The sequence below is a fragment of the Pipra filicauda genome, unplaced genomic scaffold (genome assembly GCF_003945595.2).
Source record: "Pipra filicauda isolate LSUMZ 115617 unplaced genomic scaffold, ASM394559v2 scaffold581_size553298_pilon, whole genome shotgun sequence".
Classification (NCBI taxonomy): Eukaryota; Metazoa; Chordata; class Aves; order Passeriformes; family Pipridae; genus Pipra; species Pipra filicauda.
In genome coordinates, this window is record NW_024104733.1 from 299,131 (window position 1) to 553,278 (window position 254,148).

At 46.5% G+C, this 254,148-nt stretch overlaps 5 protein-coding genes, 1 long non-coding RNA gene and 1 other non-coding gene across 12 annotated transcripts in view; 5 read left to right on the forward strand and 2 right to left on the reverse strand.

Annotated features, from left to right (window-relative positions):
* Window positions 1-8,125, reverse strand: part of PSMA3 (proteasome 20S subunit alpha 3) — a 9,167-nt gene extending 1,042 nt beyond the window's left edge. Inside the window, exons 1-8 of the mRNA XM_027718189.2 lie at window positions 8,061-8,125; window positions 7,063-7,145; window positions 5,924-6,047; window positions 5,092-5,193; window positions 4,898-4,971; window positions 4,290-4,362; window positions 3,261-3,326; window positions 648-694 (exon numbers count right to left, since the gene is read on the reverse strand). Of these exons, the coding sequence (XP_027573990.1) occupies window positions 648-694; window positions 3,261-3,326; window positions 4,290-4,362; window positions 4,898-4,971; window positions 5,092-5,193; window positions 5,924-6,047; window positions 7,063-7,145; window positions 8,061-8,081 (590 nt within the window). The 5' untranslated portion in view covers window positions 8,082-8,125. The remainder of the gene's footprint in view (window positions 1-647; window positions 695-3,260; window positions 3,327-4,289; window positions 4,363-4,897; window positions 4,972-5,091; window positions 5,194-5,923; window positions 6,048-7,062; window positions 7,146-8,060) is intronic.
* A 97-nt stretch (window positions 8,126-8,222) lies between these two features.
* TRNAK-CUU lies at window positions 8,223-8,295 on the forward strand. The gene has a single exon. It is a non-coding gene; the product is annotated as a tRNA-Lys (tRNA).
* LOC113986463 lies at window positions 8,284-12,471 on the forward strand. 2 transcript variants are annotated; one of them, XR_005565924.1, is made up of 3 exons: window positions 8,284-8,736; window positions 9,788-9,890; window positions 10,140-12,471. It is a non-coding gene; the product is annotated as an uncharacterized LOC113986463 (long non-coding RNA). The 2 variants fall into 2 exon arrangements; XR_003540200.2 differs by having other exon boundaries at window positions 8,284-8,575.
* On the reverse strand, window positions 11,330-22,810 carry ACTR10 (actin related protein 10). The gene is made up of 13 exons (XM_027718188.2): window positions 22,646-22,810; window positions 20,662-20,734; window positions 20,028-20,110; window positions 18,918-19,026; window positions 17,301-17,408; window positions 16,906-16,973; window positions 16,531-16,610; window positions 15,946-15,981; window positions 14,574-14,653; window positions 14,408-14,481; window positions 13,640-13,721; window positions 12,816-13,017; window positions 11,330-11,931 (listed from the first exon to the last, which is right to left on the reverse strand). The coding sequence occupies exons 1-13, from the start codon at window positions 22,720-22,722 to the stop codon at window positions 11,750-11,752; spliced, it is 1,254 nt and encodes a 417-aa protein (XP_027573989.1). The 5' UTR covers window positions 22,723-22,810; the 3' UTR covers window positions 11,330-11,749.
* An 11,772-nt stretch (window positions 22,811-34,582) lies between these two features.
* Window positions 34,583-95,914, forward strand: ARMH4 (armadillo like helical domain containing 4). Of its 2 annotated transcripts, none has more exons than XM_027718191.2 (8): window positions 34,583-34,685; window positions 40,654-42,049; window positions 43,737-43,949; window positions 45,130-45,348; window positions 59,186-59,440; window positions 90,667-90,698; window positions 94,811-94,945; window positions 95,140-95,914. In XM_027718191.2, the coding sequence occupies exons 2-8, from the start codon at window positions 40,711-40,713 to the stop codon at window positions 95,206-95,208; spliced, it is 2,262 nt and encodes a 753-aa protein (XP_027573992.1). In that variant the 5' UTR covers window positions 34,583-34,685; window positions 40,654-40,710; the 3' UTR covers window positions 95,209-95,914. The 2 variants fall into 2 exon arrangements, with proteins under 2 accessions (XP_027573992.1, XP_027573993.1); XM_027718192.2 differs by having other exon boundaries at window positions 34,604-34,685; window positions 95,143-95,914.
* Window positions 95,915-124,971: 29,057 nt separating this feature from the next.
* Window positions 124,972-242,995, forward strand: SLC35F4 (solute carrier family 35 member F4). Of its 4 annotated transcripts, none has more exons than XM_027718193.2 (8): window positions 124,972-125,115; window positions 220,205-220,393; window positions 224,451-224,748; window positions 232,398-232,617; window positions 238,201-238,326; window positions 239,037-239,229; window positions 240,885-240,974; window positions 242,542-242,995. In XM_027718193.2, exons 1-8 carry the CDS (start codon window positions 125,013-125,015, stop codon window positions 242,781-242,783), a joined length of 1,461 nt encoding a protein of 486 aa, XP_027573994.1. In that variant the 5' UTR covers window positions 124,972-125,012; the 3' UTR covers window positions 242,784-242,995. The 4 variants fall into 4 exon arrangements, with proteins under 4 accessions (XP_027573994.1, XP_027573996.1, XP_027573995.2 ...); XM_027718194.2 differs by lacking the exon at window positions 124,972-125,115 and adding an exon at window positions 206,896-207,132; XM_027718195.2 differs by lacking the exon at window positions 220,205-220,393.
* Window positions 242,996-245,321: 2,326 nt separating this feature from the next.
* LOC113986466 lies at window positions 245,322-253,954 on the forward strand. Its single transcript, XM_027718200.2, has 24 exons — window positions 245,322-245,605; window positions 245,658-245,852; window positions 246,096-246,160; window positions 246,275-246,949; window positions 247,132-247,268; window positions 247,545-247,692; window positions 247,919-248,106; window positions 248,195-248,332; window positions 248,604-248,718; window positions 248,890-249,027; window positions 249,284-249,460; window positions 249,615-249,752; window positions 250,099-250,247; window positions 250,525-250,672; window positions 250,894-251,081; window positions 251,170-251,307; window positions 251,434-251,548; window positions 251,720-251,857; window positions 252,113-252,289; window positions 252,427-252,582; window positions 252,740-252,841; window positions 252,967-253,069; window positions 253,320-253,364; window positions 253,676-253,954. The coding sequence occupies exons 2-24, from the start codon at window positions 245,747-245,749 to the stop codon at window positions 253,765-253,767; spliced, it is 3,576 nt and encodes a 1,191-aa protein (XP_027574001.2). The 5' UTR covers window positions 245,322-245,605; window positions 245,658-245,746; the 3' UTR covers window positions 253,768-253,954.
* The last annotated feature ends 194 nt before the right edge of the window (window positions 253,955-254,148 follow it).

Sequence of the window (254,148 nt, forward strand, 5' to 3'; positions counted from 1 at the left end):
CAGGTTGAGATGTTCAAGTTGCCCTAACTGGAACAAATACTAAGATTTAAATACTGCAGAACCAAGGCTGCATCATCACTGCCTTCTGCCACATGAGTTATAACACAGCCTGGAGTGTCCTGCCTTTCCCTGTAAATCTTACTCCAGGTTCTTTCTAGCCAACACAAAAACCTTGGAGATACTGGAGGAAGGAAGGATACCTGCAGCACCACACTAAGTACTTCAAATTAAAGTCTAATAAAAGTACTGTGAAACAAATATAAAGACTAAAGTGAGTTCCGAGCTGAGGCAGAGTTAAAGGACAGAAGTATTTCCATGATTTGAAATTCCATGTCTAATTTGTGCCATTCTAGACCTGCTCTGAGGTCCTGGCAAGGTTGTAAGAAGAGAGATCCCACAAATTCCTTCCTCCAGCTGCTGCTGTGACAGCCTCAAACACAAACTCCAAAATCACCTCACGTGCTGCAACACCAATGAGAGAAGCGTAGTCACTGCTTTATAACCTAAGCAAGAGCCAGAAAATGCTGGAAACTGCAGTTTTGCAGCTGCAGATTATTAAATTTGTGACAGTTTTTTGTGACAGTTTGCTTCAGTTTGAAACCACAGCAGGCTCACCAGGATGGGTTTTTGTCAGGTTGGAGACTTACATTTTTGCCACCTCTTTAACAACATCACGGCAGGTCATTTCTTTCATCTGTGGACAAAAAAACCCACACAGGATAAGAGAATATAATGTTTTCCACTTCCACGAGGCCAGAATGGTGGCTGTGAATGTGTCTAATGAGCTTAGTGTTCATTAGAAAGTAACAGAAAGTAAAGACTAGGACCACATTTATTCCCTACAGTGGATCTTTCAGCCTGTCTGTGCAAGTCATTCTCACAGTGAGAAATTCTACAGCTGAAGGAATCTGAAAAAAAAACATTACTTGGAGACTTCCCCACTTTAAAGCATTCATTAGCTGGAAGCTTAGAAGCTACACAGGTGACCTTGGCACCCTAAAAGCTTCACTTCTGGTTGGATGCTTTATGATCAACTGATATAAAATCACCACATGTACAATATGGGGGAGGCACCATATTTTCACATGTAATATTCATATTCCTTCTAGGTAGTAGACTTAATACTTTTGGTCTTGCCAACATTCTGTGCAAGCAATTTTGACTTTTAATTAATGCTCCAAGAGGATAATATTGTTTAGCAACCAACTGCCTGCCTGAGCAAGGTATCAGCAACTCATTTTATATTTTCTCAGTTATATCACAGTTAATTAAAATAAAGTCTGGTGCAAATTTCCATGGCATAATAAACTTATGTTTTGTAGGTCAAATCTCTTGCCAGTCAACTCTTCTGGACTATGAAGCAGTAATATATTCTACTGTATTTCATTAGTGCAGTTTACCATCTCTTAGGATTCCCAAAATGTTTTCAAACCTGTAGTAGGGAAGCCAGTTTCGAGACACTGGTGAAGGAATTAAGATTACAACAGCCCTTGGTTCATGCTGAGTTGTCACAGCCCTTTCTGGAGTCAAGCTCACACCCTCAGAAGCCAGAGAAGAAGTGCCTGTGCCTCGTTAGACAGATGTGCCCTCACAGTCCCAGCTGGAGAACTTCCCTAACAGACAGAGACCCTTTGCCCCAGGCTTTGAATTTGTGACACTCAGTGGCATTTGTGACACTCAATCCATAACACAGCACTGGCTGCTGTGCAGAGATGTCACTTGTGTCACACAAACATTTACATTACTGGGTGTATTGATGCATATAAAGGTACCAATCAAATAGGAAACCCCAAAGGTCTGCCACTGTCATGTGTATTTACAAGAGAGAAAACTGAATTTAAATTTTCTCATCATCCTTTTCCCATCCCACTGCAGACACTAAAGGTAAACACTTTTATCATGGAAGTTAATGATGATCCATGTATCAAAAAGCTGTATGTAGCATCAGAGCTGCAGGAGATCAAGAGATTCAAGCAGTGTTCACACAACTCCCAAGTTTTGCCACAGCTGAAGATTACAGACATTCCCATAAAATGCAAGAGATGTGATGAATGCAGGGTTTTCTTCTTGTACCCTCAGCTACACGAGGGTTTCACATGCTGTGTCCCTCCCAGATACAGGATCTGCTCTCTGGTACCTGTAAGGCAGGTTTAGAGTTTTGACTCCCTGCTTGCCTCTGTCCACCTGGAGTCATCCCTTCCCCAGGGACCAATCCGAGCTGACAGGCTGCTCCAGGCTGGATCACCCCACAAAAGCTTTTGTACTTCTGTCTTTTCCCCATCTTAGCTTTACCAAATTCATCTTGTCAAAATTAGCTCTGACCTGGAAACCTGCCCAGTCTAGAGTTCCAGCAATTCACATTATTAACTATGTCAGTCAATAAAGCAGAAGTTTTTGAAAAATCTCAGCACTGCACAGAAAACTGAACTTCTTGGGTAGAAATTAATTTTTTTGGAGTACATTGTATGTTACCCAACATATCACTGTCTTTCTGCCAGTGTGCACACATGGAAATTAAAATTAGGATTTCCCAGATGCCACAATTTCAGTATCAGAATCAGATGATCATGCAGCCTTCTTACTTTTAATTTGCTATTCAAGCATCTGACCAGATTCAAAACTGACTGAATTCAGTCTAAGAATGTTCTAATTTTCCTGTAATTTTTCAATTGTGATGCTACAGCACCATAAACAGACTATTCTTAAAAGTATAATGATCAAATACACTCTGAACTTTTCCATGAACAGCTGGGATGTCCCTCTGCACACCAAAGTAGGATGCAAGCAAAGTATCACAGAAAAAGTACAGGAGACAGACCAGGAGATGGATTCCCATGTTGTCTCCAACTCCAAGCGTGTCAGATATTAAAAGAGGAAGATGGAAATGCTTCAGGATTCTTACATAATTAAAATCAGCTTAAGGCACACTTCAATACCTTTTGGTAGTGTGCTCTCCACAGACTAGTTTGTCCATAACAAGACCAACTTTTTTGAACTTGTTAAACAAAAGGATCATCTAAAACTTTTGGGAAAAAAGTTTGTACAGCACCCTGTACAATGCTGCCCTATGGTTTTCAATCAGAATGTAAAGCTTATTTACACCTTTGTACTCACTCACTCACTTTACTCACTGGCAAATGTAGAAGAAAATATTCCACCTGCTTCTCCTGTATTTTATACATTTTAGGCATCCAAAAAGAGAACATCATAAACTAGGAATACTTGTCTTGAAAAAGCACAACAAAACTGTAACACCATACCTGAAGTTTTTCTATCTCTGTTTTTGCAGCCTGCCTGGCTTTACCAATGGCACACCCCCAATAACCCTAAAAGAAAAAAAAATAAAATGTGCAAATTAATTAAATATTAAATTTTCTACAGCTCTTACTGTCCCTTAGCATATGACAACCCCACCCTGCTCACATAGTGAGAGGCCAATACACAGTACTGGTGGTGTTCTCTCAGGGCACATCCCCAAATTGTTGAGTAGAACCCAATTTCTAAATCAAGTGCTACCTCTGTTGATAGAAAAGAGAAGTGCTCAGTAGTTCCTGGACAGAAACTTATCTGCTCAAAATTTTATAACAGATATTTTTTATTGCTATTACAGTAAATAGAAGAACCAGCTAGAATTAGTTTGAAGAGAGAAGTTCTACAGGAACTACAGATCAAAAAAAAACCCAACCTGAACCCAACCTACTGTGAAAACATATTTGAAGTGTAAGCACATAAAAATTAAGCACTTCTGTTTCCTTCAACAGCCCTGGTATGGATATATTTTAAGAAAATTTTAAAAAATCAAACAGTATGAGTGTGTCTCTTCCACTGTGTGACACACAGCTGAAAATGCAGCACTAACAACAATTAACAACAATTTCTATTTTGATTTGACTTGCTGTTGGCAGCCAGGGCCAGAGGAACAGCCCTCTCTTACCTGGAGCACTCAGGGAATGGGGTATCACTACAATACTTGCCTGTCTGGGGCAGTGCATGGGAGTTTTCACTGGATATAGCCAGCTGGAACGAACTTCAAAATTCTGAGAGACAAGTCTTAAACTTGTTTCTCAGATTGTACTTCTAAGAAGCACACAGAGTGTGTGTTTAACAAGGACATGCAAATGAGCAAACCCCAGCTCTGGTCATTTGAAGCAGTGATTCACCAGTGATCTTCCCAGGCAAAAAGAGAAAAAAATCAACAGCCCTTCTGGACCAACACTTACTATTTTCCTAATTAGGAATTTTTTAAAGGGGAATTTATGCCAAGATGGAAATATTTGTGACACACTCACGTATGAAACTCCTGATGGATCAATCATGTACAGTTGTGCACCATCATCACTGTCATAGGAGCCCAACATGAAACTGGAGGAGAAAAGAGAAATTAAAAATATTTCTTCTGCCAACACACCCAGAACTACAGAGACCACACCAGCTCGGGTTTCCTACACTGCTCCTGGGGCAAAACTCCTGCTACGCTCCATTGAGCATCTGTTGAGTGTTCTCATGACAATGAGTTGTCAGAAACATTTTACTGACCAGTAACTTGACCTCTGTTTATCAGTCCCTTTGTACTAGAGCCACATAGTAATTGTAACCTGCTCTTTAGGTATCAGGACAAAACCAGGATGATTGCAGAGGAAAGTTCTGCTTTTGCCACTGTCACAGACTTAATAGCACAAACTCTTCAACTTTAAAACCCAGGAACAAACTGGCAATCTGCTACAGGAATCTGAATTCTTCACCTGAGGTTTTACACACACAGGACAAGAACGGAGAGGAGAATCTCTTTCTGAGGTGAATTATGGGTTACTAATTCCGAGTTTAAAAAAAGACCTTAGGCAATTCCAGCAATTGTGAACCAAAAGACAGTTCCAAAGTGTGTGTGTGACAGACTCACCTGCAGCCAAAGGGTCTGACAGCACTGTACAGGGTGTAGGCGTGCACATACATGGCCACTCTGTCCGCAAGGTGCTGCGTGGGAAAAGGGAAAACAAACACTGGAAACCCTGATTTACAGGAATCAAACCTCAAGTAATAACACTGAATTCTCTGTGTCGAGACTAAAAGCCAAAAAACCTGAGAATTCCTTACCTTCAGAGGAATATCATAGCCATAGTTGGATCTAAAGTTGGAAGCCTCTTCCCTGGCGATGTCTGCCAAGGAGCGGGCGTCTGCCAGCAGCCCTGCCACTGCCTGCAAGGAGAATTCATCAGCCAGGCCTGACACACCTTTAATTCCCACTGGAATTAATTACTAGCACTGAATTCAAAATTCATCTTCATCTGCCATCAAGCTCAAAACGTGTCAATGTGGTTATATATTAACACAGAACAGTTTTTTCTCTAGGAAAATCAATAGCCAAAGTTATCTTCATGTTAAGTGGTGTCATGATTTGCCATGGCTACACTAACCCAATCAATACTTCATATCATGTATATCCAACATGTTTCACATTTCTGTCACACAGTAACCACTACCTGACATCATCCTGTCATCACTATTATGGATTAGCCATCCATACACTGGTATTTAAAGAATTCAGGCAATTCCCACATGTTTGAGAATCCTGTATGCAGCACTTAACACACCTTATTTGTTAACTGAGTAGAAAAGTACCATTTTAACACTTGTGTTTATATTGTCATTCAACTGGAATGCTGAAAAGCATTTCAAAAAAAGTTAAAACAGCCTCAAAATATGTCAATCCTCTGTTACAAATCTGGCTTTTATTTATGCATGTTTGTGTGCAATCGAGAATAAATTACAGAAAACAGTAAAAAACCCACTGGCATTTTTTGCACACAGAAACATTATCATTACTTTATTAATCTACTTATTATTGATTCTCTGATTCATAGATTTCTCATTTTGAGGGGGGGGTCCCTTGGAATTTATGGAAACCCAAAATGAAATGGCCCCTTACCATCCCAACGTGTCGGTCGACATTGAAGAGACGTTTATTGGAACCCTCCTCATAAAGCTTGGACAGAACTAGTTTTTCTACTCCAAAGACAACACCATCTTTGCATCTTATCCCAATTGCTGTACTGGAAGACAAGATAAATGTCAGTTCCTCACAGAGAACCGCAGTGGAAAATAAATAACAGAGAATTAACAAGACACCACAAACAATCGCATGATTTCCACAGAAGTAAAGTTGTTACAACTCCACTTTAGAAGTGAAGACAACAAGGGGGGGGAAGAAGCCAACACTCACCAAACCTTTATTTTCTCAAACAAAGGAGGGAGCTGCCAAAAATTCCCAACCCAACATTTTTGGATAGAGTGGGGGAATTGTTTGGAGCAACAGTCAAGCCACTGCCACACTCTGCTGAGTGACACTGGAGTGAAATTCATGGACTGTTCACCCTCTCCTTTTGGCAAATTCCCTGTTGATCTAGGAGATGGGACAACTCTTTCTCTAACCCTCAAAAAGTGCCTCATCAGGCATAAACTACCAACCATGGCAACCACAAAACACCTGGCTAACCAAGGAACAGGTTGATCGGAACACGTTGCCCAGGGAAGCTGTGGCTGCCCCATCCTTGGAAGTGTTCAAGGCCGGGTTGGCCAGGGCTTGGAGCAACCTGGGACAGTGGAAGGTGTCCCTGCCCATGGCAGAGGGTTGGAATGAGATGATCTTTAAGGTCCCTTCCAAGCCAAACTATTCTGTGATTTATCCTTATCTGGAGCCTGTGGCTACGAGCAGACACCGGGGTGATCCAGCTGTGCCTTGCCAATCACTCATCTCACTGGGATTTTCCCTTCACAGCATTCCTCTGCACAAACTCCAGGGAAGACAGATATTCCCAGAGGAGCTGATGTAGCTTCAGCAGAACTTGGATGTCCTCCATTTCTTGAGGAATCCCTAGGAAGTTATTACACATGGAGGACCTGAGCATGTTTCAGTGCCTCAATTCACATCCGGAAAATGGGCTTTTAGATCAGAACTAATTTTAACATCATAATTCTACCTGCAACACCATTATGTTTCTGTAGTCCAACGACACTGCTTTAAAAGAGGCCAGCAAACAGAGAGAGGTGCAGATATTTGTATCTTACCTGCTGTTCTCCACTGCTTTCATAGCATATTCCACCTGAAACACTCTGCCATCTGGAGAAAATGTGGAAGCTGACAGGTCGTACTGGAGGAGAAAACACAATGCTCAGGGAAAAAAACCAAACACATCATACCCCAGTGTTTAAAGATCGAGTCTCCTTATTTAAAAATGCAGGGCTGTCACTGACAGCCTGTGCACTCCCAGGAGCAGGGTGGGACATACAGAAACAGGAGAAAACAGAGCCTAAAAGCCAGGAGAGGCCATTTCATCAGTGCTGGGTGAAACTGCAAATCCCATCAATCCAGATGCTGAACGGGTCTGAAATCACTGTGCATTACACAATCTATCAGACTTATGGGAACTTTCTGTCCGCCTTCACATTTCATAGAATCCCAGACTGGCTTGGGTTGGAAGACACCTTAAAGCCCACCTCATTCCACCTCTGCCATGGGCAGGGACACCTTCTACTACCCCAGGTTGCTCCAAGCTCTGTCCAGCCTGGCCTTGGATACTTCCAGGGATGGGGAAGCCGCAGTTTCTCTGGGCAAACCTGTGCCAGGGCCTTACCACCCTCACAGGGAAGAATTTCTTCCCAATATCCAGCCTAAATTCAATTTCCAATACCCAACCTCTTCCACTTTCCACCCATCACTCCTTGTGCTCTCACTACAACTCCCGACCAAGAGCCCCTCTCCGGCCTCCCCGCGGGCCCCCGTCTATTTTACAATTCCTGACAGCAGGAACACATTTGAAGTGCACAAACGCATATTATGCACAGAAGTATAATAAGTGTTTTATCCCCGCCCCGCCCCCGCCGCCGGTTCCCGGGGCCTCACGGGCCGCAGTGACTCAGCCCTCCCGCAGCGCCCCGCGGCCGCCCCCCTCGCCCTCACCCCGGCGCAGGGCGGCCCCGGGAGCGGTGGGGGCCGGTCCCGGCGGGCAGTGCAGCCGCGCTATCCCGGCGATCCCGCGCTCCCGGCGCGATCCCGGCGCACTCACCCCGGTGCCGATGGAGCTCATGGCGGCGCCGCTCCCAGCCCGGCCCGGCTCGCGCGCACCGCGCAGCAACGCGCACGCGCATTGGGCGCCGAGCGGCGGCCCCCGGGTGTGACGTCACGCGCCATGCGCTGAAGGGCCCTTCCTGTGTCGCACACTTCCAGTGCCCGGCTAGCTCAGTCGGTAGAGCATGGGACTCTTAATCCCAGGGTCGTGGGTTCGAGCCCCACGTTGGGCGCATTAATTTTGTGCCCTCTCCCACCGATTCCCTTTCGGAGCGCTCCCGGCGGGAAACCGCCCGCTTCACGTTGGGCGCAGCAGTTTTGTGCCCCTCACCCGTTTGGAGGCATCCCGGCGGGAAAACACCGCCCCACCATCCCTGAGGGGGATTCACCGCCCGCTCCGCCTTGGGCCCAGCGCTTTTGTGCCCCTCGCTCTTTAGGAGCGCTCCCGGCGGGAAAGTGCCGCCTCACCACCCTCTCCCAACATCCCTGAGGGGGATTCACAGCCTGCTCCAGGTTGGGAGCATTACTTTTGTTCCCCTCGTTCTTTTGGAGCGCTCCCGGCTGGAAAATACCGGCTCGCCACCCTCTCCCACCATCCCTGAGGGGGATTCACCGCCAGCGCTCCGGAGAACCGGGAGGCTCCTGAGGGAATCCCGCAAATACAGCCTGTGGAAGTGATTAATACACTGTTATCCCCGAGAAAATTAGTTTTTATAAGTGAGCTGGGTGCAGCAGTGACGCGTACATAGTAAAGTAGGAGCTGGGATAATCTTGGCACTGAACGCTGCATGCCTGCAAAAAATCGCTCTTTTTAATAAATGGTTTTGATGCAGGAATGACACGCACGTAATAAAGCAGGAGCTGTGCTAATCCTGGCACCGGCTACTAAACATTGCATCCCTGAAAAAAATTGCTTTATTTAATAAATGATCAGGATGCAGGAATCGGAGAAATTAATACGTTAATGAAGTAGGAGCCGTGGACGCCCTCGAGGGCAGGGAGGAATTACAGAGACACCTGGACAACCTGGAGAGCTGGGAAAGAAAAGGCCCAGGGAAATTTAATAAGAGCCAGGGTGGGATCCTCCGCCTGGAATGGGGTAACCCTGGTTACACACAAACCGGGGGAGGAGGAGCTAAAGAACAGCCACACGGAAAGGGATCTGGGGTTTTATAGTAGGAATAAATTCTCCCCTGTGAGGATGCTGAGGCCCTGGCACAGGTTGCCAGAGAAGCTGTGGCTGTCCCATCCCTGGAAGTGTTCAAGGCCAGGTTGGATGGGGCTTGGAGCAACCTGGGATAGTGGAAGGTGTCCCTGCCCATGGAAGGGGGATTGAAACTGGATGGCCTTTTAGGTCCCTTCCAAAACAAACCATTCTGGTACTCTGTGGTTTGGGTTGGTCCATCACTGGAACAGACTCTGCAGGGAAGTGCTCAGGACACCGAGCCTGTCAGAGCTCAAGGAGCTCTGGATGATGCTCTCAGCCACACGATTTAGTTTAAGTAGTCCTGCAGGGACCTGGACTTTTGGGGACTTATGACTCATGGTATTACGATCCTTATGGGGTCCCTTCCAACTTAAGATATTCCCTAATTCTATGAAAAGGGAGAGGAAGGGAACGAGGTAAAGCCCCTTCTCCCAAGGACCAGCTCCCACTGACACAGCACAGACACAGGCAGACATAACAGGCTCGCGAATATTATAAAATATTCTTCCTGTCAGCAGGACTCAGCTGGAGCTGTTTGCAGTTGGTTAACACCCATCTTATGGAATGGCATCCAGTCCAGAACCAGGAACTTTAGAGGAAAATCCTCCAGTTACTGCAGAGGTTTGTGTCTGCCACTGTCCTTCAGGATAAATCATGTGTGCTCACTGTGCATTTGCTGCAAAGATCCATGGATCTCTGCCGTGCCAGGGAGGGAAGAACTACAACAGTCAGGCTGTAAAAAACCAGCCAACCCCCTCTCTACACGATTACACATTTAGGGTGTGATCTCCAAGGGCTTCCCAGGGCAAGCCATTAATAGTCTTTCTCACCCCTCCCATGAACTAAGAATCGTGTTTATGTCCTTAACAGGTCCCAGGACTCTGCGCTTCAGCCCAGCAGTAACACAGGAGTCAGGAATTCTGGTCCTGCCAGAAACAGCAGCTGTTGGAGCTGTTCAGTGATGCAGAAACCCCACAGGAGAGGATTTGTGTGGGCAGAACGAAGACAAGGTCGCAGAACACGCCAGGAGAGTTCCAGGGTACATGTGCACAGCAGCACAGGAATATCCTGAAAAAGGCTAAGAATATCCTGAATTTCCTCAGCTGCAGTCTGCTGCAGTTCAGGAAAATGACATCATTGCACCACCACGACCACGGGCTCCATAGGAGTTTCATCCTTCCCTCTGAGAACCTTACGGACACGAGTAATCCCTCCCAGCTCCACAGGGCTTGTGCTGATGGAAAACTCTCCTCTCGGGAGCAAGCCTTGCTAAGCTCTGGCTCAGTTCTTATTGAGGTAAAACAGGACCAGGGTCACAGAGGTGCAGCCCAAATTATTCAAATTATAACAGAAAATGAGCAGCAGAGCCTGGGCCTGTGTGTTCTGTACACCTCAGGCTGGCTCTGCGTCTGGAACTGGGACAGCGCCCATTTATCCAGCCTGGAATTCCACGAGAACAGGGTCTCTAAAAAACCAACCTCATCCCAGGACTATAAAACAACTTCTCACAGCTACACCTGTTTTTCCATGCTTTCTCTGTAACAGCCATGCAGCTCATCCGAAGTGGGAAGAAGGCAATTCAAAAACACAGCTTCTGCCAGCACCTCTGGGGAGAAATCATTGGCAGCACTCCGAGACCTCTGTCACCAACCAGCAAAGTCTCACCTAACACAGACTCTAACACTTGAAACAGCAGTTCCTGGGTTTTGTGGCTTTTTTCATTTGAAAACCATTAAATTAAAAGGGAGCATCTCCTCCCATGTGCCAACTAACACCATGTGTTAAGGCAAAGCACGTATGAAACAGAACGGCAAGTGAGCCAGTGAGTCAACTTTGCCCTCACACCCCTGTTTACAATCAATTTGCAATAATTTATTACAGTTTATAATTCTGAAATCTTTCTTGGAGGAGAGATACCGGAAGAGTTTTCAGCTCAGCATTACATCAGAACTACAGGCACAAGAGTTCTCTGCTGAAACTCTCAAAACAGGATGGTGTCCAGGGGAAATAATGTCCCACCACCTTTGCTGAACAGCCCCAAACCATTTCCTCACAGGTGATTCGAGGGTGGAATATTTTAATGCAGGACTTGGCAGAAAAAAACCCTTCCATACATATTTTCCTTCCATGGATATTTCCCCTCCTTCTTCTAAGCATATTTTAAAATTAAAATCTCTCAAAACAAATTCTCTCAGCAGTGCCATTTACTATACAGATAAATAACAAACAACTCAGGAGGGTACAACTCATGACAGTGCAGAATTTCTTCAGAACAAGACAAAAAAACACAGGAGTTGCCAGAATGAAGTTCTTAAACTATAACTGGACATGTTTTTAAATAGTGTTAGTGCCTACACTCCCTGAAAACATCCAGGTTGCTGATATTTAATAGTGTTACACACAAAGTACTTCATAAAAAAACAAAACCCAATGCACATGTATCTGAAATGGTGCAGAATCCTTGTGCAACGTGCAGGTGCTTATTTCTCTGTAGAAAAAGCCCTTTTCATCAATGGTGGGGGTGCTTTTCCAACGTCAAACATCATTTCCAGAGGAGGATTGTTCAGGCAGCACCAGTCGGGAATGCGGCCTGTCTGGCTGTAATATTCCTTGGACACGGATCGGCTCCCAAGTATGTCCTGGAGTGCTCCAAAAATGGCTCCTGCATTATTGGGAAGGAAGAAAAAAACCTGCATTAATTTGATGTACTGAATTTCATTTTCTAATTCTTCCCATCCAGAATCTCAACTGGTTGGGCTTTTTCAGCTCTGTCCCACAAATTAAAGGCTTTCCTTTTTTCCTTTTCAGTAGCCCAGCTAATCCCAAACTGCTTCCATTTATGTCCCTTGAAAGTAACTGAAAACAAAGAATCATCTACTCTCTGCTGACAGCAAACCCGGCCTGGTTAACCAACTTCTTATGACAAAGCTTCCTAAAAGTTTTTATTTTAAGCACTTCAACCAAACCCCCTTTGTAAGGGGTTGTTCAAGGCAATTTCCTCTCCTCAAAAAGTTATCCCACAAGTTCACACAAGCTGTGAGAAGGTCCAGCCCGTGGCAGCTGACCAGAGCTGCCAGGGAAGAAAAGCATCAAGAACTTGGTGCCTAGAAACTGTCCTGGTTTGCTAATCCTAAAAATAAGAGGTTTGAAAACTAAAAGTTTATGGTGTTAGTTACTGGCACTTGTGACCAGCACAGGGAGTTGGCAGCCTTTCCATAGCTCCTCCAGCAGTGATTAACTTGATTTTTCCACAAGTAGGAATCTCTGCTCTGCCTCTTAGTATGGAGGTAGCTCTGTCCTGCACCTGAGCCAGCACCTCACCTTTCACCTGTTTCCAACTGCTCCTCACCTGTTTAAAAGCTCCCATAACCCTCAGTGCCCTCCAAATATCCCTGAGGGAGCTTTACTCCACACACTAACAATTCCCCAGAGCTCACTGCAGCTCGATGTCAACACTTCACCTCATTTGTCCTGCTGTTTGTTCATCACAAATCTCACTTGGAAGGTTTGTTTTCACCTTCTCCTCTCAGTTGTTCCCGTTCTTACCTCCCAGCCAGGCCACACAGTTGGGTTTGGCAGGTGGGGTGTGAATCCTGAAGGTTTTGGTGGCCAGTGCTTCCTTGTACTTGGGTTTCTCCACCAGGTACCTGATCTCTGCCATGAGCCTGTGGAGGAATCCCGGGAGCATCGCGGTGCCCCCGATCACCACCAGGTTCTCTGCCAGCTGCTTCCTGGTGTCTATGGGGCACTAATGCAAACAGGGAGACAAAAATAAACACCCCAAAAAAAATAATTTTAACTGGAATTGCCTGAAGTGCATTCAGAGGTCTGTTAGACATTCAGTCCATTTCCATGCCCTCCCAATTGCTGTTTTCCCATATTTAACTGGAACATAATCAACATAAGCCAGAGGGAAATGCCTGGAGGTGCAGAGGTGAGGGGTCCAGGCACAGACCTCCTTAAACAATTTGTTTGCATAAGGAATTCTAATTGAAGTGTTTGCCATGTCAGCCCAAGTCCTTGGCTCTCCAATAAATTATGTCTCAGCAAACTTTATTTAAGTGGCATCAATAACTACAGGGAGTCAACTTTAATTAACACACATCCATCACCACATAATGAAAATTTCCATTTACAGTGGTTTTCTAATGCATTTTTTTCCTAAATATAATAAGAACTGCAGTGTTTGTATATGCCAAGAAAATTTTCTGCAATAAATCCAATATGCTGCCTGTAATAAAGATGTCCAAATTAATTTTATTCCAGCTCAGGTAAACGAGCAGCCTGCAGGACTCAAAGTCTTGAGTCATTTATAACTGCAGGATCTCCAAGGCTGGAGGAATTCCATAAATTGTTTAATACAAAGATACCTGAACGAGGGAATCCAAGATCAAAGTGGCAACAGATGTCTCTTCATTATCCTGTTCAAACAGTATCTCCACCACGGAGTCCCTGTGGAACAGGCAGGAAAGTGAGTGTTAACGAGAGGCAAAACCACACTGTGAGCTGAACTCAGGAACAGCAGAGCTGAGATAACTTCAGACTTCCTGCTGCCAGCACATTGTCACCTCTGTCACACAGCCCATGCACTGGGCAGTGCCAAAGGGCAAAGGACAATCATGGAATCCTTAAGATTGGAAAAGACTCCACCACTTCCCTGGGCAGCCTTTCAATGAAGACATTTTCCCTCATCTCCAATCTAAACCTGTCCTGGTGCAACTTGAAGCTGTCTCCTCTCATCCTGTCACTTATTACTGGCAGAAGAGACCAACCCTCACCTGGCTCCACCCTCCTGTCAGGGAATTGTAGACAGTGAAAGGTCTCCCCTGAGCCTCCTTTTCTCCAGGCTAAAATTCCTCATTCATGTCTCTAAATCTGTCTCATCATCAGGCATTAATACCCATTTCTCCTCCCCAACCCCTCCAATCTCCTTGCTCTCACCTTCCTCTCCGAGCTCTGGAGAAGCCACCACCTCCCATGCTGGGCCTGGACTGTGCCCAGCACAAAGCCTTTATTTAACAGGCACTAAAAGCATATGCAAGTGTTTCATTAAAACTCAATTTTATGCAAACTAATGCGCTTTTAGAGTTGAGATATATCCTCATAGTGATCAATACTCTGTTTATGGCATTTCTCACCTGATGGGGCCAACCACATGGAGAATCTTTTCTCCATCCAAAGGATAGTCCACGTCTGGAGGCGGTGAAGGACGCTGGAAATAAAAACACAAGGGCAATATTTTAGAGGCCAAAAAAGGCTCCAGCCACCTCAAAAAGAGTAGGACGAGCTTCATTCTCCACTCACCTCAGCACTGCCATCAATGTTGAACTTGGCTGCCTGGATCTTCAGCCCCCGTTGGAGATCACTCACAAAGCAAGTACGGACTGCACAGAGGGAAAGGGCAAAGTGAGGCCGTGTTGGATCTTTTCATCACCAATAAAGACTAATTTTTTTCAATTTAGAAAACAACACACGATTCAGGCCCTTGCTGGTCCAAGCCATTACCAAACAAATGCAAAGAAAAGCAGTCTCTACACTTCAGCAGAGTTCAGATGGTGTCTGACCGTGAGTTTAAGTGAAGCTGACACCCAAACCACGCCGGGACAGGCAGGATTTCTTTCTCAGCCAAACCACGTAAGATTTAAAGTCAGAGGGATGTTCCTGATGGTGCCTTCAGCCACCACAAGGTGTCAGGGGTTGTACCCTGCTGTCAAACGCTCCACTGCAGGTCTTGCACCACCACTTCAAATGAGACCCTGCTCCTTTCCTGAACAAGCTGCAATCATGGAGTATTTTTCCTGGTGTAACTCCTCAGCACCCTAAGAATTCCAGAGGTTTTTTTTTTTTCCTCCAGGCAACACTGAAAGAGCACAATCTCATGGGTATCCCAGCTGTAACTGTTATTATATACTTATTCATTTGTATCTGGCACAGATAAGCATCTTCATAAACTGCTGTTCCAAAGAAACAACCCCCCGGTACACAGACAACCCTGATTCCATCCCTAGTGTGTTATATCTGCTTCCAAAAGACTGCCTAAAAACCTGGACTGGTCAGAAAACTGTCCTCAAGTCCAGGAATCAGAAAAGCAACTTCCATTTGACAAATTATTTTGCATTTGACCAATGGATTTCTTCCAAATTTGGTCCAAGATATATATCCTAATTGCTATTTTCTAGGTAAATATATATTTTTGTATCTGTTGCACATGAAACATTACACAGGAATTCATGCAAGTTCTGCCCAGAGAAAGACTCTGTTTTTTCTGATATAAATGTAGTCCTTGTCTCATCTTGCCTACCTGATTAACACACCAAAATGTCTTTTATACATCCTTTTTTTTAGTTAACTTTAAAGCAAACTGAGTCTTTCTAGTTAATCTACAAACAAATCTACACAACAGTGCAATCCTCTTTCTGTGCTCATCCACCAAATCCAACTCCAAATTACATCCCAACAACACACAGGCTGAACTGAAAGAGGAATTCAACACACAGTTTTGGTTTTGCTTTCAAAGAGTAAAAACGCCACAGGTTCTTCCAGTAGGTAAGAAATATGGCAAACACAGAAGGGAAATAATTTCCTAAATGTAAAATATTGCAATCTTATTATTATCATACTCTAATGCACAAGTTAATAAACCAGAGCTTCACAAAGCAAAAAAAAAAAATCTTACCTTTTATGTCCTCTACTATGTCTTCTGGAACTGAGCCTGAAATGAAAAAAAAAAAAATTAGATTGCAAGATTTTTTATTTTTAAATAGAAGGAGAATTAAACTAAGTTTGAATTACATTTAATACATTAAATTTTCACTTTCATAGAATCATAGAATCCCAGAATGGTTTGAGTTGGAAAGCACCTCAAAGATCACCTCATTCCAAGGACACCTTCCACTAGACCAGGGTGCTCCAAGCCCCACCCAGCCTGGCCTGGAACACCTCCAAGGATGGGGCAGCTTTTAAAGATTTCCAAGATTTTAAAGATTTCCAAGGAAGAAAGGATATTAAGAAGTGAAATAAGGTGTTTGTCTTGCCTCAAAACTACAAAATTACTACAGAACTTTATCTCAGCCCTTATCCAAAACTGCTGTTACGAGTGGTTTATCCTAAAGATAATATACCTGTTAAATACAAGGAAAGAATTCATCCATGTGGGTGACACAAGAGCCAGTGATTACTAAACTCATTTTATTCACTGTTAGTATCAATCCAGTTTCCCTGGTGCAAGTTCACAGCACATCTGCCACATCCCAGACCTTACCCATCACAGATGGAAGGCTCTGTCCTTTGGCTAATCCTGTATCCACTGTGCACTGCTCCAGCAACTGATACTCCAGCTCCCTAAAACATTGCACAAAGGTAGTTAAAGACAGCCAAGAACTCAGCCTGGTTCTCTGTACTACCCTTAACAGACAATATTTACCCCTTTCAGTCACATCCTTCTAAATACAAACTTCACAAGATGTGATTTCCACAGCTTTTACCACATCAATGAAAGCCAAACAGTGGTAACTCTGAAAACTGGACGATGTTACAGCAAGTTATGATTTAAAAACAAGAATCTCTGCTCATGAATCAAAGATGAACTTTCACAAATAAATAATTTGTGACCTGGAATGGATAATTGTGAACTTACTTGTGGATGGCCCTTCCTCCCAGGGGCAGGGAACCCCAGCAGCTCAGGATCGGAATTCCTTCATAGATCTACAGGAAGATCAGGAAATTCTCCTTTTTTCCTATTATGAGTTTTCAGTCTGCTGGAACTAAATGCTTTTCCCCTTGCATTAGCTGTTAGAAACACTTTCTAACTGCTTTTCTCCAAAACTAATTTCTAGTTTATAAAGGTTGAAGTCATGAACCCCCTTCCCCAGGTTTGAGGGAGCACAGATGCCCCACGTCAGCTGTGAAGGGATTCCCCAAGCTGTGACACCCTACAGCCAAAAGCCAGACTGGTTGAGCTGTTCCTATTAGTGAAGTCTATAAAAATCCCATCTTGTCACAACAGCCTTACTGCTGAAAATTCAAGGATACAGGCAGCACCAAGCTTTCTGCATATCCACAGTCCAGCACCATGGCAGAATTGATCCCAAGGGTCAGGAGAGACATCAGGTGACTCGGAGCAAACAAAACAGATGGAACCTACGTGGAAACCAAAAGGACAGTTGACAGGAGTGGGGAAAAAGAAACAAACCACTCAACTCATCTTAAGTCTTATATCAGGTTTCTTATTGTCATTGAAAAGACACCAATACACAGCTACTTGAGAAGTTGTATGAAGACTTGAAGATGTGAACAAAAATGCTAGAAGACCCTTAAAAGTGTGCCTTCTGATAACACACTGCTGCACACAAACTCACAGGAGGCTCCTTAAAACACTCTCCACAAAGCAATGTGGAAACTCAGGTTAAAATTACATAAGAATTACTTCCTTCTCCCAGAATTCCACAAATCAAGTTTCCTAGATAGCAACAATTCCTTCAATGGAACACCTTGAAGTGTGAATTAAATGAGAAATATCAATAAATCCGGCATTTATGGGCAACATTACTGACATTTAGCTCAGAGATGTAAGTTAGAATACTGAGCCTGTATTAATAAACCACTTTTATTCTTTGCACCAAATGGAAATAGAAACCAGAGAGAATTAACCTCCCATCAGTATTATTATACTGACTTCCTCACAAGTTACAAGGTGTTTCCATCAAAATATGACTCTGAAGTCATGAGTAATTTTTGCCAAACCATTTTGGATGGGATGTGCTTTACCTGAGACATATTTTACTCCTGTAAGGGAATTTGGAAAAAACCCTCAACCAAATCACTGAAATCTTTCAGCAATTTCAAGTCATCAGAAAATTTTATCAACAGTAAGAAAGAATTATGCAGAAATTTAGCATTAGTTGGAAAACTGTGCTGTGGAAGCACAGTGAAGAGGTACTGCAGACAAAGTTTCACTGCTTTTTATAGAAGAACCTTAACTTTTGTTCTGTCTGAATTGAAGAAGTATGGATGGGTTGGAAGGGACCTTAAAGATCATCCCATGGGCAGGGACACCTTCCACTATCCCAGGGTGCTCCGAGCCCCATCCAACCTGGTCTTGGACACTTCCAGGGATGGAGCACCCATAACTTCTTTTCTTCAACAAATTGTCTTTAAAAACATTCATTAGGCAGAGAAGTTAATTAATTTCAGGTAAGCTCTTATCTAAATGAGCACAGCCACAGCTCAGGTCATGTGCCAGGCAGAGCTATTGACTCTGGCAGAAACCAGGAGACTCGCTGACAGAGCACTAACAAGTGTTTAAATAGAAATCCTGGCTCCAGGCAGCGCTCAGTGGGGATTATTGGATCTGTCTGGGACAGTGGGATGGGAGCTCTATTATCCTATAAGCCAGAGAAACCTTTCAGAGTCTTGCTAATTGCTGCTGCTTTGTGGCCTCATGAAGAGCCAGAATGGAACAAAAATGGCCCTTAAACCAACTTCCAAGCTCTGTTTCCTCAGATGTTTCTTCTTTATGCCTCTCTCGCTCTTTTGGCACCATTTTCATTTCTTGGTCCACATCTGGCACTGACTGTAAGTACAGTTTCTACTGAGAAGTGCTACACTGAGCACGTGGGGCAAATTTACATATTTCTGGAAAACATGTACCTCAAAATGCTTGAACAGGACCCTTGTGAGGGTGTCTCTGAAGTGGGAAGGGCACAGGACCGATTCTATGATCACCACACGACGGTCTCGGGGATTCACCAGCAGGTGCCTAAAAAAGGGCAAGATGTGTGAACCAAAACTGGGCAGTTCAGGCACGTGTTATTAGACCTACCTTATATTTATATCCCATTTTCCCCCAAAAAAATCCTAAAAATTTGCATTTAGATAGCATTTCCTACAGAAGATCCCAGAGTCTTCTTCACAAATATAAAACCCCCAACGCTTTCCCAGAAAAAAGTTAAGAAAAGTGTGGTATGGAAAACAGAGCTTGTAGTTCTGAATATCCACTCTATACTTCTAAATCAGTATAAAGAAATGCAAAAATAAATCATTACTGGCTTGTTCAGTGTCACACAGCATCATAAAAGACAGAGAATGATGATACAGATTTTCTGATTTCCGTGGAAGAGAAAGGAATTGTCATGATTTCAATTACAAAGCAATGGCCAAAGACAAGAGAAGAAAAGAAAACCCAACCCACACCAGAAGATCTGAGGCCCAGAAATCAAATACTGGTTTCCCTGTGATGTTTTTTTTACTGTGTAAAAATAAGGATTGGAAGCAAAGAGGAAAGACTAAGTCCAACGCTGTTATTCACTAAGCGTCCTAAAAATACAATAAAAAGATGTATTGTTGAGGTAAAAATATTCCACAGATTAAGATTCCTCCTTCCAAAGCACTGTGGAGAGCTCTGCACTGGTACAGGATGAGCTCCAGCCTGACCAGAATCAATGCAACTTCCTGGGTAATGACTTCCCCTTATCGAGCCCTTTACAAAGGGCACAATTAAAGGGCAACTTATCAAATAATTTCTATTTCTAGAGAGCAACTGATGCTGCAGGACATGAGCTGGCTGTGATACAACCCAAATCTCAGCAGCACTGAGCTTCTCCTGCAAGAACAGAGCCAGGCAGCTACTTTTAAAGTCTTGTTTGTGTGGTTTTTTTTTTCCTTACCCATCAGAGCTCAGTGACCCTGCTCACAGCTCTCCAGGTGCTCAGAAAGGAGCTGCAGGAGGGCCTGAGGAACTGCCAGCCAGGGATCTCTCACCTGAAATACAGCATGTGGATGAATTCCTTCAGGTAGGAATACAGCTCTTCGGTGTTAATGTTGTACTGAACCACCCTGACAGGCTGGGAAGGGAAAACATCCACAGTCAGTGATTCCATGTAAATATATACAGGGTATGTGAAGAAACAGGACATATACAGAATATATTTTACCTGAACATATCTAATCTGGCACTATATATGCAGAAAAACTCACTCTTTGCTCTTTGTCCTTAAAGCACCTCAGAAACTCACCCTATAACTAAACTCCAGAGTTTATCAATGCTAATTTTGCATTATTATAATTATTTCTCACTATTACTATTACAGGCAATTTGACACTAGTTTTCCAAACCTCCACTCTCTACCAAAAGAAAGTATAAAAAGCTTAACTAGGCAAAGCAATTTCTCCAAAAATACCCCAAATTTAATCAGCATTGGCATCACATCACTTGTATCAAGTCACAAGCTTCTAATAGCAGCAGCTAAAATACTGAAAAATATAATAATATTCCAGAATATTTTATTCAGAGAATGAAAAAACCAGCTTGTGATGGACAGAAAAAGCACCTGCAAATCCCTTCTATCTCATAACACATCAAACACTATAAAGCAGTTGAGGTAACACATTTCACCTTTGAGACATCAGGTTTCTTTATCTCACTGGGGATGATGCATCTTGGTCCTGTTTCTCCTGCAAAGCCACACCTGAAAGAAAATGCAGAAAACTTTAATATTTGAAGCCACTGTTTAACACACTGGGCCTGGGAACCATCAGAGAGTGATTAATTAGGGCTGTTTCTGGGACTGCAGAGGGGTGTTTTGTACACAGATTTTCTATCTGGCCATTTACAGATGGATTAAAAGATAGAGAAAGATTCTATATCTTTTTTATTGACTCCCTTAATTTATCCCAACAAGATAAAAATAGCAGCAATCCCCAAACAAACTTTTCAGAAACCCACCTGCTCTTCCCAAAACACACAAGAACAATGGACTGAAGAAAGGAAATTAAAACCAAAAGAAATTAAATTTATTTTAATAAACTCAGTGCCTGAGATTTGTTTCACCCCTGTCAAACCTCAGAAGAAAACTACAGTAGAAAACCAAAAAGCTGCTGGACTTGGAGCACTTTTAATGCAGAAGGTCAATTAATGCTTGATTTTCATAGTTGGTAACTGTCAACGTGTTGGATCATCTCAGAAAAAAAAATTAAAATGGCCACAGTTCAGAATTTAATTATTTTCTTCAGTCTCTTAAAAAATTCCTGTGCATTCCCAGTGTGCACAGGTAGTTTTCCCTCCCTGTCATCCTGACAACTTTTGAATTTTTGGCTGATTTCAGCCTTATTTGGAAACGGGTAGAGACATCTCTCATACAATTAAGCTGTTATTTCTTTACAAGAATGAAAGCTGAAAACAGGTCCTAAAAAAAGAGAGGAAAAGCTTTCCCATGGGAGCATTTTATTGGATAAATAATGCCCAGGGGATAAACCTCATAAAACCATAAATTTGAGAAAAGCCTCTGATTGGCCACAGGGCACAAATCCACAAAAAGCCACACCTGGAATCACTTGTTTCCATCCTGTTAAATCCTCTCATTCCCAGGTAACAAAGCTGCTGCTGGCCTGCAACTACACTGTCACTTGAAAAAAACCCAAACAAATAATAAACCAGATTTGGACAAGAAACCCTGTCCCCTGTAATTCCAGCCTGTTTTGGCAACCAGGGAACTTCCCAGGGCTTCCAGCAGGGAAACATCCACATGGACACGGCCACAAGCCTTGGAAGAGTGCTCAGAGCTCAAGGGAGAATTATTCTTGTAAGATAATAATAATAATAATAATAATAATAATAATAATAATAATAATAATCAGCTCACTGACACCCAGAGAGCATTTCCAGATAGTTTTAACCCCAGATATGGTTTAACTTTCCTTAAACAGCCCCTTTGTCATGAGAGCCCCTTGGACACGAGGGGGGTTTGTAACACAGGGGGGTGTTTGGACACTTGGAGGGCAGAGGCAAAGCTGCGCTTTTGGGCCACGAGATGAATTTACTAAATAAACACCTGAGTGTTTCTGCCTCAACCGCAAGCTACACCTTTTTGTAACCTAAAACATCAGATTAAAAAACAAATCTGTTATTTTTGGCTTTGCACCACATTGGTCGACACAGAAAGGGAGTGAAGGGGAAAACCCCACATAACTATTCTTAGAATCCCAGAATGGTTTGGGTTGGAAGGGACCTTAAAAATCATCCCATTCCACCCACCTGCAATGGGCAGGGACACTTTCCACTAGCCCAGGTTGCTCCAAGTCCCGTCCAACCTGGTCTTGAACACTTGCAGCGATGGGGCAGCCCCAGCTTCTCTGGGCAACCTGTGCCAGGGCCTCACCACCCTCACAGCCAAGAATTTCTTCCCAATATCCCATCCAATCCTGCCGTCTGGCAGTGGGAAGCTATTCCCCCCGTCCTGTCACTCTATACCTTGTCCCAAGTCCCCCTCCACGCTCCCGGAGCCCCTTCAGGCACTTGGAAGTGGCTCCGAGCTCTGCCCACACCATTCCCTTCTCCAGACCGGACACCCCAAATCCCGGCAGTAGCGCGGGGCACTCACTTGGTGAAGGCCTGTCCCAGGTCGATCACCACGGCGGTTTTCTCCCCGCCGCTGCCGAGCCCCTCGTAGAGCGGCATCGCGGCCCTTCGCTCCCTCCTTCCTTCCCTTTTCCCTCCCTTTCCCTTCCCTCCCCTCCCGCTCCTCCTCCTTCCTCCGCCGCGGCTCCGCGGGGCCTCCCTGCTCCGCGGCGCGCCGGGCTGCCCTCGGCGCCTGCCCGCCGCGCCGCCGTCACGCTGCCGCCCCGCCGCCTCAGTGGGAGCCGCGCCGCCGCTCTCGCCCACCCCGCTGGGCTTCGAGAGTGTCCGGGAGCGCCGCGATGGCGGCGGCGGGGGCGGTGCGGGGCGAGTTCCCCTCAGCTCCGCGCCGGCGGCGGGAAGGACAGCGGGGCCGCGGAGGGGCCTGAGGGGCGGCGGGGCCGGGGGAGGGCGGGGCCGGGAGCTCGTGGGCGGGATCACTCTGTGGGCGTGGCCGTGTGAGGGCAGGGGGCGGGGCCAGTGTGGGGCGACCGCGATCCCGTGAAGGGACGCGGGGCTGGGGCTGCTTCTGCCCGAGGAAAATCGTAAAATAACAGGCTCATTTCGGTTGGAAAAGCCCTCCGAGATCACGGAGTCAAGCCGCTCCCCCAGCACTGCCAAGCCCGCCACTAACCCACGTCCCCAAGTGCCACATCCACACGGCTTTTAAAGCCCTCCGGGGATGGTGGCTCCAACTCTGCCCTGGGCAGCTGTGCCAGGGATGGACAACCCCTTCTGTGAAGAAATTATTCCTAATATCCAATCTAAATCTGCTCTGGCACAACCTGAGGCCATTTCCTCTCATCCTGTCCCTTGTTCCCAGGGAGCAGAGCCCGACCCCCACCTGGCTCCATCCTCCTGTCAGGGAGTTGGAGAGAGCCAGAAGGTCCCCCCTGAGCCTCCTTTTCTCCAGGCTGAGCCCCCCCGGCTCCCTCAGCTGCTCCTCATGGGACTTGTGCTCCAGACCTTCCCCAGCTCAGTTCCCTTCTTTGGACATGCTCCAGCCCCTCAATGTCTTGTCTTGAGAGACCCAAAACTGACCCCAGGATTTGAGGTGCAACCTCAGCAGTGCAGCACCGGTGGACAGTCACTGCCCTGGTCTTCCTGCCACACTATTGCTGACATAGAAAGAGCAGCACCGTGGGGCACTTCACTTTAAGCCACAGTGAAGTGCCTGTGATGTAGGGATTTGTTAATTCACATCACACAGCTGATTTATGAGGGGCTGGACATCACCTGTCCACACCATCCAACCCTGCATTAAACCATCTCGTGTCCTCCCAAAGCCCCCCCAAAAGCTTAAACCCACCACAGACCCTGCAGCACATCCTCTGTCTGCCACATTTAACGCAATAGTCATTTATACGAGGCTAAATACATAGGTACCTTCAGGGTACAGCATCCTTCCTCTTGAACAGAAATGAAAAGTCTCAGGAGCAAAAAAGCCCCCTCACTTCACTGCTGAGAGGTGGTGAGTGAAGGAGAGGAGCTCGAAATACAGTGAGGATAGAAATTATAAACTCCACCATGGCAACCTATGCAGGGCCAGGAGCTGGACTCGATGATCCTTGTGGATCCCTTTCAGCTCAGGACATTTATGTATCCATGCTTTCAAGACTGAGTCGCCTGTGACTGGTGATCAGAGAGGCAGAAGATCAGCTCTAGTGAGAGATTACTGATGGGACATGAGTGCTCAACATCTAATTTTAATCAGTTCAATTTTAGCCATTTTCGTGGAAGTGTTTAATTGTAGCAGTACAGCTGGGTTTTGCCTTCATCTGACTGCACTTTGAAGAAGGGGAATGTTTGGACTTTCAAAATCACAGAGCCATATGACAGGACACATTCTGTAAAGTTTGTGAGAATGCTGTATTATCTCAGATTCTCACAAAATAGCAGGTGTAGAAACCAAAATCCTATTCAGTTTTGGAGCAAAGAAAAAGCTGTGTTTGTACATGCCTACATATTACAACAAAATACTTTGACTTAGGGCTGAGATTTTAACCCCATCAAGGTTAGGAAATGTTAAGCTTTTCTAAACAATCTTTAGCTCTGCTACAGGTGGGATCAGTCACCACAAAAAAGTTATTCAAAGTGTCTGAAACAGCCTTGCTCAGGTGGTTGTGACATTTCTGGTCTGTAACAGCCTGTGACGAAAGCACCTTTGCGTGAGTTTGTGGGAATGGGTTCTGGAAGTACCTCAGGGTGTGGATGGAGATACAGTTACCTGAAAATAGACTGAAGAGAGGAGAATACATGCCAAAGGGGAGCAAGTCCCCCAGGAATTAATAAGCCCCACAGAACAGGGCTTTCTGCATCCAGAAAGGTGGTGGCTGCACCAAGACAAGAGGATTTTCCTTACACCTGATGAAACAAGGCACCCTTTCACAGAACCATGGAATCATTAAGGTTGGAAAAGACCTTTAAGATCATTGAGTCCAACCATCAGCGCAGCACCAGCACCATGTTCACCACTAAACCGTGTTCTCAAGTGCCACATCCACACTATTTGAACACTTCCAGGAATTGTGTCTCTACCACTTCCCTGGACAGCCTGTCCCAACTCCTGACCACCCTTCCTCTGAAATGATTTTCCCCAATATCCCATCTAAACCTCTCCTGGCACAATTTGAGGCTATTTCCTCTGGTCCTGTACTTGTTACCTGGGAGAAGAGACTGACTCCATCTCACTAGAATCTCCTTTCAGGTACTAGTAGAGGACAATGAGGTCCCCCCTTAGCCTCCTTTGAGACACCTGGTGAAAACCCACCTAAAAGCCACTGGCACATCAGTACAAGCTGTGTAAGTAGCTGGGATTGTCCTCCCAGCTGTTGCTCCAGCTGGAAAACTGAGAGGGAGCGTGTGTGTTTGAGTGAAGTGTGTGAAAAGTTATCCACTATTAATAATAGCAGCTGGACTCCATTAATAGTAAAAGGCTTAATCAATAAAAGGTGTTCTGATGAATATTGTTTGTGGTTTGTGAGTCCTTTGTGACTTGATGCCCTGGCTGGGAAAGGTGAGTCTCTAACAGATTTTGGTTGGTGTTAACGAAAATTTGGGATCACTTGAGAAAGAGGTTCCTAAGGTTGCCTTGCCCCATTCCCGAAAACCATCTCCTTTCCCCTACCAATCTTCCCCTTCTCCTTTCCCTGCAATAACCACACCTGTAAACCCAGCTGCTCTTCAGGCAGCTGTTGTGCATGTCCAGGAGTGTAACCGAGACTCTGCTCATGTCCCCAGAATATCTGTCCCCGGGTATTTATATCAGCCAAGTGCACGGGGCCCATTTCTTCCTCAGGGAAGCAAAATGAATATTGAAAAAGCTATTAACTGGTGAGCTGGGTCTAGACGTTTGCTCACTGCCAGCCAGGCCAGGCAGAGAGCCTGGGATTTTGTGCAGAGGAGGACAAGGGATGCTCGTGAAGGAAGAGGACTTCAAGGTGGGCTGTCGTGACACTGATGTGCCCTGTTGCCCCTGAACCCAACCTCCCTGAGCTGGGAGCTGCTGTAAGAGCTCGTGGATGCTGTGCTTTTCTCCCTGCAGCAGTGCTGTTTGTCCCACATCCACACTCCCCATTTACAATCCGTGAAGGTGGAGGTGTGTGGGAGAGGTGGATGATGAGTGGGAGTGATGTGAGACACCGAAAGCTGCCGCTGCCACCATCTGCTGTGTCTCCTGAACAAACCTCTGCACCAGCCCGTGGGCTGCATCAACTCTCCTTTCTCTGCTGCTCCTGTCACAGCCTTGTCACCTTCCCCCCTTCTGGTCCCCCTGAAGTCACCTGAGTCACAAAGAGGTAGTGCTGAGAAGAGAAGGTCTCTCTGTGTGTATGTGTGTGTGTGTGTGTGTGTGTGTGTGTGTGTGTGTGTGTGGAGCACAAGTGCAGACTGGGGGAGCTGAAGCAGATGGGGCATCCTGGAAAGGCTCTGTTGATGCAGGGTGTGAAGAAGGGGAACTCTGCAGGGAGAGACTCCTCACAAGTCCCTTACATCCCTCATAAAGCCTTCAGGTCTCTCCTTCAGGCACCATCCCAAGACTCCACATGAGCCCATGCGCTCTCCATACAACCCATCACCAGCTTCCCATCCTGTCATCTACTTTTCCTCATAGAAAAAAGCTGAGGAGCAAGGAAAAGGCTGTAGTGGTGATGTGAGATGCAGGAACAGCCACAGGACCAGCCCACAATCCGTGAGCTCTGGAGGAGGAGGGATCATTGCCAAGGTAGAAGCCAACACATGAAAGAATAAACAGACAAAACCCTGTAGCAATTAAACATTCTGACACAGAGCTCGGCTTGCCTTAACGTTTTGTGTGGTTTTATGTCTTTAATGGTTTTTTTAATTGTTTTTTATTGTTAGCATTTTGTGCCCTCCCAGAATATGGAAATGCAGCTGAACTTTAAAGCATGTGCACACAAGGATGCACGAAAATGTGTTTAAATGTCATTCCCACAACAGAGCCTTAACTCTGCCCTGTTTGAGCAATGCCCCAGTGCACCAAGAAAACAGGCTCAGCTGTAATTCCACCTGGCAGAGCTGGGAATTATAGTCAAGAAACTTTTTTCTGTTTGGGCCTTCTGTCAGGGAAATGATCCCAGAATTTCCAGGTTCTCCTGGGGAGATTCTGATTAGACACAAGAGGAAAATTTTTCACGATGGGAACAATCAGCCACTGGAATCATCTTCCCGGGGAAGTGGTGGATTCCTCAGTGAAGATTCAGCTGCACAGGATTCAGCTGCTGGGCTATCTTGTCTAGACTGTGATTTTGCCAAGAAAAGTTGGACCAGATAATCCTTGAGGTCCCTTCCCACCTGGTATTCCATGATTGTATGATGAGTTACTGCCTGGAGCGCTGTCTGCCCTCGCTGTCCAAGGACAGCAGGACGGAAGCCGTGAGGTTACTGTGCCTGGTGAGAACATGCTGTCACTGGAGTGTGAATTTTCCTTCTCTTAAATTCTGTAAAATCCTCTTGAATATCTCTCTGATAGGGGCCTTATAAAGACATAATATAGTATACCTAATGTTGCTGCTCTTGAAATACTTAAGGTATAAAAAGGGGAGTAATTTAGGTAATATACGGTTAATTTACAATCTAAGCATGATGTTTGCATCACTTGTTTTCATCTAAAAACCTCATCTGTTTATGATGCCTTCTCATGCCATAATTGCATATTTACAGCACTATGCTTATGTTTTAAATATAATTTTTAATGTAAAATCATTATTCAGATATGTTTTGCAGAAGTCACTGGCCTTACTTGAAACCCTTTCCTCCTCAATGTGTTATCCCTGGGTTAGGAACGATCAGAGTTCCCTGCTAATCACACCACTGTCTTCATAGTCCACTGGAAATCTCTTCTTAAATTACATTAATCAATCACATTTAACATGAGTTCTGAAATGCAAGCTGCAGCTTAAAAGTGGCTTAATTTAATGGATGGTCTTTTCAGAGCCTAGAAGTTATTGATAACAGGGGCCAGAGAGCCGGAGATGTGCCAGGGTTTCATAACAAAATCCATCCCCGCCGTGCTGGTTTAATCAAGGGAGCTGCTTGCATAATGTGAAAAGTGCTCGTGCTCTCCCAAATATGTGACTGTTGGAGAAACAGATGGTGATGCTCACCCAAAAGAATCAGGCTATAAATACATGCAGGATAACAATATAAATGGAGATAATTATTCACAGTCTAAGGAGACGGTGGGACAATTAAGCCAGCTTGTAAGCAGAAAGTCCAGACGAGTAAAAAGCAGGAACTCCCTAACACAGTAAGAAATTACTCCCTGAATGCAGCCAGCCAGGGAACTGCAACTTTTGGGAGCGGTGATACCTCTGACAGGCAAGGAAGAGGTTGCACAAGTACATAAAAATAAAAGAAATTAACAGTAGCCCATTGAAATCAGTGAAAACTCTCATATCGTAGAATCACAGAATGGTTTGGGTTGGAAGGCACCTTCAAGATCATCCAGTTCCAACCCCCTGCCATGGACAGGGACACCTTCCACTAGATGAGGTTGCTCAGAGCTCCATCTAGGGTGGCCCTGAACACTTCCAGGGATGGGGCATGCACAGCTTCTCTGGGCAGCCTGTTCCAGTGCCTCACCACCCTCACAGCCAAGAATTTCTTCCTAATATCTAATCTAAACCTACTCTCTGTCAGTTTGAAGCCATTGCCTCTTGTTCTGTCACTACATGCTCCTGTAAAAAGTCTCTCTCCATCTTTCCTGTAAGTTCCCTTCAGGTACTGGAAGGCTGCAATTAAGTCACCCCAAACCTTCTCTTCTCCAGGCTGAACAATCCCAGCTCTCTCAGCCCTTCCTCTGCTCCATCCCTCTAATCATCTTGGTGGCCTCCTCTGCGCTCGCTCCAACAAATTAAAATTTGTAGGACAGTTCCTTTTGGTTAATGCAGTTCTTTTTTTCTTTCCTTTTTCTTTTTCAGGACTCTGTTGGTATTCAAGCAAGCAAAAAGGAAAAAAAAAAAAAAAAAACCAACCCTTTCAGATCTCCTGCAGACACATCATTGTGACAGAGCAGCTCTGTGCTCTCCTCCACACGGAGCGGCGCCGGCGCCTCGAGGTGGCAGCTACAGAACCAGCCCCGAGGGTTAAAAGGGAACGTTTTTCATAAAGAAAATTACTTTTCTGTATGAGCACTGAAATACAGCAGCTCTCAGCTGAATTAATCCCCGAGGTGCACTTGCAAACACTGGAACCATAAAAGAATGTGTCCTGCAGCACAAACACTGCAGGCCCAAGCGGGGACGGCACGGAGGCAGCACGCCCAGATAATACTCTGTTCCCTTTAAACCCGAAATGCCTATCTGGACCCCTGCATAGGCTGGGATTTCAGCTGAACCCCTGCATATTTCAACAGCAGAGCATTATTATTTTTCCTTGGTCATAAAATAAACAGTCTTTTGTGTCCCTACATCGGCTGGCTTAGTCTGTGTACTCGCTTCTAAGCCTCCCTAATCTCTGTGTACAGGCTTGTTGAGGCACATATCCATTTTTTCCTCAGGAAAAATCAGGGAGTTGCATATTTAGGGCCAGCTTTAGACCTAATAAAAGAGCTTCTGAGTATTTCCTCACCTTTTTTTTTGGGAGCATGGATTCCAGGGGATCCAAGAAGAAAAGAGGAAGAAAGCCCAACTGCTTCGGGTTCTGTTCACAGCTGGGTCTGGTTCCTGCTGTAGGATTTCAGCTTAATTGATTTGACTATTTCCAACACAAAAATGTGTATTTCTGTGCTCATAATACACATAAATGTGTATTTCTGTGCTCCAAAGTCTTCTGGACTGACCTAAAAGTCCCTTCACAGGGGAATAATGAAAACGGTGGTGTCTGGAGGGAGAGCATCACTGTTTCACATCAGCACACTGCACACTTCCCACCCAGATGTCCCAATACCACTTGCATTGGGAAAAGACCCCAAATGTCCCTGCAGTGGGGTCTTTCAGCCCCTCTATTCCATTTTAGAAAGGACTGTACTGTGAGGGATGGAGTAGCAGTACTGTCACTGCACTTCTTTAAAACTTGTGGCTTTAGTTTAACTTCAAGTTTTGAGAAGGAAAAGAGAGCTGAAGTTCTCAAAGTCCCTGTATTAAGTGAACAACTCTATTTCAGATGATGCAGAAGCTGAGGGTTTAATGTCAGAACCGGGCTTAGGGTTATCTTGCTCTGGGGTTGTGGGTCAGGTGCTTTTTTTATTGTCAGCCTAATTTTGTAGTGGAATATGTAGGACAGGGGGGAAAAAATATCCAAGCACTACAGGGAGTTGATAGACGGTTCATGTTTTAGCTGAGACTCCAGTATGCATGGGGTTGGCTTCCTCAGCACTTTATCTCTGGGAAAATTGTAATATGTGGTGAACCTGGATATTAAAATGCATAGATTTTGCTGAAGGAGGGGTGCAGTGATTCAGTTTTGGAGGTGAGCACTGGTCCTCCTGGGCTGTATTCCCAGAGCAACTGCAACTGATTCCAGTGACCTTGGAGCAGTCAGCAGGAGCCTGGCTCTACCCTGGAGAGCGAATGTGTAAAAATGGCATTTCCTACTCAGCAGATCTGGTCTCTGTGTGCTCTCCAAGCCACATCTGCTGACTTTAGTGACAAAAATAAGTTTTTACTGCTTTCCTGCTCTGTGGGCACTTCAGAATCACGAGAGCTGGGGAAGCAGAAGCTGGATCCCGTGCCCCCTGGTAGGACTGATTACTGTGAATCCCTGGCAACAGTGAGGCTGTACTGGCATCTCTTGGCCTTGCCCAGCTTTCCTCTTAGTGCTAGCAGTGAGGAACTTGGAAGAAAGGAACCCGGGTTGATTCTCCTGATTGAGATTTAATTGTAGATGGAATTTATTGAGTTTGCAGTTGCAGGAAAAAGAAATCTGTTCATCCGTAACATGATTATATTTGAAATAAGTCATTGGCCACAAACTCCCTGATACCTTTTTTCAAAGTGGACTTGTTTTGAACAAATTTTCCTCTCGGTGCTGCTCTCACTTCCCCTGAATTAGCCTCAATGCTACTCCATTGCAGTGACTGCTCTTCAGTGGGAAGAGCAGGCCCCTTAAAACAGATGCTACCAGCTGGTGTAAAGGTGAATGGTGTGATGGGGATGTGCACTGATTGGTGTGCTGGATGTCCCAAATATTCACTTTGGGAAAGTTATCCAGCAGCAAAATTAACGGTAACTATTTTAAAATTGCCTTTACCTTCTGTGGCATGTCCTGACACACTTAGGAGAGCTGATACATCTCAGCACAGGTGCCAGGAGTAGCAGCATAAGATGCAACATTCTGATGCCAGGATGATTGTTTAGTTAAATTTATACAGACAAAATGTGCCTTCATATAAATTTTTATGTGACCCAGTCTCTTAATTAGGACGAACTTTTTGGTTTGTGCAATAAGGGTGTGACAGGAATATCACCTTTAAAGGAAAGCTGATGTATTATTACTTTGCACAACAGTCTCCTGTTATAATAATACACAGATTTTATAAGGGACTCTTACAAAAATTGGGTTATTTCCATTTTACAGAAGGGGAAGTAGAGGCAGAGTGTGGTGAAGCTCAGTTTTGAAAGTCTTCTAATGAGGCAGAGCTGGGAATGGGACATGATTCCGACTCTTTCCCAGCTACACTACCCGCATGGAAGAACAAACCAGCTTACATCTGAATTTAGTCCCTGAATTCACCTGAGGTGAGAGATCTTGAAGGACAAGACCAACAGAGGATTGCACAGAAATATCTCAAATCAGAGCCAGGGTAAGAAGGGAAAGGAATGGATGTTTCTTAACTTGCCGTGGGCCAGTTTTGCTTGGTTACTTATATGCTCTCTGGCCACAGATCTGAGTTAAAAATCAGTATTTCCAATTACTAAACCATAGAAAGGAATAACAAAAGAGTGCTCTCTGGCAATTTCTGATTTCTGCTTCTTCCATCACACCTCCTTTTTTAAGTCTGCAGATATTTTTGTTGATAACGCAGAAGCCTCTGATTTTGGCAGGTTATGCGGGGTAGAGAAACTTGCAGCGTACGGGGAATATGCAATTTTAGGCAGGGAAAAAACACAGATAACCAGCTATTTTGGTTACAGTGATTATCAGTGAGATATATAACCTTGAGAAGACACGATGCCAATCTGGGTTCAGAGTCAAGGGGGAAGTGAAAACCTCTCCAGTCTTTAAGTGCTCTGCACCCTTAGAGAACAGTAGAGCATCCCTTACACATGCTTTACATTTTAGATAACTTTTCTGTTAATTTTAAAGGTTAGATAGAAAAGGGGTTGAAAACAGTATCACGGAATCATGGACTGGTTTGGCTTGGAGGGGACCTTAGAGATCATCTCATTCCAAACCCCCTGCCATGGGCAGGGACATCTTCCACTAGAAAATCTGGATGCCAGGTCAACTGTTAGGGGTGAATGGTGGAGCTGCTGGAGCCAAGCCTCTGGCTCGAGCCTGGTGGACTCACTGCCCAGGGCTCTGGTTTCTGGTGGGAGATGTCTCTGTTGTCCTGCCCCTCTCCTTGCACATGGACGACTGAGCAGCTTGGGAATCAATCCCTGACTCGCCACAACGTCCAGCTGCATAAAAAATAAGCCCTCATTGATTTTGGTTTCCTGCACAATCTGGCTGCACCATTAACTTCAGAAGTGGCACCTCCATTCCCTCTGCTCAGCCAGAGCCCTTGGCCAAAATGAAACGGCCAGAACAGAAGATGAACCTGCTGAGAGTTTTAAGGGTCCCTAATTCAGGAGTCAAGGGTGTTCAAAATGGCCCCAAAAATGCAGCTCTTAGTTCTTCCTTCCCCCCTGCACCGTCTCCCTTAGAGGAGAGAGTAAACACCCTTTCTTTTCACATATTTGTATTTCATTTCAAAAGCTGGTGCAGCACTAAAAATATTGATTAATGAATAATTTCCTCAGATTTTACAACTCATAGAGGCAAAGCCAGAAGTGACTTTTCCCAACATTTTTTCTGACTATTTGCTCCATCAAACCTAACTCTGAAGTTCTTTCTTATGCCTTTTGCCAGTGATTGTCTTTACTGCTGATACAGGCACTTTGACACTTCATTTTCATCTCATGCAGAGCTTAGCAATATTACCCGGAAAAAAATTGCCCTGACCCGCAACAAATCTGTCTTTTGAAACTTTTAATATTGGATGCACAATGCTACAATCAAACGAATTGGGCTGGATCCAGTTTGGTTGAAATCCAGCAGAAAACACACTGTTTCTCTAAAATTGAAGAGGTAAAACCTTGGAGTGTGTTTAGCACAGAGAGCAAACCACTAATATAAAATGTTGTTTCTAGTAGCAGAGCAAACAGAAAAAATAATGAACAATTTCTTGATAAGAAAGATCTCATTTTCTTTGATCAATTATGTTGTTTGTTTAAAGAGCTGAGTGACACGTACCAGCAGGTTACATCTCCCTTTGTCTGGGGAAAAAAAAAAAAAAGGAGTTTATTTTGTAGCGTTTTATTTTAACTGGAGGATTCACTGATTTGCTTCCTGTGGCAGAGCACGTTCATAACAAAGCCAAGATTTCGAGTCACCTCTCCTATACCTTTCCTCTATTCCCTCCGAGCAATTCCACCCCCAAAATCTCACCTTAATGAAAGTTTGTTATTTTTGGTCTCTTCTCACCTGTCCCTGCCCACCACAAACGCTTTGCACCTGCTGCAGTCCCGCTCTGAATGAGTCACTGCCCTATAAAACCCTGTGTGTGGTGCTGAGACCTTGTGGTGCCTCTGACACCAGGCACAGGGGAAGCAAGAGGAAGCTTAGCTGGTCTTTTTTTGTGATTTTTGCAGTCAAGGTACGAATTGCTGAGCTGCTCTTTGACAAAGTGAGTTGATGTGTGAGCCAGGACCTGATGGTGTAAAGGTTTTCTTTTCCTGTTGTTAGAGGGTTTATGGCTGGGGACAAACACAGGTGGGAGGAGGAAAACACTATTAAAATTGTTTACTTTTCTTTCTCCTTGGTGCTTAGAACAAAGCAACAAAAAAAAAAAAAAAGGAAACTGAATAACTGAATTAAGCTCTCCTAATTCATGTGTGGGATGTTATTTAAGAAGACTTTCTCCCGTGCAGAGGGAGTGTTGGGGGAAGGTGACCTCTGCAGCCGAAAACACTGGAGGAGAATCTCTAATAGATGGAAAACTACTAAGGGTGCTGCAGGCCTTGTTTTCACAGCTCCTTGCAAGCAAAGAGAGGGGGGAACCCGCCGGGTCAGGCTGCGAGGAAGAGTTGGATGCGGGGTGGAGGGGGGGGGGGGGCTGAGGGCTTGGATGCTCCAAAGTCAGTGGAAAAGTAACCGTAAAAGCGGGCTGCGGGCGGCCTCCCCCGGGTGCTGCGGGCCGAGGGGAGCACGGAGCCCACCGTGGGCAGGCGGGGGCCGGCGGTCGGGCGGGGCGGACCAGCCCAGCACAGCCCCCGACACCGCCCGCCGGGTGGGCCGGGCTCCGCTCCGCCCGTGCGGCCGCGGGGCTGGGGCAGCGGCGCCGGGGAACCGCCGGGACCCAGGTGAGGCCGGGACACGCACGCACACCCCCCCGAACACAACCAGCATCCCACCCCCGGGGCGGCTTCGCCCCGTGTTCGCTCGTTTTTTTTTTAATTGGTTTTTATCGTTTCCCGGCGATGCTCGGCTGCCCGCGGGGCAGCGCATCCTCGGCGCGGCTCTTTGTTCCCGGCGAGCGGCTGGTCCCTGCAGCCCCGGGGGATGGGAATAGGGGGGAAAAAGGGAGAGCGGGAGCGGGGGGAGTGGCGGCGTCCTGCCGGGATGGGGGTCCCGGTGGGCTCCCTCGGAAAATCTTTGTGGGCTTGGGTGTGTGTGTTTTCTCCCCGGGGTGGTTTAGGGGTGACCGCTGCTGTCCCTCCGTCCTGCTGCGGGCCTGGGCTGGAGGGATCCCGGGGCGGTTGTTCCCCCTGGATCTCTTGCTGTGTGGGGAAAGGATGCGCTTCTGGGGCTGTAAACTCAGCTGGAAATGTGACTGAGGAGGACGGGGAGATGGATCTGTGCCCCGCAAGCAGGCGTGCTGGGTGTCATGGAGCCTTGAGCTAGCCCTGATCCCACTCCCTGGATCCCACGCAGGTCCTACCCAAGCTAAAAGGACCTGACAAGGTGTAGCTAATCTGCTCTTAAATCTTTACCTGCAGAGATTCATGAGCCTCCAGCTCTCCTGTGAGGTGTTGCTGTCTCTGTTTAGGTGAGGCACTGAAATTCCGGAGTGTTTCTTGCTGATTGGAATCTGAGTGTTATCCCTCTGCTCCCAGGCAGGCTGGAGAGCAGCGTTTCTGTCCTGCTGCTTGAAAATCGCTGCACCCTTTGGCCTCATTCTTAAGCCCCCCTTCCTCCTCCCGGTCTTAATCCCTCAGGAATTTGGTAGACCTTCGACTTCTGTGGTGCCGGGGACCTGGCACGGGTCAGAAGGCACGGAGAACTATGCAGCTTTTACTTACAAATCCGAGGAGGGATTTCCATAGGTGGTCTGTGTGCTGCTCTGAACAAAGCGAGGGATCGGCTCCGTGGTTGGGGGAATAATGCCTAAAACATGTCATGTCTCTGGCTCCACAAAGAACTACTGCTGGAATGCCGAGGCTGGAAGTGGAGGTGATGTATTATGTATTAAGGTGCCTCACTAGGACTGGTGGGAAGCTGGTCTTACAGAATATTAATATCTCATTTGTTTGCTTGTAAGGATCAGTCCTCAAGGGTAGGGGAGGATGTGCCCCTCTGATGTGTGCTTGTCTTGACATAATTTTTCTCACCTGACTTTGTGTTGGTGTAGAGTTGTGTCACTGCTGGGATTTCGCTGAGCTCCTGGAGGTGCCTTTTTTGGTGGAGTCTGTTTATCTAAAGTATGTGCTGCGAGAGCATCAGCTCTCCCAATTCACTCGGTTGAACTGGGCAAGGACACAATGCAGGATGAAATCAAGGCATTTTTCTGGGCTTTTGTGCGAAAGTAGGAGTTGGAGCTCTGCAGTGTATTATCTGCTGGCTTTTGTATTCAGCACAAGTAATGAGGCTTGGATTGCATACATTAGCACTGTGTAACGTAGCACTGGTGGCTGGCAGTTGCTGGAGTTGTACATTTTTGCTAAATCTTCACATGAAAAGATCTGTGGTGTTTTTTGTTTTTTTTTTGTCCGGTTCCCTTGTCGATTGTCAGGTGAATTGTGGAGCTGAGCACACCCAGGCAGAGCTGGCACCAAGCTCGTGCTTGGAGGCGGGAGAAGCTCTGTTCCAAGGCAAGACAGGGATTTGTCTGGGGCTGACCTGTTCATCTCCTGCACTCTGCTTTATGATGCATGCAGCCACTTCACCTTCCCAGTGTGGGAAAGGGATTGCTGGAATAGGGCTATAATTCAGTGAGTTAAAAACTTGATGCCTTTTTTTTTTGTTTTGTTTTCCTTCTGTTTCAACAATTCAGGGGAAAACACAGCCAAAACTTGCCAAAGGCAGAAAATAACAGCAAATGGGTTTTTTTGGGGGGGGGGGGCTAGTTAAGTAGACTTGACAGGGTGAAAGTCTGAAAAGCCCTCTGAGTGAGTAGCTACACACAACCGGGACAGAGGGGGAGAGTTTAATCCTCTGCAGTGTGTGCCTACAAACCACTGGTCCATGCAAGGAGCAGGTATTGAAGGAGAGACATCTGCTCTGTGCTGGTCCCCTGCAAACCTGCACTGTTGGAGTGATCATAACAGGCTGGGGGTTCCTTCTGAGCTGGCTTTTGTGTGGCTCCCCAAGAGCTGACCTCAGGCAAGCCCCTAGAATTCACAGAGGGGTTAATGATTTAATAGGTAGTGCAAGTGCTAATTGTGTGAAGCAGGGAAGCAGCCTGGTTCAGAAAGATCCAACTGAGTGTGCAGGGCTGCTTCAGCTGGTGACCAATTTATATTTATTGTCCCTCAGCTTCCTGACTTGCCCACAGTAGTAAATAGTTCTTATTTCGTTTCTGATGGAATTCTGGCCCCTGTTTCCAGCCTGGCAGTCCTTTGTGTTTCTTTCCAGCCTACCAGGTGTTAAAAGAAAACTTATTATTTTCCCTGCTAAAGATAAAGCTCCCTGGCTGCCTGCAGTCGTGCTGCCTTTGCGGCTGGGGGAACTGCATCCCCTGGGATTTGTTGTTATTAAGTGCAGGGGAAGTAGCTGGCACTGCCTCTCGCCCTCAGTGTGTGCTTCCTATTGGAAGCAAGGATTAGTTTTTCCACTGAGAGCTTGGCAGCTGCCCTCCAGGGCTTCTGCTTGTGGGATGCCAGGTGAAATCTGTGGACAAGGAGTTCCTGGGGCATGAAATATTGAGGTACCAGCTCCAGGCTGGTAACAAAAAAGTTTAAGCTTAGTACAGAGGGGGTGCTCGGTCAGGGCAGTGTGCTCCAGCCTGCTTTTAGTGCTTGGCTAAGGCTGGAGAGCAGGCTGACTATAAAAATAGCCAGATGGGAGGATAAATGTATAACTCAATGATGCTTGAGCAACAAAGTGCTCTGTAGCCAGATACCTGCTGGAGCCTGCATTGAGTGGAAGTGCTGCAGCAAGGTGTCAAACTCTGCTTAAGGAGATAGCCAGGTCACTGCTGTTCATACACTGCCTAATCCAGCCTCTTCCTAAAGCTAAGTAGATCTTAAGCTCTGACTAATCTTCTTTGAAGTGTGAACCTGTGCCATTATGCTGCAGCAAGCTCCTGCTTTCGCTGAATGTAAAGGTTTAGGTTAGCTTAGATCTACTTGTTGTGGATTTCCTGAGCAAATAACTCTCCAATATTATTTTTTTTTACCCCGTAGAAATGTAGGATTATGGCCAAAAGTGCTTTTCAGACTGAGAGATACAATATGAGGCTGCCCAGAGGACTGCAGGAATTATTGTATCAGGCTGGTACTGACTGCCCACGTATCTACTAGCCAGGAGGAGGAACGGCTCTTAACAGGGTTCTTTACATTTTAATTAATGGATGTCTAAAAGCCAGTGGTTTAGGGAGCAGCTTTCCCTCTTATTCACTGACACTTCTGATTCTAGTAAAGATGGAGTGAGCTTGTTGAAAAGAGATTAACATTTTAGTTCTGCTAACCACCTCCTGAATGTCTTGGGCTGTTGGAAAACCTGGAGCTGCAAACCTACTAATTATCTATACAGATGTGTATATACATATGCATAATGTGTGTGACTGCAAGAGAAATGCTGTGGCTGTTTTTCAAGTGCAGCTGGAGTTCTGTTTAGGTTTAACCACTGCTGAAAGCATTTGTGCAGCCTAAAGACTCCTGACTTCTCGAGAAACTGTATTTAGGGCCATACTCCTTTTGAAATAGAAAAAAACCCCCAACTTCTTGAGGTTTCAATATGTCTGATCTTAACAGGCATTTGCTAAAGAGGTGTGAGGTGAACATGATTTATATTCAGCAGCATGGCAAGGCAGGTGCCTGTAGTTGGGCCCTAACAGTTTAACTTGTGTAATATACCCTTAGTGCTTTTTAATTACAATATCTATAAAGAATTAGTGTGAAAGAAGAGCTAAATATTGTCAGTTTTCAACTATTTTTGGCAGGAAGGATAGAGGACATAGATGGGTGGCCACCCATCTTTCAGAGGAAGAAGATGCTAAAAATAAAGTGGAAGGTGTCTACACTGGTAAACAGCTTTTGGTGGCTTCTGCTTGTCCCTGAGCACCTGGTGCATGTGTGTGGCCTGTGATGGAGAATTAGTCCAGCAGCTTAAAATGCTGGTCCAGGGTTGCAGGGAGAGTGGAAAAAGTGACTCAGTGTGCCCTGAGGGCTCAGCCAGATGCTGGAGCCTGCAGTGGTTGACTCTGTGTTGCTGCACTCTGTGTGTGCAAATGCAAGTGATACTTGTCTACAATCTGTTTGGAGGGGGAAGTGAGGAGTGTGGCAAGCTGGGGGACCTATCCTGGTGCCCTTGAGCAGGACTGCACAGGGTAATGTTTGCTCTTCTTTGGAAGGCTGAGAGGCGACTGACAACCCCAGCAACTTTCCCGGATAATATTTGTTATTCCTGCAGTTCGCTTGTGAGTTATAAAATCATCTTATTCCATGGGCAGGGACACCTTCCACTAGACCAGGTTGCTCCAAGCCCTGTCCAGCCTGGCCTTGAACACTCCAGGGATGGGGCAGCCCCAGCTTCTCTGGGCAACCTGTGCCAGGGCCTCACCACCCTCCCCTCACAGGCAGGGACTTATTTCTAATGTTTAATCTAAACCTGCCCTCCTTCAGCTTAAGGTCATTCCCCCTTGTCCAAAGTCCCTCTCCAGCTCTCCTGGAGCCCCTTTAGGCACCAGAAGGTGCTCTAAGGTTTCCCCAGAGCCTTCTCTTCTACAGCCCCAACTTTCTCAGCCTGTCTCCATAGGAGAGGTGTTCCAGCTCTGTCATCAACTTAGTGGCTCTTCTCTGGGCTCATTCTAACAGGTCAATGTTCCTCATGTTGGGGCCCCCAGATTTGGATGCAGGAGTGGAAGAATGTACTAGAGAAAGCAAGGGAAGCTGTTGATGGTTGGAGGCTTCTTGCAGTAGGGCTTTACTATTGACAAGCTGCCTCCAGGAGCTGGAAGGAGGAGGAGGGACCACACCAGCTCTGCTGTGTGATGGAGGGTTGCCTGCTGTGTGCCTGAGACTGGTGTGACCAGCTGTCCTGCATGGGATGAGTGGGGCCATGGCTGGGATGGTCTCTGCTGTGGGGTGGTGGTGCAGCAAGCCCAGGACTGAGGGGCACCTGCCTGAGGGAGGTGTCTGGGAGCAGGCCTGGTCTGTCTGTCCTGCTGCTGGAGCTGTGTGAGTGGAGGCAGCAGAGCCTGCCAAGAGTAGGCTGTCAGCTGGCTGGATCACTGCTGGGATCCTGGTTCAGTGCTCTCCTGGAAACTCTTGACTTGCACAGTGATTATAGGCATGAAACTTTCTGGAAGTGCCTCCATGGTGCAGTGCAGCACAGGCACTGTGCTAATGCAGCAGTGCTGCTGTTCTGGGCTGTGGTTTCCTCTGTGGGGTCAAGGGCCTCAGACAGGACCTGGCACTGGTGCAGCCCTAAAGCCTCTTGTGGTGGCTCCAGTCCTGAGTTGTGCTTTACAGACCCATCTTGTTCTCTGTGCAAGTTCCTTGGTTTCCTCCTGTGTCAGGGCCATAACAAGCCTGGACTTCATGGCCCTGACAAACATAATTTTTGGACTTGAAAAAGGACACACAAGTTGATCCTCACCATTGCTTACAAGTCTGATGCCTGCTGGGTGGAGCATAGCACTCTATTGCTGGGATGAGAGCTAGGCAAGGTCTGTCTTGGGCTTCAGATCAAGGTTTGGTTTTGCCTGTCATCTTCAGATAGAGTAGACTAAGAACCATAAAACAGATGGAGGAAATAATTGCTTGGGATATATAGGTGTCTGCTCACAACTGGCCAATTCTTGACACTTGTCACCCAGTTATTTAAGGCCCTGGGTCAGTGGGTGGTTATGTGAGTATATGTAATCTTGGTTTCCTTTTGCCTTTCCAGGCCTTGCACTCTGGATTTGTCAGCCTTGCAGGCTTCTGGTCACATCTCTTCTCGGCCATGGGGAGATCAGTAGGATTTAACATCTTTGTGGTCACCTGCAGCATCCTGCTCTTGTCCTCCAGCCTGCCATGCCTTGCATCTCAGCCTCTGGAGGAGGGGGACACGACCAAGATCCAGCATGGCCCCTGGGCAGGGAATGGGCTGGAAGATGAAAGTATTGGCATGGTGGACTTGAAAAATACCTTGAGCCCTTCTGAGCAGACCGTTTCTGAAGAGCCATGTGGAGTGTCAGCAGAGCCGTCTGGGACACCCTTGAATGAAGCTTCCACTGCAGAAGAAATGCTCCCTGTGAGCCCCAGCCATGTCAGCCCCAGCACCCAAGGCCTGGGTGACCACACCTCTGCTGGGGCAGTGGCTGCTGTGAGTGGGGAGGAGCTTGGTCCCACGAAGTCAGAGCTGGATGAGGATGATGCCCTCAAGGCCATGCTGACCACAGCTGTGACCACGCTGAGCCCCCCTGGCCAGGAGGAGTCTGTGGGTGGCCCCATCAGCGAGGTCACCACAGAGGGTGGTGTGGCAGTGGAGCACAGCTCTGCCAGCCCCTCAGCAACCCCCCCCCTTCCTGGGACAACTGTGGAGGAGCAGGAGGGGGCAGAGAGCAGCTCACACCCCTCAGCTGTGCCCCAGCCCACGCTGAGCCCCAGCTCTCCCAGCTGGGAAACAGCGAGTGACCACCTTGTTATCCCAACTCCCCAGGCTCCTGGTGTGACCCCTGAGGTGGGAATGCTGAGACCCCGCACAGGGAGCCCTCTGAAATCCCTGGCTCCACCAGTGTCTGTGGCTGCCGAACGTCCCCTCGTGGTGACCGAGGCCTCCCTTCCCCCAGAAGCAGGGACAGGGGTCACACAAGGAGAGCTGCCCACCACAGCTGGCACTGTCACCATCCCCCCTGTGGACACTGTGCCACCTGACTGGGATGACACAAAGCTGGGGGACATCAGTCAAGGGGGAAGCACGTCTCATGAGGAGGTGACAGAGGACCTGGCGACGACAAAACCATCCCAGACCCCACAGGGAGGTGTGGGAGAGGAAGAGGACGCAACAAGAGCACTGCCATCCCCAGTGTCCCCTCCACCAGAGCCTGAGCTTGCTGAGGAGACCAACTGCACAGTGCCAGCACAAGGAGAGGAGCTGCCAGCAACTTCCACAGGCAGCAGTGGTGCTTCCCACACTGGAAATGTGACGGATGGAGACACGACTGATCTGGACTCGCTGGAAAACACAAGTGCAGTCACAGCAGAGGAGGAGAAAAGCATTCTGCCATCACAGTCAGAGGCTACTGTGGGGACAGAAACTCAGCCTGAGCTCTCCCCTACTCTGGAAAGTTCATGGGAAGGTAAAACTTGCTTGTTACAGACACTTGCCTCTAAGTGTAGGTTTAGGAGGGGGGCTCTTGGGAGTGTATGCTTCCTTTCAGGGAATTGGACTGGGAAAAGGTGTGACCTTGATACCTGCAATAGAGAGGGTGTATCTTTCCCCTCAGGAAAGGCTGTGGGGCTTTGTGTAGGGGTAAGAGCCTAAATGGGTAGTTCCCATCTATAATACACTGCAGAACCTTGGCTGTTTCTATACATGATTCCCTGTGCACAGCTGGGTGATCCCCTGTCCTGGCTGTGAGTGAAGCAGCTGAGTTGAGCTGCTCCTTCTGCTCCTCAAGCTGGGAGGGTGGTTGTAGGAACAAATAGGAAAACTGAGACTGGAAAGGCTGTGGCAGCCGAGCCTGAGGCTGAGGGACATGGAGTATTTGGGTATGGACTGCAGAGCTGGAATCTCATCAGTGGAGACTTGCTAATTGAAAAGCTTCCTTGTTAATGTTCTTTGGTTTTGGTGCTTGAGTGGGGACAGCTGTAGTTGCCTTGACTAGAGGTGGCTAAATTGTCACCCAATAACCCTCTGTTTCTGCCCCTTCTGTGGGTAGGGTGGGACCCCAGCTTCTGGCCCACTGGTTAAACACTTTATTTCAGGGGAGAAAACACTCCCCCAAGAATCCTTTTGATAGGAACCAAAGTACCCTTGCACTAGCTCACGCTGAAGCTCTGCAAATAATTCCTGGGGGGTTAAATTAAGTAGCATCTGGGATCACTTGGGTCTCACTTGCAGTCAGTGCAGAAGATGCAGAGACAATGGATGGCTGCAAATGCTTCCTAAATCTAGGAATAAGTGAGTTGTTCCAGTAGCCTCAGAGTACCTGACATCTTAAATGACTTTACAAGAACACTCAGTTCTAAAGGCCTGTCCAGAGAGCTGCTGTCCTGTATAACAGAAGCTCCTGGTGTTGTCTCCCTACCCTGGAGTGAAGCTGTGGCCAGGCTCTGGCTGCCCAGTGCTTGTGCCAACTCTGTCACCAGGCAGGAATCTTCCTCCTGGACAGCCTTCTGCAGGCCACCCTGTCCTGCATGGACCTGCAGAGGTGGCACCTTCAGCCTTGTGACAGTGTTTCTGCTCAACACCTAAAATATAAAGGAAAAGGTTTAAAATACAGGGAAATGCTAAAAAAAAAAAAAGCCCAGTGAGGTGTTGGGCAGTCAGATCTTTCTAGGCTGGTGAGGAAATATGAGCTGGGGCTTAGGACTTTGTAATTGCTGGGCATCTTTAATCTTCCCTCCCAGGCTACAGAGGCAGAAGGACTGTTTCCCTTTACTGCATCCAAAAGACCTAGTTTTTGCTGTAAAAGAAGAAAGGCTAATTGCAGCCTGGTGCTGAAACCTGACTGATTAATTTCTAGATTAATTTGTAAGCACTTGACCTGTCAGCAGGTTCCATCTCTGCTGCTTCCCAGCTGACGGGAAAACAACGCTGTCTGTCAATAAGACTTGTGCAACAAAAATAAACGCTTCTGCAAAGCTCAAGTCTCAGAGCTGTGAGGGCTGGTCACTCAAAGCCACCCTGATGATACTTGGCTGGACCTGCTTCTGGCACTGTGGCCCTGGAATTGTTAATCATTGAGTTATATTTCTTCAGATGTGTCCTCTGTTGCCGTCACGTGTCCTGTGAGTTGGTCCTGACGCGTGTTCTCGCTGTAGGTGTTGCTCAGGAGGTGACAACAGTTGCCCAGGAGGCTGATGCTGGTCTGTCAGTTGTGGCAGTGGGTCCTGGTGCTACCCAGGGAACAGGAGCTGCAAGCTTTCCCCAGGAGAACAGTGGGGAAGACACCCAGATGCTGACTGCTCCCAGTGCCACCGAGGTGCTGGTGGCAACTGGTGCTTCCTCTGCGGTGAACACTCTGGATGTTGAAGGTAAGATTCTGCTTCAAGGACTCATTTCCACATGAGGTGGGATGGGACATCTGAAACTAGTATCAGCATCCTTATTCTAAGTGACTTTTTTTTTTTGCTCTAACCTTCTGCAGGCCTCCTCTAGCCCTGGGCTGCCACTGCTTTCTGCCCATGCTGTGAGATCCACCACTTTGATATTTGACAGTATGGGGTTTTTTTGCCCCAAATAAGTGGAGGCAATTAAAAAAAATTGCCCCTAACCATACAAAACCCCCCTGTCTATCCTTGCTAGCAAGCTGCCTTTTAGCTTTAGACACTTAAGCCATTTTTTATTTATGGAGGGGGAACTCTTACTTCTGGAGCCCAAGGCAGTCACAGACTGCTGGTGCTCAGTCCAAAGGATGAAAATGTTTCATCAGGGTAACGCAGGAGCAGTGTGTGTGTGTGTGTGGGGGAAAGACACCTTCTTCTTGGAGTCTGGCAAGCCCTTGGGTGTGGAAGCCTGCATTGATATTCCCTTCTGCCGAGGAGTGGTGAGTTCTTGTCAAGTTGTAGCTCATACAGGAATGCTTTGGGCAGTCGTGTTCATCAGGCTGCTGCCTGCTGGCTCTGTGTCACCTCAGCAGGTACATGGAGGAGCCTGTCTTCCTGACAGGGGTGTAACAAGGGATCCCTCAGCACAAGGCTGGCTCCAGGCTGGAGTGTACTTCTGTAGCAGTAGGGACCACTGTAATGAAACTGCTGCTGGGCAGCTCTTATATTGCAGGGCCTCAAAAGGAAGAAAAAAAACACAAAAAGACACAACAAAACCTTTCTGCATTGTCTCTCTTAATTTAAGGTCCCTTTGTGGGAGGGAGAAGGTTCTTCTGGCAGTTTCCACTAATTAATTTGCTTCTGGGGTTTAATTATAGATTCAACTGACTTTTATCTTTGCAATAAACAATTAGATCTGTCACTTGGTTGAGATATCAACTGGTGTCCTCAAAGCAACGGAATTAAAACTTTCTTTGGGGGTTCCCTCCCTCATTAAGGGGAACCTCCTGTGCTGACTGTCCTTGAGGAGAAAGTTTCATTACAGCAGAGTCACATCTTGAAGGAAGCAAAAGCTTAATAACTTCCAGTCAGAGTTAAGTTTTCATTAAGGAGTTTGTTCTTAAATGGTAGGTTTTTAAATATTGCTGCTGTCTCCTGTCCTCTGTAGATCTCACGGATGGGATCGTGGTCACCAGTGAGAAGGCTGTCCCAGCTCCTGGTGGGATGCCTTCTACCCCATCTGGACAGACAGGGGAACCATCCAGCAGAACTGTGGTCCTGGTCACTCCAGCATCCATGGCCTCTTCTGCCAGGAGAACAGCCCTTCCCTCTGTGCGGAGGATCAGCACGGCCGTGACCTACGGGCTGGACCGCCTGGAGTCGGAAGGTACCCCTGAGGAAAAGGGTCAGGCAGCTGCCTGTGCAGGGGCTCCCCTGCCCTGACACTGAGCCCCCAGTTTGTCTGCTTGACACACTGCCATGTGCATGTCTAATTGTGCCCAATAAAGTTGTTGAACAACCTGTCCTCTCCCGGGAGGTACAGGAAGCAAGCAGTGAACAAGTGTCATGGAGGATGCCTGGAATTCCAGTGGCTGTGGTGGGAGGGATGGGATTTTCCCGTGGATAGGGAGCAGCAGTGCTATTGCTGTTGCAGTAGAATCTGGCTCTGCACACCTGTAATGCTGGAGTGTGCATCCACTGCAGAGCCTCTGGACCAGGTAACACCCACCCAGAGATGCTGAGGTGAAGTAGGTGCTGCTCTGGAGCTGCTCTGCAGCTCTGATCTGGTACCAGTTCAGCTCACCCACAGTTTTCCTGCAGAGAATTGTTTCTTGCTCTTTCTCCTACTTGAACTCCTCTCTGCTTGCTCATCCATCCAGTTTTGTACTTCAGTGTCTGGACTGATACCACCTGGCAGGAATTAATCTTTCTGCCTGTGTCTGCTCCCCTTCCTTTATCTTGACCTTCTCTTGGCTTCGTATTTTACTGCAAAGGTTGGCAGCCCTCCAGGGGTGGCACTGCCAGATGGTATTTCTCCTCTGAGTAGAGGTGGGGTGCCATAGACAACAGCTCATCAGCATCTTTCCTCTGCAGGAAGCAATAACTCTCACTCCTGTTAAGTTTGGAGGGCAGCAGAAGCTGGGAGTCCTCCCCATTGCCTTTGCAAGGCACTTGCTGCCTGCTTTGAAGCCTGCCCTGAGCTTTCTGTGACTCCAACTGCAGCACTTTTCCCTTGCCAGGATGAATCTTGCATGTATCTGGCAAGGCAAGGATGTGGTGCTGATGGGAGAGTGGCAGCAGGGGAAGGAAGGGTGTGTGTGTGGGGAAAACCTGATCTTTCAGGCTCTGCTTAGCAAGGGCAGCATGAATCAGGAGGCTAAAATGTTTTATAGCCCTCTGGGATCTCCTTTAGAAGCCTGGGTTTCTGCAGGGGAAGATAAGAGGGATTTCTGCTTCAGCTGAGCATTGGTCTCTCTATTTAATGAGACTTTCTGCACAGGCATTGAAAAAAAATCTTTCTGCTCCAATATAGGACTGATGCAACTTTCTTGGATTCCTTCTGGGTTCCTCTAAAGGGAAATGTGGGCTGTAGCTGGAACCAGCTCTCCTAGATGATGATTCAGTTGGAAGGCTGTGGGTTTCTTGGCTCTGGGGTCTGGCTCTGCAGGGGCCTGTCAGCCAAGGGACATGGTGCTCTCTGTGCTGTGGGGATTTGGCAGCTGGCACAGCTTTTGTGGTCTAAATCTCTTCTGCTCAACCTAGACCTTGGTGCAGTGAGCCAGAATTTTCCCTGGTGCTGGGGATCACCAATCCACATACTTTAAAATGGAACAATTACCACTTGGGGAAAAGCTTTTTCTGCCTGGGGATCCTGCTGCCCCCATTAAGCATGAAGAGGAGGCTTTTTTTTTTTTTTTTTTTTTGAGCTGCAACTTTGCTTTCTAACACCTCTTTGTATAATGGCAGTGAGGGGGTGCCACATCCTCATGGTGGAGTGGCATTTGGAAGCATGGTTCCCAAAATTACAGTTCCTAGTGTTTGCCCTCAGAATATCCAAATGCTGCCAGATCCAAGATGTTTGGGAGTGCATTCCTGTAAAGCTGCACTGAGCTCCAGCCCAGGGTGCTCAGGCTTTTGGGGGATGCTGTTCCAGGCATGTGCTTGGGTCCCTAATGAGGGATCTTGGCCCTCTTGGGAGAGGCTGTGCCTTGCTCACTGTTGGAAGAAGTGCAAGGAGCTGAGTGAGCTCTGCTGCCTTCAGTGGGGTCTTGCTGACTTGCCTCACTGAGGGCCTGGCTCATCATTAAATGTAACCCCCTGCTGCTCTGTTTCTTGGGGACCATCTGTGCCAAACTGCCTGGGGTTTAATTGCATTGGTATGTTCACCTGCCTGGCTTGGATGCAAAACTGTTTTAAAAATCAAATTGCACAGGCAGGTTGAGATGCTTTGAAAATATGTCTAGATGAACTTATCCTCCTCTCCAGTGGACTCTGGAGAGATGAGCTGGTTAACAAAGATCCTCCTGCCTTGACTCTGTGGTGAGACTGGTTCTACTTGCCCTTCCTAGTCAGAGAAATCCTATAAAGGGATTACAGGATATGGGGACAGGACGCAGCAGAGGATAAGGCTTTACTTGTCTGGGAGAACTGATTATATATTTTGTTTCTGTGCCTAGAATTTGTATGTCTCTCTAACAAGTTGAGCACTGCAGCTTTCTCTGGTTCGACTTGCCTACTTAGGACCAGCGTGTAAACTTCTCAACACACTTTGGAAAGAAATTAGATTCCTTTTGGACTCGATTCCTCTGCTGTAGGTCTTGGCAGAGGTGGCTGCACACCCTCAGCATGGCAGCACTGGGCAGGTATAACTCTCTAAAGAGGTGGGTCACCTGCCATGTTCCCTCTTCTGCAACATCCTTGCAGTTTTTAGTTGAAACCTTATGGGTAGAGCACAACAGAATCCGGCTCCTTTCAGCTGGTGCTCAAGTAGCTCCTGTAACTGTTCCACCTGGGATGTGACCCAGGGATGAGCTGAGGCTCAGCAGGTTGGTTAACACATTCTCCATGACAGCCTTGAGGGCCTTGTTATCCTTGAGTGCTAACCTTAAACCAGCAGTTAACCTAAACTAGGCAGTTGCCAAGGGTGATGGATCACTCACCCATCACAGCTGGGATCACAGCACCACTGTGGGGCCTGTTGCTGAGGGTGGGTCTGTCAGTCTGCACTGACAGACAAGGACAGGTTTGGTGCTCTTGTGAGCCACCACCCTGCCTGACAGCAAAGAATCGTGGAACCACAGAATGGCTTGGGTTGGAAGGGACCTTAAAAAACCACCTTGTTCCAACCCCCCTGCCATGGGCAGGGACACCTTCCCCTGGACACTTCCAGGGATGGCACATCTTTAAGCTGCTGCTGGGGGTGAGCTTCTTGCACAGTTCAGGTATCTGGTGGGCTGCTGGGTGTGGAGGGTGCTTAGAGAGCTTTGATAAAAGCAGGAGATGCTCTGCCTCTCTTACGGTGTCGGGAGCAGTCAGTAACTGAATCCAGGAAACTTAAATTCAGTTACTCTAGAGGAGGAGATTTAACCATGTAGCTCTTGAATGTGGAGTGTTTCCAGTTAATCAGGCTGGCTCTCAACAGGCAGCTGGCAGAGTTTGGAGTTTCATGTGCATTTACAGCCCACTGTGAACTATTTTGTCTATCACAGAACAGTTTAGGCTGGAAAATTCCTCCAAGATCATGGAGCCTGACCTCTGACCCAACATCACCATTTCAACTAGACCAGAGCACAAAGGCCACACTCAGTTGTTTCTTGAAGGTCTCCAGGGACAGTCACTCCAGCAGCTCCTTGGGCAACCTGTTCCAGTGCTTGACCACCCTTTCAGTGAAGAAATTCTTCCTGATCTCCAGCTGAACACTGATCTTTAGGATAGAGGGGTTGAAAGGACAGTGTCAGATGTCTGCCTGGTTGGCTGGTGTGTCCCCACCTGATGCAGCATTTGGCTGTGGAGAAGCCCCTCAGGGATGCTGGGACATGGCTGGCACTGCCCTGGGGATCAGAAATCCAGTATCCTGCAGTTATGGGGCACCTCTTCTCTGACCCTTGGCTGTGTTGGCTTCATCTGCTGTGCTAAAGGCTGTTCCAGAGCAGTGCCAGGGTGAAGCTTTAGACTTTGTGACCTTGACATTTTCATGAGATTTTAAAAATATCCACTTGTCTTTGGGTTTTAACAGTTCCTATCACTCTTTGCTGACCTGTGTACTCAAGTTTACCCTTCCAAGGAAGCTGTAGTTTAGCCAGTTCTGGTAAAAAGAGTTCTCCTAGTCCTTTTCTCCACTCTCTGCCTCTTTCCTCTGCTTCCCCTGCACCTTGTTCTTCTCACACCCAGTCATCTGAGCTGTGTTGTACTTCAGAAGTAAAGACAGTGGTTACCATTTTTCAGAAAGTATTTCAGAGCTTGTAGCCATTTACATAAATTTATAAACCCCCCTTACATTTTTCTTCTGAGCTGTGTCACAGTAAAAGGACCTTTTTTTTTTTTTTTTTTTTTTTTTTGAATAAGAAGACTATTTTTGCTGGAAGTTGAGGCTCTGAAGGGGACTGTTATTTGGACCCTGACTGTATGGATTAAGATCTGCCTCATTAAATCTCTGCAACCCTGTTAAAAATTTAAATTAGGATGCAGAGGTGTAAATAAAACAGGCACTTAACCCAGCATGGTTAACTAGCCTGATATTATAATTTCTCACCAGCTCCTTGGATATCAGCTAAATTGGCAGGGAATGGAAGATTTAAAACAAAGCACATGCAGCATGAATTATTAAATGTTTTCTGTACAGACTTTTGTCTTGCCTCTTGTTTATTGCTACCACTGAAGTAGGAACTGCTCTCTCTCTCTGGTGCAAGTTGACCTCTATCTTCCTCACAGTAGGTGGTGGTTCATCCCTCATTCTCCTTTAAAGAAGAAAATGGTAAAAAAAAAAAAAAGTGACAATTTTGCATCACACCTAAGCTGTCCTTTCTTTCTTTCTTCTCCTGTGAGTGTTTGACCAAAGATGCCTACTCTGCTGCTAAATGTGGTGGTGACTTATTCTGTTTCCTGAAATCCCTCTGCGAGCTGAGGAGGGAGGGGTGTGGAGGGTGATCAGGCCCTTAATGAGTTGGGAGCTTGGGGGGTGAACAGCTAAGAGGGTGTTGGGCTAATTAAAGGCTCGCAGGGAAGAAGAGGAGGGAGGGAACTCCAGCTGTGTGCAGCTGCTGTGCTGGGCTCAGCCTTGGCAGTGGGCTGAGCATGGTCACCCTGCTCTGCCTCAGAGGCCCTGGCACCTCTGATGAAACCCAAACCACAGGATCACTCAGGGCCTGACTGTGCCAAGGGATGCTCTCCAGGGCTTCATCTCTCAAACACCCTTTCTGCCCTGCTTTATGGTCTTCAACAGCACCTCCTGAAGAATCCCTTGGAGGGGTTTAAAGGATGTCTGGGAAGGGACATGGGTCTGCCCAGCTGGTTCACTCTTGGTTGATGGGAGGGGAAGGAATCTCCTCTGAGTAGAATAATAGAACAGTTTGGGTTGGAAAGGACCTTAAAGAGCATCTTGTTCCAGCCCCCCTGCCTTGGGCAGGGACACCTTCTACTATCCCAAGTTGTTCTGAGCCCTGTCCAACATGGCCTTGAACATTTCCAGGGATGGGGCAGCCCCAGCTTCTCTGGGCAACCTGTGCCAGGGCCTCACCACCCTCACAGCCAAGAATTTCTTCCTAAAATCTAATCTAATCCTGCTCTCTGTTACCCCTTGTCCTGTCCCTCCAGGCCCTTGTCCAAAATCCCTCTCCAGCTCTCTTGTAGCCCCTTTAGGCACTGGAAGGGACTCTAAGATCTCTCTGGAGCCTTCCCTTCTCCATTCTGAGCAAATCCTGCTCTCTCAGCCTGTTCTTTGTGCTATTCTGGCACTGTTCTGCCTCAAGCAGGTTAGATGACATTTCTTAGTCTGACACACCTTGGTTCCTGTTCTGTCCAGGTTATGCTTGAATTTTTAAGTGTATCTGACTTCTCATTTGTCCAAAAAATTAGAGTTCACTTAGATATCTTTTTTTAATGTTATAGCTTTCCCATGCTTGCCTTCAAGCTCAAACAAAACCAACAGAAATCCCCCACAGTTGCTATTGAAAGGTAATTGGGCTGTGTGGGTGAAAGTTTTTAATGAGTTTCTGTTAGTTTTAATCTGAGGATTAAGCAGTTCAACCTCCTGGCTCCAGGGAGGTGGATTCAGATAAGCAGGGATGTGACAGTGAGTCTCTGCAAGGAGTGTTTTCTTCTGGAGTTGCTCATGGCTGGAGTCCCTTGGAGTGTGGGGGATAGTGTTGCTCTTGGAGCTTCTCTGGGAAGCTTTGGGACCAGGGATGCTGCAGGAGGGTGATCAAGGACTTGGAAAGAAGCAAGAACTCAGGCTAGAAGTGAGCTGAGTGGACTCACATCATCTTCCCTTTGGCTTCTGATAGGACTTGAGCCAAAACCTTGGTATTCCACAGACTGTTGCCCATAACAAGAGATCCATCCCCAAATCTGCATCATCTGTGATGATCCATGCTGGGCTTTTCTAGAATATGAAGCTTAAATCAAATGTTTTCTTGACTCTTGGGCTGTTGGTTGTTTCCCGGCAGTGTGGTTGAATTGGATGCTTCTGGAGAGACACAGTCAGAGAGCCTTTTCCAATGGAAATGGAATTAATGTCTCTGCTGGGGCTTCTTTTTTTTTTGATTGGAAAAAACACGTTATGCCTACAGCTCTTTATCTGTGGGAAAGCATTTTGTTGACAGAAGTAAGCTCTGTATCTGCCTTCATCTGTCTTGTTCTGCCCTGTCCCCTTACAGGTTGTGGTCATAAAATCTGGACTGATTTGACTGCTCTCACTTCATAAATTACCTTATTCTTGTCTTGGTTTTTATCCTGGTTAGTTCAAGACCTGCACAACCTGGCTTAGAAGAGCTGTTCTGCAGCAAACTCTGTCACAGTCCATGCAGTGTGTTCTGCAGCATTCCAATTTTTTCTCCATTTAAAATAGTCTTGTGTTGCTAAACTAACTCTCCATCCTGGCTCAGTGTGAAAACAATTTTGAGGTGAATGGTGCTGGAAATGCAGCTTGTTGTTCTTTTAGGAAGAAACTCTTCCCTGTGAGGGTAGTGAGACCCTGGCACAGGTTGCCCAGAGAAGCTGTGGATGATCTGCCCCTGGGAGTATCCAAGGCCAGGTTAGAAGGGCTTGGAGCAACCTGGTCTAGTGGAAGGTATCCCTGCCCGTGCAGGATATTGGAATGAGATGGTCTTTAAGGTCCCTTCCAACCCAAGCCATTCTGTGATTGTAAGAATAATTGTTTTTGATCTTAATACAGAAGCAGACCCGTGGTCCCTGCTGGAGTATCTTTTACCTTTGTTTTCCTTTTGCTTCCCCCAAAAAGTCCTTAGTGCCTCAGATATCCTGTGACAAGCAGTGAGCCAGAACTGTGAAAAGCAAGTGTGATTCCCCTCAGGTTTGGGGGGAAGTAGGTTAGGATCTGATTCCAAGTCTCTCATACTTGTGCAATGTCAAAGAGCCTTCTGCTGGAGAGCAGCTTCTGCAGCTCTTGAGCTTTGGCAGGGAAAAGCTCCTAAACCAGCATCAGCTCAGCTCTGCTGCCAGGGGAGCAAGGATTTCCTTCTGTCACAGAAAAGCTTTGGACAAGAGGAAACAGCCTCAAGTTCCACCAGGGAATTGGATATTAGGAAAAATTTCTTCACCAAAAGGGTTGTCCAGCACTGGCACAGGCTGCCCAGGTTGGTGGTGAAATCACCATTCCTGGAGGGATTTAAAGGATGTGTAGATGTGGCACCTGGGGACATGGGTTAGTGATGGGCTTGGCAGTGCTGGGGGAATGGTTGAACTCAATGATCTTAGAGGGCTTTTCCAACCTAAGTGATTCTGTGATTCTGTGACATGTTGTTTCCTCTTGAAACTTCTCTGGGTAGGGTTATATTACCTTGCTTTGTGTGGTAGGATCCCATCCAACAGATACATTCTTCCCAGTAGTTCCTTTCCCTGTGTCTGTGCAATAGCCTGGATGCTGATACTTCCCATGGGAGGCCATGCTTGATTTGATGCCCCTTCCAGAGCGAAGCATTTAAAACAATGTTCATGTAAGGTGGGGCACAAATACCCCAGACAGTGAACATGACTGTGCTTAGCTGAGCTCATCACTAGGGAGGTTTTCCCCTGATTATTTTACATAGTTTCTGTGCCTGCTGCTTGCTTGGGAATCTTCAACCACCACAGCAACCTGTGCACCAGGAGAGCTTGTTCCAGCAGCTGCCTTCTTCCAGCCTGTCACTGGTTGTTCCTGGCAGCGTTTTGGAGCCCTTGGATGGTGACATTGTTACTGATCACGTGAAAGCAGCAGATTAATAATGAAAAAGAGTTGTCCTAGAAAGGCCTCCCTGCCTTGACAGTCTGCTGTGATCACAAAAGCAGCGCAGAAAGTGAACCAAGGAAAACATTTGGCAGAGACTGTCTTCCTAGTGAAAGTGGTTATAGACTCCCATCCCTAATCCTGTGGCTATTTCCACATTATTATTTATATACTTACACACTGTTGTTATTATCATACATGGGCGACCCTGCAGCACTGAGCATCTATGAAATCACAGCTTAAACTCCCATGGATCATAACAAAACTCTGTGGTATCATTTAGACATCATAGAATCAGCTGGGTTGGAAGGGACCTCTGAGATCATCAAGTCCAACCCTTGATCCATTACTGCTGTGGTAACTAGACCATGGCACTGATGCCACATCCAGTCTTACCTTAAAAATCTCCAGGGATGGAGAATCCACCACTTCCCTGGGCAGCCCATTCCAATGCCAATTGCCCTCTGAGTTTGATGTGAGCAACCTGGGCTGGGAGGGGAAAGGACAGAGAAAATGACAACTGCAGGTTTTAACCTTTTAGGTCTTTCTTTTTTTTTTTTGGCTGCAATTTGAATTCAGTTTGTGCCTGTGAGCAAATATATCACCTTCTGCTGAGAGTCTCTCGCTGCTCAGGGCACAGCAAGATATTTCTCTTGTGCACTAAACCTGACAAATGATGGTTTCTCGAATCTTCTGAGGAATAAAAGTGTTTGCAAACATAAATAGGAAATATCTAAAGATAGAAACATCCTTCTTCAGTGAAAGTTTATTCAACTGCAGACAGAGGCCCTGGTGTAACTCTGTTGCCTTCAGCAAGGTTATGACCAGAGTGGCTTCAGCTGCAGCTCATTTCAAGCAATGATACCCCAAAAAATGGAGTCTGAGGCTTTTACTTGAGGTTGCTGGTTGTTGTCCAACTGCTTCAGACCCTGCTGGTCGCAGGTCCCCACTGGGTCTGTGAAATGCCTCAGGAAGGAGGTGTGATGTGGTCTCAGTTCTCTTTGCTGAGCCACAAAAGTCATCACAGATATGTACAGTTTTGTGGTGAAAGACCCGTCTTTGAAACAAGCACAGGGGGAGCTTTTGCCACCCTGCAATAGCAAACCCCATCCTGTGGATATCACCAGTGTTGCTCGTGGATCTGTTCAGAGTCCCATGATAAAGGCCAATGGTGGCTGTTTCTGGTGACTGCTAATAAAGCTGGGACAGCCCAAAAACTCTGCTAAAAATTTGCTGTTTTTTCTGAGACTTGTTTTCTTGCTGTTCTCTTATCACTTCTCCAAACCGGAAATTTTGAGTGCCTGTTACAAGGTTGTCGAGTCCTTCAAAATAAAATCTTTTGATGTGTGAAGTGGGAATCTAATTTTCCCTGGGATTCCTGCTGCCTGCATCTTTCTTGGCTTGGTCCATCCTCAAAGCAGGGAGGTGCTGAATTTCTTAGGAGTCTTTTGCTTCCCTGTTGCCATACAGGCAGAGCAGAGCCTATGTTATTGAAACCAGTGGTTATTTAGTCTGTCAGAGAGTGGCAGATTTTGGATTTCTTCACTCTTGGAGATGAGACTTTAACTGCCATTGGCTATTCTTGCAGTAGAAAATCCCCCATCCCTGGAACTGTTCCAGGCCAGGTTGGATGGGGCTTGGAGCAACCTTGACTAGTGGAAGGTGTCCCTGCCCATGGCAGGGGGTTTGGAACTGGATGGTCTTTAAGATCCCTTCCAACCCAAACTTTTCCGTGATTCTGTGAAAATACAAGCATCTGCTTAGACTGTTAGTGTTTCAGTGCTGAAGTCTCCTGGTGTCACCAGGAGAGGAGACAGGATGCCATCCCTCCTTGATAGATCCATGTGGCACGTCATGGATTCAGTGCATGCAAACAGGATAACAAAATCAGCTTATATGTGACATCTGAAGAGCTACAGAGCAAGGATGGCTCACAGCAGAAACTGCTTGGGTGGCCAAGAAGGCCAACAGCATCCTGGCTTGTGTCAGCAATATGTGGCCAGCAGGACTAGGGAAGTGATATTCTCTTCTCCCAAGTAACAAACACAGGATAAGAGGAAACAGCCTCAAACTGCACCAGGAGAGGTTTAAGTTGGATAGTAGGAAAAATGTGTTTAACAGAAAGGTTGTCAAGCACTGGAACAAGCTTCCCAGGGCAGTGGTGGACTCACCATGCCTGAGGGATTTAAAAGCTGTGTGGATGTGGCACTTGGGGCCATGGGTTGGTGGTGGCCTTGGCAGTGCTGGGTTAACAGTTGGACTCAATGATCTTAGAGGGCTTCTCCAACCTAACCCGTTCCATGACACACAAAATAGTTCACAGTGGGCTGGAAATGCACGTGAAACTCTGAATTCCTTCTGAATCTGCTGGGCTTTGCACTTTCAGTCATTGCTACGTTCGGTCTCTCCTGTTTGTTTTCTTTCAAGCTGCTGCTGAGGCCTTTCAAAGGCCAAAAAGTGCCAATTTAGGAGGGAAAACGTGACTTCTGTAAAAGGCTTTCAAGTGAAGCACAAGCCTCCAGCTTGAGATTCAGCTGTGTGATGCTCACTTTAGTTTTCCATCTTATGAGACTACCAAGCCTTATGCACAGGCTGCCCACGGGCTCCTGTTGTGCCTCCGCCCCCGAAATCCCACATTTGTGAAGTTTCTGATTTTTTTTTTTTTTTTTTTGGAAGTGTAGCTTCCTCCTTGTGACCACCAAGTGGTGCTCTGCACTGCACCTTGCAGCAAGGCAAGCTGCTGGCATTTTGGGATGGGGGGGGAGGGTGTTAAAAAGCTGTTTTCAGATGTAGGAATGAGCCAGAGAGGAGAAGGAAACAAACGAAGAGCCTTTTCCTTCCCCCTTGCAGTGGTTGTGCTACAGGGATCACATTTTTCACAGCTTTCTGCTGTGGCTGGTGGTGATTGATGAAGCTTGGTGATGATCAGCTGTGATAAGTGGTCTCAGCACTTTCAATTTGGGTGTTCAGCTCTGCTGCCTTCGAGGCTTTGGAGACGCGGAGATGGCTATCTGTGGCTTCAACACTAGATCCTGGCAGGTGTCTGGGATTTGGCTTGCTAAAATCACAAGAAGCTTCTAAAATCCTTGTCCCAAAGTAGTTTTTCAGAGATAAAAATCTGATGCCTGTTCTCTCTTGGCTGCTTTTTCACCCAGTCTAAGGAAAGCCTCTGTTCACGTCCCTCTTCTCTGCTGTTCCAGCTGTTAAATTTTGGGAATGTTTATAGCTGTGTTGCTCTCAGCAGGGGCAAAAAACCTGCATTAACTTGTCTTTGCAGGTTTCCTGTGAGCACTCTCCAGGTGCCATTCTCAGCTTCACATCTGTATGTTTTATATGAAAACATGCAGTTTGACAGAGAAAATTCTTATGTTGATTCAAAATGATGGGCACACTGTAAGACAGAAACTGCCTATAAAATGGGAATTTAAGGGGCTAACTACCTCCCTGTAAGCTCCATTAGATGCTCTGCGTGGTATAATTGTGTGCAGGAATGATTTTTCCCCAAAAGCCAGGAGATAGCAGGATGATGCAGCTAAATCCAAACAGCAGCTCATTTGTATGAAATACAGGACTAGAACTGAAAGGTGGCAAGTGGGGTTGTCTTGTCTGGTGAGCTGAGAAAAACATGCAGTGTTTGAAAGCAAATCCTTGATACAACCTCTCAGTCATCAGCCTGTGTCAGCAATAGTGTGGCAGCAGGACCAGGGCAGTGACTGTTCCCCTGTGCTGGGCACTGGTGAGGCCTCACCTCAAATCCTGGGGTCAGTTTTGGGTCCCTCGAGACAAGAAAGACATTGAGGGGCTGCAGTGAGTCCAGAGAAGGGAACAGAGCTGAGGAAGGGTCTGGAGCACAAGTCTGAGGAGAGGCAACTGAGACAGCTGGGGAGGCTCATCCTGGAGAAAAGGGTGCCCAAGGGGACCTTCTCCCTCTCTCCAACTCCCTGATAGGAGGGTGGAGCCAGGTGGGGGTCGGGCTCTGCTGCCAGGGAACAAGGGACAGGATGAGAGGAAATGGCCTCAGGTTGTGCCAGGGCAGATTTAGTTTGGATATTAGGAAGAATTTCTTCACTGAAAGGGTGGTCAGGGACTGGAACAGGCTGCCCACAGCAGTGTTGGAGTCACCATCCCTGGAAGTGTTCAAAAGGCATATGCATGTGGTACTTAGGAACATGTTTTATCGGTGAACATAAACACGGTGCTGGGCTAACTGTTGGACTCAGTGATCTTGGAGATCTTTCCCAACCTTAATGATTTTATGATTCCCCAAGTTTCCCAGTTTGTTTCTCGTGTGCTTTGTGGAACAGCTGTGCTGGAGTGCCATCACATCCAGCAGCAGAGAGGAGAGGAGTGAAGCATCACCTTCTTTACTTACAGCAGGAAGGATTTGTGCAGCCCCTCGGGCGTCCTACCTCAGCCACTGCATCTCATTGCAGTGTCTGTGACCTGTATGAGGTACAACTCCAGCAGAAATAATGGGATATCTAGGTAACAAATGGGGATTTGGATGGATTGTTGGTTTTTAACATGGTCCTAGACCCTCAGCTAAAGCGTCAGCCCAGGTGCAGATGGGCTGTCCCAGTCTGAGCACATCAGGAGGGAATTTTCTACAGGGCTAAGCAGAGCTTTGTGCAAATTAGATAAAGTGCTAAATACTATGTTTTAGTTTCCAGCTTTGACAAACTAACCATAAGAAATTCAAAGCATGTCATTGTTTTAGATATTATCTTTTCCTGGTGGGTGGCTCCATTAGGAGCTATTAAGTAGCTCTGATGCAAATTCTGGCTTAGGAAGTCCTCAGGACTTTGGTAACTAATAGCTGGGAAGAGAAAGTGTGGGAAGACTGGCTCTGTGTGTTCCCCACTCTGGTCTTTCTTTAGCATCTGTGGCCAGTTGTGGTTGGTAATAGGATGTGGACAGAAATGGCCTTTGGTTTGATCCAGCACAGTCCTTCCCGTGTGACCATTTTAGATTCTAGCTGTGAAATATGGCTTAAATATTTGTCTGTGTATGTTGGCAGTACAGACAGTTTTGGAATGGATGGGTATCTGCTGTGGTGGAGAATTCATGGAATCACAGAATGGTTTGGGTTGAGAGGGGCCTTAAAGATCATCTAGTTCCACCTTCCCTGCCATGGGCAGGGACACCTTCCACTAAATCCACAGGGATTTCCTCTGTGTCACATTTATCTGCTTTTAAATGAGGTGTTGGCTGTGCTACCTTCTTTCCAATGCTTTCCAAGGCCAGGTTGGATGGGGCTTGGAGCAACCTGGTCCAGTCAAAGCCAGGTGCCTTTTCTGGAGGAGGGACCATATCAACGTAACTGGGCTGGAAAGCAGCACCCTTTCCAGAGCTGGGAAAGGCTTAATAAAAGTTAAAATCAAACCCAACTTATTGCTGCCTCCAAGGTTGAAAATCAGAGAAATAGCTCTCACTTGAGCTGAAATGAGTTGAGCAGAGAGCTCTGCAGTTGCAGATGCTCAGGTGTTGTACACATGCACGTCCTTGTTTGTGCTCTGCTATTAGGAAGCAGAAAATTACTGTATTTCCCACTAATTTGACAGTCTGAGACATCGTCTCATTGTTACTCAGCAACTTCCAGTGGTGAAGAGCTCCTCCAAATTGACCCCTGTGGGTGTCTTTCCTGTTGGAAAATAAGCACAAGCTCATTCTGCTGCTTTGCCTTTGGAGGAGTGGTATCAGCTTGGTGCTCACCTCCAGGGATCTATGAACCTGCTGTCTTGTGGGATCTTTCCTGATGTTTCTTTTCTGTCTCCCTGGCCAGAGGGTGAAGAAGAGGAGGAGGAAGAAGAAGAGGAGGAGGAAGAAGAGGAGGAGGAAGAGGAAGATGAGGAGGACAAAGACCTAGATCTGATGGATGAAAGCATGGAGGGCGACACGGAGCTGCCAGGTTTCACACTTCCAGGGGAGACCTCCCAGGATCCCATAGCTGGCCTGGAAAACCCTGTGGCCCAGCTGGCTGGGGTGTCCTACCAGGTTCCTGACACCATCGAGTGGGAGCAGCAGAACCAGGGTCTGGGTAAGAGAAAAAGCCTCTTCTCCCTTTACCCTCACAGAGGACATATCTCCTGCTCTGCGCTCTGCATGAGACAGTCCCTCGTGCCAGCAAGTCTCAGGGGTTGGCTCTCAAGCTAAACACAAAGCTGGTTCATTTATGGAGAAACCCCATCCACCAGCAACAACTGGTTGAACTGGGATGAGTCCCTGGCAGTGTGACCTCAGTTGTCCTTTTGGGGAGAATGTGAATACTCCAAACCTGCTCCTTCGTTCCCAGACCTTAGTGTTGTCTTGCTCCAAAGGTGGACAAATAAATAACTTCTCAGGTGAGGTTCCTGGGGAAATTTCAGTTCCCTTTGCCCAGCATGTGTTGGTGCAGGGATATATGTCCTGTGAGGGCAAAGGGAGTTGGGCAGTTGCCCATCAGCCCATTTGCTGCTTCAACAGCATTTTCCAAGTTCCAGTTTTCTTGGGAATGTGGTCCAGCCATGGGACCCTGTGCTGGCAGTGTTAAGACAAACCCACAAAGCCTCTATAAAGCTTTATAAAATTTCTTCCCACTGTACATTTAGGCCCTGTGTTTAGTGACTAGAACTAATTTATTTCACCTAGGAATCAGGGCTTATATATGTTAAATCCATGTGATGCAGTTCAAAGCTGGTGTGGGACAAGGTAGAGTTTAGAAAGGAACTTGCTCAGCTTGGCTTAGGGCCAAGGAATATTTTCCCAGAATACTCAATTCCAAACCAATCCCCATCAAGCAGCAGTAGGAACCTCTCAGGTGAGTTTGTGGGAGCTGAACCACATCTATAGAGAGGGTCTTTGTGTCTGACTCTCAGAGAATTAGCTGTTCTGAGAAGCTCATCAGCATTAGTAGCCCAATATCTAACTAGATGGGGGAGATTGGAACTAAACCATCTTTAAGGTCCCTTCAAACCCAAGCCATTCCATGGTTCTGTGGTTCTATGATTCTGGGAAAACTGAAGGCTTGCATGAGCTCACTGAGGCCATGGAATGAGCTGAACCCAGGTGGTGGGAAGGCTGATTTCCTGGGAGTGTGTGGGGAATGGGAAATACTGTCCCATCTTTGTGGCTGTACTGGGCTCATTTTCCCTGAGATGCTGCCGCAGGAGTAGAGCCCTTCCCCTCTTTCCAGTTTGTCCCAGGTAGGAATTTCTGCCCTGCTTCCCCTGCTCTGGGTTCGTGGGCACACATCAATCCATGCCTGGTCCTGGCTATGTGCTTCTTAGGGAAACAGGAAAGGTGGAAAAAGCATGTACAGCTTGTGTCAGCAGGAATTGGATTGTTAAGACCATAAGAAATCCCCCCAAACCTGGCAGGAGGCTGGAAGAGCTGCTCCCATTGTTCTGCTGGAGCACCTGGAGACACCAAACACACAGTACAGGGCTGGTAAAGCTTTAGATCTCCTGCATGGGCTACTTCTCTTTGAAACCCTTTTTCTCTGAGTGATTTTCATCTAAAGATACCTCTTTGAAATCAGCTTCCTGTTATTTTAAGGCAGCTTTGTAACCACTGGATGTCTCCAGCTGCAGCCCCTGGATGCAGCTGGGTCAGGGGTGTTGTGTTCCTGCCTGCTTCAGCCTTTGTGCACCCCAGGGAAGAGCTCTGTGTGTCTCTTCCTTCACCAGATAGTGCTGAGATGTGAGGAATTTCCCATATTGTGTGAGTGAAACATGGTTTAGAAGGGGAAGTTGTTCTGCTTCACCTGGGATGCAGCACAGGAGAGGAAGAACTGGAAAAAAAGATAATGGTACCCAACAGAGTAGGGGGTGAGGGTACAGCAGCCAAGCACCAAACTTTTACAGTTGGCATTTTCCATTTTTAAAATACTTTGCACCTGTGTCTTTCTCCTGGGGATGCACCTGTCCTCCAGCCTTCAGAATTGTGACATTTTAACGCTAAAATCTCTAGTACAGAGGAGCCCAGAAGTGTTGGAGTAGCAATTCTCAGGTCAGTTATTATCAAGCTTGCTTGGTCTGATGGCTGACACACTGTAAATCCCCAGAGGACAGGGAACTTGATCCACAAAACAGCTTGGCAGAACAAGAGACAGATCAGATTTTTGTAGTGGTCAGTGAGAAAGTGCTGGAGAAACAGAATCATTAAAACTGTCAGTTCTGGGCAGTCAGATGGTCCTACATGAACTCCAGCTGAGCAAAATCAATTTATAAGCACCAGTAACAAGACTGTCAGTTTTACAGCCCATCAGCTGACTCTCTAACCAGCAATATTTAGACAGAAAGTAAAGCAGAAAATGAGATAATCTGTGCAGAAAATGAGATAATCTGTGCCTTCCATAAAATAGGAGTCCTTCTGGTGGCCTGCAGCTCTGGAGAAGGAAGGTCTGAATATGATTTGGGATCTCTTTTGGTGTCCTGTTCAAATGCTTTGCCTTCAGAGGTTGTCAGTGAGGGACACAGCAGTACTTTGGGACCTCTCTGAATTCTATATGAGGTGACTTTGACCTCTCTGTACTTGTTTCTTGATCTGTATGTAGGTGGTGTGTGGTAGGAAAACATTAAACTCTTGGAGAACATCAGAGGGGCAGGAAGACCAGGCTGGATGGGGCTTGGAGCAGCCTGGTCTAAGGGGTTTTGGAACAAGATGGTCTTTAAGGTCCCTTCCAACCCAAACCACTCTGTGATTCTGTGATTCTATTATTCTATGAATCTTGGGCTTTTGAGGGATAAATACCCCCCCCTATTTCTTCCCTGCTACCTCCTTTGTGATGGTTTATGCATTACCAGGAGAACTGCAGTTGGTTTATACTTGTTCAAATCTATTGAACAGTTTTTGGTCCTTTAGTTACTCCTCATGAATCCTAAAGTAGATTGTCTTTATTGTACACTACCGTGGAAATCAAAACCCTTTACTTCTGTTGGGGGTGACTTCTATGGCTGTGCTCTTCTCCCAGTGCTCAAGTGTCTGTAACTGTTCTTAATTTAATGACCATGAGCCGAGATGAAAATGTCCCCAGACTTCCAAGCTGTTTGTTGATGCCTTAATGCTTGCATCATCCATGTCCCAAGATGAACAATTCCTGCTATCCATAGTAAAGTGACAGCAGGAGGTCTAGGGCAATTTACTAAGCCTTTAATTTTACTGCTTTGGGACATGCAGTAGTTTACTTTGTGCATTTAAAATCTGTGGAGTTGTTTGGAGTGACAATGACATTTTCACCTTGAAGCAATACAGAAATGTGATGTTTGGCTCAAGTTGTCAAAGCAAAGCTTGTTGTGGTGGGCTTTTTTTAAGGTGTTGAATGAAACTACCAGTTGCTTATCCTTGACCACCACTAACAGGAGACAACAGCAGTAAAGAGAAGAGAGACTGATTTGAACCATAAACTTTAACAGAAGAAACTCCATTTTTAAGCTCAAAACCTTTTATGGGCAAAGAGGAGCCACACCTCATATATATACACATATATACACCCAATAATTTATTGCTAATATAACTGTAATCTTTAGAGTAGGCACATTATTAATCCAGATTTAATTATCAAAGGAAAAGAAGTGGTAGTGCAGTTAGGATTGTTACACACACACTCCTCATTTCCTGTGCTTTATCCTGGTGTTGTGCTTGTCCTTGCTTCTGTGGGTCCTAAGCTTGGAGGTTTCATCTGGGGGTTTGTGGTGGCTCAACAACTTCTGGAGTCCTTGGCCAGGAGAAATACAATGTTCACGTTGATGTTTTCTTCTTTCTCAATTTCAGGTCCATTTGATATAATTTTTGTATGTTTGCTGACATGGTTTTGCACCTTGCTCTGTCTTCACTGACCTGCAATTTCATATTACATCTGAATTTACTGTCTGTGGTGGATTTTATGTGTGTCAGATACGATTTTTTTGTTTCTCTTTTTAACCCCAGACCCATTTTTTGTCCATATCTGCACTTCTTTAGCTGAGCATTGGTGTGTTCTTCACCTCCACCTGTCTGTGGCAATACCAGGTTACAGGGCTGTAGCTTGTGGGAAGTCACCTTTGTTGCCTGGTTCCACAGCATGGGTCGTAGGTTTCCATCTACCCATGTAGTTATTTTACACAGTGGAGTTTGGACCATCCCTGTAGATGGGATTTGGAGATAAACAAAATATAAAATAGCAATTTAGAAAGAAGTTATGAAGTGTGACAGTGTAATTCAAAACATGTAGCTTCCAAAATATAAACCATGTCTGTATTTCATATATTTTTGTGCTTTGGATGTTGATTCTTACCCTAATGGAAAGTCATATAACTCTCTCACTTAAGTAGTGACAAGGCACTTGCATAATAAACACGCTTTTAGAATGTGAATTTTTTTTTTATGATGGATAAAAAAATATCTGCAGCTCCGAGCAGCCCCTTATAGAGAAAATGGCTCTCACTGTATTGCAGGTCTGTGGCTGCAAATCACACTGCATAAACCATATAACAGATGCCACTGGTTAATGATGGTGAGGCAGAGAGGCAGAGGGACAGCAGTGGAAGATGATGAATATCTGAAATGTCATTTTTACAGGAAGATAGGATTAATGCCTTTATGGGCAAAAATAACCAGCATTAGGAAGGCAGGAGCTGAGACTCAGAAATTAGTAATATGTTCTTTAATTGGTGCCCCAAATGGATCTATTTTAAGTACTCCTACAGCTCGTGGTATTGGAACATCAGAGTGCCTTTTAATCTTTAATGCATTTATCTCCTTAATCGCCCTGGGAAGGTTGATTTCTGTCTTAAAGGTGGTGAGCAAAACCATGGAGAGGCCAAGTGACCCCACTGGTTTCATGAGAGAGCCTTTAGCAGAGCAGGGATTTGAAGGAAGGGAATGAAATCCGTGCTTGGTCATTGCCTTTCCCTTGCTGGAGGAAGGATGTGCACACCTGCATTCCTCCCTGGAATGGGAGCAAAGGGTCACACAGAGACACCATCCCAACAGAAGGGACTGAGCCCATAGGAATGCCAGGTGAGAGAGGCTGGCAGGAGCCAGGGTGAGGAGTGAAACCAGCAAATTTTCCTTCCCCACGTTTTCCAAGTGCAGCTCCCTGCAGCAATCCTGCCCTCTGTAGCTTCACCCCCATACGTGTTTATGGGAGTTTTGGGGCACCAAACATGGGCCATGTGAGGCCTGGGTACCAGGCAGCTGCAGACTGAAATGAGCAGTCTCAAAAATGTAGGTGATTATTTTTCCTGTCTTTCTGGGTGCTTCAAACAATTTATACAGTTCCATATGTTCCTTGCTGGCTCCCCTTCCCTCTCCCAGGCAGCAGTAAAGCTCCCATCATCAATCTGTGCCTAACTCAAGTCTCTGTCCCTCGTGAGGATTGTGCACTCTGTTTGGAATGACTTTTTTATCTGAGAGATTGTTCATGGCTGCATCTTAACCCTGGGGCAGACTCATATTTGACCAAGTTTGCCCTGGCAAAGGAAATTCTGCATCCACCTGTGAACAGTGATGGTCCTCTCTGCCAGCTCCCAAGAGGGGACAATTCCCATTTGGAGATGACTTTTTCTTCTCATAAAATTTAATCCCAAGGTGTTCTGGGGACTGTTTCTCTTTCCCCTCTTTAATATTGCTTCTGTATTCGGCCTTGCTTGTGTTCTGAAGCCAGCTGAGATGAGGAGCCTTGCAGCGTGGTGCTCAGTGTGTTGGTGAGAAGCAGCCCTGTGCCTTGTGTTGGGGTTTTGGACAATGGGTCTGTCCAGGAGACACAAAACTTGACAAGTCTGAGCCCTGTGATCCTGACCTACCACTCTGCTCTTCCCTTTTTCCATCCAGCCCGAGACTGCTGTGCCCTGGTGAATGAGACCGGTGTGTTTTAAGGGGAAGACACCTACAGTGTCTGCTCTGGGAACTGGGATGTGGAGTTTCCAACCATGGAGTATGAACCAGTAATGAGTTGGAACCATGTCCTTCCTCTTGGAAGCACCTCAGCTCTTGTCCTCAAAGCAGAAATCAAGACTAAGGGAAAGGAGTAGAGATGAAGGAACTGGTAGAGTCACCATTCCCGGAGGGATTTAAAAGATGTGTGGGTGTGGGACTTGGGGACATGGTTTAGTTGTGGGCTTGGCAGTGCTGGGGGAACAGTTGGATTCACTGATCTTAAAGGTCTTTTCCAGCCTAATGATTCTGTGATTCTATGAGTAAAAGAGAAGATTGGAGGGTGTTTTGGTGATTCCCAGCTCAGCTATCAGAAACAGGGGACGTAAAGCTGTTGCTTGCCATAATTTATTGTAAGGAAGGGGAGGACAGCAGGGCCCTTTCTGCGTGGAAACCTGCATCAGGAAACTCGGGCTGATATTTTATCCTGACATTTTTGATGGGGTATATCAAGAAACAGCAGCACTAAAACATCTTTGGATGCATTATTTTGAAATAGCATCCCATCCACAAGGTTTATACATCTGGTTAAACCTGTGTCAGAGGAAGACTAAGCCCATTTGTTACCAGCCCCTAAGTGTGCTGCCTTCAGAACCAAGGGAAGATTTATAGGTGTTTGCTTGGGTTTAGCTCTGCCTTCCCTCTCCCTGCCCATGGAGAAGATGGAACCCCATCAGACAGGGTGCTAAACTGGAGTCACTGGCTGTTTCTGGGGGGAATGAAGAGGTCCTGTCCATCCACACCATTTCTGCCTCTTTTTCTTCACTTTGGAGTGAGGTGGTGTGAAGCCATGGAGAAATCAGACAGTTTCTTGTGACTTATGATTCTTGAGAGGAGAGAGGGGACATTGGTCACCGTGGCTGACATGTGAGAGGTCCCAGCTGGGGTCTGGCTGATCAGGGGAAGTTTCTAATGAATGCTGGAAGGCATGGACAAACCCAAGTTCATCCAAGTGAACGAGGCTGAAGAGGAGCAGCTGAGGGAGATGAGGGGGCTCAGCCTGGAGAAAATGAGGTTCAGGGGGGACCTTCTCATTCCCTACAACGCCTTGACAGGAGAGTGGAGCCGGGTGAGGGTCGGGCTCTGCTCCCAGAGAACAAGGGACAGGACAAGAGGAACCAGCTGCAAGTTGTACCAGGGGAGATTTAGATTGGAGATTAGGAAAAATTTCTTTGCCCAAAGGGTTGTAAAGCACTGGAACAGGATGCTCAGGGAAATGGCTGAGTCACCATACCTGGAAGTGTTCAAAAAACACATGGCTGTGGCACTTGAGGATGTGATTTAGTGGTGAATGTGGTGGTGGTGCTGGTTTGATGGTTGGACTTTATGACCTTAGAGATATTTTCCAACCTTAACGACTCTCTGAAATTCGCCCTCCTCAGTGTGCTGGGCAGCACAGAGAGGCAGCTTGCAGCACCACCAAGCTCCTGTGTTTCCCAGCACAGGAGGACTCCTCCTGACAGGCTTTCTGCTGCACCTCCAGTTGCTCTTGTTGGCCCAAGAAAGCGGAGTTGGAAAACTCAAGCACATGGCTGAGTGTTTCTGACCTTCTCCAGCTGTCTGCCTCCATCCATCCATTTGCTGCCTCCTTTGAAGTTAGGATATGTCTACCTTGGAGCACGACTTTGCATTTGCTGCTCCAGGTAATTTGTCTTGTTTTTTTTTTCTCCTGGATTAAGGGATGGGGTCCATTAGCCTGTGCAGAGCTCCGTGCTCTGAAGGCTGGACTGCATCTGCTGCCCAAGCACCATCTGGGTTCCTGCACGCTGTGGTGAGGCAGAACATCCTTCTAGGCTGTCAGCTGCCTTGGCACTGCCTGTCAGCCCTGCTGGAATATAAATCATAGTGTCTGTGCTCTCTTTTTAGTCTGCAGTAGTCCTTTTCCATTCTCATCCCTGCAGTTTCAGTGTATACATGTCACATCTTTGCATCTTCGCCTACCCTTCAGTTTATACATGTCAGAAAACTTGGCTCCATTCCCACAGAGGAGCTGGTTTTCAGCCCTCTCTCCCTTTGGATTTTAGTAATCACTTAGCTCGACTGAAGAACACAGGCAGGGCAGTAGCTTTCTCTGGGTGAGAGTTATTAATTTATCCTTTATGTGCTAGTCTGTGTGGCCTTTGCCACGCAAAAAGAGCCTTGTCCTTATGTTGGAGAAATCACATTTATTTTCCGATAGTGATCTATGCTGCAGTGCAAAAGATCTGTCTGTTTTCATGGCATGAAAAAAAATGGAGAGAAGGGAACGTGAAGGTTCATCAGCCTTGAAATGCCTCTGTCCTTCTGGGGATTTGCGTCAGAGGCTGATCTCTGGGGTTGAAATGTTGGCTCCATGGCAGAGCTGGTAAGAGAAAAATAGAGGAGGAGAGCTCTTTGCAAAGAGCAGCAGGGAGAGAGAGGTTAATTTATGGAGAGCATAGTTTTATAATATTCTTTCCTAATGAGAATGTAGATACACTTTCTGCTTGGCCAGTGCAAACCTCAAATGAGTGATGCTGAACCCATCTCCCCTCTGGTGTTTGCTCAAACTCACACCCTTTGAGAATCAAAGGAGATCCAAGTTCCTGCCTGGAAGGATGTTCTCTTGATGTATACATATATATATGTACAAGTCCTGCTCTGCCTGGGAGCAAGTTAGGAACATATATTGGAAATAGGTAAATTGCTCAGATTTTGTCTGACAATAAAATAATTACCTCAAACCTCCAGCAATTGTTGTGCTGAAAAAATGCTGAGTATCAGCATTAATCACAGAGAGGGGTCGATATGGTGAGAATTACTGGAGGCTTTTGCTTTTATTTTTGCCTTTTTTTTTTTCTTTCCCCTTGTTTTTTAGTAACTCTAATCACAGCCTCATCCAAGATTGGCATGTAATAAAGGGTTTCAGCGAGGCTGCTCCCTGATAGCACATCATTTATTTTAATAGATGGGCAGCACCATCTGTGCTTGAGGCTTTATTAATCTGAAGTGAGGCCAAGAGGTTCTCCAGTTTGATTCTTTTCTGAGGCTGTTTTTCCCAAATCCCCTTTTACCCCTCTGACCACTCAGGCTGACTTTCTCACTCAGGTATTTGCAGGAGTGGGTGCTCAGCCTTCTGCTTGTTTTAACAAGGGGCTGGATGCAGTACCTGGGGGCTCTGCCCTCCTGGACACCCCTTCTGCAGCCACAGTGTGTGTCCCCATGGGACTCCCTGTCTTGTTTAGCAGTGTCACATGCTGTTCTGTTCTGCTGTCACTGTCCCCTTAAGTTGGGTGTGCTGTTGCATCCATCATACCAGCTTAGGATGCCCGTGCTGAGGTGATCCAGATGATGCTCTGAGCTCCCTGTTGGGAACCCAGCTCAGGAACCCAACCTGGGCACATGTGGCATTGTGGTGGCCCTTTGCACGTGCCAGTTATTCCAGCATTTCCCTTTGTACACTTTGGGACAGGGATAACACCAACAGAGGTTTTCCAAAGCCCCTCAGTGGCTTCCTCACACCACCCACTGACCTGCCATGGGACTGCCCCCCTTGAGCTGCCCTGATTTTGCTCCCTTGCACCCCGGGTGTCCCAAACCCAGACTCGAGCCCCTGCTTTGGTTTAGGATTGAGGAGAGATCTCAGTGTCTGCCCTTCCAGTCCAGCCAGAAGCTGTTTCTTTCTGTGAGTGAGGGGGTTGCTTTGCCCTGCTCAGGTCTGGCTTTCCTTACAACTACCCATAAGCAAGTTCTGGAAAATGATAAGATAGGATTCAGTATAAATATGCTGTCAGGAAAATACCTTTCTTGTGGGTTTTGTTATTCTCTGTATCTATTAGAACTGGTTAAGTACAGTCTCTTTCTGTTTTTTGGTTTTAGGAAGTGTTGGGTAGAGGGCCAAGTATAGTATTAGACCAGGAGAATATCCTCAGTGAAGCAAAGCCTTCTGGTTATATGTGCTCTCCTGGAGCCAGAGCGTGTTCCTGTGAGTGCTGTTTGTGAGGCCTGGATTTTATTAAGTGCAAATAACACACTGTTGATTTAGAAGATCTTTTGGGGGTTTAGTGGGCAAGGATGTAGTCCAACACTCGACATCTACTCCCTGTAAGTGTGTGCAGCTGGGCAATATCTAGGCTGGAGGGGGGTTTTTCTTTGCCAGACAAAATGCAGCTGCCTGTACCCTTTGCTGCATTCATTGTAGCCAGCATACAGGTTCCTGATTGCAGCCTTCCTGGGAGACACATTCCATCTTGTGCCTCAGGCTTGTGGCAAGTCGTGGAGCACCAGCTGAGGCGTGTGGGCTGGGTCTGCAGTGACCTCATGGTGACGTGCCATCACCTGGTCCTGCGACACGAGGTGAGCCAGGACAGAGCACCTGACCTTTCCCATGGGCTGGGAAGGCGCCTGTGGCTGGTCCATGTGGCCCAGGAGTTCTGTGGGAGCCTCTGAAGTCACAGTTTGTGGTGACTCTGTGGCGAGTCAACCCTGCTCAGCCACGCGCTCCACTACAGCTGGATGGACTCAATGACCTTAGAGGCCTTTCCCAGCCTAAATGATTCTATGGTTCTATAATTCCAGTCTGGAGCAGGAGAGGCAGAGATTAATTTAACTTCTAGTAGGCAGAGGCAAACCAGGAGCATTTTTTGCTGAGGTGCATAACTTAATGGAGCGGATAAAGTCGGAATCTCAGCGGGCAAAACTGAGCATCGCTCTGGTGACTGCTCTGTCTCACAGCCTTGCAGCTGCAGTGAGGGCTGTGAACACCTTTTCTGGGACCACGTACCATTTTTCTTTAAGCTTAGCAGGGCTGCATCACTGGCTTCTCGTGCCTGACTTCAGACTTTGCATCCTGACAAGCTCAGAGCAAAAGGCACCATGGTTAAGTTTGGCCCAGGTTTAATGTCTCAAACGATGCCAGATCACCTCTGCTTGGCTGCAGGCAGGCTCTGCCAGCACCAAGCAGACAGAAATGCCTTCAGGGGTAGCACAGAGCTTTGGGATGCACTGCATGGCTCCTTCCCAGGGCGCTGCAGGGAATCCTGTTCCCTGAGATGTCTCCCAGAGCTGTCCCTACAGCCAGTGGGAGCTCCTGGGATAGTGCATGAAGATGGCCCAGCACAGATGGTTGGACTCCATGATCTTAGAGGTCTTTTCCAACCTTAATGATTCTGTGAGATGCTGCAACACTGTCCCTCCAAAGCAGAGCTGGCATCTCCAAATCAGAGTCTTCTGCTGTAGGGAGAGCACATTTCAGCAGTGCTAATTGGCAGCAGCAGTGATTAGTTATTAAGGTTTGATTAGTCACTACTGTGTGGGCTCTGAAGATGAATGTGAGGGTTTAAAAAACAGTGGGACTCTCAATTTTTTAATATATTCTGAATCTACTTCAAGTTCCTGCCAGCAGTTCCACTGGATGTATTACAGAGTGTGGGTGAGCAGTAGAGTTCCCTTGTCCTCATCTTCCTGGGATGAGCCAGGAGAGGTCTGCAGCTTCCCAGAGTGCTCCTGAGGGTGCTGGAGTCCCTCCTCATGGCCTGGCAGCTCAGTTGTTTCCCTCCTCTGCTCTGCAATGGGTAAAAGTTAGATTGGATATTAGGAAAAATTTCTGCACTGAAAGGGTTGTCAAGCATTGGAACAGGTTGCCCAGGGAAGTGGTGGAGTCACCATCCCCAGAGGGATTTAAAATACATGTATATGTGGCACTTGGGGACATGGGTTAGTGGTGGGCTTGGCAGTGCTGGGTTAGTGGTTGGACTCCATGATCTTAGAGGACTTTTCCAACTTAAATGATTCTGTGATTTGATGACTAAAACCAGAATTTACTAGCAGGGTTCCCAGGTGATGAGTGCTGACCCTCCCCACCCTGTCCCAGGCCCCAAGCTGTGATGCAGAGACGTTCTCCACAGTCCCTCCAAGCTTGGGATGGGTGGGTGTTAATGCTCAGAGTAAATATCCCTGCTGAGTCATGGGAAAAATAGGACTTATTTATGCCTGTGCAAGTAGGAACATTTAGATACCGTTTCTGAAAAATATCCTGGAGAAAATCCTAGGGACAGCCAAGTTCCAGGGGGAAATTTAGTCTGAGAGTTATTTTTATTGTTAGTCCTCTCACCACAAGAGAGTGAATTTAGCTGGTGAGCTGGGAACTCTTGGCAAAGAGTAGAAATTAAAGCAAATTCTCTGCTCCAAATCCTTCTGAGAGAAAGGAGAGGGTGATACAGTAGGAACACATTGGCCTGTTGGGATGTGGGGGAATAAAGGAACAGAGAGAAAAACAACAACCAGCATTTTGACTCTGAGTGCTCAGTGCCATTCTGCCCCTCTGTGCATCTGGAGAAGGATACAGCAGAGCTGGGAAAAAGGATAACCAAAAGGGTAAAATAACAAGAATAACCAGAGGATAAATGGGATTCTGTGCAAGGAATGACTACTCAGACCCTGACCAAGGCTGGTAAAATCACAAGGGGACGACCAAGTGACTGACCCCTGATACCACCCCTGGGGAGCATCACAAGAAAAATTCACAACAAATTATGTGAGATTTGGCTCAGTTCATCACTGACCATGGGAGAACACCTATCCACAGGCTGCTGAGGATGCTCACAGTCTGTGTGTTTGCTTTTCCTTTTGGGTAGGTGATTTGACACACCCCTGTGTCTGGCTCTGGGGGTCTCTGAGCCCCAGGAGGTGTGCAAGGGGAGCATTGCTGGGTGATCATCCCATTCATAAGCTTTTCCTAGACAGGTGGTCTCTGTGAGCCTTACTAAGCCAGCCCAACCTTTGGTCTGACCCAGGATGGCTGTAAGCAGAGCCTGATCTCCTCATCTGTTTGATTACTGTCAGTGCTGCTTTTTTTGTGTGTCCTTGAGCAAATCACTTCCCCATCCCGTGCCTGAGTCCTGGTGTTCATAGATTGGACAATATCAGTACTCTGTGGGGGTTTATTACTTTAGGTTCTTCTGGGCAGATTCTGACTCTCTTTGCATGTTTGTGGAGCATTTATCACCTGTGTGTGTCATCTCAGCTGGCCTTTCAGGTGTCACAGTAATAGAAATGATAAATGTGAGATTCTGTCTCTTCCTCCCTGTATTACGTTTTGCTCATAAATAAAATGTTGACAGTTGCTGAGACAAGAATCTGTGTTGAAGCCTGCTGAGGAGGAAAGATGTGACCCCTGGATCAGAGGGAGAGTGAGGTAGGGAAGTATCAACTGTGTGTTTGCCCTGCATTTAGGCTTCTCTGTGAGCATCTGCCTTCAGAGATGGGATGTGGGGCTAAGCTGAACCAGTACAACCATTCCTGCCTTCTCTTCATTTGGCACAAGGTTCCCCCCACCGTCCTTAACCACGTTCCGGGGCAGAAAACCCAAAAACTGTCTGGCTTTGCAGGCTGACAGGGAGCTGGGACTCAGGAAGAGAAGGTACCTTCCAAAGCATGCACTTACTCAGTGTCTCTCAGACCCACCAGGCTCCACATAAAACATTTTTATACTGGAATCAGAGGTGTGACCTTGTTGATAATTTAACTCAGGGACCAAAGACAGGCAGCTGAGTGCAGACATCAGTCTCTGTCATCCCCTTCCCTTGCTGAGGACTCGGCACATTTTCTTTTGTGGTCAGGCTGCCCTGCGGTTGCTGTCACTGCTGGACTGAGTTAATTTTCCTCTTGCAGGGCCTTATCTCAGCTTTTCAAGGCAGAAAAACTGGTGCAATAGCACAGAAAGTCACGGCATTTCCAGCAAGGCTTTTCTCTGCTTTGCAGATATCTTTGCTGTTGCCAAATACCAAATGGAAATATTCCTGTACACATAAATTACCTGTGGATTCCCGAGGCTGGTTATGGGTCCAGCAGCTCAAATGGAAATGCATGGGTTGTTGCTCCTTTAGTTTTGGTAGATCTGTTTGTTATCTCTTGGAAATGGACTTTGAAAATGAGACGTAAACTCCTGTATCCCTTCAGGTTACAGGTAATTGTGGACAAATAGCATTTCTCAGTCTGGAGAGACTTATAAATCAGGATGCTGTGATGAACTGATTTGAGTCAACAGTTCTTTGGGTACATCAATCAAACTCCTAACTAGGCTAGATCATCCATTGCCCAAATCTTCCAACTGATTCACAACATTATAGGGTAAGGCCAGTAATTCATCTTTCCTGTTTAGGACCAAATTTCAGAAGTGCTCTGCAGTTTCATTGTTTTGCATACTTGTAAAGAATTTCAGATTTCAGGTGGCCTGTAGAGGTTTTGTTTGTGATGTGGAAAAGGCAGCCTTTCCCCTGGGAATACCCTGTTCAGAATGATAAACCAAAAAACTGCAGCTTAGCCAGGCAGAGCGCTCTCCTGACCCATGAGCTGTGATGTTTTTGTAGCAGTCAAAAGAAACTTCTTGTTTCCAACTTTTTTCTTGGCCTTGTGTGTTTCTGAAATATGCTGTTGGATGAGGATTTTCTTCTCAGGGAAGAAGCCTTCTGCTGCTGCTTCTTGCCTTTTTTGACTTGTATGGCATTTTCTTATCTCGTGGGTGATGCTGTGTCCTACAGACCTCCAGACTGAAGGGGACAGTCACCTCTCTGGGCAACCTCCACCAGTGCCTCAGCACCCTCATCCAGAGTTTCTTCCTGACATCTAATCTAAATCCCTTCTCCTTTAAAACCACAGTGAAGACAGGCTACTGCAAAAATGAGTTTTAAAAGTGTCCTCTGCTTATTCCTTCCTTAGGGCTTGTCAGTGACTTCTTTCTGTGTCTGTCTCTGCAGAGCCTGTATTTCTAGAGGACTGATACCACACTTGTCAAGTCAAGAGAACTTTCTGGCCCATTTGGTGGCCCTTGGAAACCAGGCAGCACTGAGTGGCCATCAGCATTTAGATAATAAACACTTGCTGCTACTTGAAAGCAGATGAACCTCTGGAGCTTTATCCAGATAATTTTGTGAAGGTTCTCACAAATTGTTTCTTCATTATTTGAACAGATGATGGCAGCAAAATCAGGAGTTCATTCAGAGATACTCAGGTTCCAAAATGTCTTCTTAGAGCCACATCATATCACTGTCCTAATCAGAAAGGGCTCTGACCAGTTCCAACCAGGGTAATGCCCTTTCAGGATAAGTAAATTGTTACAGATCATCTTAATCTGCTTGGAGAAACTCCAGATCCGTTCATTTCTGAGTGGAAGGAGTGGGATGGAGAATGCCACAGCACCTGGAGCGGATGCGGGGGGAGAGCAGCAAACCCCACAGGGCCTGGAGTCACACAGACATTAATCACACAGGAACAGTGCTCTGTGCCATATGTGAAATAAATGGGAAATGTGGAGAGCAGAGGAGCTGAGGATAAATTAACCCCTTCACCTGCAGGGCCGTGCAGAGCTGTCTAGGAGCTGATGGTGGTTTTATGAGGGTGGCATCAAACTTCACCAAGATTTTGGGATATTAATTTGCCTGCAGATCCTCACCCATTACTGTTAATAAGTGCTGTAGGGAGGCTTTGCTTTGAGGCAGCCCAGGGCACCTCTCAGGGGTGTAGATTAAATCTGAGGGGAAACCAGGAGTTGCAGGGTCCAGGTGAAGGCCAGGCACTGCTCTGGTTTGCTGCTGAGTCCTACCAGGATGGTTTTACACCATGAGCCCCGTGAAGCCAGGCTTGCTTGTCTGGGGGCAGAATTTGGCCTCTTGCCAGTTTGAAATGCAGAATGAAAGAAGGTCCTACCCTGGTGCACACCACCTTGAAGTTGCCAATCTAGCCAGTAACCAAAATTGCTCCTGTTCTTCAAAGCATTTCCCTTCGGAGTTTTTTTTGGTTTTAAAGTGTTTGGGATCAGCCCTTTCTCCCTATGCAAGCTGAAAAGGGAGCTGCCAAATATATTTGTGGCTCCTTTGTTTGGATAGACCAGCATCACACTGTCACGTTCTGCCTCCTGCAAGAGTTTTTATCTGTCAAACTTGCTTTCTCCTCAGCCAGTACAGACTCAGTGGAACCTTTTTTGTTTGATTGCCATCATCAGGTGTCTGAGTCATTATTACTGGGAAATACCCACAGAATTATAGCTGTGCTGAAGATATTTGCAGATTTTCCCTCTGCTTTCTTCTCTGGCTTTGAGTCTTCCTGGCTCCATTTGGCTGTAAATAGAATCATAGAATCCCAGAATGGTTTGGGTTGGAAGGGACCTTAAAGACCATCTCGTTCCAACCCCTGCCATGGGCAGGGACACCTTCCACTAGCCCAGGTTGCTCCAAGCCCCATCCAACCTGGCCTTGGACACTTCCAGGGATGGGGCAGCCACAGCTTCTCTGGGCAACCTGTGCCAGGCCTCACCACCCTCACAGCCAAGAATTTCTTCCCGATATCCCATCTAACCCTGCCATCTGTCAGTTTGAAGCCATCCCCCTTATCCTGTCACTCCAGGCCCTTGCCAAAAGTCTCTCTCTCTCTTTACTGTAGGCTCCCTTCAGGCACTGGAAGGCTGCAATTAGGACACCCTGAAACCTTCTCTTTTCCAGTCTGGACAGTCCCAATTCTCTCAGCCTTTGCCCGTAGGAGAGATGCTCCATCCCTCTAATCATCTTGGTGGCCTCCTCTGGACTCTCTCCAACAGTTTGATGTCCCTCCTGTTCAGGGAACCCCAGAGCTGTACATCCCATCAGTGCTTTCAGGTTTGGATTCCCAGTCAGTAGATGAAGATGGTTGTTTATATTAGAGAACCATTGTGAGTGCAATTAATAAAGCTGTTAAGCTGAAAAGTAGTGGAAGAGCTAAATATCATCACGTAATGAGACCTCCTTCACAGTAAATGATGTGAAAAATGATTTCTTGCAAAGAATAACAAATCGCTGTGGCTTTTTACCCTAATTGTAGATGCTTGATTCTAATTTGTTGTTTGTCATTTCCATGTTAATGAAGAGTTTTAGCTATAATTATCACATTTATGGCAAACAAGACATTATCATTTACCAAGGCTCGCGAAGCACCGGCTTCTTTAGAAAGAGAAGGACTGATTAATTATCCTTGTTATGCAGCCCCAGGAAGGATCTACAAGTCACAGTGTCCAGCTCCCTGTGCAGAACAGGTCTTGTGCAAGATACTTCTCAAAGGAAGGTGATCTCATTAACCCTCTTCTGCATTAGGGGAGCCAGGACTCGGACATGAAGTAACTTCCCAGAGCACTCAGCAGTGCTCCTGGTGCCTGAATCCCTCTGGACAGCATTTTTTCGTCACTCTCATGACACAAAAGACAGCCAGAGACATCCTTTTGCTTGGCACTAAGTTTCCCTTGTTTGTCCTAGTTATCCTAGTTAGGGAGATGATCCTCAAGTTCCATTCTCTGGCATACTGCTGAGATTAACTTGACCAAGGCTGTGTTTGACTTCCATTGGAGGTGATCAGGAGTTCCTGGGTTTCTAGGAGTATCTCCTCCAAGGCCTGGAAAGTCCTGGTGCAATAGGAAGTCCACAGCTGCTGTTTTGGGATGAAGCAGTGTAATATTTGTGAGTTCCACCAGATTGTGGACTTCTATTGCATTGATAGACATGGTAGTTCCTGATCCTGTGTTTTAGCTACATCCCTTCTTGTTATCCTACTGCATCCAATGACAGGGGCAGCCCAGCCTGGTATTCTCTTCATGGGGTGGCAAAAGGTGATCTGGAGAAGCTTTAATGAGTAGAAGCAGGAAGGAAAGGTCCTGGTGCGTTGAGTTGAGATGCTGGTGAACACGTGGCTTCTCAGGGATAGGCAGCTGTACCTCACCATCCTCTTCCTCCAGCAAGCTCCAGCTCAGAGCTGCTTTGAGGTTTGGTCTGTGTTATGAGAGGAACCTTGTTGCTCTGATCGTGAGAAGCCTTTGGTTTTCCAGTCACAAGTGCCTGTGGCCCCTTTGCCCCTGGAACAACAGGATTGTTTAGCTTAACTACTTCCTTTTTGTGGCTCTTCCTCCTGTCCTGGTTCTTGCACAGTGGGGTGTACTTATGGAATACATTGCTGCTCCCTTTCAGCCTCTCCTGTGGCTGAATGAGCCAAGAGACTTTTGCTTTTCCTTTTAAGAGAGTTTCTGTTTTTTCATCCTAGCTGAGAAGGGCTGAGCACATCTGTTAGGGACATGTCCCATATGTGCCTTTTCATCGCCTGTTAGGGAAGGTGGAAGATGTTGGGACACCAGGAATGTGATGGTGCTTTACAAATATCTTTGCAATATCTGGGCCAGAGGCATGTGCCAAGCTTTGGGGACAGACAGATAGATCCAGTGCTGAATAGAAGACTATGATGCTGCCTGTTTAGGATATATTACAAATCAGTGATTCACCTCCCTAGAACCCCTCAAGACGGGGAAAACTCTTTACTTGTCTTCACTTTTTCACTCCTTTTCATGCTCTGGGTTCCTCCGTTTCGTAGCCTGGGCTCAGAGCCCGGGAGGTGCCATGGAATGTGTTCGAAGTGGAATAAATCAGTGGGCACTGCTTTCAATTATCCCAGCCTGGGCTTGTTCCCTGCACAAGGCAGGCTGTGAAATATGGCAGGAGAGACAAGGCATGAGCACTGTCAGGGCATCCACAGGGATCTGAGACAGCCAGAAGCACTGCCAGAGCATCCACAGGGATCTAAAACAGCCCTCAGCACTGCCAGAGCATCCACAGGGATCTAAAACAGCCCTCAGCACTGCCAGAGCATCCACAGTGATCTGAGCACTGTGCCTGCCCTGAGCAGCAATCCCTGCCTCCCACAGCTCCAGCCACCCGGATCTGGGGAGGCTGAGCACAGAGGGAGCTGGAGGAGAGCACTAAGTGCACTTCTGCCAGGATGTGCTGAGATCCTCAAGCAGCTTCTGCAGCTCATGCTTGGAGCCACTTCAGCCTTTCCAGTCAAACATGAGATGTCCTGGGCTGCTTCCTGGAGGAGGAGGGCAGAGAACAGATTTCTGTGAAAGAATCTCTGAGAGCTCAGCATGAGCTGCAATGTGACTGTGTGACAGCAAAAGAGAATAAAGTGTTTTTTCTGTTGTGTTCCTACAGAGACAATCTCTCTTGTCACCCAGCTCTGAGTCTCCAGCTTCTTGTAATGAAATCATCAGGAGGGAATGGCCCATGGTAGTGAAGCAGGGGGGACTTGGTTAACTAGAACTTGGCTCTGCTGTTTCCTTTGTATGAGATGGGATTAAATCACTACCATTCAAATGATGCAGTGATTTCTGCTCATCTTATATTGGTATATCTGAGCTTATATTGGTATAAGCATGCGTTAGCAGTGCCAGAAGAATTTCAGCTTGTCTCAGAAATGAGTCTAGAAAGACTGTGTTTAGGACTTATCATCTTTTCTGGGACCAGATTTTTCCTTACATCCACCTAATGTTGGATGGGAACATCCCTAAGCACCTCAGTGGACTTGCCCACCAAGGAGAACCCTTTTTACACTTTGGTGTTGTGTTGGCACCTAGGAGCCACCTGATAGTGGGACCTCACCTTACAAGTGCTTGGGGACAATCAGAGTGGCCTCTTCCCTCCTTGCACTGTGTCCCCATAGACCCCTGTGCTGTCACTGACAGTGTTTTCTCCCTTTTGCAAGTTTTTCTTCCTCACTTCGTCTTGTGCTAAGATTTGGATCAGGGTGGTGGGAGACAAAACTGATTTAGTTGCAGTGGATGGAGCACCTCTGCTGTGGAGACAGGCTGAGAGAGTTCAGCCTGGAGAAGAGAAGGCTCCAGGGAGACTTTATTGCAGCCTTTCAGTACTTGAAGGGGGCTTATAAAAAAGAGGGAGAACGACTTTTTGCATGGGAAGATAGTGACAGGACAAGGGAGAATGGCTTTAAGCTGAAAGAGATTTAGATGTTAGGAAAAAATTGTTGACTGTGAGGGTGCTGAGGCCCTGGCACAGGTTACCCAGAGAAGCTGTGGCTGCCCCATCCCTGGAACTGTTCAAGGCCAGGTTGGATGGGGCTTGGAGCAACCTGGTCTAGTGGGAGGTGTCCTTGCACATGGCAGGGGATTGGAACTGGATGATCTTTAATGTCTCTTCCAAGCCAAACCATTCTGTTATTCATGAATCATTCATGATTCATTTATGATTCTATGATCCTGTGATAATTGTCTGCTGTCTGAGGAGCTGCCTTTTCCCTTGAACGTTTTCCAAGGTCTGGGGTTATAAGTCAGAAGGCAGAGGTTTAGGACCAGGGAAGGCTGCACAGCATCTGACCTGACACCACACCACTTGTACGGGATGAGCCCACATCCATGTGAAGGCCATATTGTGACAAAAGACCAAAGAGCATAATGTCCTATGGAGATGGCAGTCAGAAAAGAGCTACGAGGTGGCACAATGTCCAAAAAAACAAGGCACTTGTAGTGCTGGCTTTCATCCCACCCCAGGCACTCTGCTCCTCTGGTGTTCAGGCTGCTGTGATGTTGGGCACAGTGTACAATGAGGCACAGAGCCTTCACCTGGGAGGTGACTCCAAAATCACCTCAAACTATTCCTTAACCTGAGCCCCTTCCCCTGGGAAATCATTTTAAGGCAGCTGCCAGACTCCCATGTGGTGCTTGCCAGCATCAGGAGTGAGCACATTCCCACTGGAGGGGCTGATTTGTGCTGGCAATGGATCCACCACCCTGGTGCCTGTGGATTGCCCGTGGTCACTCTGGTTCCTGTAGGCACCAAGCAGCCTGGTATGACAAGAATTATGTCTCTGATTTATATTTCATTTCAGTCAGTGCTGTAGTAACACTTCCTGATGCATCAGATCCCGTCGCTTGGCTTCTGCTTTAGCCTGGTCTGACATGATTTGAAGGGATGTGCACAGGCACTGCCCTCCCCCACTCCCTGTGCTGTAAATTTAGGATGGCAGTGCTCATTCAGGATGCATTACAGGGAGTGCAAGGCATCATTCACACTGCCTTGGTGCTGTGTGTCATTACCTCCCTGTCTGCCTCGCTTCCAGGCATGAGGCATTTCTGTGCCATGGATTTCCTGGAGCTCAGAGTCTCATCAGCAGTCTGCTGGTACCCAGCTCTCCTGTGACCTTCTTGCTGACCTGCCCTCTGAGGAGTGCTGTAATTCCTGCAGTTTTGCTGTTTTCTTAGGGGATAAAATCTGCCACTGACACAGGCCATTTGTAGACAGCAGGAATAAATCACGGGAAGTGTAAACACGCTGTAAAATCACTGTACAACTCCTAAGATCCTGCTATGTCCATGTTGTCTCCTCACTGGTTTGCTTTGCCCTTTGCTCATTCCCTGTCGCTTCTTTGTGGTTTTCCTAGGGCCCATTCCCATAGGTCTGCCTGGAACATTAGAAATAGTTGGGAATAGTTCTGAGAAAACAGAAGGGGGACAGGTTTAGATTGGATATTAGGAAGAAATTCTTGGCTGTGAGGGTGGTGAGGCCCTGGCACAGGTTTGCCAGAGAAGCTGTGGCTGCCCCAATCCCTGTAAGGGTTCCAGGCCAGGTTGGACAGGGCTTGGAGCAACCTGGGATAGTGGAAGGTGTCTCTGGCCATGGCAGGGGGGTGGAATGAGATGGTCTTTAGGGTCTTTTCCAACCCAAACCATCCTGTGATTCTATGGAAATCACTTTCTTCACCTGCCTGATGAAACTATTTCATTTTTCTTCCTTCTTCCCTGGCTGGATAAGGATGTTTTGCTCCACAGATTTTCAGACTTCACAACTGTGAATTTTACCATAAGTGGAGATGGGTATTGACCACTTGGGGCTTAATATGTAGTTTGGTCAGGTTCACACTGACCTTAGTGCACAGTGGGTAAGGCCTTGGGTGAATTAAATGTAAGAACATCTTTTCACATTCTCTTCATCAGCATTGAGTGTGAACTCCAGGCAGGGACAGGTCGATGAGTAGCAGGTGGGTATCACCTCTTCCCTGGAATCAAGCTTCTCCTGGGAGCATGCATGATTTTCTCTAACTTCCTGAGGTATCAGTGGACTTTACAGGTGGATAATGTGACAGCAAACCTGGATAGGGCACATCCCCTGGTGGGATGGTTCAATTCTGCTGAAGTTCATGGGGGTTTACCACAGAATCATAGAATAATTTGAGTTGGAAGGGACCTTTTCAAGGTCATCCAGTCCAACCCCTATGTAGGGAAAGGGTGAGTTTGGTTTGTTGTCCTAAATCTCATATTCCTTCCTGGAGAAGGAGTAAGATCAGGTTCAATTTCTCAATTTCTCAAATACGTGCTCAGAGCAGCAGAATTCTTCCCTCTTTGGTCCTATAATTACTTAAGGGTTTGTTTCTCTTTGCAAATGTTCATTAAAGACTTTTCTGGATGTTTTATCTTCAGGAATGGGTAATACAGTCTGGGTAGATGCTAATAAGGGTAGGGAAAGGAAAATATATTTGGGTTTCCTGAGCATCCCGGGTACTTCAGTGCTTAAAATAATGGCGTCCTAAAGAACATTTGTTTCCCAATAATCCCTTTTTACTGTGATTTAATATTTGTGCTGTATTAACTCCCAGAACATCACATCCAGATGGAGGTGTTACAGTAGGGGCTGTTAAAATAGGGAGGAAGAGGCTCTGACACAAGCAACGGAAACAGAAGAGACCTGCTAGATATGATCTATTGTACCCTTAATATTCCCATGGTAAGGATGGGAAATGGAGTAACAGATTAATTTACTTGCCCATGGTTATACAAGAAGCCAATTGCAAGGCTATTGAACTGGTGTTGGGGACCTCGAGTCCCCATTTGATGTTTCATCACAAAAGCATCGAATCACAGTGGGAATCAATGTTCAGTTCTGGATGCAGGAGGAGTGTGGGATCAGACCTTTCTTGTTAGCAAACATAAGCAAGTTCATTTTCTTTTTGTGACTAACACTGGACAGTGCTCCTGTTGCCAAGTATTTGCATGAAAATGAGTCCCTGTCATAATAAGATCTTATTTTTAGCATCTAATCGATGCTCAGGGCTTTGTGGTTTAATTACTGGAATAATTGTTTGCTGAAAACACAGTCTAATATCTGGGTTTTTTTCCTTTAAAGGTCAACTCCATCATTTTCCTTTCCAACCATTTAGCACTTTATTGATCTTTATGTCACTTCATGGGGAGCTCTGTGTCTTGCCAGGTGAAATAAAGGCCGAAACTTGAAATAAGAGAAGTACTTCCTTTTCCTTAAATACAAAAAATGGAAAAATCCCTATTTCGGCCTTCCTTGCTGCAGGCAAATCCTTCATCCAGTGTCCCCAGGAAAAATGGTTCTGAAAATTACTTTTGTTCTTTATGGAAGGAAAAAAAGCACCACCAAGAAACTTTCCCCAGCCTGATTAATATCAGACATAAACTGGAGTACAGGAAGAAATTTTGCAGTTTATCTGCTGATCCTTTAAAGCAGATAAGGCTGCAGGCTCTGTCGGGGGGACAGGAAAGTCTGTGTGGTTCGCATTTAGAGAGGGCTGGATGAGAAATGCCCTCTTCTTTCAGTAAAAGGGAATATCACATGGCTTCAGCTGGAGATTTAAAAGGTGTTTAGTCACATAACAGCCACTATTATTTTGCTGCCTTCCTGCAGCTGAAATGAGATGCTGTTGGAGCAGAGGGATGTGTGAGGTGCTCTCCATTTGCAGCCTCTCCAGCTTTTCCACTCCTCTCATCATCTTGACATTTGGTTTTAATTTGCAGAAATCTATCTGTCTTTGCCAGGCTATGGGGAAGGGTGCTGGGTTATGGAGTGGAAAATAGGCTTGGTGAAAAATGGGCATTAAAAGGTAGCAAGGGACCAATTTCCGTTTTGTGCCTTTTTTTACTACAAATACTCGGGGCCAAAGCCTACACTCGTCTCTCAGGCAAAACCAGCAGTGATTTCAGGGGGACTTGGTGCCAGAAAGGCTAAAACATTGGCTTAATGTAGGGACACTGCATTTAAATCTGCACATGGCATGCCAGTCATTCGACTTGTTGGATTTATATTCTGTTGTGTTCTAGTTCCTGATAACTTAACTGAATTTTAACTGTTTGGACCAAGATTTTGCCATGGTGCTTGCACGAGGCTTATTAAGAATACTTCAGCTAAAGAAGTTCACCTGCTCCAGTGGATGAATCAAGGGCAAAAATCAACCATTAATAAATTTATTACTGGAGAGCTCTGAGAAAAAAATAATTGTACAGCAAAATTTTAGAAGAATTAAGAGTGCAGGGATTAGCACAAACTCTGGGAGAGATGTGTTAGTGCCCTGAAAAAGCCTGGGAAGGCTTTGTTTCATAGGACATGTGGCTCTTCAACTGCTGCTTCTATGCAGTTATATTTGGACAGTGATGTGTAAATAAACAGCACACAAAAGCTACCTTAAAAAGGTTATTAAAGCTGCAAAGTCAAAGCTGGTGAATAAAGAAAGATTGTGCATCTTCAGCAGGACATCACTTTGATAAAATAGCTCCAGGGAGACCTTAGACCCTCTTCCAGTACCTAAAGGGGCTCCAGGAGAGCTGGAGGGGGATTTTGGACAAGGGCCTGGAGGAATAGGACAAGGGGGAGTGGCTTCACATTGACAGAGGGCAGGGTTAGAGGGGATTTTGGGAAGGAATTCTTGACTGTGAGGGCAGTGAGGCCCTGGCACAGGTTGCCCAGAGAAGCTGTGGCTGCCCCATCCCTGGAAGCGTTCCAGGCCAGGTTGGACGGGATTTGGAGCAATCTGGGATAATGGAATGTGTCCATGCCCTGAGCAGAGGTTGGAACGAGATAGTCTTTAAGGTCCCTTTAACCCAAACCATTCTGTGATTCCATGAAAGCTGATGAATATGAACATTTTCAGCACACAGGAAACCCCATTAGCTAAAGGAGGGTGGATTCTCCTTGCTGGTAAGTTCATGTGTTGCTCCAGGAGCTGTGCCAGGGCAGAGTGATGGAGAAGCTGATCCCGTGTGTGCTCCAGCAGAGGTGTTGCCATTTCCATGAGCAAAGTTTGCATTTCCTCTCCCAGAGTGCACACAGCTTTTGGACACTGTCTGATCCAGTAAATGTTTACTCATCCAACAAATTATGACAGGCGGTTCACAGCAACATCCTCCTGATGCCTTTTACTTTTAGGATACTGAGAGGTTTTGTACCCTTGGCTTTGTCTTAGCAACTTGTGCCTGTCTGGGGTCCCTCAGAGAGAACCAAACAGTTCATCTGTGCCAACAAGTGTTTTGAAGGCACCACAGAAGAACTGAGTTCAGAGAGGAATGCCAAGGCAGAAGGGCAGTGCCTTTGCCAGCCTCAGCAAGTGGCTGCTCAGATCGAAGTGGAAAACAGCTGAAAAAGTGCAAGGAAAAAGGAAAAGGAGGAACCAGACCTAATGCCATGGGGCAGGCAGTGTCAAAAGGATTCATAAGGCCAAGGAAGGAGTTGGGAAGCCCATTTTAGTTTCTACTTTCTGGATGAGCATGGCAAGTTCTCTCCCCATCTTCATTTCTCTCCCAAGAGATTTGGGCAGGTCATGGCAGGTGATGGTGTGGAACCAGGCTTGGATTGCAGCTGGATGGACAGGGAAAAGGTGGAGTTGGTACAGTTCAGAGACCAGACAGTTCTGTGGTAACTATTAAAGTTCACTTCGTCAATTCAAAGTTCGCCCAACCAAAATTCTTGCCTGAAAACATAAATGGTAATTGTCAGTTTGACATTTGTTTGATTATCTGGCTGTTCAAGTCTCCTCGGGTTGGGCATGGCAGGCAATTCATCCATCAGCATTCCTATCAGGTGGTTCTTCTTCTGGAATTAAAAATATGCTGCCTTCCAGCCAGATGCCGTTTTCTTTATTATTTATTTGTGCTAGTAAGTAAATTGAAAATTGTGGGTTTTTTAAGGGAAAGGAGCTGCTGCAGCCTTGTGCCATTAAGTTGTCAGAGCTGAGCAGATGAAGCACGAAGCATTTCTGCAAAGTTGTTCTCACTAGTCTCATTTGGGAAAAAAGTCTCACCTGCAAGAGAAAGGGATGAAATCTGTAATGGAACAGGGCAGGTTTCTTGCTGTATACAGACTGATTGAAAGTAATTGATCTTTATTTTTTTACGCTTTAACCAGCTTTCCTTTGCTGAAAGAGCATAGGTTTGGATTAGATATTAGGAAGAAATTGTTGGCTGTGAGGATGGGGAGGCCCTGGCACAGGTTGCTCAGAGAAACTGTGGCTGCCCCATCCCTGGAAGTCTCCAAGGGGCTTGGACAGGGTTGGATGGGGCTTGGAGCAACCTGGGATAGTGGAAGGTGTCCCTGCCCATGGCAGGGAGTGGAATGAGGTGATTTAAGGTCCCTCCCAAACCAAACCATTCTGGGATTTTATGAATGAGGAATGTAGTTGTTGGCCCCAAAGAGATGCAACACCAAACCCCTGCCATTCCATGCTGGGGGATGGGAAGAGCAGGGTAGCAGGAAGGAATGGAAGAGTGGAATGAATTATCTTAGGGAAGAAGGCGATGACAAATCTGTGCTGAGCTGCATCAGCTGCAGGATGCACTTACCTTTCACTGTGCCTGCAAAAAAAACCTCCTCACTCTGGATTTACGTTTTCCACACTCCTGCAGATACACCAAGCTGGCCTTTTGTTGCCTTACAACACTTCGTGGGTGGGATGAAGGCCTTGTCCTGGCTGGAGGAAGGCAGAGCAAACCCAGCATCCAGAGCAGGCATTGCCAGTGCTCAGGAAGGGCTGCTGTCTTTGCCTCTTGGCTCCATCCACCTTGGCCTCCTGGGTCTGTCTGGTGCACAGGCCACTTGCAGTGGGAACTGTCATCTGCTGCAGTGGGGACCTTGTCCTTAAACAGCTTCTCTGGCTCCTGGGATAGGGATGTCTCTGATCTCAGGCAGATGTGAAAGCAATTAATAGTATCTCTTAGATCAAAATCTTTTCATCCTCTGAGCATGACTGATAGTTTCTGATCTCCCAGAGTGAAGTCTGGTGCAGCCCTCTCAGCCTATTGCAGCTCAGGAATTGCAGGTGTGATGGTTGGGGCAGGTTACCCGAGCTCCAGGTTAGTTCTTAACCACAAAACCATCCTTCAGTCCTTTTCCCTGCCCTTGGGAGAGCGTGTAGGATCCTGGGTGCCACATTTTCACCACTGATCTGGTGGTCACGGTGGGGAATTATTAGAAGAGAAGGTGATGGATGAACCTTCATCAGTAGTTCTGGAATGAAGAGGTAGACACCGGATTTGAAAATAAAGGGAGGTGTGCAGGGATGAGGGATAACGTGCCACGGAAAAACAGAATTGTTTTAACTGATGATTAAAAAAGAGAATATGATTAAAACAAACTGATAAGATGAAACCAAAGTGACAAGATAAAGCAGCAGGGCATACAAGAGGGGAAGGGGGAGACAGAACTGATGGCAGGAGGGCATGAATTATTGATTGAAATCTGTACCAGAAGTCTTTGCATTTTCTTATCTGGGAAGGGAGAGAATGAATGAGAAGCGAACAGAATTATTAAGCAGCTTTATCATTGCATTGGAGTGGATAATTAGGCAATTAGGATTACTAAAAGTTGGCAAAGCAAGAGGCCTGGAAGTCTTATGCTCCTGATTCTGGGGTGGGTGGTGGTGAGGGAAGCAGGGAAAAGCCTTTGGCGAGAGATTTGATGGTGCATCATGGTCAGATGGAAAGGCAGAGCCAGGCTCTGGCACCCAGTGCCCTGCAGCTTCCAGAGCAAAGGGGGACACAGGAGACCTGACTAACGAAAAAGAACTAATTTGAAGATGGGCAGTCCATGGAACAGCAACAAGAAATGAGATCAGGAGTGATGGCCTAACTTATGAAGGATATGGACCTGCTGGAGCGAGTCCAGAGGAGGCCATGAAGATGCTCAGGGGGCTGGAGCCCCTCTGCTCTGGAGACAGGCTGGGAGAGCTGGGGGTGTTCGGTCTGGAGAAGAGAAGGCTCCAGGGAGACCTCAGAGCCCCTTCCAGTGCCTAAAGGGGCTCCAAGAGAACTGGAGAGGGACTTGGGACAAGGGCCTGGAGTGACAGAACTAGGGAGAATGGCTTCCCACTGCCAGAGGGCAGGGTTAGATGGGATATTTGGAAGAAATTCTTGGCTGTGAGAGTGGTGAGGCCCTGGCACAGGTTACCCAGAGGAGCTGTGGCTGCCCCATTCCTTGAAGTCCAATGTCACCTACTGTCCCTCTCCAGCCTGCACCTGCCACAACCTGAACTTTCAGAATGGTTTTGCTTGTGGGGGTTTTTGACTGTCCCCTTAGACCAGATACCTCCAAGGAAGGGCCAGACAGGCACCACAGGCTGCTGCTTACACTCCTTTAGTTGGCACCATAGCATCTTAATAGCTGGCTGCACATTTTGGAGGGGAAAGCTGGGTAAAAATGACTAAAAATAGCACATTGTGAGTGTCTCAATTCATCCTGAGCTGCTCTGACACCACTGTCAGACAACTGTGCTCCTCCTCTGCGCTCCTGACCAGATTAATCTTCAGCTATATGCTATTTAAAATTAATTTGCAAAGATGCAGACATTATATTATAAATCACTGAGGAAATGTCAGATTATGTATGTAATTTGCAGAAGTGCTCCACACTGATCTTGCTTAGCTCCCCATGAAACCAAGGGTTCAAAATTAAGCCGAGGCAGAGTTTGGACAGTTCACCATCCTTAAAATGCCATGGAAAACGAGCCAGCACTGCAGACACTTGTTGGTAATTCACACCCAGAGATTGTTGTAATATCTTCAGGACATTTGGTGATCAGGGAAGGAGAAAAAAGGGGATGATGAAAAATACATGGACTAGTGTATCTCTTACTAATTGTTTGCTTGGCCTCGTTGGAAAGTCACCTGGTGTTCTTGGAGAGCGTCGTGTGTTCATGAGGAGGTGCCAACCACAATGTTCCTCTTCCAAGACCAAGTTCAGAATATTAATCATGGATAATAATGCCTAATTAGAGCCTGAAGTCCAGAGTTAATTGATGGTAGCTGCTTAGCATAGATATCAAATCTAACCTGAAATAATGCTTCATCTCCTACCCACACCCCACAGTGTCTCCAGATGGGTAAGGAATTGTTGCAATAAGTGCTTGGTTTTGATGACACAGTGACTTGTCATTTCCTCAAAGGTGCTAAAAGAGTTTTGTGCGTTAGTGATAGGAAAAGTGTTTGTAATTCATGGTAATCCAGAGGTCCTTGACTTGTCCTGGCCCCAGCCTGACAGGCTGCAGGACCTTGGTTGTGACGGCTCCGCACTCTCTGCTCCTTCCCAGGAGAGGTGAATCCACTGCTGCCATACATCAGTGCAGTTCTGCCAGGACATTCAAGGGGTTTTGACCTCCTGCTGCCTTAATCTCATGAACTTGGGGCCATTATTTTCCTCAAGCAGAGGTCAGAGGCTGTGACCCAGCCAGCCAGCCTGTGACTGCTTTAGAGCATCCCTTGGATAGCCATCCAGTCTGGCAGAAATCACCTTGGGTTGTTTTTCCTGTGGCCTGGGTTGATTCCCAGAGGCATCTGACATGTGCTCTGCATGGCTGAAAACAAGGCTGGTTTTAATAATGAGCAATTATATGATAGCAAACAAAGATTTGTACTGTGGAGCTTGTGGGTCCCAGCGGACGCGCTGCTGTTGTTTCGTGGAGCAGAGGGGAACGAAGCCAGAGCTTGTGTTTGCTGGAAATAGGTAATAGAATATTATTAGATCAGCCCCTGCCTCTGCCTTGGCAGAAACACTGCAGAGTTAATTGCTGCTTTAGAGCACCGTTGTTCAGCTGCAAGAAAGTGGGTCGGCTATTGAGGAGATCACTGATCCCATATAATTGCTGTGAGAGACACAGAAATAGGCTTTGTGCTCAGCTTGAGTTTGGGCCAACTGAGCAGCACAGTGGCTTTCATCAGTGGTGGGCACACACTGAGGGTACCTGTGTAGCTGTCTGGGCGTGCACAGGGGACATCAGTCCAAAGCCCTGTGGTTCTTACTGTGTGACTGAGCCACTGTCACCACCCCTCCTGGCAGTGTCACATCTGGAAACCCAGCTGAGAAACCTGGCCCAGGGGAACCATGAATTCCCTTCCTCTCTAGTGTTCCACTGGGAGTGACTTCAAGGCATGCAGGATGGTGATGGCACCTCCACAAACTGACTTTACTATGGCTTAGTCCATGCAGGGCAAGATTAATGGTGGGAAGAGTTGATAAAAGTAGACCTCTTGCCCTCTCCTAGTGCTGTGGGTGTCTCTCTCCTGGATAATTCATCTTTTTTCCCAGGTCCTTGCCAGACATGAGTTTGTGTGTGTTCACCTGTGCCTGTTTCACATGTTTTCACCTCTAGGTAATTTGGGATCCTTTTTTTTGGAAGTGTTATGTTACTAACACTTAAAAGGGGAGTATTCAAATAATTTTGAACTTGTGGTCTGAGTCATAGAATAACCATTTACTGCTGGCCCCTCCCCACTCACAGCAAGGCTCCCTTCTGAAGGATGCCCTGGGTGGTGCACGTGCATGTGCAGACTCTAATACTGCTAATGCAAGCTTTGAAAGCACCTTCTATAACAAAGCAGGCTTGGAGATGGGGTCTCACTCCATAAATGATGGGTTACACTTGAAATTTAATGTGTCCTGGGAGAAATATCCCTCAGAAGGGCATTGGTGTATCCAAGAGTCCCCTTGTGCCTGTAGCTTCGTCCTCCTGGAGAAATGGGAATACTTGACCAGGCTTAAAATGCACTTTGTGAACCCTGGAAAAAACCCAACATTTAACTGTTTACTTGCTTCTTACCTATGAGCAGGAATTAGTTAAAATCCTGGTGGATCTCTGTGGGCGTTTTGCCCTCAGACACATCCAGTGCCCTGTGGTGTTGATGTTCTTTAAGACTAGCTGGATATTTCATCCCAAAGTCCATGCCATCACAGAACTTTAATTCTCAGGTATCATGTTTCACAAGACTTACATTAACTCTTAGGAAAAGAAAGTCGCCGTGCTGGCAGTGTAAATTTACTTGGTTTACCAGTTTAGCACGTCCAGTGCTACCCCAGCCCTCTGGTGGCTTTCCAGAGCAGGCAGTGGCTCTTCCAGAAAAGCAAGAGAATAAAAGACAGGGAATAATACTTTTTTAGCCATGATTACAGGCTGTACCAAATAGAAGGAAGAATATCTATGTGGAGGAGGCCAGTGGAAGGGGGTACCTGCGCTGTGAGGTTTTCTTCTTGTCCTCGCATGAGAAGTAAAAATCCACAACCTGAAATACTGTTTTTTATATTCCTTTTTTAACCACTCTGAAGATGTGAATTGCTCAGGCAAAAGTGAGCTGCTTGCCTGCCAACTCACTTGAAGAATTGCTCGTGTTGATTTTCAGCTGCATTTGCTCTTTCTCATGAATGAGAAGAGAGGGAATCTAATGTAAAGTCTTATCAGCTTGTCAAGTTAATTACTGTCTATTTTAATATTATCATTATCAGTCATTGCTAATTAATGTAAGTAACATGATTACAGCTTTTTTGTCTTATTTTTCAGTGAGAAGCTGGATGGAGAAGCTGAAAGATAAGGTAGGAGTCTCAGTGTTTCAATTCCTTTCAAAGCAAAACATGTTTACTTGCAGGAATAAATAAACTTGTGTCAGTGCAGTTCTTTATCTCTACAAAGACAATTGAGAAAGGGCTTAAAATTTTCTCTGGAAGGCAAATGAACCAGATGCAGCTGGTATATGGTGGTGTGAATCCACAAGACATCCCTGATGGGCAGTAACCAAGAGCAGAAGGAGGGACAGGGGTATTTGACTGATCTCTCTGCATCAGAAAATGACCTTGTTGTCAGACAACCAGAGCTACTTTCTTAGTGCCCCTTAACTTATCATAGAATCACAGAATAGTTTGAGGTTGAAGGGACTTTTAAAAGGCCATCTAGTCCAACCCCCCTGCACTGAGCAGGAACATCTTCCACTAGATCATAATCAGGTTGCTCAGGACCCTGTCCAACCTGACCTGGAGTGTTTCCAGGGATCCCAGGGTGAGGAACTTACCTCCACACCTTTTCTCTTAAGTGCTAAGCTTGGTTCTGAATCCAAATCAAGAGATTTTTGGTGCTCCTCTCTGGTGAGAGGCTGTGTGCCGTGTCACCTCTTGGACAAAACATTCCCTGCCTCCACGTGCACGAAGAGCTGCAAATCCCTGGAAGGAGAAAAGAGTAAACACAAGAAGACTGAGAAGTTAGCAGGCCCTGATCATTTCTCCCTGGCATCACAGGGGGTAATCCATTGCAATCAAGAGCTGTGCCAGCCACAGGCAGTGATGGCTTTCTAGGCTCTGCTGCCCTGGAGCAAATCTGAACATTTTGAAACGGTTGTGAAGCCTTCCAAATGTCGTGTTGCTGATGGCAGAGCCGTGAAGCTGGAAATGAAGGTGGCAGTACTGTTTTAAGGCAAGAACATTTTGTGAGTCAACAAGGCTGGGAAATTCTTGAACAGGATCAGAGTCAGTGGATGAAAAAAACACCACAAGGAAACTCTGAAAATACATCTCTGAGCTGAAGCAGCCTCCTCACCCCAGGAGCCCAATCTTCCCACGTGGTCCTCACCAAATTTCAGCAGCATTTTACCACCAAGTCAGAGCAGAGAGGTGGGGTCTGGGTGTCAATTTTCCAGGACAGGGGAGTGGAAGGGTTTAAAGTGGGTTCCTGCCCAGCCTTTTTTGAGTTGCTTTTCTGCCCACACCAGGAAGGAGGAATGTCTAGTACGAGCTCTGCTCATGGCAGAGCTCTTTGGCCTGGGATTCAGCCCGAGCGGACGCTGAAAGGACAGAGAATGGTTTTCCCAATGAAGGTAAAGAGCAGACACCACGGCTGGCTGGGTGCCTGGAGTGAATGCAGCATGCACAGGGCACCTGCTCATACCAACTGCTCATGCCAACACGTGGCACACACGAGCCTGGGGACATCAGTGTGTTCTCACTGAAGTGTAGCTTTCACTTCTTTCCCCTTGGCACCTTGGCCTCCTCTGTCCTTCCCCATTGCAGAGGGGGTGCTTGTTCCATGTTCCAGCCTCTTGCAGGTAGATTCTGGACTGCCTGGAAGTGCCCAGCACAAGCACTGGTGTAACTGAGGATGCACTGGTGTCTACTTAAAAGAGAGATTTGGCCCTGAGCCGTCTCCCTCCTTTGGGGAACAGCAAACACGTGGAGGCAGATCTGTCACCTGCCTCACATTTTCCCTTAGAAGAGCCCAACAAAAAGCACTTCCCCACCCCCAACCAAATGCTGGTGTAGCAAACAAACCTGTTCACCCCATTCCCTCCTCTTCCTTGTTGAGTTTATCAGCACCAGTCATACGTGCCCTACTCATTTGCCCTTTTCCTCTGTTTTACAATCCCTCCATCCAGAAGAGGATCCTGGCACATGGTGGCCCCATCCCTGAGAGATACATCCTTGTGTGTCCCTCTCCATGGGAGAGGAAAGGGTGTGGGGAGCATGGGACCAGGAGCAGGGGTCAGGGACAGATTTATGTCTGGTCTCCTGCAAACACTGTGCAAATGTTGCATTTGGTGTGGTGGATAATGGACATGAGGTTCCTCTGAAGTTTTCTTGCTGTTATCTCAAAGCTCAGGAAGATCACGGTCATGGACTGAGTGTATTAAAAGCATCCCTAAAGAAGCCACATCTTCCCCATGGGAAAGGGTCAAAAACATGGCTTTGGAGCTGCCTGTAAAATGGGGTTTTCTATCAAGCAAGTGCAGAAGCCCTCAGGAGTTGGGCTGAACAGCACAGAAGAGCTGGGTCTGCATCACATCACAGGCTTTTGGGATATAAAACATTGATCTGGGTTTTGAGGGAAACCTGTAAAAGGCCATGGGCTGGTCAGGTGTGATAAAGGCTCACAGACAGGCTGTGGAGTTTGTTGTATTAAAAGCAGTGATTTCTAGGTGGAAACTCAACTGGGCAGCAGCTAAAAGCCATTTCCAGTCGCTGCCTGTGCCAGCAGCAAAGTTCCAGAAATAGAAAACCCCACTCTGCACTAATTAGGTCACCCAATTAAGGCACCTTAATTGCCTCGCAGAGATAGAGCCTTTTTAGCTGTGTTCTCACTAACCTCCTTTTTTCAGGAGCTGGGTGCAGGGATGTAGCCCCCTCCCAGCAGCTGTGCTGAAGGGGGATGGGTTTTCTGGGAGGGTGTTCAGGGAATCTGCAGGATGCAGCTGAAGATCCCTCAAGCCTTGGGATCCACACACAAAGGTGTTACTATTTAAAGCACTGAGTAGGATCTGGAGGGGTTTGGGAGAGCAACCCAGCCCTTGTTAGCATTGTGTCTGCCCTAGATGAAAGCAGTTATTTTCATTCTCCAGGTAAGGATACAAAGGCAGGGCAGTGTACCTGATTAGCTTTCTTTTTTTTTTTTTCCCTCCCACTCTGTGAATTATGGAAGAAAAGTGATTCTGGTGTGTGTGTTGTGGCTCTGTGTTGGAGTTTGGGAGTGCAGATGAAGATGAGTGGTTGTAAGCAATGGGCTGAGGCTCTCTAAGAGCTGGCTGATAGTCCTCAGGATTGGTGCATCTGTCCCTTGGCAGGTGTAAAATCTGTTTTGGGGGTGGACATGGTGAAGCTGCACAGCAGAGGACTCTGCTGCTGCAGTGTGAAAAAAGGCAGAGCTTCTGAGGGAGGGGGGTCAGACTGTACCTGCCTCCCTTGCAACACTGGGCCCCCCAGCCTGAATTAGGTGAGGATTCTGAAGCAGTCTGTCACCTTGGAACTTACGTTCATTTTCATTTGAAGCAGTAAAATATGAAATAACAAGGACTAGGGAATATTTTCTCAAGGATTTTAAATGCTTAGATGTGTAATTTTTAAATTACTCTTGCTATCTATATGTTTTTTTAAACAGGCTATGCAAACATATGGATCACAGCAATGGAATTAGAGCTGATTTACTTTTGCTGTGCTTCCCTTAGGGCCAGCTGAAGGTCTGTGTGCCCTACCTCTATGTCATCATCCTGCTCTCATGCAAGTCACCCCTTCCCATGCAAAGAAAAAGTGTTTGGCTCAAGGATTTTGAGTACAAAGCAGAGGAGACCCAGGCTGGGCTGGGCACAGAGAGGGCAGGGTGTCCCTGCCCACGGCACGGGGGTTGGAACGAGATGATTTTTAAGATCTCTTCGAACCCAAACCATTCCATGATACACCTGTGCCTTTATTTGTGGTGGTGGTACCTGGGGAGCTCAGAGCAGCACTCAGCCTACTTTACACAGCATCTGGTCAGGCTGTTTGGGTGGTCACAGATCTTTGGTGTGACTTGAGATTGCCTGGCCTTGATGGTTGAGGTTTTCCTTCACACTTAACACCCATATTGACAGACACGTCACCCAAATTGTTCCTTCTCCTAAATCTGGGCAGGCACTGCGGGTTCTCAACTATCAACAGCACATATCTGTTAGAAAAAGCTGATGGTGAGGGAGCTGTGGTGGTTTGACAGCTTGGTCCTGCAGTGTGGGCTGGTTGGGGCTTGCTTAGCCCCTGGAACCAGGGCTCATCCTGTGCGGGCAGGTGGTAGGGACTCAAATCCAGTAAACTTTGAGGAAAGCACCACAGGGATACGTTTCAGCCCTAGAACTGGTGAAAACTGACTCTGAAAGGATGGTCTTGTGAGTGCTGCTCTGCTTCTCTTTCCCACTCAGGCAGGGTACATGTCGGGGATGCTGGTTCCCGTGGGAGTGGGAATAGCAGGAGCCCTGTTTATCCTGGGAGCGCTCTACAGCATCAAGATTATGAACCGCCGAAGGAGAAATGGCTCGAAGAGACATAAAAGAAAGGTACTGAACCTGCAAAGAAAGACCCCAATCCCACCCATTCTCCCATTAATCCTTTGGGCTGTAAAGCGAGCGCAGCCTGGGTATGACTGAAGTGCCCTGGATGTCTTGGTTGAGGGATGGGGGGATCCAAATGCCTTTTATCCAATCTCCTTTTTGCACGTGGAGCTCTTTCATGTCTCTTTTTCCCCCCCCAGCAGAGGGAGTTTAACAGCATGCAGGACCGAGTCATGCTCTTGGCTGACAGCTCCGAAGACGAATTTTGAACCGGACTGCGGTGCCCTTGTGACTTTTCCGAGGAGGGAGGGAGAGGGAGAAGAAGAACAAGTGACTCTGTGCTGCATCCCTGCTCTCTCCACCACCCCAGGGCCCCAGCAGGGCTCAGTGCCCTGACCAAGGCATGCTACGCTCTTCGTGTCCCGCCAGTGATGTTTGTTTGATACAATAGTGGAGATTTCACATTTCAGATCCACAGCGCGTCTTGTTACAGCTGGAGCTGATCCATATGGATGATTATTTTCCTATCACCCTGGTGTACTGTTTTGGTCCTGGCTGGCAGTAATCTAATCATAACAATAGCTCTCACCTAACCCGGGAATGGAAATCTTTACTGTGAATGACTGCTGTCCAATTAATTTTAAATGTTACATTACCTGAGCTAGAGTTCATTAGTGCTAAGATTAGCTGCTCTGCTTAATTAATGAGTTGTACACCTGAACTGTGTCCCTGGCCACCTGAGAAGTGCCCACGTACAGTGTTCTTGATTCAGTTTGAAGCACATTTCTGCACTTGGGTGCCCGACTCTCACCCCTGCTCTCTCCCTTCAGCTCTTCTCCACACTGCTTGGAGACACACGGGAATGGCCTCAGCACTTGATTTCACCACAAAAATCCTGTCCATTTTCAACCAGCACTGTCTGTTACAGCACAATAAATACCAGCGCTCGCCTACTGACGGGTGGTCTTGCATGGATCTCTCAGCTCTTGGTCAGTGTAGGTCAGAGAACAGGCAGATCAGAGGCTTCCTCAGCTCCTGCCTCCTGTTTGAAGGACACTAGTTAGTGGTTCATCTCTTTCCAAGGCTGCTTTCCCATAGAGATGAAAGTGGAGCATCTGTCCCGCTGGAAATTGCATTTTCAGCCCCTGAAAGCTGCACGAACAGCAACACCTTTGGGGGATTTGGATGGGTCTTGTCTGATAGAATCACAGAACAGTTTGGGTTGGAAGGGACCTTCAAGACTATCTCATTCCACCCCCCTGCCATGGGCTGGGACACCTTCCACTAGACCAGGTTGCTCCAAGCCCCATCCAGCCTGGCCTGGAACATTTCCAGGGATGGGGCAGCCACAGCTTCCCTGGGCAACTGATCTCCAGACCACGGAGTACAGAAAGGCACTCAAGGTTGTGGAGCAGGCGACTGTCAGTGTTGAGGGATTCATGGCTAAGAGTGGGAAAGCAGCCACAGCTGGAGAGGTGTTTGCTGTGGGGATGTGAAATGGCCACACTGGGAACCTCTGGCCATCGGGGGGGAAGGTGGAACTGTAGGACAGGTGGATTCAGGGGTTGTGGTGGTGAAGCCAAGGGTGGCACAGGGTGAGGGCAAGCTGCTGTGCTGCCTGGGTTAGCCCTGCTAGCCCTGGGTTACAGGGGGAGACACAGCCAGTGCCTGAGATGTCACAGGCACCAGACAGGGGAGGCTGATGTTGCTTTGCCCAGAAGTGCTGTCAAAATAGCCAGAAAAGGGGCTGCATTACTTGATCTCTGCTTCTGGTTATGGAATTACTTCAGTCTGATGTTTTGTGCAAAGCATCCATGTTTCCAAGGTGGGAATCACTGTTTTGTGGGGGAATCATCCTTCATGCAAGGAACAGTGATTGTTGCCAGAGGAGACCTGATCAGAGAAATAAGGGCAGACCACACATCTGTGAGGTTAAATCCCACTGAGCCTTTGAAGAAGTGGAGGGAGGAGAGTTTGAGGAGGGGCAGGTGCAGGATGTCATTCCTTGTGAAGGTGGAAAGATGGTAAAAGGTAGATGTTGATGATGGGAAGCAAATGCCTTGTGGGAGTGTGAGTGGGATTGCAAGGCAGAGAGGACATTCAGGAGCCCCTATTCAGGCTGAGGTCTCTTTGAGGAGGTCAGAACCTCCTTTGGACATTAAATCTCCAGATGTGATGTTCAGCTCTGAACAATCTATGCTCTTCAGGGGCCAGGTACTTTCCTGTGAGCCTTACCTCTACACCTACTGAGTCATCTCCCATCTGGAGAAGGACAGGTGGGACAACCTGGTTTCAAAATGCTGCTAATGCAAGTCTTCCACTCAAACAGCTGTGTGTGGTCCCTCACACATTCATCCCACCAAGTTTGTGGGAAGCAGGTTGGGGAGACTGGTCCATCAACATGTTGGGGAAGGTCTTCATACCCTAGTCCCTCTAGGTCAGGCTTTCCCAGACAGGGAGATCTCACAGTGCATCTCTCCCTTCTTGTTCCTGAAACTTTAACGAGGAGAATCTTGCCCTGCTAAAATCAGCCCCACATCTTTAACAGGCACTGAGGGGCAATCCACCAAGTCCAGGTGCCCCTACCCAAAATTAAAGCCCCTTTCTCCCATAATAAGCAATACCCCAAGTTAAGATGAAGTTTTCCTTCAAGACTCATCTGTCCCTATTTCCTTCTCATTCCTAAGTCTCTTGGAGGTGCTCAGGAAGTGTTAACAGTCCAGGTGAGCATTGCTGACTGTCTTGCAACATTGGAAATCAGGAAATGTTGTCCTTTGGGCTTTTGGTGACTTATTCCTGGCAAGGTATGATGGGGGTTGCAAAGTGAAATGACTTCTCCCTTCCAGGTTGCTGGAGATCATCTTCAGAAAGGCTTGTTTTTCAGGAACAGTGCCAGGCAGGCTGGAAATGAGACTCAGGCACCTGCAAGGTGTTCTTGAAGTGCTTTACCCTGGTCCAGCTTGGAAGGCACAGGGAATCAGCAGTGATAAAGGGCCTTGGCTTCTGCAAGAGGGGGCCTGTCTTGGAGCATAAGTTGTGTTAAGTACCCAGTAAAATGCAGAGCTGCTGGGCCCGTCAGGAGAAGGAGGAGGGATGGCTGAGCAAAGCTGCAGGCTGCTGGTTTAAATACCCCAGCTCTGGCAGCACAGGAGGATCTTTATGGATGACTTGTCAGTTTGATGGATTGGGAAGGCGGGTGGGGAGGTGCCATGGCCTCTGGTTGTGCTAACAAATCCACAGCTTGGGAAACACTGGCTTTCTGCAGCAGCAATCAGTCTCCCTGTCTTTCTTCTCCCACCCCAACATAATGAGCTTAAGGAGTTAAAGGCAAGGCTGTCAGTCAGAATGACAAAGGTGGGGTTTTACTGCACCAGCTGGGTGCCCTGGTGTCCTCAGAACCAGGCTTCCCTCAGAGAGGACATGGCAAGGCTGGGTGGGATGCTGGAAATCAGCAGTGCCGCAAGTGGGGCTGACAAATAGTTGTAAGTGGATGTATGGAAGGTATGATGGGACAGCCTGGGCAAGCAGGAGAGTGGTAGCCAAAAGAGAGATCAGATCCAGCTGCATACACAGTTCAGTGTGGGCTCTCTGGTCTCTGCTGAAGACAGAGTTAGTAACTAGAAGCGTTTTGCTTGTGGTCCATCCTCACTGCCAGGCCTGTCTCTGACTCTGAACACCAACCAAGGAGCCTTGACTGAGAGCTGACTACTGTTGGCCAGATTTCTGACCTGCTCAGCAGTGCAGAGATCCCAGCTGATGTCCATTTGAAGTGGAGGTGTTTGTTGAATAGTTGGTTTTGGTCAGGTACCAGGCTTCCCATGTCTTCAGCTTAACCTGGAAGTAAGCTGGACAGTCAGATCCAGCCTTGGATCCCAGGGAAGCTTGTGGGAGAGCCTTTGGAGCACAGACAGGGTTTCCTGCAGTGCCCCCGCATCAGTGCAGTTTGTGAAGGTCCTGAAAGCACAAGCATCATTCAGCTCCTTCCCTTCTCATCCAAGGCCAGGAGACTTTGGATTGGGCTCTTAAAATTGTTCTCTATACAACTCCTGGAGTTTAATTCATTTCCTTGAACAGAGATGGCAGGAGGGAGGGGAGGAGGGGTTAAGGTGGGAGCTGATGCTCCAGTGGCTTAATGCTCTGCTGATTTAATCTGTACCTCTGCTTGCCAAACAAGCAGATTCTTTTGAGAGAGACAGGGCAGGAAAAGCAACCAAGAAGGATCCTCCTCATCCTCATCCTCTGTGCTGGGTGAACTGCAAGCCCCTGAGTGCTGAGGTGACCCTGGGATGGCTGCGACGGCGACTTCACTGCAGCAATAGAATAACCCCTCGACTGACACAGGACAAGTCACTCACCTCTGTTTTGCATTTTCCTGATAGCACAAACCAGAATTTATTGAAGGCATCACACGACAGCATCTCCAGCCCCATTCCTGACAGGAGGAACCAGCCTGGTGTGCAGCTCTTGCCCTAATGAAATGCACCTCTTCTATACAGCTGCTGATTTTTAAAGGTGTCTCTGAGGCCAGATGTTCCCCCTGGTGAGGTTTCTCTGGACTGCACTGCTTCCATAGAGTGATGTTAGCAGTCCTCATGCTTCCTCGTGGTTTTTTTTCTATTTTGGACAGGAACAACTCCTCATACTGTAACTATGGAATGTAACACTTTGTTAAATGAAAACATTGGGAAATAAAAAGCTGTCCATCATAGCTCACTCTGAGCACCTTGTCTCCCTGGTCTGTGGTTCATGGCATTCACTGGCTCCCAGGTAAAGCTGTGAGGGGATCATTTGGAAGACTTGAGTGTTGTGTTTCTTTCTCCACACTGCAGGGACTCAGGCTGGGCTTGCAGGGGTGATAGGAGCCCTGGGGAACCTCAGCCTGGGACTTTTTGGGTAGGATTTACCAGGAGGTAGGTGTTTGGGGTGTTATTCATCACAGCCTATGGCAAAGTCCCTTGATGTGTTTTGCAGTAGCAGGAATGAGCCCCAATACTGACTTTCCACATGGCCAGAGGTCTCTCTGTGCACACCAGGACATTTTTCTTTCTGTTTTGTCCCATGAGCAAAAGGTCTGTGCCCAAGCCTTTCAAGACCCCAGTGATACAGCACTGGTGAGCTTTGAGTGTTAGTTGTAGGTGCTGCAAATGTTTCATAAAAGCTGCCTTATTGCAGGTGAGTATTTGTAGGATCACAGAGTCATGGAATGGTTTGGGTTGGAAGGGATCTTAAAGGCAATCTTTTTCCAACCCCCTGCCATGGGCAGGGACACCTTCCACTATCCCAGGTTGCTCCAAGCCCCATCCAACCTGACCTGGAACACTTCCAGGGATGGGGCATCCACAGCTTCTCTGGGCAACCTGTGCCAGTGGCTCACCACCCTCACAGCCAAGAATTTCTTCCTAATATCCCATCTAACCCTGCCCTCTGTCAGGGTGAAGCCATTCTCCCTAGTTCTGTCACTCCAGGCCCTTATCTGAAGTCCCTCTCCAATTCTTTTGGAGCCCCTTTAGGCACTGGAAAGGGCTCTGAGGTCTCCCTGGAGCCTTCTCTTCTCCAAGCTGAACACCCCCAGCTCTCCCAGCCTGTCTCCAGAGCAGAGGGGCTCCAGCCCCCTGAGGATCTCTGTGGCCTCCTCAGGACTCGCTCCAGCAGCTCCATGGTTTGTTGGAGGCTCTGGAGCTGGGTGCAGCACTGCAAGTAGAGTCTCCTGAGAGCAGAGTAGAGGGGTGGAATCCCCTCCCTCACCTGCTGCTCACCCTGCTGGGGGTGCAGCCCAGGACACAGTTGACTTTCTGGGCTGCCAGTGCCCATTGCCAGGTCACGTCCAGCCACTCACCCACCAACTCCCCCAAGTCCTCATTGCACACCCTTCCATGGACCCACGATCCAAGCAGCAGGATCAGAAGGACTTGGGAGTGAGTAAAAGGTGTATGGGCTGGCTTTGAAATTGTCCTCCCAGTGCCCTGTTTGCAGATGTCTTTGCATGCACTGAGTTCCTGCACGTGAGAACAGGGGCTGGGTGCACATCCCGTTGCCGTGGAGGTCCCAGGGTGGGAATGTGAGCCCTCCCAGTGCACAGCCAGTGGTGGGGGCTGCCTGCCCCTCTCCCTCTGCTAATAAGAGCCAACGAGATCTATTTGTCACTGTGTGTATTTTCTCTAATGGAAAGTGGCTTGTTCAAAACAAGGTATTCCCAGGGAAATAGCTGTTTGGGGATTGCACGAACACGTTCTTTGCTAATTGGCAGTTGCCAAAAACAATCTGTATATTCATGAAGCTGTTTGCTGCATTGCTGGCTTTTTCCAGTGGAAAAAACAAAACCTGCTGAAAGAAGATAAACAATGACAATGGTTTTTTTTTTCCCCCATAGGTTTGTTTCCTAAGGAAATTACTCTCTGTGAGCCTCTGCCCATCAGCCTGTCTCCTTCTAATATGCCTGACTCTGCCAGCCAAGCCAGGGGTTTGTGAAAACTGGGAAGAGGAGAGAGACCATATTAAAAAAAAAAAAAAACAAAAAACAAAACAAACAAGAAAAGCATGTGTGGAGCTGTTCTAAGGCTGCAGAAAACCTGCATATGCAGGTTATATGTGCCCTGATGGAGGGGATGAGCTGGATATCCTGGACATCCATTGGGGTTCCTGCCCTGTGTGGGGTTCCCTGGTGCTGAGCAAAGCATGAAATGAGTCTGGCACAAGGCTCAGCTTAATTCAGTCACAAGCAGCACGCTGATCGTGCAGAGGAACACTGACAGCCCAACTTGGGGTTGTTTTGACTGATGCATTTTGGAAGGACAGACCAAAAGTCATTCCCTGTGTGCTGTGGTGGTAAAGCCACCCGTGAGTGGTTGTCACCGCTGTGCCTGAGCCCACCAGGGTCTGTGCTTGGGGCCAGGCACAAAAAACTCCTTTATTTTGAGGCAAGTCTCATCCTCCACCTTTGAAATCCCCAGTGCATGTGGGAGTTATAAATGCTTTAGGATTGGACCTCAATGGGCAAAAATTTAGTGCACAGGGATGTTGACTCTCAACTTGCTCAAGGTTTGTGGTGGTTTTCCCTTTTTCCCCAATGGTGGTGCTCTCCTAAGGAAGGGGTTTGGGTCTCAGCCAGCAGCAGGGAGTCAGCAGAGGGGAGGGTGGCACTTCCCAGCAGAAGCATTTCCACCCTTGGAAATCCCTTCCTAATGGTAAGTGCTGGGCACTCTGTGCTCCACAGATCCACGTGGTATTTGCCACACAAATCTTCCACCTGCCTGGCACAGTAGTTTATTTCTAATTTACTCCAAGTTGCTTTGACTCAGGTCTTTTCTCAGTCTAGTTTCCCAGAGTCTTACCCCTTGTGTAACATAAGGCTTATTGCCTGCGGAATCTGCTGAAGGACACACAAAAGGGATCCTTGATGGGGCTCTGGGAGCAAAGTCTTTGAAGCAGAACCCAAAGGTAGGATGGGAAATTGTGAAAATCTCTTCCCAGAGCAGTGTAAGTGTACCACTCTCCTTCTGTCCAGCAAAAGGCTCCTTGTTGGAATGGGCTGGGTTATAATGCTGGTGTTTCTGCTTTTCCCATCAGAGAAGTAAGAGGAGAACACAAACCCTCTTGGCACGGCTCACGGGCTGCTTAGTCCTCGATGGGGACAACCCTGAGACAGACAAGGTGTGAGACCAGCTCCATGCCTTGTAGTTGGTGGATCCAGCCTTTGGCTGACACCTACAATTTCATTCTGGGGCTGAAAGAAGATCCTTGATGTCCAGGCAGGAATATTGATGGGCGAGGGGGAATCGATCTCTTCTCCCAAGTAACAAGAAATAGGGCAAGAGGAAACGAGTTCATGTTGCACCAGGGGAGGTTTAGATTGGATATTAGGAAAAATTTCTTCACAGAAAGGGTGTTCAATCGTTGGAACAGGCTGCCCAGAGCAGTGGTGGAGTCCCCATCCCTGGAAGTGTTCAAAAAAGGTGTAGATGTGATGCTTAGGGACGTGATTTACTGGTGGGCTTGGCACTGTTAGGTTGGTCTCAATGATCTCAGAGGTCTTTTCCAACCTTAATAATTCTGTGATTCTCTCACTCTGATGCTAAAAAGTTGCCAGAGACCTGACCAACTGCTGGCATTGCTGGGCTGCTGATGCAGCTTCAACACAGGGGTCCGTGGAGGGACATAAATAGAATTGGATGGCAGCTCTGGAGCGTCCCTTTCCAAAAATACCCCTGGAAAGGTCCTGGGTCTTGCACATTGTGCATGAAGGGAAATGTTAACCGCTGTGTTGGTGCCAGCACTCAGGAGTGGAGCCTTACCCACCCTTCCTGGAGGTTTCCAGAGCCTCCTGACAGAGCCTTTGTTTCAGTATGATGGATAATGAAGGCACTGGAGGGAAAGCAATAAATGTTTTCCTCCAAAGCCACATCTGACACCCAGGGCAGGATGCCGGGTCCAGCCTGGTGTGCCAAGTGCGTGAGTGTTTCCAGCATCCTCCTCCTGAATCCCATGAGTCCAGCAGGAAATAAATCTCCATTGGAAAGGGACCCGTGGGGTGCCCAGCACGGCTTCCAGGTACTGCTGCTGCTGCATTTTCCAAATCTTTCAAACAAAATGACTGGAAGGACAAACTGCAGTCAACAAGGCTCTTCACTGATGATTTCATTTCATTTGAAGCAGAGGAAATGGAGGTGGGTGATGAGAAAAAGGCCAATGTTAACAGGGGTTCACTTACACTGTTCTCTTTAATGGAGGGCAAATTGGTAATGTGGTAAGAAGGAGGAAAGAAAACCCCTGCAAAAGTATGACCTTATTCATACAAGGGGGATATTCAGAAATAAACCAAGAATTTCTGCTGCAAATTTAAAACATCTGCTATTACACAAGGAAAGTCTCCATAATGAAAACATTTGCCAGCATCAGGCTGTAACCTGACCCGGGATTTTGCAGTGAAAATGTTTAAATCACTGCACTTAACTGTACTTTATATCAAGAGGCTGAAAATCCTTGTTTTAAATAACTTGAGGACTAGCTTTGTTTTCATTTTTAGCTCTTTTACGAAGGTTCATTCTTACTGGTCAATATGCCCTTTAAAACTTATTGATTTGCCTCTGGAGATCATCTGCCCACAGAGTTGTACTTTATTCTTTCCATAACTTACTCTTCACTTATGAAAGCAATTTCAGGGCTTCTGATTATTTTTTTTTTCCAGATTATTTACATTTTGCATTTTTAGTAATAAAAAATAGCGAATAACATCCTTCCATTCCACTGGTTTGTTGCATTACACTCCAGTCTGGTTAAATTTCACTTGGATACAGACTGAAATTCAACTGGAGTACCCAGAAATTAGATTTTTGTTATAAGGTGCGAGCTGCACTGTTGCATGAACATCCAGGACTGGTTTGTGGTGACAAACGAGGCAATTTGGAAGGAGCTGGGGGGGTTTGCTGATGGGGTCATGGTTTCTGAGATTAAACAACACAACAGCTCCATTAATCCCTGCATCCCAGAGGAATTTGGAGCTGCCCCCACTTTAGCACTGTTGGGCATGAAGAGTTAACTAGAGAATATTGATATTATATTCAAGACACAGCCATGGCTAAAGGGACCTACATAAAAGGTACTCTGGTCTTGGGTTTAAAATGGAAAGGGGGGAGGCAGTAAAATGCATCATTGAATTCGGGCTGGAATGAGAGAGAATCGTGCTGTGCCTGCATGAAAAATGGTGGTGGAGGTTTGTCAGGTGTTTTGTTCTTGCTGTAGGTGATGGAAAGGGTTTTCAAACCCGCTCACAGGATCTGTCTGTTGGGCAGGAGGTCACTGCCAGGGGGCTGGAGGAGGGGGAAACTGTGCACCCCTTTGCTCCTGGCTGCAGTTATCTCCTCCCTGCCAAAAGCCTCTGGTTGCTCACACAACTCCCTGCTCAGTTTTATCAGCTGTCCCTCAGCGTGGGATAAAAGCACTTTTTAACTCGTGGTGCCAAAAGTAAGTGTTTTTTGTGTCAAACTCAATCCAGAGGATGACATTTAATCTCCTCCACAGGGGGTGATGTTCTCAGGTGCTAAATGAGTTCCCACTTTACAGCTTTACGTGGGCCATTTCACGTGGCCACTTTACAGCTCCAGGGTGCTGTGAGTGAGAAAAAAAAATTACAGGGGTGACACATCCATGTGTTTTTGTGTGAGATATTTCAGCTGGCTGATGAATGATCTCTGCCCCACACATAACACCAACCCCTGATCTCTGCACAGGGACCTGGGGCTGAGCTCATGGGGCAGAGCACAAAACTGGACCCCTCTGTGGTGGCATCACACGAGCATCACCTTCCCTGTAACCTTCATAACACTGGCAGGGAAGCTTCAATGAGGTCTCCACATGGGGGACCTGCTGGTGGCTCTGGAGCTGCGTGGATGGAGGCTGGATTGTGGTAGACACCACGTCTTCTCAGTGGCACAGAGGCTGCTGTGCTTGTAACTTCTCCAGATGGTTTCACAGGACGGTAACTCTGGGACGTGCAGGGGTGACTTTGCATGCCTAGCTCCAAGCCAAAGGATTTTAGAATTCATAGTTAAATTTTTCTCTGTAAAAACAAAACAAATAAACAAAAGAGCCAAGAGAAATAACCCAAGTCCATCCTTGTTTCCAGCAGAACAGGGGAGAGGTCAGTGAATTGTTAAAGGCTCAACAGCAGTGGATAAGCTGGTGAGCACCTGATAAAGAAGACTTTCCTCTAAAATTGAAAGTGGAGTGTGGTTTAATAGCATGAAAAATGCAAGGCCAATAAAGGGATTTGGCTGCATGCAAGCTGTACAGCATCTGCTAAAAGTAAGTATTTAATTGGATATTTGTTTTACTGTCAGCATACTGGGCTTAAAAATACACACTTGCCCTGAGACATCTGGGTGTAGAAATGAGATGAGGCTGTGGAAACACTAAGCCAGAAGATACATGGAGGTTTTTTTTTGGATGGCACATACAGACTTTGAGGTGACAAAGAACAAGAAAACTATCTTATTATTTCACATTTACCTTATAACATCTTCATCTACAGGCATGTGGTGGCCCAGGGCACTGGAAGTGTAGAGTCTGCAAATGTGCCATGGACCAGAGAGGGCTTTAAGCATGTGGGGGTTGGGAAATTCATACGGGTTGAGCACTGTTAGAGCCCACACAGAGACTCTATTTTGTAGATACCCCAGTCTGACAGAAACCTGGAGCTAAAATCTTAGTGTGAGTTGCTCGTGAGCTCTGCTGCCGTAGCAAACCCCCTTACACTGCTGCACACGGGAAAACCACGGTTTGGGAATCTTTTGCAGAGGAGGGATCTCAGCTGACACTATGGAAATAAAATGTTAGTGATATTTCATGGGCTGAAGATTGGCTCTGAAGAAGAGTGAAGGAGAGGCTCTTGCTTACCTGGCTGTTCTTGAGCTTACAAACCTATGGCCACTGCTTGTGAGACAGAACTGAAGCAATATATGTAATATTGGGTTTAGTCAGCAGTAAATAAGTACATATGTCATCAAGAATTGGTGCAGTGGAGAAGTGAATTTGTGTAGTGATCAGCCCAGATTTAGCAAGTGAACCTAAGCACTGGAAATGCTGCCAGTGCCAAGGATTAATTTAAACCTGCATCCAGCAAAACTCAGGACATCGTAACAGAGCTGGCTGGACCTGCCATGTTTTAGGCAGTCACAGAAACATTTGCATGACCATGTAAACTACAAGAGGCACTACAAGTGTGAAGTGCTTGGGCAGGGACACCTTCCCCTAATTCACTGTGTGTTGATTTAATAGATGGAGAGGGCACATCTTTGATAGTACAAGTGCCTGACATGGCTGAGCATCCTGGCAGGTCCTGCACTGCAGAGGAGGAGGGAAACCCATTTAAGGAGGAAGAGTTCATGAAGGGATGTCTCTGCTTCTAGAAGAGCAGCAGAGTGTGATGGACTCAGGCTGGGACACTGGAGGCTGAAGTTCACATGCCCAAGGGTTGCTGGGTGATCCACCAGCAAATTAATTTCATCAGCCTTGATTTTCACTGTTTATGAGAGCAAATGGCTCTGCTGACGTGCTCATGTCCATCTGCCAATGACAGTCCCTGTTGCAGGGTGTTTTTCCTAAGTGGAAGTGCAGCGTTGGAAGACAAAAAGGTTTTTCTCTGCAGTTTGTTCCTTCCTCTGTGATATATTGAAGCGTCCAAAGAACGAATTGAGCACAGATGAATTTTATTTTTCCCTCAAGCTCATAACCAGCTCGTCACAGGGTGTGTGCAGAAAGCAGCACCTTCAGTCCCACACCTTCCGAACGCGCTTCCTCCTCTGGAAGGAGCTCAAGAAATAGATGAGACCTGGGCACAGCAGAGCCCATGATAATTTCTCCAACTCCCTTTGCCCATCTGGCTCCACTCTGCAGATCATTTAGTGTGAAGAAAGCTTTTTTTTTTTTTTTTTTTGCCTTTGATACTGAGAGCAGGGAGAAGGGTAATTGGAGCCTGGAAGGCGCAGTAGCTATCGAGCAATCTCAGCCCTCATGGTCTCTGATGTGCTGGAAAACTCAAAGGGGACTTACAGTTACAACCCATTACTTGCCCTGGATGATGATTTGTCTTGCAGCCACATGAAAGCAAAATCTCTCTTATCTGGTTCTTTTTTTTCCCCCTCCCTGTACCTGATCAGGATGTATCACATTTCAGATTAAAGGGTCTTTCTTCTCAAATGCTGCAAGGAAAACCTGTGTGTGACGTGGGATTATTCTGCCCTTTGGAATAATATCCCTGATGAGAAGGGAGTTGCTGCTGTGCTGGTGTTCTGAGAAATTGGATGCTGAAGTGGATACCTGGAGTATCTCATAATGGACCACAAAGCAAATGGTTTAATCGATCATTTTTAAACTCCTTTCGAGAGGGAATGACGGCTCATTAGCTGGGGAGTGACCCAGGATGCAGGAAATGAGGCATTAGTTTGTCGTGTTGCTGCAGATGCAACAGGAAAATGAGTTAAGTGCAGGACAACAAATTTGGTGGCTTGGGTGGCAGCTTGTTTGCAGTAAAGCCCTGGGAGCAGCCACCCAGGGAGGGTGTTACACGCAGGGATCAAATGCACCCACCCAGCACACGGCACTGTGTGGGCAGCATCCTTCTGCTGGATGGGCTTCCCTGGGGATTCAGCAGGAGCTGCTCGGGGCACAGAGGAGGAGGCTGCCCTGGGGATGGTGCCTTTGGGATGCCAGAGTGTGGGAACTGTCACAGGAGGTGAGAGCCCTTCAACATCCCCTCCTGGTTTATACAGCCCAGGGTGTGCTCTGAACAACAACTGACACTTCAAGGTGAGATCTGGGGGGCCCTGATGGATGAAATGAACTAAAATAGGGAGCTTCTGTGTTAGCCTGGGATCAGTTTTATTTTGGCTTAGGTGACTCCTCAAGAGCTGGCCCCTGAATTGCTGCTTGGGAACAGGCAGCAGCCTCTACAGAGTGTCATCTCCGAGCTGTAATAGCATTAAACCTCTGGAAATAGCCGAGGTGTTCTAAACTTGACATTTTCCCTTCTTTTCATAAAATATAATAGCACATCACAGGCGTGGGCTGCAAGAGAAACCCTCCTGGCAAGTGGCAGTGCCACTGCCGAGGAGGATCGTACTTGTGATGTCTCTTTGTCTGCTGCTCCCCTCCAACTCCTCTCTATTAACAGGTGCTTTTCAAGGGAAAAGGAGAGGCTGCACAGATCCCAAACTCCCACTGCTTCAAGGCAAATGAGACCCCTTTCTTTGTTCAGCAGCACGTTGAAAGTGCAAGTCACAGACAGAGAAGGGAGAGCAGATCTGCCTCTCACTTCTCCTCCTGGCTCATCAAGCATCCCACGCTCCTCTGCAGATGAGGCTGATTTGGGATCCACGGTGGTGTCGGGGCAGTGGGGAGGTGGTGGCCTGATGGGTTCCCTTCATGAAACAACTTTGGGTGGTGACATGGTGTCACAGAATCATAGAATGGTTTTTTTGGAAGGGACTTTAAAAATCACCCTGTTCCAACCCCCCTGCCATGGGCAGGGACACCTTCCACTAGCCCAGGTTGCTCCAAGCCCCATCCAATCTGGCCTTGAACACTTCCAGGGATGGGACACCCACAGCTTCTCTGGGCAACCTGTGACGGTCTCTGCTAGAGAGACGCTTGAATGATCTGTGGGATGTAAGGAAGGGAAAATATCCCAGGAAAAATAAGGGGGTTGGCCCAGTCTGGGGTTTATGTGCTATCACGGCTTCAGCCGTGGGCCTGGAGACCTTGGGTGTCACTGAGGCCTTGGGTGCTGGCTCTGGGCTGTTTGTGTTTCAGGGCACAGCAAACACCCTGCACACAGCTCAGGGAATGCTGCTGAGGAGCTGGGAGCAGCTTGTCTCCATCAGCTGTGCTCTGTTGCTCTCCTGGAGAAGCTCTCGTTTGGGAGGGGGACGTTGCAGCAGGATGTCACCAAATGCTGTCACGGCCACAGAGCCCGTTCACACTGTCCTTGCAGCCCATCTGTCCACTTGTGGCAGCTCTTGGTGAGGCTGGAGCCTGAATCATTATTTTAATGGTCTATTTAAAAGCACAGAGACCTTAAAAAAAATAATGACTGCAAAGAGCAATAATTTGCTGGGTGCGGACAAAAAGAGGCACATAAGTGCCCATAGAGGACATGATGTCCACTATAGGATCTATATATATAGGATCTTTTGAGCCTATAGATCAAATGCTACTGTGACCTGCTCTGCTCTGACAGCTCAACATTTCCGTGAAAGCATGCATATTATTTTTCTTTAATTGATGTGGTTGTGCCTGCTCTGAAGGCAACAGGATTATTTTGCTGCTCTGAAAAACCTACCAAGTGTAAGGAGAGTCCCCACTAAGTCTGAGCAGCAGCACAGGCTTTCCCTGAAGAGAGTAAGTAGCAAAGTGTCATGACTTTATTTACCTGTTTTTCTGGAACACCTTTGCACAGAAGAGGATCCACACAGCTTTCCATAACTCTCAGGGAATTTTTGGGCAGCCTCTAGAGGATACATGAGAGAAATATTGAGGGTTGACCTACAAAAGGACTTTCTGGCTTATGTGCATGAGCAGCCCCTGGTCCCAGAGAACTGAGTCAACATGTGTGTTTTCCAAATGCATGGGGCATGAAGACTGGAAATATTTGGTTTGTCTCCCTAGAAGAGCAACTGGTGCAAGCTTTCCCCTGAATAAGGCTTTGGAATACTGATGGATAGTGTGCTGTGGCAGTTTTCTTTCTTTATGTTTTTCTGGGTGATTACAGAGCAGACCCAGAGAGGAAACTGCGGGGAGGGTGTGTGCCTTTGATCCCTATTTCCAAAGGAAACACAGTGCTGGAATCAAAACAACTCCAGCAAACACTTTCAGTGCATCTCCTCAGATCCTCATCATGCAGTTCCCACAGGTTACCCTCCTTGCTGGGAGATTAACAGCTCCTCCCTGGAACTGCACTGGGTGGAGACTGTCAGGAGTTTAAAACACTCCTACTGTGGGAATTTTCACTATCCTTGATTTGTGAATGGAGATGGATATGAAAAGAAGTCCAAACCTTCTTTCCCAGACCATGGCTGCCTCTCAGGGCTGTCTACGTGGCAGGGGCTCATCAGACCCTTGCCAGCCCCTGGGCACAGTGAGGAGGAGCTGGGAATTTGAGGAGCTGGGAAGCTGCCAGGGAAGTGGCAGTGTTGGCCTCAGCATAATTCTCCTCCCAGGTGCATGCTCTTGCCTTCTGCAGTTTTTCAGTCTCTGGGTCATAACAAGTCTCCTCACCCTTGTAAGAATTCCTGGCAACTGCACTTTCTCCATGTTTCTTTGGGGCAAGGGAACCAGCATGGGCCAGGGCTGCACATCCCTGGAGAGCTCTGGAAGTACGAGGTGATCTTAGGAAGGAGAACCACTCAGTATCTTTTGGAACCACAGCTTGAGAATTCCACTTAAAGACACTTCAGGCTCCCTGGGATAATGGGATCTTGAACAGAAAGAAGAAGGGATTACATTTTCCAGGGTAGCTTATGGAAAAATTCAGTCTAGCCAGGGCTGTGAGTGTCTGGGCTGGCAGCACCAGAGCACTCAGGTACCACAACTCTCCTCAGTGCTGAGCTTCATCCAGGATGAGGAAAGTGAATTGATCCATACCTGTGAGGGCAGTTAAAGTAGTTAAAGAGTATTTTGAGGTCACCTCGAGGTGGCTCTCATGGTTGGAGTTCAAGAGTCTCCTTAGAGGGCCGAGACAGGGCGAGTTTTTTCTGTCCCTGTGTTGGAGAAGGGATGTGTGGAGAATGACAAGTTACTGAGGGAATGTGTTGTAATTCCAAATCACCACTGCAGAGCCTAAACTTGATTATCATAGTAGGACATAGCAGGCAGCAATTTTTTTACACAGCATTAATTTCTGCAAGCTGCAATCATATCATGGAAATTTTATTATTTTTTTTTTTAGAATGATTGGAGATGCATCTTCTTTTCTGTTGGGATTTGACCATAAAAACTCCATCAAGTTTGTGGCATTGCTCATCATTACTTTAGATTAAGTAAAAGCAGAGATGGCTGCAGCACTACCAACACATTTCCATTAAGCAGCCCTAGGTATCCAGTCAATTCATAACTGGAAGTAATGTCATAATCCACATTTTATAGATGAAAAAAGTGAGTCGCATTTTGGTGAAAACCTTGTCAAAGATCATTTGGCAGAGGTGGAAATAGTCTGAGGGGTTTGCTACAACACTGCAACATTTAATATGTGTGCAAAGACCAAGAATATCCAAATGTGAAATGAAATAACTAGTGTGAAGAAGTATTTCTAACTGAAATCCAAGGAGCCATAGCAGTGAAAGTCAACCAAAGATCATCTTTATTCATACAGTAACTGGAACAGACATAAAATTACAAACAGGTTCTTAGAAATGCTGTCCATGGGTGGTTGCACGCTGTGATGATTGATGGCTTGAATTCTTAATACTCCCTCTGGGTTTACTATAAGCTGCTCACACTTGTTATAGATCTACTATATTTAATTTGGTTACCAAGTTAATTGTATTTTCCCTAAGAGCTCCAGCAGCCTGCTGTGTATTTCTGTGTCTTTGCCAATGAACTGCCCCACTTATTGGCTAATAACTGACTGTAAGAATTTCCTTTATAAATGCAGTCCCCTTAAATGTTCCTGATAACGTGGTCTGCATAAGGATTCTTCTGACTTCTCTTTCAGTTTGCCTTGCTTTGAGCACAGCAATATTTTGAGCTACTTAAAGGTTTAGTGCCCCTTTGTCATATTTACTATCAGTATCTGACCTGCAAATAGAAAAATGACTAGTTTGTAAAAGCCACTGTAATTGCTCCCAAATCTCCCTCAGTGCAAGAGAGTCTTGAAACAAAGGCTTGGAAAGACTGGCTTTGTCAAACTGTGCGGTGTAGCTGGGGAATAATAGGGAAATAGCCAGGGAAGCAAGGGAAAAATAGCCTTTCAGTACCTAAAGGGGCTCCAAGAGAGCTGGAGAGGGACTTTGGACAAAGGCCTGGAGTGACAGGACAAGGGGGAATGGCTTCAAGCCGAAAAATGGCAGGTTTAGATTAGATGTTAGGAAGAAATTCTTGACTGAACACTTTAACTCTGCACAGAGAGTTTCTGTGGTGGATTTCGTTTGGCAGAGTCACTGTTGGAGAAGCAAGAAGAGCAATGAACTGGTGCTGCCTTCCTCTATATGGGATTACTCTTCCCTTAAAAGAAGTAGTTGTCATTTTTATGTCTATTCAGAAACAATTTCTAGATAAAATCTATTAGTTCAGATCACAAACACACCAAAATTTGGGTCCTGTAAACAGTTACTGATTTGTACAGAAGATCTCCAGGAGAAAAGACTGGCCAAGACTCACATATGCACTATAAATGCATCTTTTGTTTTACAGCTGAGGAAGCCTGAGGCAAGAAGAGTTGAAATTTGGCCTGAAGTCACACTGACAGCCAAAGATTTCCCCTGAGTCACAACTCATGGAAATTATCGTGTTGCTTTCAGAGATTTTTGATTGGTAACTTTTTTGTTTAATCTTCCTTAGAACACCTGTTAAGACATGAGGCTAAAAGGCATCTATTAAGGGTGTCATCAAGGATCCTTCTCCTCAGGGTGGTAAAAATGCAGAGAAAATAGTAAAAAAAGGATCTTTAGATACTAATGAGATGGTAAAAATGCAAGATGACATGCAAGGGAATATAGAGTTACAAAATGTTAATTAAAAACTCTAAATTAACTGCTACCATCCAGAAGAGATCTTCCAGCTGTGGCAATATTTCCAGACCCAGAGGTGTTCAAAAAGGAAAACATCATGGGAGGGTTATTGGTAAGACTAAATAAGAAATCAGAAACTATCACTTGGCATTTTCTGCAGCCCCACAGGGTGTTTGCAGTCACATTGTGTGCAGGGCTGCTCTCCCAGCCCAAAAAGGACATCTCAGGAAAGAGCTGGAGGAAGACACAGTGAAGGACATCAGAGATGGCCAAAGATATACAACTTCTGTTTAAGGAAAAGGGAAATAAATAAGACCCTTCAGCCTGGAGCAGAGATTAAAAGGGAGAGAACATGATGGACCCGTGAAAACAGCAGTAGCCTGGAGAAGATTTAAGGGAACAGTTCAACCCTTTTCTCATAATGAGGAGATCAAGGGGCACTATCAAGTGGTCAAGTGGGAGGTTTTAAAGCAACAAAATAAATTTCCTTTCACAATAGGCATTTTAATGTGAGGAACCTGTTGTTGTAAAACATTGCTTATAGAAATGCCTACAGACCTTGAAAGAATTCAGGGAAGAAAAGTCCTTTTAGATGCAGCTTAGCAATCACATGGAAAAATATCCTGCCACTTGTCTGAGGCACTGGCACCAGGATGGGATGAAGCATCCTCTGGAACTGGTTATCTTTCTCCCTTGATTGCAGCAGGAATGCAAAGGTCTGGTTTAGGCTAAAGGAACAGCTAAAGGAAAGTGTGATAATTCTTCTACCCTCTCTGACAAGTTCTCCTTGGAACTGACTTGCACAAGGTTTGTAGGAAGAGAAATTCTTTCAGGTATGAGGTGGTGAGCCCAGTTTGTGACCAAGTCAGCAAAAAGCTGGATTCTCTGGCTCAGTGTTGGAAAAGCACAGGAACAGCAGTCTGTGTCCTGGAAAGATAAGCAGCATATCCAGAAGGGAGTGGAGGAAGGTGGAGTAGTTCTGTGTATTACAGATTCTGCCAGGTTTGTTTCGATGTTTTTGTAATCTCTTAAGTAGCAGTTTGAGGCTACTTTCTCCAGTGGCTGCTTGTATTTATGTTTGTGTTTTTTTTTTTAAACACAGATATGATTGTGTCTTTGTACCATATCATTTTGCCTCTGGTTTTTCTCCTGTATCCCACGGAGTGACGCTGTCACAGAATCATTGGTCTCTCAGGTGAGCATCAGGCTGCAATTCTGTAAAGAGATTGAGATTTGTCTCAGAAAATAAAGCCTTTGTTAGTGTTTCATTGCCAAGCATCCCATGGCAAGGCAACCAAAGCAGGAGGAGGAATGGCAAACAAGTTTCTTATCCCGCGTTTTCCCCTGTGGTCAGTGATTATCAGTGATTTATTTTGTGAGGTCCCCACAAACACACACTAGGCCTGATTTTTGGGTGTCTTGGGCTCTCCAAGCTACCACTGGAGCCATTGAGAGCTGTGCCTTGAACACATAAAGTGCTAAAACACAATTAAACATCTGGGAAATTGGCACCTTTGTCCCTGCACCTACTTCCCTGTGTGTGAAACGAGGGCAGCAAGGACTCCTGGTGCTAATGGTGTGTTGTGAAGGCAAAGACTAAAAAGTGACTCTTGCACTTGGTTTGCAAAACTCCCAGTTTCTCCTGTGATGAGCGTCCCAGAAAAGTCCCAGAGGGAATTATTCGTGTTCTATTCAGTGCAGAGGTTTGGTGCTGTGCGGAAAACAGGGGCTCAGCTCTCACACAGGGCGTGGAAAAATAGTGACTCGCTGTCTTGTTCCCCACTGTCAGCACCTCCAGGAGGTAAGAGGGAAAAATATGCAGTCATTTCATGGAATATGGGCTTATGTTCAGCAGGATAAGTAAAAGATAGCTCTGAGGCTGTGCTACTTAATAAGTCTTAGAGATGTGAGAGGGGATGTGTGTGGTGGGAAGGATGAGGGATGGTCTGTCTCTAAGTCAAAGGAAAAGAAGAGGATGGGGAGGAAGAACCATCATTTCAACTAGGCATAAATAACTTCAACATAACATAACTTTAACATAAATAGCAGCTTTCAGAAGCTGAGCAGTTGCACAGGGCAGATGTTCTTGCCAGAGCCATTTCATAACAGCAGTTTGGGTTCCAGGCATGATTTCACAGGTGGTAAAAGTCCACCCAGCACAGTCCTGCTGACACAGACAACCTGAAGCCTGGTGCTTCTGAACCTCTTAGTGCTTGGCTTTGTAACCTTGACCTTAATGGTCCCTATTTTCCGTATAATAAATTGGGAGTAGCAACAGAAGTTTCGGATACACACAACATCTCCTTGAAATGGAAACTTTTGATTTATACCACAATTGAATAGCTGGCAGGGAGGTAATTTATTACAAACAAAGGAAAATGGCTGGAAGGCCAGTTATTCTTCACATCAAATGGTAGAAAATGGTTATTACTGCTCTAAATTTCAATAGTATGATAGTCACAGCCCCGGGATTAGTAAATTCATTTCTTTTAGAGATTATGCTGAAAGATGTGTCACTTCCATGTTACACTTGAAACAGAAACACAGCTCTGTCCTGGTTTTGACAGGAGAAGGTTTCTTGACATGTAGTGTGACCTCTGCAAAATATCATTAGGTTATCGTACAAAAAAAATATAAAACAAAATAAGAAAACCTACAGAGCCAGTGCTCTTTTCAGGTAGATCTCAGTGCCACCCCAAGTACCGTTTTTGTCCTTGAAAAGTGATGCTGCCAGCAGTGTTGGGTAAGAACAGAGCATTTTTTCTTTCTAAGTAAAGGAAAACTCTGGGGTTTTTTTTTGGTTGGTTGGTTGGTTTTTTTTGTTTGGTTTTTTGGGTTTTTTTTTGTAGAGACAAATATTCACGTATGGCAAAAGGGAGTAGCAGAAAATTAATCACCTCCAGCCACTGAAAACGTTATTCATGGTAAGTTACAGTACTCTGGAAATCAGCAAACAGTGCTATGATTTAAAAATAATATATTAAGCTAAAAAACATTAACAGCTGAGTCTGTTCCTGATGAGAGATTTAATAATTTATGTGATGAATAGCAAACAGTTTTGATGTTATCTGGGTCAGTATTTCAATATGACAGCTTGTTCTGGCTGCTGAATATGTTGGTCTGTGCTGGTATTTGACAAGCCCTGTTTGTTAGATACACAAAGCAAACTCTGATCATGCAAACACCAAAGACCCTATATAAACTAGAATATCAGGCTGGAAGGGTTGCCCAGGCCTGTTAGAAGTTTCAAAACTCTTTAAACACAATGCCAGTGAGAAAGGGAAAATGAGATGTGTTCACTGGGATCCTCCCTCTAAGGAAGGAAGTACAGAAAAGAAACAAGCAGCAAGGCAGGAGATCTTGAAGGAAGACGTGTGATGATACACGTGAATTTTGAAATGCTCATGGAAGCAGGAAAAATTACCGGCAGAAAATTTTGGGTAGCAGCAGGCCCCTCTGTGGGCACAGAAATAAACCTCTGAATATCAGGGCTCAAGCAGAAGGTTCAGAGACAGCCATAAAACATGCTGTGCCACCTGGGAACGACCTGGGTTTCGCTAGAAAACTGTTTGCAGAAGAGATCTGCTCTCCCTCCGAAGCCTTCTCCTCGGACGCAGCGATCGGTCTCCAAAGAGTGGAGATCACCAGGTCAGGTGGTGGAAAACGGAGCCCTTGAACAGCTCCGGCTTTGGCGCAAGGCAATGGCTGAAACATCGCACCAGCAGAGGGAGCGGGACACCAGATTTCTCTTCCTGCGTTATGTGTCTAATCCGGAGAGAAACCAGACGCTAAAGGCCAGACTTCACGCCACTGATCCTTTAGAGAAAGCGTTAGTTGATCCAAGTTTTCTCCCGTGGCTGGGAAGTAGCTGCGAAGGCAGAAGAATACAGTTTCCAAGTATGCATTGCAGCAAATATTATGGAGAAAGCCCACGATGGGTCTTTTTTTTAGCATATTGGTCCTTCCAGTTTTGTTTTTAATGTCCTGTCATGAGACATCTCAGATTTGAGGCATATGACAGATCAAGGAGTGAATACTCTGGGCAGTGGGGCTGCAATGTGAGACCTGGATGAGGAGGGTCAGTCAAGTTTATGGTGTTCTTTGGGGGGAAAGCAGCTGGACTCCTTTGGCAGGGTCTTTGGGAGTGATGCAGAGCTGCTGCAGGGGCTACATTTGGAGTATCAGCAGCAGCAGGTCACAAGTCCTACACGTCCACTTGTGTGGCAGAAGACAGCTCACAGTGCTGGGCTGTGAATGTAGCAGGTATGAGCCCAAAGGAGAGGGGGTGCAGAGCTCCAGCCACATCTGCCACGTGGTAAGAACATGACAAACCTGACTGGAGGAAATCCATGGAATCTGAATTCATGAGGTCCTTCTGGAGAGGGGTCAGGGGTGTGAAAGCTGCCTGGCAATATGACAAAGTCAGTGTGCTGAGGCTGGGCAGTGAAGGCTGATCACAATCTGCTGCACTCAGCCCAGCACGGAAAACAGATGGAAAACACAGGAGAAAAATCAACCTCACCTTCACAGGCCGTTCACGCCATAAAAACCTCATTCTCAAAAGCAAGAAGGCTCAGCTTTGCAGTTGTGCTTCTCTAAAAGATTGATGTGGCCTCCTGAGGCCAGCTGGGAAAGCAGAGCACAGCTAAAGGGACAATCCCCAGCCTGAGAGGCCTCACTTACTCCACGTATTTACCTTTCTGACTGGTCAGCTTGTTTTCAAGGAAGATATGCACACACACACACAGATTTACAGAGCTAATCTGAGTGCTTGCTGCTGTTCTGTTGAGCTGTGCTGCCCTATCCCCTCCCAAGTACAATTTGGATAATTCAGAGCAGACAGTCAGCAAATCCATCAGCCTTGGGACACTGCAACATCCTGCTCTTCGGCCTCCTGGAAGTATACATGACTCAGGATGAAACATCTCAGTCTCTAGAAGCATCAGGATGATGTTTTTTCCTGAATCGAGTCACAGAGTTATTTGGTGGTGACACTGAGGGTTTGGTTTGCACAAAACTTCAGAGCAGTTTGGGATGTGCCCTGGTTCAGCCTCAGACATCAGAAGGAGCTGAACCTCCATCCTTCCGTAGAATATTGATCTGGAGGACCTGTGAGGGTCAGGGGACAGCACTAATTTTATTGCTCTTTTTAATGTCCATGGTTTTGGGAGCGAATCTGGAGATGTGACCACTTTCTCCAACAGCACAAGACATGCCAAAGGGAAGGAGGCAGAGGAGAACTTTCATCTTGGCTTAACTGGCCAGAGTGTGGAGAAGCCTAAAGGAATTGATCTGATGTAGGCAGGGAGAAGTGTGGGAAGGAAAAGCTGAGCACAGACTGGACAGCTGCTGCTCAGGTAGCACCTTATGTATCCCTGGGAGTTTTAAGGGACTACAGAACTGATCTGAAGTCACCAAAATCTTTACAGTGAGGTGAGATGGTCAGGCCTCAGTCCATCATCTTTTTCCTGTGTACACAGAGAGCAAATCACTGCCACCAGGAGGTGGTAGAGATTTTTGAGTTTTTCATGCCACCTTCCATGAACTCTTTTCTCCTCAGAACACCACCTGGGAAACTTCAGAGTTGCAGATGTATCAAAAGAGCCAGGACTTGATCATCTGCAAGAAAACTGCTTAGTAAAACTGTCCAGTACTGCAGCTTTCTTCTGTGTGTTACGTTGTGGGTCCTGCTGATGTCAAAAGCAATTGAAAAACTGTCATAGATGATTGCAGAGATTTCTGACACCACATCATGAGCTCAGTGCTGTCCTGATCACCAGCCATCCAGACACTTCCATGTCAGTGCATCAGCCAGTTCACTTTGGATTGACACAGGCCTCCAGATCCAGGGGCGGGGATAAATACACAAAATCTTACCAGGCACTCGTAAACCAGGGTGGGTCTCATCACAGCTGAGTCCTGAGCCAGTGTGGAACTCCAGTCCCTCCATGCTTTCTAAGTGCTGAAGACTGTTCAGGGATAAAATCATGGTTTGAATGGGAAGGTCAGGTAAGTTGTTCCTTGGAAATGCCATCATGGATTTATTCCAAAAAGTACCTTGTTTCCTCTACAAAGAATAATTTCACCTCCCTATTGCTACCTTTACAGTCAAACTGAAATCTGAAAGTCCAGCTGGACTTTGTCCATCTGAATTCTCACTACTCCCAAGAAAGATCTGCTGGTACTCATGGTCAGAGCTCTACTGAAAGGAGCAGAAGAACCTGGCTGTGGAGGTTCATCATTCTCAGACCTTGCTGAATAAGTGGGAGTTGAAAAAGGGGAACAATGGATATAAACCTGTGTATCAGCTAAATCTGGTGGTCAAAGAAGGAAGACAAAAAACTTTGTAAAAACAGGTCTCAGTCCATCTTAAGTTGATGCAGAACACAGTAACCATGTGCTATTTGCATTTATATGGAGTTCTGTAAGTGTTAGTCTTATTTTTGTCATTGAGACTGAGCAGAAGTGTCTTGGATGATCCTTAGGGAGTAAATACCTGCAACAACCAGCTGCAATTTGGACTGAGTCTCTTCTCTGTTTCCCCTCTCTTTGAAACAGGCATCAATACATTGACAGTGCTACTGCTAAACAAATGTTTCCAGGAAATGTTTGAGTGTGGGCTCAGAGGAATAACTACCTCCCCTTGCTGTTTGTAAACAGAAATGATGAGTGCCCTGAAAGCTCCTTTCTTGCTACCTTTAGTTAGAATAAATGTACCAAGCTGGGGGTTTGTGAATTTATACACTGTGGGGGCAATTGCTAAATGCCCCTCTGACTCCTGGTGTCATGAGCATGGATGTATTCACACAAATTGCTTTGGAGCATGGGTCCTGCTCTGGCACCTTTCTCTTCCATCCTTAATACCATCTTTTTGTCTTAGTTTTGGAAAGAATTGATTTGTTTCTTGTTCTGCCTCCCATCAATTAAATCAACTGGCATCGAAAAAGCTGCCTCGCTCCTTGCCAAATCAAAACCTTTTATTATCTGGTGATGCTCTGCAATATTTTGGAACTGGACTTCAAATTTTGTTCCAAGCTGGAATCTCCCCAGTTTTCAAACAGAGGGGGAGAAAAGCTCTTAAAGCCAAGCTGCCAGATCCAGGCATCTTCACACTAAACGGTTTCGTATTGTCGATGGGTCCTTTTGACCTTGATGTCAACAGAGAGACCAGTCCATCCTTCATCCCTGGTGTGTGTGAGGCAGAGTGAGAAAGAACTGGCTTTGCTCCAGTGGCTTTCATGGGCACCACTTAAGAGGACAATTAGAGGAACTTCAAATGCTACCGATTTTCTGTGGGTTCAGCTTCTTCATGTTTATGCTGGTTTTACACCAGCACGACTTGTCTGAAAGGAGAACTGGGCCCATAACACACGAAATAATGTTCTCCAAATGACAGAAGTCCTCTTTGCCGTGACTTTTTAGAGATTCTTGCTGAGTTATAGTTCAAGCCAAAGCGACACATTCTTGTTTAAAAAAAATCAGTGTATTGGAAGAATGAAAACTGTTAATTTGGAAGGATCGACTTGTAATTAATTTTTCACTTTAAAGACTCACTTGGCACTAAACAATCCTTACTGTGTGAGCTCTTTTTTCATTTTTTCACATGTTCACAGGCTCACAGATAAGGTTCACTCAGGAATTAACAGGCACTGATAGACCAAAGCTGCCTGGGGTTTTTTTTATAGCTCTCAATAACAAGTTAGGCCTGAACCTCCTCAAAGAGCTGACATGACAGGATTGGCAGCAGCCTCTACTCATGGACAGAAATCTCCCCTTTTTCTCACCTCAGGTGGGTTGGGGAGGTATGTGGAGGAGGGTGTAGTAGTGAAGGAGAAGGAGAAGGACCTGGCATGGGAAAGAAGAGAGCTGGGTTGTATTCCTCAAAGCCTGTAGTTGACCTGCTTTAGGATCAACCACTTTAAGCATTTTTGCTATCACTCTTGTCTTGTGTCTTTCCCTAAATCCCAACCTCAAAAGGCTCCAGGATGACCTTTCTGAGGCCTTCTAATACCTAAAGGGGAGCTGGAGAGGGACTTTGGACAAGGGCATGGAGGGATAGGACAAGGGGGAATGGCTTCAAAGTGCCAGAGGGCAGGGTTAGATGGGATATTAGGACGAAATTCTTGGCTATGAGGGTGGTGAGGCCCTGGCACAGGTTGCTCAGAGAAGCTGTGGCTGCCCCATCCCTGGAGGTGTTCAAGGGGCCTGGATGGGGTTGGATGGGGCTTGGAGCAACCTGGGATAGTGGAAGGTGTCCCTGCCCATGGCAGGGGGTAGAACAAGATGATCTTTAAGGTCCCTTCCAGCCCAAACCATTCCATGATTCTATGATTCCATGACCCTTTGGGCTGTTTGTCCAGCATGGGGAGCCCTGAGCAATCACTGTTGGGTCTTTTAGGGTATCCTGCAACACAAATAAGGGACTGCAACAGAGGAAATGATGCCTCTTGCCTCCTTGGAGAAACAACGAGAGCTGATGTGGTCAGCAAACAAGCAGGTAAGGAAAGGTCTGGAAAGGTTTGCTTCTTCAGGCTCTGCTCACGTGAGGATACTTGTGGTTTCCTGACAGCCCCATCCAGTGGGATCTGAAAGGCAGCTGTAAAGTACACCCAGACTCTTGTTCCTTTCTATTTGAGGCTGTCTGGGAAAGCTGTGAGCAGCAAAAAAGACACTGGGACTGTCTGCAGAATCAGCAAGATGATCAGGAGACATTTACATTGTTCTCTCACTTGAGAAGTTATTTTTGCAAACATATGGCCTGGAGTTAAAACACTGTGGCCAAAGTCCGTGGCCATTAATAGTGTAAGGCTCTTTCTTTTCCTAGAGAAAGACAGGCATTTGTAGATTCTGGGGGAAACTCACCCTGTACGAGAAGCTCCAGGTTAAATTGATGCTTTCAGAGCTCTTTTCTGGATCAACCCCTTAGTTTTATTTTTCACAGAATGGTAAATAGACAAATCTCACTGCAAAATCACTTCATCATATTTATGCAAATAGTGCCTTCGATGGACCTGTTAACTTGAAGAGAGGAAACAACTCTCCATGTGCCCCTCATCATATCTCTTTTTCTCGGTAATAAATGGTAGTTCATACATCTTGCTCAGTGAGGTTTCCTCTGCACTCCTTTAACTTGTAAAAAAACCCAATTGCAGGAAAAGCAATTTGCCTGAGTTTTCTGAAAAGAAAAATGGTCAGCATAGCAGGAATTCAGAAACGATACGAAGCTGCAATTCATTACAAGCTTTCAACGAGGCAGAGGGTACCAGTGTGCATCTATTGCACAGAGTGATGTTGGAAGGGAACCACGGGCAGGAGCAATTTCAAGAATGGCTTTGCTTACATTATCATCTAGTGGTGTTTAAACATGCACAGCATGTCCTTGAAAGCCTAGGGATAAGAGGAAGAGAGGAGATGAAAAATTAAGCCAGAACTAAGGTGTTTGGAAAGCTTGAAGCTTAGAGTTGTTTCTGGGTACATCAGTTTAACCTTCAAATGAACCAGGCATTTCTTTCCTTCTCTTCAAAGTAACACTTTTAAGTCCCGAAATTTGACTTTGAAGCTGAGATCAATGCTGGTAATGTTCTCATAACACCAACTCCCACTGGAGGTGAAATTGGGAAGGGGGGGACTTGTAGTTTGTTCAGAGATTCCACACAACACACCAGGCAAGTGATTTTTGCATCAACTGTGCTTCCCTAAGTAGGACAGGGAATTTTAAGCTTGCAGAAGCGCTTAGAGCCTCACCAGCTCCTACTGACCCAGCACCTCTCAAAGCCAAATAATACATGGTCTGGCTCTCAGCTGCTTCTGTCCCACGGTCTGTGAAATCCTCCAGGGGCGTGGGCTGCTTATGACACCCCACAGATTAGAAGCAAAAGAAAATATCTGGTGTCAGTTGGCAAAAATTCGCCACGGGGGACTCTGTGTTTCTGTTGAGCAAATACAAACAGATCTATATGTTGCAAAACATCAGAAGTCCCTGATCTTATTTCGTAGCTAGACTAAAAGGGTACCTTGAATTCCCAAGTTATTTTGGTGGCTGGTGGTTGATATATCACTGATTTGTAACTGCCCTCAAGTATTTCCCAGCAGCAGGGCAAGAGACAAGAAACTAAGATCAGAAGGGTATTTAATATTGTAAGTGAATTTATTATATCTGCACCCATCCACCAGAAAACCTTGATCTTCAAAGCACTGTGCAAACACTGACCAGCTAATGACTCCCTGAGCAAAGCCACAGCGACGGCTATTTTTAATACATCTATTATTTGTTTGTGCTCATGAAAGGAGGTTTTGTGCCATCAGCTTATTTAGCCAAGCACAGAAGGGAGAAAAGTGAATGTGAACAGGGGAGGAAGGAAGGGTTATGGAATGTCTTGACTGGGTTCCCCATGCACCAGTTAATGGGAATGACTGGATGAAATAGGAATAGGTGAAGATAAGTGTGACAGAGCCACAAAACAGTGAAAAAAATTAATTTATTACTAGACAGAAATATGTCTTGAAGGAAAAAGGCTGGTTGCTAATGGTCTTTTTAGTCTAGCACAGAGAAGCCTAATGAGGACCAGTGGCAGGAAAAGTCAAGTAATTCAAAGCCCAATTGTTATCAGAGACAGCATTAGCCTCTGGAATGAGTTACAAAGCCAAATGGGGAATTTCTCACCTTTCTTTTTTCAAATGCAGGCAATGATGTAGTGGACATCCTACAGAGAGATGTTAGAGAAGGTGTACAACCTGCCTGGGTGGCTGAGAGAAGATATGCTTTCTCCTGCTCTGAACTTTCCCACAGTGTGCCTCCAAGTGACATAAAGAGAGAGAGACATGGGCTCCTCTGGAGGGGCATGATGAACATGTCAGATCAGAGGGATGGAGCCCCTCTGCTCTGGAGACAGGCTGAGACAACTCCTTCCACTGCCTAAAGGGGGCTACAAAAGAGGTGGAGAGGGACTTTGGACAAGGGCCTGGAGTGACAGGACAAGGGGACATGGCTTCAAAGTGCCAGAGGGCAGGGTTAGACTGGATATTGGGAAGAAATTCTGTACTGTGGAGGTGGTAAGGCCCTGGTACAGATTGTCCAAAGAAGCTGCCCCATCCCTGGAAGTGTCCAAGGCCAGGTTGGATGGGGCTTTGAGTAACCTGGTCTAGTGGAAAGTGTCGCTGCCCACAGCAAGGAGTTGGAATGAGATGGTCTTTAAGGTCCCTTCCAACCCAAACCATTTTATGACTCTATGACATAGACACAGTCATATTTCACAGAGTGGTGAAACCTTCCCTCCCCGAGTCCTCTGAGGCGAAATTTGTCCTCTCTCCTTCCTCTGAAACACGTGCAGCCCCTGGGAGGGGGTCAGATCTGAGGAACTGCAGCTCTGTGATTCCAGACACCCTCCCCTCCTGCACCAAACCCCATTTCCCAGCGCCTGTGGAAGCGCTGCCCATTCCGGAGCAGCCCCCCTCACCTCCCCATCCCCCTGCGTCCCGCGGAGGGTCCGGGGGGGACAGGGTGACACCGGCATCCCTTCACACGGACACACAGACGCCCCAGCGCGCCGGGGGCAGGATCTGACCCTCACCCTCCCGCTTCCCACCCCACCTGCGGCCCGGAGGAGCCACTCGCTGCCTTTCCCATCCATAGAGGGCGGGAGCCGCGCTGCGGAGCCCGTCCTGCACCAGGCGGCGGAGGCAGAGCGAGCGCCCCGCCGGCACCGCGAGCTGCGGCGGCCGTGCCCGCGCCGCCTTCCTCCTCCTCCTCCTCCTCCTCCTCCTTCGCTTCCCATTCCTCCTCCTCCCGCTCCCGCTGCCCTCCCGGCTCCGCTCGCCGTCCCGCCCGGCCGCCCCTCGCGCGGCTCCTTCCCCCTATGGATGGGAAGGCAGCGCCCAACGGCGTGGCCACCATCGAGGACCGGATCCTGCGCATCACCGGCTACTATGGATATTACCCGGGATACTCCAGCCAGAAAAGTAAGGCGCCCTCCCGCCTCTCCCGGCCCCTCACGGGGGGTGTGTGTATGTGTGCAGGGAAGCGTCGGCAGAGCCCGTGGCCCCCCAGAATGCCCCCCGCATCCCTCGGGGTGCGTGTGGGGTCCCCGCTGTCCCCCGTGGCTCTGCGGATGGAGAGTGGGGCGGCGGCGGCGTTTGGCCGCGGAACTTCGCGGCTCGGGAGGGCAGCGGGGGCCTCTCGCTGTCGTTTTGGGGTTTATTTTTAATTTCCGTCCCCCCCTCGTCCCCCACCCCCTCGGTGGGGGGGGGGGTTCGCTCTCCGGGTGCCCCGCGCCCACCGCACCGGGAAAGTTTCTGTCCCGGTGGGTCCCCTCCGGGCGGGCGCTTCGGCGCGAAGCTCCTGAATTATTCATCTTCCTCCCCAAACTAATGAGATTTTTCCAGAAAAGTGGGGAGTTACTGATGGGGGCTTCCCTTCGTCCCGTTTTAATACGAAACTCCTGTGATTTAGGAGTTCGGTGTTGGTTTGGGGTATTCTTGTGTGTGTGTGTGTGTGTGTGTGTGTGTGTGTGTATTTATCTACTTCCCTTAAACGAAGAAGCAGAAATTAAAGCAGTTGGTCCTTGCAGAAATTCCCTATCTTTTGCTTTTGAAGTTTTTAATTGCTAGCAGCGGGTTTCTAGCAGCTGGAAGGACCTCAGTGGGTTTCTCTGGAATTCTGGCAGTCCCAGCGCTCTGTTCGACGGAGAAAGTTTGACTGATGAAAGAAATTATCAATATTTACCACCCAGGAAACATATGCGATAGGGGTTTATTGTGTTAATAGTTGCTTTGCAGTTGGCAAAAGCTACAACATACCACAGCTTAAAAAACAAAAGGGGAATTGAGGCAAAGTGGCGGGGTGGGGGGGGGAAAGGAAAGGCAAGAAGCCCACCTTGGTGAGGCGAGCACTAAGGAACAGACTTTCTTCTGAATATTTAAACTCCTCGGAATCAGGGGGGGTGAACTGATTTCCAGAACAGGCAGTGCAGTGCTCTCCAGCTCCAATGCAACAATAAACCAAAGCACAGTTAAGAAACTGCTGAATGTGAGACAAACACATCTGGAGGATTTTTCTGATGGAGGAAAGCCATGCACTGAAAACACTTGAAATAAGAAATAATGATTCCTTTGTGTGATGTTCATCACTGTTGGATCTGAAAAATCCAACAGTCAAGCCCTGTGGTTTTATCCAGCTGTTATCTGTGGTATGTTCACAGCATGGCAGGTGTTATGGGCATTTATTTGGTGAGGTCACTTGGTTTTTCTGTAGTCAGAAGAGTTGAGAAGAAGCTCAGAACAATCTGGAGGAATGGCTGTATGTCAGTCCAGGGACTATTTAAGTCTGACCCAGGTGAAACCAGTGTCCCAAATTCTGCAGCAATTCCAGACGATGTCTACAGTGTGATTTACCAGAGAAGGGTGAGGATTCTGGCTTAATACTTTGTCCCAAGTTTGCTTTGGTGTCAGATTGCAATTTTTCAGTCTGCAGCAACACTCCCACTCTCCATCAATCTGTAGACCTGAATCCAGTATTGGCAATGCAAGTGCTCTGTGTGGTGCAGTGGCAATGCCAGGAGAGCACTGCCCGGACAAAGAGAAGCTCTTTCAGCCCAGGACCAGGTTCTGCAGATGCTACAAAGTGCATCTGCTTAAAATTAGAAAAAATGTGTCAGGAGAGGCCAAGGCTTTCAGAAGTGCTGACTCTTGGGATTTTGTTGCAAGTCTCCCAGCCTTTTGTGCCTTTGATGATTGGGTGCTGAGGAAAAAACAAAAAGGATTAGTAGCTCAGGTTTTGCTGGTTGAAGAAAATAAGCTACATTTGTGGTCATCATGCTTGAAGAGGAAAACTGCAAGTGCATAACTCAGAGGTATCCCAGTAATTAAATGCCCTTGGGTAAATGAAAAGCATGAACCCTTTCTGAGCTACAAATGATTTTTAAATAAGTCTCATAAGTTTTGGAACCATCCTTATAATTTTTGGAGTGTTTGCAGTTGGCGGGTGACTGCTTTATCCTCGTGGCTGTGAGTTTTGGGTTTATAAAGTACTTTAATGTTCTGCAGTTTTCACAAAGATGTTCTGTCCTTACCTGGGTTAAACACAGGCCTCCTTCAGGCATCATGAACATACATCCTCTTGTCATTTGGGCAGCGAGAGTCTCTCTTGCAGGTCCTGGCTTGGAGTTCTTACTCCATTCCTGTGCCTTGGCTTTAGCCAAGAGTGGTGCTGCTTCAAAGTTCTGTTGACTGACAGTTCTTGCCACGGCTGATTGTTCACACAGCAGCAGGACTGTCAACATGTAAACACGCAGGGTGGGGAGTTTGTACAACCAACTATTAATAGACTTCATATCTCAGTTTATTTAGGTGAGGGCATGATTGTTGTCACTGCTGTCCAAATTCAGTTTTAGTGCAGCTGGACAGTGCTGGTGCCTTTGGCTGGAGAGCAGGGTGCTGGGGGGGTGCAGTGTGCTCAGAATTCCAGGTGGGTTGTGTCCCTGCCCTCCCCAGTGGCAGAGGGGCTGTTGTCCTGTCCCTGTGCCCAAACCTATGGCGGGTGCAATCATCTGCTTACGCTGTCACCTCACTCCTGCCTGGGTCCGAAGGGTGCCTGAGGATGAGCTGTTGCCTGCAGGATGGCTTTGTGCTGTCACCTCTTGGGTCTGACCAGAGGGCTGGCCAGGCACCAGATGGGGATGTCGTTTGGCTGGTGACAACCTGCCAATGGTCACCATCTTTCCTGAGGCTCCTCTTTGTCCCCAGCCTGTGGTGCCCAGCTAGGGACAGGAACATTTACTGAGGAAAGCTGAAGGCAGGGCTGGGTGGCTGCTCTTCTGCTCACTCTTGGGGGGGGGACCTGGAAAATGACAAAAAGCCCCCAAGACTCTGAGAACTGTGCTGGTGATTTACATTCCTCCCTCAGTAGATCAGCAAGTATTCTGTGGTTTAACAGGAGACCATGCCTGGGTTTCTGTGTGTGAAGGCTGAGGACTGGTCACAAATGGCCATGGAATGTAATGTCAGAGGACTGTGGTGTTCAGGAGCTGTTATCACAGAGAACTGCAGTGTTTTCCAGTGACTTTTGCTTCGTCTATATTTGTGTGCACTTCAGACTTGGAGTGTCCACGTGATGAGTCTTTTGGTACTTTTACCATTTTAAATTATCCTTTAAAAAGTTACTAGAGGAGGAAAATACCTATTTTATTTCCCTGTAAATCATCTAAAAAAGCAGAGACATGTATTTTGGTCTGATATTTGCATCCACGTATGCTGCAAAATTCCTATATCCTGCCTAATAAGTCACAGGATAATATGTTTTTTTCCCCTCCCTCACTTGTTGCTGAAGTGGAAGGGACTTTTCCTGGTCCCAGTCAACCTGTACTTCTGCGGGAAGAAAGAGGGGCTGTGTCTCTCTTCCAGTCAATTTCTTTGGAGTTACTCCATAATTTCCAGGACATGGTGCTGGCGTAGATCAGATGCTCCAGCCTCTGTTCTGGGGCTGTAGATGGTGCTCCCACGTTAGTGACCATGAACAGTAGGAAATTCTGTTCCCTCTCCAGCTCTTTGCCATAACTTCTCATTCTTCTCTGACTTTTTTGCTGGTAATACAATCACATTTAATGTTTGCAGGCTCAAAGGTATGTATGAGTTTGTTTCTTTGTGGGCTTTGTTTTTTGTTTTTCTTTCTTTTTTTTTTTCACCCTTTCCAACTGCCACCCCATCTGCCTTTCATCTCAGTACTGAAACCTTTTTCACTTTCACACTACAAAGTTCTTCTCCTTCAAGTCTGTCCTAACACCTCTCCTGTGCCTTCCGCTGAATCAAAACTGATCCAGTCAAAGTTTCCCGTCTCTAATCTTCATCAGCTTCACCAAGTCCACCTCCAAGTCAAGTTTCTGTCTGTGTAATGTCTTTCTGACGGAGCCTTTCCAGCATCCACAAAGCCTTATGTCTTGCAGGATGCTCTCGGCATCGCAGATCTGCATTTCTGTAGTTCTGTTTTCTCAGGCCTGGACAAGCACAGCATCAATGTACTGAAAAAACAGCGGTTCGTCTCGTGGGGCAGCACCTTTTTTTTTTTTTTTTAATCACGTTTGGAGAGCTTCTCATGTCTGGAGGATTTGATTCCCACCACAGCAGATTATGAGTGCCCATCTCCACCAGGTGCTTGCCAGATTTTTAAACAGGTTCCTTTGGACACGATCCTGTGCTGATACCATCTCCCCTTCTCCTCTCCTTCAGGCCTGACCTGAAACCATGGAGTTGTGTAAGCTCCTGGAAGGAGAAGGTGCTGCCACGTGGCTCTGCAGCAGTGGGACTGTGACACTGGGCTCACAGTGTGACAGGAGGTGACCACCCCTGCGGTGCAGCCGCGTGGTCAGACGTGTCTGCCAGCGAGCTGGAGAGCCCTTACACCAGAGTGTGACCTTAGCAGTGCTTGGTACCTGGGCTGAAATGCTGAACCTGTCTCTACTATTAGCACAGTCACTGTCAGGAATAAGCCACGTGTTTTCTTACTCCCCTAGAACACCTCAAGCGAGGTTTTGTGCTTTAATTTGGCAGGTTCAGCCTCAAGTCAGCAATGTGAACTTAAGCATCTTCTTAAGTCTGAACTCGCACTAAGCCACCAGGCTTTGATGATGTGTTTAAAGTTAAGTCCATGCTTAATTGCTTTGCCTTAATAAGACGTGGCATGCTGAGCCAGCACCACTGGCTTGACAACTTGGCTCTTGCTCTCTGCGTGGAGTAAAAGGCTGTGGAGGGAAAAGCTAACTCTGAAACATTGGAGAGAATTTTCTCCTGGTTATCACAGCAGCTGTGCCAGCAGCTCTGCTGCAGTACAAATCACATGGCAAACCCAGATCATCTCTGCTTACTGAACACCCTGCCCTCCTGGTGGTTTGTCACTTCCAGTGAGAGGAACAAAGTCTCTGTCTGTTTACTGGAGGCTCCCAACTGCTTCTCCAGCTCTTCCCTGTGCAGAGCAAACACAATGGGAGACTGGGAAAGGGGCAGTCGAGCAAAGGTGCTTTGAATTGTTGGTGGATGGGGCTGGTTCCATGGAGCTGTGTTTGGGGGATCTGGGAGGGAGGTGGTGGTGTCTGAATCAGTCTCTGTGTGAGTTGAAGTCTCGAGGCTGTTTTAGCTCCAGTTGTGGCAGCTGCCCCTGTGCCACCTGGTGCCGTTTGAGTTGCAAGGACACCAGATGCAGGGCTAACCCAAAATAAGCTTTATTTTAAAGCCCTTCCTTTCCCTGCTGGACAAGAGATTGTCCATAGTGGGTTATTCCCTTGGAGGGTGTGCAACAGTGAGGGCTGAATTAAACTGCCAGTTTAACAATATTTTCCTCCCCCACTCTTGGGCACAAATGCATGTCATGGCACAGGATGTTGTAGATGCTTCTCCTCACAGGCTTGTCTCTCTGTTCAGGTAAAATAAATTGTGGCTGTGTATCAGCACTGGTAGCAACAACTTATGAAGTAATTTCTTTCAGCACAACAGATTTTGTAAATACTCCTTTGCTGACTAGTTTTGGCAAGACCAGGTATGTATTCTTTAATGGAATGGGGCCATTTGTGTGGATTTCTGTTTGTGCTGGAAGGGACAGCATGGCAGCCTTAAACCTGTGACTGGAATGTAGGACCTCCCCTCATCTCAGGACTCCAAGTGTCTTGGAAGATGAGGGGTCCCATTAGCTGGGAGGAGAGGAAACTGGTTCAGTCCTTGGCCTTTCCTCAGGGACTGATTCAGCCTTTTGGGGTGAGATCTCTGGGTAGTCGAGCTGTGGAACTGCAGCACTGGACTGCAGTTCTGCACATCTGTGGGCAGGAGGGATGGATTCAGATTGGGAAGAACACCATTGTGAGCAGGGCAATGAGGAACATTATCCTCGGAAGAGGGGACTGATAGAGCTTGGCTTGTGTAGGCTGGCCAGGGTGGGAACAGGGCTGCTGCTCCAAATACATCCTGGGAGGATGAACAAGGGAATGTAGGAAAGAAGAGTGATTTAAACTGAAACTGCGTGTTGGCACACAGACAAATGGGTATGAACAAGCCATGAATAAATTAAGGCTGGAAATTAGCAGAAGGCTCAAATTAATGGCCAAAAATCTCACTCAGTCTTATGTATTTAAATAAGAATTATTTCCCAAGCTTTAAAGGTGCCTCATAAAGAAGTATGCCAAGATTTTGAGAAAAATTACCCCCATTTGGCAGGGAAAATTGAGGCAGTAAGGCGGGGGGAGCAATGCTAATTTGCCAGAGGTTGTTCAGAACAAGCCATAAAGTTTGATGGAGCGATCTCTGCCTCCACTGGTGACTGCACAGCAGGTCTGGTGCTGTACCTGGGCTGGTGCTGAGGGTGGAAGAGCTGCCTGCAGCACCTTGGTAGCTTTCTACATGTGCTCTCTGCCTGCTTTTCAGTTCCCCTCCCTTCCTGGGCTCATTTGCTCCAGCCCTTCTCCCCTCACCAGTGGTGTTCCCCAGGGCTCAGAGTTGGGCCCAGTCCTGTTTAATATCTTGACTGGTGATGTGGATGAGGGGATTGAGTGTACCCTCAGTAAAGTCATGGATGACACCCAGCTGGGTGGGAGTGTTGATCTGCTGGAGGGTAGGAAGGACCTGCAGAGGCATCTGGACGGGCTGGACTGATGGGCTGAGGCCAACTGGATGAGTTTCAACAAGGTAAAGTGCTGGGTCCTGCACTTGGGCCACAGCAACCCCCTTGGAGCACTCCAGGCTGGGGGAATAGTATCTGGAAAACTAAGAGTGAAGAGGACCTGGGGGTGCTGCTTGACAGAGGCTGAACATGAGCCAGAGTGTGCCCAGGGGGGCAAGGAGGACAATGGTATCCTGGTCTGTACCAGCCATATTTGGCCAGCAGGACTGGGGAAGTGATTGTCCTCCCGTGCTGGGCACTGGTGAGGCCCCTCAATTCAAGAAAGATATTGAGGGGCTGGAGCATGTCCAGGGAAGGGCAACAGAGCTGGGAAAGGCTCCCTGTAAGGAGCAGCTGAGGGAGCTGGGGGTGTTTAGCCTGGAGAAAAGGAGGCTCAGGGGGGACCTTCTCACTCCCTGACAGGAGGGTGGAGCCGGGGGGGGTCAGGCTCTGCTCCCAGGGAACAGTGATAGAACAAGAAGAAATGACCTCAAACTTCACCAGGGAAGGTTCAGGTTGGAGATCAGGAGGAATTTCTTCATGGAAAGGGTAGTGGAGGATTTAAATGGACTGCCCAGGGAGGTGATGGAGTCACCATCCTTGGAGGCATTCAAGAAAAGACTGGGCATGGCTCTGAGTGTCTAGTTGTCAGGGCGATGATCAAAGGTGGCACTCAACGATCTCAGAGGTCTTTTCCAACCTAAATTATTCTGTGGTTCTGTGATTCTGTGATTCTTGCAGAAAGGCTTCCTCACTGCCCAGCCCTCTGGGTGATGGATGGGCTGTGCCTCGTGCTCCCGGGTGGCACAGCTCCTGTTTCCTGCTGCTTTGCCTCACTTGGCTCCAATCACCTGAGGATTGGTTTAACCTCACTCAACTTGACACCATCGTGGCTGCGTGGAGCTGCACACTTCCTTCTTTTCTTGTTTCTCCTGAAAGTGTGGCTGCTGCACACAGCATTAGGAAACACATTAGGAAATGACCTGGGTATGCCATGAGGTCCTGCTCACTCCTCTGGAGTGCACAGGAGGGATATCCCTCATTTTGTCCGTCCTTCCAGCACTCTTTCCCTGACTTTGTCTTCCCCATCCACTCAGGCAGGCAGCTGCGTATTTGGTCTTGCTTAAACGTTGTAAAATAACATTCCAAGGTGACAGATGGTTCTGGCAGACTTTTATCCTTCCAGTGCTCGCATTCCTGTTTTTTAATAGTGGTTTTAAAGGTTCGCAATTATTTCTTCTGCACATTTGGAAATTGATGGGCTTTTGCTCAACTGCCTGCATGGGAATTCACCCATGAAAGAGAACTTGCAGCTTTACTGTTTGTTGAAGGATTGGTGGCAGGAATTTTTTCACATAAACCTGCTGCTGGATGATCACATAATAATGAATAATGAAAATGCCTGGAAGAAAAAGGTCAGTGTCGCTCTGTGGCAAATGTGCAAATAGGGGGTGTGGGGGGGAAAAGTGAAGTGCTTAACTGACCAGTTAAATTATTCACCAAGTGGACCAGCTCTACGTAGTGAGACTGAAAACCTTTTTTTTTTTGGTTGTGGTGAGGTGAAGTGAGACTCCCCGGTGGCCTTCACTTTGGGCTGGCCCCTCTGCAGAGTGGCAGATTTCACTGCACAGAGATAGAAGCTGCAAGGTTTCGTGAGCTCATAGCCAGGGTATGGCTTTCACAGCCATGTCAGAGCTGTAAGTGAGAGCATCCCGGGCACTTTGAGTGGCAACAGTGATTTTATTTAGGATGTGTTCAAGTGACAGGCTTTCGGTGTGTCTGCCACAGAAGGATCTTTCTGTTATTACTTTAAAAACACATTGAGTCTTCCTAAACATCCCTTGCAAATACTCTGGATAAAATGGACTTGCCCTTTCCTGCCTTCAGCTGGGCTGGAGCAGGGGTAGAGGAGTGAGGGAGTGAGAAAGGTGCCTCTGCTGTTCTTTTGTAGAAAGTAGAAGGTGATTTGCTCCTCTTCTGGTTTCTGTATGAGCTAAAGCAAGGGAGCAGGATTAAGATCTAGGGGTAGAAGATGATGTTTCCTGCTGTTTCTGGCAATCTTAAAGCTGTTCTTTGTCTCAGAGCCGTTTTTAACTGATACAAGAAGAGTTCCCATGCCTGTTTTTTGTTTAAGTTTACAGTTTCATATTGGACAGGGAAGAAGGGAGAGACAAGTACCAGCATGGCAGCTCATGGGTCAGTACAACTTCACCAAAACAAGTCTACCAGATATACTGCTAGAGCAGTCATAGTCCTGGCACTGATCCCTCCATCCAGAGTGAGAAAGACATTGTAGCTTGAAGCCAACCTGGCAACTCCTCCAGTTTTATTCCTTCTTGCTTGTGTTATGCCTGAGAAGTGGCTGTTTATGGCACTGAAAAAGCACTGCTTGAGCAATTGCCTGCTTTTATATACTATATACAATAGTGCAGCTCTCTGTCTTCCTGTGGAGGCTTGGTCTTCTGGGGGACATTTTTGATGAGGGCTAACACCTCCCTCTATTATTAATGGGGTAGCTGGAGATGCTGTGCACTGCACTGAAAAAAATACTTCCCCGTTGGGGACTGATTTTTCACAGGATTCGTGGGAACACAGCTCTGCAGGCCCCTTCCAGCTAATGGGCATCATATACCTGGATGTCTGAGGACAGCACTGAAATCATCTGCTGCTGTGCCTGAGTAAGATAAGCACGAAGCAAGGCTGGGACACGTGTTCTCTGTTGGGGAGAGAAAAGTGATCACATTAGTTTTCACAGCGTGATTTATATTTGGCATCTTAAGTGAGATGGCACAGTTATAGAGCAGTTGAAGGTGCAGTCATTACGACCCTTTTCTTTTATATATCTGAATCCTGGAACTTTTAACTCCTTTCTGAGACAAAGCCTGCCATGTGGAGTGTGCAGCCCTGGAATTGTGTGGGTGCAGATTGGGGTTTTTCTCTGCGTGGTGCCAGAAATAACCTGTTGTGTGATACGTTACAGGGGCTAGGATTTGTAGCAGCTTGAGTGTGAGTGGGATGCTTCAAAGTGCTTCACCAGAGGAAATTCTTCAATGCTAACAGCGTGGATGGCAGCAAGGTGAACTCTTTGTGGTGTTCCTGCACTGTGGTTTGGAATTCTACCTGGAGAGGATTGGTTCTATGTGTGAGAAAGCATTTTCTCAATGCTCAGCATCCAGTGAGCCTGCTGACACAAAGAGGAGGTGGAAAATGATTGAACTTAGCATTTATCAGGGAAAAAAAACCCATACCTGATGAATTTTCCTAATTTTCTATCAATTCTTGCTTCTTTCCAGGGTGGGATGGTATGGGGGGGAAAAAAAAGTGAGGAATTAGATAAAAAGAAAATTTTAAGCATTTTGAGAACATTTCTTCAGAGGGAAAAGAATCCGGGGCAGGAATGTCATTGAAGTACCACTTTTCACATGCATTGCAAAACAGACCTTGGAGGAAGGAACAAAAGATGTTTTTCAGCAGAAGGACTTAGCTGAGCTGTTGTGGGTTTGCTGAGCCATGTGTGTCCTGTCGAGGTGATTCATCCATGCAAGGCCTGCCTTCTGTCCCTGCCCTTGGGGGCCCTTTGGCAGAGGACATGGATTTATCTGTGGTTGGGTGGTGCAAAGGGGAGCATTGGACTGACTTCAGGGTGCAGTGAAGTGCACAACTGTCCTCTGGCCTGGTGTCTTCACGGAGCTGTGTGTCCAGGAATATTCCTTCTGAAGGCCACCTGCTCTGGGATGCAAACCTCACTGAGTCAACTGAAAAGGCTGGGCTTTTCCTTCACCTGTAGGTGCACTGCAGCATCTGAAAGCAGTGAAGCTTAGCTGGGTTTTCCAAAGCATCCTTTATGTCTCAGTGCTGGAAAGGAGGTTAATTAGATCACAAATTAGGCCAACTCTATTTCTAGCAGGGGTCTGTGCAGTGTTTTTGTGCTCGTCTGCTTTGAAGTGAATTCAGAGCGACTGTTTTGAGCATTCCTGTGAAGACAGGCATCCCCAGCTGGGGGCTTGGAGAAGTCAGCCAGAGGAAAAGATGTCTGCATGTGGGCAGACTCCAGAGAACTGCCTTCAACTTAGGTATTCACACAGGTGCAGCAGTGGCTCTTCTGAGAGCCAAAGTCTCTTAGGCAGAGCTGGAAGTGCCACTGGTGAGTGTGTGCGTGGCTGCAGCGCCCTCAGATTTGGTGTGCCTGACTTTTAGATGCACTTCCTTGAAAATGTGCCCCTTAATTACTGTTGGTGTAAAATACTTATACGGTATAGTGAAGTTTCATAGCACTTTGTGGAGTTTACTGCCTCAAGGAGTCAGAGGAAACGGGAGGTACAGCTCTCAGATTTGCCCTGTGTGGGGGAATGGAGGGTAGAGGAAATCTGTCACTGTCACTGGGCACATTATTAACAGATGTCTCTTATTAAAAAGATCTCTTGTTTTAGCTGGGATCTCAGATTTAATGTAGTAGTAGTAGTAAGGGACAGATCTCAGCTGGCTGGGTTCAGATTTACTTTAGTTCCAAAGCTGCTTCCAGGTGCGGGATGTTCACAGCTGAAGATGTTCTTGGCTTAGTTGTAGACAAAAATTAAGCCCTTTAAAAAATGATTTCCTGATAAGCACAGCTTTGGAGAACAATGTCAAGGTTCTGATAATTTTCTGTGTTTTTTTTCTGCTCATGGTGAAGCATTTCTAATGGTGTGTTACCTGGCAAAAGATCAGCTTAGAGTGGGTGGATCTTCTGGTGCCTTAATGAACGTTGCCCTTCACACCCTCCCTGTAGATGATGGATGTTGGATGGCTGCCTAAAGCGAGTAATCTTATTTTATTTATGATCCCCAAGTTTTTCTGTTTCCCTGCTTGGTACTGTGGACAGAAACTGTAGTTTAGAGCAGCATGAATTGCCATATATCCTCCTTGCACACAAAGACAAGGTTCATAGGACTTCATTTGTGGGGTTACAATCCTCTCCTGTCATACTCAGGTGTTCAGAAGCAGATGTCTCTGAAATCCAGCTGGAATTGCACAGTGCAGTTTGAACTGACTGTGTAGATCCTGGTTCTTCTGCTGCCTTTCTGCTTTCCCTGTTTATCTCAGTGGCTTAAGCCACTGTCCTTGGTCCTGACTTTCCCGTCTCGTCTCAGCCTCCTTCCTCTCCCTGTGTCTGTGGCGTCGGACTGGGCTGGTTGACAGGACGATCTGAAAGGAAATGTATTCAGTGCTTTTGATGTGCAGAACCTTTTTTTTTTTTTTTTTTAATAAGTTATGAACAAAAATTGTGTCTGTGTGTTCCCAAACTGAAGAATACATGATTGCTCTTCCCAGCCCTCCTCTGAGAACAGGTTTTGACATCATTCATACTCTATAATTTATGGTATTTTTGTAGCACTCTGTTAAGGTCTGCAAGAGAGAGAAAGGGATGATTTAGAAAGCAAAGAATAGTCCTGTGCCTGCTGGTAGGTCTGTGACTGATCAGGTTCCTGCTCCTTGGAGTTGCTACCGGGTCTGTCTTTTATCATGGAATCATTTTTCCTGCTCTTTGGAGTTGCTACTGGGTCTCTCTTTTACCGTGGAATCATTTTTTTAAGGATGATGTTGTTTTCCTTAATGTAAGCACTTGCTCCTTGTCAAACACATCCTCGTATGCCCTGTTAGGACTTTGCGCCTCATTCCGGGGTGTTTTAAAAGCAAATTACAGAACGTCTTGTAACTCGTCAGCCCTTGATTTTTTTAACCTGGTTTCTTAAGGAAACAAGGCCTATGTTGAACATCATATCCCTCTCCCTACTCCCTCTCCCTGTAAAATCCGAGCAAACTTACCAGGAGTCAGAGAGAGTGAAAGGCATGAAGCCCTGGTGGGCCTTATGTAAACACGTGGCCAGCTGGAAAAAAGGGGGCCCTTGGTTCTCCCGTGGTGGGAAAGCTGTAGAATTAGCTCACTCCTGAAGATGAGATGGACTGCACACAGTTTCTGGGATCTCATCAAAGCCACATCTAGTGAACATCCAGCATCAGACTGTGGTGATGTGCAGGGAAGAGTATAACGGAGGCTCCTGGTGCATTTCCACCCATCACTGATCTGTGCCTTGGGAAATTCTTGGTGTACGTGTGTTTCACTAGCTCTTAGTGGATATTCCTTCCATGAATTTGTAGGGAAGTGACTTTGTCCATTTTGCTGTTGTAGGATTTGTTTTCTCTGTTGCTCCTGGCTCTTTGGAAACGGCTCTTCAGCTGAGGAATAACTCCCATGAAGCCTTGGAGTCAGGTCCTCCCCACCCCCCAGTGTATGTGGAGAGAGAGGAGGAGAAAGAGAACAAAACATTGGCCTGTTCAGTGTGAATAAACATCCTGTGGAGCTAACACATGTTTTATTCCATAATTCCTTCCAGCACAGAGATAAGATACAGCCTGGGAAGAGAGGATTTGGCTTCATGCTGTTTGGCTGCTCCTTCAGGGGATGTAGTGGGATGCCAGGAGTCTCACAGGGTACACCTGCCTTTGTTTGGGGCTTTGAGATGATGCAGTAAAAAAAACATAAAACAGTTCCACAGGGCAGTTTCAAGTTCTGGTCTGAAATTCAGTGAATACAAGACTACTTTGCAGAACCACAGCTGCTGGTAGAGGTCTGTGGAGCATCACAGACAATGGTTGTGAACCCTTTGCAGCTTTAAAAAATGGAGAGAATGGGCTTGTTTTATTAAGGCTACAGAAAATGTTATCAAATATTCATGATGATCATCTCCTCTTATTTGAAATAATAAATCCAATGTTAATTTTGTGCTTGCAGAAAACTGGTAGTGACTATTGGCCCCCTATTTCTTTGCTGGTGTAATGCACTGATAATATTTAATATTTTATCTACTTTGCAAGGATGTTATTAGGCTTACAAGTATGTCATGGAACCCAGAGAAGGAAAAGTAAGCTTCTCCCTCTTCTTCCTGCAGGTTAGAGAGATAAAGGCTCCTGCAGTAATTTCAGGCTCCCTAAGAGCCCAGGGAAAGAAAACATTGTGCACAAGAGGGCTCACATAAAGCAAGGAAGTTTGTTAGTAAATTTAAAACCCAGTATAACTCTTAGCTTTAAAACAGGCAATAAAGAAATGCCACCAGTTCTGTTTATTTTAAAGGCTAAGTTCTTAGAAATTGTTTTTGTCGCTCATGCCATCCACTGTGTTGCCAGTTATGACATTTCTGACCCGTGTTGAAAATTAGAATTTGACATTGTAGTGACTGCACTGAACAAGGAAACGTGCTGCAGGGCTTTATAAATAGGATTTAAAACACCCATCCCATAGTTGCATTTTATTATTCTGCTGTCCGTGTTTTTGTTAGTTATTTATGTTCCCCAAAATGAATGCTAATTTTTAATATCACCATGTGGCAACAACATGAAGCCTTTTTAGTCACTGCTGCTGTGCAAAGTATTGTAAAGTCTGACATCCCTTTGAAGAACTGTTCTTAGCCACTGCTGCTATTTTTATTTTTGAGTTGTTCTCTGTTAGAATATTTTTTATTTTGTCCTCGTCTGCCCTGAATTTTCGAAACACTTTCAGATCAACTTAAGACAAATCAATCGAGGTCTTTCCTCCTCCTGTGTTTTCCCCACACTTATTAACTTTTACTGGACTGTGCCTTCGAAAATGCAGTTGAAATGTTTTTTTCCTTGAACTCCAAAGAGTCTTTAGAGAAATATCTGCCAGAAGCACTGACCTACAAAATCTATTAGGCTCTCCCCACTGGTGTAAACTCATTTATGTAATGGTGCTGGATGGCAGAGCAAAATACAAAATTCAGTCTTCCTTTCATAAGCATAAGTGCAACTAAGTGGCTGATAATGAGATAATGTTTGCAAACCTACAGAAGGCGGTTTGTGAAGTTTTCCCCCAGTTTTTTTGCCTTATGGATTTGTAGAGATTGCTTGAGAGCAGAGACCTCAAGGAAGGTTTAGCACCCAAGTGCTGGCAGCCAGGTACTCTGGGCTGGTTCTTGACCTCTGGGAGCACGTCAGGAAAACCAGCCTGACACCCCTAATGAGAGAGCTCTGAGAAGAATGATGCTGGCAGTTATCAGTGAAACTAGTTCAGTTGTCTGTGCTGTTCAAACATAAACTGCATAACAAGGTCAGTCGGGGGCTACATGAGTGGAGTAGGGTCAAGTATTGGCAGTGATGTTCTGCTGTGTTGTTCGTGGTCCTTGCAGTGCCAGGAGAGGGCTGGATGGTGTCCTGTGCTGGAGGGAACTGGGAAATGCCAGAATCCAAACCAGAATCACAGAGTATTCAGAGCTGGAAAGGACCCACAAGGGTCATAAATCCCAACCCTTAAGTGAATGACGATTGTCGCAGCAAATTAGAGCCAACATTTTCTGCTTCGGCAGAGGTTGCAGAGGATCACAGACTGGGTCAGGTTGGAAGGGACCCCTGGAGGTCGTCTGGTCCCACCTCCCTGCTCAAGTGGGGTCCCGCAAAGCACAACACTCAGGATTGTGTCCAGACAACTTTTGAATGTCTCCAGTCAGGGAGACTCCACACCCTCTCTGGGTGATCTGTTCCAGCACTCGGTCACCCCACAGTGAAGAAGTTCTTCCTCACGTTCTGGTGGAACTTCCTGTGCATCAGTTGCTACCCATTGCCCCTTGTCCCATTGTCTGACAACACCAAGAAGAGCCTGGTCCATCCTCTTGGCACCCTCCTTTCCGACAGCTTGAGAAAGAGAGTACTCCCAAGGCATTTTTCAATCCCTTCAGCTTTTCTGTACCAGGATCAGATACTGGAGCAGAGTTTCTGGTGGAGGTGTAGGGATCCAGTTGGCAGTAGATGAGTTTGCTTTATTGGCAGAGCCAAAGGCTCTGGAGAGACTGACTTTATCTTCGTGCCAGGAATGTTTAATGTTTGGGCAGAGGTGGCTTTGCTCTGCTCATGCTGTGAGCCATGGGCATGGATGTCAGGCAACTCCCCATTTGAAATGGTGGTGCCATGGCAGCTCTGGGCTGTGTTAACCTTGAGAAACCCTGTTGTACGTGATGGGCTCTGAATGGGGCCACAACTTGGTGTCTCTACCTGTAAAAGACCACGGGGATGTACCTGTAATATCCCTTCTGCTCTGGGATAGTAGGATACAGAAAGAAGAGTTTAAAGAGAAGGTATGTCAGCATTTAACATGTTTTTTTATTGAATTTGTGAATGTTGCCTGATTATTAACCATAAGACAAAAGGCTGCATGTTATCTGTGATCCTACATACCTTGTCAGTGGAAATATGGCAGAGAAGGGTGTCAGCAACAGGGGAATTCATTTCCAGGGCATGTCCGAGAGAGAAATGTTTCTTCCCTCCATTTCTGAGCAGAGTAATAATTTAATGTCAGGACAGTCAGGATGATTAGTCCTACTATAAAGACAGAAATATAAACAGGTGATTGGGAGCACATCACTAGATGGCTAGAGATTGCGTAAATTATTTGGTGATCTTTCAGTTTTGATTGTTACAGATATAATTAGCAGCTTATTCACACTCCATGTATCCTTTAGAAATGTGCCCGTCATGTGAAGTGTGATACAGTATCAGAAGTTTATCCCTTTGCCCTCTGAAAGGTCTTTCAGGAGTGGAGATGCAAAGATGTCTGTGTCTGCTCCACCACAGCATCAAAGTGCAAGCAGCAGAGAAAGTAAAATGTCATGTACACGAAGTGGATCAGAGGGAAAGGGCAACGAGCCCATGAATTTGAACTTGCACTTCCCTGGCTTTGACTTGTGAGACGGATGAGCAGAGAAGAAAGTTCTGAGTTTTCCTCCTCAACCAGTTTTGGGGATTTTGGCCATGGAGAAAGTTCACTCAAACTTTGTCCCCTTTGGATAAGCGAAGTCAAAGTACAGCAGTGCTTCTAATCTTCACTATGTAAGGGCATGAAGAGGGTAATATTGTATCCAGCAGCTTGGATCTGCATGAGCGGGATTAATTTGGAATGCAGCCTTTGGACTGAGGCTGACCTTTGTCTCTCAGGGTCGGTGAAAGGATGCCTTAATCCTTCCGCCCCAGAACCTATTCTTAATGCTATGCATTCCCCCTTTTGATTTTTGGGGAAAAGTTTTCTTATTTCCTTTGACTCCTTTGAAAGTCATCATCTTTATCTTTTTGAAGAGACATCTGAAAGCTGTGAATGCCTTCAGTGCCACTCCCCAGGGAGCCTTGGCATTTCTGAAGTGGGCTGGGGGATGTGTCCCTGACACATTAATAAAGCTCCACATCATGAAGTAGCAGAAGGAGCTCACAGAATATATTATTCCTGCTCGTTCCCTGACCTTCCATAATTGCCTCTCATTATTCTATTACAGCAGAACATTTAAAAGTAATTGTGGAGATCGGATGCAAGTGTAAAGCCACAAAGGTAGTCTTAAAACTTTGCAAAATCATGAACAGGCATCCAAATTGTGAGTCAGTCTGCCTTAATCTTCTTTCTCAAGTGAGATGTTACCCAGGCTGAATAATGATTTGTTCCTCAGATGAAGTTACATGGTGAAAAGTGGCAGAACCTGACATGGTTTTTGACATTTTTACCATCAGTGCAGATTCCAGAGTCAGGAGAAGTTTTGGCCGACTACAACCTTCAGGATTTGGCCACTTTTACAGAAATTTCATTGGTGAGCTCCGTGGTTTGAGCAGTGATCATCTAATAAGAGGATTGCAGAGCTGGCAGAGGTATGGAGAAATAACTAATGTCTTAAGGAGCAGGGTCACCTGGATCATTCTGAATGGATACATGTCTAATCCATTTTGAAAACATCAATGGTGGAGATTGTCCATCCTTCTAGGCAGTCTGTTCCAGTGCTTCATTTTCTGTTATTTTCTCATGGCTAAATCTTTCTTGGTGTATTTCAGACCCAATATTTGTCCTTGTCACCTTGTGACTGGTCTCCTCCTCTGCAGCAATATCTTATAGATCTCAGAGCCTTTTTTTTCTCATTTTCCTTCATCTTTACTGAATAAACCAAATTCTTCCACTCATTCTGTGTAACCATATTTTCTGGAAACTTTCCTGTCTTCTTTATCTCCTGAACTCAATCCTGTAGCAATCACCCTTCTTAAAATACAGTTGCAGCCTTCCTGTTAATTATGATTTTGGACACAAATGATTAAGCTCCCTATTACAAAAATGACAAATATTAAAAGGACCTTCACTTAAAACCCTTCTGCTTGACAGGAACCCACTGATAACAACCAGGTTTGGCTCTTGGGCACTTTTCCTCCCTAGTGAAATTGTTTCCCTGTTGTGTTGTGCTGGGCAGTGTCAGCAGCTGTACTGGCATCAACATCTGTAATGTCTCCTGTCCTTCACTGTTCAGAGACCCCTTATTCTCTCATGGAAAGACATAAAATTAGTCTGATGGGATTTAGTCTCAAGGAATTTTCCTGGTTTTCTTACGCGTAGCCTTGTTTGATTGTTTGGTGCAGTATTTTGATGGGAATGGAGGACACAGGCTGCCTTTTATATCCAGCAGCTCCTATTTCTTTTTTATTCAAGTTTGTGCTTTTCCAACCTTTTCCAATTTCTTTTACCCACATAAGGTTGTCCAAAATGCTTGGAGCAACCTGATCTAGTGGAAGGTGTTCCTGCCCTTGGCAGGGGGCTGGAATTAGATGGTCTTTAAGATCCTTTCCGATCCAAGCCATTCTATGTATGTAGGAAGATCCCTGTAACACATTTAAACTAAGTTTAAAAGTTCCACTAAGTTCCCAGAACTGTGCTTTTTCATCCTGGATATACCAGACCAAATTGTTGATGTGAAATGCATCCCAGAAGCTCCAGACAGACCTTGGTTTGGTGCCACCTCATTACTCTTCAGAATTTACTGCTTCACAGAACAGTGACTGCAGAGGCATGTTTAAGATATAGCATTTCATTGCTCTATTAATAATTTAAACATATATATTAAGATAAAATTCTGCTTTTCCCTTACGTTTAGGAGGTGATCAAGGCAAAAGCCAGGCAGATAATGAGGCAAAATTTTTGGCAAAGTTATCAGTGACTTTGAAATGATCTTCGTAACTTACTTTGTGATCTTTCTCTCCAACATTTTCCCAGTGTTTTGGAAGTGAAGTCATCTCAGCATATTGCTCACAGATGGTGACATTGTTAGATGTGGTGTATGGCAAGCAAAGGTTCAGGTACCATTTGGAGTTGTAGACATCACCCTGACCTTGGCACAGGTTGAAAAATTCACCTACGTAGCAAAGTATGAGAGACCAAAGGAACAGTGAAGCAGAAACTGCTTAAATACCAAAAGAAACATGTTTAATGGTCCTGATAAACTGGTATGTTGTGGGAGTGTTTAGGAGACTGAGGTTGTCCAGTTCAGGCCATTTTGCCTCCTGCCTTTTGTCCTGTGGCCTTGGGAAGTGAAGAATATCCCTAAAACAGCAGATTGGTCTACCAGCCAAACATCTCCCACTTCATCACCCCATGACAGTGCTTTTGAGTTGGGCCAAGAGTTGCAGCTGTACCCATGGGAAGTCTGAGTGGTAAAGGGGTTTGAATTCAAAACATCGAGCCCACAGATGAAAAGCCTGAATAATCTGTGACTAGGCTGTACAGGATATTTCCTGAACAGGGAGCAGTGACTCTTGGAGTCAGGTTGGAGCAGGCTGCTGGCAGATCTGCCATACGTGTGTTATTTCCCACCTTGAGTGGGAGAACCTCCTTCCCAGCCCCAACTCCTTGAAATGGGATCTGGGAGGAATTGTCTCCCTGTGGCCACCCAGGCAAAGGGCCCAGCAATCCGAATTCTCCAACACTTGCCACATGCCAAGCCCCAGCTGGATAGGTCACGACCATATTTATTTATGAAAACTCACGGAGATAATTTTTTTGAGCTCATAAACATCAGCGTGTCTCTTGTTAGTGTGACTGATTAATATTTTAAAGATTTTTATTTCCCCCCTTAGTGCTTTGTATGCGAAGTGCTGTGCTCCTGGTGGCCTAACTGTGGTTTCAGCACCAAAATCCTCACGCAGCTCAAAGGGGGATGACCATTCATCTGTGCCACGGTCTCATTTTGCATTGTGTGGAGAAGCTGCCTAGATAAGCTGCCTGATGACTGTTTTTTCAGAACCATCTGTTTTTTTTCATTGGCTTGAGCCCCAAAGCTTTAGTTTTGCATGCCAGTGACAAACCCTTTGTGACTTGGATGCCATGGGAAATGCAGAAGAAGCTGACGAGAAGCAGAGCCTTGCTGTCTGGTACATGGCTTAGGGAGAGGCACTGATTTGCTGGCAGAGCTGTCTGTGGGTTGGTTATTCAGCTGCAAATAGGGTTCTAGAGCTGGAGTCCTGACCCAGACAAAACCACTGAATGGGAATGTTGCCTGGAGTCAGGGCTACACAAGTCAGCCCACAGTCTTTTTTCCCCCCCTGCCACATCTTGTCTTGTTTGCATCTGCTTGCAAACCCACTGTACTTACTGGTGCATAAAGTGAGTTAATTTTGATCTTGGCCTGTGCTTATTTGCAGGTACTCATCCATCAGCCTGTAGTTGTTTATTTTGCCCTCTTCCAGGATCATCTCTGCAGATCCTGACTTGCAGTCTAGAAAGACTCAAGCTGGGAGAGCAGATTGCTTGGGGTGTGTTCAGGTTTTGTCTGCTGCTTTGTGAAGTATGTTTGTTTGAGTTGTTTGTAGGAAAGCAAACAGCTGACTAATAACTTTAAATGTTATATAGTATGTCAAAGCAATAGCAGCACTGCTAATTTAGTGATCACAGGAAGACAAGACTGTTGTGTGAAATTAGAGAAGATTGTATCCTTGTTATATTCTTTTATCTGAGAAGGCAAAGAAAGCCTACTCTATCAGTTTTTTTCTAGAGCAGCAATATGTTCGTATCTTAAACATGCCATGCAACATAAATAATTAACCACAAGGGTTAAAAATAGAAATAAATATAGGTTAGTAATCTTGTGGGTAAATGAATCCTTTCTCCATTTAAGAAAAAATACAGGGTTACACCAGTGTATACCTTGTGTGAGCGAAATCAAAATTAGATCACTGAATGTTTAGGTGCTCTGTCTGTGTTTGGCAATTCTTCTGTCTCGGTGCTTTTCAGAAGACTGCTGGAGTCTATTTATAGCACAGATTTTGAGCATCTGACACATAAGCTCCTGTGGACAGTTGGGTTAGTTTTTAAATGCAAAATACACAGTTTGCTCAAGTTGAAAATGCTTTTTTAAATATCTCCTTGTTAAGCTGTCACCTTCCCCTCCAAGCTGGAAATGTGTCCATTTGTGAGCTTGGGATCAGTCTGAAGTAATGACTTATGAATAACTCCTTTCCAGCATGGGAATTTATTTCAGGTTCACAGGGATATAACCAGGATCAAAGCGTTGCCCAGCCCTTGGATACACAAATACTGCAGAAACAGAGATCACCTTTAGAGTGCTTTGTGGTAACTTTGAATTTAAACTGCCTTTGAACAAAAGTATGGTCTGCTGTTTGTAGGGGCTGACTTTTTGTTGTGGTTGACTTGAAAAGGAAGGGGGAGTTTTTGACAAGCAAAGGAGACTTGTAAAAAAGAGGGAGAGTGACTTTTTACATGGGCAGATAGTGATAGGACAGGGGGGAACGGTTTTAAACTAAAAGAGAAGAGATTGAGACTAGATGTTTGAAAGAAATTTGTTACTCAGAGGATGGTGAGGCCTTGGCACAGGTTGCCCAGAGAAACTGTGGCTGCCCCATCCCTGGAAGTGTCCAAGACCAGGTTGGATGGGGCTTGGAGTAACCTGGGATAATGGAAGGTGTCCTTGCCCATGGCAGGGAGTTTGGAATGAGATGATCTTTACAGTCCTTTCCAACCCAAATAATTCTAGGATTCTATGAATTCTTGTGGACTTGCAGATGAACTTCCTAGGATGGTAGCTAAGGGGAAATGGAATGTATTCTGCACTCTTCCAGCTCTGTGGATGCCTGTTAATGATTTTACTCCTCATTAACCTGACACACATTAAAGAAAACATGATAAATAAATAAATTAAAGCTCTATGTTTTCTCCTCCAAGGGATTTCCCTGCTAGTCTATCCAAATCTAATTCATGCAGATCTAATGCATCCAAATTTCCAACTGTGTCTGGTTGGAAAGCATATGGGAGAAGTTGTTTTGATAACTCCTGAAGTGAACCTCCTGGATATGACTGACATATTTTTGAATTTTCATAAGGACAGCTGTACCTTGGAACCATTTCTCAATGAATTCTCTTCTCCAGTATTTTGGCTCCAGAGGTCTCCTTCATGTCTGTGCTTTGTGGTCTGCTGAGAGGAAACAGGAAAGTAGAAGTTTAAAATGCCTTTGGTGTAAACTCTGCTCAACCTTTGCTGCTTTTGGTGCCTGCCTGCTGCAGGTATCCATGGTACCATCAGGGAAAAGCAATCCTACCAGGGCTGGAATTTTCCTGGCAAGCTGAGAAGGACCTCCAAAGTTTCTGGGTGAAACTCGGCATTATCACAGACAACCATGTTGATGTAATACTTCCTCTGGAATCAGTCTGCTTGCTGGGAATCGTGAGCTTTGGTTGTCTGCTGCTCCTTGGATTTCAGCAACATTTGAGCCAGGGAGCTCTTATCTGGTCAGGCTGCCTTGACTGAGTTTGCCTGGCTGCTGGATCAGCTGGTTCTGTCTTCCTAAAGCCTTGTGACTGATAAATGTTTTTAAGGCCAGAAGGGACAGTTAAGGTTAACCTGACCTCCTTTATTTTTGTGTTTTCCTTACATACATATACACATTATTCTATAGCCCAGCATTTAAGGCATAAACCAAGACATACATGTAATATAGTTTTAATGTTTATGTTTTAAAACCATATACAGAAGCCAGTTAATTTTCCTCGAAGCTATGAGAAACCCTTGGAGAGTCAGGCTAGTCCCTGGCTGTAGTTGGACTCAGGGCCTCTGGATCTCAGCAAGGGAACATGAAGTTTTATGCCTGGAGCTTGCTGTGAACTCGGAATCGGTGCCTTGCTCCCGGCCTCCCATGTCTGGACACAAATTGGTCAGTCCCCTGCTTAGGGGAAGGTCATTGCAAGCTCAAAGTGAACATTTATAGATACTAATCAATGGAAAAGGGAGAACAATTATTTATAGTCATGTTAGCAAATGCAAACTGCTTTGGAGTTACAGGCTTGTTTTTAGCACCTTCTCCTTGGTGTGTCCCCGAGGTCAGGCTCACATTGGTGGAGCTTGCCCAGAAGCCACCTCCTTTTAACACTTTTAACCACAATTGTGTGCTCTGGTTGACAGACTGGATTTCTGAATGAAGTTTTGATTTCATATTCTAAATATAAAAATAGACCAGCCTTGATGAGAAATTCTAGTTATTTTTGCCAGTGTACTTCACGAATAACAGTGGCAGTCAGGGGAGATCTTTTACCCCAGTAAAAATCCACAGATTTTACTGGAATTGTTGGAGATTTATCCTGGTGCAGTTGGGAAAACCTGGCCCATGTGCTCTCTGTTTTTTCCTAAACACATCTTATGTTTCAGTCAATGCATCTTATCCCAGAGCATGAAATAAACCACAAACCTAAAATTCTACAAGACAATGCAAGTTGGCCAATTTTCATTTGTAATTTCACTAACCTTGACCAATACAAGCTCTTCTGTCATCCCTGCTTACTTCAGCTTCTCTTGCCCTTAATCCTCTCCAGTGTTTGCAGGAGGGATGTTTGTGGGTATTTAGCAAGTGTGGACCTCCAGCCAAAGTTGGAATGGCGATGGATGTCTTGCCATGGGAATGAAAAGTCTGTCCATTAGGGTTTTATTCTAATGTCTGATCTCAATGAATAAAAAAACCCCCCAACAATAAAACCACACCAAAACTGAGACGTTCTGAAGTTTTTCTTTGGCTGTTTTGCCTTTGATCAGTGTAAATCCAGCCTTGTAAGAGTATTTCATCATGTATTTTTGCCTATTTTGCATTGCACATCCATCCAGGATAAGAATAATGCAAGGATAACTGCAAGTATCCAGCTGTTTGTTTGTTGTGTAAATTATTGTTTGATCCTGAATTAATTAGTTCTTAATGCAGATCAGACTGATTTATATAAACACTTGGAAAGAAAGGACAGAGAGATGACAAAAAAATTAACTGGTTATGATAGAATTAAAAAACAAGACTAAAAATGCTTTATGGTTTTGCAGCGCAGCAAGCTTTTTTTCCAGCTAATATGAATTGTTTAGGAGTTTTATAAAGAGGGCTGCATTTACTTCCTGCTGTCTGATTAGGGGTTTGGGCCTTTTATACATTTCAGCTTGGTGTGTTTGCCAAGCACTCTTATTACTTCAATCAATTTAAATTTGCAAGACTGATGATCCTGACAGAAGCCATTGGCACATCATGTGATCCTGGAAGCTAAAAATACCATTCTCTATGGGGCTTACTTATTTCATGCTTCAAAGCCTAAGAAATGTTCATTTTAGGAGAGGGGGGAAAAAAAGAAGTTTGCACTTCGAGCGATACCAATAACTAACTGAAGGAAAAATACCTGGTGCTTTTCATGGAACCTTTGGCATGTTCTGCTGTTGCAGTGATGAATTATAAGTTGTTTTGTGGAAGTGCCTGAGGATTCCAACTGGAGAGTGAGATAACATGTCGGGATACAGAAGAGCATCATCTCCTCTACTGGGGCACGAGAGGGTGAGATAGGAAGGAGGGTGGGGCACGGTCCCAAACCTGCCTCAGCAGGCACAGGAATAGGACCAGCTCTAGCATGTCTTCCTTGATCCAGGCTGCCAAGCTTCATATCTTCATTAACTAAATGATGTTTGCCTGCCCCAGATGCTACAGCTGAAAGAGAGCTGCAAGAATTGCATCTAGTCTGCTCTGGACTGTGACTTTTCGTTTTAGAGAGTGTGTTTTAGAGCCTCTGTGTGGCCATACAGACATATGCTTTGGCCTGTTTCGGGGTCGTTTGGCTCCACCATTCACTGTGTGCCTGTGCAAGTAAATACTAGTGGGATGCTTGAATTCAGTCTGTTGGAGTCTCTGTGCTTGCCTTCCTGACCATGATACAAAATGCTACTGAGAGCTTTAAAACCTGCTTTCTGTTGCTCAACACTCATTCAGAGCTAAGGAACCTGAAAAAATCCAGTGCTCCATGGGCTTGTTCTGTTTGACTGGCTCTGCATTGGTATTAACCTTTGCAGTAGCTACGAGCTACAATCTCATCTGAGAAGCTCTGAAGTTGTTCCTTGCATTTTGCTGCCTCAGCTGGAGGTAAAAATAGCAGTGAACTCCTAAGCCTATTTGGAAGGGTGATAAAGGTCAATGTCCTTGTCCTCCAAGTTGCAGCCTGGGAGGTTCATTTGGGGAATTGTTGGCACAGGCAGTGCTGCACTGAAGCAGGCTGTCCCAGGGAGCGGCAGAAACTCCATCCTTGGCTCTCAAAATTCAGCTGGATAAGGCCATGGCTGACCCGATCTGATGCTGGCCTTGGTACCACTTTGAGTGAGAAGTGTCATGGGAAGGGACCCTGGAATGTCTCCAACGTTTCTATGTCTCTGTTGCAGAACAGCTGCTTTTTATGAATGACCGATTAACGAGGAGTATTTAATTAGCGCCCAGCACTGTGGGTTTCCAACGAAATCACTGCTGGTGGTGAGAGACAGCATTGTGATGTGGTTTGTTTGGTTTTTTTCCCTAATTTTCACCTTTTTATCTCAGCACAGGGATTTGGGCAGCGGGGCAGAAGAGATGTTACTGTATCCAGAATATATCCCACAGGTTTAACTTTGGCACCTGTCTCTGTGTGAGCACACACTTCCCTGCAGAGTAGTAGGATACAGAATGAGGCCCTTTTTCCTCTCTTTGCCCTTCATGTCTGGAGAGCTGAGTTGCTTCTTCACCCTTGGAATATTTTCTTCACTTGCGTTATTCCACAAGTATTTGTGCCCTGTCCTGGGATGAAAAGTCTGAGCTATGGTGAGCTGTCATCATTCAGCTCCACAGATCACACCTGGAAAACCTGGGCTCTCCTCGCTCTCCAGAAGCAACCATGACAAGCTTCTTGTAGCTTCTGATTGGCGTTTCCATTTTGTCATTCCAGGCTGTTTCGTGACACCCAAGTGATAACTTAGTTCTGATAGAGCCAGGAGAACTTCAGCCTGATGTGATAAAGCTGAAAAGGTTGGAGGTGAAGTCTGATGCAAGTAGCTGGGGGGTTACTTAGAGAATTACCTTGTACAGAGAAGCATTTGACTCAGCATTGTCCTGACAGGGCCTTAAATTATTTGCAAGTGGTAAGAGTTCTCTAATGGGATGAACAAACACACGAAGGAAGAGCTAAACAGCAATTTGCACTTTGGGCACAAGCAGGTTCTCAGTTCTTCTCTCTTTTCATGTAGAGGATTTTCTGTGCAAACAGCACCTCAGGGCTGCTGGAAAATCTTGAGATAGTTTGTTTTTTGTATGTAAATGTGTTCTCTTCCTCCAAAGTGCATGAGAATGAAGAAGAAAAAAGGGAATTTTTCTTAGATGGCCTGGGGAAAATCTTCCTTGAAAAATCTAATAAGGATCAAATTAGTGCAAATAAGATTTGATTAGCTCCAGAAAGGGCGGTTTCACAGGACTAATCCTTGGCTTTTTTTTTTTTTTTTTTCCCTTGGACTACTTAGTTATCAGGCAACGGTAGGATTGCTTTCATCTGCTGGAGGCAGGAGACAAACGAAGTGATGTGCTGAGCAACACACTGTCATCCTTCCTGCCATATCCATCCCTCTGGTGTGGAGCAAAAGAAGTTAAAACCTTGTAGCATTTGTTTGGGTCTGGCCCTTGGTGACAAAGGATCCCACTGCAATAGATGTGCAAACTGTGCCAATTGAATCAAATGTCCATCCTCCAGTGGAGCTTATTCACTCTCCATCTAACTACAAACACTTGTTAAGTCTGTGCTTTTGAGCTAAATATAAGCCTGAGCTTGTTCAACAGACCATGTCCTCTGCTCCTGTTGGTAACCTGCAAGTTGGGGTGAGGAGAAGGATCTTGTGTGATCTCCAGTGGTGGAACACCAATGTCCCATGGCTGGGTGCGTGGTTCAAGGCTGACATTCCTAAATTGTCCGGCTCCAGGAAGACTGGGATAACCTAGAAAGGTTTTAGGTCAGCTGAATAAAGAACTCTGAGTGCTCGAGTTAGAGGTGTGTGAGGTGTTGTGTGGGTTATTTTTTCTTTGTTTGTTGTTTTAAAATGGGTAAGGAACCTTTGACAATGATCTGTCTCCTGAAATTCTGGTAGGATGAAATCGGACAGAGATGAGAACTTGGATTTTTACCTTCCTTCTCAGCTCTTTTGCAGAGCTTTGCAGAACTGTTTACCAATAAAAGAAGCTTTTCTTGTCTTTCTGGAGTCGTTATTACTTTGTTTCAAGGAGTACTTGATGGTGAAAGGAAATATCCAGTGAAAGTAAACCATTCCTAATCCCAGCAGCAGAGCCTTTCCTTCCTTTGTAACTGAGACACAGCAACTGAGAGAACTGGATAGAAATACATGGGCTCATTTAACATTCTGGCAATCTGAAGCAGACAAAGTTCATCTTAAATTTACTTTGTCCCCTAAAATATCAGCTTGGTGAGACGTGCCCTTCAGGGATAAGTTCCTCTAATCATAAATAAAACATGTGCTTTCCAAGGAAGGCAAAGGAAGGAAAGAGAACTGAAAGATTCAGCAGTAAATTAAGACTGTTGCTTTGCTTTACTGGGGTGCTTTTCTCCTTAACAGTGTTGACGTCAATTTTGGTTGATGCAGGCAAAGATTCTGTTTTGATCTCTTCTCAGTTCTTAAATTTTACTTTATACTGGCGTGAAACGATTTGGGGTGTTTTAAGTAGATTTTTTTTATTTTATTTCACCTCCTGGTACATAATTATGCTTCTGAAAGAAAGAAAATTCAAAATTGGGATCAGATTGCCAGTTACAGGAACTTCTCTTGCATTATATTTACTGCAGCTGCTGAATTTCTGGCTCTCAACCATCTTTATTATGGAGTAAAAAATATGTGAGGCAGGAATCAATGCCTTACATAATCAATCCACCTTCTGCAGCGAACTTCTGCTTTGGCTGGAATGCTAAAAGAATGTTTGTTTACCAAAGATGAATTTTTGTCTGTCTTTAGGAAGATTCTTTAGCTGCTGGAGCAGATAATCTCCTGTAGGCTGTAAAAGAGATACTAAGGTCAGTACAAACCTTTGTGTTTTGCCCAGCTGGGCTGGTGAAAAACAGACACATTTGCTAGAAAAAAATGCATTTGGGGGAGCTGCTGTTGAAAATAAAAGAAATGAAAAAAGAAATAAAAGGGGGCATAAAAGCACTGTTGTGCCTGACCCTTTAGTGGGAACTTTATGGTTCCCTTATTGGATGTGCAGGGATGTACATGCATCCAAGAAGAACCTCTCTCAATGAGCTGGAGCATTTGAAAAGTGGGAGGAAGATCTGGGCAGCAGTGAACAGTGGTTACAAACACTCCCTGGTGGCCTGGGATTTATTTCAGGGGCTGCTTTCCTCGGACCTTTTGTGCTGTTCTGGCTGACTGGTGATAACCAAGCTGCTCCCTCTGGTGTGTGGCCAAGTGTCCACGCAGCAGATGATGCTTTCCATGAGGATCTGCAGTGATTTCAGGATGGTGGGAATGTTTTGGCTGACTGTGGCCTGAAGTGAAGGCAGAGAGCTTTAGTGTTCACCTTTCTGTTGCTCATACAAATCTGAGCTGCTTATTGCCGTGGTGGATGGTGCAACATCTGGAATTCACACCTGGGTGACAGGAACATGCTTCTGTTGGATGGTGATTGCACAGGTTAAAAGCAAATCCCCCTTGCTCAGTTCCATGGAGCTGGGCAGAATTTGCCTGTCAATGGCAGCAGAGAACTGCTCCCAGGATCTCAATCCTCAGGCTGCGTAGGCATTCCAGTTAATGGGAACTTCCCAGTCTCTGCTTCCCGTTCTTCAGGCCTCGTATTTCCAGCATCCAGAAGCATCAAGCCTTTTGCAGAATTGCATGTCTAAATCAGAGCTGCCTTGTGAATTGGATTGCTTAATGGAATGAGCACTGCTATAATCCTAAGTAATCACCAATATGCCGACGTCTCAGAGGAGGGGAGAAAAAAGAATCCGTGAAATCATTTTTTATTGAAACAGTAATGAAGTAGATTGCCTGGTGTGTGCATTGCTGGATTAGTCACATTGGGCTGGAGCACAAGCCATTATTTTGTGCTGAACTGTTTCACTTTAACGAACAGCAAAATTATATCCATGTTTGATTACTTGGAGGTGTAGTAATGGGGCAGGTGAGAGCATAATCCCCATTTTTCTCTAAGAAGGGTGTTTTTTCTGATACTTTATGTCTCCATCTTGTTGACACAACACAACAGCACAATAATCCAAGGTCTTCATGGAACATTTACTAATTTTGATCCTTAGGTAATTCCACTGAATGTTTTGCAGAATCGTGGCTGGTTTTGCACAGAGTAACAGTGATGGATTCAGAAGGCTTTGCTCTGCTCCTGCCACTCTAAGTGTGACTTGTAGTTTTCTGCTTCTAATTGATAGTAAAACAGATGCACGTCCCATTTTCATACCATGATGAAGGGCACAGTGCTGCAGCCTGTGGAGCGTGAGATGTGTTGGTTTTAAAGGATTGAAGGACTCTGGTGCACTCTGAAATGTCTCAGGTGACTTGAGGACTTTTCCCATGCTCATGAGCATAACTGAGCCATTTGTGCCTTGTATCCTGCAGACCTGAAGCTCTTCTGGGCCAGTTCAGTCTCTGATAAACTCTCCTGCAGTGGTTACTCCAGTCCAGGTCTACTCTTGGGGTTTTTCTAGAGCAAATCAGAGCATCTCAGCCTGAGGTTGATACCAGCTTTCTAGCCCTTACCCACCTCTACTTCTTAGTTATCTAAATACTTAAAGTCAGCACAAGGGGATTTAGAAGCATTTATGCTCTTCATAGGCTTCTTGTTCTAAAACCACCTAAATGCTTCAGATTTCTTCAACTGATCTTGTGAATGAAATGCTAGAATTCCAGGTTTTGGGCGTATCATTGTGTTTGGAAAATTTACCTCGTCAGCCACGGGATTACAGCTCCTGTTGTTGCTGTGCAGAGTAAGTAAGTGTATAGAGTAAGTAAATTGTATGGAGCTAGAGCAGGTAGAAAGTAGGGGAGAGGAATCAGAGAACTAAGGCATTCTAACCTCAATTTCCCAATTTGTTTTAATCTGCTGTCACATTGCTGAAGTGTTGCCTCATTCTGCATGTATGGTTTTTGCAGGGCAGGGTTAAGGTTATGCCAGTGCACCAAATGCATATCCATCACAGGTTTGGATTGCCAATCTTAACTCACAGGTCTCTGTGTTTGCTTTGTATCTGATCTTGTAATGAGTGCAAGGGTGAATAGTGAATATTTCTCTGAATGTTTTAGATCAGCTGCTCATAGTGGTCACATCCTACTCTTAGGTGGCAAAAATGTTAAACCTTGACTGTTCCTTCAGCCTTAACTTATTGATGTGTGCTCTCAACTTACCTTGATGTATTTTCTTTTTTCTATTTGAGTCTTTCCACTAGGAAGTCCACACGGCCTAAGCCAAGTTCAAATTATTGCCTTTTTTTTTTGTGCTTTTATTGGTACTGTTTCCTCAGTGCAAGAGCAATCAGAACCTGGCTCTCTGCTTGGGTATGATCCATCACTATTTGAAGGCACTGGTTTGCCACTGGAAGGTGTCCATACAGTTGACTGAGTGCTACCATTTTCCCTCCTTTCCCAACCCGTGTCAGAAATGCATTTTTATCCATATGTTCTGGGCAACAAGCAGTGCAGTGTGAAGGGCAGCCAACTGAGGCAGGACAGATCTCAGATGTGAGCAGTGGCTTTATCACTCAACAGCCAGCTGGGAATTTTCCAGCTGACAGATGCCAGAAGATGGCAAGTTTGTTGGAGGGATGGAATTCTTGTGGGAATGCTTCCTCTGAACTGGCAACTGAGGAATACCTGTCAGGTCAGAGAAGGGATTCTGATCAAAGGGAATAACCAGTTTCCTGGTGCTAGGGCTGTGCTGTGGGAGTGTGGGGCTCAAAACTTGTCGTTTGTAGGAATTTTCAGCAAGGCCAGATGTAAAATGCAGTGAAGGCCATCAGAGTGGGCAGGGGGCCAGGGCACAGCCTGTAGTTTTGGTCCCCAGATAGTTAAAATTGTGTTTTATAGAGGGTGGAGTCACACCCTTTTCAGACATGAGGCAATGAATGGATGTCGCAGCAAGAAAAATCCAGTTGGATATCAGAGTGGGTGGAATCCACCACGAGAGCAGGTAAGAGCTGAAATGAGGTCAGTTGGGAAAACTCTTTGGAGACATTCAAAACTCAACTGGGTGAGGCCCTGGGCAACCAGACCTCACTGATGTGGGGTCCTGGCCTGAGCAGAAGGTTGGACAAGCCCATGGAGGATTCCTCCAACTTCAGTTACTCTGTCATTGTCACAGTCATCACCTGGACAGCTTGGAAGGCCTGGAAGGGAAGGGAGGAGCCTCATCATAAAGGTGTGATGCTCTGAGACATTCTGCGAGTTAATAGAAATAAAATTGGTGCTCACAGTGGGCCTGAAATTGCAAGAAATCTTTCCAAGAAGAGTTTTGTTGTGGAAAAGTATAGTGACCTGGAGGAGACGGAGTGTCCCTCCCAGCTTGGCAGCCCTTGGCAAGGCTTGTCTTCAGCAAAAGCTGCAATCTGTTTCTCGTTCAGCAAATGAGAATTACATCCCAGCTGCTGGAGAGTAAAATTTAAACTGTCTGGGCCAGTCATCTAGATCCAGCATCATAATTCCCGTGTCCTGTCAAGGCCACTCCAATGCCTTGCTGGAAGGAGATGGGTGAGCCTTTGTCGCTGAGTGTGAGGTGTTGAAAGGCTTGTCCAGTACAGGACAGGCAGGACTGAGATCATGTACAGTGTCTGTCTTCAGAACATTACAAGAAGGGAATAAGCTGTTGTGCATGTTCCCCAAAGGCAAGGACAAGAAATATTTGTATGATATGAGGCTGCAACAAGAGATGTTTAGGGCACCCTTCAGGAAGGATGGGTCAGTGCTCGGATCTGCAGGGATGGATCTGTGGAATGGAATCACAGAATATTCTGGTTGGAAGGGACTCACAAGGATCATCGAAGTCCAACTCTTGGCCTTATGTGAGACAACCCCAAGAATCCCACCATGTGCCTGAGAGCCTTGTCAAACACTTCTTGAACTCTGTCAGGCTTGGGACTGTCACCACCTCCATGGGGAGCCTGTTCCCTGAGGGTAGTTTTCCACCTCAGTCTAGATAAACCTGTTTGGTTGTGTCTTGGACCAAGAGGGTAAACTGAGACCAACCACATTTCTATGCTAGTTTTGCTCGGTTTATATTTGTAGGAACAGAATACACTGAGAGCAGTGATTACCATACTGCTGCTTCACATTGGTTGTCTTCCCCAAAATCCGTGGAGCTGCTTCACCTGTTTGAAGGACTCCTCGTTTCAGAGGCATAAAGGCTCAGAAGGGATGTCTGAGTGCTCCTGCCTTTAGGGCACGAAGCACGAGGTGGAAGTGGGCAGGAGGTAGGGCCACAGCCACCATTCTGTGTCATCCCTTCCCCAGGTTTGCAGCTGTCCTGGTGAAAACAGCGTGGCTCCTGCTGTCCTCCAGAAGGCCCGTGTTGGATACAAGGCCATCCATCACAACACAGCCTGACAGCTCCCGAGGCTGCACAGTTGTGAAAAACATGGATGGGAGAACAAGCTGTTCCACTTCAGGTCTCTGAAGTGGATTTGTGATGTCTGCACAAAAGCCAGCTCTGTCCTGAAATCAATCTGCTGCTTCACAGCACGGGAAGGTGCCAGGGCTGCTTTCTGCCATAGGGATGTTCAGGACAGCTGCGTCCTTTGTCTGCCCTGGGTAGTGCTTGATCCAGGTGACCTTTCCAGCTGGAAGGCCCTGTCCCTTTTCCTGCTGATGGGCTCCAGTTGCAGTGTTGCTTCAATACTTTCAGTTTTCTTTCTGAGGACTTTCCTCTCTCGTATATTTTTCCCTACAGAGTTGTTTGCCTTTACATCACTTCCCCTCCCTGACACGTTTGGGGTAAAGTAAGGAGAAGCTTTTTTCCTGCTGCTGTTTCAGTTGATGCTGGTACTGTGAGGAGCCCAAGGGATGCTGAGAAAAACGAGGCAGGATATAAAAAACCCTGCACCTTTATGTAATGTATCTCACTTTCCCATTCTGAGTGGAGATCACTGGTGTGCCTGATCTGAGGGGGAGAGGTTATCCATGTTCTGCTCAGTGATGCTCTCTCCTCCTTTCCTTTGCTCTGTGTTTTCAGCACATTCCCAATGGGGGTGATGCCAGCTTGTCTTGTGTCGCTCAGCACCGTTTTACTGCATCCTATAACATGTAAATCCCACAGATGAAACATGTCAGCAGGAAGCAAAACCAGCTTAAACTTTCATTTGGAAATGGCTGTTTTCATCCTTTAACCCGCAAGTCTTTGAATTATGAAATACCGGCCCTCACCTAGGAGCTGTAAACAGGGCAGCTCTGGGTTTTCTAGGCTGTACCTCTTAGTGTGTTTGTGCAAAAAAGGTATCTCACCTCTGGTTTGCTGTGCCTGATTTATGGTAGACTTTGCAAGCCAAGTTCTACTTGGGTTAGAAAGGCATGTGGTGAAAATTCCTGAAGAAAGCAGCATTTTGGAGCAAGTTAGAAATAAATGGCTTACGAATAGTAATGTTAGTTACTGCCTAAATTGTGCAGTCAGTGTGGTTGTGCCATAATTTAAAGGTAATAAAATTAAATAGGTCTATAAAGATGCATCTGCATAGTACAGACCTTGCTTACAGCTGCAGCAGGCAGTGGAGGGTCTTTGTGGGGCTTTTGGCTCTGGTCTGGAGCTGAATTCAGTGTGCACACATGAAGGAATAGACACATCTCTCACATTGTCCTCAATTGAAATTTGTGCTGTGACAGGCAAGAAAGAGGCTGTTCCTTTAGAATAAAAACATACTCTTTGTGAGCTGTTTGGTGATGAGGGCATAGACTAACAGGCCAGAGAAGAACCTATAGTAGTAGTAGACCTGACAAATCAGTTTGTTGGGATGTGGAGTGGCTTAATGGTTCAGAGCAGGGAAAGGCAGCTCCGAGTTGCTGTCAGGTTTCTGGAATAAAGTATCTACTTACACGGGCAAAATAGCTCATTGTAATGCTTGAATAGACTGTTATTTAAAGGCCCATGAGTCTCATTCTATATACAGCAACATTTCAAGGGGTAAAAAGACTACATTTATATTGGTATTTTATTAAAATTTATGCTGGTGCAGCAGTACTGGAGCTCCAGTGGAAGCTGAGTTGGCTCTTTCATTCAAAGTCACAGTTCTGCCTGCTCATAACTTAGTGAAAAATTACCTGTGGAGACAGAGGTTTCTCATCCTGATCTCAGCCTGCTGGGGTGTTTGGTCTTCTAAATGCTTCATAACCGCTCTCTGCTGCTGGGGGTTTTCAAGTGATGAGGCTGGGAAAGGTGTTTTCCTGGTGAGGCTTTCTCTATATTGAAGGTTTGAAGCTCCATTTTCTTACTTAACTAATTCTTTGCTGTTGCAGAGGTTGGGGACATGGCTTCATTGCTTCCTGTGGAAAAACAGAGGAGCTCTTCAGCCTCTGTACTGGGTGGGAGGGGGCCAGGAGGCACAAGGACGTGAAAGGCTTTGCCACCCTTGCACGAGCTAGCCAGCATAAGAACCCAAGGGCAGCTGAATCCTCTGTGCCCTGGCCCACACTCCATCCTCAGTTAATTATCTCCAGCTTGTAGATCTAACGGGAAGGGCTGAAGTCATCTCCGGTAGCTCTTGGCCCTGTGGCTGTCACTTGGCCTCTTGCCTTGGAGCTGGCGTCCCCTGCAACGTGCACAGCTCAGACTGAAACAGGAGTCAGTTCTGCACTTGTCCCACACTGCTAGTAGAAAGCAAAAATAATAGTGTAACCCCCTTTGTAGCTGGAAATAAAAATGACCTCCTTTTACTTAAGCACAGCCCAGTCTGGGTTGAATTGCAGCCACGGCGCACCCTCTCCATTAATGATCCGTGTTCCTGTAGCCTCTCTGCTCGAGGGATTTTGTGTTTTGAAATTATAGCTGCAAGTGCCTCATTGAGGAACTGTTGCAGTATTTTTGACAGGCTGTTTTGGTAGCTGGGAGGAAATTTGGGAGGATTTGCTTTTTTATTTTTTTTTTTTTTAAATTTTTTTAAGGGGGTGGTGTGTTCCCCTTTAGAGTTTTATTTCCATTTTTCCTTGTTCTTCTCTGTTCAGACAAACTAAGCCCTGTGCCCTTCCACCGAGGTGTTTTCTTTGTACATGCTGGGGTGGTTTGTCCACGGCAGCCTTGGCCCAGGTGATGTCAGAGCTCGGCTCAGTGAGGTGTCCTCAGAGACAGGAGCCACCTGTCTTCACTGTTCTTTTGAAGTTCGAGCTTGGCAAATCCCTGCTAGGGATGGCTGGCTGTGAATCCCTATTGAAATTCTGGCCCAGTGCTACTTTAAAAACCCTGCAGCAAGCGTTCAGGCTTGGAAATGCTGCAGCCTTAAAACACCACCTGACTTCTGGTTCCAGAGTAAAGTCATTCCACCAGAGGATCTGGTAGAGGTGTCCTGCATCGGTGCTGATGCTTCAGCAGAATTTACTTTCCTCTCCCATGACTTCCTCACGTGATTTCATCTTAGTGGATGCCTAAGTCACCTCTGAAAGTCACCTCTGAAGCCCTTGTCCCGTATAATATTCCTTGCTAAATAGTTCCAGCCTGCCTGCTGGAAGGCCCTGTTGTAGTTTAATACATGTAAATCCTCCTCTGCTTTGCGTCTTCAAGTCACCTTTTCCATGGCTGGACACATGTGCCTGATTGGCTTCACCTCAGAAACGTGAGACCTGGGTGAGCAATCCTGAAATCCAAAGTGTCTCGGGACTGTCAGGGATGATGTGCTTTGGATTGGAGGAGTGGACCTGGTCACTGGTGGATGGGAAGCAGGACTTGTGTGAAGTGAAAATACCTTGGAAGCTCTTGCGAGATGAAGGCAGGAAAAGCGATGCTTCAGTTCTGCCTTTCTTTGAGAGCTAAAATGTAGGTGTCCTCATTTTTTTAACTTGTGACTTTGTCATCCAGGATATGGTCAAAAAGAGAAACTAAAATGAGCAACTTGTTCTCTTTTTTTTTTTTCCCCCCCTCCAGAGTTGATAAACATATCAGCACGGATTGTGACCCAAGACTAGAAAACGTCTGGCTTCTTTCACTTGTTCTGTTCTTGGTTCTCAATAAGCAGAGAGAGGGTCTTTCGGTCTCTTGCTGGTGCTTTTATGATGCTGATGCTCAGGTGAAGCCCTCTGGCAGGGTTGGTGTGCTCCCAGTACCCCTGTTCCCATGCTCTTGCCTGTACTGCAGCAGCATTGCCATGTTCTGCAGTGGTTTTTATGATTTGATTAAGAATGTGCCAGGATGGTTACATTTGGATTCTCTGCCTTGTCTGAGTTGTTCATGCAAAGTCTCTCTTAGCTTTCCACGGTGCTGTAGGAGCTGTGGACTCTGTTCCCTTCCCACCTCCATTATTTAGGACTCGGTACAGCAAAGCTCTTAAGCCCAGAGTTTATTCTGAGCCTGCAGAGGATTTCTCTGAGAGCAGAGCTTGGGTCTCTGTTCCAAGTTTTGTTGTGATTATTTCAGTGACAATCAGAGAGCCAAGATAAGACAAGTAGAACCAAGACATGAGCTTGAGGTTTTTTAATTGCTTGCATCTCTGCAGTGAAGAAGCCAGTGTAAAGATCCTGTGAAGTGATGCAAATACAAAGCAGATGCTCCAGCTGGTCTGGACTCGTTCCAGATCTGTGTCTTTATGAGAAATATGTTCCTTGGATCTCATTGGCATCTGGAGGGGAGGTGGGGGGGTGCTGGTGGCTCCACAGAGGGACAGTGTCTGTGCTGGTGACAGGCCCAAAAGTGGCACTGCCAAAGAGCAGCTCCTTCTTCCAGTCCCCCAGCTGGTTCTGAGATGCTGATAAACTACATGGCTTTACCCAAGGCTTGTCTGTTTTGATGACTAAGCCATTATAAGAACGTGGAAGAGAAACGCTGAGGAGTTTTCTGCTTTGGAAGGGAATAATGTTGCTTGGTTGATTTGAAAGACAATTTATGACATCAGGTCAAAGGCAGTTGCTTCTGCTGCTTCCCAATTAAAAGACTTATTTATTGACAGATGGCTGAGGTGAGGAAGTAAAAAACCTGGATTTATTTTTCCTCCTAGAACAGTCAGCTTGCTATTGCAGTGGCCATTTCTCTTCTCCTCTGATTAGGGCCTTGTTTGTCTTAGGAGTGTGATGATACCAGTAATCATTGTGGCTCCTTTGATGCTGTGGAGATACCATCTATCAAAACTGGCCTGTGCTGCTTCAGTGACTCATTGTCCTTCTGGGATGTTCTGAGGATATGCCATGGAACAACTTCTGATTTTATGGTTACAGATGAGGAATTGCACTGAACTTTTCTTCTTCCTTTTCCATGTCCCCCCCTTGCAGACACCTCCCATCGGGTTAATCAGGCAAATCTATAAAGCTTTCTGATATCACATGTCATGGGAATGCTGTGGAGGTTTTGGGGACCATCAGGCTCACTTTTTGGCACCCCTGTCCAGGAGTGTCAAGGGGTTCTCTGGGTCAGAGGACTGGTGAACACGACCTACAGGGTTTTTAAGTCCAGGTGAGTCAGCACTGAGGAACAGCTCTGAGCTTTTAAATGAGTGAAAGAAAGACAGGACACACTGTTCTCCAGGACTGTGGTGGACAGGGCAAGAGGAAATTTAGTTCAGGATGATGAAAGGGAGTTTGGCTTCATATCAGGAGAGATTTTCCCAGGACTCAGTAGGGAAAACCATATGAAACAGTGGGACTGACTGAGAAGGAGACTGTGGAGTACCCACTGCTGGTGATGGTGTGAAATGGATCCCGCTCTAGTGGAAGGTGGAGAAGGATAGGGAATGTTGTGCTGCATATGGTACCAGCCAGGCAGGGCTTTGCAGTACCCCTGTTTGATGATGAGGGCTGAGGGCATTTGGAATGACAGAGGATGATGGAGTGGGCAGCTCGGTTCCCCAGGCAAATTTTAATGGATTTGGTACACAGGGTGCTTTAAGAGTCCCCAGGGCACAACACCTGGGCTTAAAGGGTCAATTCTCATCCTCAGAAGGCACTTTTGGTAAAAGCCAAAATTAAAAATGCTGAGATGACTTTTGCTGCATTATCAGCCTGAAACTCTGCGAGTCAGACTGAAGGGACTGAGCTTTGTGCTCCCTCTTTAGTCTGCACATTCTCTGAGTACCTCTGACTTGGTGCTGTGCTGGTTAACTCCCTCAAACAGCAGAAGGAAACACAGGAAGTGGGGGGAAAAACACTACAAATGCTCTTTTTTTTTTATTTCTTTCATCTTTACAAACTCACAGTTTTAAACAATGTGAGCTGTGCAGAGGAGAGCTGAATTGGGTGGCTGGAGGCAAAAACAGGATTGCTAAGGTAGTAGGCATGGAGAAACCTTTCCTAATAGGCACAGAGAGACTTTTCCTAATAGTAGGCACAGAACAAAATGCACCTCTAACTGTGCAAGTCAAGGAGGTCTCACAAGCACAACATGCAGTAGCATCTCAGTCTTCCAGAAAAGGGAAAATTACAAAACGTTAATAAGAGTTCTGGCAGGAGTCTGGGGAGCAGGATTTACCTTCCTGCCCTTAGGAGGGGAGCCATCAGGTGAGAGTGAGAGGTGTGACTCAGCTTGGAGTTGGTCACCATAAAACCTTTAGAAACAGCAGAGCTGCCAGTCAGGAAGGAGGGAGGAAGGTCCTCTTTGCTGCCCACAGCTTGGGACAGTGCCATCATCATATCCTCTTCTCTACAGCTAAGGTTTAATGTTAAAAAAAAATAAAATAATGTTTGAATAAAAATTGTAAAGAAACACCTTGAGTGTCTGGAGGAAGGGGTTGGGGGTGGGCTGAGCTTTTTGTTTATGGAAATTATGCTGTTCTGTGCTCGCTCTCCCCTTCCTCTTATTCAAATAAGATCACACTACCCTATCTCAGCTGCACATTTTGGGTCCTTGCACCCTGCCAGGAGAAGGATTTCTGTGGTTAACTAACAAGATAAAGCTGCCAGGCTCGGTGTTCAGCAAATGACCTCAGTTCTTAATCTTCTTCTCTGAAAATACCAGGTTACTGTATGAAATGTTGCAGAGAAAATGCATCTGAGGAACTGCACCGTGTTTTCAATAGATCCTGGCTTCAGGTGGAGGAAAAAGGTGGTGTAAGAATTTCTCTCCTTGCTGTATTTTACCATGATTTCTTGGAAGGCAGTTGAGATTGTGTTGGTGAGGTTCTCTTTGTTCTTAGTAGCTTTTAAACCCGTTGCTCCGTTTGAAGCAAATTACACAGATCTTGGGATTATTTGAATTTACAAATTAAGTCTAATTGCAATAAAAATTAATGATCAGTATTAAGATCCTATAAATTGCTTGAGCAATTAGTTAGTATTAGAAGTCAGAGAACTGATTCAAGAGGCCAGTGTGGAGTGGGGAATCCTTAAGAGCCAGGTTTTGCTGGCTCTACTGTGCTGGATTTTCTTATTTCCATGTGAGACAGAGCCAAGGGGACTCCAGAATGTCCAGCAGTGACTGGAAGTCAAAAGACAAAAAAGAAACATGTCAAGAGAGCTTTTCAAGTGCATTTTAGTTTTGTGTTACCGGCTGGTTTTTTTTCACACCAGATTTTTTTCTTCCCCCTCCATCCAAATGAGACAATATCCTCTTATTTTTTAGATTCTGCCAAAATAGAAAGACAAGTGATTTTTTTTCATGTAATTCCACCTTGCATCTGCGACTGGGACATGCTGCATATTTCTTTACATGGATTTTGTGAGTAGTTGTTGATGAGGCTGAACTGGTTAAGCTAAGTCCCTGGTTTGATTGACAATTAAACAAGGAAAACTTGGCCAGACTTCCCAAACCTGGCTTAGCCAGCAGCTACATTACCTGAATCCCTTTGGTTTTTCTACTGATTTCAATCACCTTTCCCTTGCAATGGACCAGCCTGGGACAATACTGGGAGAGTGGTGAGGCCCTGGCACAGGTTTCCCAGAGAAACTGTGGATGCCCCAATCCTGGAAGTGTTCAAGGCCAGGTTGGATGGGGCTTGGAGCAGTCTGGGATAGTGGAAAGTGTCCCTGCCCATGGCAGGAAAGTTGGAACTGGATGATCTCTAAGGTCCCTTCCAACCCAAACCATTCTCTGACTCTATGATTCCATAGGCAGAAGCAAATTGCAGACATGACATTTTGTCTCTCATGCCCTCACACCCATTAAGTGTTGGTTGGAGGCATCTCTAAGACAGACATGCACAGACACCCAGGCAGGTATCCAGGTGCAGCAAAGTGGAGGTTGGAGGGAGACCTTTGAAAAGGCTGTGATAAGTTGTGTTGGAGCTGCTGACCAGCTTTGAGTCCTTTAGAGGAAGCAAACAGCTCCGGAGCGCTGTCCCAAGAGGATGGTTGGGGGTTTCAAATAGTTACAGCTCATCCTCAGGTGAAAAATCCTTGCAAAGCGAGCAGCACTGCTGCAGCCCAGCTTGTACCATATCCAGGTAATGAGAACTGATGTTATATCAACTTACAGCCTCAGCTCTGTGTCCACAATGCTTCACTTATCTGCTTCTCCTTCCTATGATCCTTGCCTAAGAGGGACTTGTGACCGTGGTGATAATTATATCTCTCTATATATGTCTCCATATTCCGCTCCTTGAAGTGTCTGAAAGCTTCCTCTTTGATGTGATTCTGCTCCCCAGAATACATTATACTTTCCCAAAACAAGTACTGTGCTTGTTATAATTATTGCAGAAGTGCTGAGCGTTTTCAAGTGCTTTTCATCATCCCCAAATGTGGAAATGGATGACTTGGCGCTTTCTTTTTACTGCCAGCTGCTAAAGAGGCCAGTTCTGGATTAGTAGAACACAGTGAATCCATTGCAAAGGAGTGTCTGTGGTGGTTGCACAGCACTGGTGTTGTGTAAGGACTGTGACTGTGTAATGCTGGAGACTGGGCTTTATCTTCCACCTCATATATAGACTGGGGCTTTTGGTCTTTGAATTGTTTTCCAGTTGCACTCAGTTCTCAAGAGCAGGGACTGGCACGGGGCCACAGTGTCTGGTAGGAGAAATGGTCCTTCACGCTGTCAGTCATGGAATCAGAGAATCACAGACTGGTTTGGGCTGGAAGGGTCCTTAAACACCATCTAGTCCAACCCCCTTCCACTATCCCAAGCCCTGTCCAAGCCTTGACCAACCTGGCCTGCAACACTCCAAGGGATGGGGCATCCACAGCTTCTCTGGGCAACCTGTGCCAGGGCCTCACCACCTTCATTGTGGAAAAGTAAACAAAAAACAAAAAAACCCAAACTTCCTTATATCTAGTCTGAATCAACCCTCTTTTGGTTTAGAATTGTTTGATGGACCAAGCTAAAGCTCCACTGGGGTGGGACCTCTATGCTTGGTGCTTTACAAATAAAGGGCAGACTGATGCTGTTGTAATGCTCCAAGTTTGTGTTAATATTCCGAGTTTAACACTTGTTGTCATCTTCATCTGTCTTCTGTTCCTTGGGAGAAGAGAATGACACCCACCTGGCTACAACCTTTCAGGGAGTTGTAGAGAATGATAAGGTCCTCCCTGAGCCTCCCTTTTCTGCAGGGTGAACACCCCCAACTCCCTCAGCTGCTCCTCATAGTCTTTCCTGGAGATTTTAAAGTGGGGGACACATCACTTGTGCTGACTGATGTCACCCAGACCAGGCAGCTCTGTCCCTGCCAAATATTTTAACCAGATTTTTTTTTTCATTTTTGAAAAAAGGATTGGTTTTCAGAGTTGTACTCAAATTAGCCTGTGACTGCCTACAGATGGATTTCTATCTCCAGAGTGTTGTTTCTCTCTTCAACTTCTAACAAAAGCACTGAGAGCTACTTGCAAAAAATCAATATTTCAAATTAAATCCCCAATGAAAATTCTCAAGAGAATTCAGCTCCCCAGAAAGTTTAATTCAATTTATTGTCCTTAGAAAGAAAGTACACAACCTATTATTTTAGGGAATGGGACATAGCCTTTGTTGAGCTGCATAAACATATTATGGACACAACAAAACCATAAAACTCTTTGGATGCAATTTTAAAAATAAAATTTCACTAAGCCTTCGATTAAGTAATTAATCACTAAGGAAGACTAATACTCTGAAACACAGAAACTTCTCCAGATGAATTTGTTCTTTGCAGTGAGCCACCTAACCTGAAGACATCTGTGGCTTGCTGGAGAAACTTCTCCTTCTGGATTTTAAAATAACCCTGGCCCTTCTTAGCTGGAAGTGCTCAAGTGTCGGATTTAATGATGATATATCAATTTGGCTAATGAAAGTCAGTAACTCTCCCTAAAAGCAAGCTTTGCCTGCAGAAGGTTTGCAACTTATTAATAATGGACTTATCTCCAGCGAGGAATGCTGTGGAATGAGCTGGATACTACTGACTGCTTTGGGACCCTCCAGGGAACAGAAATTCCTGTATCACTTGCCAGCTCCAACTTCTTTCCTGAGGGTGATGAATATTTTTACTACAAGCCCAGTGATGTGGCATCAATCAGGTTGGTCTCTTTCCCTTTTCCTCTTTCACTGCTCCCAGGTAAGAAGGTGGAGGCCAATTCTAACACATTCCTGCAGGGATTACAGGTGGTGGAAGCTGATGTTGGTTCACGCAAGTTCATTTTGCTGTTAATAGGTACTGGTTTGGCCTTTAACCCTTCCATCTTCTTCTTTAAATTGCTGGCTGTGCATTCAGAGATTCCAAACACTAGTTGCTGTAATTCTTCTTTCAACCTCATTTTCTCAGGATATGAGGCAATAATGTCGCTGTCATTGTGTGTGTGTGGTACTCGTCTCATCCTCTCCACAGTTTTGAGTCTCTTGGACCATCCAAAAGGTTCAAGAGATCCAAACTCTTGCAATCTCAGCTGAATTAAAATTCCAAGACACTGTCTTTTTTGCTAGTTCCGGGCATGCAGCAGGCAGAGTAAGGAAAGAATTCCTCAGCAACTGGCTCTGGAAAAGTCTACAGTATGAGCTCAACCCTTCTAGACAGAAGAAGAAGAAGCAGGAGGTCCTTATCTACTGCTGAAGTTCTTCAGTCTGAGTTTGCATCATCTTGGGTACCAAAGCTAAGTGATTGCAGGAGACAAAACTGAGGAAACCAGGATTTCTGTTGGAATCACTTCTGGTTTTCCCAAGTTGTTTGTTTTACTCTGTCACAGTTATTTCCCTGTCAGTTATGAACTTAAGCTTTTTGTGGGTTGTGTGCATGCGTACTGAGGGTTCACGTGTATTCAGGGTTCAAGAAGCAAATGGACTTAAAATAGGTCTATTCCCAGCTGGGAAGCAAGAGGTGGTACTTCTGACATGGCTGGATAGTCAACAGTATCCGTATTGTGTGGATGTTGCCTCAGAAATGGATTTTGGTAACTCAGAGGAAAGGCCGCTCTCAAACCACCCAGGGATTTTTGTGGTGCTGCCTCTGCTGCTCTATCCCTTTGGAGGCACAATCTGACCTTGTCTCCCAGAAAGAGCTCTCTGCTTGGGCTTGGCACTGCTTAAATCCTGGTCAGTTCAGTGATCCAGGTAATGGAATGGGCCCATGAGCTGGGTGCAGCTGAAGGGAGGAAGAAGTCAGAGGGGAGAGCGTGGCATCAATAGTTGTTCAGGAAGGGAAGAGATGGAAACACCTGAAACTGGCTTTTCTGTCAAAGCCAGCATCTTGTCAAACTGTCCCCAGGGTGTGAGTCAGATCTCTGCAGCCTGGCTGGGCTGGATGTGGAAAACTGATCCACGAGCTGCCATGGCTCAGCTTGACTGCGTCCCAGTGCAGTCATTGCTGCGACAGGACAAGAACTCAGATGAGGTCTTGAGCACCCCAGCAGTGACTGTGGCAGCATCAGCCACCACAGGATTCATATGTCACCAGCAGGTAGCGTGGTTATATAAAATTAATTTTGTTTTCAGGCAGGGAGCTTGCTGCCCTGTCAGCTGCGGCAGGGAACAGCTCTGTGATGGGAGCTCCACTCTGGATTTCCAACATGGGGTTTGGAGGCTCTGAATGCTCCTCTTCTGCCTGGAATACAAACTAGTTTCTTGAGTCTTTGTGTGTGATTGTTACCTGTGGTTCACAAAACCTGTTGCACCTGAACAAAGGAGGGTTGAAGTGTGGAGAATCTAATTTGTAATAAAAATGCAGCGTTGGTTTTTAAGGCTTTGGGTGACCATGGCAAATCCAAAGCACTGGAGAGCTGAGCTTTTGGTGTTTTTTAGGTGATGAGCACACAGGTGTAATATGAGGAGTGGGTTCAGCACACGTGCTTAGATTTGTCTGCATGTAAAGGTGCATTTTGCTGTCCTGTGTTTTGCTGCTCTGGTGAGTCTGGGACTGGTGTGGTCTGAAATGTCACCTCAGCAATGCAGGACCCATTGCCCTCTTGCTGTGGGGATGTGCTCCGATTTCATGCCCAGTGTATGAGCTGTGGCAGCTCTAAAAGAGTAATGCAGCTCCCCTGATGCTAAACATTTGTGGTTTTTGCAGAGATATTGGATAAAGTGAAGATAATGTGTATTTAGAGTAGTGTGATCTTATAGTGCTGCTTGCCTTCCTTCTAGGAAGTCCAGCTGTGAATGCTCAAATGGTCTCTAGTGGTGCTTGCCAGCCAAGTATTTTTTGAGTGTAGCAGTGAGCATCTACTTACTCCTGACTCCCCAAACAAAACTAGTACAGACCAGTGAAAAATGTGGAGTCTCCAGTAGGCCTTACACTCTTTTCATTACATTACTGCTTACGGAAGTTTTCCACTTGCTAGAAATACTCTGGTCATGTGGGCTAAAAGAACGTGAGACTACAAGGGCATGGGGTGTGACTGCAGCCTTTCAGCATCTCTTTGCTCCTGGGAGGTGGTTGTGCTGATCCCAGCCAGCTCCTACAAGGTGTCTCTACTGATCACAGGCTGTTCAACGGGGCAGAGCCTCAGCTTAATCAAATAATCTTTGGTGCCTCCAGTATGATTGTGTCTATCTGACTATTTATAGCCTGATACCATGTGTGCCAGACACGTGTCCCAGATTGTGTCTGAGGGTATGTTTGATAACAGATTTACAATTGCTGGAAAGAAGTGTGGCGATGGGCACGGAATTTTGATGGCTCTCCCTCTGCTGCTGCTGTGGTTCGGATTTGTGATTCTTAAGGATGTTGTAGAAATGCAGAGGTGCTGCAGCAATGGGTGTCTCTAGGGGCTTAATGTATTTACTTCCAGGGCAAACATGGCTGTATTTTTACCCTTGATTGGAAGGGAGAAATGGGCTAGCAGTCATTTCAAGAGGTTTCGGGGAGGGTTTTTGTAGAGAGACAATGAAGGTGGCTGGTAGATAAGGCTATATAGGATATGGGGGATACCAGGTGGATGTGTATGGTGCAGTCACACAGACATAGCTGCCTATTTTGTAATTCTCTATCATTTGCAATCTTGATATCAAGACTATATGGCCTTAATTTGGCAGCACAAACTCAAAGCTGAACTAAAGCAGAAAGCCCCAAATGAGATTCTGCTTTGTGTGAGCAGGCAGAATGGATTTTCCCATGGGATGGCTTTAAAAGCAAAGAACTGTAAATATTGTAAAAATTCCCAGAGTTTACTTCTGCCTTCAGCTGTGAGGTTTGGAGTGAGGCCTTGTGACTCTCCTGCCTGCAAACTCTGGAGCTTGTTGCTTAATGAAAACCTGGCAAAAAAATCTTGGCAGTTCCTGAATTACCATCTTCATTTTTCTTCATCTCAATCAAGAAGGCTCATCTTCACAGCAGATGTGGACAGCTACAGGCGAGTGCTCTGTGCTCATTGCATCTGAGTTAAGAGAGGGAAGATCTGCCTATAGAGAAGGAAAAAATGATATATAGACTAATTATTCCCCCACTGCTTTCTGTTTTTCTCAGTCACAGGTGGAAAACTTCAGCTGTAGCTTGAGTGTGACCACTTGAGCTCCTTCAGCTTGAAATGACAGGGAAGGAGCTTTACAAGGGGATTCTTCGGAAAAAAAATCATAGAACCACAGAATCACAGAGTATCCTGAGCTGGAAAGGAGCCACAAGGATCATCGAATCCAACTCCTGGCCCTGCAAAGGACAACCCCAACAATCCCACCATGTGCCTGAGAGCATTGTCCAAACCCTTCTTAAACTCTGGCAGCCTTGCTGTTGTCACCACTTCCCTGAGGAGCCTGTTCCAGTGCCCAACCACCCTGCAGATCTCTTTCCTGGAGAGATGGAACTGTGGCAGAAGTGGAAGGAGGGTTTCTGTGCATGTGTAGAAAAGGGATAAATCTGTAGGAGAACAAGGCATCATCTGTTCTCTTGCTCTGAGAACAGCTTGTTTTTACAGAGATCTGTCCCTTCACATGGGAGAGCTTTGTCAACAACAAACAAAGAAAAAAAAAAAGGAAGAAAAGTTAAAACTTCCTGCATAACCTACAGTTCCCACTGGTCCCAAATAAAATGAGATGTGAGCACCTCTCTGACTTTAAATAGCACATGGGTAATCAGTCCTCGGGGTCTGGTGATAGCATCAGTAACACTGATTGGATTCAGGGGATTAAGCAAAAGAACCAAATCTGTGCTGCTTTCATCTGCATCGGGGTGGCTGAGGAAAAAATCAATACTTGTTAGCTAAATAGGGACAATATTGTCATCCCTGGAAGTTATTTTCCATTCTCTGTGCTCTATTTAGAGCTTGTGAATGATCTGGAGTCCATCCATTGCAGAGGAGACAAAGGGTGATTTGGGAGTTAAAACTGAAAACGGGTCTGAGGTTTGGTTTTGATTCTCTGCTGTTCCAGAGGCTCCTCCTGTGACCTTGGGGATGTTCTAAAGCTTCCTGCAAATTTTAGGCAACATCTCCTCACTCATTTAGAGGGGGAGCGACTGTGGGCTGGCAGCTCAGTTTATGGCCAAGTTCAGCCAAGTCTGTGTCCTTTTGTTCCTTGTGGGCTTGGATCTTTCTCAGTTTTGGTTTGATGATGGTGTCTCATCCTTCGGTGTCTGGAGCTGCTTTATGAGCTTTCCACTCTCCACTCCCACTAGTCAAGCTGGAAAGTCAGAGGAGCTGCTGAACCCCTTTGTGACTCTGGCTGGTCATGGCCATGGTGTTCCAGCTTGTCTCTTTCTGTAACCTTTCCATACAAACTCCAACAACTCAGCCAGGAAAGGTCTCTGCTGTTTCTCTGTGCCTGTGCCACCTTAACTGGCTGAGCACTTTTCAGTGATTTATGATTAATAGAGACACTTTCAAGGGTTTGTGGGTTTTTTTTCCCTGTTCCTGCCTATGCTGACAGTGACCTTATCTACATTTAACTTTGCCTTCTGGATTCTTGAAGACAAGCATAGATTTAAGCAGTCCGAAAAGAAAGATTAAGCCATCCTTTTAGTTAATCTTCATGCAGAGGAGACTGTCTGCTCTTCCTATCTTGGGTTTGAGAAATTCTATTATACTACAGCATATCTCCCAGGAAGGATTTGAGTGATGATGTTAGCAGCCCACCTTACACTAATTTTTACACTTAATAGCACATGATAAGCCTCCTGTTGTCTGCAGAGTAGGATTTTCTTCTTGATAAATGACTCCTGTCATTTGTTGTGCTGCAGCATGAAAACATTTTGCAGTTTTCTCTCTGAGCAGTTTTAACTATCCAGCGTCTGCTGCCTGGTGACTGTTTCCACTTTGAACCCAACATACACCTGAGCCAGCGTTGTTGCTAGGAGGTTTATAGGAACTGGATTATGGTCATAGAATTCTCCATGGACTTCTTGCAGTGCACTTGGTAGAGCTGTGAGGTCTCTGATCACCTGTCAGTTCTCTAGGACATTCCTTTGGGTCTTCAATTTGTCCCTTCTTACAAAGCTCCCTGCCAAAACAACTCCCTTCAAAGACACTGCCCCCCTTAGTTCAAAGCCACTTGAGGTCTTAGAGCTCTCAAAAGCCTTCAAACCATGGCATTTCAGCCCATCTGAACCTGCAGAATAATCTCACACTTTTCCCAGACGACAACCACTGATAATCTCCTCTGAGACCTCATTAGAGAATGTAAAGATTTTCCTCAGTGGATTTATGGCTTGGTCCTCTTATCCTGGCAGTTAGAACATCCCTGTTTGCTGTCATTCATCCTTCTGTCCTGCCCTTCTTAGAGATACAGAATCATAGAATTGTTTAGGTTGGAAAAGACTTCTGAAATCAATGAGTCCAACCGTTCCTCCAGCACTGCCAAACCTAGCACTAAACCATGTCCCCAGGTGCCATATCCACATACCTTTTGGTGGCTCCACCACTTCCCTGGGCAGCCTATTCCAGTGCCTGACCACCCTTTCTGGCATTTTTGCTCCTTTACAATTTCCCTCTTTTATCCTCTATTCTTCTTCCATGACAATTTCCACTGTTTCTCACCTGCCTTTTACTGACTCCTCTGTGATATCTCTTCTTTTCCCTTCTTTTAATCTCTGGTATCTTCTTCCTATCTTCCTTTTTGCTGGCTTTTTCAACTGTTTCCTGACTACATCCCAAGTCATTGAGGCGGGCTTTGTAAAGCTGTCTTTGTAAAGTCACTGCTGGGCCTGAACACTGCCATGTGATATATTTAAAACTTATGCTTTTAAAAACCATAACAAAAAAAACTTTGGACTATCTGCTTCACTTTTACAGACAGAATGTAGGCAAACTGCTGTGTTGGCCAAAATGATGTGGTCTTTAAATCACTGTGATGTTTCTCATTGTCAGGCTGAAATTCTACCACCCCAGCCTAAAACCAAAGTGCTTTCAATTCTGTATGTGCAGGCAAACCATCACTTGGTGTTAAATGCATTGATAAAATGTTCTACTCAAGTGTGCTCAGTGAAGCAAATGTTACCCAAACTAGATCCATCTTCTCTGCTGCAACATCTTTTTCATGTCTAAGACTTCTGTTAAGAAATCAGAGAGCTTCCAGAGAAGAGAAGGCTTCGAGGTGACCTTATTGCAGCCTTCCAGCACCTGACAGGAACCTACAAGAGAGATGGAGAGAGACTTTTTGCAAGGCTGTGATGGGATAGAAAAAAGGGGAATGGCTTCAAACTGATAGAGAGTAGACTTAGGTCAGATATTAGGGTGAAATGTACTGTGAGGGTGGTGGGGCTCTGGCACAAGTTGCCCAAAGAAGCTGTGGCTGCCCCATCCCTGGAAGTGTTCAAGGTCGGGTTGGATGGGGGTCTGAGCAACATGGGCTAGTGGAAGGTGTCCCTGCCCATGGCAGGGGGTTGGAACTGGATGATCTTTGAGGTCTCTTCCAACCCACTCCATTCTGGAATTCTATGATATGATATTTCAGCTCAGTCTTGAGCATTCAAAATAGGCTGAATTGTGCCAAATCTGAGCCTTTTTGGATGTGCCCCGTGCCTTCCAGTGTGCATAAATTTAGTAGTGGCTAAGCCAAAGTCGCATCAGGTACCTGGTGGAGTCTGTGCAGCAGGTTTACGCTCTGCCCTTGAAAGTTTGTGATTCCTGCTGACACCAAAGAGTCCTATTTGTGGGCAAAGCAAGGATTGGGTGGTTGTTTCCACATTGGTGAGACAGCCTGGCAGTCAGAGAGAGCTCTTGTGCTTGGGTGTCATGAGGGCTGACAGCTCCCCCGTCAACTTGAGCTGCTGCAAAGCTTCCACATAATTGTTTTTACAGCAATTTCACTCTTGAATTGAAGCCTTTCTTCAGGGGAAGGTGGCTGTAGGCACAGGCAGTTGCTCCTGCCCTGCTACTGCTGGGAGTGGGTTCTGCTCTCCTGGGTCGAGGTGGGCACTTACACCAGTGTCATGGAGTAACTCCAGTGACTTGGTGATCAAAAACCTGGTCAGAAAAATATGTTTCAAAGACAGAGCTCAAGCTTTCACTTCTTTCAGCCTTGTCTTGAAGCTTTGACTGGTATCTTAACACTCTAACAGAACCGGTTTCTAGGAAGTGTGTTACTGCCTTCCTCATTTTTTGCTGCTTTTGGTGAAACAGATGGATTTCAATGTCTCTTTGCTCTAGATTCCCCCTCCCCACAGGCACTTTCACAAGTTCTTTTCCCCAGAGAAGATAGATTAGTGATCAGAAGATCTCAGGCAACTTGCACAGTGCCTGCAAAAAGCCCCTTGGCCCTTGACTCCTCCTCGGAGCAGCGCTCAGAGTTTTCAGAGGTGCACACCTTCTGATGAGGCAGCACAGCAACTGCACATACACAAGTGTTTTACAGCTAAATGAGCAGAGATGGGGTTTACAAGCTGTGCTTTTTTTGGAGATGGATCAATCATCTATTGTTTAGGGGCAGGTTTTCAAACAGACCTGATTGACATGTTGGCTTCTGAGTGAAAGGTGCCTGTTTCAAAACTGAAGGGCTTTGGAGAAGTTTCTGCTCTAATATTTACAGCTGTATCCAGACAATTTGGGCTGCACTGAGGCTGCTGGGTTAGTTTTTCTTATTGACTGAATAGGTCTTATGGTCTTTGTCAATTTAGGTGGAACTTGGGCCCATCTTTGGCTTTACTTGGGCTGTTCAGTGAAGGAATAGAAACACCCAGGTGCACCTTTGCTGTGCCAGGTGAGGACTGTCTGGTCCCACTGGATTTTCCTGCAATCCTTGTCACAACCAGAATGGAGAAGCTGGTCAGGGAAGTCCCTGGCTTTGCCATGTAAGTTATAGCTCTGGGCATCATCAGCTGCCCTCAGCTCCCAAGAGTATTCCTTGCAAAGCACCCGAGTGCTGGAGTACTGGGAGTGACCAGAATCTCCTGCCCTGTTATTTACTGATGCTCAGGGAGGTCAGCAGCTTTCCTTCTCTTTTCACAGTTTGCTCCTGCCACGTGTAGGGAATTAGATCCCAGGCTGTGTTTTCAGGTGGACGTGTCCAAGGCTGTTATACTGTTTCTCTCTTTTCAGAATTATTCTTTCTTCCTGAAAATGGAGTTTCCCACATGATTACAGGCTATTTTAACTATTTGTTTAAAAGCTGGAAGAGATGAGCCCTCAGTGGGCTGCTTGGGTGGGACCTTCAGGGAGTGGGCATCTATACTGAGCTGGTGGGTGCTCTCAGAAGAGCCAGACCAGGTCACATAAATCAGAGTGGCCATTTAACTGTTGTTAATTGCTCTGGCTTAGGTCAGGCTGAGATCAACTGTGATTAGAGAATTGTAGAGCTGAGAACAGCGCTCTGATTTATGCTAAGAAGATTCTTCTGGAAGCAACATTTGAATCTGTATTTTTAATAGATTCTCAAGACAAAACTGTGCAAAGGCTCATTTCCTAGCAGTTCGTGTTAAATACGTTGTTGGTGTTTTGGAGCTTAAATATGTTTACAGCTTCTATAAGCGAAAGAAAGAATAGTCTCTGGGTATTTTACAGATATGTTGAATATCAGCTATGATATGACAGCAATAAGCACATCAAACTGTGGGTTACTGGCATCATTTATATGCTGCGTATGCAGAGGCTTTGTACATCACTGGGCTTTCTGCCTGACAACTGCAAGGATGTTAATTATTATGCCATAATTCATCAGTTGAAGTATCTTGCAGCACTGTTATTAAGCCAAATTCTGAGGCCTTTGCTAGGTCATTAAGCAAAAAGTAAGTAAAGGCTAATTTATTATGCTATTAATCAATAAATTAAATGTATTCAGAAGTCCTGTTTTGAAATGCAAGGTGCTGCTTAGGTGAAAAGTGAAGAAATTGAGTAAAAATATGTAAAAAGAAAAACTTCTAACTCTTCCTATCAGCTTAAATAATATTGGAAAACAATTATTTCTGCAGAGCTGCATGAGCCCAGATCAGTTCCTGATTTGAGGAGCTAAGGGGTTCACAAGAAACAACAAAAACGGGGTGGAATTTTACTCAGTGAAGTAGTTCCCATTCTTAACTTGTGTCCTCTTCCTCCTGTCTTGTGGCTCTGCTGTGGTTTGTGACTGAGGACCCTCTTTACTGCCCCAATGTAGACAAGGCATCACTTTTTGCATCAGTACCTGACAGGCCCAAACCCCACGGTACTGAAGAATTACAGCAAATATTTACTCTCCTTTCTGTCGTGGCAGCACCTGAGAGGCCGCCTCTGAAACATGAAGCGTGTTGTGCCAAAGCACCGTTCCCGTGCTTGACTTTTGGACACAGATCCTGCCCCAGGAGCGTCCAAAAGCGGACAAGGAAGTTGCAGGGAGGTGAATAAATTAGGACAGAGTTGTGAGGGCGTCTGTAGCAGAGGCAGACAGTAAACAAAACCCTCCCAAGCTCCCTTCTCATGCAGACAGTGGTTTGTGCTGTGAGGAGGCTGCCGGCTCATCGGGCTGGGCTGGCAGGGGTGGGATTTGCAGGCAAATCACGTCTGCCATCGCCCCACCAAATGAAGGGAAGTTGGAGAATGCTTCTCCTGCTTTCTTATTCTTCCACGTTACGTGGAGTACACGAGCGCCAGGATCATTAGGGTGAACTTTCCCCCGGAATTTCAAAACCAATCGCTTGTTTTGACATTTGCAATCTGGCTCTTCCCTGGCGTTCTCATGGTGGCTGTGTGGAGACGAGCAGCCTGCCTTCCCTCCTTCCCTTTACGTGACTTGAAAGGAGAAGTTCAGGCATCTATTGGATTCCCACGGAGAGACGAGTGCTGAAAGAGGAGCTAGCTAAGATTTCATGCAGATCGCCTAATATTTATAGTTCAGCGATTTAAAGCATATAATCAAGTTTGTTTGGGTGAGAAATGCATTTCATCCTGTTCCTATTGCCATGGGACAGCCAAGGAGGGAAGTACTAGTGGGAAGGGAGAGAACTGCAGGAGGGATGGAGCAGGGGGCTGACAGTAGCTGTCTGGTACCGGAGGCAGTTTCTTTTCAACTGAAGTGTCTATTTCTGGCTCATGCATATTATGGCACAGATATTTCCCAGAAGATAATGTGGCTTTTATTTGAAGCCAGCTTTTTCTGCTGACTCCAGGTGGAAAGCCAGGGTATTTGGGTTATGGCCTATATGTGCAAATCACCTTCAGTGTAGTAAGGAAAAGGGGCTCAGTCCACAGAATATCCGGAGCTGGAAGGGACCCACAAGGACCATGGAGTTAGACTCCTGGCCTTGCACAGGAAAACCCCCAAAATCACACCATGTGCCTGAGAGTGTCATCCAAATGCTGCTTGAGCTCTGTCAGCCTTGGTGCTGTGACCATTGCCCTGGGGAGCCTGTTCAGCGCCCAAACACCCTCTGGGTGAGGAACCTTTTCCTGGGTTTTATGTAAGGCTGAATCCTGCAATCAGTGTGGTCAGCCTGCGGCTTTTGAGCTACATGTGGCTTCAGCACAGTTCAGACAGGGTGACTTTGAGCAGTGGATCTGTGCTGGAGGAGCTGCTGTGGGATAAAGGAGGGGGATAAGGCACTGAGGACCAGGGCCACAAGAGCATGGCCAGCCCAGCCCCACCCTGCAGTGTGGTGGGGGGCAGTGGGCCTTTGGGGAGCTGCTGACCTACTTATACCCTCAGCATAAGAAAGATGTGGACATGCTGGAGTGAGTCCAGAGGAGTCCATGAAAATGCTCTGAGGGCTGGAGTCCTTCTGCTCTGGAGACAGGCTGGGAGAGCTGGTGGTGTTCACATGGAGAAGAGAAGGCTCCAGGGAGACCTTAGAGCCCCTTCCAGTGCCTGAAGGGGGCTTATAAAAAAAGGAGAGTGACTTTTTACATAGGTAGACAGTGATAGGACAAGGAGGAACAAATTTAAACTAAGATAGGAGAGTTTTAGGTTAAATCTTAGGAAGAAATTCTTGACTGTGAGGGTGGTGAGGTCCTGGCACAGGTTGTCCAGAGATGCCTCATCCCTGAAACTGTTCAAGGTCAGGTTGGATGACGCTTGAAGCAACCTGGTCTAGTGGAAGATGTCCCTGCCCATGGCAGGGGGTTGGAACTGGATGGTTTTTAGGATGATCCAACCCAAGCCAGTCTGTGATTTTGTGATTCTATGATTTGAAGGTCACATTGCCTTTTGCTCTCTGGAGAACAGAATGGTTGTATCTCAGCTAAATGGAAGTTTGGGGTTTGCTGCCAAAAACTCTGGCTCCCTGTGGTAATTCACTGCTGTTTAATTACAGTGGAACTGCTCTGCGTTGGCTTTACAAAGTTACACACAGGCTGCTAGAATGTCACCATCTCTGGGGTGGGATTGTACAAGGCTGGCCGGGCAAGTAGGTGCTTTGTTTTGCAAAATCTGGAGTTATCCGAGGGCTGCTAACGATCCTTTTTATCTCTGGGCAGCACAGCAAGGCTGGGATGGTGCTGACTCCTTGTGCCGAGGGCAGGGAGGCTGGTGCTGCAGGAGTTGTGTGAGGCTGTCAGCTGTCTGAGGGGGTTGTGATGTGCTCTCGGGATGCCTCGTCTGCCACTCCGTGGCTGTTGTGTGACAGCAGAGATGCACCAAGCAACCAGAGCCAGGTCAGAGCCTGCACAGGGGCTCTGCTCCGCAGTTTGGGAGCTGTCGCTGTTTATCTCTTCAGAGTCAGCATTGGAGGCCAGAACAAGCTTTAACCTCTGCACAGACAATAAGGGACACCCTGTCAGCCCTGAGATTTGTCTCCAGATGGGTTCAGCTTCAGATTTGTCAGAGAAAAATGCTTGGAAGCTCGTCACCAAATGCCAGATACGTTAGTGTTGTGTCCATCATGAACAAATAAGCTGCAAGAAACCGGGGAATGCACAGGAAGGGATGTAGCACTGTGGTGCAGAAAGGTCGTGTTCTGCAATGTGAGCAGCACATGGGAAGTAAAATATCATAGTAGAGATCATGGTTAACCCTGGTCACAAATGATGTGCCTAAAGCTGGAATCCATCACTGCTACAGCTCTGCAAGTGGGAGAGAGATAGAGGGAAACTTAACAACTCTATGAGTAAGAAAATCCAGTTGCAGCAGCAAGGCTCCCTGCCCTGGTGAGGTGCAGCTACTGTATTTTTGTTCTTTTTAGCTCCTTTCTTTCCCACTGCCTCAGATGTGAGTTGTGTGCCTGCCTTGTAAGGGCTCTGCTGACCTCTCCATGTCCTGCCTGTGACCTCCTGGCTGTCTTCGCTCTGCAGTGCTGCTCTTCACTGCCTGTTTAAGACAACTTCTCACAAAGGACACTCACACTTTCCCCTCCACTGCTCTTTGCACAAAGGAGGGACAGCAGCCACATCCTTTTTGCTCATTTCTCAGATCTCTGCTTAAAAATCTCATCTCCTGTTGAGCCTCCAAACCTCCTCAGCGAGTCTTAATACCCAAGGGCAAACCCATGGAGCAGTTTCTCAGGCCTGACAAGATGCTCTGCTTTGTGTCTCTGTGCTTACTGTCTGTGGGAACACAAGTGCTAAGCCAGGTGATTTCCACAGGAAGCGGCTCTGTTTAAAAAAAAAAGTGAGTTTTCCTGAATGTTTTCACTCTGTATTTTCACTCTATGCCAGCAGAAGTGACCTGAAACTCCTGCTTTTCATCAGACACCCTGGGGAAACCTTGCTATGGAATACTCATTCTCCCTTGATGCAAAACACTTTGAATCAGAAAGTGTTCCCAGTTGGGTTTGTGTGACCATGGCTATCACAGTGGGTTTCTGGTTTGTCAGATGTGATGTGTGGTCATACAGCCTGTCTAAACTGCCCTTGCTTTGAATTCTGGAGTTCATCTGGAGTAGAATTAAAGTCCTGTCCTGGGATGCTGTTGAACCCTGCTGTACATGAAAGGCATTGAAGCAGAGACCTGGTGGGTTTGGCCAGTTGTAATGTTAGATCCAGATGGGATTCATGACCATAATGGAAAAAAAGAGACCATTCCCTCTGAAAAACACAAACAAACAAACGAGAACCCCAAAAGCTTCCTTAACAGACTAGAAAGTATTTTTCTTTTCTCTTTTCCAAACTGAAGCTGCATTCTTTGCCTTTACCTGGATGCACAAGTCCAAGGCCTGTACAGCACTGGGACACTCACATGGAGCTAAGTCAGGCCTAAGCCTTGTTAAATGCAAACTCGTACATCTCTCAGCTGGGTCACCACTGTGCACAAGATCCTGAGCAGCCTGGCTCTTGTTTCCAGGATAATCTTCCTTCTTTTACTTCCTAGAGTACATGTTATGGTGGATCACACAGCGGGCAGAGGAGATGCTGCTGCTGTGACGTGTCAACCTGCTCCCGATGTGCTTGGCTGTGTTTCCACAGATGGAAAAACTCGCAGAAAAATGTCAAAAGGACCTGAAATATTTCATGTTTGTTGAGCTCAGAAACCTCATTTGAGTCTCTGGAACCGGTAAATTGGTGCTGAAGTCAGAGCAGTCTCTTAGTGTTTTCCTCCTGTAGGGCTCTGGTTGGTGCCCTCGGATTGCCGGCAGGGGTTTGAGGCAGCACAGATTTTGAAAACGTTGGCATCAAATTCTGCTGGGGAGGAAACTTTGACAAATGATGCAGAAGAGGAGGGGGAAAAGAGAGGAGGAAGACTGGGAGATGACCTCTGCCTCTGCAACTAAAAACGTGACCCGAACGTGGGTATCATGAGACTCTCCCAGCTCTGCTCCTGCCAATCACCTCTCCCTGACCTGTCGGCTCCATCCGTTTCCCAGACGCTTCCAACTGGGTGATCCTCCTCTCTCTGCCCCTCCTCCCTCAAAGCAGTTGAAGCCTTAATTCCTCCTGCACTTCCCTGTCAGCTGCTGTTCGTGTCAACTCGCAATATCCGCAAATAGCAAAAAATGGATCTCCTGCCTTCTGTTTGGCACCCACTGTGCCTGCCCCTGGCATGGACAGCCAAAACAACACGGATATCATGCAAGGGGAGGCTGCTCGGATCATTGGATCAGCATGGAAGGGAGTTAAGCACTGAAATTAATAAACAAGAGGGTTTGAATGCACACCCCCCAACTGCAGTGATTTTCCTCACTGAAGCACTGATCCATAAAGTTTTGAGCTGAGCGCTCTGTAAGTTCATTTAAAAATGCATCCAGTCCTGGCTGCAGGCATCTGCCAGGCTGGGGCCTGGAGTGGAACAGCAAATAGCTCAGAGGGCTGTGCTGCCTCTTCCTGACCTGGCTGTGATCCCTGCCAGTGTAGGACTCTGAGGGGATGGATTAATGGTGTCCTCAGTGCTCTGCTGTTGGTATGTGGGACTGGGGCACGGGAGTGGAACATGCTCATTATGGCTTTGCAGGGAGCAGAGGACTGGATGTGGGCAAGTTTTCAAAGTGCCTGGTAATTTTGGAGTGTTTCACACTAAGGACTATTCCTTTTTCAGACCTAAAGTTCCATTATCTTCTGACTATCAGCCCCATTTCAGCTTTCACAATGCATAGCTCCCAAATCAGCTGTTTTGTAGTTTTTTTAACAAAGCCTGGCTTAGGAAATGTCCCTTGAGACATCTGTGAAAGATTCTTGCTTGCAAAGCTACCTACTGATGTGCTCCTAATTACTGTAATCACATTATTTCAATGATGCCTCCAGTACAGAGGATTTTATCTTTCCTAATACAGGGTGTTTGTATTTGGATTTCCTTTGGAACTGGAAGTTGTGATTAGTGTTTCTGGAGCCTTCTAGGGAGTGTGTGCTCCCTCTTACTTTAATAAAGGGTGTATGGCCAAGGGAAAGGCAGTTCATCTCACTTCCATGTCATGAGATGCACTGGAGAGCAGTGCTGAGGGTCAGGATGGGACATTTTCAAGCCTTTACAGGGTTCACTTGGCTATTGCTGTAGTTATCTTGTTCTGGCAATTTTAAGTTTCACACTGACCTTTAAACTGTAAATCTCTTGAGACTGACTAGTATGGGGTTTTTTAAGTGTTTTGCTGATTTTTTTTTTAATTTGAATCATTAAGGCAGGAGGAGGAAGAGGACAGGTTTGTGATGAAGTCACTGTATAGCAGTGAGGTCTCAGCCCAGTTCTGGGTTTGACCTGCCTTCATCCTTGGAAAGGGTGTGTGGACTCCACTGTCCAACTGTACTTGGTGTCTCAGCTGATGAGAACAAAGTGCATGGATATCTTTGGGGGTGCATGAGGCTTAATTTCCTGACTATGTCACTTCCCTCCTGTGTAAGATAAAGACAGTTATACCTTCTTTCTTTTCCATCATAATTATTTCTCTTGTATCTCTTTACACTCAGCCTCTTCACCTCAGGAACAGCTTTTCTTGGTGAACTTGCAGGGTCAGCTCCTGTAACACAAGTGGTAATGAAGTTGAGCTTCGTGGCTCTTCTCCTTAGACAAAAATTTGGCTTTGACATATGTTGCCCTAAAGCATTGAGCCTGATTTCTAGGAAAAACAGAAAGGAGATAGTGGGTTCAATTCTTCGTGGTGCTGGTTGTACCACAGGCACGTGAGCCAAGGGTCACTGTGCTCCCCTGGCTGTGCTGTGGTACTCACTGAGGTTGTTTCCAAACAGGCACCTCTGGCACAGAGCCCTCTCATGTGGTAGGTTTGAGAGCCCCAGAATAATTTGGTTGTTGTTCTGGCTGATGTGTAAGCTGTAGTGAGGCTTTTGGTCTTCCCTCTCGTTCCCAAAGTTTCCTGAAAACCAGAATCTAAACAGTTATGTTTTGCCCAGGAGTGTGTTGCCTGCTGTGGGATATTGGCCGGCAGAAAAAACAGATATCTGGGGTCAAGTCCTAAATCCAGCAAGGTAAATACTAGAACTACCATTGTTTTCAGTGGGGCAGTGTTTTCTTAATTCCTTTTATTATTTTATTTTTTTTTACATACAAACAAAACCTAAATGATTAAAATTATCCCAGTCCATAGTTGTGTTTGTCATTCTCTATTAGCTGCTATTTGTGATGTCTAAGAACCATGTGAAGCATCACAGTTTCCTAACCCGGCACTGTTTCATCCTCTCCTGCTTCATGCCTTGCTCAGTGATCAGTGAAGCAAATGAATCCAGGAGCTGAAAGGTTTTTGAGCCAGACCCCTGGAGAAGAACAGGCCAGGACTGCCAGACATGGTGGCTTTTAGAGGGCTCGTGAGCATCAGAGCTGCTCACTCTGGAAAACTGGAAGGAAAACAATAGGGACTTTGGTTTCCCAAATGCCGGGAAAGTCAACAAGAAACTGTTCACGCTGACTTTGGTGAAGATGGTTTAGAGCACTGATAAACAGAGGGTCAGTGAGCACATTAGTGGATTGATGTAGGTAGTTAGTGTTGTTCAGTAGCTGTATTTTCAAAGAATGGGTCTGTGATGCTTTATAACTTTACTGGTACCTTGATCTCCACAAGCCTATCAGCCTTCAGTTGCCTCCCAAGCGAGGGAGCTGTGGTGGTGTTGGACTGTTTTTGGCTTTCTCTGCTGGTGGATCTTAGAACAGCTCTCAGGAATTAGTCGTCTGATTTTTTTCCTATTCCCATATGAGGCAGATAAATACCATATGTACATCTGCCAGCTGAACGTCCCAGTTACAACAGACACCTAATTTGGGTGATGTGGCTGTCGGAGTGTCTGTGCTTAAGACAACAACGTGTGGGTTGATCCATTTACTACCCAGGGATCTGGTTTCCTATGAGGACAGAGGAGCTGTCAGTGTCTCGTGCAGCCGAGCTCAGCTCAGTGCTTGCTGTGCAGGTGAGCTCTCCACGCTGACTGCCATGGGATAGGGTCTTTCCATGGTCACCTATCCATGTCAGTGCTCCTGCATCGAGAGGTCCCTTTGAGCCTTCATGATTAAAGGCAGAGTGAAGCACCACCCCCGGTAATAAGCAGAACACAGAACCTCAGTATTTTCCTTGAAGAAGTCAAAAGGGAAGTTGCATTGACTCCCAGGATTTGTTTGCTAAACACACATATGTCATGGGATTGGGAGGGAGTAGTGCGTCATGAGAGACTTAGGTCAGATAGCAGGAGGAGATTCTTCCCCCAGAGGATGTTTGGGCACTGAACAGGGTCCCCAGGGAAGTGGTCACAATCCCAAGCCTGACAGAGTTCAAGGAGCATTTTGACAATGCCCTCAGGCACATGGTGGGATTGTTGGGGTTGTCCTGTGCCGGGCTAAGGGTTAGACTCAATCCTTGTGGGTCCCGTCTCTGGGAGCTGCCTGGGCACGAAAGGGGAGTCTTGGAGGCTTGTGATCAGACACATAAAAATGAGTGAGGACAGGATTCCCTTTCAGACCTGATCCCGAAGGGGCCATCTGGAGGAACCCAGCTCCTTCCATGGCCCATGAAGTGAAGGTTCCTCAGCAGGACAGTGTGAGCTGTCCAGTGTGGCACAGCTTTACTGCCCTTTCCACAGGCAACCTCTGTGGGACTCCCTGGAGAAGTTTGGATGGGCATAGCCAGCCCAAGAAGACTAAGCACTGCTTGCAGGGCTGTCTTACACGCAGGAAAATCCATCTTCAAATTGTGTAAATCTTACTCAGTGTGTGTCCCTCCCTCATCAATTAATTTACAGGGAAATACCTTTTGGGATGAGCTGAGCTACATTTGTCAAATTTTAATAGGCTGTTTGCTTATGTAAGGGCAGAAGTTTCCCTCCTGGATTTTGCCCTTAAAACCCACAGTGTGACCATTGCACACATCTATTTCAGTATTTCTGGAGCACAGCTGAAAATCCCTCCCTTGCTGCTGTCAGGAGCAGCTATAGCCTGCCCTTGGCCACATGTGAGAGAATTACCATGGCTCTAATCTGATGCACACCCAGTATTTCGGAGCATGGAGGGAACAGGACAGGAAGTAAAAGGCTTAAGCTGCAGTCAGGCAGAGTTATGTTACCTCCTCAGGACAGTGAAAGTCTCCAGCAGATTTTGAAGTTGTTTCTGGAGGGTTTAAATAGCAGGTCGAGCTCACATGATCCTCCTGCAAGGCTGAGTGGATCCTCTGCTGTGCTGGAGAAATGGATCAAGTGACCTCTGGAGGTGTCTTCATAGTCCTGTTTTGGGATTCAGAGCTGTGAACAGCTTTGAAGAACAACTTTTTTGGGGAGGTGTGTGGGGGGGTGACATGAAATTAAATTGCAGGTGGTGCCCTCAAGACCCATTACAGGCTTGGTGTGGTTCTGGGCTGCAGCAGGGATGTATTAGAGCAGAGAATTGTGAAGGTGGTTCAGCTGCTGAACTGTTTAGGTCTGTACCCTCACAGCACTGGTGGCCACCAACAGGTCTTGGAGAGCTGGCAGACAGCAGAGTCAACGTAAAATGTGTTTCACATCACTTTTATGGTGATTTGTAGGAGCTGAGATTGGCTGTTTAAGTGTGAAGTGTGATGTCTGTCGAACTAATAATATCACCATTGAAAAATTTCGTATTAGAGAGGTTATGTTCATTCACTTTGGAGTTTTGGCCAAACGTCCACACTCAATGGTCTATTAACTACCATATAAATTTGCTCAAATCATCACACTAAATATTTCCCCAGAGCTGGCTCTCAGCCTTCAGCAGAGCTGGTCTTGGTGAGCTATAGTCCTGGTGTTCCACCCTTTAAGCACAAATCTAGTGTTTCTTGTGTGCTCTGGCTCACCCAGTCTGTGTCCGTGATCAGCCTCAGAGCCAGGCAACTTCCATGTAGTATTTTAGTGGGTAAGTGACCAGTGAAAAGTCCTAAATCTGGAAAAAAGCTAAACTTCTACTTCAATTTTCAATGTCAGTTGAATTCTCAAGGGAACTGTAACATGGTGCATGAATAATTAATGCTAGCAGTTTACAGCACTTTTCTTGCTAAGACTAAGCACTATGCAAAGAAATTAAAATAAAAGTCACCCTTTAAAAGTTCCAAAGGGAAAAGGAAAGGTAAATAATTATCTAACCTTTTGACATTTTGGTGAAGTCAGAAACTTCCATTAAAATTACTCTCTCTAAATCAATTTAATATTTTAATTGCCACAAAATCTGGGAATTCAGTTTCTATTTCCAGAGAAAACTATAGCTGTGTCTCCCTGGTTGCACTATTCTCCTCTCATGATTAGACATTTCAAAGGCAGTGACCCAACATGCTGTATGTGCACCCAAAAGGTTCTGCTTTAAAATTACAGTTTAAAGAGAAAATTTCCTATAAACACTACCTGGCTTTCCTGGAGGAATAACTGTGTTTTCCCATTCTAGTATTTTTCTGAGCCTGCATCACTTTGCCTCTGTTGTTCCACAGCATAGGGGTGAAACACACTTACTGGAAGGGAGAGAGCTGGAGCTGGTGCTGCAGTTTTCCAGCTTTGTCTCTCGGTGTTGTACAATTCAGGGTCTTGATTTTGCTCTCACCAAAACCCCTACTGGTCTTCCGTGATAGAGTTCCTTTTAAAGCAAAACAAAAAGCACAGTTTTGCATTAAATACGTCACCAGAAGATTATACTGCTGTGTACCCTGATAATCATAAAGAAAATACTGAGCAGATTTAGTTAAACTCTCCAAAGAAATTCACCTCCAGGCTGAATGCCAGCATGAGAAACATTGGCTTAAAAAGGAGCAGTTTTGGAAGGTGATAAAGCCCTGGAAATAGGATGAAATTTCCAAATGCTCCAGAGCTATAACAAACAGCTTGTGGTAATAAGGAGTTGGCAAGAATAATCCCTGTTTGATAAGAGTTTCTACAGGATGAAGCAAAATAAAGTCGCTTAATATCAGTTGAAAGTCTGGCCTTGTTAGTGAAGTCATTTTTTTCATAGAATTATAGGATAGTTTGTGTTGGAAGGGGCCTCAAAGATCATCCAGTTCCAACTCCCTGACAAGGGGCAGGGACACCTTCCACTAGCCCAGGTTGCTCAGAGCCCTGTCCAACCTGGCCTTGGACACTTCTAGGGATCCAGGGGCAGCCACAGCTTCTCTGGGCAACCTGTGCCACGGCCTCCCCACCCTCACAGCCAAGAGTTTCATACTAATACCTAATCTAAAACTGCTCTCTCTCAGTGTGAAGCCATCCTCCCTTGGCCTGTCCATCCAGACCCTTGTCCCAGGTTCCCCTCAGCAAGGAGTCTGTTTGTGCTTCCACTTGTTGCTGCCTCCATGACGTGCCAGGGAGCAGCTCCTGCAGCCAGGACAACCATTTTCAGAGGGCTGATGGGATCGGTCCCGTCCTGCACCTCCATGTCTTCCATCACTGATTTTGAAGGCACAGCATCCCAGCAACGCCCAGCTCCTGATGCAGCAGAGATCAAAGGCAGAAACCCACTGCTGTCCTGCCAGCTCCTGATTCTTTACAGGTGTATTTGGCACGGTGATCCCTGCTTGTTCTGTGGTGGGTCACCTTGAGAAGGAGTTCTTCCTGCAGGGTTCATTGCCTGCGTGGCCACGTGATCCACGAGGTTTATTTGGTGGGCACAACCCACTAAAGTGGGTTGATGTCCATCAGAGTCCAGCTGCTCAGTGCAGAACAGCACGGCGTAGAAATCTCCTCTCCTTCTGTTGCTGCCTTTCAACAACAAGCTAATTCCATTTAATACACACTGGTAACACTTAATTGGTGCTCAGAACTGAGAGGAAATGGGCAAAAATGGATACAAATGGCATCTTGGCTCTGATTCAGCTGGTCCTGCACTTCCTCTGGGTTTGAAGAGGAATATTAGAAAGGGACAGTGTGTGAAAAGCCTCATTGAGGGAGTGCCAGTGAAAATACAGTTTTAATGTAGCTGTGGTCAGGCAGCCTGACAGCTCTGTGCTGCAAAAAGCAGGATGCTTAGCACATTTCCCTTCAAGTAAGGGTGTTTTCGGGCATCTTTGATTCCTCTCTCTCTGAATTTGTTCCTAGCTCTTGAAATATTATTTTTTAAACTGCACTTTTCTTTGGAATAATGAATAATTTAGGCTCATAAAATGTAAGAAACTCCATTCTCCCAGACTGGCTTCAAATGTACTTTGAATCCTCAAACCCAGCGGTTTCATCAGGTGCAGAATTACAACACTTTGTCACTACAGGCTCTTCCTGCCTTCCTCAGAAATGTATCCAGATCCAGTGTCTGTCCCAGAGCACGTGTGGGAAGTTGACTTCACCCGCTCGCCCGGCTCCATTTGGCACTGCCTGGAGGTATTGATCCGTGACCTTGAAGCCTGGAAAGCGCCTTGTGCGAGCAGGAGGCGTGAAAAACAGGAGAACTGCAGCTGGAGTCGGAGGCGCTGCAGGTTTCCAGGGAATTTGTGGTGCAAGTGGAGCGAGTTTGTGCTTGGAGGGGAGGTGTCCAGGCGCAAAGGGTGGCCGGGAGGGTTCACAGATGCAGGTGCCAGCGGTGCTTTGGTGACACAAGAGGGAGCTATGGACTCTCCTGAGATACCGCAGGATTCACCCAGGCATGGAAGCACGTGTGAATGGGCAGGAGAAGGAATCTCGGAGCACAGCCGCCTCTGGAAAGGCAGACCAGGCACCTGCTGTGCTTGTGCTTCCAAGGTTTCTTTGCTACTAGTCAACCCTAAGTGAATCTGGAGAGGAAGCTGGAAGGCAAAACATTTTCCCTAGGGAATACGTATTAAAAATAATCGATGGTTAATGCTTGGACTCGATGATCTGAGAGGTCTTTTCCAACCTAAATGACTCTATGACTCTAAGATTCCATGATCTGATGTTCCTGAATTTGGTACCATCATGGAGATGCGAGTGTGGAATTACAGTTGCTTCACTTATTCGTACCTGTTTAGTCTAAATTACACCTGGCTGTAATTCCATGTCATAAATAGTCTATCCTTTAAAATTTGCATTATGTAAAGTTTTTTTGCTTTGTCTTACAAAGGGAAGGATGGTCCTGGGGACACAAATATTTGGACACAGGAGCCCAAAGTTTGCCTCTCTGCTCATGTTTACGCTATGGGCTGTGAGAGGGATGTTGCTCAGGCCTCAACCTGGAAATGAGACTTAAGGGAATTTAGGATGTGAGACCCATGCAGGGATTCCTCCAAACCCATGCCTAGTTCTGTAAGCATCAGCTTCATCAGCAAAGCTTCCTGGAGGCTTCAGATCAGCTGCTGGGCAAGTTCAGGGCTATCACTAACATTTGGTACTCTGCAGATACCCAATTTCCACCTTCCCTGGCTCAATCTCGCCTTCTGGATAACAGCACTGCCCAAGTTATCAGGTGGTCTGTATCTCTGAGCACCCTCAGCATGCCTTGAACACTGGTCCACTCCCTTCCCTGTGTGTTCAACTCTGCTTCTTCTCAAATATCCGGCGTATTTTTGCTCAAACAAAACTGCTGCTTTCCCTCCCCCCTCTCTTCTTTAAAGCCTTTTAAACACCTCTTTCATTTTTGTCCTCGTTCTTGCCTTTCACCCCAGTTCCTGGGTGGATACTACGTGCTATACTTGATACAGTCTGAGCTATAAATAAGAGGCAGTTTGTTGGAAAGTAAAATTAGCAGGCCAGATTTCCAATCGCGCTTCTAAATCTGCGCCCAGCCACCTCAGAGCGTGCATGTCCTCGTTTTCCGAGGTGCTGAATCTTGTTGTTATCCTTGATTTCAATGGGGATTTGTGATGCTCAGGGGTCCTGAAAATCAGGTCACGTTTTTATTTGGGTCCTGGGTATGGATGGAAGAGCCTGGTCTCCACTACTGTGGAGAGACTGAGTCGTGGAGAGGTTGGAAGCTTGTTCCAGGTCAGCCCCTTACCGAGCAGCAGAGGGATTTTGGACTTCTTCCATGTGTAAAAGGTAATACGAGATTCTCAATGAGTGTCCATAGACTCACTTACATCCCTGCAGTGAAAGACTGCAAGTTCTTGAATCATCTGTCATTTCTCTTTGGCTTCTGTGGAATGTGGTTTGTAGGCATTTGTCAAAAGCTGGAACTGCTTCCCCGATCTGATCATTGCTCAAAGGGGATTGTCTGCAGATCTGCTGCTGGTGACTTTTGGCTGGAGGTAACCACACAACTTTGTCTCTTGTAATCATCCTAATGTGGTGCCAGCTCCGTTCTCTTTCAGTCATTGGAAGTGTTGCTGTCCGTGGGAATAAAAAAAGAGGTTCAGTCAGGAGACTGAGATTTTTTTTTTTGTAAGAAGATAAATTCTGGAATTTAGGCACATGAAAAATAGCAAGGCAGCTCTCAGGTTAGTGTTCAGATGGAATCAGATTGCCCAGCTGAGTGTGTAGCACTGAGTTACCACACTAATGACCACAACTAGAAATACCCACAGAGAGATTTCCTGGGCTTTGGTTTTTGACAAGCAAAGAACTGATGAAAATCAGAACAGGGACAGCTTGGTTGTGCTCCTGAAAATGCACTCAGCTGGGGTGCTGCTTGCTCTTTGTGTTTTGGATGAGGCTTGGAGCAGCCTGACCTAGTGGATGGCATCCTTTGCCCATGCCAGGGGGTTGAAACTGGATGATCTTTAAATTCCCTTTCAACCCAGACTATTCTGTGATTCTATGGGCATTGCCCCAGTGATAAGGATAGCTGAAATCACAATTTCCAGTCAGAATTCCACCAGTGTAAAACGAAACACTTTAGAGGTGCAGATTATCATATGGATTGCTTTCTGTACCGAGGAGCCGGTCCCCTGCTGTAAAACAACCAAAATACAGCTTTTAATGCTGGGGAAAACAGCATTACATATACAGCTTATATACAGCTCTATATTTTTCCTTCCTGGAGTGGAGACATTCACTAAAGCCAAATTAACCACCACTGCTGGCCTGGCTGGGGACACAAGGAGCCGGCACATGCCTGTGCCGTGCTCTGACTCACCTGTGGCCAGCACAGCTAAGGCTGTGTTAAGGCTGAGACAGACTGTGTTGGTGCTGGGAACCCTGCCTGGTGCTTTGCAGCCTGGTTTTGATCCATGCTCTGCCCTCAGCATGCACTGCTGGGAACCAAAGGATGGATCTCCTGGCAGCTCTGCAGCCTGCCCTCACCTGCACGCCTCCGAGCCTGCTGAGCCAGGCAGGTGTTGGGAAATGGGCAGGGAAACAATTAGTCTTTTCTAGATTAGGGAGGTCTATAAACACGGTAGGAAGACAGTAAAGGAGCAGACCCCAGGACTGCTTTACCTGTGCCACTGTAGCTCATGGTGGATTTGTTCTCCTGAGGTCTCCTTGTGGGTTCTCCTTGCTCCGGGATAAGCTGGAAAAACACGGGCTCTGCAAGTAGGAGAAATGGCCATATCTCACCAGAGTACTGACATAATTTTTGTCTTTCAATTTGCTTTGTGCTTTATCAAAAAGCCCTAAGTGCTGATTGCCCGCGAGCGGAGTTAAGAGGGAGCTGCAGCTGGAGCCACGAAGGAAAGGAATGACAAAAGAGGGGCTGGTTTGATAGATGCTTGTTGACACTGCAAAGAGAAATAGTTGCTTTACCTGCCACCATGAAAAATAGTTTTGGGCTTTTGACTGTGTTTCTGGCAGCTTTTCCTAGCACAGCTTTTGTAATTAAATTGTGCCCCTGGTTAGGAAGGCACAGGTAGAGGATGATTAAAAGCCTCAGAGGATGTGGCTGCTGGATTTCTCTTTTCTGCAGCCATGTAACCCAGGGCTCTGCTGTACAATACCCAAACACACAGCGAGTATCAAGAAGAAAGATGTTTGCATGCAGAGCATCCAAAACAGGTTTTCTTTGTTAGCTCAAGAGCCTTCAACTTCTCCCTCCAAAACCTCCCAAAACCTCCTATGCCAAGAGGAGGACTTGGCATCCTCCTCCACTGCTCAGAGCTCTGCTGGAGGAAGAGCAGCTGCTTCACTCTACATTTCCCATGCCCTCTCCCAGCACAGCTTTTCCCTCTTTGGGAGGAGTATTTACAGAGCTACTTTAAGCAAGCAGGGATTACAGGAAGAGGAGGTTAAAGATGAATTTGACTTATGGGATTTCTGAAAGCTTTGTCTTGCATCCTCTGTTGCCAACCCTCTCCTGCTGCATCCTTCTGGGGATGGTGGATCTGGTCTGGTGGGGGCTGAGAGTTCCTGAGCCTGGAACTTGGTATCCTGTACTCAGTAGACAGTTGATAGACCCCGCAAGGGAATATATCTAAAAGAGAAAGGAAAGATAGAAGAACAAGTGAATGAAACCCTCTGCAACCTCTTTTTGAAGCAATTAGGCAGGTTAATACTGAGTCACTTCTGTTACAAACCCCAGGAGACGATAGCTGGAGAAGATCTCCTGGAATAGGGTCCCTCGGAGCAGGGAAAGCCATCCTGGGTGGCATATTGCAGAGTAAAACCAGCTGTGGGACAATCCCTGAGGGAAAAGCTGCTGTTCAAATGAGAGCGGGGTGTGAGAGAGGTCAGCCAGCTCCACTTGGAACAGAGCTCGAGCAGTACAGGGAGATCTGCATTTCCCCACAGTAAGTTCACTGGATGTTTGCATCATTAGAGCAGTTTTTGTGCCCAGTAAATACAAATCTGAATTGCTGGGTAAACCACAGCAGTACAAGCCTGCAAGCTGAGGAGGCTTGGGTGAGCAGGAAACATGGAGATCTGTTTTTCCCTTTTTTTTCTGTTTTGGTTTTTTTTTTTTTTCTTCACCAGACTCTTGAAGTTTTGGTGGAGAGAGTAAAAAAGTTTCTCAGTCTGACTGAGCCCTCCCAGGAATCTCCATTTGTACCCAGTTCTTGCAGAGAAAGGCCTACAGGCATTTTATGTGCATGAGAAACTAATGCAAAGTTTTCTTGCTGTCAAGACACATCTATAAGAAGCAGAAGAGTCTCTGTGCTCTGCCAGGGCCTCTGCTGCCTTCCCATTGTCCCTGGAGTGCTGTTCCCAAAAGACCCTTTCTTCCAGATGCTCCCATGGAGGATCCAGCAGTGCTGGTACTGCTGCATCTCCCTTCTCCAAAACCCAGCACACTTGAGGGAGGACACCACACCTGGAAGTGGGATTTTTTGTTCTTTCCTTGCCCTTATCTGGATCTTTTCATTCCCTGCCTGAGGCCTGGGAAACTTGCCACAGACACCCAAGTTTGCAACCTTTTTAATTTCCTGCTGAGGAGTGTGGTGTCTTTCATAGAATCATAGAATGGCTTGGACTAGAAGGGACTTTAAAGTATCCCATGGGCAGGGACACTTTCCACTAGACCAGGTTGCTCAGAGGCCACGTTTCTTCAATGTTGCACTGCTGCCTGCTTTTGGACTCCTGCATTTTTAATCCCCTGAAGTAACCAGTTTAGTCACAGGCCAGCCTTGTTTTATAGTGCCAGTTCCCAGAGCTCCAAGTTTCTGACCGTGCTGGAGGCCAAGCCCAGGAGAGCTGGTGGGATGTGCCAGGGAGGTGAGCCCACATCAGCTGTGAGTGCCAGCAAATGTACTCACCTTCTGAGATGCTGAACACACCCAGCTGTGTGTTAAGGCCTCAGGGTGACCAGTCCTTGCTGTATGAGGTCTACATGGCACTTGGCACAGAATAAGTTTAAGAACCAGGATTTGTAACTCCCTGACAGGAGTTTGGAGCCAGGTGGGGGTCGGTCTCTACTCCCAAGTAACAAGTGACAGGACAAGAGGAAATGGCCTTAACTTGCAGCAGGGGAGGTTAAGATTAGGTATTAGGGAAAATTTTGTACAGAAAGAGTGGTCAGGAATGGGAACAGACTATCCAGGGCAGTGGTGGAATCACCATCCCTGAAAGTGTCCAAAAAGCACGTGGATGTGGCACCTGGGGACACGGTTTGATGGTAAACACGGTGGTTCTGGGTTAATGAATGGACTCAATGATCTTAGAGGTCTTTTCCAACCTTCTATCGTTCTGTGAGTCTGTTATTCTGTGATTAATCACGGTCCCTCTGTTTCCCAAACAGCACTTACTGGGAGGAGACCTCCCGTGCACTGGTGCAGTGGGCAGGATGTGGTGCCTGTTCAGAAACACTGGAAATCATCTGTTGTGCCCTGATCTGTTGCATTGCTGGGGCAAAACATTTCCAGGGGGCAAAACATTGCCAGAGAGAGTCATCAGAGGATTAAAAAAAAAAAAAAAAAAAAAGTCTTTAAAAACCCCTGTCTTTTCATTGACATGGATCCCAGGCACTGAAAGATTCTGGAAGAGTGGGCAACAGCTCCTCGTATATTTAACATGAGGTGTTAGAAGTTCGTGCGTTCCACAAGCTGTGGAAAGCTGTGCTTCCCCCTGCTGGGTCTCTCAGGGAACTTGCTCTGCCCAGACCTGCCCGTTCCTGCCCACTCGTGATCCATGCTGTCACACAAGGATTGTGAGCAGAGGGTCACCTTGAGCCTGGAGATGCCAATAGTTAGCAGGGGTTGTGAGGGAACGCTTGGGTGCCGGATTAATTGCTGGGAAAGGAGTACTGATAGCACAGTGTGTTTCCTAATGAGGAGAAGGGCTCTTCAATAACTTAACAGAATCCTGCCATGGGCTCTGATTTACCTCTGACAAGTTAAACCAGTGCCAGATCAATACTGGGCTCTGTGGCAGTAAATAGGCTTGATTTTAACTATTGAATAAGAATTTATTTCAGATTAAGGATGGATTTTTTAAAGGCTAGAGCATACTAGCCTTTCAAGACTGAGGATGGCTGCTGGACTTCAGTGCTCCAGATTTCAGCTCCTGCAAAGCCTTGGTTGAGAAGCCAGAGAAAGCAGGAGTACATCCCTTTCCTGGGAACTGGAAGGCAGCAGAGATCTCAGGGGTAGCCTTGATGGGAGCAATTTCACTTTGAACCACCTTGTTTTGAACCACCAGTCAGTTCCCTACATGATGTGAGGACCTGAGGAGGATCCTCATAAAAATAACTCCCATTTCCATCAGGTAAAGTGGGTTTGAATGGGGCTGGGCCCAGAACATGTTGCTGTGGTTGTGTGCCTGGTTCTCTAGCCCACGATAGGGATGTGTGTGGGGAGGGTGGGCTGCCAAAATATCCCTGAAAGAGGTTCATTGTTCATGGGGCTGGCTGTTCCTTTCTGGGAAAGAGATGCCTCAGGTGCCCATAAAGCCACATTACTAAAAGGTATCATCATCCTAAAGAAACAGAAAGGGGATATCTATAGGAAGAGCCTGTTTCACTTTTACTACCGATTTTCTGGTGCATAGCATAGAATAATAGAATGGTTTGGGTCAGAAGGGACCTTGAAGACCATCTCACTCAAATCCCCTGCCATGGGCAGGGACACCTTCCACTATCCCAGGTTGCTCCAAGCCCCGTCCAACCTGGCCTGGAACACTCCCAGGGATGGGGCAGCCACAGCTTCCCTGGGCAACCTGTGCCAGGGCCTCACCACCCTCACAGCCAAGAATTTCTAATATCTAATCTAAGTCTCTCCTCCACGCTCAGATTTTCATATAAGTCAAGAACAGACTCCTTGTCCCTCTTCTTATGTTGGAAACTGCCCCCAGTCATGAGGTGATGGCTGGGTTCTTCCTCCCCTTGTCACACCGAGCACAGTCCAACGGGACAGTCCAGGGACTTGAGTAACCAGCCCAGGGAGGGTGTGAGGAACCAGACTAATTATGGTGAATACTCAGCTTCGACGTTTTCATTGTGTCACGACTGTTTAATCCTCCCTCAAATCCCCTAATGCTGCTCAGTCTACTTTTGTTGCGTTATCTTCATTGTCTTGCTAATAAGATGTTGCACGTAACAGAGATTTGGACTGAAAGGTATTAGGGAGGATTATGTGAAGATTAGACAAGAAATGCTCACAATAGGTTGTAGATTTCTGAGTACCAAAATTTTTAATTTCTACAGTGCAAGGATTTTACTGTTTTTCCAAAGAATTTGTAGAGAATTTATCCTAGAAAATTCACAAAGTTGTTATTGTTCAAACGAATTCTCTTGAACGTCAGCATTTGTTGTTTTTCAGACTAGTACTAGCTGGATTTGTCATCTGGTTGTATTTGGGTTTTTTTAAAAAGTGGACCCAAATGATGAGGCAAGAAAAAAGAGAGGAAGTTAAACTTGCATGAGATCTGTTTTCTGCTGGACCAGGGATACATGAGCCCTGCTGATAAGTGCAGATGGACTTTGGCACTCACATCACTGATTTCAGAGGGCTCTGAGGCTACTGGAAGATGTTTTGTGCTGAGCCTTTATAACCACAGCTATTTACCTGCTAACTCCAAGGCCTGGCAGCAGTGGAGTAGAGGTGATGTCTGGCAGCTGAGATTTTGGGCTGTTATTTCACCACCAGTAAATAACTATAGCTGGAATTTTGCGGAAGCAAAGCCACCCTGGCACTGGATCAGCACTTAAATTGGAAAATAAAAGTACTCCTAAATAAAATAGCAGAAACTAAGAAGGGGGGTGTAGATTTTAGAGTTAACTCTCAGAGCTACTGGAAATTAATCTTATTGTAGGGCCTTAAACCAAAACCACCCACTGAGTCAAGACTTGGTAGCTTTGTTCTCCTTCAAAAGCTACAACAATGTGTGTTCAGTGTCAGCTCCTGAAGTCAACTGGGACACAGTGGATGGTTCATGTTCCTTCCATGTGAAGCCCTGATGCTCTGCCATAGGAGTTTTTCCCAAGACTTTACATCTGCCTCGGGAATCTTCTGTAACCAAGTGTCTGATGCTAGTGAGTATCAAGCTGTTTTGGCATTTAGATATCTAAATTCCTTTCAAAGAAGCCACAGAAAAAAGAATATTAAACAGTACTTGCTGACATATTTTCTCTCTTTTCATGCCTGTCCTTAGCAGTGGTCTTGTGTTGCCTGTTGCACACAGGTTGCAAAACACCACTTGCAATGATGTGGATGCAGCAGCAGGATGCTTATTTAGGAATTCTACAGAACATCCTACTTCTGACACCCATTCTGAGCTCTCAGTATGTTTCCTTCACCCTAGTTTTTATTGTCAGCTCAGCTATTATTAAATACCTAGTGTTTATTATTAACACCTTTTTATTATCAACTCAGTGTTGCTCAGTTAATACAGGTTGAGAGAATCATGGAGTCACAGAATGATTTAGGTTGGAAAATACCTCTGATATCATCGAGTCCAAACGCTCTCCCAGCGCTTCCAAGGCTACCACTAACCCTTGTCCCCAAGTGCCACATCCACATGGCTCTCAAATCCCTCCAGGGATGGTGATTCCTACACCACTCTGTGCAGCCTGTTCCAATGTCTGACCACCCTTTGGAAAACTCTGTCACCGTGCTCTGAGGTGGCCAACTCCACCTCATGCATCCTGAACAGCCTGAAAACCTTCGGTGATGGGAATTTTCTACCTGGCATCATCTCACTTAGTGGTTCACTGTTCTCCTTGTTTAACAGTTGGCCTCCTGTCCCACTGAACTTCCAATTAATGCAATCAAAGCCTCTCAGTCCTGGCTTTGTCTACATGGACGTGCCTAATGAATCCTTTCTTTTGAGCAGGAAAACTCACATGAGAATAACTGGAACAAGATGATCTTCAAGGTCTCTTCCAGCACAAGCCATTTTATGACTTTCTCTCTCCCCTCTGTCTTGTTGAGGTCGTTTGACCTCAGTTCTTTCCATCCTCACACACAGGTGTGGGGTTTTTTTTTAGACTTCTGATTACCCTGGTCATTATTCACATCTTCTCTGAAGTTTCAGATCCTGCTTCAAAGGCTCTGAGAATCCTGCACCCAGCCTTTAAAATCAGAGAGGCTGGGAAATGTGAGGCATCACCACTAACATGACAACAAACTACATCTCATGCTGTGATTTGTCCTAAAAATTGGTTGCATTTCTTCATCCAGTGAACTTTCTGATGCCATCTGGGGTGGTGGGGATTGTGGCATTGGATGGTGCAAGTTCCTACCTCTCCCACAGTACCTGCTTAGACAGAAACACATGGGTGGCTAAATTTTGGGACTAACCAGCCCTGGATATCTAGCCTGCTATGCAATTCTAATTTATGGCATCGAAAAAAGCCCTAAGCCACCTAATTATAACTGCTGGCTACCCAAAAGATAGCAAATATGAGAAGTGATTTACTGTCACACTGACATGCTCTGCAGTCACGATGACAGGCACAAAATGGAAGTTTTCTCTACTCAAATGCTCTCTTGTGGTAAAGAAGAGGCACTTCATAACTGCAGAAGCAGAAAATGGAAACAGCTTATTTCACTCCTGGCAGCTTTGTTAATAAAACACTAGGAAAGCAAATAATTATCTGACATACAATTACATCTAAGCTGTTTTCCTTGGGATAAAAAACCAACAATGTGAGTGTTGGGCGTCTGATTTTATTATCCTGTCTGGAAAGGGTGTATTGGATATTTGAAGTGGATACTCGATTTATGCTTTGTTATTGAGCAGGCTGAGCATTGGTTGTCTACTTTTGCTGTGTTTTACTGCCAGGGAGTTTCAGAGTGGCCAGGGTGAAGTAGGAACCTTCCTCCTAGACTCTTAAATGTGGAAAGAGTTTGACATTTGAGGTGACTTTTGGTGAGGAATTTCGGTGCCCAGTCTCTGGTACAGTTTTTCAGAAGCTCATGGCGTGACCTCATGGCCTTGGAATTTTGCCAGCGCTGCTTCTCAAATGAGCAGATCACAGAATCATGGAATGGCTTGGGTTGGGAGGGACCTTAAAGACCATCTTGCTCCAACCCCCTGCCGTGGGCAGGGACACCTTCCACTAGACCAGGTTGCTCCAAGCCCCATCCATGTATTGTTTCTTATAATGTCAAAATATTGAAGGTGCATCAAAGTTGATACATTTGCTGTTTCCATGAAACTCTGAGTGACTTTTATTAAAATTGAAGAACAGCTCTCCATGCCCACAATTCATAGTTTTTCTTTACATCTTTAATTGCATTAGAAGTTTAACATTCCTTGCTATATGGTATTTTCCTATTCCAGCAGAATAAAAAGCTTAAGAAGCTGCTCTGCCAGCTCTGGAGACATCAGTGTGTCCTGATCATTGCCCAGTGGATGGTTTATTTTTCAAAGTTTGCATGATTAAGGAAAATCTGAGGTGTTAATTTTAATTGAAAATTTAATCCTTGTGCTTCCCAGTGAGGCACTAATTGTCAGGTCTGTAAAATCACACAGTAAATAAGAAGCTTTCCAAAAGCACTGTAGCAGAAGGTGCTGCTAACTTTCAAGTCAGTTGAGTACTTGTGGATGGAGGGGGTGCTGATATTGGGGTGGGGGAATCATCAGATACTTTGGGTTTGCTTTCTGGTTCATACTCTCAGTCCCAGAGGCAGAGGTGGAGGAGCTGGACAAAGCAGGGTCAGGGTGGGACTTCCACTACATTATAGCACTAACATGGGATGTAGCTGATGTAGTTGAAGCTGTGTCTGGTCAGGGCAGGACATTGGATTAGATGATCTTTTAAGGTCCCTTCCAACCCAAACCATTCTGTGGTGGAGGATCTGGCCTCTGGTAGCAAAGACACGACTGGCTGTCACTGTTTTGAAGGGGTTTCACTTGCTGTGGGAGCCAGCAGCAGAGCTGAGCTGTCAGCTGGTCAGCAGCAGCTCCTTGAGGATCAAGGAGCTCCCTGCAGCACTGCTGCACATCTTCATATTGCCATCTTTGAGAGGATGTTTGGCTGGTGCTGTTTATCTTATTTCTGGGACTTGCCTGCTTGGGATGCCTAAAAACAGATCATGGTGTGTTTTTTCCTCTTACAAAAACAGAGTGAGCATTAAAGAGTGAATTCCTGGGCTGATTTACTGAAAATAGCAACCCATGCTAACATCAACTAGAGATCAGTATATAAACATGCAACCCCCAAGGGTATTAAAATGTCTTCAGATTTAGTAGGTATTTCTTGCAGTTATTAGGTGAGAATTTAGCAGGCAGTGAGTACTCTACTTTTTGGCATTTGCAAATGCCATCTTTATCCAGAGAATCTGGATAAAGTTCAGTTTGTGCCTCAGTGAGCAAAATGTATGAGAGCGTAGTGTCTTCAATATGAACATTCTCAAACAAATCACCCCTGCTTATTAGGGGTCAGTTTTGGATCTGATGTTATTTAACATCTTCAGTGACATGGACAGTGGGACTGAGTGTACCATCAGCCCTCAGCAAGTTTGGCAATGATACCAAGCTGTGTGGTGCTGCTGACAGGCTGGAGGGAAGGGATGGCATCCAGAGGGACCTGAACTGCCTTGAGAGGTGGGACTGTGCAAAGCTCATGAAGTTCAACAAGGCCAAGGGCAAGGCCCTGCACTGGGTCAGGGCAACCTCAGGCACAAACACAGTCTGGTGGGAGAATGGATTAAAAGCAGCCCTGAGGAGAAGGACTTGAGGATGGTGATGGATGAGAAGCTCAACATGCCCCAGCCATGTGCACACAGAGCCCAGAAAGCCAAATGTGTCCTGGGCTGCACCAAAAGCAGTGTGGGCAGCAGGTCATGGTGAGTGATTCTCCCCCCATTCTCTGCTCTGGTCAGACCACACCTACACTGCTGTGTCCAGCTCTGGGACCCCACCACAAAAAGAGCATGGACCTGATGGAGTGAGTCCAGAGGGGGCCACAAAGATGCTCCGAGGGCTGGAGTGCCTCTGCTATGGAGACGTACTGAGAGAGCTGGGGGTGTTCAGCCTGGAGAGGAGAAGGCTCCAGGGAGACCTCAAAGTCCCTTCCAGCACCTAAAGGGGCTTCAAGAGAGCTGGAGAGGTAGTTTGGACAAGGGCAGGTAGTGACAGGACAAGGGGGAGTTGCTTCACACTGACAGAAGGCAGGGATTGGATATTAGGAAGAAATTCTTGGCTGGGAGGGTGGTGAGGCCCTGGTACAGGTTGCCCAGAGAAGCTGTGGCTGCCCCATCCCTGGAAGTGTTCAAGGCCAGGTTGGATGGGGCTTGAAGCAACCTGATCTGGTGGAAGGTGCCCCTGCTCATGGCAGGGGAGTTGGAACGAGATTATCTTCAAGATCCCTTCCAACCCAAGCCATTCTGGGATTCTGTGATTCTATGACCCTCTGTGTGCAGTTCTGTCCACTCCACATGATGTATGAGTACACACTGGTGGGACCAAAGGACCATCTCCTCCATGGTAGGTGTTACTGGAGTGCTTTGCAGACCAGAGCTGATATTTCTTGGTTGTTGGGCAGGGGTATCCAACAGTTTTTAAGCCCGTGAGAGTTAAGACAGAGTAAGGAATCCAGAATTTGATTCTTTAAAACCCATATGACATGGCTGGGCACAGCAGTACATGTACAGTTCTTTTCTCTGCGAGCCTTGGAAGTTGTTTTGGATTGAGTTTGTTGTTTGAATCAAGTAACATTTGCTGTATGTGTCTGATTTTGCTGGAAGCAAGGCAAAAGTTCAAACTAAACTCTTGACTTCGCTACACATAAAAATTCCTTTTGTAGGATATGTCTGCTTTGATCTCAGTTTGACTGTTTGTCTCTTCTGCATCTTGCATCTCATTTATATTCCAGCAGGATAAAACGAACTAGATAATGGCCTTTTAGCTTGTCATCTTAAAACACATGCTCAGCCGGGAAGAGCCAATAAAAGTCATACTTATGAGAGTCTTACGGTCCAGTGGTTGGGAATGGACTGACCTGGGGGCTGCAGGGACACATGCAAAGTGGATTTCATATGGATCTTGTAACGAGTGGTGTTCAAAACAAACAAACACTTTAGCTTTGGATCCGAGCACTGTTCCAAAATTGATTGAAGCCGAAGAAAGTCCTTTCACGTCTTTACCAGGCATTCGTGGTGTGTTTTGTTTCCCATTGGGAGCATCTCCCTTAGCCAGGGTGTCTAAAAACCAAATGACCACATGTGATCAAGTCACCTCACTGCCATCATAACCTGGGGGAAGAAGTGGGTGCCTTCAGAGAGTTACTAATATCAGGTATATACACCTGTAAGAGAGATAGTTGTGAGTTGTCTTCTGAAGTTATAAGTTTCCCACCACTCACCCTAAAAAGATGTTGGTATAGCTGGTTCAGACTTAGGTCAAAGTCAAGTGAGATGAATCCCATTACCAGTGCAGAAATTCAGTGTTCCATGTACCTGAGCAGCTGTTTTCCTTTAGCTGTGATGATTTGGTCTCCCTGGGGCCACAGCACACTTGTCACCTTCTCTGCCTCAGAGAAACCTGTGCTTACCTGGAGTTCAACTGCAGCTTTGATGTAGGTTGCAACTTCAGTGGAGAAGAGCAAACAGCCTTTAATTTTGCAGCAGGTCCCTTGAATATGTATGAACAACTCCTGCCAGCAGAGATGGTGCAAGCCAAGAGAGCAGAGGATGTTTTGACGGCATCAGCCCCTCTCAGCTGAGCGTGGAGGACTTGTTAGAGGCTGTGATTCAGCACTCTCCAGCTCTGACTCTGCTGCCAGCACTGGTTTACTGCCTGGTTAGTGAGTCAGCAAACTTGCAGTTTCCCCATGCCCTCGTCTGTATTAATATTTACTGAGCCAGGGGACAGGGACTGCTGCAGGCAGTGTCTGCAAGGAGGATAAAGTTCAGTTTGGAGGGTGCTGGGAAGCAAGTAGGGTGTGCTTCAGAGATGTCCAGCTGCTGGGACTCTTGGCTGGGATGAGAAATCTGTGCTGGGCCACACCTATTCAGTTGTTTTCTTTTACAATAAAGCTGCTGCAAGGGCGTGGATATGTCTGTCTGGAGAGCTTTGGTGAGTTCCTTAACTAGGAGCAGATGTGGAGTTGTGAACCTGCAGCCTGTGCTATCATTTACACTCTATAATTGCACTGTAGTTTGTAGTTTATATTTTACACTACCGTAATTTAGACTGCAGTTTTCCTTGGCAAATAGGGACTCCAGAGTGAAAATAATTGGATATGTAGGTTGATTATAGAATCATTTAGGGCTCTTGAAAATGACCTCTAGGATCATCAAGTCCAACCATTCCCCCAGCACTGCAAGGCCACCACTAAACCATGTCCCCAAGTGCCACATCCACATGTCTTTTAAATCCCTTCAGGGATGGGGACTCAATCATTGTTCTGAGCAGCCTGTGCCAAGGCTCGACAACCCTTTCAGTGAAAAAGATTTCCCTAATATCCAGCCTAAACCTCCTCTGGCTTAACTTGAAGTCATTTCCTCTTGTCCTATTTCGTGTTGTTTGGGAGAAGAGACCAAATCCCACCTGGCTGCAACTTCCTTTCAGGGAATTGTAACAAGTAAGAAGGTCTCTCCTGAGCCTCCTTTTCTCCAGGCTGAGCCCCCTTTTCTCCAGGCTGAGCCCCCCATCATCAGATTTGTGCTCCAGAACCTTATGTTGCGTGGAGCACTGGGTTGTATTGGTGTTTGTTCATTCTAGGCTGTGGCTGACAGTGATCTGGGGCTCACAGTCATGAGCCAGAATTCCAGGTATCACACAGCTTCCACTCCCTGAGAATAAGAAAACTTTAACATATTCCAGACTGAAAGCACTGAACTTGAAGCAAGGAAAAACATACAAAGAACTGTTTTAAAGGTACGTGGAAACTAGTTTAGTCTTGAATTTTGGGGGAAACCCCTAAACTTTCCCATTGTGGTGCCTTGCATGAACATCAGTGAATAAGATGGCACAGGACTGCAAATTTTACATTGACTTGCAGCCTTGCAATAGTTATTTGGAGTAACTATTATGCCATCCTGGTAAATCAGTCATCACAGTGCACTTATGGGTGGATTGGTGTCTGGTGTACCTCAAGAGAGAGGGACAGAGCTTCCTTCTCTCTCTTCCACTCCATATGGTTTTGTTGTTTTCTTCAGCACACTTAGAGTGGAGATAAAGGGCACAGAGGAAGGATCAGAGGGCCCATATGAACAGCATCTCGTACAGAAATGCAATCAGCTATTCATAGTAGGAACAGAAACAGATGGCCAAAACTTGTTTAGCCAGAGAAACCGATGCTTTTCAAGCTGCAGACCCTGATGGGAGTTCTAGGTAACAATCCCACATATTTTAGAACAGCTTTGTATTTTCCTTGTTTCCCTTGTAGCTGTGCAAAACAGAGGCTCTGGGGTAGAGATCTGAAAGATTGCTTTGAGGAATAGAATATGGTTTCTGACTTAGAGTGTTGAAACAATGGCTGATTCTCCCTTGAATAAAAAGAAGCAGCAACTCTTAGATGCAGTCACGTTCTGCTGTTAGTGCTGAAATTGTCTGGAAGAAACGTCTGGAATTGCTTGACATTGTCTCATGCGTTTCATCCCCGCCATTGTTAAGGTTCGTTAATGATTCCATTATTTGCAGAAATGGCTTTCTAAAAGCAATCTCTGGGTTATATTATTATGTTGTTTATGTTATATAAATGCTCAAGGACTAGACACGTATTAACAGAGAGCCTTGTGATTGTGGAACCAGCAATTACTTGAGTGGTGATTACTCCATCACAGACTCTGCTGACTCTCAGCACTTTGGACGGGAGGATAAAATTCCTTCTGCAAATTGGAGGAGATAATTTTCTTTGGAATAGCGGTTGTTACACGGTGCTGGAAACCCTCTGCATGCAGAAAAGCCGTAAAAGCCAGTTTAGCTTTAGGCAATGCAGTGGGATGCTGTGGAATAGACTGTCATGGTGGAGAGCCTTATGAGTCACCAGTGATATAACAAAGATCCTAAAGGAGAGCTCCAAGCCCTCCAGGAGAGGATGTGCTGGGTGGAAAACCAGGCAACTGTAACCATTTCTCCTCCCTGTGTTTCTTCCATAGTGTGTCCCAGGTATGTGACACTGGGGCAGGGTGGCTATGGGAAAAGGGGTGATGAGGTACTTTGTCCTTCCTTTCCATGGGGTAACCACTGTCTGTTCCTTACTGTGTCACTGTATCCCAACAGAAGAGGGCAGGACTTGGTCCCCCAGAAATGAATAAGAGCAGCATTAAAGGAATGTGCAGGGCAAGGTCAGGTGTTTAAGACAATGCCCAGTGCTGCTAGATGGTTACCCCAAGGATCCAAGAATCCCTTCCTCCCCCTCTGGGTACAGTGGAGTCACAGGCTACCTGTGCCATTAGGATGCCATAGGACAGTTCTCCACATGTGCCAATCTCTTCTGTCCAAAGGATGATCCAGCTGGGATTCTGCTTTCCCCCCTCTGCTTCTCCATGTGTCCTGACTCCTTGTGGATGAGAAAAGGGATCACTCCATACACACATACCCAAAGCACAGCTCATGTTACTGTGTAAAACATGGGAGATTGCAGCAGGGTGCTTTAGGAAGCCCCAGATGGGACATTCCAGGTCAGCGATTCTCCATCCTTTTCAAACCACTTTGGCCTTCCTCACAGCTGATGGCTTCTCCCTTTTTGGTGGGAGAAGCCAGGAATGCCCACTCCCAGTTGATAACAGAAGTACAAAGGCTATAGATAAAAGGTCTATACTTGTGCCTCTTAAAAACTCAGCAGTTTTGCTACCAGATTCTGGTAGAGCTGAGCTGCCTTTCTGGCCTTTTCCTTTTTATTTCTTGTAGCTCCTATAGCAGATACCTTGCATATAAAGCTTTCTCCCTACAAATTCTTGGATAAGACTTGATTGTAGGCCTCTTGGTGAAGAGCTCTGAAGCCGGGGCTCTTCAGAGTTGTTGGTAACACCTCCTGGCCAAGAAAGCTCCCAGCACAGTGCTGGCTCCACGAGTGGATGGGATCTTTTAAGAGTTGCAGAAGTTGTGCAGGTGGGTTGACACTGGTTTGCTCAGTGAAATCTTCCATTGCTCCAAATGAACAACTTCCAATAATATTAATAATTGTAATAAAAGGGAAGTAGAGGAGAGAGAAGATGTCAAGGAAAGAGGGACAAAACTTGTCCTAGGTGACTCAAGGGAAGTGAGGAAGAAATGTAGCCATAGCCTGTATATATTTATCTCTTGGTTGTGACAATTTTTAGAGGGCGTTAGAAGAGCCTGCTCCAATACCACTGCTTTGTTATCAGACACAGAGTTGGGTGTCACTGGCTGTTTTGCCCCAGGCTTTCCTGATTTATAGACTCTATAGGAGTTCCATTATTCAAAGTTTATTTAAAATAATTACTGTAATCATCCGTACATTGTCACAGTGTAAGGAACCAGAAAATTGCGTTGCATAATTCCCTTGCAGTTGTCTGAGAAACCCCTGTCTGCATTCCCAGCACAGCGCAGAGATTTCACGTGAAATCCCTCTTTTCCTGCAAAGGAGCTTTCAAGTTTCCGAGGCGCGGTCGCTTCGTATGTTTATATTTTATCTGCCGCGCTTAACAATCGAACGAGGGGAAGGTGTTAGCGGAGGTCAAGCATTGTTTGAACGTGTTGCAAATGGTTTCCCAGGGAAACAGCAAATCACCACTCATAGGCTCCTGCAGCATCTCCAGAACAACATCCAGCCACCAGCCCTCGCCCCGTGTTTGCTGTAGTACTCGGGACCAGAGGCGATGCAGAACAGAGCCGGAGCGTGAGTAGGAGAGCAGTTCCAAAGGATGAAGAAACATTCGGCAAGAGTGGCACCATTACCCTCTTTCAATGTTTCAGAATTAAATTCGCCTGTGCCAGACGGTAAATGCTCTTTTTTTCCCCCCCTGTACATCTAATCCTAGGCAGGAATTCACTCCGCATGCTCCTCCTGCTCCATGCAGACTAACGGGAATGTGTATGTCTGTGTGTGTGTATTTTTAAAGTAATTCTCAGATAGCTTTTTGAGCACTTTAATATCATCCGGGATAAGTGCAGTTAAATTTCTGTTGCCTGTGTTCAACTGCTGTGTGAATGGTTTCTGCTGAAGGAACTGATGTTGAAACGTGAGCAACTGATAAAGTTGTTGTACTTCAATTCTGTTTTTTAAAATTATGTGAAATTAGGTCCATATAATGTCATTGGTGTTTCTGGTGTATTTTAGTAGTGTTCTCTAGATTTATTGGTTTTGCTGTAAAGGCAGAGGCACCAACTTTTTTGTGCTTGCTGTCCCTCAGCTCAAGATAGCAGTTGTCCCCTTAAACTGCTTTTTTCCCCCCTTATTTTCAGAAGTGTAAGCTCTGAAGCAATTTCTTAATACAAAAGCCACAAGAGAGAAACTGGGAATTCTTTTGCATGGTCTTGATTGGACATAACAGCCTCATTCCTTTAAGAGACCCCACCAACTTCACATCATACTTCAGAGTCACTGGAAATGTGGGGATGTTGTCCAGCATGAGATTTGACTGCACTGACAGTGAAACAGAAATAAAGCTGAAAACTTACAGAGAGTTTATGTGCCATATAAACCAAGGATTCATAGGAAAGCTTTTCTAAAAATATTCCCAATGTTCAGGTTCAGGTTTTTGTTTTAAAATGCCTGTAGAAGTCTCGGGCTTTAACTGCGCTGTTCAAGTTCATGATGTTCACTGTCAGATGTATTAAAGAGCTGTGTGGTACTTTCTGAAGTTGCTTGTTGTGCTAGAAACGACCTGTTTTCCCACCAGGTACATTGGTAAGAACTCTGGAGCAGTAAAATGGCAAGGTGTGTGCTGCCTCTGGTCTGAGCAGACCAGCAATGGAAATGTGATTCCTTTTTGTGAGTTAAACCCAGCGCTACATCCAAGAGCAAAACAAAGCAAGAGCCACGGTCCAGTGCTTGTCAGCAGAGCGTGACTTCCAGTTCTTTGATCTACCTGGCTCAGGCTGGCTTAAATTACCAACAGGGCTGGGTTTTGATAGACTAGGCAATAGTTTGTGTCATTTTTCTTGTAATGGTATGTGTGATATGAAGAATTCTGCAGACTTGGTATTTGCCTGGTGTTTCTTTCTTGAAGGAAAAATGCCTTAAGGAAAATTGAAGGAGCTGCCTGCTTATTGCTGGCACACCAGGTTTTAGGATGTGTGATGTTGTAATTCATACGCTCACCTGTTTTTTTGGGAGCAGTGTTATGGGCAGGTGAGCTGGCAAAATGGGGTGATTTGCTGCTCTTTGTTTCCTGAGAGCTCGGGCTGGGCTTGTGTTATGCCAGTTGGTGAATGCAGAGAATTAAAGATTGTTCCTGCCCCACACATCTCACAAGCTGTGGTTGCCTTCAGCTTAACCCGTCCAGCTGCTGTCAGGTGCCTCTGTTAGACCAGTCTTAACCATTTTCTCCATGCTGGGCTGCAGCAGCAGTGTCAAAAACCGCACTAGGAAAAAAGGGCAATAGACTGGAAGTGACTACATGACAGCACTTGTCACATCCAGCAGGCTGAAAATGGAAAGGTTCTTGCTAGGGATGGAGCTGACCAAGCTGAATTAATACTGGACCCATACATTAAATGTGTGTGCAGCCAGTTGTTGTTTTTTCTTCAGGAGGTATTCCCAGAGAATCCTAATGGGATAGGGCAGCCAGCTTCCCAAGAGCACTGTGTCTGTCTTCCCTTTCCTTGGCAAGCATGAGGAGGGCACATGGAAGAGATTCCAGAACAGCCTGGAGCTCTGGGCCTGTGCGCTGAGAGGAGAAGCAGGGGAGCAGTGAGCTCTGTGTTGGCAGCTTTCACACAGTTGAGGTTTGTGGCTTCCTAGATGACTTCTGGTAGAACCACAGCAACTGCTGACTCCTGGAAAGTGGAGTGAAATCCAGGCAAGAAGACTCCCTCAGTAGTGAAGAGACACCCAGATGCTTGCAGATAAGTGGCCAGAAAGTGCTGGTCACGTGGAAAGAAATGGAGCAGAGACAGCTGCCGAGAAGGGTTGGTGTGTGGGTGAGTGGCTCTGGAGGACGTGAGGTGTGTGCCAAGCTGACACCACAGCCACCAAATACTTTTGAGAACGTGCCTTCACCTCAGCCTGGCCATCCCCCTTTCCCCAGCAGCAGCTACAGCGAGGGGACTGTGTGTCCCCAGGTGGGTGGTATGGACAACTACCTCAAATATGCCATCATGGAAAGGCAGGGATCAGACCTGTGGGAGCTATTACCTCAAGGGCAGCAGAGAAAACTGATGGAAGTACCTCCTGGGATTGCAAAATGCAGCAATACATTGATAAATACTTACTTTTGCCCCAGCTGCTTGCTTGGAAAATGTTTCCTTAACTCATCCTTCCTCAAATGGGTTTAGCTGGACTCTAGTCAGGCAAGGAGATTGAAGCATGTGCTCAGTGTCTGAGACAGTCAGGTTTGGACTCATTCACATGCATCTAAATGTAAGCCTTGATAAGTACTGAGAAAGTTGTTGGAGCTTCCTGGAGTCAGCAGGAGAGCTGGACACCTCTGAGAGGTGATTCACCTCCTAAGATTGGTATGTGAGGGAGCAGGAATGAATCACTCCCTGGAGGCACCTCTCAGCCAGGAGAGGCAATAGTTTGTGTAGGAAATGAACACCAGCAGTGTGTTGCTGGGCTGTCTGTCAGTGAGCTGACTGCTTTTACTCAGGGATCTGAGGAGACCCGTGAACCAGCCCGAATTTACTGCAGTGTTTCTTGAAAGTAGAAGCTGTATCATGGTTATTTATTAATGAAATGCATATGAGTGATTTCTGGACTGTCCTGGGTCTAAACCCCTTTCACAACAACTTCATGTCAAAACAGCCTCATGGCTTTCATTGAAACTGCTCTTGATTTACAGTGGTAAAAGTAAAAGTGAGATTTTAATTCAGAATGTCTGTTTCTTTTTGGAAATGTCACTAAATTCTAGCAGTGACAGGATTCATTTTCAAAGGATTTTTTTAATAGACCAATAAACTTTTGTTTTGGAGTATAATGTATAAATTTCAAAATGATTGGAGTCACATCTGATACAATTTACTACAAAGTTTCTAGGAGAGATTTTCTTTGATGGGATGGTGCAGAGCTCTGAATTAAATGATTTGTGTTTTATCTTGCTCAGTCAGTGCTGAAGTGGTGGGAAGGTGGTCTGATCCCAGGCCAGTGAATCCTGCAGTTGGCTGGAGTTGGTGTCAGGTCAAGTATATCCCTGGATAAAATAAAGTCCCGTAGGTCCATTGCAGCAAAGAATATCCCTTAAAATGTGTGTCCAAGGGACTCACTCATAAGCTTTTTCTGAGGTGGTCTCAGAGGGACTGTTTATGTAAACAAGAGCTTAAAATAAAGTCTTGGCTCTGGAGCTGCAGTAAGGGGAAAAAGAGTCATAAGTCCTGGGGGTTTTTCCCTCAGACATGGATGTGTTGGCTTCACCTGAATAAAAACATCTGTCAGCCCAACTCCCTCCACCTCAACAGGAGTCTGGTGTGGAAGTGAAGTACCCCCATCATCCTCCCCAGAGGCTGAGCCAAAGCTCATGAAATTCAGTTGCTCTTCCCAGGAACTGGGGATTGGATCCGTCGGGGATTGGATCCATCTCCAAGATGTGGATTTGTTTGTTGGCATGGGCTTTGCCTGGCAGCTTGGCCTGGCTTTCCCCAGCAGCCCTCAGCCAGAAATTTGCTCTCTGTAACATTCGTGGTGTGGAAGGGTCTTGCAGCCTTTCACGTGACTCCTTTACGAGTTGCAGGGGTAGCAGAGGGAGAGAGTTTGTGTGCCTGGTCCTGACCTTCCCAGGCTTCATTCCAGACACAGTGTCCAGGTGGGTAAGGAAGGATCAGCAATAATCAGAGGTTCTTGCTTGGGAAGAGCTCAGTGCTGAAGGAGGAGGTGTTCACAGCCTCACTGGAGGCTGGAGTGTTCTAACTCTGGGGTTATGAGGCATCGACAGAGCATTTGTTTTTCAAGGCAAATGGAGATGCCAGCAACGTTTTCCGACAGCATAATTCAGTCCAAAACATTCCACTCCAAATGGATGCTCTGGATCTATTTTTGTAGGTCAGCGTAGATAACTTTGTGTAGGAGTTGTAGAGGTTTTGATTTCAACGTGTAAAAATCATTCTTCATTTGTGACACTTCCTTCCACATTTCTTCAAACTCTGAATATGTTGCCATGGCCAGTAACTTTAAAATATGTGTAGCCACTGTGTTTCAAAATGCATACTCCAGCTGCCAGTTCCACCACAGATGTTCTCAAATAAGCTTCTTTCCCAGGATCTGTTCTGACACTCCCACACTGGTGCTGGTGTGTTTTTTTTGGTGTCAGATCAATGGAACTCTTTGTCACTGCTTGAACAGAGGCAGCGACACACTTGTTTGAGTTATGCTGAAATGAGAAAAAAATATTTCCAATGTTTTTTATCTGTGCTGGGACAAAGGTTTAAATGGGGATTTGGTTTTTTTTAATAATTGGATTTATATGTTTTGAGGAACAGTCTTGATCCAGAGCAATACAAAGAGGAGACATTTACTTCAGAAAGACAGAATCTGGGAGGTCCTCCAGAGGGGCCATTATACTCATGTATCAGGGCTCCTGAAAAGGTGATCTGCAGGTTGTTTACAGCCAGTCGAGCCCTCATATGCTTCCTGAAAAGGTCTTTTTTGTTGCTATTGTTGTTTTTCAATAGTTGCAGCTGTAGAACATAAGAGGTGGTTGCAGCCTGGATTCATTTTGTGCTTCTGGCCCCAGTCAGGGGCTTTAGGACCCAGCACTGGGTGCAGACTGTGCAGATAATATTCCCTGGTTGGCACAAAAGCATCCATCTCAGTGCAGGTTCTTCAGCAGAAGAACATGTAGCTGATGTGCAGAAAGATGCATTTATAGACTTGCATTTATCAGGTTTGCATCAAAACTTATGGCATCAAATTTACAGCGATTAACACGGGAACACACATCTCAGAGACCAGTATCAAAGCTGTGGGGATCTGGGGACATGAGAATCACTCATTGCATGAACAGGTGCCTTTGTGCAACTTATTTAGCAACTATTTCCCACTTTCCTTACCTGCAAAAGGTGAATAGTCATATATAACTATACATCCATATGACCTGGGTGTATTGAACATAAATAGAAGCTCCTCAACTCTTCAACGTGCATGTGTCAGATCTCAGGGTTATGTCATTAAGTCACAGTGTTATGACAGGCTGGGAGAGCTGGGGCTGTTCATGCTGGAGGAGGCTCCAGGGGTATCTTAGAGAACCTTCCAGTACCTATAGGGGCTAATAAAAAAGAGAAAAAGGAACTTCTTACACGGGCAGATAATGACAAGGGGAATGGTTTAAAACTGAAAGAGTTTTAGATTAGATGTTAGGAAGAAATTCTTGGCTGTGAGGGTGGTGAGGCCCTGGCACAGGTTGCCCAGAGAAGCTGTGGTTGCCCCACTCTGGAAGTGTTTCAGGCCAGGTTGGATGTGGCTTGGAACAACCTGGGATAGTGAAAGGTGTCTCCACCCATTATATCTCACAGAGTGAGATGCAGATGCACTCAGCTCCTTCTCACGAGTTCTTTGTATTCCTTTTGCTCAAAGCTGAGTTATGGTTTTGCAGTTGGCAGAGCTGAGCACATCTTTTTGATTTAATGGCTCATCCTCAATCTATCCAGTTATTGCCTGGTTTTCTTTCTGTTTAGATATTGATTTAGATTGTTGTGCTCCTTTTCCAGATAGTAGTTATAAGGGGAATCAAGGTCCTTATTTTTTCAGCAGTCTGGACCTTAAATCACAAGTTCCACCTTGGGATTTGGTCCTAACACTGTTACCATCACAAAGCCATGGAGATGCAGGGATGGAGGGTGACTTCAGGATGTTGTCTGTGTCATCCCTCCTCTAAGGCAGAATCAGATACACTCTGGCCATCCCTAATAGGTATCTCTGTCATTTGGCTCTGCTGTGAGACCATCTTTCAGGCACTTAGTGGCCACTATGGACAGAGCTTTCCTTCTCCTCATGTGAGAGGTGGGATGTGAGGGGGGTCTTTCCCCAGGTTTTGGATGGTGTAACAGGGAGGTGTCTGTTCCATTCAGGAGCACAGTGCCTCGGCTGCAGTCAGGGAAGTGGGAGGTGGAGAACTCCACAGGTGAGATTTGGTATCAAAGAACAAGACATCATGGGTGCCTATGGAGGGGATTTTTTTTTTTGCCTGTCTAACTTGTATTCCCTCCCCTGACAATTAGGCTGGAACTGCTCCTCCGGAAGGGTAATTAGACACATCCCTTGGTCAGGCACTAAGTGATTTACAGGATGTGAAATTTAATTATTGACTTCCTTTGCTCCTCTTTGTTCACTTTATGGCAAAGATGGGAGGGCACGTGGAAGTTGTTGAGATTCCTAATTGTAAGCAAAGTTGCTGTCTGCTGATCTGAAGTGAGGGCTCTGTACAGACATTGAGGGGATAATTGGCAGAAATTGCTGATGGATGTCACCAGCAAACTACAACAAAAATACCTGTGTTTTGCTTTCTGCTCTTGACAATAGTTAATCATAGCACAAGAGAAATGCTGTGCGCCATCACTGAGTCATTTGTGTTTCATTATAATTTGAAAATCTTTTTTCCCCTAGGACAAAAAAAAAATTATTGTAACCTTCTTATCCCCTTCAAACATAAAAACTTCCAGAACAAGCAAATAATAAACGAACAAGGCAGCACTCTGAATGGACATATGTGCATTAATAATACACACAGACCATTGCAGCATCTTGGAAGGGTGTGTTTAAATGAAGAACATCATGTCCAAAGGTCTAAGACGTGGTGAAATGATTTTTTTTCACTGAACAAGAGATGTTTATTCTTCACACCTGTGTGACACACTGCCTGCAAAGCGTGTTTGCTTGTTTTCCTGATTTTGCTTGGGTTTAGTAAATGTAATTACATCTTCATGTCCTTGGTCAAACTGATGGTTCCAAACACGTTGAAAGTTGGGGAGAGTTTGTCCTTCAGTTTTAGCTTCCCAGGTCAGCTGTCATCTTCGGGTATGGCTGTGTGTGCCCAGGCAGCTGGGGAGTTGCTGTGGGTTTACACCAGTGCAGTGAGGGGTAGAATTTGGTTTTACAGGCAGCAGCTGAGATAAAATAAGCTATGGACCTAACTCGCCGTTGGATGGATACTGTTGGATAGCCCTGCTCCCAGTTGTGTGCTAACAGTAGCAAACAATCCAATTAAAGCCATGGCTAATCCAACCTAACGAGGTTCTGCTGTTGTGAGATGGACAGGAGCAGCTCTGTTCACCTCTACCAACAGCAGTGCCACTCAGTCCCCTTTCCTGTAGGGCCGCGTGCGTCCGAAATTTCCCTGGCCGCAAAATCCGCATCATCCTTTCCTTGCTGCGTGCCATTGAGACCAGAATTTCACCACAAAACCCTCCAGCCCTCACGGTGGTGAGCTGCCTGTTCAACACGAGCACGTGTACAGGCTGCTGGAGACAATGGGCTGGTGATGTGTGAGCGGGTCCGTCATCGCCACGCCAGCAGGTAACGCCGCCGCGCAAAGGGAACGCTGCCAGTTCTGCCACCGGGGCCCAATTTAGCAGGAACACTCAACTGACGTACTTTCCACACAACACCAGACTGGCTCCTACCTCCATCCGTCTGTCAAAGCCCAGCTATTGTTTCCCTGGCAGTGGCAGGGAGACATTGTTTTGTCAGCGCAGAAACAATGGCATATTAGGAGCTGGGATTTTGAGGACACGGTAGAATGAGCCTGTTTTGATGCTGAGTGAGTATTCAGTAGACTGTAGGTGCCTTGAGTGGCCTCTTGGAAAAGGTGGTCTTCTCTCCTGACTAGAGATGACCACTGCTGTGCAAGGCTTTGGGAATGTGATAGGAAAAAACTGTCCAGTTTGTTTACATCACCTACATAACCATCAATTTAGTTGTGTAATCAAAGAAATGGTATGTATTTTGGCACATAGCATCAAGCCAGATGTTGCTGTCTCTAAATAAGCCAATACTTCATGTCAGTAATCCAGTGTCATGAATGCACAGATGGCTTTCAGAAGGGAATTCAGTTACCTGTCTGAGAGGTTTTAAATTTCCATCAGGGCAGTTGGATAAAAGAGAAAGGAAAATGAAACTATCAATTCTATGATGGTCTGGCCATAAAACTTATGTCCAGGACTGCATTTTTATGTTGCACTGATTATTTAACTGGCAATCCATTCGATCTAGAACCAGAGGGAATGGCAGGAAACTGTGTCAGGGGAGGTTTAGGTTGGATATTAGGAAAAGGTTCTTCACCCAGAGGCTGGTTGGGAACTGGTCATAGCACCAAGGCTGCCAGAGCTCGAGGAGCATTTGGACAATGCTCTCAGGGACATAGTGGGATGCCTGTGCAAGGCCAGGAGCTGGACTCAATGTTCATTGTGGGTCCCTTCCAACTCAGAGTATTCTATGATTCTATGATCCATTTTAATAGCAACTTTGAGACCAGAAACATTGTCCCAGTGAAATGGTGTGGGTTTTTTTTTTTTTTATTCCAAGCACTGCTGTCACATGCTAAAGTTGTCATACACATGAAGATGATTTGAAGAGAATTGGTTTTGAACCTCAAAGCATAATCCTTCCCTCCAAGCCCCCCTGGAAAACAGCAAAGGGATTTTTCTAGTCAAGGTGGGTGAGGATGCATTTTCTTGCTGAAAATCTGTATATGAACAAGAAGCCACAAGTCAAGTACCACATCTTTTAAGAGGGGTAAGGGGCTACCTATGGATGGTGAAAAGACCAGCATGTGCTACTGGTTCCTGGCTTGAATGGGCACGATGGCAGCAGCACATGGTGGTCACCTCCTCCCACAGCTGAGTCTGAGAATGGTGTTAAAGAACATTAAAAGGCTGGACTTCAGTGATATTAATCATGTGGTTTAGGCTACTCACAAGCATAATTACCTTGCTAAATCAAAGCACACTGGGGTATGTATAAAATAATTAATGCAAGACAGGACAGACTTCGTTAGAAGCGTAAGGAAAGCCATGGGTTCCCCTTGCTGGTTTCCCTCTGGTCTCCATGTGCAGAAAATGGACTTGCTTCTTGTGCTAAAAAGAATCCACATTTGCATGGCAAGGAAAAAGATTTGCTGAAACAGATTAATAAGCTAGAAGTAATCATAAAAAAAACATGGGAAAGAGCAGGGATTTGTTGTTATCCAATAACAAAAAGTAATCCAGGTGGAGTTGACTCATAAAAATGTGCTTGATACAATCAAATGTGGTACTTTCCAGTTCTCCCTTTTGTCTTTTGTCAATCCCATTGGCACAGTGTTGCTTTGACACTCAGTTATAACCCCCAAGGAACACTTCCAGAAGCAAGATCTGACAGTCTGGCAAAGATTTTCCTATTTGTTTTTTTCCTAATCTTTTCCAGTGTTGTTCTCTTAAAATATCAAATGATGCTCAAAATGTAGATTCACTCTCAGCCTGTGGCTCATCTCTGCTAAAGCCACAAGTTGGGTAAAAAGTCCCACCCAGTGTTAACATCTCTGCTCAGGATTGTTGTTCAAGGCCAGGTTGGACTGGGCTTGGAGCAACCTGGTCTAATGGAAGGTGTCCCTGCCCATGGCAAGGGGGCTGGAACTAGATGGGCTTTAAGGTCCCTTCCAGCCCAAACCATCCCAGAATTCTGTTATTTCCTGTGTATTCACAGGGAGATGCAGGTAGTCCCAGGGCAATGCTTTTCTCATCCTAAGATTAACATCTGAAATAAGTCAAATGGATCCAACCCCATTTGCTGTGGAGGAGGTGTATTATGGTACCATTTTAGGACACAGTTGCTTCTCCATTTGCTTGTGGCAAGTCATGGCAGCACCCTGCTTTTTCCCTCTGTGGGGAAGACATGGTCTCACTGCCTGAAACCACAAGGTCCCCACATGTGTGTGGGATTTATGGAGTTATATGGAACTTCAGTGGAAACTGCTGCTCTTGATCCCTCCGAATTTGGAGGGTCTTAGCAGATCTCTGCTTGATAGCTCATAGTTCTGTGTGAGACAGAGAACTGGAATTACCTGAGTTCCCCTCCTCTAGGAAGGTGGAATCACACTGCCCACCTGGGAGGTTTCATTGCTCAAATGTGCAACTGGTGGTTTGTTGCCCTTGCTGATGATTCCAGGTTTGGATAAGTCAGCCCAGCACACATCTCTTCACCTCCCCTGTCAAAGGACATCCTTAAAATATGTTCAGATTCAGCAGCATTAGATTGTCCCAGGCTTTCTAGCTGTAACAATGACACATTGATAAATGGCTCTGCTGTCTGATTGCTTCAAGGATGAGGGAAGAAGATTTCAGTAAATCAAGCAGTGACTTTCCATTAAATGCAATGTCTTGAATTACAGTTTTGGTCTCAACTGCTGAGGTTCTCAGTGCACAGATTCATGCTGCTCTGCTGTACCAGATACAAATAGCTCAGAGCTCTTTTAGAATGTGAGGAAGAACAAGTTTCCTTCAAATTTTGGTGGCAGATCACCTACTGGACTTCTGCTGAGTGTAATGTGAATCTTGATCTTGTTCTAAATTGAACCCGAATTGAGACATAGCATGTGTCTTTCAACATTGTGCAATCTCTTTAAATGATGAATATCCAAGTGAGGAGTGATTTGGGTCCAGCCACCTCATTGGCTGCTTCTCTGAGGACACGCAGTCAGCAAACACTTCCTGAAAACAAAACTTCTTGAAGCTGGGGACCTGAAAAACCCTAAGTGCCTTTTTGAATATTTAACCCCAAAAGCACTGACTGGTTTAACCTCATGGAGGCTGGAACTGACTTTCAGCTGTCAAAGTAAGGTGTTCTGGTGAGGTGAGTGGCCAAGGACTGCCATTTCTAACACACTGTTCAACCTCAGAGTTGAACAAGATGTTTACTAAGTCCTAAGAAGTAGATAATGTTATCCTGGTTTGACTAGTCGGAGAAGTAACACTTGGAGTCTTGAAACGAGTGGAACCAAGTCATGGGAGGAGCTGTGTGGCTGTTGGAGCATAATTTTCTCCATTAAAAAGTAAATATATGAAGGTGAATGGCTTTTTAAAGGTCTGAAAACATCCAGTAGGCTCTAAAAAGCTCTGTAGAAAGTAACGCTCACCAAAAAATGAGAAGGGGCAACACAGTGCTTAGACATCATATAGGTCTTAATATTTCAAGGTCGACTTGTGGGTCTGCTGTCACAGAGTGTGGGTTGTTTACTGCATTGATTGGATTTGCAGGAATTCCTGGCAAGGTGTGACTACTTGGCGAGGTGGAAAGGAACCTAAACTTGGGTGTCCCTCTTTTGTCAGGGGTACCTCATACTGGACAGAGGAGAAAGGGAAGAGCATCTTGAGAAAGATCATCTGGAGGGTGTTGGCTGCTGGTTTAGTCACTTGTCTACTTGGTGGGTAAAAATTAACCTTGGGGGCTCTAATTAGGCTGAGAGAGGAATTTTTTCTGTATAATTCCCTATTTCATACATCTCTTCCTTCGAAAAGATGTGTAAATCTTAAATCTTCTTTTGAAATATTTGTAGTTAGACCTGGTGAATCCAATATGGCTTTAAGTCCATCAAAGGTTATTTGAACTCTACCTTCCTCTGGCAAGATTCATGCAATCTCTTGAATCCTGAATACAGTCCTTGCTTTGGAATATACTTCTATGTTGTTGGGCTTGGAGTTATTTTCGGAAATTGTACTGGAATTACTCATGTTGCAACAAAGAAATTCTCCCTCTGAGATTTCTACTGTATTTGTTGCATGTGTGGCACCTTACACATGGGGTTTGTGTCTGGTTCTGTATTCTTTTCAATGTGAAATAGTTGGGATTATCATATTAAATCCTTCCAAGTCACAGCAAGGTCAGTGGCTGCCCCGGGTATGTGTATATTCCAAAAGTTTAAGTAAGATGGTCACCAGTTGGAGTAGCAGCTTCAAAACCAGCAGAGGATGATCTCACCTGGCCATGAACACACATTTATACTTAGCAAGATGGCTTATAATCTTGACTTTCTGCTGGAGAAGAAGACTCTCTTGTGCAGCTCGTGTGTTGACTTCTTACAAAGACACCTTCACTAAACTTGGGAATACATCCAAGATATATCCAGGCACACTGCTGGATTCCAGCACTGCACTCCTTGTTGTTGTTTGCTGATTCTCAACCCAGTCCTTCAAGTTCTTACTCTTCAAAGGTTGTGTCCTGCTCACTGGAAAATTTTTTCATCTGGTACAGCTGATGATTCTGGGACCTGGCTCTTCTCTGCTGCCTCGTGCCTCGATAGAGCCTCCAATGCAGCACCTTGGGGGTGCAGAAGAAGAAAAAGCAACTCCTCTGAAGATGTGGAGACTCTGATTTGATGCATGCAAAGGCTTAAAATTGGTGTCTTCAACGCTGCAGCAGAACTCTTCATCCAAAAGTTCTGTCAGTGACTGTGGCTTCGTTCTGTGCAAGAGTCTCGAAGGATCGTTCTGGAGGATGGAGAGAGGAAGCTCTCCTCTGGAGAGGCTCTCAGCACCCCAGCAGGCAGTGGTTCCTCAGCCCTCCTTTCCACCCTGAGGGGGAATGGTGACCTCTCCTTTGGCCTGATTCAGGGCCAGTGCTCAGGAGAGGGGCCCACGTGAGTACAAATCCCTTTGACTGTGCAGCCCCCACGGATGGAGCCGTGGGGCTGAGAATGTACAGCAGCATGGGGCTCTCATTTCCTCAGGGGAAAGACTGGTTTTCATACAGCACCTTTTTATCCATAAGGGGGGAGAGAGTTAAGTATTTATTTACTCACTGATTTACTTTATTCTGAGCAGAGCTGGAACCTTGATTTTTGCCGTGTGCTTCCCTCCTCCCGCGGATCTGTTTGTGTGCGTTTCACTGACAGCCCCGCGTTCCTCCAGGGACTTTACAGCCAAACTGATGCAAACTCTTTCTTCTCAGGTGCCTCACGATCATCTGTCATCCAATGCAAGCCAGGAGGCAACTGCCCCAGCAGACACAGAGGCATGACTAGGCAGCTCTCCCCTCTATCTGTTGCTGAAGATTCTGCTGCTCCCATTCTTGAGCTGCAGAATCGAAGTCCCTCGGGAATCTGTCGGCACAGCAGAGTCGAGAGGCAGAGCAGATCAGGTAGGAACATTCCCAGCATGCCTGTGAGGGGCCTCTTTCCTCTGCCTTTTGAAGGATGGGGCAGAGCCCGAGCATGCTGACATTGATTTACGGTGCTGAGAACAGCAAAGCCATGTGCAAGTCCTTCCCGTGCCTGGGTGCAAACTGGGGTTAGGAGGGAAGGAAGCATGGATGGGAGGAAAAGGCCTGGGAGTCAGCAGGTACATGTAATGTGTAAGGTATCTGAGACATCCTAAGGCACAGAAGATCTTGAAAGCTGATTAACATTAGCACACAGTTAGTTTTTACGAAGTGATTGTGTTTCCTCAGCTTCAGCCTGGCCAGAGACCAGGACTTTTAAGAGCCAGCCCTGTTCCTTCTCAAAGACAGTGACAAGCTCAGCTCATTCCGTGGATGGTCTGGTGAAGAGGAAGAGAAGGAGCAACAGGTGGAAGGATATCTAGGGAAGACCATCACAGTTCAGATCATCCGTCAGCTGCACGTCAGGGCTTCCATCGGGCACGTGTCACCCACTTTTACAGCAGAAGTTTAGCTCAAATGAACCTGTAGGTATGGTGAACACTGACTTCTTCACCATGGTGTCCATCCATCTATCAGCAGCAGGGATGGGATGGGAGCAATTACAATACGGGGCCACAGGCCTTTGAGTCTGCTGCTGTTGAGGAGGAGAGATGTTACACGAGTGAAATAATGCGACTGTCCAAGCGTTTTGGAAAGAGTAGTTTAATTGTCCAAGTTCTTTGGAATACTCTGTATATGCTGTGGGAAAAAGGGGGAGGAAGAACAGGCTGGATCTCCCTTGCACACTGGAGTTGGGGAAGATGAACCTTCCTCTCATCCCTTCACCGCCGATGGCAGCAAGAGTCAACCTTTTTCCTCTTGTGTGGGAAATGGAGGGATCTTGTACTCCAGGAGTACACTCTTCATGGAAAGTCTCAGAAAAGTGTTGGAGGTGATTATTGCTGCACGGAGTGGATGATGCAGCATCTTGCAGTAAAGATCATAGCTAAGAGACCAGAAAATCAATCTCATCTTTGCAGATATCAGGCTGAAGTAACCGTGCCTGTTGGCACTGGGGTACATCCAAAATCAAAATCCATCTTCTCTGAGAAAGGACTTCAGGCCACTTGTTTAGGCCTTGACATTACACTCTTCTAAACATTTATTTTGCATTTATTAATTTCCCTTTTTATCCTGATCTTCCCTTCCTCATCAGTGAAGTCTAAGTAGGACTGACCCAACAGGTAGGAAAACAAATATAAAGAATACTATTTTTTAGGATGTAGTTGCCAAATAGTCAAAAGAGTTCAGATGAAAAGCTGTAGGTTTTGATTTTCTTCATCTCACTCTTCTGAAAAACGAAAGCAAAAGGCTTTTCTGTGGCCATCTTGTCACAGAGACATCACAGGTAAGAATTATACTAAGGACCAGATGACCACGCAGGGGTACTTCTGCTTCCTGCCTTTCACACAGTTTATTGTTGGCCAGTGTCATCTCCTCGTGTCCCCTGCAGTGTGACCTGTGTTCTTATCTGCCATTTCATCCTTTCTGAATGCTCAGCTTGTTTCTGTGCTCTTGCCAGGGTAAGTCTCTTGGTTTGCTTCGGTCTGATCTCAGTGCACACACCGAGGATTTCTGCTGCCTTGCTAATTGTAAAATGCTGTCTACCAACCACTTGGGCTGATCAGTTTATTTCCTCCTCATTATCATAGCATTTGGTGTCTGAACACAAGTGTTAATTCCTTGCTTGCTCCAGCCCCAGCTTCATGACTTGGAAATCCTCAAATCTCTGTAGTATGAACTGTGTGCTTCCTCACCATGTGTCTTCGAGTTCAAGACCTGTCATTAGTTTTAAAGGTATTTCTTATCTTTTCCTTTGGATTCTTTGGCCAAGAGTTAGGTGTGCACATCCCATGGATTTTGAAAGCAGCTGTCGAGCTTCCATGGCACTTTGGCCGGGGATCACTCTCAATTTTATGTAAATCAAATGTAAATATCCAGTCTAGAGAGAGATAAGTGTCTTCAGCGAGCTTGGATATATATGTGAGGATGGAATCAGCTACCCTCTCACCATGCCTTTCCATTGTCATTAAAGGGCTTCTAGACAATATGTTTAGCCTGAGTACACAAATATTTGCCAACTCCATCACATGTGATGAATCTCACTCTTTAAACACTTACAGAAACTCCCCACTGTACATTTAATCAGCCCAGAATTTACACAGGTCTTTAAATCCAAGGCAGGTCCTGCAACAAGTGTGTGTTTCTGTGTCTTTCCCTGTCATTCAGACCTGGGAATGGAAAATCCAAGTCAAATGCTAATGGTGGTGTCATGTGTAGGAACAGCAATTACATCGTTATTTGGTAATTGAAAAATAGAAAGCACAGATAAAAGTGCCTTATTTTTGTATCATTATGTGATTATTTGAACTGTTAGCTGAAGAAGGACTAATTGCAGGGTAGTTTTGCTTAGTAGGAAATCCTGCAAGTGGATGTTACATAATATATTCTTTCAAAGCCATTCTAACTTGCAAATAAACTGTAATTTACCTTTTAATGGAACACATCACTCATTATTAGTACCAGAAAAATATCTATTTTCTCTCAGCAGCCAAAAAGAATGCTAAAAGGATGTTTGCCTTTTCAGACCAGTGCCTGGTTATCCTCTGCATGTTTTTAATAAACCTGTAGTTTTATTTAAATTCTTGATTCAACACTAAACAATGGAGCCATCAAATACAGATTATTTTTAGGAAAAAACCACATCACACAATTACAACTACAAAAAGATCCATGTCCTGGTTAGGAGAATTCTTGATTACAAATGCATTCCCTGCTATGATGAATCTTTTTTTAGGTGTAATGTTGGTCTAAAGTAATAACTTGGAACCTCAGTTTGACATTTCTCTGTGGCTGTAGTAGAAACATTGATATAAAAGGAAAGTAAACCTGAGTCTGAAAGGATACCTCTGTCACATATAAGTTGAATATAGGACAGTGGATGCCCCCACTGTAGTGGATCTATAGTTCCTTTTAAAATCACATTATTTCTTACATAAATCACATCAGGTGTTGATGTGAGTGATAATTGATAGGAACAGTTAAGAATAGCTTCAGGTCATGGATTTTAGAAGATTTTTTTCCCGTTTCTTCTATCAAACTTATGTGATTTGGGGTAAATAGTTGGAGCTCAGTGGTGCCCCATGAACTCATGAGGCAACAGTGTTAGTGCTCCTTGTTTTTCCCAGATGGGGTCTGTGAAATCAAAGTAGGGCTCATGGGCTGCCTCTCTGGGAGTTGTGTCTGGAGAACAAGTCACCAGGCAGTGAGATTCAATTCTCTCCACTTCTGTTGGGAACTCTACACTGGTCTGCAGGTTAAGTCTGAAAAGCACTACATTAAATGGGAAATAACTTCTGATTCCTTCTTGTTTGTGTGTAGAGGTTTGTTTCTAGGCATGTGCCAAGCTTCACTTTTGTCCAGTTTCCTTTTTCAACTTCAAGGATTTAAGTCCACTAACTGATTGCAAAAAGCCTTTCTCCACCTGGATATGTAAAACCAGCAAATTGTTTCCTTTTTTCCCCTCCCTGCTTGCAAATAAAAAAGTGATTCTGGAGTTAAAATCTTGAATAATAAGAATTTGTTCCTGGCTCCAGAAGTGCAGGCTCAGAAGAGCTTTTCTGTTGCACACATGCACAGCAATTGTCTTCATAATGTTGTTGGTTCCAAGAGACGTGTTTTTGTTTTGGAGCTTTGCTGACAGAGGGAAAGAAGGGCTGATAAAGCAAATAGTGACAACAGCTTAACTGTGACACTGTTACCTCAGGCCTCGGTGTTGTGTTCGTGTTTTGTTCCTGCCTCCTTGAAGTGACAGAGGTGGTATCATTAAAGTATTTTGGTGCAGGATTTCAGTATTTATGGGACATAGAGGAATTACAGGGAGAAGGCAAGGGATGATTTGTGACTGGATTAGAAGGGGAGATTTTGCCAAGAAGTGTTTTGAATGCATTCATTATATGTGCAACTCTGTTTCTATTATTTTCTTTTTTTTTTTCAGGAGAAGAAGGAACACAAACGCACACAGAGAGCAGCAGCCAAGAAGCTGAAGGACAGACACGATGCCAGTCTTGCACATCCACATTTCTCAAGCTTATCTGGAGGTTCCTGATCATTTTGTCCGTCTCCTCCTCCTGGGTCGGGACCACGCAGTTTGTCAAAATCACTTTTGAGACCTTTGACTGTCCTTTTTTCATGACTTGGTTCTCAACAAACTGGAACATTATGATTTTTCCCATTTATTACTCCGGGCACCTTGCAACTGCGCAGGAAAAGCAGTCTCCAATCAAAAAATTCAGGTAGGCTCTGTCGTGGCAATACCCCTTTAAAACAACCCGATTCCTGAGGACTGAGATCACTGCTCTGCTCAGTTCGACCCCTGGTGTCAGAAGGCAGAATAAAGGTCATGCTGCAGAAAACCTCATTCATTAACAGCTCAGAAGGCTGACAGATGAGTGATATATGCTGAATAAATGGATACTTGATTGCCAAGGGTTTTTTTAATGAGTTGAAAAGGTCAATAATTTGCTTATAATACTGCTGTTATATTAACTAATGTCTCTATATTTTGTGCTCTTGTCTGGATCAGACCATTAATTAATCTTTTCTGGCCCATTTGTGGTAGAACAATAGTGTTAAGTGCAACCAAACGAACTCATAGTTGAGAAAAAAGATGCTCAGAGCTGAGGAGATGTTTTCCATGAGGAAGACCATGGCTTGCTCTCTATCCTCAGCAAGTATAGCAGGAAAAAAACTGGCCTTTCCTCCTGCTGGATCACAATATGGAGGAAGAGCATCCAGGTAGCCTGCTCTGCTCTCTTTTGTGTGGGGTAAGAGGTAAAGCAGGTTGCAGACTCTTGGTTTCCTCCCCCTGTAGCTCTGAGGGATAATCTGGCATAGCTGAGTGCCTGTCACCCTGAGGAAATGATGTGGAGATTTTATTCCGTCCTCTGTCAGGTTCCACATGAAAATACCTCTTCCTCTGTGTTGTGAGTCAGGGGAAGACATCCCTCTGACTCCAGCCTTTCCTTATGCCACATGGATGCATGCTGTTGAACTCTGAACCTCGAGTGCCAAGGAGTCCACAGCACTAACTCCCAACATTAGGCTGCAGGGGTGGAAATTTATAAATCCCTCTTCAGTAGCTCCTGGGAAATCACAGAAATACAAGGTTAGGGGGGAACCCAAAGAAATCATCCAGTCCAACCACCAGTACTGCAGCAGGACAGAGCTGGCTGAGCTTCACCAGTTCTTAAGAAAACCACATCTAATCTGTCTTCGGGGCTTGGAAGCACCATCACATTCTGGGACAATTAATTTCACACTTCCTCCTCCACTTCCATTGTTCTACTGATCTGACAGGGATGCAGGAGCTGTTTAAAGAACGGAACAAAACTCAGCTTGCCGAGAGATAACACACCTTGCCCATGAAGGGAAGAAACCCACAGGGTAATTGCAAGCTGGGACCTGATTCTGTTATGACCAGACTGTTATTCCAGTGCAGACTTGCTTTGAAAACGATGTCAGTGACTTGAGCAGAACTGTCTGTCCCACCAGGTATTAACCAGTGTGCAGCTCGTCCCTGGCTCCTGCTGACAGAGGGTTCAGCACAGCTGTCACTGGGCACACAGGGAATTCAATTTGTGACTGTCAGGCTGGAGTGTGGCAGGGCCAAATTCTTCCCTCAGCTGCTTTGGCCAGGATCTGGGATGTAATTTGGCCCTGAATTATCATTTCTGTCAAATCAGCGTGACTGAAATTGAGCAGTTGCACTTAATTAAGTGCTTCCCTGCAAACCCCAGTGCTTTGTACATTAATGATGCCTTCATTCAGATCTTTGCTGGAGTGTTTGTGAGAACATTAACAGTGTCAGCTTGGCTTCTGGGTATGGGGTAAAGTAATAACAATTGCACAGCAGATAAGGAAGAAGGATAAAAGGAATAAACATCCCTGCAGATAGATCCTCTGCAGTTAGTTGGTGGATTACATCTCCATCAGAGCAAAATTTTGGGCATAATATTTGGGGCAATGCATAAAAAGACTGTGCTTAAATAATTGATACATTTCCCCAGCTGTTAGGAATTCAGCTTTTAAATCTGGAATACTTATATGCCCAGAGGAACTTCTGCACACATGGAGGTCTGTGAATGTGTGGAAATCAGGAGACCAGTGTTAGAGATGATGGGCATCTTCCCAGGGTATTTCTTATTCCAGATATATCAGGAAATCATATCCCAGGGAGGAATTGACTGCTGGCAAATAATGATTTTATCATGGGGACCAACAATTTGGTCTGTGCTGTGTTACAGCTTGACTACCCAAACTTTTTTCAGTTTGGATATGGGATAGACATCTCTTCAGGATGAACTCTTGATATTTTGATGACTTAAATGGTTAAAAAGCATCATTTGTAGTTTTTAAATTCAGAGACTTATAGGCAGATTTAATTTGGAAAGAATTTTTGGAGGTCATTTAACCCAGCCTCCTGCCCAGAACAGGGGTACTTTCAAAGGTACATAATTTGTTTTATATTTGCTTGGTTTGCAATCTTGGTATTGTTCCTCTTACAAGGCTTTTAAGATTTGCTTGTTTTATTCCTGTGGAGTAGCTAATTTCTGTCAATAAACCCCTCCTGTAGCAATTCCAGGCTTGCCTCAGGGTCCAGAGGTGATTTATCATTGTGTTCCTGGAGGTTGTAGTTACTCTCTAGCAGCTTTAAAGACATATGACATCTTGTCCAGCAGATATTCCCAGTGGATCTGAGCAAACAGTGTCTGTGATATCTTGGCAGACATCAGTGATCATGTGAGTGACTTGCAGAGCACTGCCCCAGGCCAGCAAAGCTGTAAAGAGCCACTGTTCTTTTCATAAATCCCACTTGGAAGGACAGGAGTCCCAATCTCCAACTTTAGATTGGCTTCCTGAAAAGTTTAGGCCACTCAGTGCCTAAAGGAGCTACAGGAGAGATGGACTTTTGACAAGGGAGTGGAGGGGGAATGGCTTCAGACTGGCAGAGGGCAGGCTTAGATTGGATATTGAAAAGAAATTTTTCCCTGTGAGGGTGGTGAGGCCCTGGCACAGGTTGCCCAGAGAAGCTGGGGCTGCCCCATCCCTGGAGGAGTTCAAGGCTGGGTTGGATGGGGCTTGGAGCAACCTGGGATTGTGGAAGGTGTCCCTGCCCATGGCAGGGAGTCAGAATGAGATGGCCTTAAAGGTCCCTTTCAACCCAAATCATTGTGTGATTCTATTATTATAATATTTGAGATTATAACTTTTGTGTTCCTTACCTTTCACACTTTACCTTAGAAGTTCAATACCGTGGTCTTAGAAAGTAACTCAGAGTTATGAACCCCCTGCTGCATTTCACTGAATTATCTTGGTTGTCTTGAGGCAGAAGACACAGCTCTTGGTATTCCCTCATGTTGTAAATAAAAGGCATGTCCCACATAAAGAGCTTGAAACTTCCATTCCTGGTGGATAAAATTATCTGAAGCTCAGGAAGCACAGCAGTAGGAAGCTTAATCCTGCCACGATTTGCCACAGTAGAAATCACTGCACAGACTTGACTTAGGATCCTATTAGAGTTGTGATTTTAACAAAAGGTAGGTGACATTTTCCATGTCAATAAATTTTGCCTCCCCACCCGCTGTCTTGTCTTCTCAAGGACAAACACTGATATTCAGCAGCTTCCTGCCAGGATCTATCCATGGTGTAACAGCTGAGGTCAGTGCTACAGGAACTCCACAGCCTTGAGGCACTGACTGGGGAGAGTGTTGGTAGGTGTAATGTTTAATGAACACAAAAACATTGGGAAGAGCAGGCAGGATAACAGGAAGTTAGCATCACCTGAAGTAAAAACTGAGCCTTCAGTAGCTGCTATTTGCAGTCATCACCCACAAGTCTCTCCCTCTGTGTTGCAGCAGTAGCTCAGGCCAACTTCCTCAGCCACTTATGGAATAACACTGTAAATCCAGGTCTTCACTGCAAAGGCTTTTCAGAGGAGAGATGTGGATGTCCGATGCCTGAAGCTGCTCCAACCCGGAATGTCTCAGCAGTAGGGAGGAAGACCTTCAGCACAGAACTAGGCTTCCCATGGACCATTCCTGTGGGAGACAGCATTCCTGTGGTGCTGCCCCCTAAGCCAGGCACTGCTGATGTGAGGGTTTCACACAGAATTCCCTTTCCTTTTGCTCCAGCTCTTGACCAGACCAGTACAGCTGGTCATGCTCTTTCCTAATGTTCAGATTCTGGAAAACAATTGACCAGTGTGCTTAACCACACTCTGCCTGGTGCCTGTCTCCTGCAATGGAGCTGGGAGGTATTTTATTGCTGCAGATGCCATCATTTAAATAGAAGGACCAAATGACTTGTGCTCACAGAAGGTGCCGTGGTGCTGCCCTACTGTTACTGGAGGTCTTGCCAAGTTCTAGCCCGGGTGATGTAATTCCACTCACGGTATTCCCATCACTCCAGCCTGTTTGCTCTGTTTTTCCCGTGAGCTGTCTAAAACCAGCTGCTGGATTTCACTCCAAAGGCTGCTGTGTGGCAGGGGTGAACAAAACCATTCTTGTGCAGGGGTTGGCATCAGAATGACTAAGAGGCAACACAAGCTATTTAGGGGGTGCCAGAGGCAAAGCTACACGACTGCCTGAGGGGCTGTAATTCCTGAGAGCATGGCACGCTGCCCAGAGCTGATGGCTCAGGGCTACCTGCAAATAAAAAGAACTATTTATGTGAGAGGGCAGGTTTTAAATAGACTCCTTGTGCATTTGGAAATAGTTTATGTCATAGTTTCAGGGTCAGCTGTCCTTAGACATGTCTGTGCCTTTAAGTCAACAGCCTGCAGATACTACCAGTGTGTGTGTGGGGGGGTACTGGGAGCACTCTCTCCTCAGCCCGGGGTTTCAATCACTGTTGTGTCTAATGACTCCTGCAAGTTTAATTTTAGTTGCATGTCAAAGAGGCTGAGCTAACCACTGAGCACCCAGCCCTCACACAGCCCCAGGCAATCTGCTGTAGCCATGACTAGGAAAATAAAGCATTCACCCTATTTCCTCATTGTCTGAGCATTATTCATGGAGCTCTCCTAGGCACAGAGGTGAATTCATCAAGTCTCTGTCTTGTTTGGCAGGACCCTGTCACAGTCTTTGCTGTATTTTCTTAATTGAGAGCTGAGGAGCCACAGGCCCCTGTTTTGTCTGGTCACTGGACACTGCTGTGTGTGATGGAGGCTCTTCCATCTGCTTGAACAGCCCATTGCCTGGGGCCTGTGAAACATTTCCAGATTTCTTTTCCTAGCTGAGAATCATCCCTCCTACTGCTCCTGGGAACTCACAGTGACACTGTCAAGGCTGACACAACTGCCTCTCCCAAATCTTTGACCAGCCCCGAGTCCAACACAGAATAATAATCACTGAACCTTCCTCCTTTGAGGATTCACACTGTTGGGGCATTTTGTACCCCATCCTCATGACTCTGCCCTGGGTTTGTCTGTGTGCAGGACAACAAGACCTCACCCATTCTGGCACCTGGGTACCTGACAGTGCCCTGCATCACTGTGGGCAGCCCAGGCACCTTTCCTCTCTTGTTTTAGCACAGCACAAGCTTGTTTCCTCCAAGATCCTGGCAGCTTCTGAGGCAGGTTGGATTTACAACCGTGTAATGATCCAGTTGTGCACCAGAATTCCCACTGGGCTGGAGAGAGCAGGGTCCACACTGGTCTGTAGTTCACAACACAGAGCTCTTCTTGCCAGTAGATGGACCATCCTGGCTCTGGTGTCATGTAGTGGTGGTGACACAACCATGGTGCATCCACCTGTCTTGAGGTGAGATGTAGTTTGAGCTCAAAATCACCCTCTGCAACCACCTAAGTCTCAAAGGGAAGCATCTTTTAAACATAAACTGCTAATATCTGCATGTCAAGGAACAATTGAAGTGCTGCCACTGAGTCCATTCTCACACAGGGGAACTCATCACCTTTAACTTCTGTTGAAATCAGTGATACAAAAGCCTGCAGTCAAGTTAAGCATTAATTAATTTGCTTCACCGAGTATTTGCTTTGCTTCTCAGATAAATGATACACACCACTGGCTGGTTTGGTTTTTTTTCTATTTGAAACGATTTTATCCTGATCTTTGGGGAATAGATTAACTTCTGAGAGCATCCAGGTCAACTAGAGTGAAGGAGATAATTAGCAGATCTGCCTGCCTGAGTGTTAACTTGTTGGACACCCTGTCATAGACTGTGAGAATGTAATTTGTTATTACCAGAAATGGCTGCTTTGTACCCCAGGTTGTCTTAGCAGCAGCAGAGAACGAGTAGTTATTAAGTAGATTCATAGAATCACTTAGGTTAGGATGTAACTGATCTCTTTTTTTAGAGAATATTTTTTAGAATAATAACATAGATGTTATTATTCTGCTTCCCTCAAAACAAGTGATGATTTCCACTCTTAATAGTAAAAAAAGTAATGTTTTTAACAGCAGAATTCCCAAGAATTACTAAAAATGGTTAATGCATCCTGAAAACTGTTTTGTCTTCCAGATCAGGATAATTATCACACCACTTCCCCCCCAAATAACAAGTGTTTTTGACTTCACGTTGCAGTGCAATCTTTGAATTTACTGATTAGTTCTGCGTAATGAGTGTTTTAGCAATCTTCCAAACACAGCCGTGTCTGGCTGTGAACACTTTGGAGCCCTGAGGCCTCTTGGCATTTAGATCAGTCCCTTCACATGCTGCAGTTTGGTGGTGCCTTGCCTCAGTCCCTTGGTGTTTGGGCTGTATGAAGTGTTCCCTTGTGGGACCTCTCATGTTTCAAACAGGTGTGCCAGAGAGCCTCTCGTGTCAAGAAAGGGAAACATACCGGGAATATCCTCAGGAATACCTTTAACCAAGAATGCAGAGAGTGGAGTTGCTAAAAAAGTCCTTCCCAGTTTGAGAAAGGTAGAGATGTTTCAGGAGGGGTGCAATGTTCAAGGCCAGGTTGCATCCAACATGGGGGCTTAGGGCAACCTGGTCTAGTGGAAGGTGCCCCTGCCCACAGCAATGGGATTGGACCTAAATGGTCTTTAAGGTCCCTTCCAACCCAAACCATTCCAGGATTCCATGTGCCTTTAGTCTACCTGCATGCTGGAGTCCTGTCTCTTCTCAGCCCGTGAGGTACCACTTTGCACAGGACAGCTGTCCCCAAGAGCAATGTCTGCTGAGTTTACCCTTCTCTTTCTTGAAATCCTAAGAAGCAAACAGTTCACTGGAGCTGTGTGTGACACAGTGCCTGGGAAACTAGAGATTTTGTTTGCAATTTGATCCACAAGGAACCGTCTCTTAGCAAGCAAAACTTTTCACTGTATATTAAAATAAAGGTATTAAATTTCCTTCCCTCCCTTTTCCTTCCATCTCTCACACTGCTGTTTGCCTGGCTCGGTCCCACTGCCTGGTGTCTCACTTCTCCACCATGGTGATGTGTCTGGCAGTATTTTTGAGTATCTTCAGGCAATTCTTAAAGCTTACTTGGCTATAGGTGAGAATATATTTCAATAAGAATAAAAACAGGACTCGGAGCAATGCAAGAAAAAAACTGGCAAGCTACAGAGTAAAAAATATGGTTATTATAATCCCTGTGCTCATGACCTGGAAGGCAGAGTCTGGGAACTGTCAGAGCATTATAGATAACCTTCATTTCTGTGTGTGAGTCCCTGGGATTATTGTTGCTCAGAGTGTGATTATTCCAGGTAAGTTACTCCTTTTCTATTTGCGAAATTGCTGTTTTAAGAAGATTGTGGGTTATTTCCTCTATGTGAATTAAATAATGGATTCTCATGGGTGCAAAGGAGCAGGTAGGAAAAGCACTTAATTGAATGCGATAAAAGTCTAATGAATGTTTGTTGTGCTGGAGTGAACGCTCAGGAAAATCCTGGCTGAGACTGAAACTCTTTTCTTTTCGTAGGGAATGCAGTCGGATTTTTGGTGAAGATGGTCTGACGCTGAAACTCTTTCTTAAAAGGACTGCTCCCTTTTCTATTCTGTGGACTTTGACTAACTACCTGTATTTACTGGCTTTAAAGAAGCTGACAGCCACAGATGTCTCTGCTCTCTTCTGTTGTAACAAAGCTTTTGTCTTCTTGCTTTCTTGGATTGTGCTGAAAGACAGGTTCATGGGAGCAAGGGTAATGATGTGCCTCGTTTTCCACTCTCTCTTGTTTTCGTAAAATTGCACTTAAATCCATAAGCCATTGTGCTGCCATAGCACTGCTGCATTGTGGTATAGATATGCCATGAAACCATTTCTCATTTTATTTTTATTATGGAGATCTAAGCCTTAAGATCAGCTAGAGATCTCAGACTCCAGTGGTGGGAAATTTCAAGAAGCTATTACAGCTAAAGTGTAACATGATAAATCAAAATAGAAGGACTTCCACTTTCACAGAAACCCACTCTGTCTTGGCTTACAATGCTGAAGTTTAGTTAGTTTTATTTTAAACTTAGTGATGAATGCTTAGGTTCTGACCAAAGCAGTTTTATTCTTTTTTGGCTAGGCAGCTGTTTTCACTGTCTTACCTATTTTTCTTATGCTACCCTAGTACTTTTTACACGCTTATATCCACGTGCATGTGCCAAAATTGGTTTAAAAGGAGCACAACTGTTTTGTGTGGAGTTGTATTTTGCACTAAAGTGTTACAGGACTCACTGGCAGTAATATGGACCCTGCAAAAATTGGGAAAAAAAGAACTCAAACAAAATGCTGTGTGCCTGGATCTGGGGAAAGCAGCGTGTTCCCTGTAATTTTGCACACACAGAACTCCTGACATACAGCTGGGTTAAACATTGGATAGGGAGTAATGAGGATTTCCAACAGTTCTGCTGATACAGATTCCTCCTCTGAAATGGCTCAAGGCCTGATGATTCTGAGTGAACTATCAGGAGCCTTGAAATTCCTTAGGGATTGTTTGTGGCCAGGTGTGATGCCTGTGATCAGAAAATGCCACCAGCTGTTGGATTTAAGTTCCATGGAAAGTGTGATGGATCAGGACCTTGTCTAAGTAAACTTATTTTTTTTTTTAATGAATAGTCTGATAGAAGGGTTCAGAAATGAAAGGAAAAGGCATTCTGGTGTACAGGCATCTCATCTGGTTCTTGGAGCAGCCACCAGCACACTGAGCAGAGCATTGTGCTTGCCAAGTTGAGGAGGTGAACCCGTGTTTCACCCTCAACCACAGTGCCCTTGAAGATAAGGACATGGACATTCCACCTTGCAGTGCTAAAGCCTGTTTCATATAAAACTTAACATATAGAAGCATAAGATGAATGTAACCTCCCCTCAGACTATTGATGACTAATTCAAAGAATAAGCAAGGTTTAAAATCCTCAGTTCTTCTCTACAGAAATAACAGGAACAGTAATTCCCTCCTCTGCCCCTCGGTCATCTCAGGTCCCAGCTGAAAAAATAGGAAATTTTGTACCCTTTGAGGTAATTTTTGTCTCAAAGCAACATCTTCCTAGAAGAGCAAGCATAGCTCTTGTGTTTTCTTAGCCTGCCCTCTTAAAGAAACCTAGAAATAAAAGCTATTTTCAGTTATTACTTGTTTTTCTCTGCCTAAAAAAAGGTTGCTACAATTATGCATTAGTATTAATGCTGTAAAACACCGTGGGGTTCACACAAGAAAAACCCAGCAGGAAAAGTGAGCAGCAAATTCTGCACATAAAAGAAACTGAGTTTTGCTGCTAAGAGGCAGATTCTGGCTACCCATTGCTGCAAAGGTAAATCACAGCATTTTTCCAGCAGCCAGAGTAACACTTAATGATGTTAATAACCACACAGGAGACTGTTTGAGAGCTAAAATACAACAAAGCAGCACAGCCCAAGCCTTTTGTGCTTTGAATGCCTCCTCTGCTCTCACCACAGCCTCTCAGAGCAAGGGTAATTGAGTTATTTGGACAATAAGGAGACAGAAAGAAATAAGGGCTTAATCATATCCTCTGAGCCATTTTTTGTAGAAGCACTCAGCACCCGGGAGCTCAGCCAGCTTTTCAAAGGAACTCAGCTACTACCAACTCTCCCAGAGCTTCGGAGCCGTCAGGCACATCTGTGTCTCACCTGAGACCACTTTCATCTGCCTGAAAGAGAACCAGCAGCCTCAGTGGCTCTGCAGCAGATTCCCAGCTCCCTGCCCAGCTGGTGTGGCTGCAGGCAGTGTCCAGACTGCCCATGGATGCCCACGGGCATTTGGATCTCTCCTATCCCGTGGCACAGCGCTCCTGCACGGCTGGAAAGCAGCCCCTGGCCAGGCTGCGGGGCTGGATTTTTAGATATGCTGTCTAAAGACAAACCTGTCTTGATGGTCACCTTATGGTATGGCTTAATCCCACCCATGGAAGCATTTAATAGCTGCAGAAAAGCTGCTCTGGCTGTGTTTGAGTTACCTGGAGTGTGTGTTCTGCAATTAGAGCCTGGTGCCCTCACTGGAGAAGTTGTAGCACTCAAACCACGAGAGAGAAACACCAGCTGGAGAAAGAGTATTCAGCTGGGAAGGACAGATGCAGCCATGACTACATAGCTAATGGCCTCAAGTTGTGCCAGGGAAGGTTTAGAACGCATATTAGGAATAATTTCTTCACAGAAAGGATGTTCAGGCATTTAACAGGCTGCCCAGGGAAGTGATGGAGTCACCATCCATGGAAGTGTTCAAAAAACATGTAGAGTGGTGCTTAGGGACATGGTTTAGTGGTGGACCATGTCAGGCTAAGTGTTAAGCTTTGGCTCAGAACAAGCACAAATATTTTAAAGACTTTGCATATTTGAGTAGTTCTTGGCCTGTGTTGCTCAGATTTAGCCATATGCTCATTGCATGTTTGAGCCCTTGGTTGGGTTTCATCTGTGAGGTGTAATCAGTGTTTATTAGGTAGGTGCAGAGAGATTTGGAGACATTTTTCTTCCTTGAAAATACTGACTTTACCCTGGGGTCAGGTTTCTTCCCTGTCCCTGAAGGTGTTCAAGGCCAGATTGGATGGGGCTTGGAGGAACCTGGTCTAGTGGGAGGTGTCCCTGCCTGTGGCAGGGGAATTGGAACTAGGTGATTTTTAAGGTCCCTTCCAACCCAAACCATTCTGTGATTCTTAAGTACACCTCGTTTTCTGCTGTGCTCTACATGGGGGAAAAAAAAGTGTTTCTGAGTAAAATGTTGATTGGCCTTGCTCTCTCCCAGGAAAAAAAGAGGGAAGCTAATTTCATTCTGTACCTAAGAGGCTTCAAAAGCAAGTTACTACACTCCTCCATTAATTAAAAGCCCTGTTTAATGAGCTGGCAGCTGCAACAACCATCTTTGCTTCCCTGTGACCTTTGCTTCCCTGCTCAATGTGGAGCAGCACAGGATATGCTCTCAGGTTTCTAAAGCAAACACCTGAGGGTTGCCAGGCAGAGGTCAGCTCTGCTGATGCTGTGGTGGGTGAAGTGCAGGAGGAGCTCTGAACATGGAACTTAAACATTGTTCTTGCTGTTTTCAGTGTCAGGTCTTACTTATTGGATGTCTCATGGGGTGGTTTTACCCCATATGTGTCCATCATTTTAGTTGTTTCGGGAAAAATAAATGGGAAAAAAGCATTCTTGGCTTTCTAAATATTTGATTAAATTAGGAAACTGGCTCTCTAAACTTGGTGTAGTCAGACTGGGAAGGAGTTTTTTCCCAATAGGAAGAATCTGCTGTTGGAGATGATGGATCTACTCATTTTCACTAACACAAGGAAAGAACTTGAGAGATGAGTGTTCTAAGAATTAGATCTTGATCCTTTCCCTTGGATGGAGGGGTTAACTGCACTGGACTCTTCTGGTTTGCCTTGTGAGACACACTGCATGAAACATTCCAGCTGAAATATTCCAGCTGACAGCTGAAATGCTGCATCTGAATTCTGTGCAAGGCAAGATGTTTAGTGCAGCCTGCGATGAACCCAACCAGGCAGTGGAGCAGGGAAAGGGGGGCTTCTGGAAACTGAGAGGAGAGGCCATGAATGTCTGAGGGGTCCTCGGTGTAATTCAGCATTGCTTCGAAGCTGAGACTTCTGTGGAGTCTCCCAGGATGGCCTGACTGCTGGGATGTGTTATCCTGGGAAGCAGAGGAGGGAAGCTGTCTTGGTCCCCTCTTGCTAAAGCCCTTTCAGATCTCATCAAACCACTGAGAGACTGTGATTACACAAGTGACTCCAGCCCACATCATTAAGCTGGGGGACTTGGGTTTCAGGTGCCATTTCATGGTGAATTTGGAGGTATCAGTGATATCTTCAGGCTTAGGTGGCAGCTTTGTGGACCTGTATCTTGGAGCTTGGATGTTTTAAATGGAAGGTGGAACACAGACATGCAGTGTGATTTTTGACTGCCTTTGGCACAGCCACTGCAATGCCAGGGGGGTACCTGTGTGCCTCAGGTACTAGTAAAATAGGGATAATGGTGAGAGGGAAGTAATTAAAGCTGCAACCAGGAGATGAGTTCCTCTGTGAAGATGTTGGCCTGGGTACCTATGAGATTTAGGAGCCCTAACATTTCTAACTGTAGTCTCTACTCTGGGAGTTTCCCATTGTCTCCCCATGTATGGACACCTTTACCTGGGTCAGGTGTTTGTCCCTGTCCTGTGTGTCCCTTGAATCATGGGACTGACTGGCTCTGCTGAAATTGTTTTGTGGGATTTTTGTGTTCACTGCCTCAGTCTGGCTCACAAGTGCTTGGTAGGAATATCAATGGGTTTTCTGGGACTCTTGGTCAGACTGTGAGCTCTGAAAGTCAGGCTTCTCTGCAGAAGGGCACATGATTGGATCAAGATGCCTTTAAAGTCTGTGGGCTGAAGCATGTGAAGCTTGGGTTTGTCTAGTACCAAATATTTCTTAAATGGAGTTCAGTGATGTTTTCCAAGAAGCAAGTGCCCATCTCCCTTTGGTGTTGGCTCAGGAATTGTACACTGGCTCAGGAAACACCTTTTTCTCTGCACTCCCTGGAAGTTGGGTCTTCACTGTGTTTGAAATTCCCACTCCTTATTTACATGCTGAGGTCAATTAGGTGGAGAGGGGGAGTTTTCCAAAGAATAAAACATGTTGGGCTCACTATCACTTCCTTAAGGTCCTTGGAGTCAGGACTCAGGGTTTCAGACATGATGTACTTGATTATTCCTGTTCTTTTTCTTTGAAGCCTCTTAGATGCCCTGTCTGAGATTTCCAAATGAGGCCAGAAACCTAAGCACAAAGGTAAAGGCTTCATGGAGAAACTAGGTCATGTCTGTCCAAGAAAGCTGGCCGGAACAGCCTGGAAAAGCTCCCAGTGGTACTCTGGCATTCCACAAGACAGGAGTCATTCCCCTGGACTAATGTCCAGAATGTTTGGCCATCTAATGTTTGTATTTTGAGTCAAATTTGGGGTGTTGCTAAATACTTCTCTTGTTGCATAATGGAACACAATGTCTTAGAATTTCTTGATCTTGGAGCAATCTCTCCAAAGGGAATGTTTAGCTGATAAAACAGGTAATGGTGCAGGTCCTGTCAGGAGGTCCCAGCAGAATTTGCAATGCTGTAGATCCATACCACTACCAGTGCACACACTTTCATTATGCTTTACATCTCTCCCATGATTTTTCCCATTTAATGGAAAACAAGAAAGCTCCAAGTCAGAGAAAGTAGCCAGTGACACTCATGAGAACCCCACGCAGTGAAGGATCTCTTCCCACGGGCTGAAGTAGCTCTGAGCTTTACACTGCTTTGTTTTGTCTGTGCAGATAGTTGCAGCAATCATGGCAATCACAGGAATTGTGATGATGGCATATGCAGATGGTTTCCAGGGAGATTCAATCATTGGGGTGGCATATGCTGTGGGATCAGCCTCCACATCTGCCTTGTATAAGGTAGGTCACGACTGTTCGTTTGGGTTCTTATATTCACTGTTATCAGCTGTTAAATATGCACAAGTACAAAGAGAGTGGCTGTAAAATAAATGTTTTATTTCCTGCATCATTCATGTTGTGATCAGGTGATGTCACCACGTCAGGAAATCCACCATGAGGGTAATTAGTTGTCACCTGCCAAATATTCGGGGTGGCTTTGCTTTATGAGTCTTTAATGAAATCTTCATTGCTACGCTATAAGGAGTTTCAGATCATTTTTTAATCATGCCAATGCCGTTTAAAAACAGTTTCAAAGGGACTTTCCAGGTGCAGAATGGAGAGCCTGGATGTGGGATGTGCTGCTTTCCCCAAGTGGGAATGCAGGGCTCACCCCAGGCCTGCACTGCACATGCTGTGCTCCTGCTGGGCTTGGAGCCCTGGTGTGAGCTCAGCACACTTGAGAATGCTTGGAAGCAGTGGCTGCTCTGGAAGGTGAGGGATGGAAAAGGCAGAGTCATGTCTCGGAAACAGGTTGGGCTGAGCGTGGCTGTGTTTATTTTTGGCTTGAGGAGGGTGAAGTGGGTGTAAATTTTGGAGTTTGTTGTAGTGGGATCAGAATTTGCCTCCCAGTTTCAGAGTTTGCTCACATCGGTAATGAATTTGTGCAGGAGAACTTTGCTCCCATGAACTGTCATGACTTCTAAACCCCTCCTCTCTCCTCTCCTTTGCAGGTTTTGTTCAAAATGTTCCTTGGAAGTGCAAACTTCGGGGAAGCAGCTCATTTTGTGTCTACCCTGGGCTTCTTCAATTTCATCTTCATCTCTGTCACCCCAATCATACTGTATTTTACAAAAGTGGAGTACTGGTACCCTTTCTCTGCTGTGCCCTGGGGTTACCTGTGTGGAGTAGCTGGCCTCTGGTTAGGTATGTGATAAAAAAAAAATACTCATTTTTCCAGCTCTTTTCTCCCCACCAATACAAAATTAGCCTCTGGCACAAACAATTCCCCCCTGTCCTCCTAAACATCAGAGCTCTCTCACAGATTAAGTCTGGTCCCAGTGCAAATTGGTACTCCTTTGAAATTATTTATATTTTTCATTATTCTTAATGAAATAATACTAACTATTAATATATAATTAATAATTAAGGTATAAGCAATAATTATAATTAATAATTAATAGTGATAATAATAGCAGGGAGTAAACATGAAGCAGCCATACTAATGGTTCACTTTTTCATCCCTACTGTAGTTCCACACCAATTCCCCTGTCTCTGGAATAGCTTGGCTGCTCTAAATCCCATTTCAAAGGGCTGTGTGTTCTCAGTGTCTTCCTGGCACACTCTGTGGGGTGTTTGTGCACTGACACATGGATCCCCAGTGCTGGGGCACTTTTCTGTGGGTGCTGCAGGTGCTGGGCAAGGCTCACACAGTCCTTCCATAACTCTCCCTCTTCCTGAGCCACAATTGCCATTCTCCAGCCAGGCACAGTATCTGTTGGATTCAGCCCAAGGGCGTTTTAATTTCCAGATATAACAACATCCTTTCCTTTAGTAAAGTCTCTGTTATTTCATAATTGAAGAGGTTTCCACTACACGTTTATCAAATGGAAGCAAAGAGAATGCCTGGTACACAGCCCATCCTGAGACATGGTTGTGCTGACATCTGAGCTCTGTGAGCACCTTGAACCAGAATTTCAGCTCCTCTGTGAGCACCTGAGGGACAAAAAGCGGGGCTAATTTATCACCCATCAATCTACCAAAGTGTATAAACCCAGGCATGAGGGAACAACCTCACGGAGCAGACAAGGAGGAGCAACCCTGTGCTCCTTTTATGTAGGGGACTCAGCAGCAGGACTGAGTGACCAGAAGAAAATTTTTGGAAGTTTCTGCCGCTTGCTTTTGATCTCCCAAGGAAATTGTAGCTGGCTGGTAACGCTGTCGTGTAAAAAAAACAAAACAAAAAAACAACAAAACGAATCCATAAATTTAAGGTGTTGAATATTTGTACTTCTGTCAGATTTCATTTTGCCTTCAACATGGCACCAAGACCTTGGTCTTGCCCCAGTCTGCTTAGTTTGCAGTTAAATTCGTCAGCTAATTGTGTTTAGTGTCCTTTAGAGTATGAATTCCTGTTGCTGTCACCTTTGGGGTGTGGTCCAGGTGGAGGGTGTGCAGCCTTTTGTCAGGGAAATGTCCCACTGAGACAAGGACATCACAGCCTCAGCCAAGAGGGCAAGCTGGGATCACCATCCTTCTGGTAGGGGAACAAATGAAGGTTTCTGGCAGCAAAAACAGGTTGTTTGCAACTGATTAAAGCTTGGGAAAAGCCATGAAATATGAGTGTGATAACCTTGGTATTACAGTTTGTGAAAGGCCATCCAGCCCTTCGCATTACACCAGTCAGAACTTCCCCTCATTTCACACTCCTAAATAAAAAAACCGAAATCACTCACTTTGTGACAACTACGTAATTGTGGTGTGGATACTGATATCACACTTGTAGGGTCAAGTGGAAGAGAACTATCTCACTCTAGTGTTTTTCCCTGTAATCATGTATGATTTGCTCTGTTTTTCCCTAGCTTTCAATATCCTGGTTAACGTTGGTGTCGTGCTCACATACCCCATCCTGATCTCCATCGGCACAGTGCTCAGCGTCCCTGGAAATGCAGGTACCATGGCTGGTGGTGGAAAAATAAGCCCATGGGCACACAGACAGCACAAGCAGTTTATTGTCCAAATACTTGAAATCTGTTGTCATCAGGGCAGGGGGTATACGTGGAAATTTATTCCAGAGTCCTGTCTTGTTGAACAGCCTCTGCCTCTGCTCTTCCACCCTCTCAGCCTCGCCGCTCCTGGGATTTGAGCATGTTTTCAAAGAAACATCTATTTTTAGGGGGATGCAGGTCAGAGCTGCAGAACAGTCAGTACCTGAAGGAGGCTGTCCAAGGGCTCAGGTGCCCTCTTGGTGCTGGTTGTGGGTCTGGGAGGCACCAACTCCAGCTTTCTGACCCACGTGCTGCTCTCTCCCACTCCCTGGTCTGTGCAGCCCAAGGAAACATTCTGCTGGTGCAAACTGTTGAAGATAAAGAGTTACCATAAAGTGCCTTCCCTCTCAGAGAAGAAATCATGGAATCATAGATTCATTAAGGTTGGAAGAGACCTCCAAAATCTCCAAGGAGATTGGAGGTTGGACCTCCAAGTCAAACCTTCAAAAAAATACCCCCATGGCCACTTAACCATATAGTGAAGTGCCACGTCTACTCACTTTTTGAACACTTTCAGGGATGGTGACTCCACCACTTCCCCGGGAAGCCTGTTTCAGTCCTTAACCATTCTTTCAATTAATAAATATTTCCTAATATCCAACCTGAGGTCATTTCCACTTGTTCTGTCACTCGTTACCTGAGAGGCAAACACCCACCTGCCTACAACCTCCTCTCAGGGAGTCGTAGAGAGTGAGAAGGTCACCCTGAGCCTCCTTTTCTCCAGGCTGAGCCCCCCCAGCTCCCTCAGCTGCTCCTCATAGACCCTTTCACATGGAAACCTTGAGGCTTGGATCCCACAAGGCTTCCTCAGAGCCTGCATGAGGTGGTGAGGGATGGAAGAGATATGGCACTTCCAGTACTGTGCTGTCAGGTCAAAGCTGTTCTCTGAACTAAGGGAGCTGCTCACTCTGAAGATCTGAGAGCTACATGGCCACTGTCACAGCCAGAGTGCAGCACACGGGTCACAGAGATGTGCCAGGCTGCTCTGATGCCATCATCCATCTGTTGGAAATCAGAGACAAGGAAAAAACTAACAAAGACAATTCAGCAATTGCGCTGAAACTCTCTCTGTCTGGGAAAAAAGATAACAAAAAGACTGCAAATGCGGATTAATTACCATGTGAAGCGAGCAATCAATAACCAATAGAAGATAGAATACTAATTGATGAAGAGAATTATGAAATTTATAGCCAATGAACATTAATTCCTTTGTTTGCTAAAAATGCATAAAATAGTGAAAAGTATTGAAAGTGGGTGTGTGTGTCTGGTGGAGTGACCCCACAAGCACCCCGATAATAATAGTAATAGATTATTATTGAAGTATATAAACACATAGAAATAACAAGGTAATAAAGTAATGCCTGCTTTCCAGTACTAAAAAAATAGCTACAGAGTTTGATTTATCCTGGTTTTGGTGACACATCCCACTGCTGGTTTGATGTTGTTGTTGTTCTTGTTTCCTTCCCCGCAGCCGTGGATCTGGTGAAGCACAAAATGATCTTCAGCGTGGTGAGGTTGGGAGCCACCATCATCATCTGCATCGGGTTCCTGCTCATGCTGCTCCCCGAGGAATGGGATGAGATAACCCTGAGGTTCATCAACAGCCTGAAGGAGAAGAAGAGTGAGGATCATGCCGACGAGATCACAGAGTCCAGCGTACACACGAGGAGCAGGAGCAGAGCTAACGGGACAGTGTCTATACCACTGGCTTAGGGCTGGTGGACCTCCCCTGCACGCAGATGTATATTCTGTGAATATAGCTGAAATCCCCTCACCACCTGTATGCTTAAAAAAAAATGACATTTAACCTGAACAAGGGATGGACTGTAAGATAAGAGAAATACATCTATAATAAATGTTTACATTTATACACTTATCGAGGAACGGGTGTAAATAACTACAATAAAATGTTTTGTAATAAAAAAGACACTTCTGTTGGCGTCTCAGTGAAGTGGTGGGTTTAAAATGTGGATCAAGTTTACATCATTTATCTCCTTTTGCTTGCCAAAGGAGAGGCATTCTCAAGGATACAAATCTTGGATATTTCCAGCCAATAAGGAAATTGCCTTCAATAAGGTGCCTTTTCAGCAAAGTACTAGGTGTGGAAAACCATTTCAAACCTCTCCTGGCATTTTTGAGAATTCATTTGTGAAAGACCCTGATGTTCTCGTTTACATTTGGAATTATTATCAGAAAATATCAGCAAAACATGAAGCCTCCATCCCAGACTGAGCTGTTCCTCTTTCTAACACCACCTTTATAGAATTGGTGCTGAGATTTGGATGCCTTTGGTAAAGCCAAAAATGGTTTTATTCATCTCTTTTTCCCCCAGAAAAGCTGCACTCTCAGCTGCACAAGCAGCTTCTCAGGAGAGATGGAACACCCCAGACCGCTAGCATTCCTGGGAAATTCCTATTTTCACTTCCTATTTTCTAGGGCTTTGGGACAAACTAATATTTTTCTTAACCTCCACTATAGAAAAGTCTTTCAAAAGCCAAAACAAATCAACCAACCTTCCAGTCTCTTCCCTAAGCCTGTTGCTGTGTAATTTAGGCTGGCTTACAGCATTCCTAGGACTGACCATGCAAGACTGTCTTTATTTGAGAGCACTTGATATGCAGACAAGCATTTTTTTCCCTTTTCTTTTTTATTTTTAAGGGAGAATAGAAACAACTGGAAAGCATCACAGGTTGTTGAGCTGTGCTGGCTCTACTGCCCACAGTTTGTAAGTTTGATTAGCAGCTAGGAGTTTTTTTGCTTGTGGGTATTTTTTTTTATATAGATAATATTTCTGCCAGGAAAAAATAGTCATGTAAATAATAACAAAGGCACTTTTAGATTTTATTCTTCCCTTTGAGGTTTTTATTTTATCCTTTAACGTTCGTGTCCAAACTGTTCCTTGCAACGAGCAGAGCTGATAAAATACTGGCGTATATTTAAAAAACCCACAGCTGGGCTCCTTTATCACATGGCTGAAGAATTAGGGCTGTAGAAACCAACCCAAACCAACTGCTACCTGTGCATTAAACCCAGAAGTGTAAGGTTTGGGTACACTTTTACAGCTCCTTGTCTGCTGCTAAAAAAAGGTGAAGTCTATGGAACAGGAGATACTGAAGGTAAAACACCGATGAGCTGAGAGCACACAACATATAGCAGCTTGGACACCACCTCAAGTTGGTTTTGGAGTTGATATGTTCATTTACATTACTAGATTAGGGGATGTGTTTTACTGAAATTTTAGCTCCTGCCAAACTGAACGCATGGGAAAAACAAAACTTTCATTCAGTATGCATTGGTGAGGATTTTTTGGCAAGCAGACTCATGGAAGCGTCTTCAGGCACACGACTGGATCCTTCAAGGAACCTCACTGAACTTTAAAGCACCTGCCTGAGTGTCCCTAGGATGAGAGGAAAGGCCTTAGAAAGGCTGGAGCACTTGCTCTCTCAACTCCAAATCATCCAATACAGATTTGACTTTGTATTTTTGAGCCCTTCAAAGCTTTCCTGGCCAGTCAGCTCTCTGCACCAGAGGGAGGATTAGTGTTTTTGCAATATCCTCCCTTGTTCGGAGTGCTTTAGGAAGACTGAGGGAACTTTTGCTCCTTGAGGGCTTTTATCCCTTACCAAAATTATTTTATTCTTATCCCTTAAGAAAAAAACCCTTTGCAAACCAAACAGTGCCAGGTTCTTTTGCTTCTGTATAGTTTTTGAGATTGACTCTCAATGGACTATCTGAAGGCAAATGAGTTGCTGCTGATTTCAGTGCAGCCGCGGCCAAAGGGGTCAGAGCAGCATTCGTGCCCTTGCCCACACGTTGCTCCTCTGTGTCACAGCCCCCTGTTTAGATGGCCACCAGCCAGGACTTCGCCCAGGGAGGCCATGCCAGCTTCTGTAGAGGCCCCGTGCCCTTCCCGCTGCTGCTGTGTTGGCAGCCGAGGGGATTCCTTCTGCTGCCATGAGCGGGTACAGGAGGGGAGTGTTTGCGGCTTTTTGGAACTCCTAAAATTCACGTTCAGCTGTCTGAGCTGCTATAGGGAATGGATTCCTTCCCCGTTGGGGCAGGTTGGCCAGGTTGGAGGAGGCCTCAGGACATGTGGTTGTGTGTCACAGAGCCCTTTGTGACATGGTGGCCGTTGCCAATGGGATGGGACAGGGCAGGGTGTCCAAGGGCCCTTTGTGACACACCCTGATATAGGTGTTTGGCGTCAACGCGGCCGCGCCACAGTGCTCGGAGCACGCGTCTGGTCAGGACGGGACTGAGCGGTGCTGTGAGGAGTCTCCTCGCAGCCAACTCGTTCGTTGCTGACCCGAAGCGATTCTGAGAGTTCTTTTTTTTGCAAGTTCCCTCGAGGCCAGACCCCAGGAGTTGGTGACCCGGAGGTTTTTCCGACACATCACCACTCTCTGTGGGAGTGGCCCTCGAGGCCAGGCCACGGGCCTTGGTGACCTGGAGCTTTTCTGGGCATCACCAGTGCCTGTGGAAAGTGCCTACGAGGCCAGACCACGGGACTTGGTCACCTGCAGTCCCTGTGGAAGGTGCCCTCGAGGCCAGACCACGGGACTTGGTCACCTGCAGTCCCTGTGGAAGGTGCCCTCGAGGCAATTTTTTGAGATTTGCCCACCAGGGTATTTTTCAAGGCGTCTCTCGTGCAAGTTCCCTTGAGACCACACTGTGGGATGGCAGGGAGACGCTTCAGCCTGTTCAGGCTGCTGAGGAGGAAGAGGAACAGGAGAGGCCCTGGGGCGGCCCCAGCACAGCAAGCTGAGGAGCCCCTGCAGCAGGGTGAGTGCTGGAGCTGGGCCACAGGGCTGGTGGCTGCAGCCAGCTTGGCCCCTTCCTGTCCCCTGTGGGTGCACCCAGAGAAAAAGGAGGGGGGAAGAGGGGCCAAGGGTGACCCTCCTCAACATCCCTGCTCCATCCACTGGGCACCCCAGGGCCGGCCCTGCCTGTGGAGTGCAGGGCTGGGCTGTGTTCCCTGGCCTCTCCTGCAGCCCCTCAGCTCTGCCTGCGCTCCCTCTTTGACAGATCCAGGCCAGGAGCGGACAGAGGAGCAGGACCGCCCCCGGGGCCGCTTCCGCAGAGCAGTTCAGGTACCTGCAGCCATCCCCCCCTGGGCTGGGCCTGCTGTCCCTGCTCAGCCTGGCACTGCTGGTGGAGCGCTCCCTCGGACTTCCCTCTCTTCCCTGCCCTTTCTTCTCCTGCAGAGGTTGCTGAAAATCATGCGCATTCGGCGCAGAACACCCAGGACCACAGCACCTGAGCTCGTGGCACAGCCTGACACCAGGCCAGCTGAGCTCAAGGAGAAGCCTGAGGGCAGCACTGAGCCGATTGATCGCACGGCAACCTCTGAGACTGCTGTGACTGAGGACACGGCCAACCCTGACACCGCACTGGCCGATCTCATTGTGAAGGATGGCAATGAACCCACTCATTGCACAGCAAAGCCTGACACCGCTTTGTCTGAAGATACAACCAGCTCTGACACCGCAGCCACTGATGTCATGGCCAAGGCTGACATGGCGCCGATGGCCATTGATGGCACATCACACTCTGACGTGGCACCGATGGACGGCACAGCAAAGCCTGACACCGCTTTGGCTGGTGACACAACCGGCTCCAACACTGATCTCGTGGCACAGGCTGACATCACACCGATGCCGACTGAGGGCACAGCAAGCTCTGATGAGGCACCGATGGATGACGCAGCAAACCCTGAGACTGCCATGACCGACGCTGAAACCACAACAAGTGATCTCATGGCAGAGGGTGACACCACGAGTGAGGGCATCGGAAACACTGACACCACGCCAGCTGAGAGTGTGACCGATGCTCCCAATCTGCAGTTTTTGGAGGGGAAAGGTGTCTCCAGTTGGAAGCCAGTAAGCAGCCTGTGGCCAGGGTTAAAGTCTCCCAGGGGTCTCGTGGCCTCTCAAGCCAGGTCCGCTGGCCCCCTAAGCCACTGAGGCCAGCAGAGTGTGGTGGGAAGGGAAGCACTTCTCGGGGAAGCTGGCCAACCTGCTCCCTCTGGCAGCTCCCCAAGTCTCCTCCACTGCCTCTCCAGGTGCCAGCCATCATTTGGTCCATCCACCACGACCTCACGTTCCACGTGTCTCCGCACACCAACATCTGCAGGCTCGCTGAGGCACAGCCACGTGATGTAGTGATAACTCTCCTGCGCTGTGCCCCAGAGTGTGACAGGTACAGGGCCCAGCTGCCTTGCTGGCTCAGGGATCACCAATCCTTACAACCCCTCATCCTGGAGAGCCTGTCCCATATGGTCTGCCAGACAGATGGAGACTTCCAGGACTCTCAGGACTCTCCATTTCCCAGCCTTGGCCTGTCAGCCCCCAGTCCTACTGCCACGTGCCTTCCCTGCCCCTCAAGGCACCGTGGCTCTGTCACATGGGCTCCCACAGCTGCCCATGCCACGGCCCTGGGGCTGAGACCCCCCTGACCCATATTCTGGCTCCACAGAGCTGCTGCAATGATGTGGAGAAGCATCGGCTCCTCAGGAACAGCAGTGGAGAAGGTGCTGCCAGTACTGCTCCACGTGATGGAGGATTGGCCAGTGCACGGATTGTCCACCTCTGATGGCAACAACAGAGATGTCTTCGCCCTGGCTGTGAGTTTCTAGAAGTGGCCTTTTCTCTTCCCCACATCGACTCTCCATCCTCGCCCACCACAGGGGGAGCCTCAGGCCTTGAGCTACAAATGTAGCTGAGGGGCAGGTTCAGGGACACCAGGCTGGTTGCTCCCCCTGCCTCTCCCCTGGCCTCTCCCTCCCACACTCGGGCCCTGACACATGGACCTCTCGCACTGAGCGCTGTCTCCACGTGCTTTGATTGCAGGCAACCCTGGCACTGTGGCTGATCATCCAGGAGCCCCAGTGCCAGGATGCACTCATGAATTACATCCCCCACCTGCTCGTGGCTCTGCTGTTCCAAGTGTCCATGAGCACAGAGCAGGTGCCAGAAGAGGTGAACACTTTCTGGAGGGGATGCCTGGAGCAACACCGCCTTCCCACCCAGCCCAACAGGTGCTCCATCCCAGTCCTCTCTCCCTGCCATGCCCTCGGGGCTGGGGCCAGTGTTCCCAGCATGACCTGATCTTTACTCTGCAAACAGCTTTCTGGTACAGACTATCAAGGCCGTGCTCTGCCATCTGCCATGGGAGGATATTTGGATGGCAAGGAAGCGCAGGCTTGCCTGGGACCCACTCGTGAGTTCTGACACTCATCACTATGCAGTGGGTCTGCATGTCAGGTGAGACAACCTTGACCCCGCTGCCCCCATCATCTCTACCCAGGGCATGGGGCACCCCACACAGTCCCCATGGATGTAGGGCAGAGGGCCTTGGCCCCAAGGGATGGCCGAGCAGCTTGGAAAAGGCTGCGGGAGGCAGGTGCACAGGAGGAGCCACCTGCCATAGTGCCCACATCCCATTCTGGGCTGCTGGGGAAAGACCACGACTGTGAGTCAGTGCTGGGAGAGCTTTGCCCACCCTGCTCAGGCTCCATGCTTTTCCCCCTGACAGGGAGATACGCCGCCAATTGACCCCCTCCAATTCCCCACTGGCAATCCACCTGCTGGGGCTGCTCAGCACTGAGGACCCCCGTTGGGAGCTGCCTGCCCTGGAGTTCCTTGTGGAGGTGAGCCCGATGGCGAGCGCTGCCTGGCCCCGCTGCCTCCCCCTCTCTGCCCTCTCACAGCCGCAGCTGCCCGGGACGGTGCCTGTGCCCTGTGCTGCTGCCTGGGCCCAGCCCTGGGTGGCTCCGGGCTCCTGCTGCCCAGGCACCTCGTCACTGCTCTCTGCCTTCCAGGTCCTGGACTATCTGGACACAAGGAGATGTCACAGCAGTGTTGAGCAGATCCTGTCGAGGAACCTGCAGAGCCAGTGCCCAGAGAGACGTCGCCTGGCTCTTCGAGGCCGCATGGTGCTCTGGATGGATCTGTCAATGGTGAGAAGGGGACACCCGGCTGAAGCCACACGGGCAGCCTGGGGTTGGGGAAGGCAATCTCCTGTGCTTTGGCTGGGCTTCGGGAGCTGTGGATGCTCCTCCCAGCTCTCCTGCCTCCCTGTACAGCTGCCCGGGCCCTGTGGGACAGGCCTTTGGCCTCTGGGCGCCGGGGCAGCAGCGTGGGGTTGCACTGCCAGAGAGCTCTTGGTGGGGCAGCTGTTCAGGGCTTGACAGCACAGCACTGTGTTCCACACAGGCCCAAAGCATCTGCAGCCTGTCCCAACACCTCCTGGAGCTGCTGCCTGATGAAGATGGAGAGCTGGTCACAATGACCCTCTCTGTGTTTGTGAATGTGCTCCGGGACAAAGACATTCAGGCGCTCATCTCCACTGCCCCCAAGCTGGCTGAGGCGCTCCGGCCACTCTTTGACAACGTAAGGCTTTGTGCCCCCCAGCCATGGGCACTGGCTGCTGCCAGGAAAGTTTGTGCCCTGTGGATGTTCAGGCCTGTGCCTGTATCTCATGGGCCTGGAGCATCCGGTGCTGAGGTCTTATTCTCCTCTTTTTCTCCTCTGCACCCACGTGCAGCTGTCCTCCTTTCGCTTCTTCCAAACGGTGATGGAGGTACTGGTGGAAGGGGGAACAAGGCCCTTGGAGATGCAGATGCATCAGACCCTGGTGCTGTGGTTCTTCCTGCACTATGATGAGCACCAGTGCATGGCAGAGGTGAGCACTTGTGGGCTCTGGGGTCCCCGTGGCAGGGACTGGGCTGCCTCCTGCCCTGGGGCTTCATGGGCTCCAGCCTCCTCCTGGCCAGGGACAAACACCCGGCCACAGAAATTCAAAACAGCTGCCATTCCAGATATTTATAGAGGGGAAAGATGTCTACAATCGGCAGCAAGTAAGCAGCCTGTGGCCAGGGCTCAAGTGCCCCAGGGGTCTCGTGGCCTCTCATGCTGGCCCCTAAGCCTTTGAGGCCACACTGTGTGGTGGGAAGGGAAGCACTTCTCAGGGAAGCTGGGCAACCTGCTCCCTCTGGCACCTCTTCAACTGTCCCCCACTGCCTCTCCAGGTGCCGACCATCGTGAGATCCATGCACCAGTGCCTCACCTCCCACATGGCTCCAGGGGTCACGATGCACACCAACATCTGCAGGCTCGCTGAGGCACACCCACGTGATGTGGTGATGAGTCTCCTGCGCTGTGCCCCAGAGTGTGACAGGTACAGGGCTCTGCTGCCTTGCTGGCTCAGGGATCACCAACCCTTACAACCCCTCACCCTGGAGAGCCTGTCCCGTGTGGTCTGCCAGACAGATGGAGACTTCCAGGACCCTCAGGCCCCTCCATTTCCCAGCCTCGGCCTATCAGCCCCCGATCCTGCTGCCATGTGCCCTCCATGCCCCTCAAGGCATCGTGGCTCTGTCACCTGGGCCCCCAAAACTGACCAGGCCACAGCCCTGGGGCTGAGACCCCCCTGACGCAGAGCTCTGGCTCCACAGAGCTGCTGCAATGATGTGGAGAAGCATCGGCTCCTTGGGAACAGCAGTGGAGAAGGTGCTGCCAGTACTGCTCAGAGTGATGGAGGATTGGCCAGTGCATGGAATGACCACCTCCGATGGTGACAGCAGAGATGTCTTTGCCATGACTGTGAGTTTCTAGAAGTGGTCTTTGCTCCTCCCCACATCACCTCCCCCACCCCTGCATCTCCCTGCCTCAGGCCTTGGGCTGCAAATGTGGCTGAGGGGCAGGTTCAGGGACACCAGGCCTGCTGCTCCCCCTGGCTCTCCCCTGGCCTCTCCCTCCCACACTCGGGCCCTGACACATGGACCTCTCGCACTGAGCGCTGTCTCCACGTGCTTTGATTGCAGGCAACCCTGGCACTGTGGCTGATCATCCAGGAGCCCAAGTGCCAGGATGCACTCATGAATTACGTCCCCCGCCTGCTCATGGCTCTGTTGTTCCAAGTGTCCATGAGCACAGAGCAGGTGCCAGAAGAGGTGAACAGCTTCTGGAGGGGATGCCTGGAGCAACACCGCCTCCCCACCCAGCCCAACAGGTGCTCCATCCCTGTCCTCTCTCCCTGCCATGCCCTTGGGGCTGGGGCCAGGGCTCCCAGCATGACCTGGCCTTTGCTCTACATACAGGTTTTTGGTCCAGACCATCAAGGCCCTGCTGTGCCGGCTGCAGTGGGACAATGAAGTGGTGTCAGTGGAGCGCAGGTGTGGCTGGGACACGCTCCTCTGTGCTGACACCCAGCACTATGCAGTGGGGCTGCTGGCCAGGTGACACACCCTCGTCCCCGCTGCCCCCATCATCTCTGGCCTGGGCACGGGCCACCCCACACAGCCTGCTGGGAGAGCTTTGCCCACCCTGCTCAGGCTCCATGGTTCCTTCTTTCCCCCTGACAGGGAGATGCGCCACGTCTTGGTCCCTTTCTATTCCCCCATGGCAATCCACCTGCTGGGGCTGCTCAGCACTGAGGACCCCCGTTGGGAGCTGCCTGCCCTGGCCTTCCTTGTGGAGGTGAGCCCGATGGCGAGCGCTGCCTGGCCTGGCTGCCTCCCCCTCTCTGCCCTCTCACAGCCGCAGCTGCCCGGGACGGTGCCTGTGCCCTGTGCTGCTGCCTGGGCCCAGCCCCGGGTGGCTCTGGGCTCCTGCTGCCCGGGCACCCCGTCACTGCTCTCTGCCTTCCAGGTCCTGGACTTTCTGGATGGGAGGAAATGTCGTGACAGGGTCCTGCCCATCCTGTCGAGGAACCTGCAGAGCCAGTGCTCAGAGAGGCAGCGCCTGGCGCTCAGAGGCCTCCTGGTGCTTGCTGTGGATCCCTCAATGGTGAGAAGGGGACACCTGGCTGAAGACACACGGGCAGCCTGGGGCTGGGGAAGGCAGTCCCTTGGGTTTGGCTGGGCTTTGGGAGCTCTGGCAGCTGCTCCCAGCTCTCCTGCCTCCCTCTTCTGCTGCCCAGGCTCTGTGGCACAGCCCTTTGGCCTCTGGGGCCCGGGGCAGAAGCGTGGGGTTGTACCACCACAGAGCTCTTGGTGAGGCAGCTGTTCAAGGCTTGACAGCACAGCACTGTGTTCCACACAGGCCCAAAGCATCTGCAGCCTGTCTCAACACCTCCTGGAGCTGCTTCCTGATGCAGATGGAGAGCTGGTCGTGATGACCCTCTCTGTGTTTGAGAGTGTGCTCCGGGATGAAGACATTCGGGCATTCATCTCCACTGCCCCCAGGCTGGCTGAGGCGCTCCGGCCACTCTTTGACAATGTAAGGTTTTGTGCCCTCCACCTCCAGGCACTGAGTGCTGCCAGGAAACTTTGCCCTGTGCATGTTCAGGCCTGTGCCTGTTCCTGGTGGGCCTGGAGCATCCAGTGCTGAGGTCTTTTTCTCCTCTTTTGCCCCAGGACAACACCCACGTGCAGCTGCTCTCCATTCGCCTCTTCCGAGAGCTGATGGAGGTGCTGGCGGAAGAGGGAACACAGCTCTTGGAGACTCAGGTGCACCAGAGCCTGGTCCCACTCTTCATCCATCGGCATGACGAGAACCAGTGTGTGGCAGAGGTGAGAACTGCTGGGCTCTGGGGTCCCTGTGCACGGGGCTGGGCTGCCTCCTGCCCTGGGGCCTCAAGGGCTCCAGCCTCCTGCTGGCCTTGGAGCAGGGACAAAGGGGCTGTGCCCTGGGCTGTGGTGCCATGTCCCACTCTCTGCTGCTCTGCAGGCCTCTCGGGAAGTGCTGCTTTGCGCTGCAAGGTTCCTCAAGAGAAGGGACCTGGAGAAGCTGCTGAGGAAAGAGCAGCACTTCAAGTTCTGTGATTGCCTGGTAAGGATGACCCCGAAGGCCCAGCCCCAGGCTGGACAAGCCCCAGGCCCCGATGCCCAGTGTGCAGGGCTGGCCCTGTGCCCCTGCCACTGCTGCAGCCACAGACACCCCCCTGCTCTCTGCAGATGGACAAGGACGTGAGCCGAAGGGCTGAGCACCTGCACCAGGCCCTGCCCTACCTCCAGAGCCCACAGCAGCCCCTGCGAGAGGCGGCCGTCAGGTTCATGGGTGAGCCACAAGCCCGCGGTCCCTCCCTCCCCACTGCAGCTCGGCCCCAGCCCCGGCTGCTTCAGCGGCAGCAGGATGTGGCCCAGGGATGTGCTGGGGAGCCCCGAGTGCCCTGGCGGCTGCTGCCACCCTCTGCCAGCCACACCCTTGGGTGTCCCGATGCGGGAAGGCCCCGGCTCAGCCCTGCCAGGCCAGGAGGCCGTGGGGGGTAGCTGTGCTGCTGGGGCCCTGACACGCTCTCTGTTCCCAGGAGTGGCCGCCTGGCACATGCAAGACCTGCAGCTCCTCATGAGGGGTGAGTGAGGACAGTGGGCTCTCACTGGGGGCTGGCAGGGGAGAGCACAGACCCTGGACAGGGAGCTGCACTCCCTGCCCTGCCTGCGCGGGGCTCTGCTCCCTGCACGGACAAGGGGCGCTGTGGGCAGAGCAGGGACACATTTCAGGGTCACAGGGGGGATTGGGGGCCAGCACCTTCCCGCTCATCCTGTTGACCCCTGCTCCCTCCTGGCCATGGCAAGAGCTGACTGGGATGGCCCTGGCAGGAAGGGCTCCTCGGGATCCCACACATCCAGGCTCTGACCGTGGCTCCGTTCCTCTCTCTTCCAGCCTTTGAAGCCATGAGCCAAGACGACTGCCCGTCCTACTGCACCATGCGGACTGAATTCTTGTCCGCTTTTAGACGGGCAGTAACAAAGTAATCTCCAGCCAGACAACCTGCGTCCCTCCAACAGCACCGGAAGACCAAGGGACGAGACCACTTCCCATCGGAGCTGGAGATTCAGCTGATGCTGGGCCCAACTGAGCCAGCCGGCAAGGCCAGGCAGCTCCTGGCCTGCCCATCTCTATGCCCCTTCCCTTCCCAAACCTTCTCTCCCCTTCCTTTCCCTTCCCAAACCATCCCAAACCTTCCCAAACCTTCTCTTCCCTTCCCAAACCTTTTCTTCACTTCCCAAACCTCCCCTTCCTTTCCTTTCCCTTCCCAAACCTTCCCTTCCCTTCCCAAACCTTCTCTCCCCTTCCCTTCCCAAACCATCCCAAACCTTCCCAAACCTTCTCTTCCCTTCCCAAACCATCCCAAA

Coding starts and splice junctions, on each gene's coding strand:
- ACTR10 (XM_027718188.2), bottom strand. CDS start 22,722: ATGCCGCTCTACGAGGGGCTCGGCAGCGGCGGGGAGAAAACCGCCGTG. Junction 14,654..15,945: donor CATAGTAGAGGACATAAAAG/GTAAGATTTTTT, acceptor CCCTCTGTGCAG/TCCGTACTTGCTTTGTGAGT. Junction 11,932..12,815: donor CTGTGTGGCCTGGCTGGGAG/GTAAGAACGGGA, acceptor CCAATAATGCAG/GAGCCATTTTTGGAGCACTC.
- ARMH4 (XM_027718191.2), top strand. CDS start 40,711: ATGGGGAGATCAGTAGGATTTAACATCTTTGTGGTCACCTGCAGCATC. Junction 59,441..90,666: donor GCAGCAGAACCAGGGTCTGG/GTAAGAGAAAAA, acceptor CTTATTTTTCAG/TGAGAAGCTGGATGGAGAAG. Junction 90,699..94,810: donor TGGAGAAGCTGAAAGATAAG/GTAGGAGTCTCA, acceptor TTTCCCACTCAG/GCAGGGTACATGTCGGGGAT.
- SLC35F4 (XM_027718193.2), top strand. CDS start 125,013: ATGGATGGGAAGGCAGCGCCCAACGGCGTGGCCACCATCGAGGACCGG. Junction 220,394..224,450: donor CGAGAGGCAGAGCAGATCAG/GTAGGAACATTC, acceptor TTTTTTTTTCAG/GAGAAGAAGGAACACAAACG. Junction 240,975..242,541: donor CAGCGTCCCTGGAAATGCAG/GTACCATGGCTG, acceptor CCTTCCCCGCAG/CCGTGGATCTGGTGAAGCAC.
- LOC113986466 (XM_027718200.2), top strand. CDS start 245,747: ATGGCAGGGAGACGCTTCAGCCTGTTCAGGCTGCTGAGGAGGAAGAGG. Junction 248,719..248,889: donor CCCTGGAGTTCCTTGTGGAG/GTGAGCCCGATG, acceptor TCTGCCTTCCAG/GTCCTGGACTATCTGGACAC. Junction 250,248..250,524: donor TGTGCCCCAGAGTGTGACAG/GTACAGGGCTCT, acceptor CTGGCTCCACAG/AGCTGCTGCAATGATGTGGA.